This window comes from Somniosus microcephalus, chromosome 7 (assembly GCF_052327205.1).
Source record: "Somniosus microcephalus isolate GS21.2 chromosome 7, FLI_Smic_1.0, whole genome shotgun sequence".
In the NCBI taxonomy this organism is placed as follows: Eukaryota; Metazoa; Chordata; class Chondrichthyes; order Squaliformes; family Somniosidae; genus Somniosus; species Somniosus microcephalus.
The window spans coordinates 174,716,268-175,004,625 of NC_140993.1; the positions used below are offsets into that span (position 1 = coordinate 174,716,268).

Sequence of the window (288,358 nt, forward strand, 5' to 3'; positions counted from 1 at the left end):
AGAGAAGTTCAGCTATGTAGGGACACTGGATGAAAGAAATTACTGCAAGAGTGTGCTTAATGTCATTTCCATTCAGTGGCTGCAAGTTTAGATGAGTGTGCGGTGTGATTGTTGGCCATCAATGTATTGGTTCCATAATAAGTTTAAATGATGTACAGTTGTAGCTGGGAAATGGATAGGACGTTGAGGAAATGGCGTGAAGAGAAATTCTGTTGCACTGCTCCCTCTGCTGTTTTTGTACTGGTAATGATTCGATTTCAGCTTGTCCTTTTGTTTTAGATCCAATTGCTTTTGTTGCTCAAAAAATTGGTCTGCGGATTAATAATTCCTTTTTAGTATTTCCTCACTTTCATTGTGATACCAATCATGTACCTATGACATAAGAAGGGATTGCAACCTCAAAAATAAAGGAATCCAACAACAACTATATGCAATTATAGCACCCCTCATGCAGAAGTCCCACATGAACCATTTAACAAGGAGGAGACGAGGACACCAAGCAGAGATGGGAAAGAAGGGCAGGGGCTGTCAAAAGCATAGCTGTAGAGATAGGCTTTTGAAGGAAGGGAGAAGGGTAAAAGGGCAAAATGTTTTTTGTAAAGTTTCAAATGAGCAGCAGTGAAGAAAATGAAAGATTGACCTCTGCTGGTGGAGCAGGGGTGAGCATTACTGCAGATGCAGAGGAGCAGATTTGGCAGACTCGGCAAATGACTAGGGATTTTGCGCGAGTCCTAAGCAGCAAAATGAGGCTGTAAAATGGGAACACGATTTCTAGCAGGGGAGTTAAAGTGGACAGGACCTGGAAATGTCTGGTCTCCACCCACAAGAGGGAGAAGCCAGAGATGGAGAAGCACTAGGCATGCTGCAGTGTCAGCTGTGGCTCAGTGGGTACCACACTCGCCTCTGTGTCAGTAGGTTATGGGTTCAAGTCCCACTCCAGGGTCTTGAGCACATAAATCTAGGCTGACATTCCAGGAACTTTAGCAGATAAATCTAGGCTGACACTGGAGTGCTGCACTGTCGGAGGTGCTGTCTTTTAGATGAGACGTTAAACCGAGGCGCCGTCTGCTCTCTCAGGTGGACGTAAAAGAGCTCATGGCACTATTTTTCGAAGAAGAGCAGGGGAGCTATTCCCGGTGTCCTGGCCAATATTTATCCCTCAATCAACATAACAAAAACAGATTATCTGGTCATTATCACATTGCTGTTTGTGGGAGCTTGCTGTGTGCAAATTGGCTGCCGTGTATACTCCAAAAGTACTTCATTGGCAGTAAAGTGCTTTAAGACGTCTGGTGGTTGTGAAAGGTGCTCTATAAATGCAAGTCTTTTCTTTTCCCAGCTCAGGATTCTTACCGCACTGCTCCAATCTTCACACTACATCCTATTAATTTTCAGAAGAATGAATCCACAAGTAGCCATATAGCTGCATCGCAATGACAGCTGCTTTCTTGAACAGTGTAACCAGCTAAATTGTTCAGAAGAAGGGCTCTTAACAATTTCTTCTTTTGTGTCTCTGCAGTTATGGCAGAAGTTTTCTTGGGATCATCATAAGTCTAGACACCCAGAATCTCACCACGCACTTTGTCACACTGTCAGTCTTGGCTGAGTGGCAGCACTCTCACCTCTGAATCAGGTCATGGGTCCAAGCCCCACTCCAGAGACTTGAGCACATAATCTAGGCTAACACTTCAGTGCAGGACTGAGAGAATGCTGCAGTCAGATGTGCTGACTTTTGAACGTATCAAGTACAGTAACATAGTGGTTCTGTTACTGGAATAGTAATCCAGAGGCTTGGACTAATAATCCAGAGAACACAAGTTCAAATCACACCATGGCAGTTTGAGAATTTGAATTCAGTTAAAAAATCTAGAAATAAAGAGTTGGCATCAGCAAAAAAAAGTGACCATGAAGCTAGCGGATTGTTGTAAAAACCCAAATGGTTCACTAATGTCCTTTAGGAAAAGAAACCCGCCGTCTTTATCTGAATTGACCTATATGGGACTCCACTCTCATATCAACATATTTAGCTGCCCTTTGAAGTAGCTTAGCAAGACACTCAGTTGTATCAAACCGCTACAAAGAATACCACCTTCTCAGGCCAACCAGGGATGGGCAATTAATGCTGGCCTTGCCTGTGCTGCCCACATCCTAAGAATGAATAAACTGCTGTGATGGCTTCTGCCACAGATCAACAGGCATGGAGGCAGGAAGCAGCGGCCAGTCAGAGTCAGCTTATGTTTCTATCTCTCCCAACAGCAACACATCCGTAGCCTGTGCCTACCCAGGAACCTAATAGCAGGCAGGACCAGGCTGAGGTCAGAAATGTGCTGCAAAATGAGTAGGGTGGTTCTGGTGTAGATTCTTTCAGATTGCATGGTATTGCAAAGATGGTGGGAGGTGAGTAACTGGTTAGGTTTGGTGGAGCTCAGGAGAATGTTTCCTCAGTTTGTTGATGCAGCTGCTGCTGGCCTTTGCCTATTATCTCCTGCTCATCTTTTGGATGACTCCTGCTGTTGCTTCTTAAGGTGGATGCCCCTTTAAGGGAAATATTGTGAAGCATGCAGAAAGTGACAATAACCCTTGCAGGATTGTACTGGACTGTCTGTCTAGGTAGACAAAATGCTATTTTAGTATGCCTATAGCTTTTTTCGATGTACACTTGGGTGATGGCATGGGCTTGTTTATACTTTTGTACCTCTATTGTTGCTAGGTGACAGAGAGGGCCAAGGCAACAGTGGATAATTGTAAAGTAATGGAGTAAAATCCCTTTCGATTCAGGTGAAGTGCACTCCTTTCTACATGTGCATTTAAGACCATGTGTGCCAACTAGCATTGCCTGCATTTTGATATAACAAGTTATGTAAAAGCAATCTATTGCTCTGAACTACTGCTCATGGGGATCCATGGGAAAGTTGATGTACTAGCTGGCTCTGGCAAAGAGCAACTTGCTTAATGCAGCAGTGCATTGCTGACAGAGTGCTAATTTCACCGAATTAGAAGTGGACATCCATTTTCATAGACTCTGGAACAGTACCCATGGATTCGAGGGTAGCTAATGTTACCCCACTATTCAAAAAAGGTGGTAGAGAGAAAACGGGGAATTATAGACCGGTAAGCCTGACATCGGTAGTGGGGAAAATGCTAGAGTCCATTATAAAAGATGTAATAGCAGAGCACTTGGAAAACAGTGACAGGATCGGACAAAGTCAACATGGATTTACAAAAGGTAAATCGTGCTTGACTAATCTACTGGAATTTTTTGAGGATGTAACTGGTAAAATAGATAAGGGAGAACCAGTGGATGTGGTGTATTTGGACTTTCAGAAGGCTTTCGATAAGGTCCCGCATAAGAGATTGGCGTGTAAAGTTAAGGCACATGGGATTGGGGGTAAGGTATTGACTTGGATAGAGAACTGGTTGGCAGACAGAAAGCAAAGAGTTGGAATAAACGGGTCTTTTTCCAAGTGGCAGGCAGTGACTAGTGGGGTACCGCAGGGATCGGTCCTAGGACCCCAGCTATTCACAATATATTTATTAATGATCTAGACGAGGGAACGAGATGTAATATCTCCAAGTTTGCAGACGACACAAAGCTGGGTGGGCGTGTGTGCTGTGAGGAGGATGCCGAGAAACTCCAGGATGATTTGGACAGGTTGGGTGATTGGGCAGAAGCATGGCAGATGCAGGATAATGTGGATAAATGCGAGGTTATCCACTTTGGGGGCAAAAACAGGAAGGCAGATTATTAATTGAATGGCAATAGATTGGGAGAAGGGGAAGTGCTACGAGACCTGGGTGTCCTTGTGCACCAGTCGCTGAAGGTAAGCATGCAGGTGCAGCAGGCGGTTAAGAAGGCAAATGGTATGTTGGCCTTCGTAACGAGAGGGTTTGAGTACAGGAACAAGGATGTCTTGCTGCAGTTGTACAGGGCCTTGGTGAGACCACATCATCTCCTATTTCTTATGTTCTTATGTATTGTGTGCAGTTTTGGTCGCCTTATCTGAGGAAGGATGTTCTTCCCATGGAGGGAGTGCAGCGAAGATTCACCAAGCTGATACCTGGGATGGCAGGAATGACGTATGAGGAGAGATTGGGTTGATTGGGCTTATATTCGCTGGAGTTTAGAAGAATGAGAGGGGATCTCATTGAAACTTATAAAATTCTAACAGGACTAGACAGACTAGATGCAGGAAGGATGTTCCCGATGGCCGGGGAGTCCAGAACCAGGGGTCACAGTCTAAGGATAAGGGGTAAGCCATTTAGGACAGAGATGAGGAGGAATTTCTTCACCCAGAGAGTGGTGAACCTGTGGAATTCTCTACCACAGAAGGCATTGGAGGCCAATTCATTAAATATATTCAAGAAGGAGTTAGATATATTTCTTAAGGCTAAAGGGATCAAGGGATATGGAGAGAAGGCAGGGACAGGGTACTGAATTTGGATGATCAGCCATGATCTCATTGAATGGCGGAGCAGGCTCGAGGGGCCGAATGGCCTACTCCTGCTCCTATCTTCTATGTTCAAGGTTTAAAGTATAATGAAATAGTACACAAGTGGCGTCTTTACTGTTTTGGATATATTGTGAAGTATACCAAAGTTTAAATGACTAATTACGGATCATTTACCTGCTCTATGTCACATCTGGGCTCAATTGCTAAAATGTCCTCCCTCCTGTTCATCATAAACTCTCTGGTCTGAATGCCAACCTCAGCTTCAGAACTTTGCATTTACTTGCCCATTCTCCACTCCACCTTCCACTCCATTGCCATCCATTAGGAATATTTTTTGTGCATCTTTTCCATGCCTTCTCAGCTATTTTCAACTTATGCTCCCCCCCCCGCCTTAAATTTACACTACCACAAGATGATTTTTGTATATCATCTTCCAATTATCTTATTTTAGGTTTTAAAAAACTATTTTCAGACCGTTAAACCCTGTCGTCTCTTTCTGACAGAAGTGTGCATTCCTGATTCTTGATTTTTACCCGATGTTCTATCTAGCTCAGTTATGCTCAACCTAGAGGGTCTTTTTTCTCTAGATTCCAATTCTAATAAAGAATTTATGCATAAAATGTTAACATGCCGTCTCCTTTCAGATGCTGAAAGACTGAATTTCAGATTTCTAGAGATTGTAATTTTTGAGAAATAGAAGGCAGATTGTAGTTTTTTGAGAAATAGAAGTCAGTGTAAGCATCATATACACTCATAGAATAATCAGATGTAAAGTTCACCCTGACTCAGGCTGCGAACGGCATCCCCTACAGAACCAGTTCAATTATTTTTATTTTCCCCCCTCAGCAGTTCTCTTTTTGTAGTCTCTTTGTGACTGCTAATTTATAGGCCCAAACTCTTAAGGAGCTGGATTGAGACTTCCTTTTCACATGGGGAGCAACTGGCAGAGAGAAAATTTCAACCCATTGTCTGGGCTGGATTCCAACCCAGATTCTGAAGGTGAAGAGGCAGTGTTCCAGACCATCACACCACCAGTGTTTAGTTGGATGGTCAAACTCAGCTATTTGTATGTTAGTTAGTCTTCTCCAACACAAATCAGACAACAGCCTAATGTTACACAATGGTGGAGCTGGTTTCAACAGTGAGTGACTAATTTTTGTGTCTAACTGAGTAGAAGAGTCGAGATAAAGTTTTTTGTTTGGATTAAAAGGATAGAGGAATAGAGTACAAAAGCAAGGAAGTTATGCTAAATCTTTATAAAACACTGGTTAGCCTGGAGTATTGTTTCAATTCTGGGCACTACACTTTAAGAAGGATGTCAAGGCTTTGGAGAGAGTGCAGAAGAGATTTAGTAGAATGGTACTAGGGACGGGGGACTTCAGTTACGTAGAGAGACTGGAGGAGAAGGAGGAGAACTTGTATTCATAAAGCACCTCTAAGATAATAAAACGTCCCAAGGCGCTTCACAGGAGCGTTAACAAAATTGACACCGACGCACATAAGGAGATATTAGGGCAGATGACCAAAAGCTTGTTCAAAGAAGTAGATTTTAAGGAGCGTCTTAAACATAGAAACATAGAAGATAGGAGCAGGAGTAGGCCATTCGGCCCTTCGAGCCTGCTCCGCCATTCAATGAGATCATGGCTGATCATCCAAATTCAGTACCCTGTCCCTGCCTTCTCTCCATATCCCTTGATCCCTTTAGCCTCAACAAATATATCCAACTCTTTCTTGAATATATTTAATGAACTGGCCTCCACCGCCCTCTGTGGCAGAGAATTCCACAGGTTCACCACTCTCTGGGTGAAGACATTCCTCCTCATTTCAGTCCTAAATGGCTTACCCCTTATCCTTAGACTATGACCTCTGGTTCTGGACTCCCTGGCCATCAAAAACATCCTTCCTGCATCTAGTCTGTCCAGACCTGACAGAATTTTATCGGTTTCGATGAGATCCCCTCTCAATCTTCTAAATTCCAGTGAGTATAAGCCCAATCGACACAATCTCTCCTCATAGGTCATTCCTGCCATCCCAGGTATCAGCCTGGTGAATCTTCGCTGCACTCCCTCCATGGCAAGAACGTCCTTCCTCAGGTAAGGTGACCAAAACTGCACACAATACTCAAGGTGCGGTCTCACCAAGGCCCTGTACAACTGTAGCAAGACCTCCTTGTTCCTGTACTCGAACCCTCTTGCTACAAAGGCCAACATACCATTTGCCTTCTTAACCGCCTGCTGCACCTGCATGCTTACCTACAGCGACTGGTGCACAATAACACCCAGGTCTCGTTGCACTTCCCCTTCTCCCAATCTATTGCCATTCAAATAATAATCTGCCTTCCTGTTTTTGCCACCAAAGTGGATAACCTCACATTTATCCACATTATAGTGCATTTGCCATGTTTCTGCCCAATCACCCAACCTGTCCAAATCGTACTGGAGTTTCACGACATCCTCCTCACAGCTTACCCTCCCACCCAGCTTTGTGTCATCTGCAAATTTGGAGATATTACATCCAATTCCCTCGTCCAGATCATTAATATATATTGTGAACAGCTGGGGTCCTAGGACCGATCCTTGCGGTACCCCACTAGTCACTGCCTGCCACTCGGAAAACGACCCGTTTATTCCAACTCTTTGCTTTCTGTCCGCCAACCAGTTCTCTATCCAAGTCAATACCTTGCCCCCAATCCCATGTGCCTTAATTTTGCACGCTAATCTCTTATGTGGGACCTTATTGAAAGCCTTCTGAAAGTCCAAATACACCACATCCACTGGTTCTCCCTTATCTATTTTACCAGTTACATCCTCAAAAAATTCCAGTAGATTAGTCAAGCATGATTTACCTTTTGTAAATCCATGTTGACTTTGTCCGATCCTGTCACTGCTTTCCAAGTGCTCTGCTATTACATCTTTTATAATAGACTCTAGCATTTTCCCCACTACCGATGTCAGGCTTACTGGTCTATAATTCTCCGCTTTTTCTCTACCACCTTTTTTGAATAGTGGGGTAACATTAGCTACCCTCCATGGGTACCGTTCCAGAGGCTATCGAGTTCTGGAAGATGACCAGCAATGCATCTACCTTCTCTAGGGCCACTTCCTTAAGTACCCTAGGATGTAGATTATCAGGCCCTGGGGATTTATCGGCCTTCAGTCCCATCAATTTTCCTAACACCATTTCCCTACAAATACTGATTTCTTTCAGTTCCTCCCTTTCATCAAGGAGGAAAGAGAAGTAGGGAGGCAGAGAGGTTTAGGGAGGGAATTCCAGAACTTAGGGCCTTGGCAGCTGAAGGCACGGCCGCCAATGGTGCAGCAATAAAATTGGGTCTGCTCAAGAGGCCAGAATTAGAGGAGCCGAGATATCTCGGGGGTGGTTATGGGCTGGAGGAGATTACACAGAGAGTGGCGAGGCCATGGAGGGATTTGAAAACAAGGATGAGAATTTTAAAAATCAAGACGTTGCTTAACCGGGAGTCAATGTAGGTCAGCGAGCACAGGGGTGATGGGTGAATGGAAGTTGATGCAAGTTAGGACATGGGCAGCAGAGTTTTGGATGACTTCACGTTTATGGAGGGTAGAACTTGGGAGGCTGGCCAGGAGTGCATTAGAATAGTCATGTCTAGAGATAACAAAGGCATGGATGAGCGTTTCAGCAGATGACCTGAGGCAGGGGCGGAGTCGGGCGATGTTACGGAGGTGGAAATAGTTGGTCTCCATGATGGCATGGATTATGTGGTCAGAAGCTCATCTTGGGGTCAAATATGACAACATGGTTGAGAACAGTCTGGTTCAGCCCCAGACAGTTGTCAGAGGGATGCAGTCGGTGGTTAGGGAACGGAATGTGTGGTGGGGACCAAAGACCATGGCTTCAGTCTTCCCAATATTTAGTTGGAGAAAAGTTCTGCTCATCTAGTACTGGATGTCTGACAAGCAATCGGACAATTTAGAGACAGTGGAGGGGGTCGAGAGTGGTGGTGGTGAGGTAGAGCTGGGTGTCTTAAGCGTACACATGGAAACTGACACTGTGTTTTCAGATGCTGTCGCCAAGGGACAGCGTGTAGATGAGAAATAGGATGGGGCCAAGGATAGATCTTTGGGGACACCATAGATAACGGTGTGGAAACAGGAAGAGCAGCCATTGCAGGGGATTCTCTGGCTATGACTGGATAGATAAGAATGGAACCAGGCAAGTGCATTCCTACCCAGCTGGACGATGGTGGAGAAGTGTTGGAGGAGGATGGTGTGGTCAACCATGTCAAAGGCTGCAGAGAGGTCAAGAAGGACAAGGAGAGATAGTTTACCTTTGTCACAGTAAAATTTGTGACTGAGAAGCTGGGGTTGTTCTCCTTAGAGCAGAAACAGTTAAGAGGAGAATTGATAAAGGTGCTCAAAATCATGAAGGGTTTTGATAGAATAAATAACGAGAAACTGCTTCCAGTGATAGAAGGGTCAGTAACCAAGGACACAGATTTAAGGTGATTGGCAAAAGAACCAGAGGCGACATGAGGAAACTTTTTTTTTTTTTTTTTTTACACAGCGAGTTGTTGTGATCTGAAATGCACTGCCCGAATGGGTGGTGGAAGCAGATTCAATAGTAACATTCAAAAGAGAATTGGATAAATACTTGAAGGAAAAATTACAGGACTATGGGGAAAGAGCACGCAAGTGGAATTAATTGGATCGCTCTACCAAAGATCTTGCACAGGCACTATGGGCCAAATGGCCGCCTCCTCTGCTGTATCATTCTATAATTCTATTGTGGCAGAACCACTGAATGACTCTGGCTAACTGTATATAATTCTCTTTAACGATGTTCTAACACCAGCCTAAACCTGTACCATTGTGTTAGGCATTACTGTGTTTTGTATATAGTTTGCATGTATGGGGCGTGGCCCCTTTAAGAGCGCGGGTAAACGCGATGACGTCACGTCGCAAACCACGGGGCTGCCCAGGCTGTCCTCGTGGCATCTCCGTTGAGTAAAGACCTGTTTAATTGTTCTCCTGTGTCGATCTCCGTTATTCGTAGGAATTTGTTAATTCCTACATTGGTGACCCCGTTTTCACAAAAGAAGAGCACAGCATGGAAGCGAACGCCGTTTCGCTAAAGCTACCGCAGTTCTGGGAGCAAGCGCCCTCGTGGTTTATTCAGGTCGAGGCCCAGTTCACCCTGAGGAACATCGATGCGGATCAGACCAAGTACCTTTATGTGGTCTCCGCACTCGACAGCTCTACCGCCTCTCGGATCGTCAGCCTCCTCGAAAACCCCCCAACGGAGCGCAAGTATGAAACCCTCAAAGCGCGGTTACTGCAGGTTTTCGGGCTCACAAAATCGGAGCACGCCCGTCGATTACTCACTATGCCCGGGCTCGGGGACTCCAAGCCTGCAGAGTTGATGAGCCAAATGCTCAAACTCCTGGGCTCAGAACGGGAATGTTTCCTATTCCGCAAGATTTTCCTCAGCCAACTGCCTGAACAGGTACAAGCTGCCCTGGCCAGATCTGACATTGAAGACTGCACAACACTCGCTGCGGAGGCGGACAAAATTTTTGCTGTAACTCGGCAATACTGCGCCGCCACGAGGCGCCCATCCCCCGCAGACGCCGCCTGAGGAAATCTACATGATATAAGGGGTTAATTTCAAGTGCTTGCTGGGTAAAAGTTTTCAGACTTGACACTGGGCAAGTGTCGATGTGTAACTAGAGCTATTGCACGTACTCGGATTACAGCCAAGAACAGATGTCTGCCCACCTAATGAGAATGTAGAAGTGAAATAATGAGTTCCTTTGATGTACCCAATGACCTGACAACTTGCGACCGTAAGCAAACCTAGCCTCCCAATACATGATTAAGATTAAAGAGGACCTCCGGTTACACGATTCATGCCCTGTTATAGATTAACGGTTGACTTATGTGTCCAGGATCCTTCTGTCAATATGTCATTAATACCTGATGATTAATCTAAAATGTATTCTGATAGAGGAACAAAGGAATGTCAATTAAACTTGTTTGTTACACTGTATAAATATGGAACGCTTACGCTGTATCATTGGAATAGTAGCCTCACCCCTTGAGTAGAGGTGCTGATTCCCCTTGCAAGAAGTGAAATAAAAGGCCTGTCCGTCTGACGAATCCAAGCGTGTATTGAGTCATTACCCAGAGCTAAGAAGAAAGGCACTTCTACACACCCCAGCTTGTCAGCCTGCTGGGCTGTGTTTCTACCACGCGCAGTTCGGCGCGAAGGCGAAGCGTTGCCGCCCGCCCTGCAGTTTTCCCCAACAAACCAAACAGCAGCTGACACTGCAACCACCGAGGAACGGGTCTAACGGGCACCCCACGGCCGCGATGGCGATCGGCAACGCGGGAAAATTGCTGTTCATCACTGATACTCTCTCCGGTCGTCGTTTTCTGTGCGACACCGGAGCGCAGTGCAGCATTTTACCCGCGTCCGCCCTCGATGTGCAGATGGGGAATCACAGCCCCGCCCTTGAAGCGGCCAATGGCGGAACAATTCGGACCTTCGGCAGACGGCGAGTGGAGTTGTGCCTCGGGGGGCAACGTTTTCACTGGGAGTTTGTTACGGCCAAAGTTTCCCAGCCCCTCCTCGGCGCGGATTTCCTGTGCGCCAACAGCCTCCTGGTCGACGTTAGGAACCGGCGGCTGATCAACGCAGCAACTTTTAATTCTCTTCCGTGTTACCGCAGTAACACTACGTCGCGCACCGTCTCCTGTGCGTTCCCGACTCCTGATGAGTTCGCTCGCCTGCTCGGCAAATTCCCCGACCCGACAAGACCCACGTTCTCCTCCACAGCCACGAAACATGGTGTAGAACACCACATCACCACCAACGGCCCCCCGGTCTACGCGCGGGCCCGGCGCCTGAAACCTAGCAAGCTGGCGGTCGCAAAGGCGGAGTTCGCAACCATGGAACGGTTAGGGATTATTCGCCGGTCAAATAGTCCCTGGTCTTCACCCCTCCATATCGTCCCGAAGCCTGGCGGCGGATGGCGGCCATGCGGTGACTATCGACGCCTAAATGACGCCACCACTCCTGATCGGTACCCGATCCCCCACATTCAGGATTTCTCTGCCCATTTGGCAGGGAACACCGTGTTCTCAAAAGTCGACCTCGTCCAGGGCTACCAGCAGGTCCCAGTTCATCCACAAGACGTCCAGAAGACCGCAGTCATCACCCCATTCGTCCTCTTCGAGTTTTGACGAATGCCGTTTGGGTTAAAGAACGCCGCCCAGGCTTTCCAACGCCTGATGGACTCCGTGCTGCGGGACCTCAAGTTCCTCTTCGTCTACCTAGACGATATTCTAATTGCCAGTCCTACTAAGGAAGAACATACCTGTCACCTACGCACCCTTTTTCGACGCCTCAGCCAACACGGCCTGATTATCAACCCGGCCAAGTGTCAGTTTGGCCTGCACCAAATTAACTTCCTGGGGCATCGCATCACCTCAGAGGGAGCAGTTCCTTTACCTTTGAAAGTAGAGGCGGTGACATCCTTTCCACGCCCGCAGAACGTAAAGGCCCTACAGGAATTCCTAGGCATGGTAAACTTTTACCACCGTTTCGTGCCTAAGGCGGCACTACTCATGCAGCCCCTGTACGAGGCCCTCAAGGGCAAGACTGGCAAGAACCCGGTAGACTGGACGGATGACATGGCCCGAGCATTCGCTGACACCAAAAGCGCCTTAGCCAACGCGACTATGCTGGCGCACCCGCTGCCAGGAGCCACCATCGCCCTCACCACCAACGTGTCGGACCACGCAGTCGGTGCCGTGCAACAGCGGTGGGTGAATGGGACGTGGCAGCCATTGGCATTCTTCAGCCGTCAACTACGGCAGAACGAGAGAGCATACAGCACGTTCGACCGGGAGTTGCTCGCCCTTTTTCTGGCCATCCGCCATTTTCGGTTCCTCCTGGAAGGACGTCCTTTCACCGCCTTTGTGGACCATAAGCCGCTAACCTTTGCAATGGCCAAGACCGCCGAACCGTGGTCAGCCCGACAGCATCGTCAACTGACCTACATATCCGAATTCACCACAGATATAAAGCACGTGGCCGGTAAGGACAACCTGGTGGCAGACTGCCTCTCCCACGCGATCGTCAGTACGGTTCATTTGGGCATTGACTACGCCCTCATGGCAGCGGACCAAGCCTCAGACCCGGAAGTCCAAGCTTACAGAACGGCCATCACTGGCCTCCAGTTGGCCGACGTCAAGTTCCATTTGGCAGGTACCACGCTGTTGTGTGACGTCTCCGTACAGGATCCTCGCCCTGTCGTGCCGGTCGTCTGGCGCCGCAAAGTGTTCGACACCATACATGGGTTGTCACACCCAGGAATGAAGGCCTCTCAGAGACTGATGTCAGCGAAATTTGTATGGCATGGCATGCATAAGGATGTCCGCGACTGGACCAACACCTGCGTGGTCTGCCAAAAGGCCAAGGTACAGCGCCACATCAAAGCTCCGTTGGCCACCTTCACAGTCCCGGAGCGACGTTTTGACCATGTCAATGTGGACCTGGTAGGACCACTCCCACCCTCCCATGGTTTTTCACACATCCTGACCATGGTTGACCGCACCACCAGATGGCCGGAGGCGGTCCCCCTGTCATCCACTACTTCGGCGGACGTGGCCAGAGCATTCATTTCCTCCTGGACCGCCTGTTTCGGAGTGTCCGCAGATATTTCGTCAGACAGGGGACCGCAGTTTTCCTCCGAACTCTGGAACGCAGTGGCCCAAGGACTCGGTGTCAAATTGCACCGCACCACAGCCTACCACCCACAGGCGAATGGCCTCTGCGAACGCTTCCACCGGTCAATGAAAGCCGCCCTGAGGGCCAGCCTCCAGGACGCTGGATGGGCAGACAAGCTACCGTGGGTCCTGTTGGGCCTTCGCACGGCCCCCATAGAAGACCTTCACTCTTCATCAGCGGAGCTTGTGTATGGTCAGCCGCTGCGAGTCCCAGGGGACTTCCTACCAACGTCGACGGAGCCATGGTCCGCGTCTGCCCAGCTTGCTAGTCACCAAGAGGCGGCCAGATGTTTCGCACCGGTGCCCACTTCGCACCACGGGCTGCAGAGGTCACACGTTCCCACGGAGCTTCACAAGGCTGAATACGTTTTTATTCGCCATGACGCACATAGGGATCCGCTCAAGGCCCCATATATCGGTCCTTCCGCGTGTTGGAAGCAGGGGACAAAACCTTCACGGCAGATGTCGGTGGTAAACCGGACCACATTTCAGTCGACCGCTTAAAGCCAGCACATTTAGACCTCGACCGCCCCGTCGAGACAGCACAACCGCAGAGATGGGGTCAGCCACCCATCGTCGTTACGGCAGACCAAGTGCGACCGCCCGCCAGCCGACCAGCAGCCTCCGCCTCGAGAGTACAGGAGTCGTTCTGACAGGCTCGTCAGACTCCCTCACCGTTTGACTTTGTCCGTTAAAGTGAATTCTGGGGGGGCGCATGTGGCAGAACCACTGAATGACTCTGGCTATCTATATATAATTCTCTTTAACAATGTTCTAACACCAGCCTAAACCTGTACCATTGTGTTAGGCATTACTGTGTTTTGTATATAGAGTTTGCATGTACGGGGCGTGGCCCCTTTAAGAGCGCGGGAAAACGCGGGTAAACGCGATGACGTCACGTCGCAAACCACGGGGCTGCCCAGACTGTCCTCGTGGCATCTCCGTTGAGTAAAGACCTGTTTAATTCTTCTCCTGTGTCGATCTCCGTTATTCGTAGGAATTCGTTAATTCCGACACTGTATCATTTCACTTCCCTTCTTTAACACGTTCCTAAGAAAACTCAAAGCAAAAACAAAACTATAGAAAATAATCAAACTGCATTGGTTCTTGAAAATGTAAAAATAAATGATTGACACAAGCGCCACAATTAGCTAGAAACATAGAAGATAGGAGCAGGAGTAGGCCATTCGGCCCCGCGAGCCTGCTCTGCCATTCAATGCGATCATGGCTGATCATCCAAATTCAGTACCCGGTCCCTGCTTTCTCCCCATACCCCTTGATCCCTTTAGCCTTAAGAAATATATCCAACTCCTTCTTGAATATATTTAATGAACTGGCCTCCACCGCCTTCTGTGGTAGAGAATTCCACAGGTTCATCACTCTCTGGGTGAAGAAATTCCTCCTCACTTCTGTCCTAAATGGCCTACCCTTTATCCTTAGACTGTGTCCCCTGGTTCTGGACTCCCCGACCATCGGGAACATCCTTCCTGCATCTAGTCTGTCCAGTCCTGTCAGAATTTTATAAGTTTCAATGAGATCACCTCTCATTTTTCTAAACTCCAGCGAGTACATAAGAACATAAGAAGTAGGAGCAGGAGTAGGCCATACGGCCCCTCGGGCCTGCTCCGCCATTCAATAGGATCCACTTCCCTGCCCTCTCCCCATAACCCCTTATTAGCTAGGAAACTGTCTATCACCATTTTAAATTTATTTAATGTCGCAGCTTCCACAGCTCTCTGAGGTAGCAAATTCCATAGATTTACTACCCTCTGAGTGAAGAAGTTTCTCCTCATCTCAGTTTTGAAAGGGCAGCCCCTTATTCTAAGATTATGCCCCCTAGTTCTAGTCTCACCCATCAGTGAAAACATCCTCACCGCATCCACCCGATCAAGCACCCTCACAATCTTATATGTTTCGATAAGATCGCCTCTCATTCTTCTGAATTCCAATGAGTAGAGGCCCAACCTACTCAACCTTTCCTCATAAGTCAACCCCCTCATCTCCGGAATCAACCGAGTGAACCTTCTCTGAACTGCCTCGAGAGCAAGTATATCTTTTCTTAAATATGGAAACCAAAACTGTACGCAGTATTCCAGGTGCGGCCTCACCAGTACCCGATATAACTGCAGCAAAACTTCCCTGCTTTTATACTCCATCCCCCTTGCAATAAAAGCCAAGATTCCATTGGCCTTCCTGATCACCTGCTGTACCTGCATACTAACCTTCTGTGTTTCATGCATCAGGACCCCCAGATCACTTTGTACTGTAGCACTTTGCAGTTTCTCTCCATTTAGATAATAACTTGCTCTTTGATTTTTTCTGCCAAAGTGCATAACCTCACACTTTCCAACATTATATTCCATCTGCCAAATTTTTGCCCACTCACTTAGCCTGTTTATATCCTTTTGCAGGTTTTTTTATGTCCTCCTCACTCACTGCTTTCCCTCCCATCTTTGTATCGTCGGCAAACTTGGATACGTTGCACTCGGTCCCTTCCTCCAAATCGTTAATATAGATTGTAAAGAGTTGGGGTCCCAGCACTGACCCCTGCGGAACACCACTAGTTACTGATTGCCAACCCGAGAATGAACCATTTATCCCAACTCTGTTTTCTGTTAGATAGCCAATCTTCCACCCATTCCAGTATATTGCCCCCAATCCCGTGACTTTTTATCTTGTGCAGTAATCTTTTGTGTGGCACCTTGTCAAATGCCTTTTGGAAGTCCAAATACACCACATCCACTGGTTCCCCTTTATCCACCCTGTTACGTCCTCAAAGAATTCGAGCAAATTTGTCAAACATGACTTCCCCTTCGTAAAACCATGCTGACTCTGTCCGATTAAATTATGCTTATCCAAATGTCCTGTTACTGCTTCCTTAATAATGGACTCCAACATTTTACCAACCACAGATGTTAGGCTAACTGGTCTATAGTTTCCAGCCTTTTGTCTGCCTCCCTTTTTAAATAAGGACATTACACTAGCAGTTTTCCAATCTGCTGGGACCTTTCCTGAATCCAGGGAGTTTTGGAAAATTACCACCAATGCATCCACAATTCCTACCGCTACTTCTCTCAAGACCCTAGGATGTAAGCCATTAGGTCCAGGGGATTTATCCGCCTTTAGTCCCATTATTTTACCGAGTACCACCTCCTTCGTGATTTTAATCGTGTTTAGCTCCACCCCCCCAAAGCCCCCTGTTTGTCCAGTGTTGGGATATTTTTAGTGTCCTCTACTGTAAAGACTGATACAAAATATTTATTCAGCATTTCTGCCATCTCCATGTTCCCCACCACTAATTTCCCGGTCTCGTCCTCCAAGGGACCAACATTCACTTTAGCCACCCTTTTTCTTTTTATATAACTGTAGAAACTCTTGCTATCTGTTTTTATATTTTTTGTTAGTTTACTTTCATAATCTATCTTCACTTTCTTAATTAATCTTTTAGTTATTCTTTGCTGGCTTTTAAATGCTTCCCAATCTTCTATCCTCCCACTAGATTTGGCTACTTTATATGCCCTTGTTTTCAGTCGGATACTATCCTTTATTACTTTACTTAGCCACGGATGGCTGTCTTTTCTTTTATGCCCCTTTTTCCTCACTGGAATATATTTTTCTTGAAAGTTGTGAAATATCTCCTTGAATGTACACCACTGCTCATGTACCGTCTTACACTTTAATCTATTTTCCCAGTCCACTTTAGTCAACTCTGCTCTCATACCTTCATAGACTCCTTTATTTAAGCTTAGTACGCTGGTTTGAGATCCAACTCTCTCACCCTCCAACTGAATTCGGAATTCAACCATGTTATGGTCACTCATTCCAAGGGGATCCTTTACTAGGACATTTTTTATTAATCCTGTCTCATTACAATGGACCAGATCTAAGATTGCCTGCCCCCTAGTTGGTTCAGTTACATACTGCTCAAGGAACCCGTCCCTAATGCACTCTGTGAACTCTTCCTCAAGGCTGCCCTGCCCAATTTGATTTGTCCAGTCAATATGAAAATTAAAATCGCCCATGATTATAGCTGTTCCCTTATTACAAGCCCCAACTATTTCCTAATTTATACTCCGACCAACAGAGTTGCAACTGTTAGGAAGCCTATAGACTACGCCCACTAGTGACTTTTTCCCCTTATTATTCCTTATATCCACCCAAACTGTTTCACTATCCTGATCCTTTGACCCAAAATCATTTCTCACTATTGCAGTGATTCCATCCTTTATTAACATAGCCACCCCACCTCCCTTTCCTTCCTGTCTGTCCTTCCTAATTGTCAAATACCCCTGGATGTTTAGTTCCCAGTCATGGTCACCTCGCAGCCATGTTTCTGTAATGGCCACCAGATCATACTCATGTGTAGTTATTTGTACCGTCAACTCGTCTATTTTGTTACGAATGCTGCGTGCATTCAGATAAAGAACTTTTAAATATGTTTTGTGATCATTTATTCCTGCTTTTACCCCCTTTTACTACTCTACCTTTATCTTTATACATTCTGTCCCTTCCTGACACTCTCTGGTTTTTAATTCCCCCACTGCTACCTTGCTCTATTGCCTTCTCCGCTGACATTTTTATTTTTCGCTCTCTTGAAACCTCCCCCCCCCCACTAATTAGTTTAAAGCCCTCTCTACAGCCCTAGTTATTCGATTCGCCAGGATTCTAGTCCCAGCACTGGCCAAGTGAAGTCCGTCCCAACGGAACAGCTCTCTCCTGTCCCAGTACTGGTGCCAGTGTCCCAAGAAGCAAAACCCATTTCTCCCACAGCAGTCTTTGAGCCACGCATTTAACTCTCTGATTTTATTTACCCTAGCCAAATTTGTTCGTGGCTCAGGTAGTACTCCAGAGATTATTACCCTTGTGGTTCTGCTTTTTAATTTGGCCCCTAGCTGCTCATACTCCCTTAGCAGAACCTCTTTCCTTGTCCTATCTATGTCGTTGGTACCAACATGGACCACGACAACTGGATCCTCCCCTTCCCACTCCAAGTTTCTCTCCAGCCCAGAAGAGATGTCCTTAACCCTGGCACCGGGCAGGCAACACAGCCTTCGGGACTCTCGCTCTCGGCTGCAAAGAACCCTATCTATCCCCCTAATGATACTGTCCCCTACCACTACAACATTTCTTTTTACTCCCCCCCACCTCAATGGCTCCTCGTTCCACGGTGCTGTGGCCAGGTTGCTCATCCTCCCTGCAGTCCCTGTTCCTGTCCTCACAGGGAGTAAGAGCCTCGAACCTGTTGGACAAGAGCAAGGGCTGCGACTCCTCCAACACTACCTCCTGGATCCCCGTACCTGCCTCACTAATAGTCAGACCCTCCTATCCCTGACCACGGAATACATCTGAATTAGTTAATCTAATTGGTGTGACTACTTCCTGGAACACACAGTCCAGGTAACTCTCCCCCTCCCCGATGTGTTACAGTGTTTGAAGCTCAGACTCCAGCTCATCAACACGGAGCCGGAGTTCCTCGAGCAACCAACACTTACTGCAAATGTGATCACTGTGAACATCAATGGTGTCCACCAGCGCCCACATATTGCAGCAGTAACACATCACCTGCTCTGCCATTGTATGTAATTAATTAAATTTATTATTTTTAAATACCCTCTGCCCCGATTCTAGATGATGAATATCACACCTCTATTTAATTGAACTTACCAACTTAAAAAGGTTTATAAAAGGGAAGGAAAAGTACTCACCAACCAGCCAATCACCTACCAGCTTGGCTGTGATGTCACTTTTGAATTCTGACCTCCCTTTGGAATATTGCCTGTGGAGCCTGTTTAGACTGCCTCGCCTCACTGCTCCGACTCAACACCCGCTGCTGCTCCCGGCTGCCTCGACTAGGCCTCGCCTCGCTGCTCCGACTCGACACCTGCTGCTGCTCCCGACTGCCTCGACTAGGCCTTGCCTCGCTGCTCCAACTCGACACCCGCTGCTGCTCCCGGCTGCCTCGACAAGAGTACAAGTCCAATCGACCCAATCTCTTCTCATACGTCATTCCTGCCATCCCAGGTAACAGCCTGGTGAATCTTCGCTGAACTCCTTCCATGGCAAGAACGTCCTTCCTCAGATAAGGCGACCAAAACTGCACACAATACTCAAGACGTGGTCTCACCAAGTCCCTGTACTACTGCAGCAAGACATCCTTGTTCCTGTACTCAAACCCTCTCGCTACGACGGCCAACATACCATTTGCCTTCTTAACCGCCTGCTGCACCTGCATGCTTACCTTCAGTGACTGGTGCACAAGGGCACCCAGGTCTCGTTGCACTTCCCCTTCTCCCAATCTCTTGCCATTTAGATAATAATCTGCCTTCCTGTTTTTGCCCCCAAAGTGGATAACCTCACATTTATCCACGTTATATTGCATCTGCTATGTTTCTGCCCAATCACCCAACATGTCCAAATCATCCTGGAGTTTCTTGACATCCTCCTCACAGCACACATGCCCACCCAGCTTTGTGTCGTCTGCAAATTTGGAGATATTACATCTAGTTTCCTTGTCCAGATCATTTATATATATTGTGAATAGCTGGGGTCCAAGGACCGATCCCTGCGGTACCCCACTAGTCACTGCCTGCCACTCGGAAAAAGACCCGTTTATTCCAACTCTTTGCTTTCTGTCTGCCAACCAGTTCTCTATCCAAGTCAATACCTTGCCCCCAATCCCATGTGCCTTAACTTTACACGCTGATCTCTTATGCGGGACCTTATCAAAGGCCTTCTGAAAGTCCAGATACACCACATCCACTGGTTCTCCCTTATCTATTTTCCCAGTTACATCCTCAAAAAATTCCAGTAGATTAGTCAAGCACGATTTACCTTTTATGAATCCATGTTGACTTTGTCCGATCCTGTCACTGTTTTCCAAGTGCTCTGCTATTACATCTTTTATAATGGACTCTAGCATTTTCCCCACTACCGATGTCAGGCTTACCAGTCTGTAATTCCCCGTTTTCTCTCTACCACCTTTTTTGAATAGTGGGGTAACATTAGCTACCCTCCAATCCATGGGTACTGTTCCAGATTCCATCGAATGTTGGAAGATGATGAGCAATGCATCTACTATTTCTAGGGCCACTTCCTTAAGTACCCTAGGATGTAGATTATCAGGCCCTGGGGATTTATCGGCCTTCAGTCCCATCAGTTTCCCTAACACCATTTCCCTACAAAGACTGATTTCTTTCAGTTCCACCCTTTCATCAGACCCTATGTTCCCCGATATCTCTGGGAGGTTATTTGTGTCCTCCTTTGTGAAGACAGAACCAAAATATGTATTTAGTTGGTTTGCCATTTCTTTGTTCCCCATTATAAATTCCCCTGATTCTGACTGCCAGGGACCTACGTTTGATTTCACCAATCTTTTTCTCTTCACATATCTATAAAAGCTTTTACAGTCAGTTTTTATGTTTCCTGCAAGCTTACTCTCATATTCTATTTTCCCTTTCTTAATTAACTCTTTGTCCTCCTTTGTTGAATCCTAAACTGCTCCCAATCCTCAGGATTATTGCTTTTTCTGGCCAATTTAAATGTCCTCTCCTTGGATCTTATGCTATCCCTAATTTCCCGTTAGCCACGGTTGAGTCACCTTTTTTGTTTTATTTTTATGCCAAACTGGGATGAACAAATTCTGTAGTTCATCCATGCGGTCTTTGAATGTTTGCCATTGCCTATCCACTGTCAACCCTTTGAGTGACATTCCCCAATCAATCCTACCCAACTCGCACCTCAGACCATCGTAGTTTCCTTTATTTAAATTGAGGACCCTTGTCTCTGAGTCAACTACTTCATTCTCCATCTTAATGAAGAATTCGATCATATTATGATCGCTCCGACCCAAGGGGCCTCGTACAACAAGATTGCTAATTAATCCTTTCTCGTTACATAATACCCAGTCTAAGATGGCCTGATCTCTGGTTGGTTCCTCGACATATTGGTCCAGGAAACCATCCCGTAACCACTCCAGGAATTCCTCCTCCACAGTATTGTTACTAATTTGGTTAGCCCAATCTATATGTAGATTAAAGTCACCCATGATGACTGCTGTGCCCTTATTGGACGCTTCTTTAATTTCCCCTTTTAATGCCATCCCCAACCTCCGCCTTGCTGTTTGCTAGCACTGACCAACCATGTAAACTTTACGCATCAAAGCCCTAACACTGAAAAGATCTTGCATTTATATAGCGCCTTTCACAACCTCAGGATGTCCCAAAAGCACTTTACAGCCAATGAAGTACTTTTGAAGTGTAGGCACTTTGCAAAGATCACAAGATAATTGTGATCAACCCAATTTAGTTCATCCAATCAGAAATGCCCCAATCCCTTTTACAGCATCCAATTGTTTCTTAAATAATTCCAAGGGTTTTGCCATCACTACTCTATCTGCAAGTTCATTCCATCTGTGATCACTGTGTGTGAAGAACTTTGAGATCAGTTTACCAGTGTTAACCAGCGTCCCTTTGTCATACTATTGCAATTTAATGTAAAGCAATATTCTGGATTTACCTTTTCCATTCCCTTAAGAATCTTGCATACCTCTAAGATCACCTCAGAGACTTCCTTTCCATACTGAAGCTCATGTCTCTCTAAATTTTCCTCATAGCTCAGACCCCTGCCATGAGGGAATCAATCTCACAGTTCATTTTTACACTACCTCCTCCAGCACTTGCTTCGCAGTGACCAAAACCAGACAAAGTACTCAAGGTGCAATCTGACCAGAGTACTAAATAGTTTGATCACAATTCCCTCTGAAACAGGTTTCTTTCACCTGTAATCCCAGAGCTTCCATACATTCCAGAGCCATCTACAATGGTTCATTACTTGGCTTATTTCCCTACTGTAACTATGACTGAGAATTCCCAACTTTTATATATCATTACATGACATTCTTTCACTATATGGCATTCCTACATAGCTCACTGAGGTAAACAAGTCCTGTAGCAGAGTTTCACTTGAAATATTTCTTGGATGCTTTAAACTGTTTTCATTCTAAATTAAATTAATACAGCTCAGAGATTCCTATCATTTTAATATTTTACATGCTTATCAGAGTGCATTTTTTTAAACCTGAACGGATCTTCCATGGTGTTGCTCACTGCAAGTCAGAGGATAAATACTCTGCAAGGACAGGAATGTTATACCAATAATAAACAATTTATTATTCTAATTTTTAAAAATTCATTGATGCAATGTGGGCATCGTTGGCAAGGCCAGCATTTATTGCCCATCCCTAATTGTCCTCGAGAAGGTGGTGGTGAGCCACCTTCTTGAACCGCTGCAGTCCATGTGGTGAAGGTACTCCCACAGTCCTGTGAGGTAGGGAGTTCCAGGATTTTGACCCAGTGACGATGAAGGATCGGCGATATACTTCTAAGTCAGGCTGGTGTGTGATTTGGAGGAGAACTTGGATGTGGTGGTGTTCTCATGCGCCTGCTGCCCTTGTCCTTCTTGGTGGAAACGGTTGCGGGTTTGGGAGGTGCTGCCGAAGAAGCCTTGGTGAGTTGCTGCAGTGCATCTTGTAGATGGTACACACTGCAGCCATGGTGCGCCGGTGGTGGAGGGAGTGAATGTTTAAGGTGGTTGATGAGGTGCCAATCAAGCAGGCTGCTTTATCCTGGATGGTGTCGAGCTTCTTGAGTGTTGTTGGAGTTGCACTCATCCAAGCAGTATTCCATCACACTATTTACTTGTGCCTTGTAGATGGTGGAAAAGCTTTGGGGAGTCAGGTGAGACACTTGCTGCAGAATACCTAGCCTCTGGCCTGCTCTTGTTGCCACAGTATTTATGTGGCTGGTCTAGTTAAGTTTCTGGTCCTTCAACCACCACAACCATCTTCCTTTGTGCTAGGTATGACTTCAGTCAGTGGAGCATTTACCTGCCGATTCCCATTGACTTCAGTTTTACGAAGGCTCCTTCATGCCACACTCGGTCAAATGCTGCCTTGATGTCAAGGGCAGCCACTCTCACCTCACCTCTGAAATTCAGCTCATTTGTCCATGTTTGGCCCAAGGCTGTAATGAGGTCGGGAGCCGAGTGGTCTTGGCAGAACCCAAACTGGGCATCAGTGAACAGGTTATTGGTATGTGCCACTTGATAGCACTATTGATGACACCTTCCATCACTTTGCCAATGATTGAGAGTAGACTGATGGGGCGGGTTGGATTTGTCCTGCTTTTTGTGGACAGGGCATACCTGGGCAGTTTTCCACATTGTCGGATAGATGCCAGTATTGTAGCTGTACTGGAACAGCTTGGCTAGAGGCGCGGTTAGTTCTGGAGCACAAGTCTTCAGCACGATAGCCGGGATGTTGTCGGGTCCCATAGCCTTTGCTGTATCCAGTGCGCTCAGCTGTTTCTTGCTATCACGTGACGTGAATCGAATTGGCTGAAGACTGGCTTCTGTGATGGTGGGGACCTCAGGAGTAGGCCGATATGGATCATCCACTCAGCACTTCTGGCTGAAGATGGTTGCAAATGCTTCTGCCTTGTCTTTTGCATTCACGTGCTAAGCTCCGCCAGCATTGAGGATGGGGATATTCATGGAGCCTTCTCCTCCAGTTAGTTGTTTAATGCTCCACCACCATTCATGACTGGATGTGGTAGGACTAGAGCTTTGATCTGATCTGTTGATTGTGTGATTGCTTAGCCCTGTCTATAGCATGCTGCTTCTGCTTTTTAGCATACATGTAGCCCTGTGTCGCAGCTTCCCCAGATTGGCACCTCGTTTTTAGGTACGCCTGGTACTGCTCCTGGCATGCTCTTCTACACTTCTTATTGAGCCAGGGTTGGTCCTCTGGCTTGATGGTAATGGTAGACTGAGGGATATGCCAGGCCATGAGTTACAGATTGTGGTGGAATACAAATCTGCTGCTGCTGATGGCCTACAGCACCACATGGATGCCTAGTTTTGAACTGCTAGATCTGTTCTGAATCTATCCCATTTAGTATGGTGGTAGTGCCACACAACACGATGGAGGGTGTCCTGGGTGTGAAGACAGGACTGCGTCTCCACAATGACTGTGTGGTGGTCACTGCTACCAATGGACAGATGCATCTGCGACAGGTAGATTGGTGAGGACAAGTAGATTTTTCCCCTTGTGTTGGTTCTCACCACCTGTCGCAAGCCCAGACTCGCAGTTATGTCGTTCAGGACTCGGCCGTGGTGTTACTGAACCACTCTTGGTGATGGACATTGAAGTCCCCCACCCAGAGTACATTCTGTGCCCTTGCTACTCTTAGTGCTTCTTCCAAGTGGTGTTCAACATGGAGGAGTACTGATTCATCAGCTGAGGGAGGGCGGTAGATGGTAATCAGCAGGATGTTTCCTTGCCCATGCTTGACCTGAAGTCATGAGACTTCATGGGGTCTAGAGTCAATGTGGAGGACTCCCAGGGCCACTCCTTCCCGACTATATACCATTGAGCCACCAGCCCTGGGCAGGATAGTGATGGGAGTTTGGGACATTGGCTGAAAGGTATGATTCTGTGAGTATGACTATGTTGCTTGACTAGTCTGTAGGACAGCTCTCCGAATGTTGGCACAAGTCCCCAGATGTTGCTAAGGAGGACTTTGCAGGGTCAACTGGGTGTGCCGTTACCGTGTCCGTGGCTGGTGCCAAGGTCGATGCCAGGTGGTCCGGCAGATTTTCTTCCCTACAAAAGGACATTAGTGAACCAGATGGGTTTTTACGACAATCCGATTGTTTCATGGTTACCATTACTGATACTAGCGCTTTTTTTTTTTTTTTTAATTCCAGATTTTAATTAACTGAATTTAAATTCCCCAGCTGTAGTGGTGGGATTTGAACTCACGGTCTCTGGATCATTTGTCCAGGCCTCTAGATTACTAGCCCAGTGACCTTAGCACTAGGCTACGGGGGAATTAGTATCACCTAAGGACACAATGTCTACACTGGCTATCATTCAGAGCTTAATTGTTTGGTCAGGGACCTTTGCAGATTGGAATGTGGTCATTTTCAGGCAAGGTTAGAAGTAGCACAGATCTGAAGCATCCAGTAATAAGACTGTTTTACATCGGCAATAAAGTATGAAATATTATTTTATTACATCAATGGGCCAAAATACATCAATGGGCCAAATCTTAATTCTGGGGAGACAAACAATTTCACAGTAAACATTTTACTATCAGCAATCTTTATTAAGTGTTGCTTTTTCTTACAGAACGTACCAAGATAGTGCTGTGAACAAAAACAAAATTACCATTTTACAATGTTAACATTGAACTCGTGAACCTCAAATATGCATTAATGCGACATTTTTTAATCAATGCCATCCATTCATTTGGTCTTCAACACTCAGACCCAAAATTCTGAACCTTAACTGCTAACTGCCAACATGCATTAAAATGAGAAGCAAGTGTACATTTATAATCACCTCCCGTAAATATAAACAGATCCAAGTCACGAAACTATAAGCCCTTACACAAGAAAATACTTTGCCATGTATTAATGCGAAAACTAGATGAATAGGATTTTATTTTAAAATAGCAAAAAAATCCATACAATTCCATGTTGGAAGAGAATGCTAAGTAGTGGAAACTTCTGTTCAGATTATGGCATTTTCCTACAAATGTGTCTTGTACCATATAGTTGGAACAGATAACACCTCCCAGAAGCAAGAAATATCTTCCACCATGTCTTTAATAGACAGTTAATATTAATAACCTTGCACAAAACATAAGCCATCACTTTTAAGCTGAGCCATAGCTTGGGTCTGCTTGTCACCAAATTCATGCCATGCAGTTTTTCGATAGTTCAAAATAATCCATTCTGGAAAAACAGGTGTGAAAATGTAATTCATTTCAACTGAGTATTCCATACATCAAGATAGTTTCTCTGTGGTATAATGTGTGGCGTGGCTTTTGAACAGTCAGTCATTCAAGTCTGAGGAGCATTTTCACCAAAAAGTATTCCACTTAAAACAAAGCAATTTTTGCTGTTGAGGGCCGAAGTAGTTTAATTAATACAAATGACAATTTTTAAATGTAGTAATCTAGGTCCAGGTCAGATCCTGTGAGCTGTTAAATACAAGATGCAATGTAGTGAGACATAGGCACAACTGATGGAAGAAAGCCATTATTTGCAACTACTAGTACTATGTGCTTGATTTGTAACGTGTCAAAGGCGAACCAGACTTAAAACAGCATTTTAATGAGCTTGTTGAACATCGGAAACCTCTTCTGTAATGGCCTCTGTGGCACTTGCGTTTGCTGCAGAATTTAGAACGTTCCCAAAATCACCACCTCCTTCCTTGTTGCCTGCGACCTTGGACTTAAAAAAAAGTCAAATGAATACAGACAACTATAAAATGTGGTTAAAGTTCAATGCAAAATGAGACTGCTAAAAAGCACTTGTACTGAAAAAGAGTCTTGCAAATTCATTACAGTAATGTTTTGACAAGCCATTAAAAATCAGCATGGAAATGGAATTATGTTTCACAAACTTATTAAAACATCAAACTAATACCAATGAATTGACTGTATAAAAAGCTTGACTGTACTGTACCCACGTTGAAATTAACAATCTTGCAAAATACAAAATGGAACAAAGGGTACAGATTTTTTTTAGATCAGTTAACTAGAAGCTCACATCTATTCTCCCTTCTACCAAAGCCCAACTAATAGTTCAAGCTACTACATAGCAGGATATCCACAATCTCTGGCTTAATTGATGGAAATGTAACCTGCAACCTCCAACTTTGTGGAACTGTATGTTTGCAATCAAGCAACCGTGCCACACCATTTCTTTTTTGAGATGACTGGCTCAAGTGCAACACAAGAGCTCAAGCTCGTGCACATTTTTAAGACGATAAGTAACAGAGGGATCCATGATCCTTCATATCATTAAACATCACAACAAGTACTTCTGCTTTTTCACCTTCAGGCAGCACCAGATTGAATCTCCGCTGCTAACCCCAACTAAAATGGATGAAGTTGTTCCAGGTCATGGGAGCCCCTCCCTGTAACCAATATTGTTAGGGAAAGGGATCTGAAGCAGAAGGTCTCCACGTATCAGCAAATTTGATGATTAAAAAAAAAACACACATATATGCATCCATCCTCCGGGTTTACAAAGGCGGAGGCATGAGAGGCACTTCAAAGTTCTGGCACTCTACATTTTATGTCCCTGGGGCCATAGGTTTAAGCTTTGTATTAAAAAAGAGTTTTCTACACCAACTCAAGCACAACTTATTAAAAAGTCAACAAATGCACTGTATTGCAACTTTCTTGCATCATTTACCTTTAAGTTTTCAACTCTATCTTCAAATGACTTGAAAGTTGGTGAATTTCTGAAAGAATAGAAAGAAAATGTTAACACTTACACATCCAATAACATTAAAAAATGACAATTTCTCACCGTCATTCCAGGTTCAACCATAATATTTTAAAAAGTCAATTTAGTTTTATTTCCTAAACTATTGCAGAATGATAGAGACATTCGCCTTACCCCATTTAAAAAAAAACTAGCATTAGGTAACTGTACAGGTTATACAACACTTGTGACAACAAAGTCAACAGAAAGCACAGTACTAACAGCTGACACAGACCAATATAAAATCAACTTTGGTGGCATTACAGAACAGAAAGCAGTGATGTGTATGTCCATGAATCATTTAAAAACATGCATTTAGACCATTATTTCAGAACAAAGATACAGAGAATCAATGTAGTTCAATGCACAAAATGTTCAAACAACTTGAGTGCATCTACCCTAAAAATTATTTTAACCTTTATCATACTACTGTAGCACTGGAGGAAAGTGAAGTTTCGGAAAAAACTTGTTTAAGGCATGTTCTTCCCTTCTTTTCTTGGGACTGCCACATTACATACTATTCCCTGCTGGAAAAATGGGCGTGTTGCTTTTCGCCTTTACCAATATAGCAATGAAATCAGTGAGTAGACATGCAAGAACAGCTAGTGAAACTTGGATTTGATATTTTTTCCTCCATCCTTAGGGGAAGTGCTTCTACTTGCACTTTAGCTGAGTGTGAACCCACACCTTACTACTCAGTTGTACAGGATAGCTAGGGTTTTGTGCAAATAGAGCAATGAGGTAATCCACACAGCTCCATCATCAAAAATAAACTTTCCCCTCTCTCCCACCCATCAAAACCATGCCAAAAAGTGACCAGCAACTGAATTTAAAAGTTGTAGTTTCTACCAGCCCTGCAATGTAGGCTAGACATTTCAGATCAAGGAAAGCCACAACAGCATGATGGCCAAGTCAACATTAAAATTTGCAAACAAAACTTTCAAATATCACTAGGTATCTGCTAGCTACAATGTGGCTAAACACAAATTTTATACACAATGAATTAGCAATAACATTTTACTTCAATGTATTGTTGTATAATACAGTACCTCATCGCAGGCATGCTAATTGAGTGTCGTAGGGAGTGAATGCTAATCGGCCAGCATTAAGGAAACAGCAGAAAGTTAGTTTAGAAACATGTACAACTCCATTTACTATATTAAAAACAAATATCACTAGGAAGGCATTATGTTCTTGATGCAACTGTTCAGCAGACTACCCTTCTACATACAACATTACAACCAGCCATGCATTTCTATTTCCAAGTATCGTTTAGTTTCACAAATTGTACACTGATTGATTTCGTACTTCAATATTTAAAAGTTCACCTTTCTTACCTAAAAGAATGTGAAAAAGCATGTAATCTGCAGGATGCCATCATGAGACGGTGAGCATTAACAAGAAAAGTGAACACAAGACAGATCACTACCACTGTAAATTTTATCGATTTTAAACATTTCAAACTTTATTATCCTTAGTAATAGTAAGGGATAATTCTAAAGTAGCCAGATTTTTCAGAAGTGGTTTACAGGATATATCTATAAGCTATGGTCAGTTCCTGAATAGACAATGGCCTAATCACAAGGGTGTAGATATATATTCTTGCAGAAGCTTTTTAAAAATGTTTAAAAATAAGGATGTACAAGACTAAGTGCATCTGAAATATATTCTAACTCTGCAGTGCTCATTGACCTATCTTGTAAGTTATTAATACTCTCAGCCTAAATACTTCTCGGTTCAAGATAAAGTTATATGCAACAACTCTGGCCCATTTGCTCCAGGGCTCAAGAAAACCAACAAAAAATGTAATTGCTCAAATTTGTGTTTTTAAAAAAAAAAAGTCAATTATTGTTTCAGTTCCAAAAGCAGAGAACAATGTAGTAATGACAGAATAATTTTCCATAATTCTACTTCATAGTTTGAACATTGGGTCAGATGTTAGTAACATGCACTAGAAAACACTGAAAAAAACAACCTTGGTTTTGATCAAGAATCAAATAGCATTAAAATATAACCCAGCAGAGCAAAATACACTACAAAATGAATGCAAGCAAAAATTCAGTACCAACTCTGGTCCAAATTTAAAATTCTAGTACTGTATACGGCTCCCATTCAGAAGTACAATCAAATGCATAAAATGTCTTACAAAGTAGTCAAGCTTCGAGTAATCAAGATTCAACTGTAGAGAGGTTACAAGTGTTAGTGTTAAGGTGACCCATCACATAGGTTAAAAGGGCAAGTATATGCTGCCAAATTTATATATAATCCGAAAAGGAGAATTCCTGACATTTAGCAGGGTTTCTCAAGTCACATGATTACTGTATTTTATGCTTCAGAATTGGTGGTTAGAGGCAATTTGTAACAGTTACTTGTTGAACTTCCCCCAAATATAACATGGAAGTTCTGCTCCAGCACCATTATGAATGGTGTTTGTCGTCCACTGTGTCAGACTGGGGCATGTCACAAATGTTTGTTCCCAGAGTGCTTCCAACCAGCAGTCCAGACTTCTTTCCCCGCCCCCTACCCCACTCCTCAATTTTTCTTTCCTCGTGGTTCTGACTTGAGATGGGGTATAGCGCTGATGCCAGCAGCCCTCCAGTACCTCATGCAAGTGGCTATTCTTGGCACACAAGCCTCGACAATAACTGCCAGGCCATTTAACCAAAGGAGAAGGGCATCACAACAGAGCCAGATCCTGCCCTCACATGATGAACTTGTGTACTTTCTGGTGTTGGTCACTAGAAAGAGATCAAAATGATTTCCCTCTCTATAGCCTAGTGACATTGAAGCCAATTGCTACACCCCTACTGACAACCATATCACCTAAAACACCATAAAGCAGAACTTGGTACTTCTGAATGATTAGTACCTAAATAGGTGGTGCATTAACCAGCAATTCTAAATCATAAAACACTAGCAAAGAGAGTGAGAGAGAGAGAGAGAGAGAGAGAGAGAGAGAGAGAGAGATCAAATGTACAAGTATGTCCTTTCATAAAAAGGATTATGGCAAACTTCAGTAGAATATAATTCCTGCTTTGAATAAAGTCAACAGACAGGCAAATATCCTCATTAGGCTATGATTTGTCTGCAGCAGTGCAATTGCAACACTTCAGAGGGCCTGAAAATCAATCCATTCACAGACCGATCCAAGGTGGTATGCAGGCAATGAAATAATGCTGTGGCAATTCTAGCAATGCCTGGGCCCAAACATTCCTGTGGTCGGAGAGAGCATAAGTCACATTTACACCCATGAGAAAGGGGGAAGGAAGGAAATGGGCTGCATCCCGGCTCATCCATCTCGTTTGGTCCAGACCTTTAAATTCCAGTCGGGTGGGGGAAGGGTAGGTAAGATTTATCTGCCCTCTCCATACAAAGGGGGTGTTTTTGGGTGACTGTGGAATTCCCAAGCTTACCTGGGAAGTTTCTCCCTTTATACCCTTGACAGACCTCAGCAAAACTCATACCAGTTAAAACATGGCATGAATCCCTTTTGAGGCCTTTTACAGGCCCCAAACCTTCTCTACAGCAATGTAAAATAGATTGCAGAGGTGCTTCATTATCATCTCTAGTTGTAGTGGGAGCTGAAGAGATTTAACAAAAAAAAAATTATTCATCCTACTTAGGCTTCTTTACAAGAGAGCATTGGCTCAATTTAGCATGGCCACCACTGATGCGCTCTTGTATGTGCAGGTAGGCCACACTATGCAAAGGACCCGGATCCGTGGAACATGAACGCAAACACACATTCCACGTTATGAAAACCGGAAGAAAGCTGTGCGCAATCAATATGTTTAATGCATTTCACTTGGGCAAACAGGTTAGTAAAAGAACCCAAATTAAATGTTTTTGAAAGAAAGCTGAAGGTTGCTCTCCTGGTGAGATATCTTGCTACAACAGAGATGCAGCAAAATAGGTGTATAGAGGTATAATGTCAATCCAGAAATAGAGTTCTTCCTTACTTCAGAAAGGACACGTCACAAGCACCAGTGAATGAGCTATCACTTCAGAGAATCACCATACCAGATTTCAGAAATTCTCTTTTGAAGGTTATATTTTTGATTATATTTGTCAGCAATTAAGCACTGCAACAAACTCACTTCACACTTCATGTTCAGCAGCTGTTCAGTCTTGAATCAATACTAAACTACAGCAGTTCTAAACTACATTTGTTCAGAACAGGACAAACATGATGTCTTAGGCAAGCCTTAAGGCCAAAAAGTCTTAATATCTGCAAAACCTTACAATCATTTTTCCAAAACTAGAAAGGGAAAAACAAGTGTACATGCAGGAACACAATTTAATCAGCTGCTTACAGACATTACTAAGTTATTTTCAAATGGCAAGTCTGTGTGTCCAGAGCTGTAAGCTACTACATTGTTGGATATCCTTATTGGGAGAAGGGGGGGGGGGGGGGGTGGTGGCGGCGGAGAAAGGAGCAAATACTATGCGTTTTGTGGCAAATAAAGCAGTAAGAAAAACAACTGCATTACCTGCCTTCAAATGGAAGCACCCTCTACATACTGGAGAAGGAAGCCCAAGTTGACAAGATGAAAAGTGGGGTTCCTCCAAGACAGTGGGACATCATCCAAGTGAATTTTCCCCTCTGGTACTATATAGAGATGCTCTTTTGGGAAAAGGCATCAGTTAGTTTCCAGACGTGGCAGAACACAAGAGTTAATTATTTTATAACATATGATCCTCCAACAGGTTGAGTGGGATCTTGGTATGTAGAGGATACTTCCATTCAAGAAATGAAGACAAAGAATGTTTAGATTGCCTACCTTTGCTCTTCATTCCAGCATCTTCCACAGGTCACACTGTCAGTAGTATTTAAGAGGAGGGGTTGGTTGTGGGAGGAAAGGCAATCTTCTCAATCTAGACGAAACACCTTCCTCCAGAACAGACCTGCCAAAGTGCAAGTCATCCTTAACCAACAAACCCAAGGAATAATGCTAAGAAAAACTATGGGTCGTTCCAAGTCACAGCCTTGTATATGCAGTTTATAGTAACCTAAAAGGTTAGCCTATGATGCAGATCTAGTAGAATGACTTAAAATTCTACCTGAAGACTTCTACATGCTATATACTACAATGCAGAATACATTACAGCAGTTGTTTTTTCAGTCATTGTTTCAACCAGAAATATTTGTTACATGTGATACAAATAGTTGGCTAATTGTCTCTAACATCAATATAAGCCAAAGTCGTATTTGTAGCTATAAAATTGAATCTATGCTCGAACACATGTTCCTGAGGTGGAGGACAAGGTAAAGGGAAAATAGTTTTGCTGCAAATTTAACTAAAATCACTTCAGGTATAAATTTCTGAGGTAGCCAGAGGATATCTACCATGCCAGACAAGATACAATTATTTAAGTACCAGTGCCTGGAGTTCACTTTTCCAGTTGAGCCAAGCACAATGAGAAAAGGTGTTCTCCACAGTAGAAATTTTAATTTTTGAAATGCAAAACTTGAAAAGAAAATACAGTGCACAAGGTTACAAAGTACTATGTTAAATTCCCAAGGAAAAGTTGAAGGAACAAAGTAGGTCCAGATTTCCAAACTTCTTTCACAAAACAGAATACAGAATTATGTTCCTGAAAGTGAATAAGCTTGAGAAAAGCTGGGAAAGCTTGCATTAGCTGCATCATGAAACCCCACTAGAACTTGGTTGTAGACCTAGGCTTAAAATATGTTAAGCACACTTCAAAATATCCAAGATTTCACATGACAATAAATACATGTTTCCTGAAACTAGATTGTGGCTAGCCAATCTCCCATGGTAGACTGCATGAATAATTATCAATCTTCTTTTCATAGATGTTTGTGCAGTTTGTACAATACCCAATATTTCTTCCAAGTTTTTTGGGATCACAAAATAATGGAAACATAACCTTTCATTTCCTGACTGTAATGGCATTCGTTAAAAGGCAATTCCTGTATATGTAAGGAATTCCAAGTCAAAATAAAAGGGACAGACCTTGTTTCTGTATTGAATTCCACCAGTAAGGTGTGAAAAATAAACAGCTCCTCTCTCCACCCTCATTAGTCCCATGACGGAAGTGTCATTGCTGCTGAGGGACAGGGACTGGGTTTGGGCCAGATGTGTTAGACTTGTGTGCATATCTGCTGATTAAGACAGGCCAGAATGTTTCTTCTGCAGAGTCCTTAAAGCAGCCTTAATACAAGCCTTTCTTTGATCGGCAGGCAAGAAAATATTCACCCGGAAATTTATTGCTGAGCCGTAGAGCATGTTCCTAAATTAGAAATAATAGAAGCACACAGCTACCAACATGGTAAAGTGAAGCATGTAAATATGGTCTACTCTGGTTATCACAGCCCAACTCCTACCAAGATGAAGTAGAACAAACTAGAGGAGCTTCAAGGCTCAAAAGAGGTGTTGAATTCCAGTCACCTAGTAAGCTAATTCAGTACTGTGCACCTTTTAACAAACAAGCAGTTTCAAGAAAAACACACATTTGGTTAATGAATAGCAAATATAAGTAATGTGGAGATGCCCTTTTGTTGATCTTCCTGTAAACCTCAACATGGGCCCTGTTTGGCAACAAGGACTTTTGGGGGTGTAATCACCAAACTTCACTAATGCCAATCTGTGGGGAGTACAGCGAGTTCCAAACAGGTGGTACACGGGGAGCTGATTAGAATGTACAAGTGGCATCAAAAGTGTGCGGTCTCTAAGGTTTAACACTTCTTCAGATCAGAAAGTAGAGATTAATCTCTTGAATGGGGCATGAGTGTAAGTTTTAAGGGACCAAGGTGACACTTTCACAATGTATTATGGCTCCTTTGACTTATTCCTGTGGCAAATGCTACTATGATGGACAGGCCACCATCTCTAGAGCTGGTCATTTTTTATATACAGAAAAGAAAGAATTGAGAGTACAGGTTTGTAGACACTTATAGGGTGAAGTCACACCATGTGATGTTAGCATGCAAACAGGTAATTGCATTTGTATGCTAAAACCATCTAGCATGATTTCATCCCATTGGGTTGTTCACCAGCAACTTTGAAAGTCAAAGAATATAATCTAACAGGTCTAGAAGAGGATTTTACCAATAACTTAGGAAAATTCTATGAAAATCACCACCTTTGGAATGAAGAGAGTAACCAACTTTGGGAAAATTCCAGGGGGAAAAAATAGCCTTATACAGTAGAGGAGAAGGATCATTACCACGCTCAGTGATTTTCCCTGTTGTCAACCTGGGTTCAACTCTAATGGTATTGGAATGAGCAAGAACATTGAGATTCTCTTCAAAAATGATTTTAATTCTGAATGGAAAGCGATAGTGATAGATCAGAGCAGCTCAGATTTAAAATATTGCACCATTTTAAATAGGAAAAAAAAAGTATATGCACAAACGTCTGACTTGTAATCTGTTCCAACTCAGTATATTTCTAAGTTTTCTAATTTTGCATTTGTAAGTTTTCCATTTAGAATTTATTTCCAAATTTCTGGAGCTACTCTCTAGTAATCATATGCTGTTGGCAACACTGGACATGTAGAAATTTCTGTTTGGTTGAATACAGTATTCCTGCATACATTTTGAAAATGACCATTTTTTAAATCAATTTTGAAGTTTATAAATGGATATTAATTTCAAGATAAAAGTCCCAAGAAGTAGAAGGGAAGCAGAATTCATTTTGATTATATATTCAAACCTACTATATAAAATACTGAAACAAAATAATCTTAACAGTAAACATTTAATTTATTGTCAAGCGCAGAAAATGTGAATTTAAAAATAAAAGGTTCAACACGTAAATAGTAAAATACACTTGGGGGGGGGGGGGGGGGCAGGGGTTGGGGGGTTTGGAGAAGAGTAACCACGATACACTATTAACTTCAGGCTACAAAATTCTCCATGTGCAATGCAGGTTTTGAACAAACTACACAAATCTAGGAAGTTCAGATATTTCACTAGTAATCCAGACAATAAAAGTGCTTTGTAATCACACTCTTCGAGTTAAGGTACTATATAATAACTATAGGCAAAAGTACAGTAAGTATTGCATTAATAAAAAGATTCAAATTCTAGGATTGAATAACCATGAGAATGGTTACCATATTCTCATCCTTGTATTTCAATAGCAATTACTAAATGGACCCAATGTTGGTGTCATTGCACTAGCATAACTGGATGGTAAAATGTAATTTTAAGCAACATTTATAGTATAGTAGAAAATAATTTTCCCACCATCATACAGACAAGAATCTAGTTATATAAATCCAATTCAGATTCCACTGCCTGAAGATGTTAAAACTACCAAACAGTTGTTGCGTCAAAGGGGAATTTTACTCCTCATTTTTCTTGAGAGCTGGGGGAGGAGAAGGAAAGAGGGAAGGAGAACAAAACAAAATTTGAACTTCTATTCCTTCAGATTTCAGTTAAATTTCTGATTTGATTTACAATAGCCTTTTTAGATATTTACACCACATACAACTTAACTGCTGCAAAATTTTCCATATTAAAGAAAACATCGGTTTATCTGTCCCTGATAAACCAAAATATCAAGATGCACAGGACATGGTCTAAAATACTTTAACTTCAACATTAATAAGTTCATTGCTGTCACAGAAAACTGTAATGGTCTTCAAGTAGACCATCTTCATGGTCTCTAAAATTCATCAACTAAAGTTAATACATGCACCCCTCAAAACAGACGACAAATACACAAAGTTCTGGACTGTTAAAGCATTACAAGCTTGGGTTGATTTCAACATTCAAATCATTAACAGCCAACTGACAATTAATTTTACTTAAAAAAATTATACTCCAAAAAGGGTAGAAACATAAATTTCTATGTATATCTAATCAAGTTCACTTGAGAAATTAGAGGTCTAACAAGAATTGGAGAGATCCTGGAAAATTACAAAATTATTCAGTTCTGTTCGGGCAATCTCAACAAAGTAGAAATCACTCGAGGTGATGCAGTAATAGGTATTTAAACTATATTATTTTTGATACAGTTATGTGACCACTGCCGTAAACACGAAGGGCTATTATGGCAAAACAAGTTTTACTTGTTGGTTCATACTTCCAACTAGGTTAGGTCACACTTCCAGTTAAAATATTTAAAAATTGCAGCTACATCAACCCAATAAGTTTTATTGAATTTCATGTACCTTACAGTTGGGCATGCAGAATGCAACACTTCTCTTCCATGAAAAAGCACACAAAGTGATAACAGAAAATGTCTTCCGAAACAAGTATTGCATTCACAGATGGGTGATGGAGCACCAGGAAAATCATGTGGTGGTCCAAGGCCTACAATGCGCCTGAAGAACCAGCAGCATGTACAAATGAGATTGGCAGCCAGATGATGCAACCCTGAAACTCTTGCTGCACAAGAGACATGCCTTGACACAAAGGCATGGAAAACACAGGCAGAATGGAAAAAGGAGTAGCTCTGATAATAAAGGATGACATGAGGGCAGTAGCGAGAAAGGATCTTGGCTCGGAAGATCAGGAAGTAGAATCAGTATGGGTGGAGATAAGGAATAACAAAGGGCAGAAAATACTGATAGGAGTAGTATATAGGCCCCCTAACAGTAACTGTACCGTTGGACAGAATATTAATCAAGAAATAGTAGAAGCATGCAACAAAAGTAATGCAATAATCTTGGGGGACTTTAATCTTCATATAGATTGGACAAATCTATATGAAGTCTGGAGGACGAGTTCATGGAATGCATTCGGGACAGTTTCGTAGAACAATACGTCATGGAACCAACCAGGGAACAGGCTATTTTAGATCTTGTACTGTGTAATGAGACAGGGTTAATTAGCAATCTCTAGTAAAGGATCCTCTGGGGCAGAGTGATCATAATATGATATAATTTCACATTAATTTTGAGATTGACTTGCCTAAGTCCGAAACTAGAGCCTTAAACTTAAATAAAGGCAATTACACAGGTATGAGGGGCGAGTTGACTAAGGTAGATTGGAAAAATAGCTTAAAAGGGCATGGCGGTAGATAAGCACTTAAAGAAATATTTCATAATTCTCAACAAAAATACATTCCATTGAGAAACAAAAACGCCACAGGAAAAGTGATCCAACTGTGGTTAACTAAATAAGTTAAGGATAGTATTAGATTGAAAGAAGTTGATAACGGTGTAAAGAATAATAGTAAGCCTGAGGATTGGAAGAGTTTCAGAAACCAGTAAAGGTTAACCAAAAAATTGATAAAGGGAAAAAATAGAATGAGAGAAAACTAGCAAGAAATATAAAAGCAGATTGCAAGAGCTTGTACATGTATACAAAAAGGAAGAGAGTAGCAAAAGTAAACATTGGTCCCTTAGAGGCTGAGACAAGAGAAATTATTTTGGGGAATAAAGAAATGGCAGAAACATTAAACAAATATTTTGTGTCTGTCTTCACAGTAGAAGACACAAAAAGCATACCAAAAATGGTGGGGAACCAAGGGTCTAATGAGGGTGAGGAACTTAACGTAATTAATATAAGTAGAGAAAAAGTACTAGAGAAACTAAATAGACTAAAAGCCAACAAATCCCCTGGACTTGACGGCCTACATCCTAGGGTTCTAAAAGAGGTGGCTGAAGAGATAGTGGATGCATTGGTTTTGATCTTCCAAAATTCTCGATTCTAGAATTGTCCCACCGGATTGGAAGGTCGCAAATGTAACACCGCTATTCAAGAAAGGAGGGAGAGAAAAAACAGGGAACTGCAGGCCAGTTAGCCTGATATCAGTCGTCGGGAAAATGCTGGAATCCATTGTTAAGGAAGTGGTATCAAGTCACTTAGACAATCATAACATGATTAGGCAAAGTCAACATGGTTTTATGAAGGGGAAATCGTGTTTGACAAATTTATTAGAGTTTTTTGAGGATGTAACTAGCAGGGTAGGTAAAGGGGAACCAGCAGATGTCGTATATTTGGATTTCCAAAAGGCATTCGATAAGGTGCCACATAAAAGGTTATTACACAAGATTAGGGCGCACGGAGTTGGGGGTAATATAGTAGCATGAATAGAGGATTGGTTAACGGACAGAAAACAGAGAGTAGGGATAAACGGATTTTTTTCAGGTTGGCAGGCTGTATCTAGTGGGGTGCCGCAAGGATCAGTGTTGGAGCCTCAGTTATTTACAATCTATATTAATGACCAAGATGAAGGGACCAAGTGTAATGTATCCAAGTTTGCTGATGATACAAAGCTAGGTGGGACAGTAAGCTGCGAGGAGAACAGAGTCTGCAAAGGGGTATAGATAGACTAAGTGAGTGGGCAGTAAGGTGGCAGATGGAGTATACTGTAAGGAAATGTGAGGTTAACATCGAAACATAGAAGATAGGAGCAGGAGTAGGCCATTCGGCCCTTTGAGCCCGCTCCGCCATTCAATGAGATCATGGCTGATCATCCAAATTCAGTACCCTGTCCCTGCCTTCTCCTCATATCCCTTGATCCCTTTAGCATTAAGAAATATATCCAACTCTTTCTTGAATATATTTAATGAACTGGCCTCCACCGCCCTCTGTGGCAGAGAATTCCACAGGTTCACCACTCTCTGGGTGAAGAAATTCCTCCTCATTTCAGTCCTAAATGGCTTACCCCTTATCCTTAGACTGTGACCCCTGGTTCTGGACTCCCCAGCCATCAGAAACATCCTTCCTGTATCTAGTCTGTCCAGGCCTGACAGAATTTTATAGGTTTCGATGGGATCCCCTCTCAATCTTCTAAACTCCAGTGAGTATAAGCCCAATCGACACAATCTCTCCTCATACGTCATTCCTGCCATCCCAGGTATCAGCCTGGTGAATCTTCGCTGCACTCCTTCCATGGCAAGAACGTCCTTCCTCAGGTAAGGCGACCAAAACTGCACACAATATTCAAGGTGTGGTCTCACCAAGGCCCTGTACAACTGTAGCAAGGCATCCTTGTTCCTGTACTAGAACCCTCTTGCTACGAAGGCCAACATACCATTTGCCTTCTTAACCGCCTGCTGCACCTGCATGCTTACCTTCAGCGACTGGTGCACAAGAACACCCAGGTCTCTTTGCACTTCCCCTTCTCCCAATCTATTGCCATTCAAATAATAATCTGCCTTCCTGTTTTTGCCACCAAAGTGGATAACCTCACATTTATCCACATTATAGTGCATTTGCCATGTTTCTGCCCAATCACCCAACCTGTCCAAATCGTACTGGAGTTTCACGACATCCTCCTCACAGCTTACCCTCCCACCCAGCTGTGTCGTCTGCAAATTTGGAGATATTACATGCAATTCCCTCGTCCAGATCATTAATATATATTGTGAACAGCTGCGGTCCTAGGACCGATCCTTGCGGTACCCCACTAGTCACTGCCTGCCACTCGGAAAACGACCCGTTTATTCCAACTCTTTGCTTTCTGTCCACCAACCAGTTCTCTATCCAAGTCAATACCTTGCCCCCAATCCCATATGCCTTAATTTTGCACGCTAATCTCTTATGTAGGACCTTATTGAAAGCCTTCTGAAAGTCCAAATACACCACATCCACTGGTTCTCCCTTATCTATTTTACCAGTTACATCCTCAAAAAATTCCAGTAGATTAGTCAAGCATGATTTACCTTTTGTAAATCCATGTTGACTTTGTCCAATCCTGTCACTGCTTTCCAAGTGCTCTGCTATTACATCTTTTATAATAGACTCTAGCATTTTCCCCACTACCGATGTCAGGCTTACCGGTTATTCACTTTGGAGGAAGAATAGACAACAGAATTTTTTTACATGGTGAGAAACTTTCAAATGTTGGTGTTCAGAGATTTGGGTGTCCTCGTGCAAGAAACACAGAAAGCTAGCATGCAGGTACAGCAAGCAATAAGGAAGGCAAATGGCATGTTGGCCTTTATTGCAAGGGTGTTGGAGTATAAGAGTAAGGAAGTCTTGCTACAATTGTACAGGGCCTTGGTGAGACCACACCTGGAGTACTGTGCACAGTTTTGATCTCCTTATCTAAGGAAGGATATACTTGCCTTGGAGGCGGTGCAACGAAGGTTCACTAGGTTGATTCCTGGCATGATAGGGCTGGCCTGAGGAGAGATTGTGTAGAATGGGCCTATACTCTGGAGTTTAGAAGAATGAGAGTTGATCTCATTGAAACATACAAGATTCTGAAGGGAATTGACAGGGTAGATGCTGAGAGGTTGTTTCCCCTGGCTAGAGTGTCTAGAACTAGGGGGGCAGTCTCAGGATAAGGGGTAGGCCATTTAAGACTGAGATGAGAAGGAATTTCTTCACTGAGGGTTGTGAATCTTTGGAATTCTCTACCCCAGAGGGCTGTGCATGCTGAGTCTTTGAGTACATTCAAGGCTAAGACAGATAGATTTTTGGACTCTAGGGGAAATCAAGGGATATGGAGGTCGGGCAGGCAAGTGGAGTTGAGGTCGATGATCGGCCATGATCTTGTTGAATGGCAGAGCAGGCTCGAGGGGCCGTATGGCCTACTCCTGCTCTTACTTCTTATGTTCTTATGTTCAAAATCCAATCCTCAGATGCAGGAAATCCAAGCACAGCTATGCAGTAAAACTCTTCACAAAAACAAAAACACAAAAAACTCTTACCTTTCTTCTCCTCTTTCTAAACTGCTTGCCTGCATCCTCTTCTACACACAGGTCTGGTCCACTAAGACTGCTCCTCACTGCCTCACAGTTTGCAAGTTGGAAACTTTCAAGCTCTAAACTTCCCTGCTCTTAAAGCTGCTCCCAGATTGGTTCAAAAATGTTGCTTCCTTGGTGCATTTGGACCGATAAAAGGAGCAGCATTTTTGAATGATTCATTCAGGAATCGCCTTTTCCAATCTTCAAGGCCCAGGGAGTTTGAACCACTATGGGAAGGGTTTGTTGCATGCAAACAGAAGGAGTGAACTACAGGCAAGCAGAAGGAGCGAGCAAGCAGGATTAGGCGCGCAGGCTGTATTGGACACTGCTGCAGTATCGGATTACAGGGGACGAAACATTGGAACAAACTGGCTAAACATGTGAACTGCTACATGATCACAGGGCAAAAAGAATGGAATCAAAATGAAAGAGGGTAGGAGAAAAAAAAATACCACAGAAAAGAAATGCTAATGCCAACTTGAGAATGGACATAGAATTGGAAAGGAACTGTAAGGAAGAGAAGCCCCCTTTTGACACAATTTTCAAGCTGGACATTAAAACCTGCTGAGCTGTGGCAAAGCAGCAAAACCAGATGGTTCAATCAAGAAGGAAGTGTAGCTAAAGGAGACGTCTGTGTAAACAATGAGGGATTAGGCCTTGACGCGATAACAGAACTCAATGGGCCTCTTCAATAAACAATCCTCATCAGAAAGTTTGCCAGCTAGACGGCTGAGATTTGCGTGAGCTGTCCAATCAACTGTTACTGTGGTCTTTACATGATGGAAATTTACTGAAAAGGAGGTTTGAGATCATGCGGGCTTTAACTTTAAAACAAAAACTGCGATATATTATTGGTTATCATGATCTAAGGCTATCATCGATAGGTCAATGAGGCCTTGATGTAACATCCTGTCCACCATTGAAAGGAAAAGATATAAAAGCTGTTATGGTAACTTCATTACTGCAGTCGGAAGGAAGTGGCCTGGCCAGTCATCTCACCTACGAGGATTAGACTGCAGTCATGGGATCGGAAGGAGAGCTGCGGTCAACAAGAAGGGAACCCGGACGATCGTCGGCAGGAGAGCTGCAATCGAGGGGTCGGAAGGAGAGCTGCAGTCAACAAGTAGGGAACCCAACCGATAGTCGGAAGGAGAGAGCTGCAATCAACAGGAGTTGGCCACTTCGGGGTGATTGTATGACCAGTTACAGGAAACTCTTTCGTATCTGGCACTGACGGGACCGGGATGGTGCCGGTTGATTAAAAATTCCGGATAAGGGAGGAGGTATATCTACCGAGGCTATTTTTAACAAACAAAAATTAAAAAAATCAAGAAATGTGCAGTATAATTGGGTACTCACCTACAGAGACTTCTGACAGCACCAAGCCACCGAGTAGTGGCAGTTTGGAGAACTACCCCCACTGACTAACTCGGCCACCGCGGGACACTCGGACTCGGCAACATTTCCGATTATTGAGGTGTTGTTTTCAGAGTATGAATTTTGCCGGTTATTAGAGAATTCTGGATATTTAGGTGCCGTTCAAACGAGTTTCCTGTACTTGGGCATTGTATTGCGAGAGCATCTTTATTGCTAAGAGTAGACTAAGAAGGGCATTGTATTGCCAGGCAGATGAAGAAGGGCATTGTATCGCCATGTAAATCTATAAGCATTTTTTTTCCCTTTTCTCTCTTCCTTTAATAAACAACCTTATTTAACTTAAGAGCTTTTGGGTGATTCACTAATTATTTCCCTTGTAATTCGCAGGTCAAAACTACAAGCCTGAGAATAGGAGAGCAAGGCTTACAGAACATACAAGCAAGCTCATTCAGTGGGAGCGGTTAGAAAAGGAAGATGTTTGAATGTACAAGGTAATCGAAAGATAACCTAGGGAGTGTTTCACCAGCAGGTAAATACTTAGATCATACTCTAATCAGGAACTGGTGACTTACACAGTACAGAAAACAAAGTAAATTGCAGATTGAGGGAGAGAGCAAAAAAACTAAATAGAAATGGGGAGGGGAGAAAAAAAACAAAGTGCTATGAATGAACATCTACTTGCATCTATGAAGCCAAAAATAACCAATACAGAGAGAGTATAGGCCTAGAAATTCAGTTAGGGGCGCCCAGCTCGCCTGGGCGCCGGAATTACCGCTGCGTGCGGAGCCACTTGCGCCAGCGGGAAATTCAGTTTCAGCGCCCCAAGTGGAAGCCGGCCGCTAAACAAGGGTTTCGGCGCCCCGCTTGGGACGCTGAAACTGAATATCGGCGTGTAAAGTGCCGCAGCGCCACCCGCTGCGGCACTGCAGGCCTTCCTCTCATTCTTAAGGGGGAGGTGCCTGCAACAGCGCGATCCCCGCTCGCGAGTGCTGGCAAATGAGCCCGGCACCAAGGAGAAGTGCCGGGCTCTCTGGAAACAGCCGGCAATGCCGCGGGGGGGGGGGGGGGGGGGGGGCGTGTAGGAGGCCGGGGAAGGAGGTGCGGGCAGGCAGCCGCCGAAAAAGCGGCCGGCCGCACCTCCACCTTAACTCGCCCCAGTACCGGCACAGGTAGGCCCCGTGTACCGGTCGCTGTTTGCGGCCGGCGCGGGGGAGGCGGCAGCAACCAAATATGGCCAGCGGGGCGCTGCGCACACCGATGACATCATCGGTGGCAGCGCAGCGCTAATGGCTAACGCCGCCATTAGCGCCCCGCTAAATATCGCGGTAGGTTTGCACAGTGGCGCAAAAGCCCTCTTTGGGCGCAAACTGGTGGCGCAGGCCACTAAATTTCTAGGCCATAGTCTTCAAAAATTATGGGAGCAAAATGTATTTTGCTCACAACAAGAACAGGGTGGGGGAGAGGAGGAACAGACACAGAAATTGAAAGTTATATTTGGGTAAGGTAAGCAACAATTTACTAAAGACCTTTTGTAGTAGCAAGTCACAGCAACATTAATTTACAATGGTGTCACCTGTATCAGTACATTCTAAGGTACTGCAGCACTTGTAAATGTTCCAGGCTATCAACATCAAATAATCCAATTTGACTTAAGCAGCTAGTATACTTACAAAGGAATACTTGAGTTTAGACGCAGAACTGTGAACTTGTCACTTACGAACAATTTCAAATCATAGTCAAACAGGAAAAAAAGCTTGAAATATATTAATGGTAATGTAGATGCAAGATTTTATCTTTTGGAACAGTTAAGTGAAAGTGCAGCAAAAATTCATTATTTCTACTCGAGAAAATTGCTCGAGACTTACCTAACATCTTCAAATTTTTTGGTAATGGCAGAGCCAAAATTAGTAAATGCAGAGGAAGCCTTCTGACCAGCCTGAGAGAGGGTTTCGGATGTCTTCTTGAATCTGTAGAATTTAAAATTAAAAAGATTAATATCTTGCCTAAAGCCATCACATTTAAACATGGCACAAAAAAGGTGATCTGAAAGTTTTCACATTTTCCTACTGGTTCCATGCTCGTTTCTCTGTACAAGTACATCTCAATTATTTCCAAATCCTAGGTCTGCTTCCCTTCTTAGATCTTTCACATTTTCTATGCATAATGTGCTGAATTTACATCATATCCTGCAACTCACCCAAGAGCAAAGCCATGGGAAATATATTATAATACTAGCCAATCTCCCATAGGATGCACACGGAGACAAGACTCAGTGTAGTCTTCAGGTGAAGTGGGTTAGAAGGCAAAAGATAACTGTACTAGCGTTCACAAATGAACAAGTCGCCATTTTTTGTCATATATTCAAGGAACATAGGAACAGGAGTAGGCCATTTAGCCCCTCAAGCATGTTCCGCCATTCAATGAGATTATGGCGGATCTGTGACCTAACTCCATACCCCCGCCTTTGCCCCATATCCCTCAATACCTTTGGTTAACAGAAATCGATCATTCATTTAAAATTAGCCACTGATCAATCATCAATTGCCGTTTGCGGAAGAGAGTTCCAAACTTCTACCACCCTTGGTGTGTAGAAGTGTTTCCTAATTTCACTCCTGAAAGGTCTGGCTCTAATTTTAGACTATGCCCCCTAGTCCTAGACTCCAAAACCAGTGGAAATAGTTTCTCTCTCTCTACCCTATCTGTTCCCCTTAGTACCTTGAATACTTCAATCAAAATCACCCCTTAACCTTCTAAATTCCAGGGAATACAAACATAACTTGTGTAATCTCTCCTTGTAATTTAACCACTGGAGCCCAGGTATCATTTTGGTAAACCTACGCTGTATGCCATCCAAAGCCAATATATCTGGAGTGGGAGGATCCAGTTGTCGTGGTCCATGTTGGTACCAACGACATAGATAGGACAAGGAAGGAGGTTCTGCTGAGGGAGTTTGAGCAGCTAGGGGCCAAATTAAAAAACAGAACCACAAGGATAATAATCTCTGGATTATTACCTGAGCCACAAGCGAATTTGGCTCGGACAAATAAAATTAGAGAGATAAATGCGTGGCTCAAAGACTGGTGTGGGAGAAATGGGTTTCGCTTCCTGGGACACTGGCACCAGTACTGGGGCAGGAGGGAGCTGTTCCGTTGGGACAGGCTTCACTTGGCCAGTGCTGGGACTAGAGTCCTGGCGGATCATATAACTAGGGCTGTAGAGAGGGCTTTAAACTAACTAGTGGGGGGGAGGTTCCTAGAGAGCAAATAATACAAATGACAACAGAGAAGGTCATAGACTTAGGTAGCAGTGGGGAAATTAAAAACCAGAGCATGTCAGGAAAGGGCAGAAGGTATGGAGTAAAAGGTAAAGTAATAAAAAGGGCAAAAGCAGGAACTAAGTGTCACAAAACATCTTTGAAAGTTCTCTATCTGAATGCACGTAGCATTCATAACAAAATAGATGAGTTAATGGCACAAATAACGACATATGTGTATGATCTTGTGGCCATTACAGAAACATGGCTGCAGGGTGACAATGCCTGGGAATTAAACATACCAGGTTATTTAACGATCAGGAAGGACAGGCAGGAAGGAAGGGGAGGCTATGTTAATAAAGGAAGGAATCACTGCAATACAGAGAAATGATATTGGGTCAAAAGATCAGGACAATGAAACAGTTTGGGTGGAGGTAAGGAATAATAAGGGGGAAAAAAACACTAGTGGGCGTAGTCTATAGGCCTCCGAACTGTGGCAACTCTGTTGGACGGAGTATCAATCAGGAAATAGTTGAGGCTTGTAATAAGGGAACATCTATAATTATGGGGGATTTTAACTATCATATTAATTGGACAAATCAAATTGGGCAGGGCTGCCTTGAGGATGAGTTCATTGAGTGTATTAGGGATGGGTTTCTTGAGCAGTATGTAACTGAACCGACCAGGGGGCAAGCAACCTTAGATCTGGTCCTGTGTAACGAGACAGGATTAATTAAAAATGTCCTAGTAAAGGATCCCCTTGGAATGAGTGACCATAACATGGTTGAATTCCATATTCAATTAGAGGGCGAGAAGGTTGGATCTCAAACAAGCGTGCTAAGCTTGAATAAAGGAGACTATGAAGGTATGAGAGCGGAATTGAGTAGAGTGGGTTGGGAAAATAGATTAAAGGGTAAGACGATACATGATCAGTGGTGTACATTTAAAGAGAGTTATTTTACAACTTCCAAAAAATATATATTCCACTGAGAAGGGGTGTAAAAGAAAAGACAGCCATCCGTGGCTAAGTAAAGAAATTAAGGATAGTATTCGACTAAAAACAAGGGCATATAAGGTAGCCAAATCTAGTGGGAGGATAGAGGATTGGGAAAACTTTAAAAGACAGCAAAAAATAACAAAAAGATTGATTAAGAAAGGGAAGATAGATTATGAAAGTAAATTAGCAAAAAATATAAAAACAGATAGTAAGAGTTTTTATAGTTATAGAAAAAGAAAAAGGGTGGCTAAAGTAAATGTTGGTCCCTTAGAGGATGAGACCGGGAAATTAATGGTGGGAAATATGGAGATGGCAAAAAACACTGAATGAATATTTTATATCAGTCTTTACATTAGAAGACACTAAGAATATCCCAACATTGAACAAACAGGGGGCTAAAGGGGGGGGGAAGGAGCTAAACACGATCAAAATCACTAAGGAAGTGGTACTCGGTAAAATAATGGGACTCAAGGCGGATAAATCACCTGGACCTGATGGCTTACATCCTAGGGTCTTGAGGGAAGTGGCGGTAGGGATTATGGATGCATTGGTAATAATTTTCCAAAACTCCCTGGACTCGGCAATGGTCCCGGCAGACTGGAAAACTGCTAATGTAACACCCTTATTTAAAAAAGGGCAGTAGACAGAAGGCTGGAAACTATAGACCGGTTAGCCTAACATCTGTGGTAGGTAAAATTTTGGAGTCCATTATTAAGGAGACAGTAACAGGACATTTGGATAATCATAATTTAATAGGACAAAGTCAGCATGGTTTTATGAAGGGGAAGTCATGTTTGACAAATTTGCTGGAGTTCTTTGAGGAAGTAACATATAGGGTGGATAAAGGGGAACCAGTGGACGTAGTGTATTTAGACTTCCAAAAGGCATTTGACAAGGTGCCACACAAAAGATTATTGCTTAAGATAAAAAATCACGGGATTGGGGGTAATATTCTGGCATGGATAGAGGATTGGCTATCTAACAGAAGGCAGAGAGTTGGGATAAATGGTTCATTCTCAGACTGGCAATCAGTAACTAGTGGTGTTCCGCAGGGGTCGGTGCTGGGTCCCCAACTCTTTACAATCTATATTAACGATTTGGAGGAGGGGACCGAGTATAACATATCAAAGTTTGCAGATGATACTAAGATGGGGGGGAAAGTAGTGAGTGAGGAGGACATAAAAAACCTTCAAGGGGACATAGACAGGCTAAGTGGGCAGAGATTTGGCAGATGGAATACAATACTGGAAAGTGTGAGGTTATGCACTTTGGCAGGAAAAATCGTAGAGCAAGTTATTATCTTAATGGCAAGAAACTGGAAAGTACTTAAGTACAAAGGGATCTGGGGGTCCTGGTGCACGAAACTCAAAAGGTTAGTATGCAGGTGCAGCAAGTGATTAAGAAGGCCAATGGAATGTTGGCTTTCATTGCTAGGGGGATAGAATATAAAAATAGGGAGGTATTGCTCCAGTTGTACAAGGTATTGGTGAGACCGCACCTGGAATACTGCGTACAGTTTTGGTGTCCATACTTAAGAAAGGACATACTTGCTCTCGAGTCAGTACAAAGAGGGTTCACTCGGTTAATCCCGGGGATGAGGGGATGGACATATGAGGAGAGGTTGAGTAGATTGGGACTCTACTCATTGGAGTTCAGAAGAATGAGAGGCGATCTTATTGAAACATATAAGATTGTGAAGGGGTTGGATCGGGTGGATGCGGGGAGGATGTTCCCGATGATGGGTGAAACTAGAACTAGGGGGCATAGTCTTAGAATAAGGGGCTGCTCTTTCAAAACTGAGATGAGGAACTACTTCACTCAGAGGGTGGTAGGTCCATGGAATATGCTGCCCCAAAAAGCTGTAGAAGCTACATCATTACATAAATTTAAAACAGAAATAGACAGTTTCCTAGAAGTAAAGGGAATTAAGGGTTACGGGGAGTGGGCAGGAATTTGGACATGAGTCTAGGTTTGGATCAGTCATGGCCCTGTGGGTAGCGGAGCGGGCCCAGGGGCCGTGTAGCCTGATCCTGCTCCTATTTCGTGTGTCTAATTCTGTTAGATTCAGGAGATGGTTCTGTGATAGTGGATTGGCGGTTAGGATCAGATCAGCCATGATCTTATTGAATGGCGGAGCAGGCTCGAGGGGCCGATTGGCCTACTCCTGCTCCTATTTCTTATGTTCTTATGTTCTTATGTTCTTATCCTTCCTACGGTGAACTGCTCGCAGTACTCCAGGTGTGTTTTAACCAGGACTTTGTATAGCTACAGCACAACTTCTACCCGCCTTGTATTATAGTCCTCTAGACATGAAGGCCAGCATTGCATTAGCTTTTTTGATTATTTTCTGTATCTGTTCATGACATTTTAATGATCTATGTACATGGAACCCCAATGATTTTAGCTTTACAGCATTTAGAAAGTACCCTGTTTTATCCTTTTTAGGTCCAAAGTGGATGACCTCACATTTTCCTACATGGAAACGCATTTGCTACAGTTCTCCCATTCACTTAATCTATCAATATTTCTTTGTAATTTTATGCATTCATCTACACTGCCTACAATGCTGCCTATCTTTGTGTCATCAGCAAATTTGGATATGTGGCTTTCTATCCCATCATCTAAGTCATTAATAAATACAGTCAACAGTTGATGCCCCAACACAGATCCTTGTGGGACACCACTAGTCACATCCTGCCAATTAGAGTACCTGCCCATTATCCCTACTCTGTCGCCTGCCGCTCAGCCAATTTCCTAACCAGGTCAATAATTTGCCTTCAATTCCATGGGCTTCAACCTTAGTTAACAGTCTCTTATGAGGGACTTTATCCAATGCCTTCTGGAAGTCCATATAAATAACATCCATAGACATTTTCCTGTCCACTACTTTAGTCACCTCTTCAAAAAATTCAATCAGGTTCGTCAGGCATGGCCTACCTTTCACAAATCCATGCTGGCTCACTCTGATCAACTGAAAATTTTCAAGGTGTTCAGTCACCCTATCCTTATAGACTTAGTAATTTCCCAACAACAGATGTTAGGCTAACTGGTCTATAATTCCCTGGTTTCCCCCTCACCATTCTTAAATAGCGGAAAGACATGCACAATTTTCCAATGTAAAGGAACGGTTCCTGAATCGAGGGAAATTTAGAAGATTATAGTTGAGGCATCGGCAATGTGCTCACCTACTTCCTTTAAAACCCTGGGATGGAAACCATCTGGTCCTGCGGATTTGTCACTCTTTAGCGCCATTATTTTCTTCATTACTGTTATTTTGCTTACATTAATTCTGTTGCATCCCTGTCCCCAATTCATTAGTTTCCTTGGGATTTCCGGCATGCTATCCTCTCCCTCTACTGTAAATACGGACGCAAAGTAATTATTCAACATGTCTGCCACTTCCTTATCATTGACAATATCACCGTAATCAGTTTTCAAGGGGCCAACATTGCTCCTGACCACCCTCTTTTTCCTAAACTATAAAAATTGTGTTGATTTTGATATCCCTTGCAAATTTCTTTTCATATTCCCTTTTTGTAGCTCTATCTGTTTTGTTACCCTTCGCTGTTCTTTGTACCATTTGCCAGGATCTGTGTTTTTTGCATTTTTGTATGCCTTTTCTTTTAATTTTATAGTCTCTTACCTCTTCAGTCGTCCATGGCTTTCTTTTGGCAAGCAGAGCTCTTGCCCCTTACGGGTATAAACTGGTTCTGTATCACCTTACATTCTTTTTTTTCCCAATGTATTTATTTATTTTTTTTAAAAACATCGCCCACTGATGTTGTGTCATGTTACCCATTAACAGATTTGCCCAGTTTGCTGTGGACAGTCTGTCTCATTGCATTTAAATCAGTCGTACCAAAATCTAGAATCTTAGTAACTGCTTCGCGTTTCTCCTTTTCAAACACTGCGTTGAACTCGATCATGTTATGATCGCTATTAGATAAATGTTCACACACCATTAGGCTAGTAACTAAATCTGGCTCATTACTCTTTACTAAATCTAATATGGCGTGCCCATTGTTGGTTCTAGGACATATTGTTGTAGAAAGCTATCCCGGACACACAAGAAATTCACTGCCTTTCTGACATGTGCCAGTCTGCTTATCCCAATCTATATAAAAGTTAAAATACCCCATTAAAACCACTCTACCTTTACTACATGCCCGTCTAATCTCTGCATTTATACAATCTACCACTTCACAGCTACTACCAGGGGGCCTATATACAATTCCCACTACAGTCTTAAATCCTTTTCTATTTCTTAATTCTATCCATAAAGTCTCCACTGCCTGCTTACCTCTCATTATATCCTCTCTTCTCATTGAAGTAATTTCATCCTTAATTACTAAGGCTACTGCTCCCCCACTACCATTTTCCCTATCTTTCCTGTAGACCTTGTAACCTGGTATATTTAGTTCCCAGTCCTGACCATTTTGCAGGCAGTAGTAATGGCTACTATGTCATACCCTCCAAGTTGAATTTGCGCCTGCAGTTCATTCAATTTATTCCATATCCTTATACTTTGTGCATTTGTATAAAGAACGCTTATTTGGCCCACACACCCTACCCTAACCCGTCCTTCACCTCTAATGTTTTACTCACAGGTTTCTTATCTCTCTCTCCTGGTTTAATCACTTCACATCTTTTAGTTTTCCCTTTACCTTAAGTGCAGAGAGCACTCTACTCTCTTCCCTTTTGTTTGTTTTTGAACTATTATTTACACTACATTTTCCACCTAAGCCCTTCACTCTCCCCACTACCATTTACTAGTTTAAAGTCCTTATTTAATACTTTGATCTGTCCTTATTTAATACTTCGATTTATAATTATAGCTAAGTAGCAAAATACAGCAATTTTGAAACCAAATACAGCTGGTTGGAGCATAGAAGTTTCCCTGCACTGCAGGTTGAGGAGCTGGAAAAGCAGTGAGGCACTACATCGGCATCACTGGGAAGAAGGTGTAGTTACATTACGACAAGATTGCATAGGAAGTTCGTTATAAATCCAGACAGTCTGGAAAAGTTGACAGGAAGTTCAAGATGCTGCTTTATACATTTAGAATGAGAGGTGATCTCATTGAAACATACAAGATTCTGAGGCAGATTCAAAGGATAGATGTTGAGAGGTTATTTCTCCTGGCTGGAGAGTCTAAAACTAGGGCATAGTTTCAGGATAAGGGGTCGGCAATTTAAGACTGAGATGAGGAATTTCTTTACGCAGAGGGTTGTGAATCTTTGCAATTCTCTACCCCAAAGGGCTTTGGATGCTGAATCGTTGAGTATATTCAAGGCTAAGTTCGATAGATTTTTGGACTCCAGGGGTATCAAAGGATATGGGGATCGTGTGGGAAAGTCGAGTTGAGATCGAAGATCAGCCATGGTCTTATTGAATGGCGCAGCAGGCTCAATGGGCCGTATAGCCTACTGCTGCTCCTAATTCTTATGTTCTTAGCACACCCGCCATGCCGGAGTATTACTTAACCTATAAAACTGTAAAAGCATGTATATTTACCATTATACTTGCCTTTCATTCCTCCCAAATGCTAAGTGGTACAGCTGCATTTCCAAGCACCATCTCCCAAAATTTTAATTGATGTGGGCAAGGAGAAACTTTTAATACTTTAATTCATAAATGAAGCAGTGGGGTTGGAATCTGGTTGATACATATTTTGCAAGTGCCCTGACCTGCTGTGTTCTCATGTGACAGGCAGGCCAGAGTTCAGTCAGGAGCAATGAACATAGGAAATGGGAGGGAGACGTAACAGAGCTTACCTAGTGGTGTAAGGCTCGCCATTACAGCATGACAGCCAAATGCTAAAATAGGGCTTTTTCATTATAAATGTTAAAGGTATTTTAAAAAGACACAAAAGTAAACAACCAGCCAGTCAACTCAAAATAAGCTTACTGCAATGCCGCCACCATCTTCAGTTATTGGACAGTCCTGGATAATGACACTCTCTCATCTTGGCCTCTCAACCCTCATTCTCAAGCTATGAGCTCAGACTATATTTCAATAGAGGAAACAGAGTGGGGAACAAAATAGCCCTTCCTTGACACCATGGTTCAGCCTTGCTTACCAGTTTGGAATTACTTGATTTTTTTGAAATAATCGGTTCTCGGGATGTAAAGACATTGCCCATCTGTCGTTGTCCCGAGGAGGTGGTGGTGGGCTGCCTTTTTAACATAGCAATTGTTTCCATAACCAAGTTGCTGGTTAGGTTATTTCACAAGGCATTAGATTCCCAAACATTAAGGGCATTAGTGAACCTTTTTGGTTTTTAAATGATCTGACAAGTTTTATGGTCAGATTTATTGAATTCAATTTCACAACTTGCCATGGTAGAATCTGAATTCATGACCAGAGTTCCTAGTCCAGTACCATAACTATAATACTGAACTAACTTTTAGTCTGTCATTTCAGAGTTTCTCAATTTCCCCTCCTCCTGCCATTATCCTCAAGCAACTTAAAAAAATAACTGGTACTTTGGATAATGTCATACTATTTCAAGCATGGCACCCAAGACCATCTGAAATAAAAACAGAAAATGCTGGAGAAACTCAGCAGGTCAGGCAGCATCTGTGGAGAGAGAAACAGAGTTAACGTTTCAGGTTGATGACCTTTCGTCAGAACTGGAAAAAAGCAGGAAATGGAACAGATTTTTAAGCAAGTGAAGAGGCTGGGAAAGGGGGGGGGGGGGCGGATGAAAGAACAAAAGGGAAGGTCTGCGGCAGGATGGAAGACGGGAGAGATTAAGAAACATTAAGAGATATTCAAGGCAGAAGGAGATGGTAATGGGACAGGTTAAGAAACAAAGGATGGCTCTAGATGGAGTGTGAACTGCGCTGGCAGAATGAAAGACAGCTGCCATGTGGGGGAGAAAAAAAGACAAAAAAAGTGTGGATAATTATATATATAAAATAGGGGCCGAGGCTATGATCTGAAATTGTTGAACTCGATGTTGAGTCCGGAAGGCTGTAAGTGCCTAATCGAAAGATGAGGTGCTGTTCCTCGAGATTACGTGGAACAATGCAAGAGGCCGAGGATGGTGAGGTCCGAGTGGGAGTGGAGCGGAGAATTAAAGTGACAGGCGACCGGAAGCTCGGGGTCCCCCTTGCGGACTGAACGGAGGTGTTCCGCACAGCGGTCACCCAATCTGCGTTTGGTCTCCCCAATGTAGAGGAGACCACATCGTGAGCAACGAATACAGTATACTAAATTGCGAGAAGTACAAGTAAATCGCTGTTTCACCTGGAAGGGGTGTTTGGGGCCTTGGACAGTGGGAAAGGGGGAGGTATAAGGGCATGTGTTGCATCTCCTGCGCTTGCACGGGAAGGTGCCGGGCAAAGGGGAAGCAGTGTTGGGGGTGATAGCGGAGTGGACAAGGGTGTCGCGGAGGGAGCGGTCCCTACGGAATGCTGAAAGGGGAGGGGAGGGGAAGATGAGTTTGGTGGTCGGATCACGTTGGAGGTGGCGGAAATGGCGGAGGATGATCCGTTGAATGTGGAGGCTGGTGGGGTGAAAGGTGAGGACAAGGGGAACCCTATCATGGTTCCGGGAGGGAGGTGCAGGGGTGAGGGTAGAAGTGCGGGAGATAGAACGGACACGGTCAAGGGCCGTGTCAACCACTGTAGAGGGGAATCCTCGGTTGAGGAAAAAGGAAGACATGTCAGAAGCACTGGTATGGAAGGTGGCATCGTCAGAGCAGGTGCGGCGGAGACAGAGAAACTGGGAGAATGGAATAGAGTCCTTACAGGAGGCGGGGTGGGAGGAAGTGTAGTCCAGGTAGCTGTGGGAGTCAGTGGGCTTGTAGTGAATGTTTGTCAACCAAAGACCAGCTGTTCTGTTCCCACATACAATGCAGCACAGCCTCTCCTGTATTAGATTGGTATTGCATAGAATAGGGTAGAATAACATGTTTCTTCTATGCTCTGGCTCTTAATCACGACTGAGTGGAACAGGAAAAAAAACTGCTTTATGATTGCAATGAAATAGGAGCTCGTAAAACTCATTGGTTGCAGACTTCTCCCTAGTATGGTGAGCAAATGCAGAAAAGGACTTGGTGGCACCCACATTTTTGGGCACTCTTCAAAAAAAAAAAAGTCTGACTTAACCTGTGGAAGACTATGCACGTAACAAACTTTGACAAATTCTGCTTAAGTTCATGTAGTGGAGTTAATCATAATTTTTAAATAATGGAGTCCCAGTGAAATCCAATTGCAAAATGTACCGGCAAACTTTCGAGTAATTTCATGTAAATAATCATTTTAGTGTGTGGTGACATAATGCCAACTTCTGAGGAGGGGGAAGAGGGGAGAAACCTCAAGTATAATGCAAAACATGGGCCAGTATGAGCTTAAAAGCCAATATTTATCCCAGGTAGTTTTCTCTTAGATTCAAATGTTATGAATTAATTTTTTTCCAGAGTTTGAACAAAAGGATACCAGTCCATTTTATAACTACAGGTCTACCTTACACTAAATACAATAAATATAATTTCTATACATTTATTCAATTCATGGTTCTATTGCTCATTGCTGTACTATGCACTTACGCTATGGAAGATTGTACATCTAACCAGCTTTTTGACAAATTCTGTTTAAGTTCATGTAGTGGAGTCAATCCTAGCTTCTTCTTTAACTCAGCAACATGTCTTTCTTTAGCTGCAAGCACTTGAGAAAGTGTTTGGATTTCCTCCTCCACCTAAGATAAAACAGAGGTGAGAGCTCAACACAGCACAGTAACGCAAATAAAGATAAAAGTTAATAAATAGATTTTGCTGCTACTTCCTCCTCTTACTTTTTTTTTTTTTTAAAGTTATCTTTTAGAGCTCCCCCCATATAGAATATAAAAAGGAAGGGAAGAGAATTCCACTTCCAATTACTATCCAGTGACTCAAGTACCACCCAACTACAGGAAACTTTGATATCTGGCACTGACGGGACCGAGCTGTTGCCGGTGTAACAAAACTGCCGGAGAAACGAGCGGTAATGTTAAAACATACGGAGCTTCTGAGCTCCGTATCTAGCAACAATAGCCTCAAAACAGTCGGCGCAGCTTGCAAGCGTCTCTGTAGCTAAGCAACAGCTTCAGCTAGACGCTTGCAGAGCCTCGACTGGAGGAAAAAAAGCAACAAAAACTAAAAAAACTTATCTGAACCGACTCCTGAATTTTGCCGGTGGATAGAGCGTTCCGGACATTTAACCTCCGGTTAAACGAAAGTTTCCTATAAGTAGAATTTAAAATGTGGGGTCAGGAGTACCGCTGTTCCTCCTGGTACCACATTCAGGTAAGTAAATGTAAAGAAAACACCTTAAAGCTTGTAGGTTGCATCTGATCCCAATGTTTGGTTTCCGCGATGGCGCAGGCCATCTCCAGGCAAAAAAAATCTTGCAGTGGGGACCTCAAACATCTTAGTGCGTGGGTAAAGGACACCTATTTTTCTTTTCCCAATATGGTGGGTGGAGCATTTCCGACCGATAACGTGCGTGCGCTTCCTGCCGGCCACATTGGGGGCTTAGTAGATCAGTTAGTGAAGAATGGGTGCTGTGTGGCCTGATTTATAGGCCTTTGTTCTTACCTTAACTGTTTACACATGTTTCAATGTGTGGCGCTATTGGTATTTAAGAGATGTATAATATCTCTGCTGCTGGACAGTGTGCCCTCCAACTGGTGAGCAATGCCATGGGAGATCCATTAGTTTTAAAAGAAATCCTTAGAACATACAATTGGACCTTTTATCATGCAAAAGTTGAGTCCAAGTATTGGTCGTGGTTAGGGCATTCGCCCAATGCAGTCTATTCCTAATTCAAAGTTAATTAAATCAAATTATCTAGTAATTCAGATTTTTTAAGCACTAGATTTCTACTTTGTTACATTAGTTATATTGCTTAAATCAAATCAGAGCTTTATTTTGCACTAAAAATGACATGTTCAAAGATAAAAGTCAAAAGCATTTTCTTTAAGCAAACAGAAGATCCAAAACCTGAATCTTTATATGCATCATATAGATGTTGAGAGGTTGTTTCCCCTAGCTAGAGTGTCTAGAACTAGGGGGCACAGTCTCGGGATAAGGGGTCGGCCATTTAAGATTGAGATGAGGAGAAATGTCTTCACTCAGAGGGATGTGAATCTTTGGAATTCTCTACCCCAAAGGGCTGTGGATGCCAAGTCATGGAGTATATTCAAGGCCGAGAGATTTTTGGACTCTAGGGTAATTAAGGGATATGGGGATCCCGGGGTGGTTGGGGGGGGGGGGGGAAAAAAGAGAGAGAACCGCAGGAGATAGAGTGGAGTTGGGGTCGAAGATCAGCCGGAGCAGGCTCGAAGGGCCATATGGCCTACTCCTGCTCTTAATTTTTATGTTATGTTATGTTCTTATCATGCCAAAGATATAAATGTCTAGGATTAGCAATCAAACATTCATGCTGTCAAAGCAAAGTCTACTAAGTTATTTACAGGGGCAATGCTGGCAAAGCCACCTATTTTATTTGTAAATTGTCCAGGCTTGGCTCCAGCCACTGAGCACTTTCTCCTGGATTTCCCACTGGCCTCAATTCTGTTAAGTCTCCTTGACACCATACTCCGTCAAATACTGTCTTGACGTTGAAGGCAACTATTCAACTCTGGCATTTAGCTCGGGTCTGTGTCTGGATCAAGAATGTGACAAGGTTTGGAGTCAATAGTTCTGGTAAAATCCAATGAGCGTTAATTAGCAGGTGAGGAGGTGGTGTCATTTGGTGACATTACGGATGACTCCTTCCATAACTTTACTGCTAACTGGGCAGATGAAGGAGGTTAGATTTATCTGTGCTTGCTGACCTACATTGGCTCACGGTTAAGCCATGTCGGTTAAGCAACGCCTTAATTTTTAAATTCTCATCCTGGTTTCCAAATCCCTCCATGGCCTCGCCCCTCCCTATCTCTAACCTCCTCCAGCACTACAACCCTTGAATTCTGGCCTCTTGCACATCCCCTATTTTAATCACTCCACCATTGGCGGATATGCCTTCAACTTCATGCCTTCCAAGGCCCTAAGTTCTGGAATTCCCTCCCTAAACCTCTGCACCTCTCTTTCCTCCTTTAAGACATTCCTTAAAACCTACCTCTTAGGCCCTGTTCGAATATCTCCTGATGTGGCTTGGTATAAAGTTTTGTTTGATAATGCTCCTGTGAAGCACCTTGGGACTTAAGACGTTAAAAGGTGCTATATAAATGCAAGTTGCTGTTTGTGGAAAATTGCCCTGGTATATCCTGTCTACATTGTCGGATAGATGCCAGCGTTATAGCTGCACTAGAACAGCTTGGCTGGCAGTGGGATTTGTCAGGATCTATAGCTTTCGGTGTGTCCAATGTGCTCAGCCGCTTGTTGTTCCATCCAACAACCAAAGTGGCTAAACACTGGCATCCATGATGGTGGGGACCTCAGGAGGGAGCAGAGTGGGATTCAGTTAGCACTGCTGACTGAAAACATTTGCAAACAGTCCAGCCTCATCTCCTATACTCATGTGCTGGGCTCTTCCACAGTTGAGAACTGTTAGTTGCTTGACTGTCCACCTCCATTGTCGATTGGGATGTGGTAGGGTGGCAGAGCTTTGCTTCGATTTGTTGGTTGCTGGATCACTTAGCTCGGTCTATAGATTTTTGTTTTCTTTATTTAGCATGGAGTTGTAGCTTCACTAGGTTGGTTCGTCATTCAAGGCAAGACTTCTGCTGTTCCTGGCACACCCCTCCACACTGAACCAGAGTTGTTCTCCTGGTCTTGATGGTGATAGATGAGTGCAGGATATGCCAAGTTATAAAGCTGGATTACTGTGGTATACAATTGCGCTGCTCCCTTCATCACCTGACAGGCCTAATTTGGCAGCTGTATCCTTTGGGACTCAGCCAGCAATGGTACTACTGAGCCATATTTAAGTTCGCCACCCAGAGTTTGTTCTGTGTCCTTGGTTCCCTGAAGTGGTGTTCAACATAAAAGAGTACTGATTAGCACTAGGTGATCATCAGCAGGAAGTTTCCTTGGCTTTGTTTGACTTCATGGGGTCCAAGGGTACATGTTGAAGAATCACAGGGCCAATCCCAACTAACCATACATCACTGTACCCCCTCTGGTAGGTCTATCCTGCCAGTGGGACAGGACATACCCAGAAATAGTTATGGAGGGTCTACAATGTTGGCTGATAGATAGGATTAAGAGAATGACTGTCAGGGGGGTGCTTGACTCATACATGGGACAGCCACCCAACTTGGTCACTAGATCCAGATGTTAATAAGGATTTTGCATGGTTGGGAATGTCAGAGCTTTGTCCTGATCCAATGGCCGGAACTTTCCCGCTGCCGTGCGTGCGGGTTTGGAGGCGGGTCAGTAGTAAAAGTCACAGAAAATGGGAGCTCGTCGGGAACGCGCCACCATCCTGCTTTTAACTCTGGCGCGTTTGCCAGCATGCCACCGACCCGAATGACAGAGGCGGGCAATCTAATTAATCTCATTAAAACCTTGTTGAGACCCTGAACAGGGATTTTAAGCAGACTTTGAATTTCACTGGATGACCACAGGAATCACGCAGCTCGGGAACCACGTCTGTCAACCTGAGGCAGAAGCTCAGTGGCCACTGAGGTGAGGTCATTAATGTACAGCATGGGAATCCCAATAAATACTCCCACGAGACCTCATTACTTGCCGAAGAGAAAGGCTCTTGCGGACTCCATTTGGAGCAGAGATATAGGTGTCTAGAGTTTGCAAGTCTTTTCTGCAACCTCGGAAGTCACACTCAACACACTGCTACTTACTATCACAATATTGACAGATTGCTCCTCTGATCTCTACTTGACCTGCCATTTATATCATCATGGGTGCAGTCTATACTGTCTCACCATAGTCTGTCGAATCAGACTAGGATGAGCCCCAACACCAGCAACCACCTTCTCCTCAACGACCTGATGCTCCGTAAGACAGAGGGTATCAGTGTAGGGCTGCACCGCGCCGGAGGCGATACCCCCAACACAGGGTATACAGGCAGAGGATGAGCTTCCTCAACATGGCTGAGCAGCAGTGCCAAAGGAAGTTCAGGCTATCGCACCAGGTCATCACAGACATTTGCAGCTTGTTGGAGCAAGACCTGCAGCCCAGAAGAGCTGGTGGACACGCCTTGCCAGTGGCTGTCAAAGTCACTAGCGCCTGCAACTTCTTAGCTTCAGGTTCGTTCCAGGGATCTGCAGCAAACATTTGCAGCATCTCCCAGTCGGCCGCCCACAGATGCATCACACAGGTCACCGATGCCCTGTTTGTCAATCAATTATGTGAACTTTGCCACTTATAAAGCCAGTGTTACTGAGTGGGCGCTCAGCTTTGCCGCTCTGGCTGGCTTCCCACGGATGCAGGGCATCATCGACTGCACACTTGTGGCCATCAAGGCACCCCCACATCACCCAGGAATGTTTGTGAACCGCAAGGGCTTCCACTCCCTCAATATACAGCTGGTCTGCAACCATAGGAAGATCATGCATGTGTGCGCCAAATTCCCTGGCAGCTGTCATGACTCGTTCGTCCTGCGCCAGTTCACCCTCCCTCAGCTCTTCACACCGCCTAACACACTTATTGGATGGCTGCTTGGAGAAAAGTGTTATCCACTGAAGACGTGGCTCATGACACCCTTGAGGAGGCCAAGCAATGAGGCTCAAGAGCGTTACAATGAAAGCTATATTTCTACCAGATGGGTCATAGAGCAAACAATAGGCATGCTGAAGATGCGCTTCAGATGCCTCGAGAAGCCCTTCAGTAGGTACCAGCCAGGGTCTCCAGAATTGTCGCCATCTGCTACGTGCTGCACAACATAGCGCAGCAACGAGGATTACAGCTGCATGAGGAGCAAGGCACAGAGCGCAAACCCTCTTCAGAGGAGGAAGAGCATCAGCTGGAAGACCAGGAGGAGCCCGAGGTCCAGATGCCAGCAGCACCGGAGCACACTGCTGCTTGGGAGGTTAGGGATAACCTCATCATGGCCAGATTTAATTAATTTCCAGCAATACACCCATAAGGCTGCCAAATGCTGTGTCAGGTTTCCACCAACACTAGAAAGCATCCCTACAAATCACCAAGCCATTCCTCTCAGTGACCCCCATTGCTGGAAGTAACGTTATGTCTCACCATTCACTCCAACTTACCAAGCCACTTCCAAAGTAGCAGACAAAAATGGGCATCAGCGGAAAGTGGTGAAAATAAATAGTTTGAGGTGTCATAACATAATAATACTTCTTCAAACACCCATGTGCTTACCCTTGTGCATCTACTTCTGTCACATTTGTTGTTTACGCTTACTTCTACGAGGCGCAACTCCCCATGGCTTCAGCAGAGGCAGCCTGCTCACTTCCCTGCTGCGACTGCGTAGACATGCTTGGCGGATGTCCTCTGGGTTTTGGAGCTTGTGATGGCCCCACCAAAGTCTGCTGCGCGTGCGACTGTGCAGCTGCAGTCTCGGTCATTGCGATCTGAGGAGGCATCTGGGGCTCTGACTTGGCGGGGGGGGCGGGGGCGGAAAACCAAGTGTGCGCGCTTTGCTAGGAGCCCCCACTTCCATGTCCCCTCTCACCATCATCCCTCTCATGGGCCACCCGCACTTCCCTGCTAGCAAGGAGCTGGAGAGCACCTTGTTGCACAGCAGTGAGGCCATAAGGACCCAAGTTTACGTTTACATCCCTCCTAGAGAGGAGGTCTATGAGCCTCTGCCATCTGCTTTCCATAGATAGCACGGGCTCAGGTGAGTGGCACATTAGCTGCTCCATGCAGGTGGCCATCCTTTCTATGGAAGAGCATACCGTCCCCATCACCTGCAAGATGGTGGTGCGCATGTTGGAGATGAACTCCTCCATTCTCTGCACATTTGCAGACATCACAGCTGAAAAACCTGACAGAGCCTCCTGCACTTCTTCCTGCACCTCCAGGATCACCCTCTTTCTCAATGGTACCCGAGGCTCAGCGTCTGTATGCAGCTGAGCAGAGCTGGGAGCGTCCTGCGCCCTCTGGCAAGGAATCTCCACTGCTGTCCCCGTCTCAGGAAGGGGAGGGTGTGACTGTTAGGGAGCCGGGTAGCGGGGATTTAGAAGAGGTTGAGAAGGAGGTCCCACAGACACTGGTCCTGTCCAACAGGTACGATGTACTCGCTGCCTGTGAGGACAAGGAGAAAGACTGCAGGGAGGACAGCCACAATGCAGACCAAGGCACCATGGCTCAGAAGGCTGTCCAAGTTTGGGGGGGGGGGGGGGGGGTGGTTTAAGAGAGAGAAAGAACAGAATAGAAATGTGGTAGTGATAGGGGACTCTATAATTAGGGGGATAGATAGCATCCTCTGCAGCCATGAATGAGAACCCCGAAGGGTGTGCTGCCAGGGTAAGGGATATCTCACGCCAGCTGGAGAGCAACTTGGAAAGGGAGGGGGTAAATCCAGTTGTCGTGGTCGATGTTGGAACAAACGACATAGGTAGGAACAGGAAGGATGTCCTGCTGAGAGTTTCAGAAGATAGGCGCTAAATTAAAAAGCAGGACCTTGAGGGTAATAATCTCTGGGTTATTGCCTGAGCCATGTGCAAATTGGCATAGAAGCAGACAGATAAGGATCAGACTCACCGGCGGCAGCAGCGAGAGCGGCCTTGGGTGGAGACTGAGCGCGAAGACCGAGGAGTTAAGGAGCGGGGAGAGAGAGAGCGGCCCAGACACACCGGCGGCAGCAGCGAGAAGTAAAAAGTAATCGAAGTGTGACGTCATCAGAAAGCAGGTAAGTGATTGGTTGGTGAGTATTTTTCTCTTTCTCGCTTTTTTCCAAACTTAATTTTTGTGGTTTATAGTTTCTAGGGTCTCTGTTGTGTAGCGGGGAGTGCTAGTAAACAAGGGCCCTCGAGTATATCATTTAATTGTGGTGTAATTAGTGGTATTGATTTGATTTAATTTAAATTTGAATTAAAGGGTAAGTCATGGCAGCACAGCTTGGCCCCGTGGCATGCTCCTCCTGCACTATGTGGGAAATCAGGGACACTTCCTGTGTCCCCGACGACCATGTGTGCGGGAAGTGTATCCAGCTGCAGCTACTGACAGACCGCATTGCGGTGCTGGAGCTGTGAATGGATACATACTGGAGCATTCACGATGCTGAGGACATAGTGGCTAGCACGTTTAGGGAGTTGGTCACACCGCAGGTAAAGGCTGCACAGGCAGGAAGGAAATGGGTGACCACCAGGCAGAGAAGCAAGCGCAGGCAGGTAGTACAGGGGTCCCCTGTGGTCATCCCCCTTTCAAACAGATATACCACTTTGGATATTGTTGAGGGAGATGGCTTATCAGGGGAAGGCAGCAGCAGCCAACTTCCTGGCACCATGGGTGGTCCTGCTGCACAGGACGGGAGAGCTATAGTGATAGAGGATTCTATTGTAAGGGGGATAGGCGCTTCTGCGGCCGCAAACGAGACTCCAGGATGGTATGTTGCCTCCCTGGTGCAAGGGTCAAGGATGTCTCGGGGTGGCTGCAGGGCATTCTGGAGGGGGAGGGTGAACAGCCAGTTGTCGTGATGCATATAGGTACCAACGATATAGTTAAAAAACAGGATAGGGTCTAAAAGCTGAATATAGGGACTTAGGAGGTAAATTAAAAAATAGGACCTCAAAAAGGTAGTAATTTCAGGATTGCTACCAGTGCCAAGCGCTAGTCAGAGTAGAAATAGAAGGATATTTTAGATAATACGTGGCTAGAGGAATGGTGCAAGGGGGAGGGATTCAAATTCCTGGGACATTGGAACCGGTTCTGGGGAGGTGGGACCAGTACAAACTGGACGGTTTGCACCTGGGTGGGACCAGAACCTATGTCCTAGAGGGAGTGTTTGCTAGTGCTGTTGGGGAGGGTTTAAACTAAAATGGCAGGGGGTTGGGAACCTGTGCAGGGAGACAGAGGAAAGGGAAGCAAGGAGGATGCCGAGAAACTCCAGTATGATTTGGATAGGTTGGGTGATTGGGCAGATGCATGGCAAATTTAGTACAATATAATGTGGATAAATGCGAGGTTATCCACTTCAGTGGCAAAAACAGGAAGACAGATTATCTGAACGGCAATAGATTGGGAGAAGGGGAAGTGCAACGAGACCTGGGTGTCCTTGTGCACCAGTCGCTGAAGGTAAGCATGCAGGTGCAGCATGCGATTAAGGCGGCAAATGTTATGTTAGCCTTCATAGCGAGAGGATATATGAGTACAGGAGCAAGGATGTCTTGCTGCAGTTGTACAGGGCCTTGGTGAGACCACACCTTGGAGTATTGGGTGCAGTTTTGGTCGCCTTATCTGAGGAAGGATGTTCTTGCCATGGAGGGAGTGCAGCGAAGATTCACCAGACTGATCCCTGGGATGGCAGGAATGACGTATGAAGAGAGATTGTGTCGATTGGGCTTGTATTTGCTAGAGTTTAGATGAGAGGGGATCTCATTGAAACTTATAAAATTCTAACAGGACTAGACAGACTAGATGCAGGAAGGATGTTCCTGATGGCGGGGGAGTCCAGAACCAGGGGTCACAGTCCAAGGATAAGGGGTAAGCCATTTAGGACAGAGATGAGGAGGAATTTCTTCACCCAGTGACTGATGAATCTGTGGAATTCTCTACCACAGGAGGCAGTAGAGGCCAAGTCATTAAATATATTCAAGAAGGAGTTGGATATATTTCTTAAGGCTAAAGGGATCGAGGGATATGGGGAGAAAGCAGGGACAGGGTACTGAATTTGGATGATCAGCCATGATCTCATTAAATGGCAGAACAGGCTCGAGGGGCCGAATGGCCTACTCCTGCTCCTATCTTCTACGTTTCTATGTTTCTAGTAGAATTAACATGTGGCTAAAGGGCTGGTGTGGGAAAGAAGGGTTCTTTTTCATAGGACACTGGCACCAGTTCTGGGACAGGAAGGAGTTGTATCGATGGGACGGGCTCCACTTGAACCGGGATGGGACCCGTGTCCTAGCGGAAAGGGTAAATAGGGAGGTGGCAAAGGCTTTAAACTAGTAAGGGGGAGGGATCCACAAGAAACATAAGCAGCCTAAATATAAACAAAACAGGAAATGCGAGGGTATACATAACAGGAAAGGATGAACAAGCTGGGTCTCTTTTCTCTTGAAAAAAGGCTGAGGGGTGACCTAATAGGGGTCTTTAAAATTATGAAAGGTTTTGATAGAGTGGATACAGAGAGAATGTTTCCACTTGTGGGGAAGAGCATAACTAGAGGCCATCAATATAAGATAGTCACCAAGAAAGCCAATAGGGAATTCAGAAGAAACTTCTCTACCCAAAGAGTAGTGAGAATATGGAACTCACTACGACAGAGTGGTTGAAGCTAATAGCATAGGTGCATTTAAGGGGAGGCTGGACAAATATGAGGTAGAAGGGAATACAGGGTTACGCTGATAGATTTAGTTGAGGAAAGACAGGAGGAGGCTCGAGTAGAGCATATACACTGGCATGGACTGGTTGGGCCGAATGGCCTGTTTCTTTGCTGTATATCCTATGTATGTAATCTGCTCTTGCTCACTTGTGACTTACCAGGTGACAACAACACTACTTTATCTCTCATAGGACCCACCAAGGTGTACATATCTGCGCTGGTGCTAGGTGCGCTTCGGTCTGGTGACTGCACCCTCAGAGGCTGGAAGCTCCTCGGAAGAGTCGTCTTCCTCCTCCGGCTGGACAGTTGGGGCGGGGGGGGGGGGGGGGCGGGTCTTGATGGACCTGTGGGAGAGTAGGACAGATGATTTAGAGAGAGGTCATATTAAGAATGGATAACTATACCATTATGCACATGATGAACATTCACTGGCTGCTGACATATGAGTGACTGCTGTATGCCATGCGGCTGTCTGAGATGTAATTCTGTTATCAAGTTGCTGAGAGATCCCCCTCTCTCCGTCTCCCACTGCCAGCAGCTCCGCAACTCGAGACCTCCAGGGCGACCTCCTCTGCTATAGTTGAAGTGGTGAAGGATGGAGGGCCACATCCAGTTCTCTCCCTCTCCCAATTGTTGTGCGCTCTTTTCTCCTGCAAAGAGGGAAAGAAGAGAAGTTTGAGCGAGAGTGATGGCATGAGTGCAAGGAATGTGTGGGTTACAGCTACAGAGGGTGACTAAGCGGGAGTGTGGTGCCAATGCCAAACTGCCAATACCAAATAGCCTCCTTGTGTGATGTTACTTGGTATAATTGCATTACGCTGAGGGAGAGTGCGGAGGGTGGTTGGTCAGAGGAGGATGTGAGTACGTACATAGAGGGATGGGTGGACGTGCAAGGTATGTTGGTGTGAGTAATGATGTGCAGGAGCAGACTTGGGAAGGCAGAGTGATGGGATGTGGTGACAGGCATAGCAGGATGAAGGTGAGCTTGCCTTTGCACTCACCTTTCCTGATCTTGAGATCACTGAAGCGCTTCCGGCACTGCACCTACGTCCGCCTCACCATATCCCTGCTGTTCACCTCCTCAGCTATTTGGAGCCAGGCACTTTTTGTCTCTTGGGGACGAGGATCTCCCTGCGTTCACTGACTCCCTCCACAAGAATATATAGGGAGTCATCGGAAAACCTGGGTGTAGCCCTCCATCTTTGTGAAGTCATGTTTTGAAGTGTGAGCAATAAGATCCTGCAATATCCTCCCAGCATACTCCTAGATGAACCTTTAAATGCGATGTGGCCAAGGCTGCTTTAAATATCCCAGCTGGAAATTAGTCAGTCATCGATGACATCATCAGACCCACACTATTTAATAGTGCCAGGAAACGTGCAAGTCTGCCTTAATAGGCTCCATTAATTGAAAGTCGCTCCGAGGAGCAGGATCATCAGAACAACGTGGTTTCGACCTGCCACATGGCCCGCACGCAACCAACCCAACTCAGTGAGGAAAATTCTGGCCATTGCTTATGGGTCCATCTGATATTTCTCTTATGGACGATTTCTGTAGTAGCTTGCTAGGCCACTGCAAAAGGACATTATGGACTAGAAATTGTTTGACGGCGTGCCAGTTTTACAGGCGTCCAATATGGCGGCTGGCATGTGTATTGTCCAGCGGAAGTGCACCGCACACCAGGGGGGTAATTTTAACCTAAAAAACCACAGGTGGGTTGGAGGTGTGGGTAGTTAGTGTTAAAAATCTGAATCCCGACCTGAACCCGCCCACTTCCGGTTTTAACAGACGGGACTTGTTGAGGCTTGTGATAAGGGAACATCTATAATTATGGGGGATTTTAACTATCATATTAATTGGACAAATCAAATTGGGCAGGGCTGCCTTGAGGATGAGTTCATTGAGTGTATTAGGGATTGGTTTCTTGAGCAGTATGTAACTGAACCGACCAGGGGGCAAGCAACCTTAGATCTGGTCCTGTGTAACGAGACAGGATTAATTAAAAATGTCCCAGTAAAGGATCCCCTTGGAATGAGTGACCATAACATGGTTGAATTCCATATTCAATTAGAGGGTGAGAAGGTTGGATCTCAAACAAGCGTGCCAAGCTTGAATAAAGGAGACTATGAAGGTATGAGAGCAGAATTGAGTAGAGTGGATTGGGAAAATAGGTTAAAGGGCAAGACGATACATGATCAGTGGTGTACATTTAAGGAGTTAATTTACAACTTCCAAAAAAAATATATTCCACTGAGAAGAAAAGGGTGTAAAAGAAAAGACAACCACCCGTGGCCAAGTAAAGAAATTAAGGATAGTATTCGACTAAAAACAAGGGCATATAAGGTAGCCAAATCTAGTGGGAGGATAGAGGATTGGGAAAACTTTAAAAGACAGCAAAAAAATAACAAAAAGATTGATTAAGGGAAGATAGATTATGAAAGTCAATTAGCAAAAAATATAAAAACAGATAGTAAGAGTTTTTATAGTTATATAAAAAGAAAAAGGGTGGCTGAAGTAAATGTTGGTCCCTTAGAGGATGAGACCGGGAAATTAATGGTGGGAAATATGGAGATGGCAAAAACACTGAATGAATATTTTGTATCAGTCTTTACAGTAGAAGACACTAAGAATATCCCAACATTGGACAAACAGGGCGCTATAGGGGGGAGAGGAGCTAAACACGATCAAAATCAGAATGTGGTACTCGGTAAAATAATGGGACTCAAGGCGGATAAATCACCTGGACCTGATGGCTTACATCCTAGGGTCTTGAGGGAAGTGGCGGTAGGGATTGTGGATGCATTGGTAATAATTTTCCAAAACTCCCTGGACTCGGCAATGGTCCCGGCAGACTGGAAAACTGCTAATGTAACACCCTTATTTAAAAAGGGCAGTAGACAGAAGGCTGGAAACTATAGACCGGTTAGCCGAACATCTGTGGTAGGTAAAATTTTTTAGAGTCCATTATTAAGGAGACAGTAACAGGACATTTGGATAATCATAATTTAATAGGACAAAGTCAGCATGGTTTTATGAAGGGGAAGTCATGTTTGACAAATTTGCTGGAGTTTGAGGAAGTAACATATAGGGTGGATAAAGGGGAACCAGTGGACGTAGTGTATTTAGACTTCCAAAAGGCATTTGACAAGGTGCCACACAAAAGATTATTGCTTAAGATAAAAAATCACAGGATTGGGGGTAATATTCTGGCATGGATAGAGGATTGTCTATCTAACAGAAGGCAGAGAGTTGGGATAAATGGTTCATTCTCAGACTGGCAATCAGTAACTAGTGGTGTTCCGCAGAGGTCAGTGCTGGGTCCCCAACTCTTTACAATCTATATTAACGATTTGGAGGAGGGGACCGAGTGTAACATATCAAAGTTTGCAGATGATACTAAGATGGGGGGGAAAGTAGTGAGTGAGGAGGACATAAAAAACCTGCAAGGGGACATAGACAGGCTAAGTAAGTGGGCAGAGATTTGGCAGATGGAATAAAATACTGGAAAGTGTGAGGTTATGCACTTTGGCAGGAAAAATCGTAGAGCAAGTTATTATCTTAATGGCAAGAAACTGGAAAGTACTGAAGTACAAAGGGATCTGGGGGTCCTGGTGCACGAAACTCAAAAGGTTAGTATGCAGGTGCAGCAAGTGATTAAGAAGGCCAATGGAATGTTGGCTTTCATTGCTAGGGGGATAGAATATAAAAAGGGAGGTATTGCTTCAGTTGTACAAGGTATTGGTGAGACCGCACCTGGAATACTGCGTACAGTTTTGGTGTCCATACTTAAGAAAAGACATACTTGCTCTCGAGTCAGTACAAAGAAGGTTCACTCGGTTAATCCCGGGGATGGACATATGAGGAGAGGTTGAGTAGATTGGGACTCTACTCATTGGAGTTCAGAAGAATGAGAGGCGATCTTATTGAAACATATAAGATTGTGAAGGGGTTGGATCGGGTGGATGCGGGGAAGATGTTCCCGATGATGGGTGAAACTAGAACTAGGGGGCATAGTCTTAGAATAAGGGCTGCTCTTTCAAAACTGAGATGAGGAGGAACTACTTCACTCAGAGGGTGGTAGGTCCATGGAATATGCTGCCCCAAAAAGCTATAGAAGCTACATCATTACATAAATTTAAAACAGAAATAGACAAGTTTCCTAGAAGTAAAGGGAATTAAGGGTTACGGGGAGCGGGCAGGAATTTGGACACGAGTCCAGGTTCGGATCGGACATGGCCCTGTGGGTAGCGGAGCGGGCCCGTGTAGCCTGATCCTGCTCCTATTTTGTGTGTCTAATTCTGTTAGATTCAGGAGATGGTTCTGTGATAGTAGATTGGCGGTTAGGATCAGATCAGCCATGATCTTATTGAATGGCGGAGCAGGCTCGAGGGGCCGATTGGCCTACTCCTGCTCCTATTTCTTATGTTATGTTCTTATATGGGACGGGGCGGACAGCCAATCCACTGCCAGGAGGCGGGTAGTCTATTTAAACACAATAATGAGGCTGGAAGCCTCTGCTTTAACCTCCATTTTGAATTTAATTTTAACTGGTTGGGTTTTGCAGGCCTCGTGAAACTCGCCAGCTAATGCAAGGAAAGGACTGCCTTTACCTTACCTCCTGGGTCCAGGGTCCCTGCCTAACACTCCCCCTGCGATCGGCAACCCCCCTCCATGAGGCTCCCCCACACCCGGCCCGCGAGACCGGCACGCCCCATGCTCGCAATGTTCTGCAGGTCCCCCCATCCCCCACCCTTCCAGCTGGCCCACGACAACCCTCCCCCAACCACTCCCGCTTCTTCAGCCAGCCATCGTGATGTTCTGAAAACCCCACCCCCCCGCAATGTTTTGGAGACACCCCCACTCCTCCAGCCAACCCATGATCACAATGTTCTATAGGGACCCCCCACCCATCCCGGTCTACAATCACTAATACACCCGACCCCCTGCACCTCCGGCCACCCCTTCGGCCCTCACACAATCCCTCCCTCCCCTGCTGCCTAGTGCCACAGGCCTACCCGACCGGAGCTAGTCAGCGCCTCAATCTGCCTGGCTGCAGGTGGGAAGCAGAGGTTTCCCATGCAAATCAGGCCCTGCCAGAAACCAGTTTTCCTGGGTTTCCCAACCGGTTCGGAGGTCCCCCACCCCTCCTTTCCCCTGCCCCTTCCACATTAAAATTCAACCCCATGTATTGGAGAGAAAAGAGGCACCCAGAACCCACGCTTGAAGCAGGCATTATTTACATATGCAATGGGCCTCAACACCTGTTTCAGGTCCCCTTCCTGAAACTGATTTGCCCTGAACACCTCTGGTGCTGGATAGATCTACTAACGGCCTAATCATTGGTCCTGAAATGCCACCAAAAGTGCATTTTTAAAAATAAACTTCTGAATATGGAGCTGAAGACCATTGCCGGCCGCAGCGCGGATCTCTCCCAATCGCCAACCCCCTCCCAGGACCTACCCAAGGGCCGCTACTGGCAACAGTGGGCCGAAATTCAAATCTGATTCACCAGTTAGCTGCCGAGCACCAAGATCAGGTCTGCCTCGAGCCCACCTGTTCCAGTGCCGGGATCATTCCCTGCTCCCAGAAACAATTTCTAGGCCTAAGAGTTGGCCACATATTGTGGGTACTAGCACAGTACAATCGAATCACCGTATAAAGTATTGAAATACCCTTCTTAAAACCCATTTCTTGCAAGGTTTGATAAGCAGTTTGACTTGGATGAAACATTCTTTGTAGACCTTAGTGTAATATTGCACATGGATAAGAAATTTCCAGTACACCCATGGACATCAGATCTCCAGTCACAACTAAAAACATGAAAATTCTCCTCAATCAGCCCAAAGGCCAATGAAGTCAGTTTATCAACCAACATCAAAACCCCAAAGCAGATTATCTGATCTTTCTTTTATCCGATGTTGTTGCGAACTTGTTGTACACAAAATTGGCTGCTGAATTTACTGACACAACAGTGAATTCACTTCAGAACTGAACTATTAGTTATAAAGCACTTTAGGACATCCCAAGAACATGAAAGGCACAATATGAATACAATTTAATTCCTTATTTGATCATCCCAAACTTACAATGCTGATGGGTTGACAGATGTTTCCATATTTTTTTGGCCTTCTAATATTTTTGCAATGTATAATTTAATTAGCCTGTAACAAAGCCTCTGGCCACGATTTTGCCGGCACCCAGAGGGCGGGTTTGGAGGCAGGTCAGTTGGTTTAAAAAAATATATAAAATAGCAAAAATTGACGGCAGGTTCCGACCCTACCGTCAACCCGCCTCCGTGCAACTTTCCCAAAGGCAGCCTCCCGATCGGTCCCGCCACCAAATGGAAGGATAGGCCCTTAAGGCAGTTAACTGCTTCGATAATGCTATTTTGACAGCGGTTTTAGATTTTACCACTTTCTCTGCATGTTCCACGCTGTTCCCAAACCATGCCAGCTGATTTGTGGCGGGTTCACAAGTGGCTGCCTTCTTCACAGCTGCAGCTCCAGCATAAAAACGGAGCTCTCAACAAGGCTCAGTTGCAGATGGCAGAACTTTGTTTTTTGAGGTCTTGGAAAACTTTTTGCAGGTCTACTGATCTTGGAAGTGGTGAAGCGGAGATCCATCTCCAGTGTGACCTCCTGGGGAAACCTTCTCCCCACATTGACTGAGTGCTTCCTCAACTGAGATATCTACCAGCAGCATGGGAACCATTTATTTCTTTTCATCCTGGTCCTCCGATTCGGAGGAACAGCAGCCACTGCAGCAGCAGAACCAGGCACAACAGCAGCACCAACGGCAGGAGCACCTACCTCCTCCTCACCCACCTGATGCGGCACAGGGCAGAAGGCGTCAGCGCAGGGCTGCACGTCGCCGCAGGAGATATCCCCAACACAGGGTTTAGAGGCCAAGGATGACCTTCCTCAACATGACTGAGCAGCAGTGCCAAAGGAGGCGGAGACTTTCACGAGAGGTAGTCGCTGACATCTGCACAATGCTGCATCAACACCTGGAGCCCAGAGGAGCGGGTGGACACCCCTTACCGGTGGCTGTCAAAAGTCACCACCGCACTCAAATTTTTTGCTTCAGGTTCCATCCAGGGATCATCAGCAGACATCAGCGGCACCTCCCAGTCGACCGCACACACTTGCATCACGCAGGTAACTGATGCCCTCTTTGCAAAGGCACACAATTACATCCACTTCTCCACAGATGAAGCAAGTGTAACCGCACGTGCGGTTGGCTTTGCAAATATGGCAGGCTTGCCAAGGGTGCAGGGCGTCACAGACTGCACATGTGGCCCTTGGGGCACCCCATCACAACCCAGCTGTTTGTCAACTCCAAGGGCTTCCACTCCCTTAACGTGTAGCTGGTGTGTAACCACAGGAAGGACATTTTGCATGTTTGCGCGAAGTACCCTGGCATTTGTCATGACTCGTTCATCCTGCGACAGTCTAGTGTACCTCCACTCTTCAATCCACCAACACAACTTTCCGGATGGCTACTTGGAGACAAGGGCTGTCCCCTGAAGTTGTGGTTGATGACGCTGTTGAGGAGGCCATCGAACGAAGCCGAGGAGCGCTACAATGCCAGCCACATTTCGAACAGATACATCATCGAGCAAACCATCGGCTTGCTGAAGATGCGATTCAGATGCCTTGACAGATCAGATGGGGCCCTACAGTACTCAGCAGCCAGGGTCTCCAGAATCATTGTGGTCTGCTGTGCACTGCACAACATTGCACAGCATCGTGGCTTGCACCTGCCTGAGGAACAAGTGGCCCAGCGCATAGCCTCCTCAGCTGAAGGAGGAAGACGACCTTGCGGAGGTGGATGAGCAAGCTGCAGCAGCACGCGAGCACATTGCTGCCCGGGATGCAAGGAATGCACTAATTTTTGCCAGATTCGCTTAGGTAGACGAATCAAACATGTGGCTGGCACTTTATCACACCATAGACAATGGATAAGAACCTGTGGGTTCCTATCACTCTGATCACCATCATTACAAATGCAAGTCATCCTAAGCCCTCAATGTGCAACTTCCATTTCCCAGATCACATAGGCCAGAACGTCAACTGTTTGCCATCGCTTCTGTTTATTCAATGCACGAAAGGATGACAATGGCAAAAATTAAACAACACAACACCCAAGTGACTACCCTTGTGGCTAATTGTACTTCATCTTCCTCTTACGCGTGCTTCTACGTGGTGCTTCCCCTGTGGCTTCAGCAGATGTGGAGGCACCTTGCTCACTTTCATGCTGCTCCTGCTTCGACACCTTTAACAGGCATCCTCTGGGTTTGCGAGCCTGAGGGGGCTCGGCAACAGTCTGCTCCTCCTGCGTCTGTGCAGGGGCCGAGACACCCATCTCAGTTGGGTGAGAACTCTGGTGGGGCTCTGACCGAGGGCTACTCAGTGGCACGGGAGTGTGAGTGCTTGAACAGGAGCCCCCGCCTCCTTGTTGCCTGCCACCAACATCCCTCTCATGGGTCAGCCCCACTTCAGTGGTAGCAAGTGGCTTGGCAGCATCTTGCTGCACATCAGGGGGGCCATGAGGACCCGTATCTGCACTGGCACTCTTACTCAAAAGGACTTCCATGAAACTCTGGTTTCTCTGCTCAATAGCTGCCCATCGCTCCTCCAGAGATGTCAGTCTATTCTGAACATTCGCCATGTTTTCCAGACTCTGGTGAGTTATTTCCTCCATGGCCATAGCCATCCCCTTCTCTACCATAGCCAACTTTTCCAGAGAGGTAGCCATCATTTCCAGAGGTTGCCATCCTTTCCGTGGTGGTGTGTTCATGCGCCATTGCCTTCACAAAGGCACTGCTCATGTTAGCGATGGACTCCTCCATCCTCACCACACTCGTAGTAACCCTGGAGACAAAACCTGCCAGAGACTCCTGCACTTGTTCCTGGAGTTCCAACACCGCTCTCTTTCTGGAGGGACCCGGAGGCACAGGGTCCACAAGCAGCTGAGCAGAGCTGGGAGCGCCCTGCGACGAAGACTCTCCACTGCTGTCCCTGTCTCCACCATCTGCTGATGCTCACTTGTGAGCGGTGATACACCAGGTGACAACACTACTCTGTCGCGAAGGACCCACCGAGGTGTGTGTATCTGCGCTGGTGCTGGGTGCGCTTAATTCTGCTGACGCTGCGCCCTCAGAGGTTGCAGGTTTCTCCGAGGTGTCTTCCGGCTCAGACTTTTCCTCCTGGACTGTGGGGAGGGGGGCTGTCGATGGTCCTGTGGGGGAGTAAAGGCATGAGTTTGACATGCGATATTAACATAGCGTGCACATGGAATTGTGCAGATGATCATAAGTCAATCTGTATGAGCATCAGATGCCATATCAATCAATCATGCAATGTAAATGAGATGCAAATCTATTCTGTCACCAGCTTGCTCTGCTGCGCCCATCTGACCGTCCCCCACTTCCAGATCCTCATTGCCTCCAATGATCTCCAGGGCCGCCTCCTCAGCGTTGGCGAGATGGGCAATGGAAGGTGACTGTCCTCCTGTCTTAGCCCTCTCCCTCTTATTGTGGGCTCTCTTTTCCTGCAATGAGGGACACAAGTGGAGTTTGAGTGAGAATGATGGAGTGAGTGGAGAGAATCCATAGCATAGATGCTTAGGAGACAAAGATGGAGTGAGGTGCCAATACCAAGGGCCCTCCCTATGCATTGTTAGTTGTTGTCATAGCATCACAGTGATGGCGAATAGGAGGGCAGCATAGTCGAATAGTGAAGCGATTGTGTACATAGAGGGGGCTGGTGAAAGGTGCAAGGGTAAAGTGGGATGTGCAGGAGTAGGTTGACAATGCAGAGTGCTGGTGACGAGAGGAGCTGGGGAGAAGATTGAGGCCAAGTGTGATGTTATACTTACTTCTCCTAAGCGGACCAGGTCGTTGAACCTTTTTCAGCACTGCATCCAGGTTTGAGGGCACATGGATGTGGAGCTCATCTCCTGATCAATTTGCAGCCAGACTGCTTTTGTTTGCTGTGGTGGCTTCTTCCGTCCAGAGGATGGGAAGAGTACCTCCCTGCGCCCTCCGACTCCCTCCACAAGAGCATGGAGCGAGTGTTCGTCAAATCTGGGAGGCCTTGGCCCTCGAGATAGTCATGGCAGCAGTTGTTGCGAGGAAAACCAGCAGCAAATAATGAGAAAATGAACCACGGCTGCATGGGCTCCTTAAATGCAGCTGGCTCACAGACATCAGCAGAGGAGAGTTCTAGACCCAAACCACTGATTGGCCAGGGGAACGCACACGCAGGGATTCAATTGCCCAATTAGGGCAAAATTGCAAATTTTTACCGACTAAAAGCGGCGGTGGGATCGGAACCAGTCGGCCACCTGACCCGCGCCCAACCTGCCACCAACGACAAAATCGCGACCTCTGTCTCTTAACAGATTTTCAAACCAACCAGATCTGGATCCCACAAACAATTGGGTGGTGATTTTCCCAGCCCCGAGGCGGGACACTTGGCAAAATCTGAGGGCGGGTTCGGAACCCGCCTCCAAGCAATTTTGCCGGAGGCAGGTTTGATGGGTGTGATTCGGTCCCGCCATCATCAGTCGGGAGAGGTAGTTAAGACCCTTAAATAGTAGTTACGGGCCGATTGTGACAGGCCTTTGTTATTTTACCATATTTTGAGAGTGTTGCACGACCCTGCTAAACCACGCCAGCTAATCCTCGCGGGTTGACAACTGGGTGGCCTCCTCACAGCTGCAGCTCCACCATTAAAACTGAGCTTTCATCAGAGATCAGTTGCAGGTGGCAGAACTTTGGTCCAACAGGTCTTTCAGCACTTTTAGCAGGCCTACCGAAGTCGGAGGTGCTGCAACTTCTATCACTCAACTGTGGGACCTCCTTGGAAAACCCTCTCCCAGCTTGGACTGAGCGCTTCCCCAATGGAGGTATCTGCCAGCAGCATGGGAACCATTTATTTCCTTTCATCACGGACCTCAGATTCGGATGAGGAGCAGCCACGGCAGCAGCAGAACCAGGTAGAACAGCAGCAGGAGCCCCAACCTCCTGCTCACCCACCTGATGCTGCACAGGGCAGAAGGCACCAGCGTATGGAAGCACATCGCCGCAGGAAATACCCCCCTCTCCGGGTTTACAGAGGACGAGCTACCTTAACATGACTGAGCTGCAGTGCCAAAGCAGGCTGAGACTTTCGCGAGAGGATGTCAGAGACATCTGCGCACTGCTGCACCAACACCTGGAGCCCAGAGGAGCATGTGGACACCCCTTACTGTCACCACTGCACAACCTTTTTGCCTCAGGCTCCTTCCAGGGATCATCAGCAGACATCAGCGGCATCTTCCAGTTGGCCGCCCACAGTTGCATCACGTAGGTTACCGATGCCCTTTTCGCAAAGGCCCACAATTACATCCACTTTTCAAGGCATCAAGCAAGTGTAGCCGCGCGTTCAGTTGGCTTTGCAAATATGGCAGGCTTGCCAATGGTGCAGGGCGTCATAGACTGCACACGTGGCCCTTAGGGCACCCCATCACAACCCAGCTATCTTAGTCAACCGCAAGGGCTTCCACTCCCTCAACGTACAGCTGGGTGTAACCACAAGGAGATTTTGAATGTTTGCACTAAGTTCTGTGGTAGTTGCCATGACTCGTTCATCCTGCGGAACTCGTGTTCCTCCGCTCTTCAATCCGCCAAACCAACTTAACGGATGGCTCCTTGGTGACAAGGGTTACCCCCTGAAGAAGTGGCTAATGACGCCGATCAGGAGGCCAGCTAACGAGGCTGAAGAGCGCTACAACGCCAGCCACATTTCGACCACATCCATCATTGAGCAAACCATTGGCTTGCTGAAGACGCGATTCCGAAGCCTTGACAAATCAAGTGGAGCCCTGCAGTATTCAGCAGCCAGGGTCTCCGGAATGGTCGTGGTCTGCTGTTCACTGCACAACATGGTACATTGTCGTGACTTGCAGCTTCCTGATGAGCAAGTGGCTCAGTTGATAGGATAAGGAGGGGGGCAGGAGGAGGAGGAGGAGCACCGAGCGGCGGCGTATCGAGCAGCAGCAGCGGCAACACGCGAGCACATGGCTGCCCGTGATGCAAGGAATGCACTCATCCTGGCCAGATTTGCATAGGTTGCCCATTTAGGCACATGTCCTTGGCTCCATCTTAACACATGATAGACAATGGACATGACTCTCTGGCCTCCTTTCACTCTGACCACCAACCTGACCACGCAAGTGTCGCGTAGCCCGCAATATGGAGCTGCCTAAGGTGAAGTAACAGATGCCATCACGCCAACAGTTTGCCATCACCTCATTTTAATGCATTCAAACAGGGATGACATTTCATCACTAAACAGAAACGATCACCCAAGTGCCTACCCCTGTGACTATTGGCGCTTTATTTTTCTCTTACGCGTGCTCCTACGTGGTGCTCCCCCTGTGGCTTCAGCAGAAGTGGCCCCTTGCTCACTTTGATGCTGCTCCTGCTTCGACACCTTTGGTGGGCATCCTCTGGGTTTCCGAGCCTGTGAGGCCTCGCCAAACGTCTGCTCATCCTGCAGCAGTGCAGGGGCGGAGACACCCATCTCGGTTGGGTGCGGATTCTGTTGGGGCTCTGACCAAGGGCTACGCAGTGGCATGGACGTGTAAGCGCTTGGAGAGGAGCCCTCACTTCCTGGTTCTCTGCCACCAACTTGGGTCAGGTCCACCTCAGCACTTGCAAGTGGCTTGAGAACACCTTGCTGCACATCAGGGGGGCCATGGGGACCTGTATCTGCACTGGCAGTCCTACTCAAAAGAACATAAGAAATAGGAGCAGGAATAGGCCACTTGGCCCCTCGAGCCTGCTCCGCCATTCAATAAGATCATGGCTGATCTTGGGCTCAAAGCTGCATCCCTGCCCGCTCCCCATAACGCTTCACTCCCTTATCTTGCAAAACTCTGTCCATCTCCACCTTAAATGTATTTAATGACCCAGCCCCAGCTCTTTGGGGCAGAGAATTCCACAGATTTACGACCCTCAAAGAGAGAGAGAAAAAGGACTTCCATGAAGCTCGGGTTTCTCTGCTCAACAGCTACCCATCGCTCCTCCAGAGATGTCAGTCTATTCTGAACAATCACCATGTTTTCCTGACTCTGGCAACTTATTTCCTCCATGACTGTAGCCATCCTTTCCGTGGTGCTGCGTTTTTGCGCCATTGCCTCCGCAACGGCACTGCTCATGTTAGAGTTGGACTCCTCCATCCTCTCCACACTCGCAGTGACCCTGGAGACGAGACCCGTCAGACTCCTGCACCTGCTCCTGGAGTTCCAGCACCGCTCTCCTTCTGGATGGATCCCGAGGCACAGAGTCCACATGCAGCAGATCAATGCGAGGAGAGTCCTGCGACCTCCGACGAGGACTCTCCACTGCTGTCCCTGTCTCCACCACCTGCTGATGCTCACCTGTGAGATGTGATACACACGGTGACAACACTACTTTGTCCCGAAGGTCCCACCGAGGTGTGCGTATCTGCGCTGGTGCTGGGTGCGCTTACATCTACTGACGCTGTGTCCTCAGAGGTTGCAGGTTCCCCTGAGGAGTCTTGCTGCTCAGTCTCTTCCTCGTCGACAGTGGGGTGGGGCTCCGTGGATGGTCCTGTGGGGGAGTAAAGGCATGAGTTAGACATTTGACGGAAGTGTGGCATGCACATGCAATAGTGCAGATGCTCAAGTGGCATTCTAATAATGTACACCAGCAGCCATTTCAGTCACTCAAGCAGTGTAAATGAGAGAGACGCAAAACCATTCTGTCACCAGCTTGGTCTGCATTGCCCGTCTGTCCATCCCCCACCTCTGCGCCGGCGATGTCCATGGCCGCCTCTTCAGCCTGGGTGAGAAGGGCTAGGGAAGGTGGCCCTCCTCCTGCCTTCGCCCTTTCCCTTCTATTGTGGGCTCTCTTCTCCTGCAGTGAGGGAGACAAGTGGAGTTGGAGTGAGAATGATGGAGCGAGTGTAGAGAGTCCAGAGCATAGATGCTTAGAAGGAGACAGAGATGGAGTGAGGTTCCATGTCCAAGGGCCCTCCCTGTGCGTTGGTAGTTGTTGTCATTGCATAACATTGAAAGGGAGTGTGAGGGCAGCATAGTCGAATAGTGAAGTGATTGCGTTCATAGAGTGAGAGGGATGGCGAAAGGTGCAAGGGTTGTAAGGGTAAAGTGGGATGTGGAGGAGGAGGTTGACAACGCAGAGTGCTGGTGATGAGAAGAGGAGTGGAAGGAGGGTCAAGCTGAAGGTATACTCACTTAGCCTGATCTTACAAGGTCATTGAACCTTCTACTGTATCCATGTTCTGCTGCACACTGATCTGGAGGTGATCGCCCTTGCCAGCTGTACCCAGACAGCCTTGGTTTCTTTCCCAGATGAGGGGAAGAGCACCTCTCTGCTAGCTCTCGCCCCCTCAACCAACATGCCCAGCGCCTCATCCGAGAACCTCGGGGAGGCCCTTGCCTTGGAGTTGGCCATTGTTGAAGCTGAAAAAATGTTGGAGGTGGCGCAGCATCGACCAAAAACCAGTGAAATGAGCCACGGCAGCAAGCAGCCTTTAAATGAAGCTAGATAAGTGACGTCAGCAGAGGAGAGTTTCATTCCCAAAAGACTAATTGGCCCAGGGGAACCCACACCTCTAAAATCAACTGGCCAATTAGGGGGAAAAAAAACACAAATTTTTCCCACCTCAGTGGAGGCGGGTTTGGAACCCACCTAAACCGAAACCCGCCTCCATTGGGAAAATCGTAGTGTCTCAAAATGGAGGCATAAAGTGGACAAGAAAAAAAAGTGCTTCCATTTTAATTCTAGATATTTCAGAACCGTCAGATAACATACAAAAACGTTTGTATTTTGTTACATGCCTTTATTTTTGTGTTGTATCAAATGCAAGGCTATCAATGCCACTCTTAAGCAGGACTCCGAGTGCTGCACAATTCTACAGCCAAGAATCAGCAGCAGGCAGTGCACAAGATATATAGTTGGCCGTTACAGTAAACAGTTTAGAGCAAATGCACAAAGCTTCTGTATTAATCAAGAAGTTACGATAAAAAGACAAACCATCTCTTGTGCCTCTGCTGCTGGTTCTTCTCCTCCAGATATTGCTATCACCACGATGAGAATGGTTTTGCCGCTATTGTTTCCATAACCGGTGGAATCCAAGCCCAAATTCCCTTGCTGGTTGTGGGCCAGCTGATGGTCCACTTCTGGTCTCTTCCTTGTTCAATCGCTGGCTGCTCTAGCTCTCGTTCTCTACTGCTCAGTATCAATCTCCTTTGCTCCTTAGGTACAGTAGGTTTATTGTTCAAGTAGCTTGCTCAAAACTTCAGCTTTTTAATAAAAAAACTAAAAATGACACCACATTACCAAGTGGTGCACATAAATGATCTATATATGTTTATTAGAAGTACAGATCACTTGGTAATATGCTCTAGAATCTATACTTGCAACTTTAAAAAAAAAAATCAGCCACTGAATTCTAGGGACACCTTATTCTCAAGGCAGGTGATTACTTCCCCTCTAATTCTTACATTCTCTGTGGCAGTGGCAACTTATCCACTCAGCACCTCCTCATAGCAGCAAGACAGATCAAAAATGTGAAGTTGGGGTGGGGATGGACGTGGAAAAAACCCTGCATTTCACCACTACTATAGTCCTGCATGTTAATTTTCCAAATCAATGCCCCACTTCTCCATCTTATCTAAAGTACAGGAAACTTTGTGCTATCCGGAGGTCAGGAATCCGGCATTCTCGAGCTACCGGCAAAACCGCACCTCAGTAACCGGCAATGTTGCCGGTTACGAGTCAGAGTCTCCAACGGTTGCCGAGTTCGTCAGTGGGGGTAGTTCTCCAAACTGCCACTACTCGGCCTCTTGGCGCTATCGGAAGTCGGAACACCTCAGAAACCCTGCATGTGGAGTCTCACTCTCCCATGCTGCCGGATAGCCTCTTCTGATCAGTCATTTTTCAGGGTTCCAGTACTGTGTTTCTCCAACGTTGTTACAACTCATTGGGTTGAATTATGGAAATCCCAAAAGATCATCCAACCAAAAAGGAAGAGAGTGGTGTTAACTTTAAAGCAGAAAATCGATATATGTAAACGACTAGAATTGGGAGCGAAGTGTGCGCACATTATGAATGAATTCAAAATCGGTTCGTCAACAATGTACGACATCAAAGCGCAGAAGGATAAGCTGCTCAAGTTTTATACAAGCTCGGAGACACCTAACAGTGTAGAGAAACGGCACACGCTTCATAAGCCTAAGCTTGAAGAGCTGGATACCGTGCTTTGAGTGGTTTTGTCTGAAGCGTTCAGAGGGTGTTCCGATTTCCGGACCCATGCTAATCGAGAAAGGGAAGGATTTCTATGCAAAGATGGAGCTCACTGAGAAGTGTGCTTTCTCTGATGGATGGCTATCATGCTTCAAGGCACGGCACGGGATACGACGACTCGATGTTTCCGGGGAGAAGAAATCAGCTGATCACGACGCTGCCGAAGAATACTGCGAATATTTCAATCAGATTGTGAAGCAACATAATTTGTCGCCAGCACAGATATACAATGCCGATGAAACTGGCTTATTTTGGAGGTGTTTGCCAGAATCAACACTTGCTGGGGCTAGTGAGGCTAATGCTGCAGGTTACAAGAAAAATAAGGATCGTGTAACTGTGCTAACATGTGCGAACGCTGCTGGATCACACCGGGTTAAACTTCTCGTCATTGGGAAGTATAAAAATCCCCGTGCATTTAAGAATGTGAAGCACTTACCTGCCGAGTACAAAGCTCAAACAAATGCTTGGATGGATAAGGAAACCTTTTCAAATTGGTTCCATCATACTTTTGTTCCATCTGTGAGGGGACATTTCCGTAGAATAGGGAAACCTGAAGATAGCAAATGCATTTTATTGCTTGATAATTGTAGAGCCCATCCGCATAAATCAAAGTTGGTTTCGGGAAATATTTTCACCATTTATTTGCCACCAAATGTAACTTCTCTCATACAACCCATGGACCAGGGCGTTATCCAAAATCTCAAGTGTCATTACAAGAAAGACTTCCGACGTAAACTGATAAGCCAAGATGACAATACAGGTATACAAGCATTTCAGAAGGCATACAATCTTAAAGATGCCATCTTTAATGTTGCATGTTCCTGGAAATTGGTGAAAGGTCACACTTTGAGACAAGCCTGGTGCAAATTATTGCCTTCTGTAATGTTTGCTGAAGGTTCTTCTTCAGAGGAGGAATTTCATGGGTTCAATCTTCGTCCACAGAAGACTGCAGTAATGGAAATGGCTGACGACATGGTGAATGATGTAGGCCCAGCAAACCTTCTACGTCACCTCAGTGAATGTGATATTCAGCAGTGGGTTGATGCAGATAGAGAAGTTGCTGTTGGCCATTTGCTAAGTGATGATGAAGTAATGGATAATGTTTTGAATCCAAAGAAAAAAAAAGGAAAGTGTGATGGAAACTGACGAGGATGAGATTTATGAAGTGAGAAAGGTTTCTTGGGCTAAAGCTGCAGAATATTTTGAAGGATTACTTATATTTGCTGAAAGCCATTCTTGCTATTCTGCCCAAGAAGTTATGCAGCTCCATGTTCTGCATTCCAACTTTCTACAAAAAAGGCAAGCGTCCACGAAGCAAGCAGACATCCAGGACATGTTTAAGAAACCTTCCAAAAGAGTTGGAGCAGTGGAAGTGCCTGAAGAATCTGTTGAAGTGCATGATCCTGATGACCCAGCTGGCATGGATATTCCTGATGAAATAGTTGTCTTGGAATAAGTGTACAGTCAACCACCGTACAGTCCTTTATACTGTACTGTACAGTCGTTTAAGTTTTGGTGCACTGCACAGTCGTTTATAAGATTTGTTTTACTGTTAAGTTAATAAAGAGTTATGGATTACCATCAACTGGCAGTACTGTACTTAATCAAGTATCTTTCACCATCCATTTAACACAACATTCTGTAGGTGAGTACAGTACCCAATTACTGTATATTGCACATTTCTTGATTTTTAAATTTTTCTTTGTTAAATATAACCTGGGTAGGTAACCCGCTCAGGCATCCGGAGCTTTTTAAAAAATCGGCAGTAGCTTAGTCCCGTCGGTGCCGGATAGCACAAAGTTTCCTGTAATAGAGTACCATATAAGACAGCTTTATAGATGAAGCTCGCAAAAAGATCACTGTTTTCTTGGACTACATTGTAGATCTAAAATCACTGATAATACACTTGGCAACAAGAAAAGTGCATTTTCAGAATTTGCAGAGATGGAGGTCACTTGACAAAATGCAAACATTATAGATCTTCCAAGCACTTGGAACAAAATAAACATCCAGTACATGTCAGTCAGCTCCCAATCTGGTCATTCCTTACCTTAGCAAGTTCGTTTGTCAGCTCTTCTCGCTCTTCATCCGTCATTCCACCTCCTAGAACAGCAGTTGCAGCTGCATCTTCTCCTACTTCCGGTGCTGGATCACTTTGCAGCAGACCTGCAACAAACAACAGAAACGCGCACGATCAGCTATTGCTCTCCACTACTTCAGTATCTGTTTTCTTAGGTACTCTAGGTTTAATGTTCAAGTAGCTTGCTCAAAACCCTTTTTTTTTTTTTTTAAATTAAAAGTAAAAAACTTAAACTATTATTACCAAGTGGCATACCTACACGCAAATGAATTTTCATTACTGATGCACATCATTTTGCATTAATATTGAGATTAGTTAAATTTTAACCCAAAAGGGTGCAGTTTACTTAAAGAAATATTCCTGCAATCATTTATTTTAATCTAATTTAGTAATTCTAGCCTCTAAAAGATGCTGCACTATGTTAATCGTGAGTTGCTAAAGCTTAAATATCTATGCACAAAATTTTTACATTTTGTGTAGAGTTAGTATTCTTATGAAAATTAATGTTAACTCAGTGGCAAGAAAATAAACCTCTAAGTCAACCCAACGTCAGTGGTGGGGAAACATTTAAAGACAATAATGCAGGACTGAGAGGTTTATCCCATGCCTCTTTTTTGAACAGAGGTGTAATATTTGCAACCCTCCAGTCCGCTGGCAACACTCCTATATCCAGGGAGGATTTGAAGGCTAGGGCCTCTGCTATTTCCACACTTACTTCCCTCAGCAACCTAGGGTGCATCCCATCCGGGCTGGGTGACTTTTCTACTTTGAGCGCTGCCAACCTTTTCAGTATCTCTTCATCTATTTTTATCCTATCCAATTTCTCTACTACCTCCTGCTTTACTGTGACATTGGCAGCATCACCTTTAGTGAAGACAGATGCAAAGTATTAATTTAGTACCTCAGCCATGCCCTCTGCCTCCACAAGATGATCTATTTTTTGGTCCGTAATCAACCCCACCCTTCTTTTGACTATTTATAGGTTTATAAAAGACTTTTGCATTCCCTTTTGTTACCATTAATCTTTTCCATAGAGTCTCTTTGCCCCTCTTATTTCCTTGTTCAGTTCTTCTCTGCACGCTGTATTCTGCTTGATTACTATATTATGTATATGACATTTATCATAAGCCTCCTTTTTCAGTTTCATTTTAATCTCTACATCTTTAATCATCTATGGAGCTCCAGCTTTAGATGCCCTTCCTTTGCCCCACATTGGGTTGTCTCTATGCTGTACCCGAACTATCTCCTCTTTGAAGACTTCCCATTGCTCATTTACTGCTTTACCTGCCAATCTTTGTTTCCAATCCACCTGGGCCAGATCCCTTTTCAGCTCACTGAAATTAGCCCTCTTCCAGTTGAATATCTTCACCTTTGCTTGTTCTTTGTCCCTTTCCATAACTACTCTAAACTTGAGACACATATAAACAATTAGATTGGACTGCAAAGGTGGGCTGCTGTCAAGGTTAAAGATTCTTTGACTTTTTTTCTCCCCCCATGGAAAAGATTTGGACATGAGCTACGTTAAGACACCTTTCCCAGCAAAAGCTTGCCTAAAACGGTTTAGCTTCCCAAGACGACCCCATGGTTAATTATGGATTGGTAGGGGGATGAATGGTAATTACAATGAGAGATGGAAAATTCTCAGGGACCGAAACAATTAGCCATGTCTGGTTGTTCAGAAAACACTGCACACCTTAGTGTTGGAAACATTTTGATCTCTGTGGGCACGGAGAGGGGCTTTTAAAATAGTTAGACATAGACAACAACAAAAAAAAGGCCAGTAACAAGGGGAAAATCTCTGCCCCAGTCAGGGAGAGTTTGTGCTTAAACATTAATTAAAATGGCTCACTGAAGCAGGCTCACATACACATGTTCTTGGTTTATTTTTGTAATAGGACACAAACAAAAGTTATACCAAGTGTCTTAACATATTCAGTGTTCTATAAGTTTTGCTTACTGTGGAATAAAGCAGCTTACGAATCAAATGATAGCTCGTCTAGCGTTAACTTGGTCCACCTTCAGAGAGATTGGAGAACAGGTACACAAGAGAACGGAGAGTCGGTCCAGAACACGAGTTTCACCACTATACCTTCATGTCCTATGTAGATATGACAGTGGGAGTAAACTTAAAAGGTGACCTAATTGGGAGTGACTAGTTTGTACAGGGTGCTAAACAATAATGCTAGGTAAATCCATTTGATGAAGCTACTTCCTAAACTATTTGTTGGGTTGCTGATCTGGTTCATGTTGTTGGGGTAGTGAAAGATGGCTTTGTCGGCTCTAGTTTGGTCACTTCTAGTTTACACTGGAGAAAAGGCTGATCAAGGGTGAATCCAGGGAGATAGCAGAGGTGTAGAAAAATATTTAGAGTTGGAAATTATTATTTTTTTAAGCACAAAACAAGGGTAGGAGAGTATAGTTTTTTTTAAGTTTGGGACTATCAAAAGATGGCCTATAAAATGGCATTGTCTGGTCTGATACATTCTAATGTTGGAAGTTATCATCCAGAATTATCCATTACATTTAGTGTTAATCTTAAAGCTAGCTGTCTTAACAGACCACAAACTTTTCTGATAAAAAAGATAGTACCCAAGAAACAGAAATAAGTAACATTGCTTTCAGAATTGTAGCTTTTAGCTTCAGAAGACTGAAACTTTACTCAAAATGAAACTTGGAAAAATGTTACACTATAGATCTGCTAAAAGACTCCAAGACAAGAGCATCATTAAAAAGTAAATATGCCAAGTAAAAGTAACTAAAAAGGCAAAAAGCTACTGTGTCGGTGAAGGGCACATGATCAATAATGCTCTGCACAGTAAAATTCTTGATGCAATGTCCCCATGCACTTGTTGCCATTGGAGTATGTACAATGAGAAATATATTTTAAAAGTTTTAGGTGAAATTTTGAATACTTTTACAAAGTTTCAGAAACAGAGATTAACTTTTATTCCTCTCCCCCAAAATGTATTTTAAAAAGGCATGAATGCCACCATTACTCCCAACTTTCCACCAATACCAGCTATTAAGCATGCAGCAACCTAGGGATACCTCGATCTCATTTTTTCATCCTTCTTTCCCCATCCTCTGCACAATGGTAAAGACCCAGTCCCTGCTCAGTGCATCCTCAGAAACACAATCACTTTAATGAGATTGATCCATGTTACATGTTTACCAGATCAGCTTCAACTCCATATTCTTTGTACGCACTGTGCTTGCACACGTGCATCTGCACTTGTGTGCAGAAGAGCAAGAAAGGAACGAGAAGCAAGCATATATATTGCACTTTTCTGCACCCTCCGTAGAAGGAACATTGCGTAAGTATAGTCATATGCTGGAGAAGAGATCTGTATAAGGAAAGAAGAGAACTGCGATCACTTGTTAGTGGAGTATTGCTACAACTGAAGAGGCACTTTGGGGAAAAAAAAGATTTGGTTAGAATCCCCAGAGAAAACCTCAGCTAAAAGAAACAAACATACACACATATCAAAAAGTGTTATGTTCATAAATAAAGATGTTTTTATTATGAACAGCTAGCTTGTGCTAGTCATTTATTCAGCCATGTGGACTTGTATACAGTATCCATCTTGACTAGTGCCTCGTGGGTAGCCCACTACTAAACATACAGCTCCACCTAGTGTATCATTCTAGAATGACATGTTACTGATCATTACACAAAGGATTAATTCAATTCTGAGGAACAGCAGCAAGAATTGGCAAACGAAGTGCAGAGATTACACTAAAAGATCTTTAAGTACATGAACTTCACCAAACTAAAACCCAAGAGATAGCAGTGCAAAACCATCCTCGCAAAATCGTACATTGAAAGTCAGCTGCACACAATTCAGTCATATGAAAATATAAAAATCTAGGACACACATTTCTTGTCCATAAACCTTATTTCCTGTTGTCATGATTTTGGCCACGCTTTTCAGTCAACATTTACCGCTGCAGATTGCTAATCAACTACGGAATCTCCCAGAATGGAAGTGAATCTCCCAGGCACTACTGCCCAGGATAAAAGTAAAAGTTCAAACCTGTGGTTTGTGCCTGAATACTTCCTTCTGCGCTCTCTGACCCGCACTCTCCGACCTACTACTTAAAATATTGAAGCTCTAAAAGACACGAACATTAGAATCAGGAGAGATACTAAGTCTCAGACAAAGATCAATCTGCTCTTCCACAGTGATGACATCTCAACCATAAAGACCCAAATCATTTCATTTGAATTCTCATTCAACGAAAATAGTTTTGTAAATTTCCCCATATGCTATGCACCTTTCTTTGACCAAAATGCTGAACAAGGTATTGTTCCCAGGATTCTGATAGTGCCTTTTTAAAGTTGCTTTCAAGAGCAGCTGGGTGAAGTGCCATTTTTGTTTTTTTCTTGCCTCTCTTCCCAGGTGAATTGCCTGGCTTTCAGCCTTTACCAACTTTAACAGCAAGGCATAAACTGTAAACCCACCATTTAGGGGGATCATCCCCAGGAACTACCGTCATTGCACTCTTATGTTTCACCAACAGCATGGGTGACTATGCAAGCACATTATTAACTTTCGAGTAACTGTTTAACATTTCAGAGGTGGCCACTCCCACGTAAATATGTTGATGAGTGTGTTTCACACTAACTATTGGATTCATTCAATACCAATTGTAGTAAAGAATCTGAAGACTCACATCAGGCACACACATGGATCCTGGCTACAAAAAGAAGAAATGATGATTGAGGTCCAAGTTCTATTGGAAGGGAATAAACAAACCAACTCATTTTCTCTTAGACCAGCATGTAGAAATGGAAATGCCCACTTTGCATAAATGGAGTATCTGCCCAAGGTCACAAATAACAGCAGTGACAGTGACTGTCTGGTGGAATACATCTCTTGACTGGAATTACTTTTGGACTACTTCCTGTTTTAATATCAGTCAACTTGGAGATTTTGCCATCAATACCAGTGTCCCGGCCATTGGTCTGTACTAAACATAGAAGGATCTGGAAACTCATCTCTGGGATACCCTGCTTATATCCTTAGTTTCCTGTTTTTAAACCAAATATCCATCTAGCACCACATTTTAACCCCTCATTTGTGATACCTTATATCAGCCAATAACCATCAATGTGGAACCTTGTCAAAAGCTTTCTGAAATCCAACTATATCAACTGTATTTCCATAATTATTACAATTGTAGAAGCAGGGCCTCAGGCTATCAGGTAGTGCTCTGGCAAAGCAGTAGTTGTAGACTTCATTGTTGGGGGGTGGCAAGGATGAGGCTGAAGACAGAACACGAGGATAAAATTAACATACTTTACATAAGGCAGTTTATAGAAGTTTAGAAATTGAAAAGGTATGTGTAGATGCAGTATTTATAAATGATATTTATATAGCAATGAATTTAAGTACTATAGCAAAGTAAGAGCCCCTTTTTACAGTATATGGATTATTTAAAAGAGCAGCAAAACAAAATCAACTATAGATATGTGAAGAGAAAAAGATTGGTGAAGTCAAGCGTAGGTCCCTTGCAGTCAGAATCAGGGGAATTTATAATGGGGAACAAAGAAATGGCTGACCAATTAAATACATACTTTGGTTCTGTCTTCACAAAGGAGGAACCAAAAAACCTCCCAGAGATGTCGGGGAACATAGGGTCTAATAAGAGGGAGGAACTGAATAAAATCAATATTTGTAGGGAAATGGTGTTGGGGAAATTCACGGGATTGAAGGCCGATAAATCCCCAGGGCCCGATAATCTACATCCTAGGGTACTTAAGGAAGTGGTCCTAGAAATAGTAGATGCATTGCTGGCCATCTTCCAAAATTCTAGAGAGTCTGGAACAGTTCCCATGGATTGGAGGATAGCTAATGTAACCCCACTATTTAAAAAAGGAGAGAGAAAACGGGGAATTATAGACCGGTAAGCCTGACATCGGTAGTGGGGAAAATGCTAGAGTCCATTATAAAAGATGTAATAGCAGAGCACTTGGAAAACAGTGACAGGATCGGACAAAGTCAACATGGATTTACAAAAGGTAAATCATGCTCGACTAATCTACTGGAATTTTTTAAGGATGTAACTGGTAGAATAGATAAGGGAGAACCAGTGGATGTGGTGTATTTGGACTTTCAGAAGGCTTTCGATAAGGTCCCGCATAAGAGATTAGCGTGCAAAGTTAAAGCACACGGGATTGGGGGTAAGGTACTGTCTTGGATAGAGAACTGGTTGGCAGACAGGAAGCAAAGAGTTGGAATAAACGGGTCTTTTTCTGAGTGGCAGGCAGTGACTAGTGGGGTACCGCAGGGATCGGTGCTAGGACCCCAGCTATTCACAATATATATATATATATATATATATATATATATATATATATATATATGGGTGGGCATGTGAGGAGGATGCAGAGAAACTCCAGTATGATTTGGACAGGTTGGATGATTATACTGCATTTGCCATGCGTCTGCCCAATGTGGATAAATGCGAGGTTATCCACTTCGGTGACAAAAACAGGAAGACAGATTATTATCTGAACGGCAATAGATTGGGAAAAGGGGAAGTGCAACGAGACCTGGTATCCTTGTGCACCAGTCGCTGATGGTAAGCATGCAGGTGCAGCAGGCGGTTAAGGTGGCAAATGGTATGTTGGCCTTCATAGCGAGAGCATTCGAGTACAGGAACAAGGATGTCTTGCTGCAGTTGTACAGGGCCTTGGTGAGACCACACCTTGAGTATTGTGTGCACCTTATCTGAGGAAGGATGTTCTTACTATGGAGAGTGCGCAGCAAAGATTCACCAGACTGATACCTGGGATGGCAGGAATGACGTATGGAGAGAGATTGGGTCGATTGGGCTTGTATTCGCTAGAGTTTAGAAGAATGAGAGGGGATCTCATTGAAACTTATGAAATTGTAACAGGACGAGACAGACTAGATGCAGGAAGGATGCTCCCAATGGCAGGGGAGTCCAGAACCAGGGGTCACAGTCTAAGGATAAGGGGTAAGCCATTTAGGACTGAGATGAGGAGGAATTTCTTTACCCAGAGAGTGGTGAACCTGTGGAATTCTCTACCACAGAGGGCAGCTGAGGCCAATTCATTAAATATATTCAAGAAGGTTTTAGATATATTTCTTAAGGCTAAAGGGATCAAGGGATATGGGGAGAAAGCAGGGACAGGGTGCTGAATTTGGATGATCAGCCATGATCTCATTAAATGGCGGAGCAGGCTCGAGGGGCCGAATGGCCTACTCCTGTCTTCTAACTAACAAATTCCTTTGAAGAGCGTGTTGGAGGAGCACAAGTACAGTCTATATTTGGGCAATGCCAACATAATTTTAATCCACGATGAACATTAGAAATATTCTCTTCACACCTGGTGCGAAGCACCTTTAACTTAATTTGTCTGCGTGGAAGAAAGCAGTCGGGCATAAGATTATGGGAGATGTTGTCAACGGTTAATAATTTTACAAATCAAGACATTAGTAACTCAAAAATTGAGAAAAAAAGTGAAGCCACAAACAAAATTCAATCCTTGCCACATCTACTGCCCACATTCTATCCTGCTCACCCATCATGGAAAAGGTACAAAGAATTGGACCCTGGGGTACATCAGAAATGGCCACAATGCCACAAAGTAAGAATTGTTGAAAGAGATGTAGTGGGTAGTGGCTTTGTAGAAAGAAATATGATTGAGATCACTGGAAAATCTCAAATCAATAAAAAGGTCTTGCATTATAACTTTAATTTCTTCATAACAGCTTTATTCATTAAAAAAAGTCAGCTGTCCTATGAAGACAAACAGGAAATAAATCTGAAATGTGAACAATAAACTTCTTTATAACAAAACAGTTCAATTTCATGTTAATATTTTTAATTATTAAAATCAAGATCCCCTCCAAAGAAAACAAAGGATGGAGTTATGTGTTTTTTTTAAAAAGCAGAATTTACAACAAACACGCTGTTTGTCGAGGGATTACAGCGAGCAGAGTTGAAAAGGAATGTCTGAAATGACAAAACATTCCAAAGCAATTTTTGCAAAACATATGCACAGAAGCAAAATGGAGCACTACAAGGAGTAGTATATAAACATGTTAAACTGTATTGCAAACTAGATATGCAACATCGAAAGAAACTTTCATGATATTGCATCACACAAGGACAAAAAAAAAGTCAAGAACTTCATTTTACAAGTTAACTTTTGCAATGCACAACTAAAATTAATACAACTGTATGAGAATTGCAATTGGTGGTGCATGATTTTAAATACATGGAGTCAAGTTAATGTTTAAAGTTGTTCAAGCAAACACCAACTTCGATGTAACATATGTATCTACAAGCAATAACCCAATTCCCCCACCCCTCAAAAAAGGAACAAATTTGAACTATGATAACATAAGATTTAAACTTCGGAGGTATATGCAATACAGTGAAGTTTGGCAGAGCCATAATATAAGCATGCATGACAGATTTCCTCCAAGAATTGCAATCCAAGTGCAGGAACAAATAGTACGTTGTGCTTATATTAAAAAAAAGATAGAAAATTAAATTTATGGATACAAGTGGCTTTTCATGAATAATGAGAGAAAAGCCATCACATGAATTTATTTGGATCACATGAAACAGTTCATTTAGTCCCAGGCTTTAGTAATCCTCGATACAAATTAAACCTCCAATTATTTTCCTGCAAAGTATCAGGTCCCGAGTGCAAATAGTGTTCATCACAAGTAGTTTTTAAGAGCAGTCATTCAATGCGTATTTAACAAATGGGCCAAAATGACAAATCACTACCCAACAGAAACATACTGTATATAGACAATAGGAACAGAAGTAGGCCATTAGGGCTACTAACCCTGCTCTGCCATTCTTATCATGGCATCTCTCATCTGGTTAATCCCAATTTCCTGTTTTTTTTTTCCCTTCCATATTTAGCATTATTACCTCCCAAGCAAGTATCTGACTGCTAAAATCTCAACTTTGTATAGTTGACCTTCTGGAGCAGTGCGTTACACATTTTCACCCACTTTGTCAAGAAAGTTTTACTGGATTCACTTTTAACCAGCTAAAACTAAATTTACAATCCTATCTCGACTCTTTTTTTCTCCTTGTCCAGTCTCTTCCCACCTACATCCGCAACTCTTCCAACGCCCTCCGCCACTTTAACAGTTTCCAGTTTCCTGGCCCCAACCGTCTCCTTCTCACTATGGACGTCCAATCCTTCTACAGCTCCATCCCCCAATAGGATGGCCTGAGGGCGCTCCGCTTCTTCCTTGAACAGCGGCCCAACCAGTCCCCATCCACCACCACCCTCCTCCGCCTGGCTGAACTTCTTGTCACATTGAACAACTTTTGACTCCACTCACTTCCTCCAAATTAAAGGTATTGCTATGGGAACCCGCATGGGTCCTAGCTATGCCTGCCTTTTCGTGGGATATGTGGAACATTTTTTGTTACAGTTCTACTCAGGTCCCCTCAGTCACCTCTTTTTCCGGTACATTGATGACTATCTGTGCAGTTCCCTGCTCTCACCCTGAACTAGAAAGTTTAATTCACTTTGCTTCCAATTTCCACCCTTCCCTCACCTTCACATGGTCCATCTCTGCCTCTTCCCTTCCTCGACTTCTCTGTCTCCATCTCTGGGGATAGGCTATTGACAAACATTCACTACAAGCCCACCGACTCCCACAGCTACCTGGACTACACTTCCTCCCACCCTGCCTCCTGTAAGGACTCTATTCCATTCTCCAGTTCCTCTGTCTCCACCGCGTCTGCTCTGACGATGCCACCTTCCATACCAGTGCTTCTGACAGGTCTTCCTTTTCCCCTCAAACTGAGGATTCCCCTCTATTGTGGTTGACACGGCCCTTGTCAGTTCTATTTCCCACACCTCTGCTCTCACCCCTTCCCCTCCCTCCCAGAACCACGATAGGGTTCCCTTTGTCCTCACCTTTCACCCAGTCAGCCTCCACATTCAATGGATCATCCTCCGCTATTTCCGCCACCTCCAGCGTGATTCCACCACCAAACACATCACCTCGTCTCCCCTTTCAGGAATTAGGGGGAAACTGGGTTGGGAAGCACTTGTCACAATGTAGAAGACCTTAATTTTAGATACAAAATCCAAGGTTCCTTGCATTAGGAATTAGGGGAAGGGATGGCAATGGAGTCAATAGCCTCAAAAAATTAAGTGAATTCTGCTTTCCAAGATTAATCATCGAACAGGAGTAAGCCATTTAGCATCTTGAGCCTGTTCCGCCACCATTCAATGAGATCATGGCTGATCTGTGACACAACTGTGACCCAACTCTGCCCCATATCCCTTAATGCCTTTGGTTAACAGAAATCTATCAATCTCAGATTTAAAATTAACAACTGACCCAGTGTCAACTGCCGTTTGCAGGAGTGTGCCAAACTTCTACCACCCTTTGCGTGTAGAAGTGTTTCCTAGCTTTACTCCTGAAAGGCCTGGCTCTAACTTTTAAGCTATATCCCCTAGATTCCCCAACCAACGGAAATAGGGTAGATCAGTTCCCCTAAATATCCTGAAAACTTCAATCAAATCACCCCTTAATTTTCTAAATTCCAGAGAATACAACCCTAGTTTGTGTAATCTCACCTTGTAATTTAATCCTTGGGAGTCCGGCTATCATTCTAGTAAATCAACACTGCACTCTATCAAAGGCCAATATATCCTTCCTAAAGGTGTGCTGCCCAGAACTGAACACCGTACTCCAGGTCTTTGTATAGCTGCAGCAGTACTTCTAACCCCTTGTATTCTAGTCCTCTAGATATAAAGCCAGCATTCCATTAGTCTTTTTCATTTCTTTTTATAATAGCAAAATACTGCAGATGCTGGAAATCTGAAATAACAGAAAATGCTGGAAATACTCACCTGCTTAATATCTATTACATCTCCAGCTTTTTCCAGTTCTGATGAAGGGTCCCAGACTGGAAACGTTAACTCTTTCTCTCTCCACAGATGCTGCCTGGCCTGCTGTTCATTTCTTTTTATACCTGTCCATGACATTTTAATGGTCTATGTACCTGGACCCCCAAGTCTCTTTGGACCTCCACTGCTTCTAGCTTTTCACCGTTTAGAAAATACTCTGATCTATTCTTTCAGTCCAAAGTGGACAACATCACACTTGGATTATATTGCAATCCATTTGCCACAGTTTTGCTGACTTTGAGATATTATCACTTTGTAATGTTATGCTTCCATCAACACGGCTTACAATGCCGCCTATCTTTGTGTCTTCGGCAAACTTGGATATGTGGCTTTCTATCCAGTCATCAAAGTCATTAATAAATACAGTGAATCATGCAATAATGTGATTTTGTAGGGAGAGGGAGCAACAACACAATGAGGTATCTCGCTGGTGGACAAACAAGCTAGATAAACACCAAGTGTATTCAAACTTGCAACCTACTGATTTAAACTATGGAGAGGAAATGGGCCATGCAGGATCAGAGGCAGACAATGGCAATGAAAGTGGAGGGAAAAAAATGATGGCGTTAATGTCAGTGACAGACCAACGGTGGGGAAGTCCTAGAGACAATGCTTGGGGTAGTTTTCCCTCCAGGGCAGAAAAAGTGATTAAGGGAGTGGAGATAAGGAAGTGGTCAGAGTGCCTAGATCAATAACTGAAAACATAGGGACTTCAGGACCAAGTGAGATAGCCTATGAATGGGAAAGTTATGTGGGAGGTAGTAAGAAGCATGAGCAGGGAACATAAATAGTGGACACAGGAGAGAGTAAATATCACAGAGAAGCAAGAGCCCTCAGACCAAAGGCAGAGGTCAGAGAGGAAAGGGGAGAATTCAATAAGGAAGGTGCTTGAAGCCAATAGATGAGTTTCAGAAAAGAGATAGACGACGTGGTGGAAGGCGCATGCAAGGAAAAGATGAAGTCAGGGAATAGAGGAAAGATAGTAGTGGGATCCTACTGAGTGCTTTGCCATCACTGCAGCAGTTTGGTCAAGGGGCATGATGCAACTAAGTCATGTGGGGTGGCTTCGATTAAAGGGAGGAGGTTTGGTTGAGGGCAGGATTTTCAAATTCCTTCAGGGTAAGATCTTGGGAGGGGGGAGCCTCATTTGAGAGCACATATTTGCATTTTGATGCTGAAAATGGACAGACTGGGCAGGAAAGAATTGTTCTCCATCTACCCTTAATTACTGTAAACAGCTCAAATAATCTTCAGGAAATAGGTTATCCAGTCTCAATCCCAGTTATCATTCCAGGTTAATCATTGCCAGATCTTTCTTCAAGACCACTATATGCTTCTAACAGATAGAGTACCCATAACTTCAGACAACTGGGCCTATTTCCAATCATTGCTTTTTTTGTCTTTTAATACTCCTATGAAGCGCCTTGGGATGTTTTACTACATTAAAGACGCTATGAGAGAGAGAGAGAGAGAGAGAGAGAGAGAGAGAGAGAGAGAGAGAGAGAGAGAGAGAGAGAGAGAGAGAGAGAGCCAAAACCTGCCAAATTCTGCAGATCATTTACACAACTTGGCCAAGCTCCCCACATGTTTTTCACGTGCACAAATTCATTGGGGTGGGGGGCAGCTAAGTTAAGTGCAGAAGCTTTTCAATATTTTTGCTGGAAAGTGACTATTAGCTCCTTCACCAAAAGAACCTGGAGACCTTGCAGGAGATAGTGTCTCAGGAATAATGATGCCATCTTTGAGGCAGAGAGAACCCCACCTAACAAGAGCTACTGATAGCTGGTACAGCAGGCATGGCAAAGAGTGATTGTAGTTTCCTACATCCATAGGTTGAGAGAGCAAATGTGCAAGTTCTCAGGACAGAGAAAGAATACCAAAAGTAGGCTTGAAGAAGTTAACAGAAAGGAAAAGAATGACTGTACTATGCATGCACCCACAGCATGGTGCCACATCAACAAGGTAGTTTGCAAAGCACTTGCCCGAACCCTTACTTCTCAAATCTCCTCACTACTACCTCAGAAAACTCATAGCTCTAAATTTGTGCCAAAGACCATGTCCATGAATCTTGTCAATTCATGTGGAAATGACTTATGAAATAATACTGGGCGGCCTGCTGGTGGCTCTGTCCAGGGAGAGTATAAATACTCGGGCATGGGCCCGGCTTGCTCAGGACATTCTTTTAGAGGAACTCGTGAAGAACACAACTAGATCTCCATGTTGAAAAACAGTTGATTAAAGCCTTGTTTAATACTCAGACCAAGTGCCTAGTAGTTTTCTTACGTCAATTCAATCAACTGCAACCTGCTCCATGCTCTGAGTGATTTGGGAACAGACAGCTACGATTCAAACTGTAGAAGGGAACTCGGACGTAGTAATCAATCCATCATGGAGAAACTACTCAGACCCGCCCATCTCGACCTGGACACGAATTCACTTACAGCTGCAAAGGTATAGAAACACTGGTATCGTACCTTCAGCAACTTCCGAGGAGTGTGGCGAGAATGTTCCTAATAAGTTACAAATGCTTGCCAATTATGTATCCCCTCATGTGTTTGACTATATCGAAGACTGTGTAGACTATGACTCCACTATCCAAACACTACAGCAACTATATGTTAAGGCCCAAAACAAAATTTTTGCTCGGCACCTACTGGCCACAACTCGACAACAACCCGGGGCATCACTTGACAAATTCCTTCAAGAGCTTCGCAGGCTCAGCAAAGATTGTAACCTTAAAGCTGTCTCAGCTGAGCAGTACCGGGAGGAATTAATTCGTGACTCTTTTATTAACGGAATTGCTTCTCCCCTCATACGCCAGCGTCTGTTGGAGAATAAAACCCTCTGGTTATAAGCTGCCTATAACCAGGCATATTCTCTGTAATTAGCTTGAAAAAATTAATCTGCCTATTTTTTACCATATGCACGGACTGCTGCTACCACTTTTAGTGACTCCCCCGGTAAGCCTCAGGCGGACGCCCTCACTGATGACGACCCTACCCTAGCGGCATCTTGGCAATCTAAAAAGTGCTTTTTCTGTGGAGGTGCATTCCATTATGGGAAATTTTGTCCTGCTCGTAATGCAACCTGCAATCTTTGCAGTAAGAAAGGTCACTTTTCTAAAGTATGCCGGTCAAGAGCCTCTACTAGTGTTGCAGCTGCTGTCTATAAAACTGCTCCTCCCCCAAGAGCCACTAAAGGAGTATGAGCAGCTAGGGGTCAAATTAAAAAACAGAACCTCAAGGGTAATAATCTCTGGATTATTACCTGAGCCACGAGCGAATTTGGCTAGGACAAATAAAATCAGAGAGTTAAATGCGTGGCTCAAAGACTGGTGTGGGAGAAATGGGTTTTGCTTCCTGGGACACTGGCACCAGTACTGGGGCAGGAGGGAGCTGTTCCGTTGGGACGGGCTTCACTTGGCCAGTGCTGGGACTAGGGTCCTGGCGGATCATATAACTAGGGCTGTAGAGAGGGCTTTAAACTAACTAGTGGGGGGGAGGTTCCTAGAGAACAAATAATAAAAATGACAACAGAGAAGGTCATAGACTTAGGTAGCAGTGGGGAAATGAAAAACCAGAGCGTGTCAGGAAGGGGCAGAAGGTATGGAGTAAAAGGTAAAGTAATAAAAAAGGGCAAAAGCAGGAACTAAGTGTCAAAAAACACATTTGAAAGTTCTCTATCTGAATGCACGTAGCATTCGTAACAAAATAGATGAGTTAATGGCACAAATAGCTACATATGGGTATGATCTTGTGGCCATTACAGAAACATGGCTGCAGGGTGACAATGCCTGGGAATTAAACATACCAGGTTACTTAACGATCAGGAAGGACAGGCAGGAAGGAAGGGGAGGTGGGGTGGCTATGTTAATAAAGGAAGGAATCACTAATACAGAGAAATGATATTGGGTCAAAAGATCAGGATAATGAAACAGTTTGGGTGGAAATAAGGAATAATAAGGGGAAAAAAACACTAGTGGGCATAGTCTATAGGCCTCCGAACAGTTGCAACTCGGTTGGACGGAGTATCAATCAGGAAATAGTTGAGGCTTGTAATAAGGGAACATCTATAATTATGGGGGATTTTAACTATCATATTAACTGGACAAATCAAATTGGGCAGGGCTGCCTTGAGGATGAGTTCATTGAGTGTATTAGGGATGGGTTTCTTGAGCAGTATGTAACTGAACCGACCAGGGGGCAAGCAACCTTAGATCTGGTCCTGTGTAACGAGACAGGATTAATTAAAAATGTCCTAGTAAAGGATCCCCTTGGAATGAGTGACCATAACATGGTTGAATTCCATGTTCAATTAGAGGGTGAGGAGGTTGTATCTCAAACAAGCGTGCTAAGCTTGAATAAAGGAGACTATGAAGGTATGAGAGCAGAATTGAGCAAAGTGGATTGGGAAAATAGATTAAAGGGTAAGACGATACATGATCAGTGGTGTACATTTAAGGAGTTATTTTACAACTTCCAAAAAAAAGTATATTCCACTGAGAAGAAAAGGGTGTAAAAGAAAAGACAGCCATCCGTGGCTAATTAAAGAAATTAAGGATAGTATTCGACTAAAAACAAGGACATATAAGGTAGCCAAATCTAGTGGGAGGATAGAGGATTGGGAAAACTTTAAAAGACAGCAAAAAAAACAAAAAGATTGATTAGGAAAGGGAAGATAGATTATGAAAGTAAATTAGCAAAAAATATAAAAACAGATAGTAAGAGTTTTTATAGTTATATAAAAAGAAAAAGGGTGGCTAAAGTAAATGTTGGTCCCTTAGAGGATGAGACCGGGAAATTAATGGTGGGAAATATGGAGATGGCAAAAACGCAATGAATATTTTGTATCAGTCTTTACAGTAGAGGACACCAAGAATATCCTAACACTGGACAAGCAGGGGGCTATAGGGGGGGGGGGGAGAGGAAATAAACACGATCAAAATCACTAAGGAAGTGGTACTCGGTAAAATAATGGGACTCAAGGCGGATAAATTGCCTGGACCTGATGGCTTACATCCAAGGGTCTTGAGGGAAGTGGCGGTAGGGATTGTGGATGCATTGGTAATAATCTTCCAAAACTCCCTGGACTCAGCAAAGGTCCCAGCAGACTGGAAAACTGCTAATGTAACACCCTTATTTAAAAAGGGCAGTAGACAGAAAGCTGGAAACTATAGACCGGTTAGCCTAACATCTGTGGTAGGTAAAATTTTGGAGTCCATTATTAAGGAGACAGTAACAGGACATTTGGATAATCATAGTTTAATAAGACAAAGTCAGCATGGTTTTATGAAGGGGAAGTCATGTTTGACAAATTTGCTGGAGTTCTTTGAGGAAGTAACATACAGGGTGGATAAAGGTGAACCAGTGGACGTAGTGTATTTAGACTTCCAAAAAGGCATTTGACAAGGTGCCACACAAAAGATTATTGCTTAAGATAAAAAATCACGGGATTGGGGGTAATATTCTGGCATGGATAGAGGATTGGCTATCTAACAGAAGGCAGAGAGTTGGGATAAATGGTTCATTCTCAGACTGGCAATCAGTAACCAGTGGTGTTCCGCAGGGGTCAGTGCTGGGTCCCCAACTCTTTACAATCTATATTAACGATTTGGGAGGAGGGGACCGAGTATAACATATCAAAGTTTGCAGATGATACTAAGATGGGAGGGAAAGTAGTGAGAGAGGAGGACATAAAAAACCTGCAAGGGGACATAGACAGGCTAAGTAAGTGGGCAGAGACTTGGCAGATGGAATACAATACTGGAAAATGAGAGGTTATGCACTTTGGCAGGAAAAATCGTAGAGCAAGTTATTATCTTAATGGCAAGAAACTGGAAAGTACTGAAGTACAAAGGGATCTGGGGGTCCTGGTGCACAAAACTCAAAAGGTTAGTATGCAGGTGCAGCAAGTGATTAAGAAGGCCAATGGAATGTTGGCTTTCATTGCTAGGGGGATAGAATATAAAAATAGGGAGGTATTGCTTCAGTTGTACAAGGTATTGGTGAGACCGCACCTGGAATACTGCATACAGTTTTGGTGTCCATACTTAAGAAAAGACATACTTGCTCTCGAGTCAGTACAAAGAAGGTTCACTCGGTTAATCCCGGGGATGAGGGGATGGACATATGAGGAGAGGTTGAGTAGATTGGGACTCTACTCATTGGAGTTCAGAAGAATGAGAGGCGATCTTATTGAAACATATAAGATTGTGAAGGGGTTGGATCGGGTGGATGCGGGGAGGATGTTCCAGATGATGGGTGAAACTAGAACTAGGGGGCATAGTCTTAGAATAAGGGGCTGCTCTTTCAAAACTGAGATGAGGAGGAACTACTTCACTCAGAGGGTGGTAGGTCCATGGAATATGCTGCCCCAAAAAGCTGTCGAAGCTACATCATTACATAAATTTAAAACAGAAATAGAGAGTTTCCTAGAAGAAAAGGGATTTAAGGGTTACGGGGAGCGGGCAGGAATTTGGACATGAGTTTAGGTGCGGATCGGTCATGGCCCTGTGGGTAGCGGAGCGGGCCCAGGGGCCGTGTAGCCTGATCCTGCTCCTGTTTCGTGTGTCTAATTCTGTTAGATTCAGGAGATAGTCCTGTCATAGTGGATTGGCGGTTAGGATCAGATCAGTCATGATCTTATTGAATGGCGGAGCAGGCTCGAGGGGCCAATTGGCCTACTCCTGCTCCTATTTCTTATGTTCTTACTAGTGTTACAGCCGTTTTTCCCCCAAAGCCTGTCCCATGCAGCCACGAAGGTTTCGGTAACTGGACACATTGAGTGTATTAATCGTCTCATGTAGCTCTGACAGCTTCATCAGTGAGCGGACTGTCAGGAAGTTAAAACTGCATATTTACCCCTCGGACAGGGAAATTGCAATGGCTCTAACAACACTGACCACCAACTCTTCCGGCTTTTGTCTTATCGACCTAATTCTCAATGGCCGCACTTATTTTTCCACCTGGCTTGGGGTGCTCAAAAATCTATGCAGTGATGTGCTCCCGGGACAGGATTTCCAGAAACAACACAAAAGACTCACTTTCGAGTTGAGGGTCAAAGCCGGAGCTTACTATTTCCAAAGTACCGTTTTGTGCGCTTTTGGCGGCTTCGCTCGACAAGCCCTCCTTGTTTGCCAATCTTTCCCCCGCAATGTAAGCCCACAGTCACTAAATCACGACATTTCAGCCAAGATAATCTATCCTTTATCGAGGCAGAAATCTCTCGCCTTCTAGCTGGCGGCATCATTGAGCCATGTTCATCTTCCTGGCGGGCTTAAGTTGTCTTTGTTAAAAATCCTCTGAAGCAACACAAGAAATGTCTTTGCATCGATTACTCGCAAACTATTAACCAGTATACCGACCTGGATGCCTACCCACTACCACGCATCGATGACATGGTCAATAACCTTGACAACTACAAGGTATTTTCAACTTTTGACTTAGAGCGCATACCATCAAGTACCGTTAAAGGACTCTGACAAAAAGTATACGGCCTTTGAGGCCAATGGTTGGCTTTACCAGTTTTGTCACCTTCCATTTGGGGTCACCAATGGGGTGGCCGTCTTTCAACGGGCAATGGACAGCCTAGTCAAACAGGAGAACTTAACAGACACTTTTCCATATCTGGATAACATCACCATTGCTGGTCATGACCAGAAGGACCATGATGCCAACCTCCAGAAATTTCTTGACATTCTCAGTCGTTGCAACTTAACCTTAAATGAGTCCAAATCTGTGTAATCAGTACCAGCAATCAACATCCTTGGCTACTGGGTGGGCAATGGTGTCATCAAACCGGATCCAGGGCGACTCCATCCGCTTCAGGAGCTCCCTCCTCCGACGAATTTCGGCTCTCTTCGTCGGGCCCTTGGTATGTTTCCCTATTATGTGAAGTGGATACCCCACTTTTCCGACAAGATCCAGCCTGCTTCATGCGAAGTAATTTCCGTTGGAGGCGATGGCTATGTCAGCTTTCGACCTCCTCAAGCAACAACTGGAAAAAGCCACGCTTCATTCCATCGATGAAAATCTCCCTTTCGTGGTCGAGTGTAATGCATCGGAGGTGGCGATCTCGGCTACCTTGAATCAAGGTGGTCGACCTGTTGCATTTCTGTCCAGAACTTCGCAGGGTAGCGAGCTCCATTATCCTCCTGTCGAGGGTCTACGGCTATCATCGTAGCAGTACGTAAATGGAGTCATTTTCTCGCTCGTCGCCATTTCACGCTCATAACTGATCAGCGCTCAGTGGCCTTTATGCTGGATAACCGGAAATGCACTAAGATCAAGAACAACAAAATACAGGTCTGGAGGATGGAATTGGCCGCCTTTGGCTACACCATACATTATCGACCCGGCAAAGAGAATGTGGCCCCAGATACCCTCACGCGTGCATTCTGCTCTTCCGTGTCAACTTCGACTCTTGCGGATCTTCATACTGACTTGTGCCATCCTGGCGTTACCCGTATGTTGCACTTTGTGCGATCTAAAAATCTCCCATTTTCTACGGAAGACGTGAAAAGAACATGCTCCACTTGTAGAATTTGCACAGAATTAAAACCGCAATTCTTCCGTCCGTCGGATGGCTCGCTCATCGACGCTACACAGCCTATGCAGCGACTCAGCATTGACTTTAAAGGGCCATTGCCTTCCTCAACGCGAAACACCTACTTGCTTACTATGGTGGACGAATATTCATGCTTTCCCTTCGCTTTCCCCTGTCCCAAAATGCTTACTTCCATAGTGATCAAATGCCTCAATCAGGTCTTCCCTTTGCGGTACGGCCAATTTCATCACTCTGATCGGAGTCCCTCCTTCATGTTAAGCAAACTCAAAAGTTATCTTTCCAAACGGGGAATCGCCACAAGTAAAACGACACCATATCATCCTATTGGAAACGGACAGGTTGAGAGATACAACGCCATCGTTTGGAACGCTATTCGTCTTGCACGGAGGTCACACAACCTATCAGACCAGCAGTGGGGGGACTATGCTCCATGAAGCATTGCATTCCATCAGGTCTCTTCTTTCTACATCCACCAACCCTACTCTTCACGAACGATTCTTCGGGTTCCAGCGTCGCTCCACTCATGGGACGTCCCTACCATCATGGTTGGCAGCTCCTGGCCCCGTACTGCTCTGAAGATTCGTCCGATCCTCTAAGAGTGGTCCCCTCATCGACGAAGTGGAACTGACCGATGTCAATCCCATGTACGCGCACGTGCGGTACCCTGATGGCCGGGAATCCACAGTGTCACTTCGGGATCTGGCTCCCTGCCCAACCGGTCCCACGGACCCAATCAATAGTGGGATCCGTATTAATGACGCCGATACCCTGCGCTCCTGTGGATGACACCCTACCCGGGACGTCAAGGGATCTGCTAGCTATTCCGCCGGATTAACCCAGGGAACAGAGCGCTCCCCGCGGGATGGCCACCCGAAGCCAGGACGCCGATCAGTCAGACTACTGAGCAGGGTGAAGCCAGCTCTGCGCCTGTGGGGGCCCACACCCAGAGCCATGATCTCCCCAGTCCCCCTCAGGTCGATCAAGGCGACACGGACTCTGCCAGCCCGCCGGTACGAACCATGCGACCAAGGGACCAAAACACGGTCCGAGGAGACGTGCCTTCCGGCCTCCAATGGAGATCCAAACGACTGCGGCGATTGTTAGTTCGATTAATTCGGTAGAAGGAAGCCGCCGGACTTCTAATCTTTCAGGCGGGAAGAATGACATGAATCTTGTCATTCATGTAGAAATGAATTATGAAATAATACTGGGTGGCCTGCTGGTGGCGCTGTCCGGGGAGTATAAATACTCTGGCATGGGCCCAGCTTGCTCAGGACATTCTTTAACAGGAACTAGTGAAGGGCACAATTAGATCTCCATGTTGAAAAAGTGTTGATTAAAGCCTTGTTTAATACTCAGACCAAGTGCCGAGTAGTTTTCTTACGTCACCATGGTTTTCATTCACTCACTCACAGAACTGTTGCGTATTTTTTAATGCACTCGCTATAGCTTCTCAAAACTCTTTCATGTTTTCCATTCCTTTCGCAACAGACGGGTTGCAGGCTAGGCAAAAGTCTACATCTAGTCTTCAATGGTAATGCAGAAATTCTATTTGCTGTGTTTTTGTAAAAGGTTGCCACAATGTTCACAAGACAACATGCATTGGGGTGGATCACCTAACCTGCAAATCACGTCAGCTTACACTAGGAGAAGGTCCTTCAAAAAACTGGCAGAGGCCATTGAAGGAGTTAGCAAGGGAGTATAGTGGCTTTATGCAAAACCTGACAAAGACAGACCTCATTTCAACATTCTCCACTCAAATCACTCGTGGAATTTGATCAAACATGACTAAAAGAAAATCCTAGAAAACTATCCAGAGTTTCATTCAACTCAAACAAATAGGTTTGATAATGCATTGTGCACAACACTGTGTAACACCACTATTTATAGAATGTGTTCTCTTCTTCTCCACAATATTAAAAATTAAATTTATATATAACCAAGATGCCAGCCCTGATCTCCAGGGGACACCAATCATGCACACCAATCAGGGAATGTTCTTTTCATCCAAATTTCTGCTATCCTCTAATCATCTATTCATGCCAAGAGGCTGTCTCAGGCCTCAATCTGTGTTTTCAAACCCTTGTATAGATCAGATGCCTTCTAAAAATCAACATATAACATTCTTTAACCTCCTCTACCATCACCTTACTGACCAAAGTGTTCAAATTAGTTAAACCTTTCACAAAACTATGCTAATTCTTCCAGTCATCTTCCATCTTTTCCAGTGCTTAATCTGCCCCAATTATGGATTATAGCAATTGTCTCACTAATGGCATTAAATTCACTGGTCTATAGTTTATTCAAAAAAGGAACAAAACCATAAAGATCTAACATTTGTTAACTTTTCTTGTACTATTCCCACACAAGACTGGCTTTGTAATATAACTAAAAACACCCCCAATTTCTCCATCTATTTAATACCCACTGACGGAAACTATATCCTCCTGATATCTGTCTTGCTTCAATCCTATTATTTTATCATTGACAATTTTTCTGTTTAAATTAACTTCTATGTTACTTTGCTTCACTAATCTCTCCTATACATCTTATATTGTAGCTGGTTTCTCCACTATCAAGATCATTTATCATTCCACCTCGACTAGTCATACGAGTTTTTAAAACTATTTTTCTTTTCCACTCTTCCCTGATGTACAATTTACTGTTAACTGAAAATTGGTTTCTTAAAAAACTTAATTTCCACATTCCTGAGCTAACATTATGCTTCATTCGTTAATTCAAACTATTGAACAAAATTTTACTGCAAAAAACTTTGTATGCACTTAGAAAAACGTTATTTCTCTCTCCGTGCCTTTTTATTGCTTTCTACAATCTTCTTTATTCTTATTCTTGCCACTTTTCTTCACCCTCACACAAGTCCTCTGTGATTAAAACTGGTTCTAACACTACTCAGATCATGTGCGGATCATCCCAGAAGTACCACTTGCCTTTCACAGGTTTTCCTATTCCACGTGTTACTTTTGTGAAGAAATTTCACTATTGGCCTGTAGTTGTACCAGCTACTAATTTCCACACAACTTATTCTAGCCAATTACTAGAAAGTCAGCCTGGATAAAAGCCCCCATCACATATATATATTTTCTTTTTTTATCCACAATTTTTGTTTGTCCCCCTTTTTTCTTCTTCCTGCTGCAGCTACTGGCAGACCGCATTGCAGTGTTGGAGCTGCAATTCGATACATACTGGACCATTCGCGAGGCTGAGGACGTCGTGGATGTCATGTTTGATCAGTTGGTCGCAGGCAAAGGTTGGACAGGCAGAAAGGGAAACCAACAGAGAGTACTAGGCACAGGCAGGTAGTGCAGGGGTCCCCTGTGGACATGCCCCTCTCAAACAGATACACCACTTGGAGTACTGTTGGGGGGGCTGGCTTATCAGAGGAAGGCAGCAGCAGCCAACTTCCTGGCACCAGGGGTGGCTCTGCTGCACAGGACGGGAGGAAAAGAGGGGTAGAGCTATAGTAATAGGGGATTCTATTGTAAGGGGAGTAGATAGGCGTTTCTGCGGCCGCAAACGAGACTCCAGGATGGTGTGTTGCCTCCCTGGTGCAAGGGTCAAGGATGTCTCAGAGCGGCTGCAGAACATCTTAGAAGGGGAGGGTGAACAGCCAGTTGTCGTGGTGCATGTAGGTACCAACGATATAGGTAAAAAAACGGGATGAGGTCCTAAAAGCTGAATATAGGGAGTTAGGAGGTAAATTAAAAAATAGGACCTCAAAAGGTAGTAATCTCAGGATTGCTACCAGTGGCACGTGCTAGTCAGAGTAGAAATAGAAGGATATTTCAGATGAATACGTGGCTAGAGGAATGGTGCCAGGGGGAGGGATTCAAATTCCTGGGACATTGGAACCAGTTCTGGGGGAGGTGGGACCAGTATAAACTGGATGGTTTGCACCTGGGCAGGGCCAGGACCGATGTCCTAGGGGGAGTGTTCGCTAGTGCTCTGGGGGGAGGGTTTAAACTAAAATGGCAGGGGGTTGGGAACCTGAGCAGGGGGACAGAGGAAAGGGAAACAAGGATAAAAGCAAAAGATAGGAAGGAGAAAAACAAAAATGGCAGTCAGAGAAATCAACAGTTTAAATCAAACATGGCCACAGTAAATAATAATTCTAATAGGTCTAAGAGCGTTAAAAAAACAAGCCTGAAGGCTGTGTGTCTTATGCGAGGAGCATTCGTAATAAGGTGGATGAATTAGCTGCGCAAAGAGGTAAACGAATATGATTTGATTGGGATTACGGAAACATGGCTCCAGGGTGGCCGAGGCTGGGAACTCAATATCCAGGGTTATTCAATATTCAGCAAAGATACGCACAAAGGAAAGGGAGGTGGGGTAGCATTGCTGGTTAAAGAGGGGATTAACACAATTGTAAGGAAGGATATTAGCTCTGATGATGTGGAATCTGTATGGGTAGAACTGAGAAATACCAAGGGGCAGAAAACGTTAGTGGGAGTGGTATATAGACCTCCAAACAGTAATGCGGAGGTTGGGGATGGCATTAAAAGGGAAATTAGAGAAGCGTGCAATAAGGGCACAGCAGTCATCATGGGTGACTTTAATCTACGTATAGATTGGGCTAACCAAATTAGTAACAATACTGTGGAGGAGGAATTCCTGGAGTGTTTACGGGATGGTTTCCTGGACCAATATGTCGAGGAACCAACCAGAGATCAGGCCATCTTAGACTGGGTATTATGTAACGAGAAAGGATTAATTAGCAATCTTGTTGTACGAGGCCCCTTGGGTCGGAGCGATCATAATATGATCGAATTCTTCATTAAGATGGAGAATGAAGTAGTTGACTCAGAGACAAGGGTCCTCAATTTAAATAAAGGAAACTACGATGGTCTGAGGCGCGAGTTGGGTAGGATTGATTGGGGAATGTCACTCAAAGGGTTGATGGTGGATAGGCAATGGCAAACATTCAAAGACCGCATAGATGAACTACAGAATTTGTTCATCCCAGTTTGGCATAAAAACAAAAAAGGTGACTCAACCGTGGCTAACGAGGGAAATTAGGGATAGCATAAGATCCAAGGAGAGGACATATAAATTGGCCAGAAAAAGCAGTAATCCAGAGGATTGGGAGCAGTTTAGGATTCAACAAAGGAGGACAAAGGGATTAATTAAGAAAGGGAAAATAGAATATGAGAGAAAGCTTGCAGGGAACATAAAAACCTGACTGTAAAAGCTTTTATAGATATGTGAAGAGAAAAAGATTGGTGAAGTCAAGTGTAGGTCCCTTGCAGTCAGAATCAGGGGAATTTATAATGGGGAACAAAGAAATGGCGGACCAATTAAATACATATTTTGGTTCTGTCTTCACAAAGGAGGACACAAATAACCTCCCAGAGATGTTGAGGAACATAGGGTCTGATGAAAGGGAGGAACTGAAAGAAATCAGTACTCGTAGGGAAATGGTGTTAGGGAAATTGATGGGATTGAAGACTGATAAATCCCCAGGGCCTGATAATCTACATCCTAGGGTACTTAAGGAAGTGGCCCTACAAACAGTAGATGCATTTCTGGTCATCTTCCAACATTCGATGGAATCTGGAACAGTACCCATGGATTGGAGGGTAGCTAACGTTACCCCACTATTCAAAAAAGGTGGTAGACAGAAAACGGGGAATTATAGACTGGTAAGCCTGACATCGGTAGTGGGGAAAATGCTAGAGTCCATTATAAAAGATGTAATAGCAGATCACTTGGAAAACAGTGACAGGATCGGACAAAGTCAACATGGATTTACAAAAGGTAAATCGCGCTCGACTAATCTGGAATTTTTTGAGGATGTAACTAGTAAAATAGATAAGGGAAAACCAGTGGATGTGGTGTATTTGGATTTGTAGAAGGCTTTCGATAAGGTCCCACATAAGAGATTAGCGTGTAAAGTTAAGGCACATGGGATTGGAGGCAAGGTATTGACTTGGATAGAGAACTGGTTGGCAGATAGAACTGGTTGGCAGATAGAAAGCAAAGAGTTGGAATAAACAGGTCTTATTCCGAGTGGCAGGCAGTGACTGGTGGGGTACCGCAGTGATCGGTCCTTGGACCCCAGCTATTCACTATATTAATGATCTAGACAAGGGAACTAGATGTAATATCTCCAAATTTGAAGACAACACAAAGCTGGGTGGGCATGTGTGCTGTGAGGAGGATGCTGAGAAACTACAGGATGATTTGGACAGGTTGGGTGATTGGGCAGAAACATGGCAGATGCAATATAACGTGGATAAATGGGAGGTTATCCACTTTGGTGGCAAAAACAGGAAGGCAGATTATTATCTGAATAGCAATTGATTGGGAGAAGGGGAAGTGCAACGAGACCTGGGTGTCCTTGTGCACCAGTCGTTGAAGGTAAGCATGCAGGTGCAGCAGGCAGTTAAGGCGGCAAATGGTATGTTGGCCTTTGTAGCGAGAGGGTTTGAGTACAGGAACAAGGATGTCTTGCTGCAGTAGTACAGGGCCTTGGTGAGACCACACCTTGAGTATTGTGTGCAGTTTTGGTCGCCTTATCTGAGGAAGGATATTCTTGCCATGGAAGGAGTTCAGCGACGATTCACCAGGCTGATACCTGGGATGGCAAGAATGACATATGAGGAGAGATTGGGACGATTGGGCTTGTACTCGCTGGAGTTTAGAAGAATGAGGGGGGATCTCATTGAAACTTATAAAATTCTGGCAGGACTGGACAGGCTCGATGCAGGGAGGATGTTCCCGATCGTCAGGGAGTCCAAAACCAGGGGTCACAGTTTAAGGATAAGGGGTAGGCCTTTTAGGACAGAAATGAGGAGGAATTTCTTCACCCAGAGAGTGGTGAACCTGTGGAATTCTCTACCACAGAAGGCAGTAGAGGCCAATACATTAAATATATTCAAGGAGTTGGATATATTTCTTAAGGCTAAAGGGATCAAGGGGTATGGGGAGAAAGCAGGGACCGGGTACTGAATTTGGATGATCAGCCATGATCGCATTAAATGGCGGAGCAGGCTCAAGGGGCCGAATGGTCTACTCCTATCTTCTATGTTTCCCTCCCACATGGCAGCTGTCCTTCATTCTGCCAGCGCAATTCACACCCCATCAAGAGCCAACCTTTGTTCCTTAATCTATCCCATTACCACCGCCTCTCACCTTGAATATCTCAATGTCTCTCAATCTCTCCTGCTTTCTATCCTATCACTGGCCTTCCCTTTTGTTCTTTCATCCCCGCCCCCTTTTCCCAGCCCCTAAAACGGCTTTCCATTTCCTGCTTTTTTCCCAGTTCTGACAAAAGGTCATCGACCTGAAACGTTGACCCTTTCTTTCTCCACGGAAGCTGCCCTGGCCTGCTGAGTTTTTCCAGTGTTTTCGGTTGTTATTTTGGATAAAATCCAATACCTTCATTCATGACCTACTTTTCTTCACTTCAAGCAGGATACTAAATTCCCCCAGATAGTGAATTCAATCTTTTGATGGACACTGATCCCAAGATGCTTTTCTAATACCAGATTGCCATCTATTTCTGGTGTATTACGCTCAACAGTTACACCATAATCTGCTTCCCTGTTGGGTTTAATGCTTCATATTCCCAATGCACCATGAATCTAAAACCCTTCCATCTGCTCCATCTCTTAAATTACACACTGGAATATCTAATCTGCCTTTCTATGGAACCAGAAGTAATGCCAACATGACTACTCTTAAGGGCTTTCACTACCAGGATATCCTGACCTTAAATGAATCTTAAATAAAAACAGAAAATGCTGGAAATACTCAGGTCAGGCAGCATCTGTAGAGAGAGAAACAGAGTTAACATTTCAGGTCAATGACCCTTCGTCAGAACTGGAAAAAGTTGAAGATGCCACAGGTTTTTAAGCAAGTGTAGGGGCAGGGAGAGGGGAGGAAAGAACAAAAGGGAAGGTCTGTGATAGGATGGAAGGCAGGAGAGATTAAGAGACAAAAGGGATGATGGTGCAAGGCAAAAGGAGATGGCAATCGGACAAGTTAAGAAACAAAAGATGACTCTAGATGAAGTGTGAATGGCAATGGCAGAATCATCAACAGCTGCCATGAATCTTTGTTGGCAGCTTTCTTCGAGGTCAGCGGCGAACGCCTTTGCTTCGCCAATGACTGCAAATTCCAGGCCAATCCCTTGAGAGCCATCAAACCAGCCCACAAGCAAGATCCGATGGCTTCTCATTAAGTCATTAGAAATGTACTTTATAAAATGCAAACACATCCCCTTCAATTGAATCCACTCACTTATGTTTTCACAACAGCACATACAGTTGTGAAAATATCAAATGTTAAAAAACTTGCAAATCTGCTTGTACATTATTAGGGTTACAGCACACAACGGGTCTTAAAGTACTTTCTGGTGACACTACTCTGTTCATTGCTAAAATAGTCAAGCTTTTTAAACTAATTATGCAATAGGAGCCTCCTCCCACCCCTCTTCATCTAACCCGATCAACATATCCTTCTATTCCTTTCTCCCTCATGTACTTATGTAGCTTCCCCTTAAATGCATCTATGCTATTCACCTCAACTACTCCTTGTGGTAGCGAGTTCCACATTTTAACCACTCTCTGGGTAAGAAGTTTCTCCTAAGTGACTATCTTATATTTATGGCCCCTAGTTTTGATCTCCCCCACAAGAGGAAACATCTTCCTCTATGTCTGCCCTTTCATAATCTTAAAGGCCTCTACCAGGCTGTTCAATCTTTCCTAACGCATATAATCTGTCAGTTCTGATATTATCCTTGTAAATCTTGTTTGCACCTTCTCCAGTGCCTCTATATCCTTTTTTATAATATGGAGACCAGAATAGTTCACAGTACTCCAAAGTGTGGTCTAACCAAGATTCTATACAAGTTTAACATAACTTCTCTGCTTTTCAATTCAGTCCCTTTAGAAATGAAACCCAGTGCTTGGTTTACTTTTTTTTTTAAATTGCCTTATTTACCTGTGTCGCTACTTTTAGTGATTTAAATATCTGTACCCCAATCCCTTTGCTCCTCTAGCCCATTTAGATTCTCAGGCCTGGATTTTAGCCCACAGATGAGTTTTGTGCTGGGGGGCGAGGAGAGGGCGCGCTGTTTAGAGGTTGAGAATCCCAGAAGAACAGGTTTCCTGAACGTCCTGCAGTTTTTAACTACAGGGCTCCTTTAAATTTCTTTCCTGTTGGTTTCATGCCCACAGGCAGTCTGATTGAAAGGCTGGAGGCCTGTCGGGCAGGAAACCTGCAGAACAAGGCCGCAGCCGAAGAGATCAGGTACGTCTAGTGGGAGGTGTTAAAGAGATCGTTGGGGTGGGGTTTAAACTGCATAGCGTGCTGGGCCGGGAGGAGACACTCTTACCTCATGGGGTCAGCCCTCCTCACCCCTGCCTGGTTTCCCAAGGCCTGGGAAACCCAGCCAGCATGGGTTAAATATAGAATAACTGTTAAAATGAAGGCAGGCTGCCTCATATTTAAATGATCAACCCTCCTCCCACGAGCGAATTGGTTACCCGTCCCTCATCCGCCCTCCGTTAAAACTGCAAGTGGGCATGTTGGGTTCGTGTTAGTCTTTTTGCATTTTAACCTCCAACACAACAGCAGCCCAACAGTTTTTGGGAGTTAAGATTCAGCCCTTATTTTCCAAGGAGTATGTGGCCTCCTTATATTTACTTCCAAAATGCACCACCTCACACTTAACTATATTTAAATTAATTTGCCAATTACACACCCATTGTGCAAAATTATTAAAGTCATCTTGTATTTTGTCACAATCTTCCTTAGTATTAACTATATTTTGTTAACATAAAAGACTGGCTTGTGTTCAAGGATTTTATGCAATATTAGACAGTGCAAAGAAGGGTTGGGGGGTGGGGGGGGAAAGAGGTGAGAAAGAGCACAAGATAGATAACTTCTCACATGACTTGAATTTATCTAAGAGGAACAGTCCCAGAAATGTATTCTGCTCCCATGGAAGATAGACCCATCTCCAAGAATAAGTGAATAAGGCAGAAAGTTCAAACTTGCTTCTGTGACAGGTGTCCCATTATATCTCTAGGCCATTGTCTGATTAGGATATGCTAATATTGGAGATTAGTCAGAACAATGGAAGTAGCAACTAGCAGACAGGTTGACTACATCCTATGTGAGGTGCAAGTATCAGGTACTGGCCCAAACAATGGAAGCACCCAAGTGGTATAACATTAACTATCTAGGATTGTGTAGGTCGTCCTGTTCCTTTTGTAATATTAAGGTCGCATGTCAGGTTTAACTGATTAAACCATCAAGATGGCTATTATGTCAAGTCTGGAGGTTTGGCAAGAAGGAACCTCGCTTCAATATACATTCTGGGCATCTTGTGATATGACTCACAAAAAAGGGGATACAAAGCACAGGTAACAACTTCAAGTTAGAGCTCACGGGACGGTCGGAAGTCCAACACCTACGGAGGTGATCAGCTTGGGTCTGCAGGAAACCAGGTTGTATGAGTCTATTGTATAACCGTAATAGTTATTATACTATTGGTGTCGGAGTAATAAACTCGCGCTTGGACAATACGCTCGAGCTTGAATCACGAGGAATCATTTAATTGAGTTTAAGAGATTTCCTTACATAGAATCAAAAGGTGCACCATGGAATGATGGTATGCAGTTCAACTTCTACCCTGCTGTATTGTTAATCTCAACAACATTTCTATACACAGGCACTGACTGCGTGAAAGAGGAGAAGAATTAAATTCACTTCAGACGGATTAGTCACCAGGCTACTTTCACATGCTTCCTACTGGCCATGTCAAAGAGTAACCTGGATAAAGGTCATCCATCACCTCTGCTACAGGAAAGGTACATTGATGGGCAAGATCAGAAAATGGTGGTGAGGGAGGAAGTAGAAAATTATTCCAGACAAATATGAAAAATGAGTGGCTTATTTGTACACATTTACCAATTCAATTCTCAAGTCAACTACTAGAAGCTGTGCAGGGGAATAGTTCTCAATTTCCCATGCTGTGGAAAGGAACCAGGAATTCATCTTCCTCCTCCTCGCCAAAAAAAAATGGAAGCCAGGGTTGTGGATTGAAGCCACAAATCCATCCCTCACTACTGGAGAATGCAATTTGCTAAAGCCATTCAAATGGCAGAAGCCTAGGAGCAGGTTGCCCATCTGTCATGTTGACAAAGGACAGTGTTTGATGGGCAAGAACACTTTTATAAGTTATAGGAGAAAGGATTTTGATGAGAATGCTTAGCTTTTAGGGCAGGGTGAGAGGGGGCGGGGAGAGATGGCCCAAGTTCTCTGACCAAAATGGATACAATGGATTGGAGACACCAGCAGCGATGGAGCATAAAACTGCAGGGGAAACAGAGTCGACCGGATTGGAGACACCAGCGGCGGCCGAACTGTCGACGATTACTAAAAAAAACGAAGAGTGACACGATTAGTGTGAGGTGATGCATTTTGGCAGAAGGAACAGGGAGAGGCAATATACACTTAATGGCACAGTTTTAAAGAGTGTGCAGGGACAGAGGGACCTGGGAGTTAATGTGCATAGGTCCCTGAAGGTGGCGGGACATATTGAGAAGAGTGGTTAGCAAAGCATATGGGATCTTGGGCTTCATAAATAGAGGTATTGGGTACAAAAGTAGAGAAGTTATGCTGAACCTTAAGTGCTGGTTAGGCCACAACCCATTTTTGGGGGCTATCCAATGTAACCCCCAATGTTTCCACTTGTGGGAGAATCCAAAACTAGGGGCCATAAATACAAAATAGTTAATAATAAAGCCAATAGGGAAATAAGGAGAAATTTCTTTACTCAGGGTGGTTAGAATGTGGAACTTGCTACCACAGAAAGCCGTTGAGGCAGATAGCTTGGATGCTATCAAAAGGAAACAAGACAAGCACATGAGAGAAAAGGGAATAGAAGGATATGCTGAGAGGCTGAGATGAGGTAGATGGAATGGGAGGAAACTCGTGTGGAGTGTAAACACCAGCACAGACTAGTTGGGCCGAATGGCCTGTTTCTGTGCTGTATATTCTATGTAACTGGAGTATTGTGTCCAGTTCTGGTCACCACACTTTAGGAAGGATGTGAAGGCCCTTGAGAGGGTGCAGAGGAGATTTACCAGAATGGTTCCGGGGATGGGGGATCTTGGCTACAAGGACATGTTGGAGAAGCTGAATTTGTTTTCATTAGAGCAAAGGCGGTTGAAGGGTGATTTGATAGAAGTGTACAAGATTATGACTGGTTTAGATAGGCTAGACGGGGAAAGACTGTTCCCACTAGTTGATGGTACAAGGACTAGGGGACACAGATTTAAGGCTTTGGGCAAAAGATACAGGGGAACGTGAGGGAAAACTTTTTTATGCAGCGAGTGGAGAGGACCTGGAATTCGCTGCCAACGAAGTGGTGGACGCGGACACACTCAATGTTTTCAAGGGGTGACTGGATAGGCACTGGAGGGAAATAAACTTGCAGGGCTACGGGGATAGAGCGGGGGAATGGGGCTGACTGGATTGCTCTAGAGAGAGCCGGGATGGACTCGATGGGCCGAATGGCCTCCTTCTGTGCCGTTATGACTATGACATCACAGGACAGCAGGTAGGTGATTGGTTAGTGAGTATTAAGGTTTTTTTTCCTCTCTAACCTTGGACAGTGGTTTAAACTAGGAGCGGGAAACTATGAAGTACTGTATTAAATTTATAGCTTAACTAGTTAAACTATTTATTCAACAATTAATATAACTATAAATAAAGACTTTAACTAATTAAATAAGGCTAGTCTAGGATTTGGCAGGGCAGGTTGTGTGTCTGGACTGCAGTTTGTGAATGGAGAGACTGTCCCAAACAAGTGTCATTGAGCTGGAGACACTCCAACACATAAGCAAGGGGGAGGAATTTCTGGACAGTTTTATCCAGAATACAGTCACACCCCAGAGGAAAGCACAGGTTCAGGAATGGGAGGGTGTGACCGTTAGGGAGACAGGTAGCAGGGATTTAGGAGAGATTGAGAAGGAGGTCCCGCAGACATTGGACCTGTCCAACAGGTACGTAGTGCTCGCTACCTGCGAGGACAAAGAGAAAGACTGCAGGGAGGACAGGCACAATGCAGACCAAGGCACCGTGGCTCAGAAGGCTGTCCAAGGGAGGGGTGGGGAAGGAGAGCGCGCAGAATAGAAATGTGGTAGTGATAGGGGACTCTAATTAGGGGGATAGATATCGTCCTCTGCAGCCAGGAAGGAGAATTCCGAAGGGTGCGTTACCTACCCAGTGCCAGGGTAAGGGATATCTCACGGCAACTGGGAGAGGAACTTGGAAAGGGAGGGGGTAAATCCAGTTGTCATGGTCCATGTTGGAACAAATGACATAGGTAGGAACAGGGAGGAAGTCCTGCTGAAAGAGTATCAGGAGTTGGGCTCTAAATTAAAAAGCAGGACCTCGAGGGCAATAATCGGCACAGAAGCAGACAGGTCAGGGGAATTAACATGTGGCTAAAGGGCTGGTATGGGAAAGGGGTTCCTTTTCATGGGACACTGGCACCAGTTCTGGGACAGGAAGGAACTGTACCGATGGGACGGGCTCCACATGAACCAGGATGGCACCAGTGTCCTAGCGAAAAGGGTAAATAGGTAGGTGGCAAAGGCTTTAAACTAGTAAGGGGGGGGGGGGGAAGGGATCCACAAGAAACATAAGCAGCCTAAATATAAAAACAGGAAAAGTGAGCATTGGAAAGAATAAAAAGTGAGGGAGGACACTGACGGCAAGGGAGCAAATAGAGTTATAGAACAGGAGTCTAAAAATATGGTTAAACATAAACTGAGAGGAAATCCTATTAAAAATGAGTTAAACTGTCTGATCAGCAATGCGCAGTGTCCGTAATAAAACAGGGAAGCTGGAGGCAATCATGCATTGGGAGGAACTAGACATAGTAGGGATTATTGAGACATGGCTATAGAAAAATCAGGACTGGGAATTAAACATGGCAGGGTATAACATGTTTAGAAAAGATAGGGAGGAAAAAAGGGGAGGTGGAGTAGCTGTACTTACTAGGGATAACATAATGGCAGTAGAAAAAAGTGACGTAGATATCAGCAAGACAAAAATAGAATCCATATGGATAGAGATAAAAGATAATAAAGGATCAATCACACTAATAGGCATAGTCTACAGACCACCTAATAGTGGAAGGAAGGTGGAAGAAGAAATATTCAGACAAATTAGAGAAATGAGTAAAAAAAAATAGAATAATCATCATGGGGGATTTCAACTAACCAGATATTAAATTGGATAGAAGAGGTAAGTAAAGGGGATAAGGGAATGGCATTCCTACAATGTCGACAGGACTCCTTTCTAACCTAATATGTAAAAGGGCCACGGGAGGATTCGATATTGGATCTAGTTATGGGGAATTAACCAGAGCAGATAAGAGAAGTAAAAGTAGGGGAACATATAGGCAACAGTGACCATAATATAATACATTTTAAGATAATTGAGAAGGACATAGGTACGACAAAAACCAGGTTAATAGATTGGAGAAAAGCGGATTTTTGAGAGGCTGAGAATAGAGCTTGGGAAGATAAAATGGGCAACAATATTGGCAAACAACGATGTAGAACGACAATGCGAAACATTTAAAATGGTGTTCAATAGAGTGCATGAAAAATATATTCCACTAAAAGGAAAGAACAAACTAAACACTAATGAGACTCCATGGATGAATAGAGAGACATAAGGGAACAATTCAGGGCAAGGAAAGAGGCATACATTAAGTACACAGACAGCAGGGGAGTGCATGATGAGAGAGAATACAAAGGGATTAGGAGAGAAGTCAAAAAAAATTAGGAAGGCAAAGAGGAACTATGAAATTAAATTATCAAGTAACAAAACAAGATATTATAATATTTTACAGGCACATCAATAAAAAAGGTTGGCATGGGAATAGGGCCATTAAGGGATAGACAGAACAATACCACAGGAACGATAGGGAGATGGCAGAAATATCAAATTATTATTGCGCTTTGGTATTTACCAGGGAGATAGAACAGGTGGACATGACATTGGATGATGAGATTAGTAATGAGAGGTGCATTTAAAATTTTTTAAAGAGGGATTTATTAAATTGTAGGAACGTGGGTTCCTAACTAAAAGACCGAGTTCTACTCAGGCGATCAAACAAAATGAACTTTAATGAAACAAACTGGCTTTAACAAGAAACTGCAGGATAACATCGAATGTAGGTCTGCTCTCTCTGGAGGCTCCACGAGGACTGCCCCTGCAATCCTGTGACTGACGTCATCACGTTTTCCCGCCAGTGGGGGAATCACGTGGTGAACGGCGTGACGTCATCACGTTTTAACCGCACCGTTAAAGCAACCACACTCTGTACATTTAAACAGCATAAATAAAAAAGGTACAGACTCAGACTGTAGCTAACATATTGTTAAAGGAATTATGTACAAACGATCAGAGTCCTTTGGTGGCTCCGGCACATGCCCCGCCCCCACCCCCCCCCCCGCCAACGAATTGTCTTTAACAGCAAAAGTGAGACGCCGAGGAGGCCTGACAAGTCTGTCCGAGCGACTTCGGTAACCTTGCAGAGGAAGCTGATGGACGGTGGTCGAGCTGGCGGGCGGTTGTGGTTGAGCTGGCGCGGCGAGCATGGTCGAGTTGGCGGGCGGCTGTGGTTGATCGGCCACGTTTCGGCGGTTGAGCGACGACAACTGGGCGGTCCAGGTCCAGGTGAGCCGGCTTCAATCGGTCCACCAAAATGTGATCCGGTTTTCCTTCGATGTTGACCAAAAAGGATTTGTCTCCTGATTCGATGACGCGGAAAGGACCAGTGTGAGGGGGCTTGAGCGGATCCCGGTGAGCGTCGTGACAGACAAATACATACTCAGCATTCTTCAGCTCCGCTGGCACGTGGGAGTTCTGTAAGCCGTGATTTGATGTAGGCACCGGAGCAATGCATCTGGCCACTTCCTGGTGGCTGACGAGTTGCTGGGAGGCGGACCATGGCTCTGGGGGGGGGGGGGGGGGGGGGAAGGGAGGAAATCCCCTGGTACTCAGAGGCTGGCCATAAACGAGTTGGACTGAGGACGATTGCAGGTCTTCTTTGGACGCCGTACGAAGACCCAAAAGGACCCCTGGAAGTCTGTCCACCCATCCTGCACCTTGAAGGCTGGCCCGAAGGGCGGCTTTAAGCGACCTGTGGAATCGCTCGCAAAGGCCGTTCGCCTGTGGACGATAGGCGGTGGTGCGATGAAGTTTGGTGCCGAGCCCCTGAGCTACAGCGTTCCCGAGCTCCGAGGAAAATTGTGGCCCACGGTCGGAAGAGATGTCCGCCGGTACCCCGAAACGGGCAACCCAACAGGAGATGAAAGCTCCAACGACGTCTGCCGAAGTGGTGCGGTCCACCATGGTGAGGAGATGCGTCTAACCATGAGAAGACGGAAGCGGCCCCACAAGGTCCACATGCACGTGAGCTTTAACATGACGCTGGACCTTGGCCTTCTGGCAGACTACGCAGGTGTTGGTCCAGTCACAGACATTGAGGTGCATACCCTTCCAGACGAACTTCGCCGACATAAGCCGCTGTGAAGCCTTCATACCAGGGTGCGACAACCCGTGTATGGCATCAAACACCTTCCGGTGCCATGCGACTGGCACCATAGGTGGGGGAACGCCCATGGAGACGTCGCAAAGGAGCGTGGCGCCTGCGGCCTGGAAACTGACATCGGTCGCTTGGAAACTAGAGGTTCTGTATGATTGGACCTCTGGGTCCGAGGCCTGATCTGCAGCCATGAGGGCGTAGTCGATCCCCAGGTGAACCGCATGGACCGTCGCATGGGAGAGGCAATCCGCCACCAGGTTGTCCTTACCAGACACATGTTGAATGTCCGTGGTAAATTCGGAAATAAACGTCAAGTGACGTTGTTGACGAGCGGACCACGGTTCAGGGGTCTTGGCCATGGCGAACATTAGAAGCTTGTGGTCGACAAAAACCATGAAGGGACGTCCTTCCAATAAGAACCAGAAATGGCGAATGGCTAGGAAAAGGGCCAGTAACTCCCGATCGAAGGTGCTGTATTTTTTTTCATTTTTCCGTAGTTGACGGCTGAAAAACGCCAGCGGTTGCCACGTGCCGTTCACCCACTGCTCTTGCACTGCGCCGATGGCATAGTCTGATGTGTCTGTGGTAAGGGCGATGGTGGCACCTGGAAGTGGGTGCGCCAGTATGGTTGCGTTGGCCAAAGCGCTCTTGGTGTTGACTAACGCCTGGTCCATCTCGGCCGTCCAGCTGATTGGATCCTTACCGGACTTGCCCTTGAGGGCCCCGTACAAGGGTTGCATTAGCCGAGCTGCCTTAGGGACGAATCGGTGATAGAAGTTGACCATCCCCAGGAACTCTTGCAGGGTCTTGATGGTTGGCGGGCGCGGGAAAGAGGTAACAGCTTCCACCTTCATCAGTAAGGGGACGGCGCCGTCTGATGTTATGCGGTGTCCCAAGAAATCGATCTGCTGCAGGCCGAACTGGCACTTGGCCGAGTTGATGATTAAACCATGCTGGCTGAGGCGTGTAAAGAGGGTACGCAAAGGGGAGATGTGCTCTTCCTTGCTAGCACTGGCGATGAGAATGTCGTCAAGGTAGACGAAGATGAAGCTTAGGTCTCGGAGCACGGAGTCCATTAAGCGCTGGAAAGCCTGTGCCGCGTTTTTCAAGCCAAACGGCATCCGCAGGATCTCGAAGAGGCCGAAAGGGGTGAGCTTACCCCTTATCCTTAGACTATGACCCCTGGTTCTGGACTCCCCAGCCATCAGAAACATCCTTCCTGCATCTAGTCTGTCCAGGCCTGACAGAATTTTATAGGTTTCGATGAGATCCCCTCTCAATCTTCTAAACTCCAGTGAGTATAAGCCCAATCGACACAATCTCTCCTCATACATCATTCCTGCCATCCCAGGTATCCTGGTGAATCTTCGCTGCACTCCTTCCATGGCAAGAACGTCCTTCCTCAGGTAAGGCGACCCAAACTGCACACAATATTCAAGGTGTGGTCTCACCAAGGCCCTGTACATCTGCAGCAAGACATCTTTGTTCTTGTACTCGAACCCTCTTGCTACGAAGGCCAACATACCATTTGCCTTCTTAACCGCCTGCTGCACCTGCATGCTTACCTTCAGCGACTGGTGCACAAGAACACCCAGGTCTCTTTGCACTTCCCCTTCTCCCAAACTATTACCATTCAAATAATAATCTGCCTTCCTGGTTTTGCCACCAAAGTGGATAACCTCACATTTATCCACATTATAGTGCATTTGCCATGTTTCTGCCCAATCACCCAACCTGTCCAAATCGTGCTGGAGTTTCACGACATCCTCCTCACAGTATACCCTCCCCCCCAGCTTTGTGTCGTCTGCAAATTTGGAGATATTACATCCAATTCCCTCGTCCAGATCATTAATATATATTGTGAACAGCTGGGGTCCTAGGACCGATCCTTGCGGTACCCCACTAGTCACTGCCTGCCACTCGGAAAACGACCCGTTTATTCCAACTCTTTGCTTTCTGTCCGCCAACCAGTTGTCTATCCAAGTCAATACCTTGCCCCCAATCCCATATGCCTTAATTTTGCACGCTAATCTCTTATGCGGGGCCTTCTGAAAGTCCAAATACACCGCATCCACTGGTTCTCCCTTATCTATTTCACCAGTTACATCCTCAAAAAATTCCAGTAGATTAGTCAAGCATGATTTACCTTTTGTAAATCCATGTTGACTTTGTCCGATCCGGTCACTGCTTTCCAAGTGCTCTGCTATTACATCTTTTATAATGGACTCTAGCATTTTCCCCACTACCGATGTCAAGCTTACCGGTCTATAATTCCCCGCCTTTTCTCTACCACCTTTTTTGAATAGTGGGGTAACATTAGCTACCCGCCAATCCATGGGTACCGTTCCAGAGTCTATCGAGTTCTGGAAGATGACCAGCAATGCATCTACTATTTCTCGGGCCACTTCCTTAAGTACCCTGGGATGTAGATTATCAGGCCCTGGGGATTTAATCGGCCTTCAGTCCCAATTTTCCTAACACCATTTCCCTACAAATACTGATTTCTTTCAGTTCCACCCTTTCATCAGACCCTATGTTCCCCGGCATCTCTGGGAGGTTATTTGTGTCCTCCTTTGTGAAGACAGAACCAAAATATGTATTTAGTTGGTCTGCCATTTCTTTGTTCCCCATTATAAATTCCCCCGATTCTGACTGTAAGGGACCTACGCTTGACTTCACCAATCTTTTTCTCTTCACATATCTATAAAAGCTTTGAGTCAGTTTTTATGTTCCTTAATTAAAGGAATTATGTACAAACGATCTGAGTCCTTTGGTGGCTCTGCCACAAAATAAACTAATCAAACTCAGGATTAAAAACCCCCATGTCCGGATGGATTGAATCCACAAATTTTAAAAGAATCTAGGGAAGAAATAGCACATGCATTACTACACTTATTTAATAATTTGTCAGAAAAAGGTGTAGTGCTAGAGGACTGGCAAACAGCTAACATAATACAGGAAACTCTTTGGTATCCGGGACCAGCGTGATGCCGGTTTATCAAAAATTCCGGATGACGGAGAGGGTTATCTACTGAGGCTATTTTTAACAAAGGAAAATTTTTAAAAATCAAGAAATGTGCAGTATACAGTAATTGGGTACTCACCTCCAGAATGTTGTGTTAAATAGATGGTGAAAGATGCTTGATTAAGTACAGTACTGCCAGTTGAGGGCAATCCATAACTCTAATTACTTAACAGTAAAACAAAACTTATAAACGACTGTACAGTACGGTATAAAGTACGGTGGTTGTACACTTATTCCAAGCCAACTGGTTCATCAGGAATATCCATGCCAGCTGGGTCATCAGGATCATGCACTTCAACAGATTCTTCAGGCACTTCCATTGCTTCAACTCTTTTGGAAGCTTTCTTAAACATGTCCCGGATGTCTGCTTGCTTAGTGGACTCTTGCCTTCTTTGTAGAAAGGTGGAATGCAGAATATGGAGCTGCATAACTTCTTGGGCAGAATAGCAAGAATGGCTTTCAGCAAATTTATGTAATGAAACAAAATCTTCTGCAGCTTTAGCCCAAGAAATCTTGTTCTCTTCAGAAATCTCATCCTCTTCACTTTCCATCTCACTTTCCTTTTCTTTCTTTGGATTCAAAACAGTCTCAATTATTTCATCTTCACTTAGCATATGCACAACAGCAACTTCTCGATCTGCATCAACCCACTGCTCAATATCACTTCCACTGAAGTGACGTAGAGGGTTTGCTGGGTGTACATTTTTCACCATGCCAGCCATTTCCATTACTGTAGTCCTCTTGGGACAAACACTGAACCCATGAAATTCCTCCTCTGAAGAAGAACCTTCAGCAAACATTACAGAAGGCCACAATTTGCGCCAGGCTTGTCTCAAAGTGTGACCTTTCACCAAGTTCCAGGAACATGCAACATTAAAGATGGCATTGTGGCAAAACCACTAAGAGACTCAGTGACTTACATAATTGTCTGTAACCAATGTTATTACCTCTAGCATTAATTGTCTGTAACCAATGTTATTACCTTTCAAAATAACAACAGAAAATGCTGGAAAAACTCAGCAGGTCAGGCAACATCCGTGGAGAGAAATTTGAGCCCTGCCTTCGATCTAGTTCCTTTTCTCTCCAGTTTTGAAGAAGGGTCAAACCCGAAACGTCAACTCAAATTTCTCTCCACGGATGTTGCCTGACCTGCTGAGTTTTTCCAGCATTTTCTGTTATTTCGGATTTCCAACATCTGCAGTATTTTGCTATCTTATTACCTTTCAAGTTGGCTTTGGTTAAACAGAGCTAGATCGACAACATCGCGATCTGACGCGATGACGTCATCACGTGGGTCACGGGACGTCCCCTTCGGCAGGAAACGTGATGACGTCATGATGTCAGAGGGAGAGGGCGGGGCAGCCAGTCCTCGTGTGGATTGAAAGAGAAAAGACCTGTTTTGAGCTTCTCCTGTAGTTTCTTGTTTTGTAAAGTTCTTAGACAATAAATTCAGTTTGTTAACTTCCAGTAAGTTATAGATTCTTCGTTAGGAGTGCAGAGACTCCTACAGCATCTTTAAGACTGTATTCCTTCTGAAATGCTTGTATACCTGTATTGTCATCTTGGCTTATCAGTTTACGTAGGAAGTCTTTCTTGTAATGACACTTGAGATTTTGGATAACGCCCTGGTCCATGGGTTGTATGAGAGAAGTTACATTTGGTGGCAAATAAATGGTGAAAATATTTCCCGAAATCAGCTCGGATTCATGCGGATGGGCTCTACAATTATCAAGCAATAAAATGCATTTACTATCTTCAGGTTTCCCTATTCTACGGAAATGTTCCCTCACAGATGGAACAAAAATATGATGGAACCAATTCGAAAAGATTTCCTTATCCATCCAAGCATTTCTTTGAGCTTTGTACTCAGCAGGTAAGTGCCTCACATTTTTAAATGCACGGGGATTTTTATACTTCCCAATGATGAGAAGTTTAACCTGGTGTGATCCAGCAGCGTTCACACGTTAGCACAGTTACACGATCTTTATTTTTCTTGTAACCTGAAGCATTAGCCTCACTAGCCCCAGCAAGCGTTGATTCTGGCAAAAACCTCCAAAATAAGCCAGTTTCATCAGCATTGTATAGCTGTGCTGGCGACAAATCATGTTGCTGCACAATCCGATTGAAATAATCGCAGTATTCTTCTGCGGCGTGATCAGCTGATTTCTTCTCCCCGGAAATATCGAGTCGTCGTATCACGTGCCGTACCTTGAAGCACGTTAGCCATCCCTCAGAGAAAGCACACTGGTCAGTGAGCTCCATCTTTGCGTAGAAATCCTTCGCTTTTTCAATTAGCATGGGTCCGGAAATCAGAACACCCTCTGAACGCCCAAGAGAAAAACCACTCAAAGCACTGTATCCAGCTCTTCAAGCTTAGGCTTGCGAAGCGGACGCCATTTCTCTACACTCTTAGATGTCTCCGAGCTTGAATAAAACTTGAGCAGTTTATCCTTCTGCAATTTGATGTCGTAGATTGTTGACGAACCGATTTTGAATTCATCCATAATGTTGATATGCTTCTCTCCCCTTTCTAGTCATTGGCATATATCGATTTTCTGTTTAAGTTACCACTCTCTTCCTTTTGCTTGGACCAACTTTTGGGATTTCCTTAATGCAATCCAATGACTACCAGCAGCGTGGGAGACAGAGTACCCCTGTAAAATGGCGGATCAGAAGAGACTACCGGCAGCGCGGGAGAGTCAGGCTCCTGATACAGGGTTTTTGAGGTGCTCAGACTTCAGATAGCGTCAAGAGGCCAAGTAGTGGCAGTTTGGAGAACTACCCCCACTGACTAACTCGGCCACCGCTGGAGACCCGGACTCGGTAACATTGCCGGTTATTGAGGTGTTGTTTTTGGAGCAAGAATTTTGCTGGTTAATAGAGAATTCCGGATATTTAGGTGCCGTTTAAACGAGTTTCCTGTACCTGTACTTAAGAAGGGGGAATATAACATGTCCAGAGAATTATAGACCAGTCAGCTTAACATTGGTGGTAGGAAAAATAATGGAATCCCTACTAAAGGAGAGAATAGAAGAGCATCTAGAAACGAAAAGTATAATAATGAATAGTCAGCATGGATTTCAAAAAGGAAAATCTTGCTTGACCAACCTTATTCAATTTTTTGAAGAGGTAACAGAGACTAGACAGTGGTAATGTAGCAAATGTAATTTATCTAGATTTTCAAAAGGCCTTCGATAAGGTATCCCATAATAGACTAATGAATAAGGTCAGAGAATGTGGAGTCAAGGGACAAGTAACAGAATGGATTGCTAGCTGGCTTCAAGACAGAAAGCAGAGAGTTGAAGTAAAGGGTAGCTATTCACAGGGGCAGAAGGTGGGTAGTGGTGTTCCACAAGGACCAGTGCTGGGACCATTACCGTTCACAATTCACATTAACGATTTAGACTTTGTTTTTGATTCCACAGTTTCTAAACTTGCAGATACCACAACATTTGGCCCGGGGGTCGGGGGGGGGGGGGGGGGGTGGTGGGGGTGGAAATAGTCAATACTGAGGAGGACTGCAACAAATTACAGGAGGACATTAATACATTTGCAGAATGGGCAAATAATTGGCAAAGTTCAACACCTCCGTTCAGTCCGTAAGGGTGACCCCCGAGCTTCCGGTCGCCTGTCATTTCAATTCACCGCTCCATTCCCACTCAGACCTCACTGTCCGCAGCCTCTTGAATTGTTCCACGGAAGCTCAGCATAAGCTTAAGGAACGGCACCTCATCTTCCGATTAGGCACTTTACAGCCTTCCGGACTCAATATCGAGTTCAACAATTTCAGATCATAACCTCGGCCCCCATTATATTTTTATCCACACTTTTGGTTTGTGCCTTTTCCTTTTTTCTCTCCCCATGGCAGCTGTCTCATTCTGCCAGCGCATTTCACACTTCATCTAGAGCCATCTTTTGTCTCTTTACTTGTCCTATTACCATCTTGTCTCATCTTGAATATCTCTTAATGTCTCTTCACTTCCCTTTTGTACTTTCATCCCCTCCCCCATTTCCCAGCCCCCAAACTGGCCTTTTAAATCAGTTTCATTTCCTGCCTTTTTTTCCCTCAGTTCTGACGAAGGGTTTCGACCTGAAACTTTGACTATTTCTCTCTCCACGGATGTTGCCTGGCCTGCTGAGTTTTTCCAGCATTTTCTGTTGTTATTTCAACACAGACAAATGTGAGGTATTACATTTTGGTAAGAAGAATAGGGAGATCACTTATCACTTGGAGGATACGAGTCTAGGTGGGGTAGAGGAACAAAGGCATCTCGGAGTACAAATACACGTCACTAAAAGCTGCACCACAGGTTAGCAAGGCCATTAGAAATAAACACTAGCGTTTGGTTTGTATTTTTAGAGGGATAGAATTGAAAAATAGGGAAGTTATGCTAAACCTATATCGAACCTTGGTTAGACCACACTTGTGCGTGCAGTTCTGGTCACCATATTATAAAAAAGGATATAGAGGCACTGGAGAGGAAGCAGAGAAGATTTACAAGGATATACCAGAAATGCGAGGCTATACATATCAGGAAAGGATGAACAGGCTGGGTCTGTTTTCTCTTGAAAAAAGGCTGAGGGGTGACCTAAGAGGTTTATAAAATTATGAAAGGTTTTGATAGTGGAGAGAGAGAATGTTTCCACTTGTGGGGAAGAGCATAACTAGAGTCCATCAATATAAGATAGTCACCAAGAAATCTAATCGGGCATTCAGAAGAAACTTCTTTACTCAAAGAGTGGTGAGAATGTGGAACTCGCTACCACAGGGAGTGGTTGAAGCTAATAGTATAGGTGCATTTAAGGAGAGGCTGGACAAGCATATGAGGGAGAAGGGAATCGAGGGTTACGCTGATAGATTTATGAGGAAAGACGGGAGGAGGCTCGTGTGGAGCAGAAATGCCGGCGTGGACTGTGCCGTATATCCTATGTAATTATATGTTGAAATATACACAGCCAACTGAAGAGCACAATGCAACCAATACAAAAATATCAACTATGCAATTAAAAAAAATGGGAGGTATTCTGACTGAGGGATCAACTAAACAGGAACTGACAGAGACATCCATTAAAAATTAAGGACAGGCACACCATCACGAGGTCATCTAACAAGGTTCATATGTATGCACACCAGTCTCATGAAGCATTATAGACCATGTCATATGCAAACAGAATTAAAAATCCTAATCTTGTAAAGCTGTAAAATATACTAGTCAAAAAAGAACAAGTTCAAAGAAGTGCAGCCTCATCCTGTGATCCAGGAAATCTAATGTTAACATTTTACTAATTCAAATTTCCATGTGAATTATATTTCACATGACCTGAAGCAGTTGAGTCATTACAGCAGTCATGCCCAAGAGTAGAGGGTCTAGAATTGAGCTACTAGAAATGGAAAAAAATCAAGTCATACCATTATGAAAATGGCCTTGTATTACTGATGCTTTCTGGAGAATACAATCTGTATCCCAGGAGGATTTTGGGTCAAACCACATTTTAAAACTAATAGTTGGTCTTGAAATCTAACCAAGTGGATCTCCAATTATACAGCTCAAGGCAAGTCATGAGAAACAGCCAGGTGACAACAATGTGCTCAGATTGAGCCGCTCTCGGGACTTTCTTAACCAACATTTTTAACATTTGTGCTGTACAAACGAGGTAAAAGATGGTGTCAAGCTTAAAGAAAAGCCTTACACAAATGCAAGAAGTGGAAAACCAGAGCACTGAGAGGTATGAAATGGAACATAAAGGGATACAAAGTGATGCGCTATCAATTACTCAAAAGACTGAGGTTAAGCGAGTAACTAACAGGCTTTTATTAACAAGAGAATGAAGGTGTGCCTCGAGTGGTCGACCAGTCCAGAATACAGAGGGACTGTGGAGCAGTCACCTTTATACCTGGACTTGTGGGAGGAGTCAGCCAAGGCATGTACACAGTGGAATACAAACAGTGGTTTACCACATTCACCCCTTGTTTAAAAATGAGTCCGGCGGGGTGAAGTGTATTAAAAGTTTGTGTATTGGAGTCTCTCCGGAGGTCTTGTCTGCCGCTGTGATCGACGTGGCGACGGCAGGGGTAGTGAAGCTTCCAGCATCGAGTCCCGCGTAGGCTGGGGCACTGGTGTGTAGTCCTCGTGGGTGTCGAGCGGGTCGCGGGGCCCAGGCGTGCCGTCTGCTGGGGTTGGATATTGGATCGTGGGGGGGGGGGGGGGGGGGGTGGTGGTAGTGGGTTACTGGGGCCCCCGAGGGTGCGAGGTCTCGTATGGAGACTGTGTCCTCCCGCCCGTCCGGGTACGCAATGTAAGCATACTGGGGGTTGGCATGGAGGAGGTCGACCCTCTCGACCAGGGGGTCCGTTTTATGGGTCCTCACGTGTCTTCTCAGTAGGACCGGCCCTGGGGACGTCAGCCATGGCGGTAGCGATGTCCCCGATGTGGACTTCCTTGGGAAGACAAACATTTTCTCATGAGGGGTGGAGTTAGTGGCAGCGCAGAGCGGTGACCGAATAGAGTGAAGCGCATCGGGGAGCACATCCTGCCAGCGGGAGGTCGGAAGGCCCCTAGACTTTAAGGCTAGCAGGGCGGCCTTCCAAACTGTCGCATTCTCTCTTTCCACCTGTCCGTTCCCCCGGGGGTTATAACTGGTGGTCCTGCTTGTGGCAATACCCCTAGTGAGCAGGTACTGGCGGAGTTCGTCGCTCATAAACAATGCGCCCCGGTCGCTATGGATATAGCTGGGGAAACCGAACAGGGTGAAGAGGTCGTTCAGACATTTAATGACCGTGGCACTGGTCATGTCCGGGCAGGGGATGGCGAATGGGAAACGGGAGTACTCATCAATAATGTTGAGGAAGTACACATTGCGGTCGGAGGAGGGGAGAGGCCCTTTAAAGTCAACGCTCAGGCGCTCGAAGGGGCGAGTGGCTTTTATCAGGTGAGCCCTGCCTGGTCTATAAAAGTGCGGTTTGCACTCAGCGCAGACTTGGCAGTTCCTGGTCATGGTCCTGACCTCCTCAATGGAGTAAGGCAGGTTGCGGGCCTTGATGAAGTGGAAGAACCTGGTGACCCCCGGGTGGCAGAGGTCATTGTGGAGGGCCCGCAGTCTATCGATCTGCGCGCTGGCGCAGGTGCCACGCGATAGAGCATCCGGGGGTCCATTGAGCTTCCCGGGCCGGTACAAGATCTCGTAATTGTAGGTGGAAAGTTCGATTCTCCACCTCAAGATCTTGTCGTTTTTGATTTTGCCCCTCTGCTTGTTGTTAAATATAAAAGCAACTGAACGCTGGTCAGTGAGCAAGGTAAATCGTTTTCCGGCCAGGTAGTGCCTCCAATGACGCACAGCCTCCACAATAGCCTGGGCCTCCTTCTCAACAGCGGAGTGTCTGGTCTCCGGGTCCTGGAGGGTTCGTGAAAAGGCCACGGGTCTCCCCGCCTGATTGAGGGTAGCGGCCAGGGCAAAGTCGGACGCGTCGCTTTCCACCTGGAAGGGGATGGATTCGTCCACTGCGTGCATGGTGGCTTTGGCAATGTCTTCCTCGATACGGTGGAAGGCTAAGCGGGCCTCTGCCGTCACGGGAAAAGAGGTGGACTTGATCAGCGGACGGGCCTTGTCCGCATAGTAGGGGACCCACTGGGCGTAATAGGAGAAAAACCCTAGGCACCTCTTCAGGGCCTTGAGGCAGTGGGAGTTCCATAAGGGGACGCATCCGGTCGGGGTCGGGACCGATGCCTCCGTGTTCTACAACACAGCCAAGGATGGCGAGGTGGGTTGTGCGGAATATGCACTTCTCCTTGTTATACGCCAGGTTCAGGAGTTGGGCGGTGCAGAGGAATTTTTCGAGGTTTGCGTCATGGTCCTGCAAGTCATGGCCGCAGATGGTCACATTGTCCAGATATGGGAAAGTGGCCTGCAACGCATTTTGATCGACCATCCGGTCCATCTCCCTTTGGAAGACGGAGACCCCGTTGGTGACGCCAAAGGGAACCCTAAGGAAGTGATAGAGGCTGCAGTTTGCCTCAAAGGCAGTATACTGGCGGTCCTCAGGGCGGATAGGGAGCTGGTGGTATGCTGATTTCAGGTCAATGGTCGAGAAGACGCGGTACTGCGCGATCTGGTTGACCATATCAGCTATGCGGGGGAGTGGGTAAGCGTCCAGCAGGGTGTAGCGATTTATTGTCTGGCTGTAGTCGATGACCAGGCGCTGCTTCTCGCCGGTCTTAACGACCACAACCTGGGCTCGCCAGGGGCTGGTGCTGCCCTCAATAATCCCCTCCTTCAGGAGCCGCTCCACTTCGGTTTTAGTGAAAACCCTGTCCCCGGCACTGTATCGCCTGCTCTTTGTGGCGATGGGCTTACAGTCGGGGGTGAGGTTAGCAAACAGTGGTGGGGGGGTGACTCTGAGTGTGGAGAGGTTGCACCTGGTGCGCGGCGGGCAATTTGGAAGCTGCTGGCTGCGGACTGTGAGTGGGGGGAGGGGTCCACCGTGCGCCATCGTAACACTTAAGGTGGCACTGGAAATCTAACCCCAGTAGAACGGCAGCGCAGAGGTCGGGCAGGACCAGAAGTTTAAAATTATCGTACACAGTCCCGTCTACGAGTGTCACCACGCAGTAGCCGCCAATGTCTGCCGACTAGGACTCGGAGGCCATAGAAATCCGCTGGTGCGCAGGCAGGACTGGGAGAGCGCAACGCCGTACCGTGTCGGGGTGGATTAAGCTCTCCGTGCTCCCAGAGTCAAAAAGGCAGATTGTTTCGTGACCATTTACCTTAATGTCCATTGTGGAACTGGCCAGCTGGTGCGGTCTCGCTTGGTCCAGTGTAACGGAGGCCAGCGTAGGGGTCGGTGTGTCGCTGCGGGTATCAGATGAGGCGGTGTTGGGGGCCTGTTGTGTCCCGGCTGTCGTCCAAGATGGCGGCGTCCATGATCCATGTGGCTGGAGGCGTCCAAAATGGCTGCTGTTCCGGTGGTTCGCACATGGCTGGGGAGGCCCAAGATGGCGGCCCGCATGCGGCGCTGCTGGGGTTCGGGGTGGCTTTGGCTCTGCAGACGCTGGCGTAGTGTCCCTTCTTCCCGCAGCCCGAGCAGATCGCATTTTTTGCCGGGCAGCGCGCTCTGGGGTGTTTGGCCTGGCCACAGAAGTAGCATTTCTGGCCTTGGGGCACTGCTGTCTGGCCTTGGGACACTACTGCGGTAGTTGGGCCGTTGCTGGGATGTGGCTGGGGTGGCACGGCGCTATGAGACGGTCCTACCGTGTCCCAGGCTGTCGTTCCCCGCGGCGTCGAGGAGTAGGCATCCATGCCCCAGTAGGCTGCGTCTAATGATAGTGTGAGTTCAGAGGCCTTGTTGAGATCGAGGTCACACTGCTCCAACAGTCGCTGTCGGGTGTAATTGGACCTGTGGCCCGCTACAAAAGCGTCCCGGATAAGTTCCTCTGTGTACACGGCGGCCTTTACATCCTTACAACCACAGGCCCGGCCAAGCACAGACAGTGCCTGAAGGTATTCCTCGGTCGATTCCCCAGGTTGTTGTTTACGACGCCCCAGGAGGTGCCTAGCATACACCTCGTTCACTGGGCGCGTGTACTGGTCCTTGAGGAGCTTGATAGCATCCGCATACGGGGTCGCGTCCTGGATGACCGAGTACACTCGGTGGTTCACTTTGGAGGTCAGGACATCCAGTTTGTCCTCGTCCGATTTGATTGCAGCGGAGGCGATCAGGAATTTTTCGAAACACCTAAGCCAGTGAGTAAACTTGGTGGATGAGTCCGCCTCCCGATGATCTAAGTCCAGGCATGCTGGTGTGAGGATCTTCTCCATTATAAAATCTTGTTAATAAAATTGATGCGCTATCAATTACTCAAAAGACTGAGATTAAGCGAGTAACGAACAGGCTTTTATTGACAAGAGAATGAAGGTGTGCCTCGAGTGGTCGACCGGTCCAGAATACAAAGGGGCTGTGGAGCAGTCACCTTTATACCTGGATTCGTGGGAGGAGTCAGCCGAGGCATGTACACAGTGGAATACAAACAGTGGTTTACCACAGTTGGTCAGACCCAATCTAGAGTGCTGCACCTCACAAATATATATTGGCCTCAGAGGGGGCTACAGTGCACAGTCACCAGAATGGTACCAGGGTTTAAAGGGTTCAATTAGGAAAAAACATAGTAGGAGCAGGAGTAGGCCATTCGGCCCTTCGAGCCTGCTCCGCCATTCAATGCGATCATGGCTGATCATCCAAATTCAGTACCCTGTCCCTGCCTTCTCTCCATATCCCTTGAGCCTTAAGAAATATATCCAACTCTTTTTTGAATATATTTAATGAACTGGCCTCCACCGCCCTCTGTGGCAGAGAATTCCACAGGTTCACCACTCTCTGGGTGAAGAAATTCCTCCTCATTTCAGTCCTAAATGGCTTACCCCTTATCCTTAGACTGTGACCCCTGGTCCTGGACCCCCGGCTAGGGTTGCAAAATTCTGGGAATTTTTTTAAAGAGGAAACTTTCCGGAATTTTGGGAATTTTGAGTTTTTTTGCACACTGATTGTCTCTGACCCTTATATTATCTTTGTCGTCAAAATAGACATACTGTTCCATACAAATAAAAACAGGCTTTCAAAACTTTATTTAGATTATAATTTTGAACTTTATTGAACCCCCACAAAAAAGACCCATCTAAAATAAAATAAGAGCGTCAGCTTATTTAGCCTGTAATTTGTCCTTATTTTGTCCCTTTGAGTCTTCTACTCCTCATTGCTCCTCCTGATTCTCTGACGTGTCCATTTCCTCCTCTGTGTCAGTGTCTAGCTGTGTGGTGGACACTTCTGTATCTGGCTCAATAAGTTGTAGGTTCGCCCGGATAGCCACCAGTTTCTCCATTCTCTTGTTAGTCAGCCTGTTGCGCACCTTTGTATGCGTATTCCCAAAAAGTGACCGGTTTCGTTCAGAGGCCGCTGATGAAGGTGGGATTTGGAGTATCACCGATGCAATAGGTGACAGGGCCTCCGATGCACAAAGTCCCTTCCACCAGGTATGTGCACTGATATGCTTGCATGATTCCCATATCCCATTCCAAAGACCTTGCTTGGTAGAGAACTTTGCCAGACTTCCCAGAACTTTGCCCACATCCAGATTGAGATGGTGTGAGAGGGTAGAAATCACACTGTAAGCGCTGTTGATCTGTTCTCCAGAAAGTATTGGTCTCCCAACATGCTTTGGGTCCAGCATGTATGCTGCAGCATGAATCGGCTTGACACAAAATTCTTGACGCGTCTGTATGAATTGAACAATTGCCTTCTCCTCTGCTTTGAGCAGCAGGGATGTGGGTAGGGCAATGCTGATTTGTTCTTTTAAATCAGTAAAAAGCCTGAGAACATCTGACAAGACAGCGTCATCTCCTTCAATCTGAGCAATTGCAGATGCTACTGGTGAGAGTAGTTTAAGGCTGCTAACCACTCTCTCCCAAAACACATCATCCAGCAGTATTTTCTTGATGGTGGTTTCCATATCCCCAGACTGGGATATTGCCATTTCTTGCAGCGACTCCTTACCCTCCAGAAGGCTGTTGTACATTATGACAACACCACCCCATCTAGTGTTGTTGGGCAGCTTCAGTGTGGTGTTCTTGTTCTTTGTCATTTGCTTGGGGTTGTAGGTTGCTGCAACTACCTGTTTTCCTCTGACATACTTAACAACTTGCTTGGCTCTCTTGTACAGTGCTTCCATGGTTCTCAAACCCATGATGTCCTTGAGGAGCAGGTTAAGCCCATGAGCTGCGCACCCAATAGACGTAATATGAGGGTAGGCCTCCTCCACTTGAGCCCAAGCAGCCTTCATATTCACAGCATGGTTATCCATTGTATCAAAGAACCTTCCAAGTGGGCCAGGAGTTGCTGATAAGGAGCCTGATGCTGAATGAGAACCATCATCTTCTTGAATGGAAGCAGAGGAACTCTGGGCTGACTGCTGTGAGCTTTGAGTGAAGTTGTTGCCTTTGGATAAATGCTGCTGCATCTTTGTGGCATTCTTTACATATGGCTTTCTACAGTGTTTGCACATGTACACAGTCTTTCCATCTTTAATGCCTGGGGTAAAATGCTTCCACACATCCGACGGTAAACGTGGCATTGTTCTATGCAGAGAAATAAAGGGCATTCATCTCTGTGTCGAACTGCGGTCGATCAGCACGATTGCAACAGGGCGAGTACATTTTTGCTGATGCTCCATGTGATGGAAGCATGACCTGTACACACACGACGCTACATCACCAATAGTGTATTATTTTGTATATTTTAAATTGAAGGACAACAGAGCTCAACAAGTAACTGGTTTATTTGGTATAAAGTCTGTTTTACTTACTGCATCATCACAACATCAGCAGAAAACAAAATGACTTCCCTCAGGACCCCTAACCTGGATATTGAAAATACAATAGCAGTCTTACAGATGCCTGCAGGCCAATCACAATTTGATATGCAAATATTACAAATAGAGGGAGCTAATTGCTCATCCACCCAATCAGGACACATTTGTTCACAGTCACACACAAAACTTGTAATTATTAAAACAAGCCAAGATAAACATATATTGATTAAGAAATTCCTTAATAATTAAGATTCCATCTCTTAGTAATTTTAAGAGAGGACCTGTGGGAAAAAAAATACAAAAAAAACAATATTATGCTAGCATGTGCTTTTTTGGGCAAAATTCCCAAGCTAAACTTCCCGTGGAAAATTTCCGGAAATTTCCCAGAAACTTTCCACCCCTTTGCAACTCTACTCCCGGCCATCATAAACATCCTTCCTGCATCCAGTCTGTCCAGGCCCGACAGAATTTTATAGGTTTCGATTAGATCCCCTCTCAATCTTCTAAACTGCAGTGAGTATAAGCCCAATCGACACAATCTCTCCTCATACGTCATTCCTGCCATCCCAGGTATCAGCCTGGTGAATCTTCGCTGCACTCCTTCCATGGCAAGAACATCCTTCCTCAGGTAAGGCGACCAAAACTGCACACAATATTCAAGGTGCGGCCTCACCAAGGCCCTGTACAACTGTAGCAAGACATCCTTGTTCCTGTACTAGAACCCTCTTGCTACAAAGGCCAACATACCATTTGCCTTCTTAACCGCCTGCTGCACCTGCATGCTTACCTACAGCGACTGGTGCACAAGAACACCCAGGTCTCTTTGCACTTCCCCTTCTCCCAATCTATTGCCATTCAAATAATAATCTGCCTTCCTGTTTTTGCCACCAAAGTGGATAACCTCACATTTATCCACATTATAATGCATTTGCCATGTTTCTGCCCAATCACCCAACCTGTCCAAATCGTACTCGAGTTCCACGACATCCTCCTCACAGCTTACCCTCCCACCCAGCTTTGTGTCGTCTGCAAATTTGGAGATATTACATCCAATTCCCTCGTCCAGATCATCCTTAATATATATTGTGAACAGCTGGGGTCCTAGGACCGATCCTTGCGGTACCCCACTAGTCACTGCCTGCCAATCAGAAAACGACCCGTTTATTCCACTCTTTGCTTTCTGTCCGCCAACCAGTTCTCTATCCAAGTCAATACCTTGCCCCCAATCCCATATGCCTTAATTTTGCACGTTAATCTCTTATGCGTGACTTTATCGAAAGCCTTCTGAAAGTCCAAATACACATCCACTGGTTCTCCTTTATCTATTTTACCAGTTACATCCTCAAAAAATTCCAGTAGATTAGTCAAGCATGATTTACCTTTTGCTTTATTTTCGAAATTCAAGGTGTGATCTAATTGAGGTGTTTAAAGTGACTAAGGGATTTGATAGAGTAGATATATGGAAACTATTTCTTCTGGTGGATGAATCCAAAACAAGAGGCATAATCTTAAATTAGAGCTAGTGTGGCGGAACCACTAGAGGATTACGGACAATTGTATATAATTCCTTTTACAGCAATGTAGTACAGCTGGGGGCTGCACCTTTAATGTATCTGTTAACTGTACTCGGGCTTCTTTCCTGTACTCCGCGTGATGACGTCATGCTGTCCGTCACGTGATCTCTCAACGGCGGGAAGAACGTCACCGCTCGGAACCTTCTAGCACTTTCCAGAGAGGCTTTCAAGCAGACCAGATCTATTTGCATTGTACCCTACAGTTTCCTGTACAGCTTCGTTTGTTCATTAAATTTTATTGTTTTTGATTTTCTGAGTCGATCTCAATTCTTCAGCTAGGAACCCCAGTTCCTACACTAGACCATTTAGGGGCGAGATCAGAAAACACTTTCACACAAGGATAGTGGAAATGTGGAGTTCTCGCCCTCAAAAGGTTGAGATTGCTGGGTCAATTGACACTTTCAAGACTGAGATTGATAGATCTTTGTTAGGTAAGAGAATCAAGGGCAGAGTAGGCTGACCCTATTCTTATGTTCCTCCTTCCATCCCTTACCAGGATAGTGTCTGGGTACTTGGCTTTTTCCTGAATAGCAGCCCAACCAGTCCCTATCCTCCGCCACTCGTTTGCCTGGCTAAATTGGTTTCCATCTTGAACATGTCTTACCTGGAGGAAATGAGTGGAATTAAAAGGACCCACTTTGGGAACTCACACGGGTCCAAACTATATAATAGAACCATAGATGGAGGCCATTTGGCCCATCGTGCCTGCTCTTTGAAAGCTCTATCCAATTAGTACCATTCCCCTTTCAAGTATTTATCCAATTCTCTTTTGAAAGTCATTATTGAATCTGCTTCCACCACCCTTGCAGGCAGTGCATTCCAGATCATAACATGCTGCGTAAAAAAATGTTTTCCTCATGGCGCCTGGTACCTCTGCCAATTACCTTAAATCTGTGTCCTCTGGTTACTGACCCTTCTGCCACTGGAAACAATTTCTACCTATTTACGCAATCAAAACCCTTCATGATTTTGAACACCTATCAAATCTTCCCTGCTCCAAGGAGAGCAACCCCAGTTTCTCTAGTCTCTCCGCATAACTGAAGTCTTACATCCTTGGTACCGTTCCAGTAAATCTCCTCTGCACCCTGTCTAAGGTCTTGACATCCTTCCTAAAGTGTGTTGCCCAGAATTGGCCACAATACTCCAGCTGGGGCCTAACCAGTATTTTGTAGAGGTTCACCATAACTTCCTTGCTTTTGAACTTTGTCTCTATTTATAAAGCCAAGGATCTTGTATGCCTTTTTAAACAGCCTTAAACTAGTCTTGCCACCTTCAAAGACTTGTGTACATACACCCCCAGGTCTCTCTGTTCCTGCATCCCCTTTAAAGTTGTCCCATTTTATATTGCCGTTCCTCATTCTTTCTACCAAAAGGAACCACTTCACACTTCTTTGGATTAAATTTCATTGGCCACGTGTCTGCCTGTTTCACCAGTCAATGTCCTCCTGAAGTCTCTTACTATCCTCCTCATTGGTTACTGCATTTCTGAGTTTCGTGTCATCTGCAAACTTTGTAATTATGCCCTGTATACCCACGTCATTAATATATACATCAAAAAGAGCAGTGGTCCCAACACTGACCCCTGGGGACACCTCTGCACACTTCCTTTCTGTCCCTCAGCCAATTACGTATCCACGCAGCCACTGCCCCTTTAATCCCATGAGCTTCAATTTTACTAACAAGTCTATTGTGTGGGACTTCATCAAACAACTTTTGAAAGTCCATATACACAACATCAACTACACTACCCTCATCAACCCTCTCCATTACTTCAAAAGAACTCACTCAAGTTAGTTAAACACAATTTGCCTTTAAGAAAGTGTGCTGGTTTTCATTTATTAACCATATATATTTCCAACTGCCAATTCATTCTGTCCCGGATTATTGTCTCAAAGTTTCCCTACCACCGACATTAGGCTGACTGGCCTTCAGTTGCAGAGTTCATCCCTCTCCCCTTTTTTGAACATTTGCAAACCTCATGGCACCACTCCCATAACCCAAGGAGGATTGGAAGATTGTGGCCAAAACCCCTGCAATTTCCACCCTTACTTCCCTCAGCAACGGAGTATACATCCAATCGGACCGGGTAACTTTTCCAAGTGCCTCCTCTTTATTCTATCTATTTCTCTACTACCCCCTCCTTTCTTGTGACATTGACAGCATCCTCTGGTTTTGTGAAGACAGATGCAAAGTACTCATTTAGTACCTCAACCATACCCTCTGCCTCCACAAGAAGATCTCCTTTTTGGCCCAACCCTTCTTTTATTTATATGTTTATAAAAGACTTTTGGATTCTCTTTGTTACCCACCAATCTATTCTCATGCACTCTTAGCCCCTCTTATTTCCTTTTTCAATTCTCCACTGCACTCTCTGTATTCAGCTTGGATCTCTACTGAATTTTGAATCATAGGTCATAAGCCTCCTTTTTCTGTTTCATTTTAATCTCTATCTTTAGTCATCTAGGGAGATCCAGCTTCCTTGCCCCCTGGTGGGAATGTGTCTAGTCTGAACCCAAACTATCTCCTCTTTGAAGGCCTCCCATTGCTCATTTCCTGTTTTACCTGCCAATCTTTGATTCCAATCCACCTGGGCCACATTCCTTTTCAACTCAGGTAATTTAACTCTCCTCCAGTTGAGTATTTTCACATTTGATTTTCCTTGTCCTTTTCTACAACTACTTTAAACCTACTGAATGTTAAATACTCTGTTCCAATCCTACTCCAGGCCCCTCCTGGACTTCTTTTATATTGGATTACTGTTTGGTACTACTGCCTGCTCTCAACTATTTAAGAATTTAATTAACAATGCCTCAGATTTCTACCCACCCCTCACCTTTACCCGGTCCATCCAGATTCCTGGACTTCTGTATGTTCAGGAATAGGCTTTCCACAGACTAGCCCACCAAATCCCACACATAAAGAACGAACTTCTATTTATATAGCATCTTTCATGATCTTGGGGATGTCCCAAAGCTCTTTACAGTCAGTCAATGAAGTACTTCTGAAGTGTGGCCACTGTTGTAATGCAATTGGCAGTAGCCAATTTGCACACAGCAAGGTCCCACAACCAATGCGATAATGAACAGATAAGATTAGTACCTCAGTAGTTTAAAACTTCCCTCAGTGTTCAGGTGCAGGCCTTCGCTTTTTGCCTCTTCCATTAGCTAGAAAAGGTCTTCATTAAGTTATTTATTTCCAACAATTTCAACTTTATGCCTGGTGTGCTTATGCCCACAGAACAAAATTGCCTTTAATTTTAATGCTAACTAGCCAATCACCTGCAATTTTGCCCAAACGCATGTATGTATATCTCTCCCAAATTGGGTTCTGTAGCAGCCTCCTAATTGCTCGAAAATGGCGACCGAGATACAGGCACACATTTCCAACAGGAAGTACGCTGGACGCCATCTTGGTAAAGGGATTTGCACGCACATACCGAACAACTACTGGCAGCATGCAGAGCAGTTTATGATGTCAGTGTGCAACACCGATTTGATGCCAGCACTGCCATTTCGAACTCCGCAGTCCCACCTATGCCCAACTCAACATGATGTTAAATGGCATGAAGGACCCTCCACCAGTGCTACTTAAAGGAATCATGAACTACTGCAGCCTCAAAGCAGGGCAAGTACCGCATTGCCTGTGGCTGTCAAGGTGACCGTGGCTCTTAACTTATGCACCTGGCTCCTTCCAAGCTGCTGCTGGAGATATTAGCAACATTTTGCACACTGCTACATAAGGGAGATCAGTGAGGCTCTATACACAGACACAGTTTCATCTCATTCCCTCTTGCCAGAGACATGCAGGCAGAGCGAGCATGAGGGTTTGCACGGATTGCAGGCTTCCCAGTGGGTACCATTTACTTCACGTACATTGCCTTGAGTGTGGCTCCTGTGAACTCGCCCATTTTCTTGAATCAAAAGGGATTCCACTCCCTCAATGTGAAGCTGGTATGCGACCACATGCAACGCATCATGCCGGTGAATGCCCATTATTCTGGCAGTAGTCACGATTCTCTGGGGGGAATTTTCCCAACCCTGGGGAGCCGGGACTGCCGGGAAAATGGCAGAAACTGGGAGCGGGTACCGACCCCGCTCCCATCCCGCCTCTGCCATCTTCCCGGGAGGCGGGTCCGAGTTGCGCAGGAACCAGTCTCGGAGGTGGGAAGGGGATTAGAGCCAATTAAATTGAGGCTTTTCCCCATTTTACGCCTGTAATTGCGGGCTTCCTAATGGCTGTGAACGTTGCCCGAGTCAGCGAGGCGAGCAGTGGGTCTGCGGGGGTGAGAGGGGTCGAAAGTGATGGGTGCAAGTGTGGACAGGTAAGTACGAGAGGCGAATGTAAAGTGTTGGAAAAAAGTTTCCTTAACATTGCTTCTTTCTGCAGGCTTCAACCTTTGAGGATCCGGAGGTGCCTCATCTCAACGGCAGAGATGACTGAATGGCTGCTGCATTCTCAGATGCAGCAGCCAGCTGCTTTCTACTGAGAGGGGTCTTGGTGAGCCTTCTGTGCAAGGGCTCACCTTAGGACAGAGATTATCAGTGTTTGACAGCTTCTCAAAGCTGTCAAACACTGACAATTCACTTGTCAAAAAATGTGACCGATGAAGCGTCATACGGTGACATCATCTGTCACCGGCTTTCCCTTAATTGGCCGGTAAGCCCACAGGGCGGGCTTAACAAGGCCAATCAAGGGGAAAATAGCGTGGGTTGGTCAGACGTCGCTGGGGGCGGGACTGAAACCAGAAGTCCCGCCTCCAGCACGTCTCCATTGAGAAAATCCAGCCCATTCATTCTGCAACAGTTCTCTGTGCGACTGTATTTGAACCACCATGGCAAGTCAAAGGCTGGCTACTGGGCGACAAGGGTTATCCAGGAATCCACACACACATGCACAGCAGCAATACATTAAGAGCCATGCTGCCACAAGGAATATTATAGAGCACACCATTAGTGTCCTCAAGCAACGCTTATACTTTCAAGACCGTTTGGACGAGCCCTGCAGTACTCAGCGGAGCAGGCATCAAAATTTGTGGTAGTATGCTGCACAACCTGGTCATTGAGGAAACAGCCCTTGCCCGTCAGGCAAGACGCTGAGGAGCAGGAGCACCAGGAAGAGGAGGTGTAAAAAGGAAATGGAGGAATAAGAGGAGACAGAGAGGCTGCAACACAGACAGTCCCTTTCTGCCCAGGCTCTACAGGATTAAATAAATAACGAGCGATACCAGTAACGTCAACCACATGTCTCCATTCACCATCAGTCCCCTTACTTTTCCTCTATTGTCCTCTTTCCAACAAAAATCAAAACCACCAGAAAATGCACATTCCAATCAAAATTTATATAAATATAAGTCTCTGTGTCTGCTTTTTTATGCCCGCTATACACGGAGCCGAGGTGAGTGGCGGCCATTAAAGACCAGCCGGGCCTGTGGTGGCCATTAAAGACCAGCCGGGCCTGAAGCGCTGGCGGCCACCCTTCTTCACCCGCAAAATCTCCCTCTGGCTTTCACCTTTTAGCGGGGGAGAAGCTGCTTTAAATTAGATCACTCAGTCGCGTCTCTCTTCATCTCGCCATGCGGCCCGAGAGACAGCGAGCAGGGGCTCTCTCTCTCTCTCGCTCTCTCTCTCTCTGACAAACTCATTTATATGCACTCAAAAAATCCTCTGCACCACCGGGCACTCCAGCTAGTACAAAAATAAACTAATCACCCTTGTGCATTCCCTTAGTGCCTGTCTTCCGTGTGCCTTTGCCTGTCCTTGTGCTCCTACGAGGTGCTTCCCCAGTAGCTGCAGCATAGCTGGTGGAAGACTGCTGACCTTCAATTGAGGAGACTGCAGATGGCCTTGGAGGATGACCTAGAGCAGCTCTTGGCCAAAAAGGCCCGCCTTCAGACTGCACCATCCTAGGCTGGCTGGCAAGGGCATTGGCAGAGTAGCAGGAATATCATCATCCTGAGAGAGGACAGCAGATTCAAGCTCCATGGAGCCACTGCCACTCTCCCAGGGTGGAGCCTCAGGAATCCTACTGAGCTGTTAGAGGACAGATTGACTGACTGGAAGCCTCTTTGACTAGTGGTATCCAGAGCCATGATGGCAACAGTTGGAGCTTCCCCTGCAGCACTCAGACTTTTGATGTAAGCCATTTGTGCTGCAATGGAAGCGGTGACATCGGCCATCAGGCGCTGCATCATGGTGGGTTAAACAGGCATGCTGATGGAAGTGACCATCTGTTCCACGTTGGAAAGGATGGGCTCCAAGCTCCATGCAAAGCCCTGTGCCAAGTCAGTCCTGGACTCCTCCATGCGCCTTGACTAAGCACAGGCTTTCCAGTGTACCAAGTATTTGGTTCTGTACACCCATCAGATATCTCAGAGAAGATAAGAGCAGGAGTAGGCCATTCGGCCCCTCGAGCCTGTTCCGCCATTTAATGAGATCATGGCTGATCATCCAAATTAGCCTTAAGAAACATATTTAACTCCTTCTTGAATATATTTAATGAATTGGCCTCAACTGCCTTCTGTGGTAGAGAATTCCAGAGGTTCATCATTCTCTGGGTGAAGAAATTCCTCCTCATCCCTGTCCTAAATGGCTTACCTCTTATCCTTAGACTGTGACCCCTGGTTCTGGACTCCGCCATCGGGAACATCCTTCCTGCATCTAGTCTGTCTCGTCCTGTTAGAATTTTATAAGTTTCAATGAGATCCCCTCTCATGCGTCTAAACTCCAGCGAATATAAGCCTAATCGACCCAATCTCTCTTCATACGTCATTCCTGCCATCCCAGGTATCACTCTGGTGTATCTTCGCTGCACTCCCTCCATGGCAAGAATATCCTTCCTCAGATAAGGCGACCAAAACTGCACACACTACTCAAGGTGTGGTCTCACCAAGGCCCTGTACAACTGCAGCAAGACATCCTTGTTCCTGTACTCGAATCCTCTCGCTATGAAGGCCAACATACCATTTGCCTTCTTAACCGCCTGCTGCACCTGCATGCTTACCTTCAGCGACTGGTGCACAAGGACACCCAGGTCTCGTTGCACTTCCCCTTTTTCCAATCTATTGCCGTTCAGATAATAATCTGTCTTCCTGTTTTTGCCACCAAAGTGGATAACCTCGCATTTATCCACATTATATTGCATTTGCCATGCATCTGCCCAATCTCTTCTGCTGTAGCCTGGCCCATCACAATCCTCATCAGAGTCCTCTGCAGCAGAACTAGTGTGCAAACTCGCCTTGGCTCCTGCACACTTGTTCCCAGTGTCGCACCGCATGCAGATCTCTCCTCTATCCTAGCCTCTAAAATAGGTGCAGTGTCAGCATCTGAGCTGCAGACTGCAATTGCGAGATCGAGTGACGGTGTCTGTTCATCATCATTGTCTTCTTCCTCCACTAACTGGGAAGATTCCAGTTCATTAGGTATCTTAAATTTAAAAAAAGGGACAAGGGTTGGACTGTGGTGAGGAGAAAGCAAGTGCGTCCGTGCTTACATCATCTGCAGTTTGAGTGTCAGAAGAGATTGAGGGATGAGGGAGAAGTGATGAGGAGGAGGAGGAGAATTAGGTATGCAGATATCCTCATCACCAATCGCTTCAGCCCCACCAGTGGCCACATCCTCAGCAATGCCCCTTCCCATGATGACCAGCAGTCTCGTCCATGGGTGTTAAAACAGGCAGACACGCTTGTCCCAAGTTAATTCTTTCTGCCTCCTGTTATGTGCCACCTTCTCCTGCAAGAAAGAGGGATGTCAGTAAGTGTCCTGCAATATATGTTTGGGTGATGTGGCTGTCATGGTTGACTAGCTGCCAGTGTGCATGCGAGGCTTGCAACATTGCCAAGTGTGTGAGGGAGAGGTAAAATATATAAATGGTAGAGTGGTGTCCTGATTGACAGAGACTGTTGGTAAATGGGTGATGGCGAAACAGTGATTTGAGCAGTGGGTGAGGCTAGTGGTGCAGTTAGTAGGATATAGCATTTGAAGATAGACTCACTGACCTTAACATATCCGGTGAGATCATTAAACTTCTTCCTGCAAAACTGCTAGCATTGATCTCTGCTACCATTTCTACCCACTGCCTGCTGGGCATATGTCTGGAGGGCCTCCTACCCCACTGCGGATACAGGACATCTCCTCCTTTCACCTGTTCAACCAAGGCCTTCAGTGCATCAGAAAGCCTTCATGAGAGAGGATGTGCACCTTCAGCCATTCATCAATTTTACAGCACAATTCAGTTCACAAAGGACTTCGTCCTCTTTGGCAGTCCCTTGGAACAGAGGATGACTTGCTTCCACACTAAAAATGAGTTCTCAGGTGACTGATGAGTCCAATGCAGGACCTACAGTCTCTGTCACAGGTGGAGCAGACGGTGCTTGGCTTCCGCTTGCTCCTGGCGAAGAGACTCTAGGTGTTCGGCGCCTTCCCGGATGCTTCTCCTCCACTTTGTGCAGACTTGGGCCAGGTATTCCCAAGTGTCGGTGGGGATGTTGCACTTTTTCCAAGGAGGCTTTGACGGTTCCTTGAAGCGTTTCCTCTGCCCACCTGGGGCTCTCTTGCCATGTCGGAGCTCCAAGTAGAGCGCTTGGTTTTGGGAGTCTGGTATCAGGCATGCAGACAAGGAAGATCGAAAAGAGTGTTGTGCAATAACACAGCCTTGCTTGACCCCGGTCCATACGTGAATTGGGTCTGTGGTGAAACAGTCGGTCAGGATCACTGCTTAAATGTTGTCGTGAATCAGGCGGAGGATGGTGAAAAACTTGAGGGCAGCCAAATTTGAGGAGGACACCCCATAATCCCGCACGGTTGAAAGCCTTTGAGGTCAAAGGCGGCCATGTACAGCGGTTGGTGTGGTTCCCTGCATTTCTCTTGTAATTGATGCATAGTGAGGATCATGTCCATTGTGCCCCTTGGTGGACGGAATCCACATTGCGACTCTGGGAGGAGCTCTTCAGCCACTCATTTCTCTTATCTGGAAGGTGGAGATATGCCAGGGGATCTCACACGCCGTAATTGTGACCATCTTCAAGAAAGGTGACAACTTCGATTACGGTAATTACAGAGGAGTTTCCCTGCTGTTTGCCACAGGGAAAGTCAGTCATTGCAAGAATCCTCCTCAATCGCCTTCTCAGTGGCTGACGAGCTCCTCCCAGTCACATAAAAGGACTTGCACCATGTCTGGTAGCCACAAGCTGCCTTTAATATCAGGACCCCTGCTGATGCGTGCAGCCAATACAGAAATCATGCAAAACAACAGGCATCATGCATTTACCATTCTGCTTGCAATGCAATGAATGGGTGCGGGTTAATTGCACACTGCGATCTCCATGCCAGTTTTCAGGTTATGCTATTTAACCCCCTCACTCTTTCACTCCCATACTTACTCTTACTGTTGCCTAACTTGTCCCCATCTCTGCAAGTGTCTTCTTTTAGCCAATTCTTTCCTTTAGATCTCCCTCTCCATGACTCCAACACATTTCTCTTCCTCAGTGTACATTTCCCCACCCCACGTACTGTCATGCACAATCCAGTCAGTTCAGCACCAAATTATTCTGTGTTTGCAAGTCGGATAATGAATCATTACATAACTACCATATATCACAATTAGTAAATTCTAACAAGTATATAAATCAAAATATAAGGATATGGTAAACATAGATTTGGTGAATGTATACTGAAAAAGCCAGGCCAGAGAGCATAAATGCAAGAGGTTTAAAAAAGTTTCAAAGAATAAAGTACTGTACTTGGAATAATCTATCAAGCCGGGTAGCAGAAACTGTTCACCCCAGTACATGCAGTATCATGCCTATTGTTCAAAGTTTCATTCACTACAAGGCATTACAGAACATGGCTAGTTTCCAATTTCAGTTTAGAACAAGGATGTGCTGGCACGTGTCTGTATAGCTCCCAACAAAATCGACTGCACCTTCATTTTCAGGTTTCTTCATTGCATTTTTTTCAAATGACCTACACCACTTGCAGTAAATAACAGTCCACACAAATCCTACAAATAGATTCCTGGTTTCCAATCCAAAAACCATTAACTAGAAAGGACAAATGGGTTTTCTGATAGCAACTGAAGTTGAAGGCATCACCAGGAGTATATTTTTTTTACACCACATATACAAGTGACCTGATGACATCTTTTGCATAACTAGCCATGTTCTGTAATGGCTTTAAAAAAAGATTCAACAGAACTTGTCCCAGAGAGATGTTACATACTTGCTTTGTATAAAAAAAGTTACTCGTTCTTGGGATGTGGGCGTCACTGGCAAAGCCAGCATTTATTACCCATCCCTAATTGCCTTTGAAAAAGCAATGTTGAGCTGCCTTCTTGAACCACTGCAGTCCGCGTGGTGAAGGTACTCCCATAGTGCAGTTAGGGAGGCGGTTCCAGGATTTTGACCCAGTGGCGATTAAAGAATGGCAATATATTTCCTAGTCAGGATGCTGTGTAACTTGGGAACTTGAGTGATGGTGTTCCCATGCGCCTGCTGCCCTGGTCCTTCTAGGTGGTACAGGTAATGGGTTTGGGAGGTGCTGTCGAAGAAGCCTTGACGAGTTGCTGCAGTGCATCTTGTAGATGGTACACACTGCAGCCACGGTACGCCAGTGGAGGAGGGAGGGAAAGTTTAAAGGTGGTGGATGAGGTGTCAATCAAGTGGGTTGCTTTGTATTGGATGCTATCGTGCTTCTTGAGTGTTGTTGGCCCTGCATTCATCCAGGCAAGTGGAGAGTATTCCATCACACTCCTGACTTGTGCCTTGTAGATAGTAAAGACTTTGGGGAAGTCAGGAGGGAAAACACTCGCCGCAGAAGTCAGGAGGGGAGACACTCGCCGCAGAATACCCAGCCTCTGACCGGTTCTTGTTGCCACAGCAATTATGTGCTGGTCCAGTTAAGTTTCTGATCAATGGTGACCCCCATGGATGTTGATGGTGGGGGATTCGGCGATGATTATGCCGTTGAATGTCAAGGGGCTGTGGTTAGACTCGCGCTTGTTGGAGATAGTCATTGCCTAGCACTTGTGTAGTGCAAATGTTACTTGCCGCTTATCAGCCCAAACCTGAATGTCGTCGAGGTCTTGTTGCATGCAGGCATGGACTGCTTCATTAACTGAGGAGTTGTGAACGGAACTGCATCATTAGTGAGCAGCCCCACTTCTGACCTTATGATGGAGGGGAGGTCATTGATGATGCAACTGAAGATGGTTGGGCCTACGACACTGCACTAAGAAACTCCTGCAGCGATGTCCTAGGGCTGTGATGACTGGCCTCCAACAACCACCTTCCTTTATTCTCGGTACGACTGCAGCCAGTGGAGAGTTTCTCCCCCGCGATTCTCACTGACTTCAATTTTACTAGGGCTCCTTGATGCCACACTCAGTCAAATGCTGCCTTGATGTCAAGGGCAGTCACTCTCACCTCACCTCTGGAATTCAGCTCTTTTGTCCATGTTTGGACCAAGGCTGTAATGAGGTCTTGACCAGAGTGGTTCTGGTGGAACACAAACTGAGCATCGCTGAGCAGGTGCTGCTTGATAGCACTATCGACAACACCTTCCATCACTTTGCTGATGGTTGAGAGTAGACTGATTAGGCGGTAATTGGGCGGATTGAATTTGTCCTGCTTTTTGTGAAAAGGACATACCTGGGCAATTTTCCACATCGTCAGGTAGATGCCAGTGTTGTACCTGTACTGGAACAGCTTGGCTAGAGGCACGGCTAGTTCTGGAGCACAAGTCTTCAGCACGACAGCCAGGATGTCGTCAGGGCCCATAGCCTTTGCTGTGTCCAGTTTGCTCAGCCATTTCTTGAAATCCCATGGATTGAATCGAATTGGCTACTGGCTTCTCTGATGGTGGGGAACTCAGCGGAGGCCAAGATGGATCATCCACTCGGCACTTCTGGCTGAAGATGGTTGCAAATGCCTTGTCTTTTTGCACTTGCGTATTGGGCTCCACCATCATTGAGGATGGGGACATTCATGGAACTGCCTCCAAGTTAGTTGTTTAATTGTCCACCACCATTCACGACTGGATGTGGCAGGACTGCAGAGCTTTGATCTGATCCATTGATTGTGGGATCACTTAGCTCTGTCTATAGCATGCTGCTTCCACTTTTTAGCATCCACGTAGTCCTGTGTTGCAGCTTCCCCAGGTTGGCACCTCATTGTTAGATGCGCTTAGTGCTGCTCCTAGCATGACCTTCTACACTCCTCATTGAACCAGGGTTCATCCCCTGGCTTGATGGTAATGGTAGAGTGAGGAATATGCCAGGCCAGGAGGTGATAGATTGTGGTGGAATACAATTTTGCTGGTCTACAGCAGCTCATGGCTGCTCAGTTTTGAGCTGCTAGGTCTGTTCTGAATTTATTCCATTTAGCACGGTGGTAGTGCCTCAACACGATGGAGGGTGTCCTCAGTGTGAAGACGGGACTTTGTCTACACAATGACTGTGCGGTGGTCACTGCTACCAATACCGTCATGGAAGATGCTTCTGCGGCAGGTAGATTGGTGAAGACAAGGTCAAGTCGTTTTTTTCCTCATGTTGGTTCTTTCACCACCTGCCACAGGCCTAGTCTGGCAGCTATATCCTTCAGGACTCAGCCAGCAGTGCTGCTGACTACTCTGGAACAGCAGATTGTTTTTTTTAATTTTTTTTACTAGGAGGTAAAATGGTTTCCAATTTTGAAGCAGTTCCTATACGATAGGAAAGTAAAAGTCATGTACAACTTTGGCCCATCTAACATTTAACAAAACCAAATACCCAATACAAAAAAAAAAATCAATGAGTCGCAAAGAATGAGTGAATATATCAAAGTCTCAAAATATAAAATCAGTCAAGTTCAGAATTAGATGTTTCAGCATCCTTACTTTTAACATTAAACAATTACAAGCATTAAGTCTTGAAAAGTGCAACTCTTCACAGTAATTTGTAGCAGTCCTTCCCTCCCAAGTAATTGAGTACTTTTGTTTCACTTAGTAGAAGTCAAAAGCTAATGTAGTGGAAATAAAGCAGCTGTTTTTGCTGCTTTTTAACCAGAGAAAACAGCACATGCTGCAGTCAGTCAGGAATCAATTCTGTAAAGGGACCTGAAGTAGGTGACCCAACACCTAGCTTCAGACAGGCACCCTGGCCGACTACAAGGCACCCTACCCAATAATGGCACACTGTGTGCAACTAGCACGGAATGAGTGCATGCATACCGCAAGCAATATTCAACCCCTCAGTGCCCATTTTTCCAACCAGAAAAACAGTCATTGTCTGGTCAACAGTGACCAGTTTTGTATGCTAACCAATTCTTTATAAACCATAACTAGAAAAATTACACTTGAAGTAGTCACTCATGTGAAAAAGTGATATGAACCAAATATACAACAGTCCATATAAAAAGTCAAACAAACCAAAGAGAATTTCTGCTAGCACTCTAGATATTAGTTAAGCCTTGAACGATACAATTTAGTCAAAAACTGTTTGATCTGACAACTTCAAATTTTATTTTTTTTAATTCACCGCTCTTCCTTGTTGGTTCAATGTGTAAATGTACAGTACTCTGTGGTAAGAAACAAAATCAGAGTCCAAAACAACTCCAGATTTGATCAGCAGGCTGTTAGGTGCAAGTCTTTGCATTGAAGGAAACAAATCATTTGGTTTTATAGTTGGCAGCCTATCTCTGGACTTTGCCAGGGGAAAGATTCTAACTGTAAAAACCTAGTTCAGTCATTTAACAAACAGCTAACATCACAACACTATATCGTTAGTGCATTTTCAGAAAGGCTGATAAGTAGACACAGGCAACTAGAAACCCATTTATGTTACTTAAACACCATGTAAAAAATGGAATTATCAGTAGTGAAATTCAGGAATAACTATAATATATACACCAGGATTCAGAGGGGAAAATTACAGCTGACCAACCTACCTGGATATTTTGTTGAACTCATACTGTAGTGTAGTTCCCAAGCTGTCTCTTCAGGATCAACTGCCTCCCCTAGTTTGCCATCATTTGCAAACTTCATAAATTTTGACTGATTTTCTGAATCCAACTCTCTACTCTAATGAGAAACAGCAAGGTTCCAACACCGATCCCTGGGTCAGTTCACTCAGCACCTCCTGCCCTCCCTCCGGCATAGCCGCTGTAACCATTAACTGTCAGTCAATTTCTTACACACTCCCAAGTTTTATTCCAAAACCCCAATGCTTAAACTAGTAGCCTTTCCTGAAGAACTTTGTCAAATGCTTTACGCAGTCTACATACATCGTGTCAGAAGATTTCCAGTCCACTTAGGTTATCAGTTCCTCAAAAATATAGTTAAGGGATCAAAGCATTTTAGTTAATTCTACACAGCCTTGATGCATTTTAGTGGAGTCAATACTCAGCAGCAATCAAAGCAAATAGAATGTTAAACTATACAAGCAAAACAGTGCACGAGTCAGGGGAAAGTCATCCTCAAACTATATTAGTACTGTATCAGACCACAACTTGAGTGCTACTTTTGTTCACCAGAATATGAGACACACAGTCAGACCCTGAAGGCAATTCAGAAAATAAACATTGAACCCAGCATCAAAGGACTGAATTATGAAGAGTAACTGAAGAAAATTGAGCTTTTCTGGAGGTGACTGAGATATATAGTAAACAGTATAGAAAAAAAGGTAGATTAGGAAATTTACTTGAAACTAAGCTAAGTAAGCCAAGGCAACACTGGTTCAAACTAGTTAACAGCAAATTTAGTACTGGTAAAGAAGTTCTTCTTGAGTGATAAACATGTGGAATGTGCTTCTGGTTCGGACAATCAAAGTGAAATACCTGGAATCATTCGAGAAGTAACTGGATGCCATTCTTTCTGGAAAGAGCCAAAAATCCTTCCTCACCCCTATTTAACTAGTGAACTCTGAGCCAACACCAAGACACAAACAACAGCAAGCTAAAACAAAAATGTTACTTTTGAATGCAAAGGACATGTCTGAAAAATAATTCTCTACACAATCCCAGCTAAGAACAGCCTACACCAAATCCTCAACATGCATTTGAAAGGCAGCTCCTTTTGATGTCAGTGTAAATTCAATAACCAACAGAATCATACAGCTTCCAATTTCAATTCCTGAAATAGGTCAGGTGAAATAATCTCAGGACAACTGGCTTTGGGAGGAGGAGGTTTTAAAAAAATGCATCATCAAATAAGATTCCCACTCTTTATCACCATGCACCAACTGGTGCAAAGCATACATATACCAATAGTAATAATAATCAGGTGAAGACAGAATCAGGCCCACTATAACAGCCACCAGATGAGAAGCAAATCAGATCTACCTGTAATGCCCATCTGATGGAGAATCCCACAGATATAAATATAGCCAACTGGGTGAAACACACCCCAACACAAAGGATAGAAAGAAAAAAAAGTGGGGGGGGGGGTGTTATATTTAAAAAGCTACTTGCAATTAACTAATGGAATCTCACATGAAATCCCAGTAAGAATCAGTTTCTTCCATTTTAAAATAGCTCCTCTACTACCAACCAAGTGCCTCAAAATCAGTTAAATGCCAAATTACTCAGAAATTGAAGCAGTTACTTGACAAACCCATTACATTACAGGCATACAACTGCTTAAAGCAAGCACTTGGAATTGCAGCGTACAGCACATAACTGATTTAGTTACTGACATTTAAGTGGTATTATGCCATGTGTGCTGTACTTTCTACAAACAGCCTTCAATTGCACAGAAATAACTCCCATTTGTAGATTATGTGCAATTTGTCAAATACGGAGAGTCTGTTTAATGTAAATGTCAGTTTAAGTACATTCTCTTCTAGAACTAAATATGCCATAGTGGTTACAAATAACCTACCACCGTACACGGAACTAAAGGCGTGAAACCACAAGATTGGAATATTAACTCTTGTAAATATATTACTGCATTTCCAGCAATTAGCAAATTCAATAATTGCAATTGGCCCAACTTAAAAAAAACACAAATAAATAAACCAGCTGTTGGCACAAACGACGACCTCGCCTCAAATGTGTGACTGTACAGTTTCGGTCGATGGGCAGACATGCCAGTTTCCCCAAACTATTTGTTTTTTTAAAAAGCACCCAATGCAAGGAGTTTGTAAAGGAAATTCGAGAGGCGGATTAAGATGGCCTTTAAATAAACGAGAGATGTGGGCTGTAACATCACCACAGACTGCACACCAGCAGCGCGCTCCCCTGGAAACAGCGTTCGTGGACCAATTCAAATAAAGCGGCGGCGCCTCAAGGCTCCAGTTTTAATTCGGCGGAGTTCGATTTACCTTCGTTGGAAGTGTCCATCCCTCGTTCTTTCTTCACAAATACTGATAAGGGGCGGGGTGAGATGGGGGAGGAGGAAAAAAGCCGTTCTGACTGGGTGCTGGATCTACCTGCGCCGCGCTTGTTATTGCCGCTCCTCTCCACCTCCCCTAACAGCGCTGCCACAAACAGACAATCAACCTCCCCGATTAACCGCTTTTTGCAATGCCTGGCGTGCAGCGTCGGCTAACGTCATCGCGCACGTAAAACGGACTCGCCAGCGGTGGCACGTGATGACTTTATTTTCGGCGACTTCGGGAGAAGGTTGGCGTACGCGCGCTCTTTGTTGCTGAGTTCCTTTCGGCACCAGTGGTGCTGCATCATGTTACTGTTTGGAGCGGGTCTTCTTTCCTATGGTAGTAGCAAATCAAATGTCAGTATCTAAGTCAGGCCAAAGCTTCCGGTGTAACAGCCTGCGAGTTTCCTCTGAGGAATGGGTTCTGCCGTTGTGTGTTGGCAAGGAAGCTGAGCACGTAAATGAAAGAACATTGCTTAAAATCCTGTCTAAACGTATTGGAAGCTGTGTTTTATTTTTTAATACTGAGATAGGCCTCGTCTAGAAACTAAAGCGAGTGACTGTTGCTCCCAATAATATATCGTTAATATGTTTATTCAATAAAAATGTATTTTTTCAAGATCGCAAGATCAACGAGGACAGTCACCCAGCTCATTTTAGTTAATTTGCCCAGAAAGAACCTACAGTCTGCTCATAATGGTATTCAGTTATTTATTAAATGATTTCAGGCTTTTTGCCACCACTATTTTATCTGGATGTTCATTTCACGTGTTGCTATGAAGTCTGTGAAGAATAACTTCTGACATCAGTCTCAAATTTACAGAAGCAAAATACTGCAGATGCTAGAAATATGAAATAAAAACAGAAAATGCTGGAAATACTCAGCAGGTCAGGCAGCATCTGTGGAGAGAGAAACAGAGTTAACGTTTCAGGTTGATAACCTTTCATTAGAACTGGAAAAAGTTAGAGATGTAACAGATTTTAAGCAAGTGCAGAGGCTAGGAAAGAGGGGAGGGGAGAAAGGAACAAAAAGGAAGATTTGTGATAGGGTGGAAGGCGGGAGAGATTAAATGACAAAAGGGATGATGCTGCAAGGCAGAAGGAGATGGTAATGGGACAGGTAAAGAAACAAAAGATGGGTCTAGAGGAGGTGCAAATGGGAATAGCAGAATCAACAACTGCCATCCGAAAAAATGGCATAGGTTATGATCTGTAATTGTTGAACTCAATGTTGAATCCGGAAGTCTGTAAAGTGCCTAAATCGAAAGATGAGATGCTGTTCCTCGAGCTTACGTTGAGCTTCACTGGAACAGTGTAGGAGGCTGAAGTCAGAGTGGGAGTGGAGCAGAGAATTAAAGTGACAGGTGACCAGAAGTTCAGGATCATGCTTGTGGACTGAATGGAGGTGTTCCACAAAGCAGTCACCCAATCTGCATTTGCTCGCCCCAATGTAGAGAAGACCGCATCGTGAGCAGCAAATATAGTACACTAGGTTGAGAGAAATACAAGTAAATCGCTGTTTCACCTGGAAGGAGTGTTTGGAGTCTTAGACGATGGGAAGAGAAAGGGGAGAACGGAAGTGCAGGAAATGTAACAGACATGGTCGAGGGCCATGTCTACCACGGTGGAGGGGAATCCTCAGTTGAGGAAAAAGGAAGACATATTGGAAGCACTGGTATGGAAGGTGGCACCATCAGAAAAGATGTGACGGAGAAACTGGGAGAATGGAATAGGGTCCTTAAAAGAAGAGGGTGGGAGGAAGCGTAGTCGAGGTAGCTGTGGGAGTCAGTTGGCTTATAGAGGATATTGGTCAATAGCCTGTCCCCAGAAATGGAGATAGAAGTCGAGGAACGGAAGGCAAGTCAGAGATGGACCATGTGAAGGCAAGGGAATCGTGGAAATTGGAAGTAAAATTGCTGAAATTTTCCAGTTTGGGGCGAGAGCAGGAAATGGCACCAATACAGTTATCAATGTGCTGGAAAAAGAGGTGAGCAAGGGGACCTGAGTAGGACTGGAACAAAGAATGTTCAACATATCCCATGAAAAAGCAGGCATAGCTAGGACCCATGTCCCATAGCAACACATTTTATTTGGAAGAAGTACGTGGAGTCAAAGGAGAAGTTGTTCAATGTGAGAATAAGTTCAACCAGGCAGAGGAGGGTGGTGGTGGGGACTGGTTGGGCCTCCGTTCACGGAAGAAGCAGAGCGCCCTCAGGCCGTCATGGTGGGGGATGGAGGTGTAGAGGGATTGGACATCCATGGTGAAAAGGGGACGATTAGGGCCAGGAATCTGGAAACTGTTAAAGTAGTGGAGGGCGTTGGAAGAGTCACGGATGTAGGTGGGAAGAGACTGGACAAGGGGAGAAAAAAAGAGTCAAGATAGGAAGAAATCAGTTCGGTGGGGCAAGAGCAGGCTAACAGGATGGGTCTACCAGGGCAGTCCTGTTTGTGGAACTTAGGAAGGAGGTAGAAGGGGGATTGGGGGACTATGAGATTGGAGACCGTGAAGGGAATATCTCCAGAGGAGATGAGGTCAGTGACAGTCTTGGAAACGATGGCTTGATGTTCGGTAGTGGGGTCATGGTCCACCGGGAGGTAGGAGGAGGTATCAGAGAGTTGGCGTTCAGCCACCGCGAGGTGGAGGTCGGTTCGCTAAACAACAACAGCCCCACCCTTGTCAGCAGTCTCAAATTATACCTTTCACCAGTTTTAATTTGTGCCCTCTTTCTAAGACCGTTTATTTTGAAGCAGTGCTCTAGATTTACCTTTAAAAAATTTACTAATATTTCTTGATACAGGCATCTTCTCAATGTCCTGCTTTCAAGGTTGCATAACTAAAATTACAGCAGAGGGAGAAAGAAAATCAGCTAGAGCTGGAAAAACAGCTTTCATAAACTTGGACACAAGATGGGTATTTGGATTTTTTTAAAGAATCTTAGTTTACACATTTAATGGAAGAACATTTCTTAAATTATGCCTTTTTGGAGAAAAGGGTTAAATATAAAGCAATACTCTTTACCAACACAGAGGACTTGGAACATTAGCTGACATGCTAGCCGCCTGTGTTTTCTGCTGACAGACAGCATTTTCGGGGTCTGCTCAGAGTGTCAGCATTTGTTGATAAAAATCAGAACGCTCTGTGCCGCTTCTAAGCCTGGCTGCAAAGTGATTCTAACTGCTGCATACTGTAATGGGAATTCTTTCCACAACGCGAGTTCTCGACCACTTGGCAACTGGAATCATTTTTCAGCAGAGCTCAGGTAGGAGCAACACTGAGGGAAAAGGGAAGGGATGGAGGAATGGTTATCAAGAAAGGGAAGTGGACAGCAATGAAAGAGAGGCGGAAGGGAGAAATAGATGACAATGAAAACAGGGAAGGAGAAATGATGGAATAGCAAGGATTAAGCTGTAAAGAAAACTCACTTTTAGAGGTGTAATACTGACCTTTGCATAAAATATTATGATGAGATTTTTGGATGGGCATTTTCATTTTCACCAAACTTATTATTTCTGACACAAAGACAATTGCTGATATGATATCCTGATTTATTTTTAAATCTCTTTTTACAAGTCTAATACAATTGTTAACCATGGCTCAGTTGGTAGCACTCTTGCCTCCAAGTCAGACGATTGAGGGTTAAAGTCCTATTCCACAGACTTGAGCACAAAAATCTAGGCTGAAGCTCCAGTGCAGTACTGAGGAATGAGATGTTAAAGCAAGGCCCCATTCTCTCTCTCAGGTGGATGTAAAAGATCCCATGGCACTAATTCGAAGAAGAGCAGGGGAGTTATCCCCAATGTCCTGGTCAATATTTATCCCTCAAGCAACATCACTAAAGAAACAGATTATCTAGTCATTATCACTTTGCTGTTTGTGGGAGCTTGCTGTGCGCAAATTGGCTGCCACAATTACAATAGTGACTACATTTCAAAAGTACTTGATTGGCTGTAATGCATTTTGGGATGTCCTGAGGCCATGAAAGAGGCTATATAAATGCAAGTCTTTCTTTTGTATATAGTTAATTTTACAAGGATAACAAAAGCTTCTTTAATGGAAGAAGGATGCGCAAGACCAGGATCAGGACACAAAACAGTAAATTCCTGATGATTATGAAATTGGTAATTGGGTGATGGAAGTCACAATGAGTCTTGTGAACTCAGATCTAAGGTTGATTTCTCTGATCCTTAGCAGGGTTTTTGTTAGAAAAATTTCGTTTAACGCTATTTTATTTGTACCTTGAAACCAAATTTGATCATAATCCAATTTGCTATATTATAAACAGCCTCTTAGTAGACTCAGATTCAACATGACCAATAATTATGGAGCAACAAATCAAATAGAATTCTGAAACATGTAGCAAAAGCAACAGAGTGCAAGTTAGAGGAAGACATGCTTCAAATATACAGGGCTCTGTCAACTCTTTTTGAGTGTTTGAGTGCCTTTCCTTTATCTTCCTGTTGTAGTCTCTGACTACTTTCTTTTTTATCTCACCGACCTTATGTATATTTGCACCTGTTGTATAAAAGTTTTTGAACTCAGAATTTCTTTAATCTAATTTTTCTCTATTTCTTGATGTCTCTCGCTCTCTTTCTCAGTCTCTTAAGCTCGCCTCTCAATCTCCCTAGTTATTAAAATTGTTAGTATAGAACCATACAAACGACGATGAACAGAAACAGACCCTCTGGTCCATCCAGCTGTCCCATACAAATGCAAATCCTTGTGCTTCACAATATATACACACCCCATACCACCTGAAAGCCATGTAATCTCTTGTAACAGGTGAAAAACCAGATACAAAACCAGGCTAATTAGGGGAAAAAATCTGGAGAATTCCTCTCTGCCTCATTAGGCAATCGAAACTTGTCCAGGAGACCACTCTGGCAATGATTAATGTCATACAGTACCTACCATTTGTACAAGGTGATCTCCGCCTAGTCAGAAACAGGTCCAGTCTCGTTTGAAGAAATTCAGTGAATCTGCATTCACCGCAGAAGCTGATAGCCTGTTCCAGAGGTCCATAGGAAATGAGGACAAAATTTAACAAGCTCCAGCAAGATTTAAGCTTGGAAGGATTGTTTTTCCAATGAGCATGTGGAATAGATTCCCAGTTAAAGTACATACTTTAACAACTTTAAGAAAGAGCTGGATAAACATCTGAATAAAATTGGAATCGAGCATTATGAGGATCAACTTAGATACAGATGATTAAGGATATATGGAACATGGTGGATCCAGAACTTTAATCATAAATATGTTATGCTAACAAAGGCAACAAATGAAGGATGTATAATGTAGGATGTAAGACATGTTTATTGGTTTATCTTTGGGAAACAGAAGAAAAAAACTTTGCCAAACCTTTCCTCAGGAGATAAATAGCTTCTGCAAAGTCTTTAATATGGTTGAATATATATGGTTTGTGGAAAAAAACAGCCCTGATGAACTGAATGGCTTTTTCACATTCCATGCTTCTTATGTGTTTATCTCTTGTTATCAAGGAGTGTCTTTCTTGATTCCTGTTTTTCCTGAGACTTCACCAAAGTTCTCAACATCAGGGATACGTTAGAATCAGTAAGATGGGCATTGATCGCAAGTCCCTTTAAATGTGATGGTGTGTTTATTTTTAAGTGACATCTACACATCAAAGTAGATCAGATTTTTAAATCAAAATTGAGTGTTTGTCACTCAAAATGGGTGACACTTGAAAAGCCTGACTTTATTAATATTTCCACCAGCTGACAGCTGCACTGCTAGACTTCTTGAACATTTGGACTTGCCCATATCACATCAGAAAATCTGTTCACTTCAGCATGCCAGTTCAATCTGTCTCATAGTTCCTGCCAGCAGTTCAAAACAACCTTAATTTCAGCCTTTTCAGTCAACCTGGAACCCTGATGCAATAGTTGTCAAGTAAGTGTAGCATTCCTGATATTTCCAATGCACTTGCCAGTGGGCCAAAAATACATTATTGTGAAAAATCACTCTCTTGTCTACTGTGGAAAGATCATGTTCATTTTGCATTATACAAAATGCATTAGCACTGCTTTAGTTTTGTAGTGAGTCCAGGCGCTGGCAACAGAATTTTATTAATTCTCATATGGAAAATTGCCATAATAACTCGGCAGCACAATAATCTACAAATGTAGCATGTAGGAATAAAAATCTTACTGTTGTATTTGCTTTGATGTCCCAAGTGTCCAAAAACACCAGTGACTCAGTAGATAAATGTTATATATGGTGTGGCCCTGAGCCATAAAACTCGAGGAAAGACTCATATTCGATCTCTTGTCTCTGCTTGGTTAGCCGACTATCACTGGGATGGGGGTTTGGAGAATGCACTATAATTGGTCCCAATGTACCTGGGAATAGAAGGGGAAAAGATGGCCAGAGCTCCTAATTGCTATCCAGTGACCCATTTTGGAAATGTCCTTCTGTGGACAATAGATGAGGTCAAAATTGGCTTGACAATCAACTGGTCTACTCATACTCACTGTTCACACTCATAGATGAAGGATCTTTATTGGACCAAATACCAGTAGTACCACCACTGACCAGGCTGGCTGAGTCCTGAAGGACATAGCTGTCAGACTACCTTAGAATATGGAACAGCAGGCATACCTTAGAACAGGGAACAAATCTAGTGAATAAACAGAACTAAGCAGTCCTACAACCAACAGATCAGAGAAAACCTCTGTAACACTACCACATCTAGTCGAGAATGGTGAGAGAGAATCATGCAACTAACAAGAAGATTTCCATGAGCAACCATAGTGTAGCTCACCATGCGACAAGAGACAACGTTGGGAGTGTTTTCAGCCAAAAGTGCTGAAGGAGGAATTAAAGGAAATTAGTATTAGTAAAAAAATAGTGCTGGAGAAATTAATGGGATTGAAAGCTGTAATTCCCCAGGGCCTGATAATCTGCATCCCAGAGTACTGAAAGAGGTAGCCATGGAAATAGTGGATGCATTGGTTGTCATCTTCCAAAATTCTATAGATTATGGAACAGTTCTGGCAGATTGGAGGGTGGCAAATGTAACCCCACTATTTAAAATAGGAGGGAGAGAGAAAACCGGGAACTATAGACTGGTTAGCCTAACATCAATAGTAGGGAAAATGCTAGAATCTATTATAAAGGATGTGATAATAGGACACTTAGAAAATATCAACGGGATTAGACAAAGTCAACATGGATTTATGAAAGGGAAATCGTCTTTGACAAACCTATTGGAGTTTTTTGAGGATGTAACTGGTAGAATAGATAAGGGAGAACCAGTGGATGTGGTGTATTTGGATTTTCAGAAGGCCTTTGATAAATTCCCACATAAGAGGTTAGTGTGCAAAATTAAAGCACATGGGATTGGGGGTAATATACTGGCATGGATTGAAAATTGGTTAACAGACAGGAAACAGAGAGTAGGAATAAATGGGTCTTTTTCGGGGTGGCAGGCGGTGACTAGTGGGGTACCGCAGGGATCAGTGCTTGGGCCCCAGCTATTCACAATATATATCAATGATTTGGATGAGGGAACCAAATGTAATATTTCCAAGTTTGCTGACGACACAAAACTAGGTGGGATTGTGAGTTGTGAGGAGAATGCAAAGAGGCTTCAAGGTGATTTAGACAAGTTGAGTGAGTGGGCAAATACATGGCAGATGCAGTATAACGTGGATAAATGTGAAGTTATCCACTTCAGTAGGAAAAACAGAAAGGTTGAGTATTATGTAAATGGTGATAGATTGGGAAATGCTGATTTACAAAGGGACCTGGGTGTCCTTGTACACCAGTCACTGAAAGCAAACATGCAGGTGCAGCAAGCAGATAGGATGGCAAATGGTATGTTGGCCTTCATTGCAAGAGGATTTGAGTACAGGAGCAAGGATGTCTTACTACAGTTGTACAGGGCCTTGGTGAGACCACACCTGGAGTACTGTGTGCAGTTTTGGTCTCCTTACCTAAGAAAGGATATACTTGGCATACAGGGAGTGCAGCGAAGGTTCACCAGACTGATTCCTGGGATGGCAAGACTGTCGTATGAGGAGAGATTGGGTCGACTAGAAACATAGAAGATAGGAGCAGGAGTAGGCCATTCGGCCCCTCGAGCCTGTTCCGCTACTTAATGAGATCATGGCTGATCATCCAAATTCAGTACCCTGTCCCTGCTTTCTCCCCATATCCCTTGATCCATTTAGCCTTAAGAAATATATCTAACTCCTTCTTGAATATATTTAATGAATTGGCCTCAACTGCCTTCTGTGGTAGAGAATTTCACAGATTCATCATTCACTGGGAGAAGAAATTCCTCCTCATCTCTGTCCTAAATGGCCTACCCCTTATCCTTAGACTGTGACCCCTGGTGCTGGACTCCCCCACCATTGGGAACATCCTTCCTGCACCTAGTCTGTCTACTCCTATTAGAATTTTATAAGTTTCAATGAGATCCCCTCTCATTCTTCTAAACTCTAGCGAATATAAGCCTAATCGACCCAATCTCTCCTCATACGCCATTCCTGCCATCCCAGGTATCAGTCTGGTGAATCTTCGCTGCACTCTCTCCATGGCAAGAACATTCTTCCTCAGATAAGGCAACCAAAACTGCACACAATACTCATCAAGGCCCTGTACAACTGCAGCAAGACATCCTTGCTCCTGTACTCGAATCCTCTCGCTATGAAGGCCAACATACCATTTGCCTTCTTAACCACCTGCTGCTCCTGCATGCTTACCTTCAGCGACTGGTGCACAAGGACACCCAGGTCTCGTTGCACTTCCCCTTCTCCCAATCTATTGCCGTTCAGATAATAATCCGTCTTCCTGTTTTTGCCACCGAAGTGGATAACCTCACATTTATCCACATTATACTGCATCTGCCATGCATCTGCCCAATCACCCAAACTGTCCAAAGCATACTGGAGTTTCTCTGCATCCTCCTCACAGCACACATGCCCACCAAGCTTTGTGTCGTCTGCAAACTTGGAGATATTACATCTAGTTCCCTCGTCTAGATCATTAATATATATTGTGAATAGCTGGGGTCCTAGCACCGATCCCTGTGGTTCCCCACTAGTCACTGTCTGCCACTCGGAAAAAGACCCGTTTATTCCAATTCTTTGCTTCCTGTCAGCCAACCAGTTCTCTATCCAAGAAAGTACCTTACCCCAAATCCCACATGCTTTAACTTTGCATGGTAATCTCTTATGCGGGACCTTATCGAAAGCCTTCTGAAAGTCCAAATACACCACATCCACTGGTTCTCCCTTATCTATTCTACCAGTTACATCCTCAAAAAATTCCAGTAGATTAGTCAAGCATGATTTACCTTTTGTAAATCTATGTTGACTTTGTCCAATCCTGTCACTGTTTTCCAAGTGCTCTGCTATTACATCTTTTATAATGGACTCTAGCATTTTCCCCACTAACGATGTCAGGCTTACCAGTCTATAATTCCCCGTTTTCTCTCTACCACCTTTTTTAAATAGTGGGTTTACATTAGCTATCCTTCAATCCATGGAAACTGTTCCAGAGTCTATAGAATTTTGGAAGATGTCCAGCAATGCATCTACTATTTCTAGGGCCACTTCCTTAAGTACCCTAGGATGTAGATTATCAGGCCCTGGGGATTTATCGGCCTTCAATCCCGTCAATTTCCCTAACACCATTTCCCGACAAATACTGATTTCATTCAATTCCTCCCTCTCATTAGACCCTATGTTCCCCGACATCTCTGGGAGATTATTTGTGTCCTCCTTTGTGAAGACAGAACCAAAGTATATATTTAATTGGTCAGCCATTTCTTTGTTCCCCATTATAAATTCCCCTGATTGACTGCAAGGGACCTACGCTTGACTTCACCAATCTTTTTCTCTTCACATATGTATAGAAGCTTTTACAGTCAGTTTTTATGTTCCCTGCAAGCTTACTCTCATACTCTATTTCCCCCCTCTTAATTAGTCCCTTTGTCCTCCTTTGCTGAATCCTAAACTGCTCCCAATCCTCAGGTTTGCTGCTATTTCTGGCCAAATTATATGTCCTCTCCTTGGATCTTATGCTATCCCTAATGTCCCTTGTTAGCCACTGTTGAGTCACCTTTTTTGTTTTATTTTTATGCCAAACAGGGATGAACAAATTCTGTAGTTCATCCATGTGATCTTTAAATGTTTGCCATTGCCTATCCACCGTCAACCCTTTAAGTAACGTTCCCCAATCCATCCTAGCCAACTCATGCTTCATACCATCGTAGTTTCCTTTATTTAAATTCAGGACCCTAGTCTCTGAGTCAACTACTTCACTCTCCATCTTAATGAAGAATTCCATCATATTATGATCGCTCCTCCCCAAGGGGCCTCGCACAACAAGATTGCTAATTAATCCTTTCTCATTACATAATACCCAGTCTAAGATGGCCTGATCTCTAGTTGGTTCCTTGACATATTGGTCCAGGAAACCATCCCGACTAGGCCTGTATTCACTAGAGTTTAGGAGAATGAGAGGGGATCTCATTGAAATGTATAAAATTCTGACAGGGCTCGACAGACTGGATGCAGGGTGGATGTTTCCCTTGGCTGGGGGGTCTAGAACGAGGGGTCAGTCTCAGGATACGAGGTAGGACATTTAGGACTGAGATGAGGAGAAATTTCTTCACTCAGAGGGTGGTGAACCTGTGGAATTTTACATAGAAACATAGAAGATAGGAGCAGGGGTAGGCCATTCAGCCCCTTGAGCCTGCTCCACCATTCAATGCGATCATGACTGATCATCCAAATTCAGTACCCGGTCCCTGCTTTCTCCCCATTCCCCTTGATCCCTTTAGCCTTAAGAAATATATCCAACTCCTTCTTGAATATATTTAATGAATTGGCCTCTACTGCCTTCTGTTGTAGAGAATTCCACAAGCTCAGCACTCTCTGGGTGAAGAAATTCCTCCTCATTTCTGTCCTAAAAGGCCTACCTCTTATCCTTAGACTGTGACCCCTGGTTCTGGATTCCCTGACCATCGGGAACATCCTCCGTGCATCTAGTCTGTCCAGTCCTGCCAGAATTTTATAAGTTTCAATGAGATCCCCTCTCATTCTTCTAAACTCCAGCGAGTACAAGCCCAATCGACCCAATCCCTCCTCATACGTCATTCCTGCCATCCCAGGTATCAGCCTGGTGAATCTTCGCTGAACTCCTGCCATGGCAAGAATATCCTTCCTCAGATAAGGCAACCAAAACTGCACACAATACTCAAGATGTGGTCTCACCAAGGCCCTGTACAACTGTAGCAAGACATCCTTGTTCCTGTACTCAAACCCTCTCGCTATGAAGGCCAACATACCATTTGCCTTCTTAACCGCCTGCTGCACCTGCATGCTTACCTTCAGCGACTGGTGCACAAGGACACCCAGGTCTCGTTGCACTTCCCCTTCTCCCAATCTATTGCCATTCAGATAATAATCTGCCTGCCTGTTTTTGACACCAAAGTGGATAACCTCACATTTATCCACGTTATATTGCATCTTCCATGCTTCTGCCCAATCACCCAACCTATCCAAATCATCCTGTAGTTTCTTGGCATCCTCCTCACAGCACACACGCCCACCCAGCTTTGTGTCATCTGCAAATTTGGAGATATTGCATCTAGTTCCCTTGTCTAGATCATTAATATATATTGTGAATAGCTGGGGTCCAAGGACCAATCCCTGCGGTACCCCACTAGTCACTGCCTGTCACTCGGAAAAAGACCCGTTTATTCCAACTCTTTGCTTTCTATCTGCCAACCAGTTCTCTATCCAAGTCAATACCTTGCCCCCAATCCCATGTGCCTTAACTTTACACGCTAATCTCTTATGTGGGACCTTATCGAAAGCCTTCTGAAAGTCCAAATACACCACATCCACTGGTTCTCCCTTATCTATTTTACCAGTTACATCCTCAAAATATTCCAGCAGATTAGTCAAGCACGATTTACCTTTTGTAAATCCATGTTGACTTTGTCCGATCCGGTCACTGTTTTCCAAGTGATCTGCTATTACATCTTTTATAATGGATTCTAGCATTTTCCCCACTACCGATGTCAGGCTTACCAGTCTGTAAATCCCCGTTTTCTCTCTACCACCTTTTTTGAATAGTGGGGTAACATTAGCTAGCCTCCAATCCATGGGTACTGTTCCAGATTCCATCGAATGTTGGAAGATGATCAGCAATGCATCTATTATTTCTAGGGCCACTTCCTTAAGTACCCTAGGATGTAGATTATCAGGCCCTGGGGATTTATCGGCCTTCAATCCCATCAATTTCCCTAACACCATTTCCCTACAAATACTGATTTCTTTCAGTTCCTCCCTTTCAACAGACCCTATGTTCCCCGACATCTCTGGGAGATTATTTGTGTCCTCCTTTGTGAAGACAGAACCAAAGTATATATTTAATTGGTCAGCCATTTCTTTGTTCCCCATTATAAATTCCCCTGATTGACTGCAAGGGACCTACGCTTGACTTCACCAATCTTTTTCTCTTCACATATGTATAGAAGCTTTTACAGTCAGTTTTTATGTTCCCTGCAAGCTTACTCTCATACTCTATTTCCCCCCTCTTAATTAGTCCCTTTGTCCTCCTTTGCTGAATCCTAAACTGCTCCCAATCCTCAGGTTTGCTGCTATTTCTGGCCAAATTATATGTCCTCTCCTTGGATCTTATGCTATCCCTAATGTCCCTTGTTAGCCACTGTTGAGTCACCTTTTTTGTTTTATTTTTATGCCAAACAGGGATGAACAAATTCTGTAGTTCATCCATGTGATCTTTAAATGTTTGCCATTGCCTATCCACCGTCAACCCTTTAAGTAACGTTCCCCAATCCATCCTAGCCAACTCATGCTTCATACCATCGTAGTTTCCTTTATTTAAATTCAGGACCCTAGTCTCTGAGTCAACTACTTCACTCTCCATCTTAATGAAGAATTCCATCATATTATGATCGCTCCTCCCCAAGGGGCCTCGCACAACAAGATTGCTAATTAATCCTTTCTCATTACATAATACCCAGTCTAAGATGGCCTGATCTCTAGTTGGTTCCTTGACATATTGGTCCAGGAAACCATCCCGACTAGGCCTGTATTCACTAGAGTTTAGGAGAATGAGAGGGGATCTCATTGAAATGTATAAAATTCTGACAGGGCTCGACAGACTGGATGCAGGGTGGATGTTTCCCTTGGCTGGGGGGTCTAGAACGAGGGGTCAGTCTCAGGATACGAGGTAGGACATTTAGGACTGAGATGAGGAGAAATTTCTTCACTCAGAGGGTGGTGAACCTGTGGAATTTTACATAGAAACATAGAAGATAGGAGCAGGGGTAGGCCATTCAGCCCCTTGAGCCTGCTCCACCATTCAATGCGATCATGACTGATCATCCAAATTCAGTACCCGGTCCCTGCTTTCTCCCCATTCCCCTTGATCCCTTTAGCCTTAAGAAATATATCCAACTCCTTCTTGAATATATTTAATGAATTGGCCTCTACTGCCTTCTGTTGTAGAGAATTCCACAAGCTCAGCACTCTCTGGGTGAAGAAATTCCTCCTCATTTCTGTCCTAAAAGGCCTACCTCTTATCCTTAGACTGTGACCCCTGGTTCTGGATTCCCTGACCATCGGGAACATCCTCCGTGCATCTAGTCTGTCCAGTCCTGCCAGAATTTTATAAGTTTCAATGAGATCCCCTCTCATTCTTCTAAACTCCAGCGAGTACAAGCCCAATCGACCCAATCCCTCCTCATACGTCATTCCTGCCATCCCAGGTATCAGCCTGGTGAATCTTCGCTGAACTCCTGCCATGGCAAGAATATCCTTCCTCAGATAAGGCAACCAAAACTGCACACAATACTCAAGATGTGGTCTCACCAAGGCCCTGTACAACTGTAGCAAGACATCCTTGTTCCTGTACTCAAACCCTCTCGCTATGAAGGCCAACATACCATTTGCCTTCTTAACCGCCTGCTGCACCTGCATGCTTACCTTCAGCGACTGGTGCACAAGGACACCCAGGTCTCGTTGCACTTCCCCTTCTCCCAATCTATTGCCATTCAGATAATAATCTGCCTGCCTGTTTTTGACACCAAAGTGGATAACCTCACATTTATCCACGTTATATTGCATCTTCCATGCTTCTGCCCAATCACCCAACCTATCCAAATCATCCTGTAGTTTCTTGGCATCCTCCTCACAGCACACACGCCCACCCAGCTTTGTGTCATCTGCAAATTTGGAGATATTGCATCTAGTTCCCTTGTCTAGATCATTAATATATATTGTGAATAGCTGGGGTCCAAGGACCAATCCCTGCGGTACCCCACTAGTCACTGCCTGTCACTCGGAAAAAGACCCGTTTATTCCAACTCTTTGCTTTCTATCTGCCAACCAGTTCTCTATCCAAGTCAATACCTTGCCCCCAATCCCATGTGCCTTAACTTTACACGCTAATCTCTTATGTGGGACCTTATCGAAAGCCTTCTGAAAGTCCAAATACACCACATCCACTGGTTCTCCCTTATCTATTTTACCAGTTACATCCTCAAAATATTCCAGCAGATTAGTCAAGCACGATTTACCTTTTGTAAATCCATGTTGACTTTGTCCGATCCGGTCACTGTTTTCCAAGTGATCTGCTATTACATCTTTTATAATGGATTCTAGCATTTTCCCCACTACCGATGTCAGGCTTACCAGTCTGTAAATCCCCGTTTTCTCTCTACCACCTTTTTTGAATAGTGGGGTAACATTAGCTAGCCTCCAATCCATGGGTACTGTTCCAGATTCCATCGAATGTTGGAAGATGATCAGCAATGCATCTATTATTTCTAGGGCCACTTCCTTAAGTACCCTAGGATGTAGATTATCAGGCCCTGGGGATTTATCGGCCTTCAATCCCATCAATTTCCCTAACACCATTTCCCTACAAATACTGATTTCTTTCAGTTCCTCCCTTTCAACAGACCCTATGTTCCCCGACATTTCTGGGAGGTTATTTGTGTCCTCCTTTGTGAAGACAGAACCAAAATATATATTTCATTGGTCTGCCATTTCTTTGATCCCCATTATAAATTCCCCTGATTCTGACTGCAAGGGACCCACGCTTGACTTCACCAATCTTTTTCTCTTCACATATCTATAAAAGCTTTTACAGTCAGTTTTTATGTTCGCTGCAAGCTTACTCTCATATTCTATTTTCCATCTCTTAATTAATCCCTTTGTCCTCCTTTGCTGAATCCTAAACTGCTCCCAATCCTCAGGTTTGCTGCTATTTCTGGCCAATTTATATGTCCTCTCCTTGGATCTTATGCTATCCCTAATTTCCTTCGTTAGCCATGGTTGCGTCACCTTTTTTGTTTTATTTTTATGCCAAACAGGGATGAACAAATTCTGTGGTTCATCCATGCGGTCTTTGAATGTTTGCCATTGCCTATCCACCATTAACCCTTTGAGTGACTGATATGCCTATCAATTAGTCCAATAAAAGGCGACGAGTTAAGAACGTAACTGAAGGTTTTTATTGGCTAAATAACAGAGCCCACCCCCGTGGGTGATCCGATCCAACAGGGAGGAATACTAGCCAGTCAGCTACCTTTATACCTGGGCAGGTAATGGGCGGAGTCGGAGGTGGTCAGCCCAGGTATAACAGTGCGACAAGAGGCGACCTCGTGTAGTGATGTGACAGTGAGAACAGTGAGAACAATATACAGTGATAACTATAACAGTGGTTTACCACATTCACCCCTTGTTTAGATTAGAGTCCGGCGGGGTGAAGTGTATTACCAGCTCTGGTATGTCAGTCTGTCCGGAGGCTTCGTTAGCCTCTCCGATCGTCGCAGCGGCGGTGTTACATTATCCGGTGTTAAAGCTGGTGTCTGCGTAGTCGGCAAAGGCTCGTGGGGTTCCGGCATGCCGTCTACCTCGGCTGGACTCGGGGGGTTGGGAGGGGGGGGGTGAGGGTGCGAGGTCTCGTAAGGAGACAGTGTCCTCCCGTCCGTCTGGGTAAGCCACATAGGCGTACTGGGGGTTGGCGTGCAGGAGGTTCACCTTCTCGACCAGGGGGTCCGTTTTATGGGCCCTCACGTGCTTTCGCAGCAAGACGGGTCCCGGAGAGGTCAGCCAGGTTGGTAGGGTGGTTCCCGTAGTCGACTTCCTGGGGAAGACAAACATTCGGGCATGGGGGGTGGTGTTAATGGCAGTGCAAAGTAGTGACCGGATGGAGTGCAGCGCAATCGGGAGGACCTCTTGCCAGCGGGAGGTTGGGAGGCCCTTAGACTTTAAGGCTAAGAGGGTGGCCTTCCATACCGTCGCGTTCTCTCTTTCCACCTGGCCGTTCCCTCGGGGGTTGTAGCTGGTGGTCCTGCTTGCTGCAATACCCCTCTCCAATAGGAACTGACGGAGTTCCTCGCTCATGAAGGAGGCGCCCCGGTCACTATGTATATAGTTCGGGAACCCGAACAAGGCGAAGAGTTTGTTCAGGCATTTAATGACCGTGTTACTGGTCATGTCTGGGCAGGGGAAGGCAAAGGGGAAACGGGAGTACTCATCAACGATGTTGAGGAAGTACACATTACGGTCGGATGACGGTAGGGGCCCCTTGAAGTCGATGCTCAGACGCTCGAAGGGGCGGGTGGCCTTGATCAGGCTTGCTCTGTCCGGCTTATAGAAGTGCGGTTTGCACTCAGCACAGATCTGGCAGTTCCTGGTCATGGTCCTGACCTCCTCGATGGAGTATGGCAGGTTGCGGGCCTTAATGAAATGGTAGAGTCTGGTGACTCCGGGGTGGCAGAGGTCATTGTGGAGGGTCTGAAGTCTATCACTTTGCGCGCTGGCGCATGTAATGCGTGAAAGAGCATCAGGGGGGTCGTTCAGTTTACCGGGCCGGTACAAGATCTCATAATCATAGGTGGAAAGCTCGATTCTCCACCTCAAGATTTTGTCGTTCTTGATCTTGCCCCTCAGCTTGTTATTAAACATGAAGGCAACCGAGCGTTGGTCGGTGAGGAGGGTAAATCGTTTGCCTGCCAAGTAGTGCCTCCAGCGCCATACTGCCTCCACAATTGCCTGGGCTTCCTTCTCGACCGACGAGTGTCGGGTCTCGGGGCCCTGTAGGGTCCTTGAGAAGAAGGCTACCGGCCTACCCTCCTGGTTAAGGGTAGCGGCTAGGGCGAAGTCGGATGCATCGCTCTCCACTTGGAAGGGGATTGACTCATCCACTGCGTGCATTGTGGCCTTGGCTATGTCTCCCTTAATGAGGGAGAAGGCCGCGCACGCCTCTTCCGTGAGGGGGAAGGATGTGGTTTTCAGGAGGGGTCTGGCTTTGTCCGCATAATTGGGTACCCATTGGGCATAGTAGGCGAAAAGCCCCAGGGTTCTCCTAAGTGCTTTTGGACAGTGGGGGAGGGGTAGCTCCATGAGGGGGCGCATTCTTTCGGGGTCGGGGCCGATGACTCCGTTCTCTACTACACAGCCAAGGATGGCAAGGCGCGCTGTGTTAAACACGCATTTCTCCTTATTGTAGGTGAGGTTCAGCCGTTGGGCCGTACGGAGGAATTTCTCCAGATTCACGTCATGGTCCTGCCGGTTGCGGCCGCAGATGGTGACGTTATCGAGATAGGGGAAAGTGGCCTGTAGTCCGTTCTGGTCAACCATCCGGTCCATCTCCCGTTGGAAAACCGAGACCCCGTTGGTGACACCAAAGGGGACCCTAAGGAATTGGTAGAGGCGGCCATTCGCCTCGAAGGCGGTGTACTGGCTGTCCTCCGGGCTGATGGGGAGTTGGTGGTAGGCCGACTTGAGGTCGATGGTCGAGAATACGCGGTATTGTGCAATCTCATTGACCATGTCCGATATGCGGGGGAGGGGGTATGCGTCCAGCTGGGTGTATCTGTTTATGGTCTGGCTGTAGTCGATAACCAGGCGATTTTTGTCGCCGGTCTTGACTACCACCACCTGGGCACGCCAGGGGCTGCTGCTCCCCTCAATAATGCCCTCTTTCAGGAGTCGCTGCACCTCAGAGCTAATGAAGGCTCTGTCCCCAGCGCTGTACCGCCTGCTCTTAGTAGCGACAGGTTTGCAGTCGGGGGTGAGGTTAGCGAACAGGGAAGGTGGCGGTACCTTGAGGGTGGATAGGCTGCAGGTGTTACGCGGTGGGCGGTTTAACTTTCGCTGGTTGTCGACTGTGAGTGGGGGGAGGGGTCCACCGTATGCTAGGGTTACACTTTGGAGGTGGGATTGGAAGTCCAGCCCTAGTATGACGGCAGCGCACAGCTGGGGGAGTACGAGGAGTTTAAAATTTTTATACTCTGTCCCTTTAACCGACAATGTCACAACACAGTAGCCGCTGATGTCTGTGGCGTGCGACCTCGATGCCATCGAGATGCGGCTGCGCGTTGGCAGGACGGGGAGGGAGTAGTGGCTCACCGTGTCTGGGTGGATGAAGCTCTCCGTGCTTCCGCTGTCGAACAGGCAGGTCGTGGCGTGGCCGTTGACTTTGATGTCCATCATTGAGCTGGCCAGGTGGTGCGGGCGGGCTTGATCCAGGGTCACGGAAGCTAGGGTGTAGATGAGCGCGTCGTTGTCATGACAAGATGGCGGCGAAGATGGCGGCCCCCGTAGTTCACATGAGGCTCTGTTTAAATCGTTTGCCCCGCACAAAGATGGCCGCCCCTGCTGTTCCCATGAGGCTCTGCAGGCTTCGGCTGCCCCGCACAAAGATGGCCGCCCCTGGTTTTCCCATGAGGCTCTGCAGGCTTCGGCTGCCCCGCACAAAGATGGCCGCCCCTGGTTTTCCCATGAGGCTCTGCAGGCTTCGGCTGCCCCGCACAAAGATGGCCGCCCCCAGGGTTCGCATGAGGCACTGCTGGCTTCTGAGGATTTGCTTCTGCAGGCCTTGGAGAAGTGGCCTTTCTTGAGGCAGGTTTTGCAGGTCGAGTTTTTGGCTGGGCAGCGCGACCTCGGATGCTTCTCCTGGCCGCAAAAGAAGCAGCCAGCGGCCCGATCGGGGTTGCCTGATGTCGGGGCCGGTACCGGGGCTAGCGGGCCCGGTCGGATCCGTGATGCAGACGCTGAGGTAGGTCCCGGGGGCAGCGCTGTGAAGGGTGGTGGGGTGGGGGTCGGGCCCGAGTCCCAGGGTCGCGAATAGTACCTGGCAAACGCTTCCTGGTCTTGCTGGGTGGCCTCTAGGGTGAGGGCGAGGGCTTCGGCCTTGTCCAGGTCTATGTCCTTAGCTTCAAGCAGTCTTTGCCGTGTGTAGTCGGAACGTAGGCCTCTCACCAAGGCGTCGCGGACATTGTCTTCCATGTTCGCAGTAGCCGTCACCGCTTTAAAGTCACAGTTCCTGCCGAGTTGTCTCAGCGCTCGTGAAAATTCAGCTATCGATTCTCCTGGCTGTTGCTGGCGAGATCTTAAGAGATGCCTAGTGTACATGTAGTTTACCGGGCTCCGGTACTGCTGTTTCAGTAGGTTGATGGCGTCGTCGTACGTAGTCATGTCCTGGATGAGTGTATATACTCTCGGGCTCGCTTGGGCTTTCAGGACTCTTAGTTTGGATCTCTGAGGGACGACGGCTTCCTCCAGGTACGATTCGAAGCAGTCCAGCCAGTGTTTGAAGTCGTTGGCTGAGTTTGGTGCCTGTGGGTTTAGATCCAGGTATGGTGGTTTCAAGGCTTGCAGCCAAGCCGGCTGGTGTGGCCCGTTGTCTGGAGGCTGCTGTTGCTGTGCTGCTGGGTGAGCTCCTTGCTGTTGCTGTTCATTATCAGACATCTTTAAAATTTAGCCAATAAAATTGATATGCCTATCAATTAGTCCAATAAAAGGCGACGAGTTAAGAACGTAACTGAAGGTTTTTATTGGCTAAATAACAGAGCCCACCCCCGTGGGTGATCCGATCCAACAGGGAGGAATACTAGCCAGTCAGCTACCTTTATACCTGGGCAGGTAATGGGCGGAGTCGGAGGTGGCCAGCCCAGGTATAACAGTGCGACAAGAGGCGACCTCGTGTAGTGATGTGACAGTGAGAACAGTGAGAACAATATACAGTGATAACTATAACAGTGGTTTACCACAGTGACATTCCCCAATCAATCCTACCTAATTCGCGCCTCAGACCATCGTAATTTCCTTTATTTAAATTCAGGACCCTAGTCTCTGAGTCAACTACTTCATTCTCCATCTTAATGAAGAATTCGATCATATTATGATCGCTCCGACCCAAGGGGTCTCGTACAACAAGATTGCTAATTAATCCTTTCTCATTACATAATACCCAGTCTAAGATGGCTGTGGAGGCCAAGTCACTGAATACATTTAAGAAGGAGATAGATAGATTTCTAGACACAAAGGCATCAAGGGGTATGGGGAGTGAGCGGGAATGTGATATTGAGATAGAGGATCAGCTACGGAGCAGGCTCGAAGGGCCAAATGGCATACTCCTGCTTCTATTTTTCTATGTTTCTATGTGCTTAATGGATGATCCTACTGGGCCTCCTGCCAAGGTCCTCATCCTTATAGATGGCAATGTCCAGCCAATTCATTTCGCTACACATGATATTAAGAAATGGCTGAGTGCACTGAACACATCAAAGGTTATGGGCCCCGACAACATCCCAGGTGTAGTACTGAAGAACTGTGCACCAGAGCTAACTGCTCCCCTAGCCAAGCTGTTCCAGTACAACTAAGACACCAGCCTCTATCCTCCAGATTGCCACCGACCGCTACCCACCCTTCCCAATCCCAATCACCGCTAAGCCCCCTCCCAATCACTGCTACTCTCCCTCACGATCACCCCCTTCCCATTCGCCTCCCTTCCCAATTGCCCTCCCTCCCGATCTGTTGCCATTGCAGCAGCCCGATCTCCGAGTCCTCTTCTCCGGCGATACCCATTTGATGTCCACAGCTCAGCGGTTCAATGATAATGAAGCCCCCGACCCAATAATATGTGCAGACAAGTCTATCCTGTCAGGCACAGGGATCATTCCAATTTTGGGCGCGTTCTATAAACTTTGATAAATCTAACCTGACCAACTACTGCACTATCAGCCTCTTCCTAATCATTAGTAAAGTGATGGAAGGAGTCTGTTATAGTGCCATCAGCCAACACCTACTCAGGAATAACCTGATCACAGTTTGGTTTCCACCAGAACCACTCGGCTCATACCTGATCATAGCCTTTATCCAGACATGGACACAAGAGCTGAATCCCAAGAGGTGAGAGTCATTGCCTTCAATATCAATGCGGCACTCCTCTGAGTACAGCACCAAGGAGCTCAAGCAAAACTGAGTTCAATGGGGGTCAAAGCGAAAACCCTTCAGTGACAGGAGTCATACCTGACGCAAAGGAATATGGTTGTGGTTTTCAGAGGCCAGTCATCACAGCCCCAGGATATCGCTGTGTCAGCCACTTGTCCCCAGATATCATTTGGGTTCAGGTATACTGAATTAGACATGATTACACATATATGTATTCCAAAATCAGTTTAATCTTTATTTATGTCAGACTTCAAGCATAACAGCAAAGCAGCAACATTTCATAGCAATAAGAGGACATCACGCTACATTCCACTATAAGGCAACCATACTAATTCAGGACAAAATGATCATAGGCCAGAATTTTTAAAATTTGTTTAGGGATGTGGGCGTCGCTGGCAAGGCCAGCATTTATTGCCCATCCCTAATTGCCCTTGAAAAGATGGTGGTGAGCCACCTTCTTGAACCGCTGCAGTCCATGTGGTGAAGGTACTCCCACAGTGCTGTTAGGTAGGGAGTTCCAGGATTTTGACCCAGCGACGATGAAGGATCGGCGATATACTTCTAAGTCAGGATGGTGTGTGATGTCAGAATAACGGCAAGGCTAATGGTGCTCACCGTTAGTTATGGGGAAATGGTACAGTAATTTCAGGCCAGGAGCAGATGTGTGGTTAAATGTGAATATCCAAAAGTTGCTGTCTGAGTTACGCCGCTTACAGTTAGCTTCGCAAAAACGGCATCTCGCCCTTAGCCTCTGTTTTTTCAGGAACTTGATGTATTTGCCCATTAATTGCCCATTAAACTCATCACAGAATGTTAAATACCCTTTTACTGACGTGACAAGTGTTAATTACTGCCATTCAATCTCTCTGGCACCGAAAATTAACGATTACAAGTGTGGAGTCTCATTCTTTCAGGTTTTTAATTTTTTGGCGCGATTTTAAAAGGCCCTAGTATTAACTCGGAGGCGCGTTGGGAGCAGTGGTGGGGGGGTCCAATGTCACGTGGGAAACACAGAAGTAAGTTCAGTGCATCTGTCTGTGTCATTTTAATGCAGCTACCTCATTATCATTTTACTTCTGGGTATGGCGTCGATTGTGCGGCAGCGGGCATGGTGTGGACCCGCATGACGCAATCTGAACTACAGTATGTAAAGGGCCAATCCAAAGATGGACCTTGGAGGAGCTGGGAGGTTTGGCACAGAGACAACAATTTCACAATGGACTCAGGATGCTCAAAGGCTGCGCCCGCTTTAATGATACCTCACTTGAGGTACTGCTGGGGTCTGTGAGGAGCTACAGAGAGATACTCTTCCCCAGCAATGGGAGGAAGAAACCTGCTGCTGCCACAAAGAAAGCATGACTGGAGGTGGTCCAGGAGGTCAGCAGCAGCAGCAGCAGCACAGTACCATGCTCCTGGATTCAGTGCAGGAAGTGCTTTAATGACCTAACCTGGTCAGGAAAGGTGAGTACAGTTGCACATTCATCTACATCCTGTTGTACACATCACCCCACCCTCTCACTCTGCCTTGTCAAGTCTACTCCATCACATCACTACTCACACCCACTTACCTTGCAGGTACACCGATAATTCACTTTCTATGCACTTCCTCACATCCCAATCTATCCATCCATCACTGCCACTCACCCTCATCTTTATGCAATTTCATGCCTCTGATAGTCACTGTCACCAAAAGCACTGTATCCCTTGCCATTAAAGTCACTCGTAGGTCTGTTGTTTATCTTGTTGCAGGAGGAGAGCACAGAACACTAGGGCGAGGGTGAGAACCAGTCTCCACAGATCTCATAGCTGACAAATACAGAGGAGGAGGTGCTGGAGATCAGTGGCAATTCGGCGTCACTGGCCATTGGAGATGGGGAGACGGTGGCCTCCCATCTACCTGGTAACACAATTAAATATCAACGACTCACGTGTCATACAGCACTCAGTCATGTTGACTTGATTTCAACAGTGAGTGACATATGATTATCTTCATAATGATAAGTAGCAACATTTTTACCTTGCCAGTACTAATTCATATTTTTTCTCTCCGCTAGGACCTTCATGCGTGCAGCAGCAGTCGCTGGACCTCATGGACGACAAATACTCTGAGGAACTGATCCCTTCTGTGGGTGCACTATCACAGGACCATGCTTATCATGCACCGGTTCAGATACTCGCACTTTGGTGGGACCAGTTAGACAGATGGTTGTGTTTTCACCTGGCCACTCAAACTTCACAAGTGAGCAAAAGTAGATGGTGGTGACAGGGACAGCTGTGGAGAGTCTGCATCGGAGGGTGCAGCCCGCTCCAAGTTCTGCTCAACTGGACACAGATGCTGTACCGCGGGGGCTGTCGATGTAAAGGGTAATCATTGAGGAGCATCAGAAAATGTGCGATGTACTGACAGGCCTTCCAAGCTCACTGACCATGCTTGCAGAGCGAATGGAGGAGTCCAGCTCAAGCATGAATGGGTTGATGTCACAGGGCATTGCGATGATATTTTCTTGCATGGATAGAGAGGCCAGCTCTGTGCACCATGTAGGAGCGGTAGGAAAAGGAAGAGTAAAACTTTGTAGTTGCACAAGGGTATGCACATGGGTTTGTGAGAAAATGTTATGTTGCTAAGTTTCTGTTCTTCAGTAAAATCACATTTTCACTCAGGTCCTAGAAACCCTGTTCCCCTCGCTGCGCCATTATCAGTTCGCACTTTCAGCAACTTTATGAGCAAATATTTTTTTGAGCTGAAGGGTGCATGGCAAATCTAACTAATGGCAGACACCATTAGATGCCCTGCTAGAGCAAATTGTGGCCCATTGTCTCTGCGCAGGGAGCCACACCAACCAAGGTTTCTTCTGTGGAGGATTCACTGTAGCGCAGCTCCTGGGTGCAGACCCTCTCCCTTTATACCATTCTATGTGACAGCCAGCATGACTTACTGGCCACCACTCCCCCTTATTTTTCAGACTTTACATGAACTTTATTACATTAGTCTGAACAGACAACGTTCTTTTGCTGAAGATTCTGGTCTTCTTGCACCTTGCCCCAGTAAATGCTAGCTACCTCACCACCCAGTACATTCCAGCACTGTAAGCAATTCAACCTTGAGAGTCTTCTGTTGATTCCCAGTTCTTAAGAACTTTCTAATCCTCCCAACTTCAGCACAAATTATTGGCAGTACTACACTAGCAAACTTCACCATATCACTTCAGCTGCATGAATCCTGTGGTTTCGCTGATTAATCCTTTCCATTCTAATCCATTACATTCAACCAGAGTTACTATCTAATAATTGCAGGAACTCCTCAGGGAATCGTCCTCAGCCCAATCATATTCAGCTAAAAAAAAGAAAAAAGGAAAGACTTGCATTTATATAGCACCTTTCATGACCTCAAGATATCCCAAAATGCTTTACAGCCAATGAAGTACTTTTAAAGTGTAGTCACTGTTGTCATGTAGGAAACACAACAGCCAATTCGCACACAGAAAGTTCCCATAAACAGCAAAGTGATAATGTGATGTTGATTGAGGGATAAATATTGGCCACGGCACCAGGGTTAACACCCCTGCTCTTCTTTGAAATATTGCCATGGGATCTTTTACGTTCACCTGAGAGAGCAGGCAGGGCTTTGGTTTTACATCTTATCTAAAAGACAGCACCCTCTAACAGTGTATCACTCCCTCAGTACCTCACTGGAGTGTTAGCCTAGATTTTTGTGCTCAAGTCTCTGGAATGGGATTTGAACTCACAACCTTCTGACTCAGAGACGAGAGTGCTACCAACTGAGTCACAGCTAACACCTACTTCAGCTGCTTCATCAATGAACTTCCTTCTGTCATAAGATCAGGAGTGGAGCTTTTTGCTGACAATTCTAAAATGTTCATCTGCATTCACAACTCTTCCCATAATAAAGCAGCCAAGCCCATGCCAGCCCCTAGTTTTGGATTCTCCCACAAGTGGAAACATTGGCCCAGAAATTCGGGTCGGGGGCTTCCCGCGGGTGCAAGCCCCTGACCTACACTTACCTAGCGCGCCGGCAGTTGACCTCTTGGCCTGCGTGGAATTCCTCTCCGAGGCCTGTCCCAGAGGCCGGCGCGCTATGCTGGCGTGTCCCAGGGGCGTAGTTAGTGCGAAGCGTCCCCTGGGATCACGTGAGCAACAGGCAGCCAATCGGAGCAGGGAATGCTCCATTCATAAGTCTTGACAGATAGACCTGTCAAAATGTATAAATGCTGAGGCTGTAAAACTGTACTTTACCTTCAAATAAATTTTAAAAAAACATCACACTTTGTAAATAAACTATAAATGACATTAAATAACTATTTTAAACAAAAATTTAAATTTTTGAAAAAAATAATTTAATAAAAAAACGGGGCTAAAAATAAACTTACCTTGCTTTAAAGTATTTAAAAGTAAAAAACCTGTGGAAAAAATGTTTTAATTTTAAATAATTGACCACTTACCTTTGAAAATGAAGTCCTTACAGCTGCTTTTTACATTTCTAAAATGTACAGACTTACCCGCACGTTAAAACCTGTAAAAAAAGAGGAAGTTCAACGCGCACGCGCAGACTCCCGCGTGCACGCGTTCGACCTCTGAACCCCTTGGTTCAGAGGATCGGAAGTGCCGGTTTCCCGCGCATGCGTAGTGCATTGAAGATTCCGGCACTTCCATCGGGTCCACGCGTGAGTACTCCGTCCGTACTCACGCGTTGGGACCCGAATTTCTGGGCCTTTCCACATCTACCCTGTCAACCCAGTCATAATTTTAAAGACCTCTGTCAGGTCTCCTCTGAGTCTCTTTTCTAAAGAAAAAGGCCCAACCTGTTCAATCTTACCCGATAGCTGTAATCTCTCAGTTCTGGTACCATCCTTGTAAATCTTTTTTGTACTTTCTCCAGTGCTTCTATGTCCTTTTTATAGTATGGAGATCTGAACTGTGCAAAGAACTCTAAGTGCATACTCACCAGGGTCCTATACAAGTTTAACATAACTTCTCTACTTTTGAATTCTATACCCCTAGAAATAAATCCCAGTGCTTTGTTAGCATTTTTAATTGTTTTGCTGACCTGCGATGCTGCTTTTAATGATTTGTTCACCTGTAGCCCTTTGCTCTTCAGTTTCTTATTTTCTAAGATGTTTCTGATTTCCTACCAAAGTGCATCACCTCACATTTATCTATATTAAAGTTCATTTGCCTCTTAACTGCCCAGTCTGCAAGTTTTCTAATGTCATATTGTATTATGTTGCATTCTTCCTCAGTGTTAGCTATACCGCCACCAGCCCCCCCCCCGCTCCCCCCGCCTCTCCCCACCCAGCACTGATCCTTGTGGAACACCATTTTCCACCTTCCTCCAATCTGAATATCTACCCTTTACCCCTACGCTCTGCTTTCTATTTTTTAGCCAATATGCTATCCATTCAGCTATTTGTCCCCTGACTCCACATGCCCTAACCTTTGTCATGAGCCTACCATGTGATACTTTTGGTTTTACATCTCATCTGAAAGACAGCGCCCTCCAACAGTGCAGCACTCCCTCAGTACTACACTGGAGTGTCAGTCTTTTGAAAATCTAAGTATATGACATCTACCGAACTCTATCAGGTTAGTTAGGCATGACTTAGCCTTTTGGAATCCATGCTGACTCTTTTTAAATTATATTTTCTGTCTCTAGATGCTCTTCTACCACTTCTTTTAGTATAGATTCCAGTATCTTTACTTCACGTCTATAGTTCCCAGACTTTGTTCTATCTCCTTTTTTATATATAGAAACAACATTAGCTGTCCGCCAGTCCTCTGGCACAACCCCCTCTTCTACAGAACTTTTGTATATATAAACTAGTGCCTCTGCTATCTCCTCCCTAGTTTCCTTGAGTATGCGTGGGTGCAGACCACCCAGACCCGGGGTTTAATCCTCTTTTAGTTTTGATAGTTTGTCAATTATTTTCTTCCTTTCTATCTCAACTGTATTAATATTCTTTTAAAGATTATCCTCTAGTGAAGTGTCTATTTTGTTATCTTCTTTAGTAAAAACTGAGGTGAATTAGCTATTCAGTACTTCTGCCATTTCTCTGTCATTACCTGTGAGTTATCTTGCTCCTCCTTTAGTGGCCCTATCCCTACATGTTCAAGGAGCATGATGGAATATTCATCACTGGCCTTGATCTCAATGATTTTCTAACTCGGCTCTCTAGGAATGTGTCAATCTTTATAGGGAATCTCATCACAGAAAAGAAAGAAAGGACTTTCATTTGTAAAATTTTATTTATCCGTACAGAATTTGATTTTGCGTGATCTACTTGAAGCTAACCATAAACTTTGGTTCACCATTTACTACAAGCTTACTTCAAATGGGCCATCAGGATGTTGAACTCGCTAATCAACAAAGCTTGAAATTAATAATGTAGCAGAGAATGTTTTAGAATTATTTCAGTGAATTATTTTGGGTCGTTATACTGTTTTCACTTTTGTCTAAATGTGGAGAGATACCTTGTTCTTTTTCATGAGATACAATTCAATCCTGCCAAAAATTGTAAACTTGAATCTGAATTTCTAGGAATTCTTGATAAAGAATAAGCAGTTGACAGTTCTGTGTACCACAACCCATTTTTATTCAACAATATGACCTGAACAAAAAAAATGAATAAAAAATACTTACCAAAAGCTCAAAGGTAGTAAGATCTAAAATGTGTGACTGTTTTAAAGTGAAATTTGCCATAGATTGGCTACATTTAATATGCTGAACATTATATATTGGATAATGAGGAACATGGTTTGGCACATTGCTATTCTATGCTTGTGTCAGCCATGCATTTATCTGGAAATGGCTGCACACTGCTGCAGTTTCCAGATCATGAGCTAAACTGTTAAAATGTTTCCTGATTCTGAATGGCAATGATTTTGTGTCAGATTTCAATATTTAAGTAACAGCATCAAATTCAACCGTACTACAGTTCATTTGGCTTTGAGGTTTAGTTCAAGCCACAAAATAGGATTTTATAAACTTATTTCCAAAGGTACTCCTGCCAATCTGTCCAAACCCATTAATTTCTAAATTACTCATTGAGACATCACTAATACACATCAAGACATCTAAACCTCCACTTCTGACTTTAACTAGTCATTTCCTCAGTCTATAAGCAGAGAAAATATTACACCTTTGTCAACAGTTAATGGCTGATGATGAATTTCCAGTGTCGAAGTTCTTCTGATAGTTACTTACAGTATCATCCAATAGATATTCTAATAATCCTTGAATGATGCTGCAGAATATGATGCTGGTTCAAGGGTGATTCCTGGTTCAGACTTCCCCAGTGATGCTGCTAACCCTCTTCCTCTTCCAAACTCCTACATGATACTCTGGAGCTATTTTCACCTTCACCTGGGTGGTAATCAGGTGGGATGAAAATCGTGCAGATTCTACAACAGGTGGGTGATCAGCTCCAGGCGGTGAAGGTGAAAATTACTCCCAATGGATGGGCTCATTCCATGCTTATCCTTAACCGGGGAATATCATATAATTCTCTGTCACTAACACATGCTGAATATAACTTCTGTGAATAGGAACTAGGCAAATACTATGGCCTAGAAATTTGGTAGCCCCCGAAAACATGCGCAGGGATCACAATGTGCAATCAACCTGCGCCCTTTCAGAGGAATGCAGGCAGCACACGATTGTGGCTTACAGCCCAGCGCTGAATGCGCTGCTGAATGGCTGAATGCTCAGCAGGGAGCCCAAGTTCGTGCGAGGCTAGCACTACTTAAACCTAGCCTGCACTACTTAAAGGCAGTCTGCACCTCTTAAAAGGGAGGTGCATTCTGCCTGAAGCAGCTCATTGAACTGGCTGGTGCGCAGGAACAACAACTAATGATGGCACAACTGGGGAGAGAGCATGCACAAAGGTTCTTGGATGCAGCACTGGAGGCCTTGGTGCAGGAGCTGGATAGGAGGAGAAAGGTCCTGTTTCCACAGGGAATCAGGAGGCCCTCCAGGCAAAATTGCAAACGGCAGTGGGAGCAGATAGCCATAGCTGTCAATGCTAGCAGTGTAGCCCCCAGGACCTGGCTGCAGTGCAGGAAGATGTTTAATGACCTCACATAAGTGGTCAAGGTCAGTGACTTCGTCTTCAAATGCCATATCCCATCATCTGCACCACAAGCTTCACTCACCTACCAACAATCTCTCCCAAACACAACTCATAAGAACATAAGAAATAGGAGCAGGAGTAGGCCATTGGCCCTTCGAGCCTGCTCTGCCATTTAATAAGATCATGGCTGATCTTCTACCTCATCTCCACTTTCCTGAACTATCCCCATATCCCTTGATTCCCTTAATATTCAAAAATCTATTGATCTCTGCCTTGAATATACTCAACGACTGAATCTTCACAGCCCTCTGTGGTAGAGAATTCCAAAGATTCAACACCCTCTGAATGAAGAAATTTCTCCTCATCTCAGTCCTAAATGGCCGACCCCTTATTCTGTGACTGTGACCCCTAGTTCTAGACTCCCCAGCCAGGGGAAACATCCTCTCTGCATCTACCCAGTTAAGCCCTGTAAGAATTTTGTATGTTTCAATGAGATCACCTCTCATTCTTCTAAACTCTAGAGAATATAGGACTAGTCTACTCAATCTGTCCTCATAGGACAATCCCCCCCCATCCCAGGAACCAGTCTGGTGAACCTTCATTGCACCCCCTCTATGGCAAGTATATCCTTCCTTAGGTAAGGAGACCAAAACTGTACACAATACTCCAGGTGTGGTCTCACCAGGGCCCTATATAATTGCAGTAAGACGTCGTTACACTTATACTCAAATCCTCTTGTAATAAAGGCCAACATACTATTTGCTTTCCTAATTGCTTGCTGTACCTGCATGTTAACTTTCAGTGATTCATGTACAAGGACACCCAGGTCCGTCTGAACACCAACATTTCCCAATCTCTCACCATTTAAAAAATAAACTGCTTTTCTATTTTTCCTACCAAAGTGGATAACTTCACATTTCTCCACATTATTTTCCATTTGCCATGTTCTTGCCCACTCACTTAGCCTGTCTATATCCCTTTAAAGCCTCCTTGCATCCTCCTCACAACTTACATTCCCACCCAGCTTTGTATCATCAGCAAACTTGGATATATTACATTTGGTCCCCTCATCCAAATCATTGATGTAGATTGTGAATAGCTGAGGCCCAAGCACTGATCCTTGCGGTACCCCACTAGTTACAGCCTGCCAACCCGAAAATGACCCGTTTATTCCTACTCTCTGTTTTCTGTCCATTAACCAATCCTCAATCCATGCTAGTATATTACCCCCAATCTCTAATTTTGTTTAATAACCTCTTGTGTGGCACCTTATCGAATGCCTTCTGAAAATCCAAATAAACCACATCCACTGGTTCCCCCTCATCTATTCTGTTAGTTGCAACCTCAAAAAACTCCAACAGATTTGTCAAACACGATTTCCCTTTCATAAATCCCTGTTGACTCTGCCCAATCCTATTATTATTTTCTAAGTGCCCTGTTACCACATCCTTAATAATAGATTCTAGCATTTTCCCTACTACTGATGTCAGGCTAACTGGTCTGTAGTTCCCCGTTTTCTCTCTCCCTCCTTTCTTAAATAGTGGAGTTACATTTGCTACCTTCCAATCCACAGGAACCGTTCTAGAATCTTTGGAATTTTGGAAAATGACAACCAATGCATCCACTATCTCTATAGCCAACTCTTTCAAAACCCTAGGATGTAGGCCATCAGGTCCAGGGGATTTATCGACTTTCGGTCCCTTAATTTCTCCAGTACTACTTCTTTCTAATACTCATACCTCATATCCACAGCTTCACCTCACCCTCACACTTACCAATGCTGCAAGCCTTGCACCCATATCTCACAGCTTGCACACACTGTCAGCTATTCAACCATGACAGGCACATCATCCAAAAACATTGCACCAGACTCACTGACAAACTTCCCTTTTTCTTGCAGAACAAGGTGGCTCACAATTGGAGCCAGCAGGAGCTTCCCAAAGGGGCACAGGTGCACCTGCATAATCTTACCCCCTACGAGGAAATGGTGCTGGCCATTCTTGGGACGGCAATCGCTAAACCCGTGGCCAGCGGCGGGGCTGAATATATCCAAGATGATGGTATCCTCATTCCTAATCCTGCTTCTCACATCCCACTTCCCCCTTATCCCACAATCTCACTGATTTACAAGCTGCACATGGTGTAACCATAGACCTCTTTGCTTTTCCCCATCCCCTCATTACAACCCTACCCTTGTGCATTTCTCAGTTCAGAGACCCAAAAAATCCAATCTACCCAGCCAGTGGTGCAAGAAGAAGAGGGAGAGAAGAGTGATTATGAAGAAGAAACACTGTCACTTGACCTGACGCTCGCAGCCATCAGCTCAGATACTGGCATTAGGCGGACTTTAGATTGTAGCTTAGAAGTGGGACCTGCACATGGTGAGTCACCAGGCAGGAGTAGGCTGCAACCAGGGCAGGGGGACAGGGTAGCGCAGGGGCCAGCTCCCCGGAGGGCAAGGTTGCACACGAGTTCTGCTGCACAGGACTCAAATGAGGACTTTGATGGGGCGGCCTACAGAAGAACGCTGATGGGTAAGCACACCAAAATGCTTGGTGCATTGGCAGGCCTGCCAGAAAGGTAAGTGCAATGTCAAGGAGCATGGTGTAGTCTGGCACCAAATTTGCACAGGGTTTGTGCAGAGCTTGGAGCCCATGAATTCTAGCATGGAAGTAATGGCCAACTCCTTTAGCACACTTGTGGACTGAACCATGATGCAGTGTCTGATGGCTAATGTCTTAGCTTCCATTGTAGCACAAGCAGAAGCCACCCAATGTCTGAGGGCTGCAGTCGAAGCTCAAACTTCTGTCATGCAAGATCAGGCTGCTTCCATGCAGGCTCAGCTTGCTGTCATGCAAGCTCAGACTGCAGCCATTGTGGCTGCATTTACCAGTGTGGAAAAGGGCTTGCAAGGTGTCACAGTATTCCAGCAATCTGTTCTCCAACAGATGGCTAGGAATGCTGAGGTGCTGCTCTGGGGCATGTCAGTGGCTCTGTGGAGCACGAACCTGGTGTCCTTTCTCAGTATGACAGCATTCGTCCTGCCACTTTGCCAGTGTCCTTGATGTTGCCTGTCTGCCAGCCAGCCCAGACTGCTGCCACCCATGCCGAGATGGTGCAGTCCACAGCCGGGCCTTCTAAGCCCAGAGCTGCTCGAGATTGTCCTGCAAGGCCATCTGCAGTCTCCCCCACTGAAAGTCAGCAGCCTTCCACCAGCCATGCTGCAGCCAAATGGGGTAGCACTTCGTAGGAGCACTAGGACAGGTAAAGGCACACTGAAGACAGGCACTAAGGGAATGCACAAGGATGATTAGTTGACTTTGTTATGTAATATTGGATGGATTGATGTACAAAGTTGGATTGGACTGTTTCTTTTGTGGTGGCTTTTATTTCAGCATTGTGGCCAAGAGGACACTGTGATGGTCAGTAACAGAGGGCAGGTAAGGTGTGGGACTATTGCTGAATGAGGAATTGGGGTTGCGTTCTCTGGTACAACAGTTGGATGAGTCGATCATGGACAGCCCTGGCAGAAAGGGGCTGTCTGGGTTGCCTCCTCCCTTCCGCTTCCTCCTCTTCTGCTTCCTCCTCTTCGCTTCCTCCTCCTCCTCCTTTTCCTCCTCCTCCTCCTCCTCCTCAGCTGGTTGCCATTTGCCTGGAGGCAAAGGCTGAGCCCTCATGGTGGCGAGGTTGTGGAGCATGCAGCAGACCACAATGAATCTTGAGACGTGCTCTGGTGAGTACTGCAGGATTCCTCCAGAGCAGTCAAGGCAGCAGAAGCATTATTTAAGGACACCAATGGTCTGCTCTATTAGATTCCATGTGACAGCATGGCTCTCATTGTATGCATGTTGTCCACATGTGGGTAGATAGCAGAGTGGAGTCATGAGCCAGGTGGTCAGCAGATAGTCCTTGTCGCCCAGTTGCCTCCCTCTGGTTTGTCGTGGTGGCTCAAAAACTGAGGGAACAGTGGACAGGCGCAGAATGATTGCTGCCAGGATACCGGGCATTCACCATCGTGATGTGCTGAGCATGGTCGCACACCAACTGCACATTCAGTGAGTGGTAACCTTTGCAGTTGTGGTATATCTCAGCATTTAGATGCGGCGCCCGCAAAGCAACATGCGTGCAGTCGATGGCGCCCTGCATCATAGGGAAGCCTGTTATCCACCTGCTTTTCTCTGGTCAGAGAGAAGACAATGAAATAACCTCTCCTTGGCATAAAGAGAGTCTGTCACCTCTCTTATGCAGCAGTCGATGGCGAACTGGGAGATGTTACCACTGTCGCCTACTCCAGCCTGGAAGGATCCCGACCGCGAGGAAATTCAGGGCCACAGTCACCTTCACAGCCACTGGCAGCGCTGTCCTTACCCTGGTATGAGACTGCAGGTCTGGTTGAAGAAGTGGCAGAGTTCTGTGAGCCCCTCTTTTGTAAAGCGCAGATGCCACACACACTGCTCCTGGCTCAGGCTGAGGTAAGAGAATTGCTCTTGGAAGACGCTAGGTGTGTAAGGTCCCCTGCTGAGAGCCCTTCTCCCAATCTTCCTCCTCCCTCTGCAAGCAGCTTGTCCTCTTCTTTGCCGCCTCTACTCCATCTTCCTGTTATGCTGCAGGCCAAGGGGGATGACAACCCATGACTGGGAGCAAGTGGTCTGACCACAACCCTTGAAGTCAGAACCAAGGCCTTCTCCACTTGCAGCACCTCACCAACATTAAATAACTCTAGAAAGCTCCAAACATGAACTTACACAGAGTCAGTAGAAATTAATCAGCAACTAACCTTAGAGTGGTTGCTGATCCCTTTAAATATCGCTGGTAGGGGTTCCTTGCTGCTGCTGTGCGAAGTTAACACATGGTGTTAGTTCCAGCATTGATGATGAAAATGTCAGCGTGGCGTCAAATCGGTGTTGCACGCTGATTGACATCACAATCTTCCTACTTTTGGCACACGCTCTCAGCGCCGACACTAACGCCCTCACCAAGATGGTGTCCAGCGTGGCACGCACCAGAAGTGTGTGCACCGGTGCAGACACCACTTTGTGTCAAAAAACGGCATCCATAGCACTGAAAAAGTGGGCGCTACAGAGCTGAATTTTTCACCCTATATCCTCATTCACAATTACCAATCTGTGGGATATCGTTTACAAGTTTATATTAATCGTTTGGCACTTGTCCTTATTTGGAGAAATGTTGCAATTTATATGAACTCGATGAAAAATATGCTATCCTTCTCAAGCAGCATCACTGTCTACACTGTGTAACAGGTTAACCTGACTTCAATGTGATGAGACAGAGACTGTCCACAGTAAACTGGGTAAATCTGTTAATGGGTAAAATAACAGAAGATCAGTGGGAGGAGGTGTTCAAAAAAGAATGTAACGTGATACAGACCAGTTGGCAAGAGTTCTACTTGCCAAAAAAAAATAGCCCTGGGCGACTAATGAGGTAAGGAACAACATAAACCTACAAGAATGCAAAAAATAGCACAGATCCTGGCAACTGGGAGAGATACAAAGAACAACAAAAATAGACAGTAAGAGCTACAAAAAGGGAGTATGAAAAGAAACTTGCAAGGGATACCAAATCAACACAAAAACCTTTACAATTATATTAAGAAAAAGAGGGTCGTTAAGTGCAATGTGGGCCCCTTAAAATTGATAATGGTGATATTATAAATGAAAATAAGGAAATGGCAGCCATGTTAAATAATTACTTTGCATCAGTATTTACAGTAGAGGAAGAGGATAGAAAACCAAACATCCCAAGGAAACTAATATTGATCAGGGACGGGGATTCACCAAAATTAACATAAGCAAATTAACAGTAATAAAGAAAATAATAGCACGAAAGAGTGACAAATCCCCAGGACCAGATGGTTTTCATCCCAGGGTTTTAAAGGAAGTAGATGAGAACATTGAAGATGCCCTATCTATGAACTTTCAAAGTTCTCTTGATTCAGGAAATGTTCCTTTAGATTAGAAAATTGCACATGTCACTCTGCTATTTAAGATAGCTGAGAGAGAGAAACCAGGGAATTGTAGACCAGTTAGCCTAACATCTGTTGTCGAGAAATTACTACAGTGTATCATTAAGGATGGTGTGATTGAACACATTGAACATTTTCAGCTGATCAGAGAGAGGGTAGATCATGCCTGATGAATTTGATTAAATTTTTTGAAGAGGTGGCTAAAGTAGTGGACAGGGGAATGTCTATGGGATATTATTTATATGGACTTCCAGAAGGCATTTGATAAAGTCATTCATAAGCTAAAGTTGAGGGCAAATTATTGACCTGGTTATGAGGTTGATTGAGCGGCAGGAGACAGAGAGTATGGATAATGCGCAGGTACTCTAATTGGCAGGATGTGATAAGTGGAGTCCCACAGTGTTGGGGCCTTCACTATTCACTGTATTGTGATGAGGCCCAGGAGCGAGGATGAGCCCAGCAGCAAGGTTGAGGCACAGGAGTGGCACAGCGTGGACCAGCAATGGGGTCAGGAGGATCACACTGCAGCCTATGAAACCCAGGCGGAGAGGACCTGCGGGAAGGAGGGAGGAGAACAGTAAGAGTATTTTTTGTGTGTGTGTGCTAGGCCGATGTAGCAGAGCCTGATCTCCAATCATCTTGGATCCTCTTGCCATTGGACCAAGACCTTGCTCTGTCAAGCCCATGTGGTAGCTAGTGTGCAACGGCCACCCCACGTTAAAAACATTCATGCACAGGCACCTTCCACTCTTTAAAATGAAGTTCAGGACCTGGAACATCAGGACCCTCATGGACAACCCCAACAGCGACAGACCAGAATGCCATACTGCTATCGTTGCCCAGGAGCTCAGACGTTTCAACATAGACATCGCCGTCCTAAGCGAGATTTGGTGGGCAGGGGAAGGCCAGCTCAAGGAAAGGCAAACCTGAAGAAGAATGCCGCCTCCATGGGGTAGGCTTCACCACAAAAAATGAGCTAGTTGAACGTCTCAGAGACACCCCTTGTGGAATAAATGAACGCCTCATGACTCTATGGCTCACCCTAGCCTGGAACCAGTGCGCTACGGTCATCAGTGCGTATGCCACAACACTGGAAGCCACAGACGAGACCAAAGAGGAATTCTACTCCAGCCTCGAACAATCACTGTCCTGAGTCCCAACGGGCGACAAGCTGATCCTCCTTGGCGACTGACGTAAGAAAACTCACTACGCACTTGGTTTGAGTATAAAGCAAGGCTTTAAGCAACTTGTTTCAAAACATGGAGGGCTAGTTGTCCTTCACTAGTTCCTGTCTTACAAAATGTCCCTGGGCAAGCTGGGCCCACGCCCGAGTATTTATACTCCTTGGACGGCGCCACCAGCTGGCCGTCCAGTGTTATTTCATGAGTTGTTTCTTCATGATGATGAGATTTATAACATTCTTCCTGCCTAAAAGATTTGGAAGTCTGACGACTTCCTTCTAACGGATTAGGCGGACCACGAATAGCCGCAGTCTTTTAGATCTTTGCTGGAAGGCACGTCTCCCTGGACTGTGTCTTGGTCCCTGGGTCGCTTGATCCATACTGGTAGATCGACAGGGCCCGTGTCGCCTTGATCGACCTGAGGGAGACTGGGGAGATCGTGACTCTGGATGTGGGTCCCCACAGGCGCAGAACTGGCTTCATCTTGTTTGATAGCCAGGGATTGACCGGCGTCCTGGCTTCGGGTGGCCATCCCATGGGGAGTGCTCAGCTCCCTGAGTTGATCCAGTAGAGTAGCCGGCAGATCTCTTGATGTCCCAGGTAGGGCGTCATCTTCAAAGGAGCGCAGAGTGTCGGCATCATTACCATGGGTCCCTCTATCAGTTGGGTCCGTGGGACCGGTTGGAAAGGGAGCCAGATCTCGGAGTGAAATGGTGGACTCCTGGTCATCAGGGTACCACACGTGCGCGTATGTGGGATTCACGTCTGTTAGTTCCACCTCGTCGACGAGGGGATCATTTTTGGAAGATTGGACAAATCCTCAGAGCAGCACAGGGCCGGGAGCTGCCAACCATGACGGTAGGGACGTCCCATGAGTGGAGTGACGCTGGAACCTGAAGAATCGCTCGTGAGGCGTGACATTGGTGGACGTAGAAAGAAGAGGTGTGAGGAATGCAACATGTCAGGGAGCACAGTTTCCCACTGCTGGTCTGGTAGGTTGCATGACCTCAGTGCAAGACGAACAGTGTTCCAAATGATAGCGTTGTATCTCTCAACCTGTCCGTTACCGATGGGATGATACGGTGTCATTTTACTTGTGGTGATTCCCCGTTGGGAAAGGTAACTTTTGAGTTCGCTTGACATGAAGGAGGGACCCCGATCAGAGTGGATGAAATTGGCCACACCGTAAAGGGAAAAGACTTGATCGAGGTATTTGATCACTGTGGAAGTAAGCATATTGGGACAGGGGAAAGCAAAGGGAAAGCGTGAATACTCGTCCACCATAGTAAGGAAGTAGGTGTTTCGCGTTGAAGAAGGCAATGGCCCTTTAAAGTCAATGCTGAGTCGCTGCATAGCGTGTATGAGCGAGCCATCTGATGGACGGAAGAATTGCGGTTTTAATTCCGCACAAATTCTGCAGGAGGAGCATGTTCTTCTCATATCTTCTGTAGAAAATGGGAGATTTTTAGATCGCACAAAGTGAAACATACGGGTAACACCAGGATGGCATAAGTCAGTATGAAGATCCGCAAGAGTCAAAGTTGAAACAGAAGAGCAGAATGCCCGCGTGAGGGTATCTGGGGCCACATTCTCTTTGCCGGGTCGATAATGTATGGTGTATCCAAAGGCGGCCCATTCCATCCTCCAGAGTTGTATTTTGTTATTGTTGACCTTAGTGTGTTTCTGGTTATCCAGCATAAAGGCCACGGAGCGCTGATCGGTTATAAGTGTGAAATGGCGATGAGCGAGAAAATGACTCCATTTACGTACCGCTTCGATGATGGCCGTAACCTCCTTCTCGACAGGAGGATAATGGAGCTCGCTACCCTGCAGAGTTCTGGACAGAAATGCAACGGGTCGACCACCTTGATTCAAGGTAGCCGAGATCGCCACCTCCGATGCATCGCACTTGACCACGAAAGGAAGATTTTCATCAATGGAACGAAGCGTGGCTTTTTCCAGTTGTCGCTTGAGGAGTTTGAAAGCTGAAATAGCCATTGCCTCCAACGGAAATGACTTTGCGTGAAGCAGGGGCTGGATCTTGTCGGAGAACTGGGGTATTCACTTCGCATAATAGGCGAACATGCCGAGTACCCGACGAAGAAAGCCGAGATTCGTAGGGGGAGGGAGCTCCTGAAGCAGACGAAGTCGCTCCGGATCCGGTTTGATGACACCGTTGCCCACCCAGTAGCCAAGGATGTTGACTGATGGTACTGATTTCACAGATTTGGACTCATTTAAGGTTAAGTTGCGACGACGGAGAACGTCAAAAAATTTCTGGAGATTGGCATCATGCTCCTTCTGGTCATGACCAGCAATGGTGATATTATCCAGATATGGAAAAGTGTCTGTTAAGTTCTCCTGTTTGACTAGGCTATCCATTGCCCGTTGAAAGACGGCCACCCTATTGGTGACCACAAATGGAAGGCGACAAATCTGATAAAGCCGACAATTGGCCTCAAAGGCCGTATACTTTGTGTCAGAGTCCATTAACGGTACTTGATGATATGCGCTCTTTAAATCAAAAGTTGAAAAAACCTTGTAGTTGTCAAGGTTATTGACCATGTCATCGGTGCGTGGTAGTGGGTAGGCATCCAGGTCAGTATACCGGTTAATAGTTTGCGAGTAATCGAAGCAAAGACGTTTCTTGTGTTGCTTCAGAGAATTTTTAACAACGACGACTTGAGCCTGCCAGGAAGATGAACATGGCTCAATGATACTGTCAGCTAGAAGGCGAGAGATTTCTGCCTCAATAAAGGATTGATCATCTTGGCTGAAACGTCGTGATTTAGTGACTATAGGCTTACATCGGGGGGAAAGATTGGCAAACAAGGAGGGCTTGTCGAGCGAAGCCGCAGAAAGCGCACAAAATGGTACTTTGGAAATAGTAAGCTCCGGCTTTGACCCTCCAAACTCGAAAGTGAGTCTTTTGTGTTGTTTCTGGAAATCCTGTCCCAGTAGCACATCACTGCATAGGTTTTTGAGCACCCTGAGCCGGGTGGAGAAATAAGTGCGGCCATTGAGAATAAGGTCGACAAGGCAAAAGAGTTGGTGGTCAGTGTCATCAGAGCCATTGCAATTTCCCTGTCTGAGGGGTAAATACGCAGTTTTAACTTACTGACAGCCCGCTCACTAATGAAGCTGTCAGAGCTGCATGAGTCGATTAGTGCGCTCAAAATGTGTCCATTTACCAAAACCTTCATGGCTGCATGGGACAGACTTTAGGGAAAAACAGCTGTGATGGGAGGAGGAGCAGTTTTACCCTTGACAGCTGTAACCTTAGTAGTGGTTCTTGGGGGAGGAGCGGTTTCATAGATAGTAGCTGTAACCTTAGTAATGGCTCTTGGGGGAGGAGCAGTTTTATAGATAGTAGCTGCAAAACTAACAGGGGCTCTCGACCGGTATACCTTACAAAAGTGGCCTTTCTTACTAACAGAGGCTCTTGACTGGCATACCTTAGAAAAGTGACCTTTCTTGCTGCAATGATTGCAGGTTGCGTTACGAGCAGGACAAAGTTTCCTATAATGGAATGCACCTCCACAGAAGAAACACTTCCTTCCAGATTGCCAAGATGCCGCTAGGGCAGGGTCGTCATCAGTGAAGGCTTCTAGGGTAGGGTTGTCATCTGCTAGGTTAGAGTCATCATCAGTGAGGGCTTCCGCCTGAGACTTATTGAAGGAGTCATTAAAATTGACAGCAGCAGCCCGTGCTCGAGGTAAAAGATAGGTATCTGCATTCCTCTTTGCTAAGTCCAGGGAACATGCCTGGTCATAGGCAGCCTGTAACTCGAGGGTTTTATTCTCCAACAGACACTGGCGTATGAAGGGAGATGCAATCCCATTAATAAAGGAATCATGTATTAACTCCTCCTGGTACTGCTGAGCTGTGACAGCTTTAAGATTACAATCCTTGCTGAGCCTGCGAAGTTTCTGAAGGAATTCGTCAAGTGATTTCCCGGGTTGTTGTCGAGTTGTGGCCAGTAATAATAATAATAATAATAATAATCAACTTTATTGTCATTGTTAGTGCACAAGTGCAGTACAACGAAATGTAGGCTTGCAGCTCCCGAGAGTGTACATTTAGATTAAGACATTTAAACATTCAACATACATTTGGCTTGTAATACATTAACATAAACATAACCATAATAAAGTGCATTGGCAGATGTGCAGGCTTTAGAGTTTATTTGTGGAGTTCAGTAGGATGACAGCCCTGGGAAAGAAGCTGTTCCTAAATCTGGTCGTACGGGTGCGAATGCATCTGTAGCGTCTCCCAGATGGCAGGAGGGCGAACAGACTGTGGCTGGGGTGAGTAGGGTCTTTGATGATGGTCCGTGACCTCCGTAAACAGCGTTTCTGGTATATGTGCTCTATGGTCGGTAGCCGGGTGCCGGTAATGCTTTGGGCAGTTTTGACTACCCGTTGCAGGGCAGTAGTGTAATTAATTGAATAGGGGACACTGATTGGCCGCTGAAAGTTTAAAAGGCCAGTGCGAGTGCGACCAGCGTGGAATGCGGCAGCAAAAGAGTGCTCATCTAGAGTTTGGTAAGTGTGAGAGTTCGGGCAAGTGGGGAGTGAGGGGCTGTTTTCGTCTTTCTTTTTAAAACCTTTATAAGTTGGTAAGTTCTTTTAAATAAAGGGGTGATCTTCACCTAAAATAGGGGCAGAGGGTCTTCTTAAATAATATTAATACATTTAATTAATTACATAGAATGGGAGAGCAGGTGATGTGTTACTGTTGTGAAATGTGGGAGCCGGTGGACCCCATTGATGCTCACGGTGATCACATTTGCGATAAGTGTTTGCTGCTAGAGGAACTCCGGCTCCGTGTTGATGAGCTTGAGACCAAGCTTCAGACACCGCAACACATCAGGGAGGGGGAGTGTTACCTGGACTCTGTGTTTCAGGAGGTAGTCACACCAATTAGATTAATTAATTCAGATGTAGTCCGTGGTCAGGGACAGGATGGTGTGACTAGAAGTGAGGCAGGTAAGGGGATCCAGCAGGTAGTGTTGGAGGAGCCGCAGCCCTTGCTCTTGTCCAACAGGTTTGAGGTTCTTACTCCCTGTGAGGATGGGAACAGGGACTGCGGGGAGGATGAGCAACCTGGCCACAGCACCATGGAGCAGGGGGCCATTCAAGTGGGGGGAGTTAAAAGAAATGTTGTAGTGGTAGGGGATAGTATCGTTAGGGGGATAGATAGGGTTCTTTGCAGCCAAGAGCGAGAGTCCCGAAGGCTGTGTTGCCTGCCCGGTGCCAGGGTTAAGGACATCTCCTCTGGGCTGGAGAGAAACTTGGAGTGGGAGGGGGAGGATCCAGTTGTCATGGTCCATGTTGATACCAACAACATAGATAGGACAAGGAAAGAGGTTCTGCTGAGGGAGTTTGAGCAGCTAGGGCCAAATTAAAAAGCAGAACCACAAGGGTAATAATCTCTGGATTACTACCTGAGCCACGTGCAAATTTGGCTAGGGTAAATAAAATTAGAGAGTTAAATGCATGGCTCAAAGACTGGTGTGGGAGAAATGGGTTTTGCTTCCTGGGACACTGGCGCCAGTACTGGGACAGGAGAGAGCTGTTCCGTTGGGACGGACTTCACTTGGCCAGTGCTGGGACTAGAATCCTGGCGAATTGAATAACTAGGGCTGTAGAGAGGGCTTTAAACTAATTAGTGGGGGGGAGGTTTTAAGAGAGCGAAAAATAAAAATGACAGCGGAGAAGGCAATAGAGCAAGGTAGCAGTGGGGGAATTAAAAACCAGAGCATGTCAGGAAGGGACAGAATGTATGATGATAAAGGTAAAGTAGTAAAAAGGGTAAAAGCAGGAATAAATTGTCAGAAAACATATTTGAAAGTTCTTTATCTGAATGCACGCAGGATTCGTAACAAAATAGACGAGTTGACGGTACAGATAACTACACATGGTTATGATCTGGTGGCCATTACGGAAACATGGCTGCAAGAGGATCATGACTGGGAACTAAACATACAAGGGTATTTGACAATTAGGAAGGACAGACAGGAAGGAAAGGGAGGTGGGGTTGCTATGTTAATCAAGGATGGAATCACTGCAATAGTCAGAAATGATATTGGGTCAAAGGATCAGGATAGTGAAACAGTTTGGGTGGAGATAAGGAATAATAAGGGGAAAAAGTCACAAGTGGACATAGTCTATAGGCCTCCTAGCAGTTGCAACTCTGTTAGTCGGAGTATAAATCAGGAAATAGTTGGGGCTTGTAATAAGGGAACAGCTATAATCATGGGAATTTTAACTTTCATATTGACTGGACTAATCAAATTGGGCATGGCAGCCTTGAGGAAGAGTTCATAGAGTGTATTAGGGACGGGTTCCTTGAGCAGTATGTAACTGAACCAACCAGGGGGCAGGCAATCTTAGATCTGGTCCTGTGTAATGAGACAGGATTAATAAAAAATGTCCTAGTAAAGGATCCCCTTGGAATGAGTGACCATAATATGGTTGAATTCCAAATTCAGTTTGAGGGTGAGAGAGTAGGATCTCAAACCAGCATACTGAGCTTAAATAAAGGAGACTATGAAGGTATGAGAGTAGAATTGACTAAAGTGGACTGGGAAAACAGATTAAAGTGTAAGACGGTACAAGAGCAGTGGTCTACATTCAAGGAGATATTTCACATCTTTCAAGAAAAATATATTCCACTGAGGAAAAAGGGGAGTAAAAGAAAAGACAGCCATCCGTGGCTTAGTAAAGTAATAAAGGATAGTATCCGACTGAAAACAAGGGCATATAAAGTAGCCCAATCTAGTGGGAGGATAGAGGATTGGGAAGCATTTAAAAACCAGCAAAGAATAACTAAAAGATTAATTAAGAAAGGGAAGATAGATTATGAAAGTAAACTCGCAAAAAATATAAAAACAGATAGCAAGAGTTTCTACAGCTATATAAAAAGAAAAAGGGTGGCTAAAGTGAACATTGGTCCCTTAGAGGATGAGAACGGGAAACTAGTGGTGGGGAACATGGAGATGGCAAAGACGCTGAACAAATATTTTGTATCAGTTTTATACAGTAGAGGACACTAAAAATATCCCAACACTGGACAAACAGAGGGCAATGGGGGAGGAGGAGCTAAACACGATTAAAATCACTAAGGAGGTGGTACTTGGTAAAATAATGGGACTTAAGCCGGATAAATCCCCCGGACCTGATGGCCTACATCCTAGAGTCTTGAGAGAAGTAACGGTAGGGATTATGGATGCATTGGTGATTATTTTCCAAAACTCCCTGGACTCGGGAAGGGTCCCGGCAGATTGGAAAACTGCTAATGCAAAACCCTTATTTAAAAGGGGAAGTAGACAAAAAGCTGGAAACTATAGACCAGTTAGCCTAACATCTGTGGTTGGCAAAATGTTGGAGTCCATTGTTAAGGAAACAGTAACAGAGCATTTGGATAAACATAATTTAATAGGACAGAGTCAGCATGGTTTTATGAAGGGGAAGTCATATTTGACAAATTTGCTCGAATTCTTTGAGGATGTAACATACAGGGTGGATAAAGGGGAACCAGCGGATGCAGTGTATTTGGACTTCCAAAAGGCATTTGACAAGGTGCCACACAAAAGATTACTGATCAAGATAAAAAATCACGGGATTGGGTGGAAGATTGGCTATCTAACAGAAAACAAAGAGTCGGGATAAATGATTCGTTCTCGGGCTGGCAATCAGTAACTAGTGGTGTTCCGCAGAGGTCAGTGCTGGGACCCCAACTCTTTACAATCTATATTAATGATTTGGAGAAAGGGACCGAGTGCAACATATCCAAGTTTGCCGATGATACAAAGATAGGAGGGAAAGCAGTGAGTGAGGAGGACATAAAAAACCTGGAAAAGGACATAGACAGGCTAAGTGAGTGGGCGGAGACTTAGCAGATGGAATATAATATTGGAAAGTGTGAGGTTATGCACTTTGGCAGAAAAAATCAAAGAGCAAGTTATTATCTAAATGGAGAGAAACTGCAAAGTGCTACAGTACAAAGGGATCTGGGGGTCCTGGTGCATGAAACACAAAAAGTTAGTATGCAGGTGCAGCAGGTGATTAGGAAGGCCAATGGAATCTTGGCTTTTATTGCAAGGGGGATGGAATATAAAAACAGGGAAGTCTTGCTGCAGTTATACAGGGTATTGGTGAGGCCACACCTGGAATACTGCGTGCAGTTTTGGTTTCCATATTTAAGAAAAGATATACTTGCTCCCGAGGCGGTTCAAAGAAGGTTCACTCGGTTGATTCCGGAGATGAGGGGGTTGATGTATGAGGAAAGGTTGAGTAGGTTGGGCCTCTACTCATTGGAGTTCAGAAGAATGAGAGGCGATCTTATTGAAACATATAAGATTGTGAGGGGGATTGTGAGGGTGGATGCGGTGAGGATGTTTCCGCTGATGGGTGGGACTAGAACTAGGGGGCATAGTCTTAGAATAAGGGCCTGCCCTTTCAAAACTGAGATGAGATTAAACTTCTTTACTCAGAGGGTAGTTAATCTGTGGAATTTGCTACCCCAGAGAGCTGTGGAAGCTGCAACATTAAATAGATTTAAAACGGAGATAGACAGTTTCTTAGCAGATAAGGGAATTAGGGGTTACGGGGAGAGGGCATGGAAGTGGACGTGAGTCTAGGTTCGGATCAGCCATGATCCTATTGAATGGTGGAGCAGGCCCGAGGGGCCGTTTGGCCTACTTCTGCTCCTAATTCTTATGTTCTTATGTTCTTGTTAGATGCCGAGCAAAAATTTTGTTTGGGGCCTTAACATATAGTCACTGTAATATTAGGATAGCGGAGTCATAGTCTATACAGTCTTCGATATAGTCAAACCCATGAGGAGATACATAATTAGCAAGTATCTCTAATTTATCAGGAACATTCTCACCACACACCCTGAGGAAGTTGCTGCAGGTACAATACCAGTGTTTCCATACCTTAGCAGTTGTAGGTGAATTCGGGTCCAGGTCTGAGTAGTTTGTCCATGATGGATTGATTACTATGCCGGAGTTCCCTTCTACAGTTGAAGTCGTAGCTGGCTGTTCCTGAAATCACTCAGAGCGTGGAGTCGATATCAAGTTGATTAAATTGACGTAAGAAAACTCACTACGCACTTGGTTTGAGTATAAAGCAAGGCTTTAATCAACTTGTTTCAAAACATGGAGGTCTAGTTGTCCTTCACTAGTTCCTGTTTACAAAATGTCCCTGGGAAAACTGGGCCCACGCCCGAGTATTTATACTCCTTGGACGGCACCACCAGCTGGCCGTCCAGTGTTATTTCATGAGTCGTTTCTTCATGATGAGATTTATAACAGCGACTTTAACGCTAGAGTTGGAAAGGACACAGACCTCTGGGGAGGTGTGATCGGCAGAGAGGGGGTAGGGAAAGCCAACTCTAACGGTACCCTCCTTCCGACGAAATGCTTAGAACATGGCCTTGTCATAACCAACACCTTATTCCATCAGCGAGACAAGTACAAGGCTTCATGGCAACACCCTCGCTCCAAGCACTGGCATCTGCTGGACTACGTCATCGTCCGAGTGAGGGACCGCAAGGACGTCCGTATCACCCGCGCCATGACAGGAGCTGACGACTGCTGGACAGACCACCGCCTAATCCACTCTGTCATCTCCATCAACATAGCCCCAAAACAGCGGAAAATCAACGCTGGAGCACTCAAAGACCCCGCTAAGAAAGCCCTATTCAGCCTGAGCCTCACAACCAACCTGACGATGCCCAGTGATTCAGAGACACAGAGTGTCCACAGCACCTGGTCTGCACTCAAGGCCTCCATAATCAGCACCTGTGAAGAGACGCTCGGTCACTCGACCAGAAAACACCAAGACTGGTTCGACGAGAATGAACAGGAGATCCAGGAGCTAATAAGCTGCAAGCGCAAGGCATTCCTGATCTGGAAACAGCAACAGAACTCGAGAGCAAGAAAGCAGCTCTACAGACGCCTGAAGGCCGAAGTCCAACAAAAAACTCGCGACCTAAAGAACAGATGGTGGGTGGAGAAAGTGCAGGAGACCCAGCAGCTAGCCGACAACCACGATGTGCGTGGATTCTTTAGCGCAGTCAAGACTGCCGATGGCCCAAGCACCCAAGGTCCTATCCCACTGCGGGCCAAAAACGGAGAGGTACTCATCAAGGACAGAGAGGCAGTCAGTGCCCGCTGGAAGGAGCACTTCGAAGATCTCCTTAACCGAGACTCTGTCTTTGACGCGAGTGTCCTCAACTCCATCCCGCAACATGCTACCCGCCACCACCTCAGCACAACCCCAGCTCGGCGTGAGGTTGAAAAGGCCATCCGACAACTGAAGAACAACAAGGCCTCAGGTTAAGATGGAATCCCCGCCGAGGCGCTAAAACATGGTGGAGAAGCACTATTGGCACGAATACATGAACTCATTTCTCTTATTTGGAAGGAGGAGAGCATGCCAGGGGATCTCAGAGATGCCATAATCGTGACCATCTCCAAGAAAGGTAACAAGTCTGTTTCCGGTAATTACAGAAGAGTCTCCCTGCTGTCTGCCACAGGGAAAGTCATCACAAGAATCCTTCTCAATCGCCTTCTCCCAGTGGCTGAAGAGCTCCTCCCAGAGTCGCAATGCAGATTCCGCCCACTAAGAGGCACAATGGACATGGTCTTCACCGCACGTCAACTACAACAGAAATGCAGGGAACAGCACCAACCGCTGTACATGGCCGTCTTTGACCTCACAAAGGCCTTCAACACCATCAACTGTGAAGGATTATGGAGTGTCCTCCTCAAATTTGGCTGCCCTCCAAAGTTTGTCACCATCCTCCGCCTGCTTCACGACGACATGCAAGTCATGATCCTGACCAACTGTTCCACCACAGACCCAATTCACGTATGGACCAGGGTCAAGCAAGGCTGTGTCATCACACCAACGCTCTTCTCGATCTTCCTGGCTGCAATGCTCCATCTCACCCTCAGTAAGCTCCCCGCTGGAGTGGAGCTAATCTACAGAACAAACGGGAAACTGTTCAACCTCTGTCGCCTCCAGTCCAGATCCAAGGTTGTCCCATCCTCTGTCATCGAAGTATGCAGATGACACTTGCGTCTGTGCACACTCTGAGGTCGAACTCCAAACCATCATCAACACCTTCACCAAAGTGTACAAGAGCATGGGCCATACACTAAACATCCGTAAGACAAAGGTCCTCTACCAACCTGCCCCCGCCACACAGTACTGCTCCCCGATTATCAAAATCCATGATGAGGCCTTGGACAATGTGGACCACTTTCCATACCTCGGCAGCCTACTGCCAACAAGGGCAGATGTCGATGACGAAGTCCAACACCGCCTTCAGTGTGCCAGTGCAGCCATCTGAGGAAGAGAGTGTTTGAAGACCAGGACCTCAAACCCAGCACCAAGCTCATGGTCTACAGAGCAGTAGTAATACCCGCCCTCCTATATACTTCAGAGACATGGACCATGTACAGTAGGTACCTCAAGCACTGGAGAGGTACCACCAACGCTGCCTCCGCAAGATCCTGCAAATCCATTGGCAGGATAGGCGAACCAATGTCAGTGTTCTCGCTCAGGCCAACATCCCCAGCATCGAAGCTTTGACCATGCTCGATCAGCTCCGATGGACGGGCCACATTGTCTGCATGCCCAATACGAGACTCCCAAAACAAGCGCTCTACTCGGAGCTCTGACACGGCAAGAAAGCCCCAGGTGGGCAGAGGAAACGTTTCAAGATCACCCTCAAAGCCTCCTTGAAAAAGTGCAACATCCCCACCGACACCTGGGAATCCCTGGCCCAAGACCACACAAAGTGGAGGAGAAGCATCCAGGAAGGCGCCGAACACCTCACGTCTCTTCGCCGGGAGCAAGCGGAAGCCAAGCGCAAACAGCGGAAGGAGCGCACGTCAACCCAAGCACCCCACCCACCCGCCCCTTCAACCATCGTCTGCCCCGCCTGTGACAGAGACTGTAGGTCCCGCATTGAACTCATCAGTCACCTGAGAACTCATTTTTAGTGTGGAAGCAAGTCATCCTCGGTTCCGAGGGATTGTCTAAGAAGAAGAAACAAAAAGAAAATACTGCAGATGCTGGAAATCTGAAATAAAAACAGAAAATGCTGGAGATACTCAGCAGCTCAGGCAGCATCTGTGAAGAGAGAAACAGAGTTAACGTTTCAGGTCGATGATCTTTCGTGAGAACTGGAAAAAAGCAGGAAATAGAACAGATTTTTAAGCAAGTGTGGGAGCTGGGAAAGCGGGGAGGGGATGAAAGAACAAAAGGGAAGGTCTGTGATAGGATAGAAGGTAGGAGAGGTTAAGAAACATTAAGAGACATTAAGAGATATTCAAGGCAAAAGGAGATGGTAATGGGACAGGTTAAGAAACAAAAGATGGCTCTAGATGAAGTGTAAATTGCGCTGGCAGAATGAAAGACAGCTGTCATGTGGGAGAGAAGAGGAAAAAAAGGTGGAAAAAAATATATATGACAGGGACCGAGGTTATGATTTGAAATTGTTGAACTCTATGTTGAGTCCAGAAGGCTGTAAAGTGCCTAATCGAAAGATGAGGTGCTGTTCCTCGAGTTTACATTGAGCTTCAGTGGAACAACGTAAGAGGCCGAGGATGGTGAAGTCTGAGTGGGAGTGGAGCGGAGAATTAAAGTGACAGGCGACAGGAAGCTCGGGATCCCCCTTACGGACTGAATGGAGGTGTTCCGCAAAGCGGTCACCCAATCTGCGTTTGGTCTCCCCATTGTAGAGGAGACCGCATTGTGAGCAGTGAATACAGTATACTAAATTGCAAGAAGGACAAGTAAATCACTGTTTCACCTGGAAGGGGTGTTTGGGGCCCTGGACAGTGGGAATGGGGGAGGTATAAGGGCAGGTGTTGCATCTCCTGCACTTGCGCAGGAAGGTGCCGGGCGAGGGGGAAGGGGTGTTGCGGTAATAGAGGAGTGGACCAGGGTGTCATGGAGGGAGCGGTCCCTTCGGAATGCTGAAAGGGGAGGTGAGGGGAAGATGTGTTTGGTGGTGGGATCACGCTGGAGGTGTCAGAAATGGCGGAGGATGATCTGTTGAATGTGCAGGCTGGTGGGGTGAAAGGTGAGGACAAGGGGAACCCTATTGTGGTTCCGGGAGGGAAGAGCAGGGGTGAGGGCAGAAGTGCGGGAGGTAGAATGGACACGGCCAAGGGCCATGTCAACCACAGTAGAGGGGGATCCTCGGTTAAGGAAAAAGGAAGACATGTCGGAAGCAGTGGTATGGAAGGTGGCATCGTCAGAGCAGATACGGCGGAGACAGAGAAACTGGGAGAATGGAATAGAGTCCTTACAGGCAGCGGGGTGGGAGGAAGTGTAGTCCAGGTAGTTGTGGGAGTCAGTGGGCTTGTATTAAATGTTTGTCAATAACCTAACCCCAGAGATGGAGACGGAGAAGTCGAGGAAGGGAAAGGAAGGGTCGGAGATGGACCATGTGAAGGTGAGGGAAGGGTGGAAATCGGAAGCAGAGTGAATGAAATTGTCTAGTTCAGGGCGAGAGCAGGAAACGGCACCGATACAGTCATCAATGTACCAGAAAAAGAGGTGAGGGAGGGACCTGAGTAGGACTGGAACAAAGAACGTTCCACATATCCCATGAAAAAGCAATGTACCGGAAAAAGAGGTGAGGGAGGGGACCTGAGTAGGACTGGAACAAAGAGTGTTCCACATATCCGATGAAAAGACAATATACCGGAAGAGGTGAATGTTCCACATATCCCACGAAAAGGCAATGTACCGGAAGAGGTGAATGTTCCGGATATGTGGAACACTCTTTGTTCCAGTCCTACTCAGGTCCCCTCCCTCACCTCTTTTTCCGGTACATTGCCTATTCGGGGGATATATGGAACATTCTTTGTTCCAGGTTGTTAAGTCCGTGAATGATTGAGACACGGACTAGGAGAGAAACAAACAGAACTTTACTGGTGAAAGGCATAAACGAATCTAACAAAACAGAGGCTCTCTAGCGCCTTTTATACAGGGGTGGTCACTGCCAGTACTGCAGTCTGAGACCAGTTATTCTCTTAAAGGTACATACACAACAATTCCTCCCCTTTTAGATAAACAGTACATAACATTCATTTAACAACTAATGATAACGAATTACAATCACAATTACTGTTGCTAGATACATTGGTTAAGTTTAAGCAATTATAAGTTCAGTCTTTGAGGAGACTTCCTGATTCTGTCTGGATAACGCCTCTTTGGGGTATCAGGTTCTTCTGGCAATGTTGAGTCGGAATCAATGTCATTGTTTGGTTCATCTGCTTCCAATATTACCGGGTCTGCGGTAGCTGCAATTGGAACGTCGATTTCATTACCAGGTGTATCAGATCGTGGTGTGGAGTTGACGTTTTCCAGTGACTCTAGAATCTGGTCAGCATGTCGTCTTACAATGCTCTCCCCAACGTCCACGGTATACATGAGAGGTCCTTGTCGTGTACAAATCGTTCCTGGCTGCCATTTCTCAGTGCGGTAGTCCCGGGCCAAAACTAGTTGACCTATCTTAAAACTCCTGGTCGGCCTTTCATTCATATTCTGAAACTGCCTGTTCTCCACATCTCTTCGGACGTTTGGCTTAACCAAATCCAAGCGGCATCATAGTCTTCGATTGAAGAACATCATGGCTGGAGTTTGGTTGGTAACCGCATGTGTCGCATTCTGGTAGGCAAACAAGAAGTTGTCCACCTTGTGTTGTAGGGGTATATCTTCATTACACATTGCCTTGATAGCCTTCTTGAATGTTTGGACAAACCTCTCGGCCAATCCATTAGTGGCTGGATGATATGGGGCAGATGTGTAATGCTTAACACCATTGTTCTTTAAGAACCTCCGGAACTCTTCAGACACAAACTGTGGTCCATTGTCAGAGCAAATCTGTTCAGGCAGCCCATTCCGGGCGAATATGGTTCGTAAAACTGTGATAGTTTTTTCCGTGGTGGTTGAGGACATTTTTATTACCTCTGGCCACTTTGAATGTGCATCCACCGCAATTAAAAACATCGAGTCCATGAAGGGACCAGCAAAATCAATGTGCACCCTTTGCCATGGAGATGAGGGCCACTCCCATGGATGCAGAGGAGCTTGTGGTGGGGCGTTTTGGACCTTCTGGCATCCTGCACAGCTCTTGGTCATCTCTTCGATTTCTCTATCGATTCCCGGCCACCACACAAACGCTCTGGCTAAGCTCTTCATTTTTACCCCACCCAGATGACCCTCATGAAGCTCATTGAGCACTCTATCCGTCAACTTAGGTGGAATTACTACTCTGGATCCACACATCAAGGTTCCTCTGCACACTGACAGCTGTTCTCTTCTCGGCGAGAATGCTGGCAGCAGTGGTTCGCCATGTGCTGGCCATCCCTTCACCGTTAAATCATAGACCCGTGATAGTGTCGGGTCATTCCGTGTTTCCTTTTCTATGTTTGCATTCGTCACAGGGAGACATTCGACTATGGTCGAGTGGAATAACTCCATTGGATCCACTGCAAGGTCTTCTTCTTCCACCGTCGGCAACGGTAGACATGACAATCCATCAGCATTTCCATGCTGTTTAGTTCCTTTGTACTCGATGTCATATTGGTGTGCCCCTAGGAAAAGGGACCATCTCTGCAGCCGTTGTGCTGTCATTATCGGTACGCCCTTCTGAGGGTTGAAAATGGAGACAAGAGGTTGATGATCGGTTAGTAGAGTAAATTTTTGACCGTGCAGATAGTGATTGAACTTCTTCACCCCCCACACTAGGCTGAGGGCCTCTCTGTCAATCTGGGCGTAGTTACGCTCGGCAGAAGTTAACGAGCGTGACGCAAAAGCTATCGGCCTCTCCGAACCATCAAGGAATTTATGTGACAGTACCGCCCCAATGCCGTAGGGAGACGCATCACACGCCAGCCTGATTGGCAGTGCTGGGTTGTAGTGAGCCAATACTTCCTTTGAAGTGATTAAGTCCTTACTCTTCTGAAAAGCACGCTTACAATCATCGCTCCATTTCCATGCTACCCCCGTTCGTAGCAGGGCGTTCAGTGAGTGCAGAATTGTCGACAAATTCGGCAAAAACTTATGATAGTAATTCACCAACCCGAGGAATGACCTCAGCTGCGACACATTTTCAGGCGCTGGGGCCTTAACAACCGCTTCAATTTTGTCAGGGGACTTATGTAACCCCTCTTCATCAATCACGTGGCCACAATACGACATCTGTTTCTTAAAAAATTCGCACTTGGGGCGGTTGGCTCGCAGCCCATGTTCCCGTAGTCTAGTGAGCACCTGTTCTAGGTTGTTAAGGTGTTCACTGTCATCTTCACCTGTTACAAGGATGTCGTCCAAGTAACACTGAGTCCCCGGAATCCCTTGCAGGACTTGTTCCATCGCTCTTTGCCATATCGCCGGAGCCGATGCTACTCCGAATACCAATCGATGATACTGGTAAAGACCTTTGTGAGTGTTTATCGTGAGATACTTCCTAGAGGACTCTTCAACCTCCATCTGCAAATATGCTTGTGCTAGGTCAATTTTTGTAAAATGCTTCCCTCCAGACAGCGAGGCGAAGATGTCTTCTATCCTTGGAAGAGGATATTGTACTGTGCGAAGGACAGGGTTCACCATCACCTTGAAATCCCCACAGATGCGAATCTTCCTTGGCTCTCCGGACTTATTGGTTAACGTTTTCTTCATGACAGGAACGATGGGTGTCGCCCACTCGCTCCAGTCGACCTTAGACAACACGCCCGCCTTCTCCAGATTCTCCAGCTCTGCCTCGACGGCTGGGCGAATTGCATATGGTACCGGTCTCGCTTTGAAAAACTTGGGAACTGCATTCTCTTCTATTTTTATCGAGGCAGTTACGCCTTTAAGCGTGCCCAGTTCTTGTTGAAATACCTCTTTGGCGTTAGCTAAGATTGTTGACAATCGTCCAGGAGTGACGTCTTCATCTTTTTTACTGTCCACCGTCTTTGCATGAATGGAATGCCAATCTAAGTTTATCTTCCTGATCCATTCCTGTCCCAATAACGGTGGTCCACCATTTGGCAGTATGTAGAGATACAATTTCCGTATTTTCTTGCCATTGTATTCGACAGGCACCCTTATTTTTCCTCTGGGGTATACTTTTTGCCCCGTATACGTCGTCAAGACGATGGATGTCTCCCTCAAGGGTATGTGTGAAAATAGCCGCTCGTAGTCTCGTCGATTCATGACGGTTAGCGCTGATCCTGTATCCAATTCTATTTTAACTTGGGACCCTGCTATCGTGAGAGTGACCCAAATGGTTCGGTGATCCTCTTTTGCGATGACATTGTGAAGTTTGAGACAGCTTAGTCTTCTGTTTCCGGATTCACTATCGCTCATCTGGTCTTCGGAACTACTGTCCGTCATCTTTTGTACTTTCTTGTACGGTTCCTTAGTAGCCTTTTTGTTGTCACTGGTCTTCTTCCCAGACCTACAAACTCGTGCAATGTGTCCAATCTTTCCGCATTGTCTGCATATTTTGTCTTTGGACCAGCAGTCCTTCTGGTCATGGTTAGTTCTGCCGCAGCGATAACATTTTGCAAATCCCCGTGTCATTTCGTGGGTGCCGTATTCCTGTGGTTTTGTTGAATTTCTGCAGCTCCCCTGGCTGCTGCTTCATACGATATTGCCACGCTGAAAGCCTTATCTAGCGTCAGCTCTTTTTCTGCGAGTAACTTCTTCTGTGTTCCTTCACTCAGGAGTCCACAGACAAATTTGTCCCGTAGATGCCAGTCCTGCTCCGAACTGGCAGTGCTTTGATAGCTTGCGTAGTTCCGTAAGGTACTCAGCATTGCTCTCATCTTTGTGCTGAGTTCTCCTGTAGAATTTAAATCTTTCTGCTATCAACAGCAGTGCAGGGTTTAAGTGCTCCTGTAGAACAGCAACAATTTCGTTAAAACTCTTCGCCTTCGGTTTGGCTGGAGTAATCAGGTCCCACAATAGGCCGTACGTTCTAGCGCCCATTAAGTTTAACAATACCGATGCCTTTTTCCCCTCCGCTATATCGTTTGCCTCGAAATATACCTCTACTCTTTCCACATACGTGGTCCAGTCCTCTAATGTATTATCAAAAGCAGTGATACAGCCAGTCTTCGGCATCTTGCAAATCTAAAATGGTGCCTCCCGCGCTTTGCCTTCTTCTCCGATTTAACAAAATGGCACCTCCCGCGCTTTTCCTTCTTCCCCGCTGTTGTTAGCGCTGCTTTCCACGGTTTCCTGCGCGTTAAATATTCATTCGTTTTCTTTTATTATCTTCCCGTCGTGGAGCGGACCCTCTGGGACACTTCCCTCCCTCTTCTGAGGTCCGAACGCTGCCCAGCTTCGAAACACCGGCCGCGCCCTGTATGCTCCACCCTCTCTCTCTCTCTCCTTGCTTCCCGACTCACTGCCCGGCCCCGTTGCAGCCCAGGAAGGATCAGAGCACTACCTGCCACCAGCCCGATTAGCTGGGAAACCACGGACCGAGGAACCCAGCCTGGCTCTGGCCAGTCTCTCCTGCAAGTTTTGAAATCGATGATTGATGGTCGACGCCCGTTTCTCGAGTTTCAATGGCCTATTTTTTTTTTTTCTGGCCCCGACCTTCAACACGTCGTCGGAGCTGCTGCTGAGTTGCAGGTAAGTTCGTTTCTAACTCATCGCCAGTGTTAAGTCCGTGAATGATTGAGACACGGACTAGGAGAGAAACAAACAGAACTTTACTGGTGAAAGGCATAAACGAATCTAACAAAACAGAGGCTCTCTAGCGCCTTTTATACAGGGGTGGTCACTGCCGGTACTGCAGTCTGAGACCAGTTATTCTCTTAAAAGTACATACACAACACAGGTGACCATGAAACTACAGATTGTTGTAAAAACCCATCTGGTTCACTAATGTTCTTTAGGGAAGGAAATCTGCCATCATTGCCCAGTCTGGCGCATATGCGACTCCAGACCCACAGCAATGTGGTTAACTCTTCACTGCCCTCTGAAATGGCCAAGCAAGCCATTCAGTTCCAAGAAACCGCTAAGAAAAACAATATTAAGAATAAACCCGAACGTACCACCCAGCATTGATCTAGGCATTGGATTCGGACACGACAAAGGCACACCCAGCTCAGTCGACACTGTAAAGTCCTCTTCACTAACATCTGGGCACTTGTGCCAAAATTGGGAGGGCGGACCCACAGACTAGGCAAGCAGCAGCCTGACATAGTCATACTCACAGAATTATACCTTTTAGCCAACGTCGCAGTATACAGTTGGGAGGGAGTGGCCCTGGGAGTCCTCAATATTGAATCTGGACCCCATGAAGTCTCATTGCCTCATGGGCAGGAAACCTCCTGCTGATTACCACCTACCGCCACCCCCCCACCCCTCAGCTGATGAATCAATATGCCACCATGTTGAACACCACTTTGGAGAAGCACTGATGGTAGCAAGGGCACAGAATGTCCATCACGAAGGGTGGCTCAGTAGCACCACTACTGACCGAGCTGGCCGAGTCCTGAAGGACATAGCTACCAGACTGAGTCTGCAGCAGGTGGTGAGAGAAGAAACATGAGGGGAAAACCTACTTGACCTCGTCCTCACCAATATACCTGTCGCAGTTGCATCTGTCCATGACAGTGTAAGATTAGAATCACAGGCTCACATACAGATTACCCAACAGGGCTTTAGAAGTTGTAAGGCTTTTATTAAAGAGCTACAGTTTTAAAGCATAATCAGATATTACATATGGTTTAAGCTGAGTATAATAGGCATACAACCCGTGGCAGTAGGAGCAAATTGGAATGCCACAACCGGACGGACAGGGAGGCAGTACGGTGGTCTCGGATTGGGTGGATTCCTGCAGTCTGCTGCAGTGGCCACTTCCGTTGGGTCATCTCTCAAGCTGTTGGAGGTGTGAGGCCATCAGCCACCTCAGAGGCTAAACTTGACCAAGGTGTTAGGCCGTAGCCACCTTGGGGAAGCCTTCGCCCCTGACTGCCCGATTTCCCCTCTCGGTCGCCTATATTTATAGTTATTTCGGTGGGCTAGTAATCACCTGGTGTCAATCATTTGATCCCCATCCTATTGTCCCATTGTGAAGCGGGAAGGCATCCCCTGCCATCCCTTTCTGCATGTCTGACAAGGCCTCCCTCTTATCTTTCTGAGGAATGCTTTGTCAAGTTTCTTCAAGGGCATTTTATGGCTTCATTTCTCCTTATTATCTAGCAGGTGCTATCCTCCCTGTTTCCTTGCATTTTACGACCTTCTTATTATTTTGGTGTTTGTTAATTGGCCTTGCTTGCATTTCTGCTATCTGTTCCCGGCTGCATGTTGTCAGTCTCTGTTCTAAGAATTAAAACCCATCTTTGAATCTAACAGCTATGTCTTACAACAGTATTGGTAGCAATGACATCACACTGTACTTGTGGAAATTAAGTCCCACCTGAACACTGAGGACACCCTCCATCGTGTTGTGTGGCACTACCACCGTGCTAAATGGGATAGATTCGGAACAGATCTAGCAGCTCAAAACTGGGCATCCATGAGGCGCTGTGGACCATCAGCAGCAGCAGAATTGTTTTCCACCACAATCTGTAACCTCATGGCCCCGCATATCCCTCACTCTACCATTACCATCAAGCCAGGTGGCCAACCCTAGTTCAATGAGGAGTGTCGAATATCATGCCAGGAGCAGCACCAGGTGTACCTAAAAATGAGGGGCCAACCTGGTGAAGCTACAACACAGGACTACATGCATGCTAAACAGTGGAAACAGCGTGCTATAGACAGAGCTAAACGATCCCACAATCAACAGATCAGATCACAGCTCTACAGTCCTGCCACATCCAGTCACAATTAAACAACTAACAGGAGAAGGATGTTCCATGAACATTCCCATCCTCAATGATGGCGGAGCCCAGCTCACGAGTGCAAAAAAGGCTGAAAAATTTGAAACCACCAACAGCCAGAAGTGCCGAGTGAATTATCCATCTCAGCCTCCTCCTGAGGTCCCCACCATTACAGAAGCCTGTCTTCAGCCAATTCAATTCACTCCACATGATATCAAGAAGCGGTTGAGCGCATTGGATTCAGCAAAAGCTATGTGCCCCGACAATATCCCGATTGTAGCGCTGAAGACTTGTGCTCCAGAACTAGCCATGCCTCTAGCCACTCTGTTACAGTACAGCTACAACACTGGCATCTACCCGACAAAGTGGAAAATTGCCCAAGTATATCCTGTCCATAAAAAGCAGGACAAATCCAATCTGGCCAATTACCACCCCATCAGTCTACTCTCAATCATCAGCAAAGTGATGGAAGGTGTAATCGACAGTGCTATCAAGCGGCACATACACACCAAATTCCTGTTTACCGATGCTCAGTTTGGGTTCTGCCAGGATCACTCAGCTCCAGATGTAACATTTGCATATTGAATTATCATTGGCCCGCAGGCATCTGTAAGGAATACCTATTATATTCACGTGATCACATGCTGAGTTGTCATTGGCCTGCAGGCATCTGTAAGGGCTGCTATTGTTTTGGAAGACCCAGGGTCCTAACTCCATCTTGTCCACACTGTGCTGTATGTTTAAGATCACAGACCTGATGCTTCATAAATGAGTTTAAACTGTAATACTCCGTTGTCCTGCGATTTATTAGTTTTGTACAAAGTGTGCAAAACAAGACATGGTGTCAGAACAGAGATTTGAAATGGACATCGTTGGAGCTCCCTTACCCCGAATGAATTGGGAATCTTTGAACTTACATAGAGAATGGAGCAAGTTCAAGCAACACGTGCAGTTGATATTCTCGGGACCGCTGAAAAGCAAAGGGGAGGAAAAAAGATGCAGCTACCTACTCCTGTGGAACGGAGAAAAAGGGAGACATTTTTAACACATGGTCTCTCACCGCGGATTAAGCAAAGGTACTGAAAAGTTATTTTGACCGTTTTGAAGCATATGTGATGCCCAAGACAAATACGATATTCGCTAGGTACAAGTTTCAAGAGAAAGTACAAGGAGCTAGTGAGTCATTTGAACAGTTCGTGACTGAGTTAAAACTGCTGGTAAAAGACTGTGTATATGCAGATAAAGATGAGATGGTCAGAGACCGCATCGTGTTTGGAATACATTCAGCTAAAGTGAGAGAGAAACTTTTGAATGTTGGGTCCGGGCTAACGCTGGACAAAGCTATGGGCATAGCTAGATCGCACGAGATAGCCCAAGCACAGTTGAAAACCATAACCGGCGCCACGAGCAGCTCGAGTGAACAGACAGTGCACGCAGCTAATAGACACACACCAAAGAACACCGCCCAGAGAGCGTGTTTCAGAGTTCTAAAAATGGGCGACACAGACATAAAACGCTTCAAAAACTGTGGATATTGTGGAAACAAGATGCATGGAGAAAAGGTGCAATGCGCCGCCAAAGGAAGGCAATGTGCTACATGTGGTCAACGGAACCACTTTGCTAAAGTTTGCAAGACTGTTTTCGGAAGAACAGTGTGATAAAAATGCTAACTTCCGGGAAGTTATGTCATCACTTCCTGTGAACTATGAACTGTGAACTATGAACTGTGTACATACCTCACTTCCTGTCATATGTCACTTCCTGTTGGACTGGTATAAATACTGGTCTGTTCAGTATTGTAAGAGGCTTCTACCAGAGGCATGGTAAAGACCTCTCTTGTATATAGTGTGTTTATAAGTTACTTAAAGCTTACTTTAAAGTTACTTGATGGTAAGTCTCCTTTTTCTTACATCAATTTAAGTAACTTAGTATTTACACTGACAAATACTAGACCTTCAGACAAACTCGGAAGTTAAGGATCCAGGGAACCACCCATCATGGAGAAAATCCTTAGACCTATTCGTCTGGACTTGGACCCGAATACACCAGCAGCTGGCAGGGTATGGAAGCATTGGTATCGTACTTTTGAGAATTTTCTGGATGAATGTAAAGTGGATGCTCCTGCTAAATTGAAGATACTTGTCAATTATGTGACCCCAAAAGTGTTCGAATATGTTGATGACTGGGATAATTACGAAGAGGTGATTCGGGCACTTAAGAAACTGTATGCGAAGACCCCAAATGAGGTCTATGCTAGACATCTACTGGCCACAGCCCGACAAGGGCCAGGGGAATCAATTGACGAATTCCTGCAAGAACTTCGCAGGCTCAGCGTAGATTGTAACTTTCAGGCAGCCTCAGCTGAGCTGTACCGCCAAGAAATGATTCGTGATGCTTTCATCTGCGGGATTGCCTCTCCATTTATACGCCAGCGTCTACTAGAAAGTAAAACACTTGAGCTACAAAAAGCTTTTGACCTAGCTTGTTCACTGGATTTGGCAAAGAGAAATGCAGACCTCTATCAGCTGCCCAGATCTCGATCTGCTGCTGTAGCTGCAACCAGACAATTCAAGCGGTCTCAGGTGAACCCTATCATGGGGGAATCTAATTCTGATAATTCTGATGAAGAAGAGGAGGACGACCCCACTTTAGCAGCCTCTTGGCAATCTAGGAAGGAATGCTTCTTTTGTGGAGATGCTTTTCACCCTAGGAAAACCTGCCCTGCTCGCAATGCAATCTGCAGTTATTGCGGGAAAAAAGGACACTTTGCTAAAGTTTGCCTATCAAGGGCCTCTACGAGGGCCAATCCAGCTAAGACCTACCGAACTGCCCCAATTAGGGCCTATCAAGATGCTCCAGCTAGGACCTATCAAGCTTCCTCTCGAGCTCTCTCCCGAAGAAGCACACCGAGAGTTTTAGCCACTCTCTGTGCAACGACACCAATTACAGCTGCTTGCCCACAGAACCTGTCTCAGGCAGCCACAAAAATTTCAATTAAAGGGCATACCTTAGATGCCTTAATTGACTCAGGAAGTACTGATAGTTTCATTAAGGAACAGGTTGTTGCGAAATTGAAACTACATGTCTTCCCATCAGACCAGGCAATTGCGATGGCCCAGTCATCACTTAATACCAGAATCTCCGGCTTTTGTGTTGTTGATATGACACTTCATGGTCGTATGTATCCCTCCACCCGACTTTCGGTGCTCAAAGACTTATGTAGTGATCTCCTCTTAGGGCTGGACTTCCAAAAACAGCATAAGAAACTCACCATTGAGTTTGGTGGATCCAAACCCGGACTTACTATTTCTAATATACCATCTAAATTACCTTTTTGTGCATTATCAGCAGCTTCACTTGATGAACCCTCATTATTTGCCAGTATTCCGCCTCAATGCCAACCGATAATAACGAAATCGCGGCGCTTTAATCAGGAAGACCAATCTTTTATTGCGGCTGAAATCTCTCGACTTCTAGCAGAGGATATCATTGAACCATGTTCGTCGCCCTGGCGGGCTCAAGTCGTCATTGTCAAGAACCCTCTAAAACCTCACAAGCAGCGACTATGCATCGATTATTCGCAAACCATCAATCAATATACCGACTTGGACGCCTACCCATTGCCACGCATTGATGATATGGTTAATAAACTGGCCGAATACAAAGTGTTCTCAACTTACGATTTAAAAAGTGCCTATCATCAGTTACCCTTGAAGGTCTCAGATAAGCAGTACACAGCCTTTGAGGCTAATGGACGGCTGTACCAATTTCGTCGCCTCCCATTCGGGGTTACTAATGGAGTGGCTGTCTTTCAACGGGCAATGGATGGCCTGGTTAAGCAGGAAAACCTAAGGGACACTTTTCCCTATCTTGATAACATTACCATTGCAGGTCACGATCAACAGGAACACGACTCCAACCTCCAAAAATTTCGGGATGCCCTCCATCGCCGTAATTTGACCCTGAATGAATCCAAATCTGTTGAGTCGCAACCGACCATCAACATCCTTGGCTACTGCGTAGGCAATGGTATCATTAAGCCAGACCCAGAAAGACTTCGCCCGCTCCAAGAGCTCCCGTCACCTAAGAATCCGGCTTCTTTACGTCGGGCTCTCGGTCTGTTTGCATACTACGCTAAATGGATTCCTCATTTTTCGGACAAAATCCAACCCTTGCTGCATGCTAGATCATTTCCACTGGGAACAGCGGCTGTTGCAGCCTTTAACCTTCTCAAAAAACAGTTGGAGAAAGCGGCTCTTCACTCCATCGATGAGAATCTCCCTTTCGTGGTTGAATGTGATGCCTCGGAGGTGGCGATCTCGGCTACTCTGAATCAGAAAGGTCGTCCTGTAGCGTTTATGTCCAGGACCTTACAAGGTGCCGAGCTACATTATCCTCCGGTTGAGAAAGAAGCCACAGCCATCATAGAGGCAGTACGGAAGTGGAACCATTTTCTAGCTCGCCAGCACTTTACATTGATCACGGACCAACGATCAGTCGCCTTCATGCTCGATAATCGAAAACGAACCAAAATTAAGAATAATAAAATACAACTTTGGAGGATGGAACTGGCCTCTTTTGGTTATACCATTCTCTATCGGCCTGGCAAGGAGAATGTGGCCCCGGACACCCTCACACGGGCATTCTGCTCCACTATGTCATCCTCCACTCTCATGGATGTCCACAATGGTTTGTGTCATCCTGGCGTTACGCGCATGCTACATTTCGTACGATCACGGAATCTCCCATTTTCCACTGGAGATGTAAAGAAAATATGCTCAGAATGCCGGCTTTGTGCGGAATTAAAACCTCAGTTCTTCCGCCCCTCAGCTGGTATACTCATACATGCAACCCAACCGATGCAACGACTTAGCATCGATTTTAAGGGCCCAGTGCCCTCTTCAACTCGGAACACATATTTGCTCACCATGATCGACGAATATTCACGTTTTCCGTTTGCCTTCCCCTGCTCCAATATGCTGGCGTCCACAGTAATCTGCTGCCTTGAGCAGGTATTTTCTCTCTGTGGCATGCCGGCTTATATTCACTCAGATCGGGGTCCATCCTTTATGTCAAGGGAACTCAAGGACTACCTCTCAGAACGGGGAATTGCTACAAGCAAAACAACACCATACCATCCCATCGGAAATGGGCAGGTAGAGAGGTATAACGGTATCATCTGGAATTCCGTACGTCTCGCTTTAAGATCTCGGGGCCTACCAGACCAGCAATGGGAAACAGTGCTTCCGGATGCATTGCACTCTATACGGTCCCTGCTTTCTACAGCCACAAATACTACACCTCATGAGCGGTTCTTTGGATTCCAGCGTCGCTCATCTCATGGGACATCACTCCCGTCATGGCTAACTACTCCTGGACCTGTATTACTCCGAAGATACGTTCGGACGTCTAAAAATGACCCTCTCGTAGACGAGGTTGAACTAACCGATGCCAACCCCACCTATGCAAACATACGATATTCCGACGGCCGAGAATCTACCGTATCATTACGGGATCTGGCTCCCTGCCCACCAGGACCTAGTGGGACATCGGGTGATGGCATTTCACCAGGAAACTCTTGGGACCTATCGGGTACCCCTCTCCAGGATCCTGATTGGACACCAACTAGCTTGGTGCCGGTAGAACCCCGTGCTCAAGGTTGCGACCCTCCCAGTACCGCGCATGAAAGTACTGATCCGCCACAGACCAGCTCTGCACCTCCCTCTGAACAGAGGCAGTCCGACTTTGAACCTATTGGGGCTCGTACTCGAAGCCATGATCCCCCCGACCCTTCACAGGGCAATCCAGGCCACACAGACTCTGACCAATGGCCAACCGCATGTAAGCGGACCAGCGACCCTCTACGACGGGAATCCAAACGGGTGCGACTCTTCCTTGTTCGGCGGCTGCGGACCAAAAGGTAGACCACAGCCTTCTAATCCTGCAGGAGGGAAGAATGTGATAAAAATGCTAACTTCCGGGAAGTTATGTCATCACTTCCTGTGAACTATGAACTGTGAACTATGAACTGTGTACATACCTCACTTCCTGTCATATGTCACTTCCTGTTGGACTGGTATAAATACTGGTCTGTTCAGTATTGTAAGAGGCTTCTACCAGAGGCATGGTAAAGACCTCTCTTGTATATAGTGTGTTTATAAGTTACTTAAAGCTTACTTTAAAGTTACTTGATGGTAAGTCTCCTTTTTCTTACATCAAACAGTACATACAGTGAGTGCCAGCCAAATGCCAGATAGAGAGCCAAATGCAGAGGAACTGTTTATTGATTCTGTGTCACAGAAAAAACAGATTTCAGGGACTGAGCAAGCCTATGCCGATATTGAGATATGAAAACAGGGCACAGAGCTTAGGTTTAAACTAGACACTGGAGCTCAGGTTAATGTAATTCCTCTGAGTGAGTATCACAGCTTGAAGGATGAGTGTGAGTTACAGTCCACCTCATGTAGACTGACCGGCTATGGGGGTGAGCAGCTCATTGTAAAAGGCACATGCGTGATGAAATGCAAGTACAAAGAAAGCGACATGATGTTGGACTTTTACATTGTTGACACTTGAGCACCTCCAGTGCTAGGTCTAAAGGCATGTTTAGACATGGACCTCGTCAAGCTAGTGCTATCATTGACAGCACCAGTTGAGAAGCAGTCATGGAAGGGTTTGCTGACGTTTTCAGAGGAATCGGACTATTCCCAGGTGAATGCACTATTCACCTTGACCCAGCAGCAACCCCTGTGGTTTGCCCACCGAGAAGGATACCCCTTGCTCTACGTAGTCGCCTGAAGGAGAAGCTGCAGAGCATGGAGAATACAGAAACCATCGTCCGGGAAACAGAACCGACAGAGTGGGTCAACGCGTTAGTAGTGGTTGAGAAACCACGTACAGGCAAGCTCATAGTCTGTCTCGACCCCAGAGATTTGAATAACGCTATCAAATGCCCTCACTGCCCTCTACCAACGCTAGATGACATCACACCCAAGCTAGTGGGAGCACATTACTTCAGTGTAATGGACGCACGATCAGGATACTGGACTATCAAGCTCACGGAAGAGTCATCTACGCTAACAATGTTCAACACACCATTTGGACACTACCGATTTCTGCATTTACCATTTGGTCTTATCTCAGCTCAGGATGAATTCCAGCAGAAGATCGACGAAACCTATGAAGGCCTCGACGGAGTAGTCGCAATCGTAGACGACATCCTCATCTATGGCAGGAATAGAGAGGAACATGACAGGAACCTCCGTGCGATGCTACAAAGATCATGGGAGAAAGGTATCCGGCTCAACCCTGAGAAAAGCATAATCGGATACACCGAGATCAGTTATTTCGGGCATCGCCTCTCAACTGATGGCATTAAGCCGGATCCAGAGAAAATCTCCACCATCAAGAAGATGGAGCCGCCGAAGAACCGCGCAGAGCTAGAGACAGTACTAGGCATGGTTAACTACTTAGCCAAGTTTGCCCCGAGCCTCTCCTAAATCAACGCACCCATGCGTCAGTTGCTCAAACAATCCAATGAGTTCCTGTGGGACAAACAACATGACACAGCATTTCAGAAAATAAAAGACCTAATCACCAGAGAACCAGGACCAGTTCTTGCCTACTTCGACCCCATCAAAGAGCTCAGACTACAAGTGGACGCGTCAAAGTACGGACTAGGCGCAGTATTACTGCAAGAAGGAAAGCCCATCGGCTACGCTTCCAGATCTCTCACAGACAATGAAATAAACTATGCTCAAATCGAGAAAGAGCTATATGCAATTCTGTTTGGATGTAAGCGTTTCCACCAGTACGTCTACGGCCGAGAAGTCATTGTGGAATCCGACCACAAGCCCCTCGAGTCAATCATGAGGAAACCACTAGCCGCAGCCCCACCAAGGCTACAGAGAATGATCCTTCAGCTACAGAAGTACGACTTCACAATCGTTCACCGTCCAGGCAAAGACATTCCTGTCGCAGACACGCTCTCCAGAAAGTCTCTTAGCTACCAGGACAGCAGCCTCAGTGAAGGCATGGATGTGCAGGTGCACATGGTGTACAACAGCTTACCTGTGAGTGACTCAAAACTGAAGGAGATCCGAGCAGAAACAGAGAAAGATGCACAACTCACACTGCTGAGCAAAGTCATACATGAAGGATGGCCTGAGGAAAGGAGGAAATGCCCTCAGAGCATATCTGAATTCTGGAACCACAGAGATGAACTGTCACAAATCAACAGAATCGTCATCAAAGGGGAGAAAATCATCATTCCTACCAGTCTCAGAGAAGAGATGTTGACAAAAATTCATGCTGGACATATGGGCATGAAAAAATGCAAACAAAGAGCACGTGACATTATGTTTTGGCCCGGAATGTGCAAACACATTGAGGACATTGTCAGAAAATGTTCCATTTGTCTAGAACGCCACCCATCAAATGTCAAAGAGCCCATGATACCTCACCGTATCCCAGACAGGCCCTGGCAGGTCATCAGCTGCAAGCAAGTGCATGCAAAACGTGTACAGAGACAGCAACACCAAAAGAGATACTATGACAGGTCAGCTAGACTACTGCCGCCGCTGCACAATGGAGAATCCGTCAGAATCCAGGAGCATGACTACTGGAAGCCAGCAGTTGTCATCCAGCCAGCTGACACTGAGCGATCGTATCACGTCCGCACCCCAGAAGGACAGGTGTACCGCCGCAATCGCAGGCACCTCCTGAACACCAAGGAACAACACCGTCATTCCGACAAGAGGTCAAACCTAGAGTTATCCTTGACTTGTGAACTGTCAAAGGGTGTAGGCGGATCGCTGCCCTAAAAAAAAAGTACATCGTTATTGAAACGTTGAGATGTTTTCAGTGCTAGTTAAATGCTGAGTTTACTTATATGTTTATGCTACCGAGAACATTAGGTAGAAAAAAGGTTTAAAAGTAATGCATAACATTTTTCTTTAAAAGAAAGGGGATGTAATATTTGCATATTGAATTATCATTGGCCCGCAGGCATCTGTAAGGAATACCTATTATATTCACGTGATCACATGCTGAGTTGTCATTGGCCTGCAGGCATCTGTAAGGACTGCTATTGTTTTGGAAGACCCAGGGTCCTAACTCCATCTTGTCCACACTGTGCTGTTTGTTTAAGATCACAGATCTGATGCTTCATAAAAGAGTTTAAACTGTAATACACCGTTGTCCTGCAATTTATTAGTTTTGTACAAAGTGTGCAAAACAAGACACCAGACATCATTACAGCGTTGGTTCAAACATGGTAAAAGAGCTGAATTCCAGAGGTGAGGTGAGAGTGACTGTTCTTGACATAAAGGCAGCATTTGACCGAGTCTCAAAGGAGCCCCAGTAAAACTGAAGTCAATGGGAATCAGGAGGAAAGCTCTCCACACCTAGAGTACTGTGCACATGTTTTGGTCTCCTTATCTGAGGAAGGATATACTTGCCTTAGAGGCGGTGCAACAAAGGTTCACTAGATTCATCCCTGGGATAAGAGGGTTGTCCTATGTGGAGAGATTGAGTAGATTGGGTCTATACTCTCTGGAGTTCAGAAGAATGAGAGGTGATTTCATTGAAACATATAAGATTCTGAAGGGAATTGACAGGGTAGATGCTGAGAGGTTGTTTCCCCTGTATAGGGGGCATACTCTCAGAATAAGGGGTCGTACATTTAAGACTGAAAGGAGAAGGAATTTCTTCACTCAGGTTGTTAATCTTTGGAATTCTCTACCCCAAAGGGCTGTGGATGCTGAATCATTGAATATGTTCAAGGCTGAGATAAATAAATGTTTTAATATTAAGGGAATCAAGGGATATGGAAATCAGGTAGGAAAGTAGAGTTGAGGTTGAAGATCAACCTTGATCTTATTGAATGACGGAGCAGGCTCGTGGGGCCCTATGGCCTTCTCCTGCTCCTAATTCTTATGTTCTTAGAAGGACAAGAGCAGCAGGCACATGGAAATACCACCTCCTCCAAGTTCCCCTCCAAGTCACACACCATCCTGACTTGGAAATATATCGCCGTTACCTCATCGTTGCTGGGTCAAAATCCTGGAACTCCCTCCCTAACAGCACTGCGAGAGTACCTTCACCACACGGACAGCAGCAGTTCAAGAATGCGGCTCACCACCACCTTCTCACAGGCAGTTAAGGATGGGCAATAAATGCTGGCCTTGTCAACGACACCCACATCTCGTGAATGAATAAGAAGAAAGTGTGAGGTCATCCACTTTGGACTTGAAAAAAGATAGTTCATTGTACTTTCTAAATGGTGAAAATCCAGAAGCAGTGGAGGTCCAAAGAGACTTCAGGGTCCATGTACACAGATCATTAAAATGTCATGAACACATTAGGAAGGATATATTGGCCTTGTAGGGAGTGCAGTGTAGATTTACTAGAATGATACCTGGACTCCAAGGTTTAAATTACACAAACTAGGGTTGTTTTCCATGGAATTTAGAAGGTTAAGGGGTGATTTGATCAAAGTCTTCAAGATATTAAGGGGAACTGATAGGGTAGATAGAGAGAAACTATTTCCGCTGGATGGGGAATCTAGGACTAGGGTACATAGCCTAAAAATTAGAGCCAGGCCTTTCAGGATTGAGGTTTAGAAACACTTCTATAAGGAAAGTGTGGTAGAAGTTTGGAACTCTCTTCCACAAATGGCAGTTGATGCTAGGTCAATTGTTAATTTTAAATCTGAGATTGATGGATTTATGTTAACTAAAGGAATATGGGCCAAAGACAAGTATTTGGAGTTAGGTCACAGTTCAGCCATGATCTCACTGAATGATGGAACAGGGCCGAGGGGCTAAATGGCCTACTCCTGCTCTTATATTCCTGTGTAATTCCGTCAATGATTTCCAACACCTATGCTCAGGGCCATTAGTTTGTGAGGAATGAGTAAGTCAACTTCCACTGTGTTACAAGAGACTCCTGGAGTTTTACAAGTGTTTTTAGGGGTCATATTCATGATTCCATTCATTTTTCAATGAAAACTGCAAATCAGTGGCCGTGCCTATGACACGATTTCATACCCCTAGAGTTTAACACGAAAGAAATCTCAATTTTGTAATTCTGGGGAGGAGATGGTCTCACATATATGTGCCACAACACTGGTTCATGCAAAGATCAGTTCCCACCTGAACTTCCAGGTATTAATTGTAAGCTGTTGCCCATACAGTGGACCGTCTATGGGAGTTTGCATACAGGGAAGCAAGATTTAGAGTGCTGCAACATCCATTTAAAGGGAAGCAAAGGCAGTGATGTGCCTCAATAAATCCGAGACTCGATGTTAGCGAAACAAAACAAGGCTTTTATTGACTTAGAAGGTAACACACAGAGGAGAATGTATCTTCCATCCAGAGGTCTGCCGTACTGGATGTGCTGCAGGCTGGGCCAGCTTACATAGGAGCCAGGTATGGGCGGAGCCCTAAACACAGTACAATACAATGGAAATGAAACTGAAACCAACCACAGTCACAGGCAGAGAAATACTGATGAGTGATGAATGGAATATTTCATCACAGGCAGTTCAAGTCAAATTGCTGAGGCAGCAACCTGACTGTCTGGAGAAGTTATATCTCAGCAGATGAACCCTCAGATTTACAGATGCTGTAGAGGAGCTCCTTGAGATGGGGTACAAGGAAGGCTGCCCCAGAGGGAAGCATGCATTGGAAGAGGCGATGGTCTGACTCAGTATTGTCTCCAATACCCGCAGAACGTGGCAGAAAATGTGTATAAAGATAGCAGGGGAAAAATTCAGTTGTTTGCGCCTCCCGTTAGCGCCTTAAGAGGGCGCTAATGGGGCAGAAAGCAACTAGCACCCGGGCGCGGCGATGTTTGCGCCGCTCGCGAAATTAACTAGACATTTTGCGGCGGCGCTAAACACTACTGCCACGATCTCCTGCGCCGGAAGATCGTGATGTTAGTCGAGTGCGCAATGCCCCGGTAGCGCCCCGGACCGGATATTGAGCGGCGCCCCCTGCCTTACCGCCTGCCACTAGCAACAACAGGTTGAGGGGAGTGTTTTGCAGTCCGAAAGGGACTGGGGGAGCGCTATTTAAAGGTGACCGCTTCCTGCCTTTTTTTGTTGGTGACATTTTTGCACCACGCAGTCTGAGAGAGAGACTTCTGGAGAGATTCAACGCTGTGTGAAGGAGTTTTGGGTACTAAGCAGCACTTTGCAGGTTCATTTTGATTTGCCCTTCCTTGTATCAATTTAGAAGAGACTGTGGGGGATGCACTCTGAGTTCTTTCCCTGGGTCTCTCCATTGTTCTATCCAGCAGATTTGATGTACAGGTCTCTCCAGGCCGCGATTCAAGGCTGCAATGAGCAGGTTGTGGATGGAGAACAAAATCAACCCTCCCCTTTAAGATAAAAACAGAAAATGCTGGAGAAACTCAGCAGGTCAAGCAGCATCTGTGAAGAGAGAAACAGAGTTAACATTTCAGGCCGATGACCTTTTGTCAGAACTCCCCTTTAAGAACTGGCCGGTGCCAGTGTGTCTGTGTTCCATTGCTGACTGACATCACATGAGCTTCGCCAGTGCTCTAAGGTAGCGCCTCGCTCCTCGGCCTTTGTGCCTTAAGACAGGTGTGAAGCACCTGATTTAACGCTCCAATCGCCTCCAGGGGCAATAAAAGCCAAGTTTGCCGTCGGAGGCGATAATTAGCGCCAGGCGCTAAACTTTGCGCATAGCCGATAATGGCGCCCCAAACGGGGCGATATTGAATTTTTCCCCCAGCAGATCTTAAGATAGCTGCCAACAGCCTAACCAATGATACCATATACCAGGTAGATGGTCCAAGTATTCATTGCACAAAGAGTTGCCTGTCAACCTGTTATACATTTGTTGCTGCCCTATATAAAGTACTCAGACGGCCGTACTTACTTACCATGCATGCCCATATTACAGCAGAGCACACATTCAAGCTGCAACTTAGAACTTGAATTGTTGTCACATTGAAACTTTAACGGGCTTCATACCAAAATTTCTTCCAACACAAACTAGCTGCATGATGCATGTTTAATTTACTCATGAAGGATGAGAACTTGAGAGTTACCTTAAGTGCTCTTGAAACTTCCAATGTATCAACACTACTTCTCTGACGCAGGTAGGAGCAAAAATTGAGCCTGTCAAAGCAAAATGTGGTCAGGAATGTGGGAGAATCTACGAGTCTCATCTGTAGTCGTGCAGGAAGGCTTCCCTCCAGATTGACTACCTCATTAACTCCTTCCACAGATGAGTTACTTAGAAGCAGTTACCAGTTAAGGGGAAACTTAGGGGAAGCACAGACTAAAATACAGTATACGCAGTAGAGAAACACATTTGTTGCAATTGATTTGTCCAGAGAGGTACTTTTTGATGCCGGAGAATAAAGTAGTAGCATAGCAAAGAGGACCATGAATAGTTGTTGAAGTAGTGCAGAGAACAATGTTGAAAATGGTGCTTTAGGCCATTTTGTTGAGTATATGTTGACACAGCGGCTTGTTAAAAGGGCGGCTGAAGCACTCAGCTGAATCTGCTGTATACGCACCTGGAGCAATAATCTTCTTGCTACAAAGATGGTTCTGCATTATTGTCTGTGTCCTGCTCTGACCTTGACAGAGCATGCGCCTCTTCATACTTCTTCACCATGGTTAGGTCTCTTTTATTGCAAAGTGATACAGCATGCAACAGACAACGATTATCCTGGCGGAGCTGAACTGTAAGGCATTGCTTCAAGATGCTAGGGGTATGCCCTATCATGATCCTGGTAAATGAATGGGCCTCGTTGTATTTGCGCTTGTGCTTGTGTCTATGGTTGTCACAAGGTTAACCATGGCTTAAGAGGGTGGCCTTGGTCTCTGCTTTTACCTTCAAATAAACTCGGCGCAGAGAATGGCCATAAAATTACAGCATCATGACTGCTGTCAGGGAAGTGCATGATCTGGTGGTACCAGATTATGCACTATTAAAATATGCCCTGGAATTGTTCTGACGGTCCCAAATGACCATGTGGGTGCCACCAATGACCCCTTTAAACTTAAGGGAATTGAGTAATACAGTGAATATTGTTAGATCTGTGATTCGGAGAGTATGATGTTTTTCAATAACCACACGGATGCTGTAACTTAACAATCAACAGGTATTTACTGGAGTAGGGTAGTCTCAAGACTGGGGGTACAGAGGCATGCTCAAGGCTTATATACAGGTGTGGTCACTGCCGGTACTACAGTATACAGGAGCTGTAAAAGTAGTTCCCTCTTAAAGGTACATACACTACAATTCCTCCCCTTTTAGATTAGCAGTACCCATAATATTCAAATAACAATTAACACTTTAACATGTACATTAAACAACAATAGTCCATTTATAGATTCAGTCTTTGGGGCGGCTTCCTGATCCTTTCTGGATAGCGCCTTTCCTGAGGTTCTTGTTCTTGGTGCGGAGGTGATTCTGGCCCCTTTTCGTCGGTTAGTTCATCGGTTTCCACTGCTACTGGTTCGGAGGTAGATGCTACCGATATGTCGGGTTCATTCCCAGGTACGCGAGACATGGGGTTGACTCGTTCCTGTGACACTAAGATCTGATCGACGTAGCGTCTCACAATGTTCTCCCCGACATCCACTGTGTACATTAATGGCCCCTGCCTTGTGCATATTGTTCCGGGTTGCCATTTCTCTGTTCGGTAGTCACGGGCCAAGACTGGTTGTCCTACGTTGAAGCTCCTTGTCGGCTTCTCATTGATGTGCTGGAATTGTCTATCCTCAACATTTCTTCGCACATTTGGTCTGAGCAAGTCCAGACGAGATCTCAACCTTCGGTTAAAGAACATCATGGCCGGGGTCTGGTTGGTAACTGCATGTGTCGCGTTTCGGTAGGCTAATAAGAAATTGTCCACCTTATGCTGTAGTGGAATTTCATCATCGCACATGGCCCTTACTGCTTTCTTAAAGGTTTGTACGAACCTCTCAGCCAATCCATTTGTGGCTGGATGATACGGGGCGGATGTGTAATGCCTTACCCCATTCCTTCTCATAAATTTCGAAACTCTTCGGACACAAACTGTGGTCCATTATCAGAGCAAATCTGCTCTGGCAAGCCGTTCCTGGCAAATATGGTCCGTAGGACTGCAATCGTTTTCTCTGTAGTGGTTGAGGACATTTTTATCACCTCAGGCCATTTCGAATGAGCATCCACTGCTATTAAGAACATTGAGTCCATGAATGGACCAGCAAAATCAATATGCACCCGTTGCCATGGAGAGGAGGGCCACTCCCATGGGTGTAGAGGGGCATGTGGTGGTGCATTTTGGACCTTCTGGCATCCTGAGCAGCTCTTGGTTAGGTCTTCGATTTGTTGATCGATTCCCGGCCACCACACATAAGTCCTTGCAAGGCTTTTCATTTTCACTCCCCCAGATGACCTTCATGAAGCTCATTTAGCACTCTCTCCCTTAACTTGTGTCCAAAGATGTGCGGGTTAGGTTGATTGGCCATGATAAAAATTGGCACTTAGTGTTAGGGGGGAATAAATACGTGGGGTTATGGGGTTATGGGGATAGGGCTTGGGTGGGATGGCTGTCGGTGTAGGGACCGGGTGTTAGGGTTTGGATGATCAGCCATGATCTCGTTGAATGGCGGAGCAGGCTCGAAGGGCCGAATGGCCTACTCCTGCCCCTATCTTCTTTGTTTCTATGTTTCTATGTAACTTGGGTGGAATCACCACTCTGGATCCACACATCACTGTCCCCTGGCATACTGACAGCTGTTCTCTTCTGGATAAGAATGCTGGCAACAGTGAGTCGCCATGTGTTGGCCATCCCCTCACCGTCAAATCATATACCCGAGACAGCGTTGGATCATTGCGGGTCTCCTTCTCTATATCCGCATTAGTTACTGGCAATCGTTCAATTATTGACGAATAAAATATCTCGATAGGGTCCACTGCTGGTGCTTCCTCCACAGTAGGCAGTGGCAGGTGCGATAGCCCATCAGCGTTTCCATGCTGTTTCATGCCTTTATATTCTATTTCATATTGATTTGCCCCTAGAAACAGGGACCATCTTTGTAACTGTTGTGCAGTCATCACTGGAACGCCCTTCTTAGGATTAAAGATGGAGACTGTGACGGTGCCAGTCAGTTCCTTCTCTAGCCTCTAGATGGCACCTTCACTTGTTTGGCCCTCTTTTTGTAAGACCAAAATAAATTAAACAAATAAACTGTAACTAAACCTCTAATAAATCTTTAAATAAAACTTAACAAATCAAATTAAAATTTGGTCGTTTAAACCAATTATGCACTCCAGTCCCCGCGGCGCCCACCGGTCACGAAAGTGCTCGAGCGCGCCGGCGGACACCGCGTGCTCCATCTCCAGGGCCACCCGGGCGCGAACATGGCCGCGGAAGCGAGGGAGGCAATCTGGCTGGATGACCCCCTCGGCCGCCCGCTGCCTGGACCAATTAATGGCTTTTTTTGCCAGGCCCAGGAGCAGACCCACGAGGAGGTCCTCCAGCCTGCCCGCTCCCCTCCGCACCGGGTGACCGTAGATCAAGAGCGTGGGACTGAAGTGCAACCAAAAATCAAGGAGCAGCCCCTTCAAATAATGGAAGAGGGGCTGCAACCTCACACATTGAACATAAACGTGGAACACGGACTCCTCCAGACCGCAAAACAAACAGGCGGTCTGGGTGTCCGTGAACCTATTTAACAATATATTGCACGGGACTGCTCCGTGCAACACCCTCCAGGCCAAGTCCCCAATAGAACAAGGGAGGACTCCCGCATAGAGAGCCCTCCATTGGGGACCTCCGCCGGAAGGCAAAACGGCATGCCACGGCGTGTCCGGACGGCAGGCGAAGATGACAAAGTGGAAGGTGTGCAGGAGCAGCCCGTACAAGAAACCCCTCCGTGCAGAATGAAAAGGCACGGAGGGCATCTCCTCGAGACGGCTCAAGTTGTGAGGCGCCGATCCCCGAGGGGAGTTTCGGGGCAGGGCGCCAATAAGGAATTCCGTCCAAACGGGGGAAAGCTCGGACGGGATCGCCCCACACGCTTGAGCCGCCTCGATACACCTCGTGGCGCCGGGGTGCAGCGTCGCTTTCACCGCCTCGATGGCATCGACTGCGAGCCGGACGTTGTCCCAAGACATGCGCCGCGCCAACTCCTCCGGCGCCATCCAGCCCGCTCCTCCGCCATCGAGTAGGTCCCCGACTCTAGTCACCCTGCCAGGCACAGCCCTGCGTTCCGCCAGCCACCCGAACTCGCGGACGTGGAGGTGCGGATTCCTGAACAGCGGCTCCCGGAGGACAGCCGCCATTCCTGACGGGGGAGAGCTCCGCCTGGAGGCGACGTAGTTCCAAACCCATAGCAGTTCCTGGTAGAAGACAGGCAGCTCCCGCAGGCTGGCACGCCTGCCGCCCACTTCCAAAAACAGGAGCTGCATGTCGTAATTGAGGCCGTGCAGCTGGCGGAAAAAATACGTCGCCAGCGCACACCATCTCGGAGGATTCTCAACGTACAGGTATCTCTGCAGCATCTGAAGACGGAAAGTCGCAGCCTGGGTGCGGAGGCACACCAACGCCTGACCGCCCTCCCTAAGCGGGAGACTCAGAACCGCGGCAGAGACCCAGTGCTTCCTTTTGTCCCAGAAGAAGTCGACGAGCTTCTTCTGCATCTTGGCGACAAACGCAGGGGGAGGGATCAAAGTGACGAACCGGTACCACAACATGGCGGCCACCAGTTGGTTTATGACCATCGCTCGACCCCTGTAGGACAACACTCGGAGCAATCCTGTCCAGCGTCCTAAGCGAGCGGTGACTTTGGCCTCCAACTCTTGCCAGTTCGCCGGCCAGGCGTCCTCGGCAGGGCTGAGGTAGACTCCCAAGCAGAGGAGTTGCGTGGTGCTCCAGGCGAAGGGCCTGAACTCCTCCGGCAGGGAGTCCACCCGCCACTGACCCACCAGGAGTCCAGAACATTTCTCCCAGTTGATCTTGGCGGAGGATGCGTCCGAGTAAATCTGCTGGCATTCCCGCATCCTCCGCAAGTCAGCGGGATCCGTGACCGTGAGGAGCACGTCATCGGCGTAAGCTGAGAGGACCACCTCCACGCCCGGCCCTTGCAGAGCCAGTCCCATCAACCTCTTCCGCAAGAGGCGCAGGAAAGGCTCTACGCAAACGGCATATAACTGGCCAGACATGGGGCATCCCTGACGCACCCCCCTCCCGAAGCGAAGGGGCGCCGTCAAGGACCCGTTAACTTTAATCAGACACTCCGCGGCAGCGTACAGAAGTCGGATCCGGGCGACAAAATGCGTCCCAAACCCGAATGCGCGCAGAGTCCCGAAAAGATACTCGTGATCCACCCTGTCGAACGCCTTCTCCTGATCCAGGGAAAGGAAGGCGACCGACAGACCAGCCCTCTGGGAATGGTGGACCAGGTCCCGGACCAGATGGATGTTATCATGGATGGTCCGGCCCGGGACCATGTAGGACTGGTCGGGGTGGATCATGTGGGCCAGCACGGCGCCTAGGCGAGCAGACATAGCCCTGGCAAAGATTTTATAGTCCGTGCTGAGGAGGGAGACCGGGCGCCAGTTTTTAAGGAGGCGGAGATCACCCCTCTTAGGCAGCAGGACAATAACCGCCCTGTGCCAAGAGAGGGGCATCTCCCCGGTCGCCAGACTTTCCCCCAGGACCCGCGCGTAGTCGCCCCCCAGGACGTCCCAGAACGCCCTGTGGAACTCCACGGTCAGCCCGTCCAGCCCCGGGGACTTTCCCCTAGAGAGCTGGCGGAGGGCGCCGGTCAGCTCCTCCAAACTCAGAGGAGCGTCCAATTTTTCGGCGTCCTCCAGGACAACCTTCGGCAGGTCCTCCCACAAAACTCCGCGCGCATCCTCGCTGGACGGATCCGGAGAGAACAGAGCCCCGTAATAGGCGCGGGTCTCCGCGCGGATTCCCTCCGGATCCGAGACCAGAGATCCGTCGTCGGCCAGCAGCTCCAAGAGCTGCTTACGGACCCCCCGTCTTTTTTCCAGCGAGTAGAAGGGGGAGCCGCGGTCCAGGTCCCGCAGGAACTGGATCCGCGACCTCACGTACGCGCCTCGGGACCCGACGAGCTGCAGGTCCTTCAGCGCACCCTTCTTCTCTTCGTACACCATCCGCAGGGCCCGGTCCTCGAAGACTTGACCGAGACGGGACTCCAGGTCGAGCACCTCCTTCTCCAACTGCCCGACCCGGGCCTCCCGCCTCTTGGTCGACCCCTTCGCGTACTCCTGACAGAAGAGACGGATGTGAGCCTTGCCCACATCCCACCATAGCCTCAAGGAGGGGAAGCCCCCCCGCTTCCTTCTCCAGCCGGCCCAGAACCGACTAAACGAATCCTGGAACCGTGCGTCCTCCAGCAGCAGGTTGTTAAAGTGCCAATACACGGACCCCCCCCATGCGCGCAGCGGAACGAGCTCCACCCACACCAGGTGGTGGTCCGTGCACGGCACCGGCCGCATGGAAGCCGCCGGAATGCAGGAGACGTAGGCCCGGGAAATGTAGAGGCGGTCGATCCTGGACGCTCCTCCCCCAGACCTCACGTAAGTGAAGGCGCTGGAGTCGGGATGGAGATTTCGCCAGACGTCCACCAAGTCGAGGGACCCGACCAGGTCCCTCAACTTCTTCATCGCCGCCGGGCATGGCAGGGTGCCCGTGCGGTCCCTCGCCTCGAGGGTACAATTAAAATCCCCCCCGAGGATGACGCACTCGCCCGCGTCGATGGAGCCCAGAAGAGTGGACACTTCTTCAAAGAAGCGCGCTTGCTGCGCACCGGCCCCAGGGGCGTACACGTTCACCAGATGGAGCGGCACGCCCCCCAGGCGAACAGTTGCCTGGAGCAAGCGGCCCGGCATGAGCTCCTTGACCCCCAAGATCTCCGGCTGAAAATGCGGGGCCAGCAAGATAGCCACCCCACTGGAAACACTGGAGAGGTGACTCATGCTGACCCCACCTTGCCACTCCAGGAGCCACGTGGCCTCGTCTCCCGGAACGGTGTGGGTTTCTTGCAGGAAGCACACCGCATACTTCCCGTCCCGAAGGACCGAAAAGTTATTAAATCTGCGGCTAGCTTCCCTGCTGCCGTTGATGTTGAGGCTGGCTATGGTTATCTTCATTTCAGAAGCATAATCCACCCTCTACTTAAGACTAACGGGGGAAGGGAGAGGGCGGCCGCTAGTCAACCGCCACTCCCTTAGCAGCCCAGTGAGGAACAACCGGAGCCGACGCCGCACGAGCGGGCTCTCTCCCGCGCCCGCGTCCATGGCTTTGACGGCGGTGCGGGCCGACCCGAGGAGCAGCGCCAGGTCCGGCCATCTGTCGAGGGCCACCCGAATCCTGTGACGACCCTGGCACGTGGCCACAAAGTCCCGGAGTTCCTCGATGGGAATGAGGGGGGTCCCGGCGAGGGACGAGAGGTCATCCATCGCCTCATCGGCGATGGAATCCCAGTCGTCCTCCGCTCCCACCACCGAGTCACCGTCCTCCTCCGGGGGGTCGCCACCGGCGGCCGACCCGTCCGTCACGCAGAGCGCAGCGAACGGCTCGGCTGTAACGGCCGGCCCCGCCTCCGCCCGGATCCCACCCCCAGGATCGGTGGCGGAGGATTCCTCCCTGGGCTCCTGCAGGGGCGCCGGGCCAGAAGACGGCGGCGGTTCGGAGCCCCCCTCCGCCCCAGGCGCCGGAACGACCGGAGAGACCGGAGAGACCGGAGAATATGTAAATCCGATCCCCTCCAAGTCGCCCGGCGCCAGAGACACAGACAGAGGGCCTTCCTCTACCACGCCACTGGCCTCCGACCCAGCAGAAGGGGTATTTCTTGTAAAATCCTCGACGAGGTCGAGCAGCACCTGGGAAAAGTCCGGGCCGCTCTGGGCGAGCTCATCTTCCGCGAGCTCGCCTACCCAGACTCCAAGCCGCCCGACTCGTCGAGGGGTAACGCCACCGATAGGGGATCGATCTCAGCCGCGGGTTGTTCCGCGACCCCCCCCCACGGGCAGGGTCTCGTCCCCATCCCCGGGAGGCACGAGCTGGTCAGACACCTCTGCCTCAGCCTCCCCAGGGACGGGCGACCCCTGCCGATCGCTTACGATGGTGACAGCGGTGGGGTGGGGCGCCGTACCCGCGGCGGGCGACGACTCCCCCTGACCGGAGGGACCTTCCTCCTCATGGTCCTCCTCCTCCTCCTGGGAGTCGCGCCTTCTTTTTAAAGTGGAGGGATAGGGGTGACCTCCATTTCTGCAGGGGCCTCCCCTGCTCCCTCAGGTGGAGCAGGTTCGTCGGGTCCCTCGGGCCCAAGCCCGGCCGCAGGTCTTAACACTCCCGCCTCAGCGGTCTCGGCCACATGCTCGGGCACGAGGTCCCCCCCACTGTCGCCCTCCGCGATCAACGCGGCAATGCTCTCGGGCGTCAGGGGCTCCATGTCATGGGGCACGCCCTCCACGGGGGGACCTGCCCTACGGTGTTTATTTTTCCCCCGCGCCTTCTTCCCGACCGGACACACTTCCTCCCCCCCGCCGGAGGCCTGGATGGCATCGACCTCCGACGACGACCGCACCCCGGTAGTATTTGTTTGGGGGGGGGCACGGCCAGACCCGGGGGAAGGAGCGGCGGCGGCGCCAGCCTCGGCCACGCCAGACGGCCTGGCGGCCTTGGAGGCGGGGCAATTTTTTTGTACATGCCCCACCTCCTTGCAGGCGTGGCACCGCACGCCGTCCGTCGTCCAGAAGACGCGGTGAAGGGTCCCCTCATGGAGGACCGAAAAAGCCCCGTCAGTCTCCCCCTCCCGCACCAGCTGAACAAAGGCCTGGCGCCGGAAGGAGAAGACATGGCGAAGGCTGGCTTCCCGGAATCCGAGCGGGATCGGCGTGATCCCCGACCTCACCTCCCCGAGTTGGAGCAAGTGGGGGAGGAGGAGCTCACTCGAGATGTAGGGCGGGACGTTCGATAACACGACCCTCTGCGCGGTGGCCTCCAGAGGGTCCACCAGCAGGAAGGTCCCGCCCACGGTGAGCCCCTTGGTGATGGCCAGGGCCACCGCCCGCTCCGAGTCCAGGAAGAACACAGCCTTCCCATACATTTTCGAGGCGGCGAGTATGGCTGGAGGGCCGACAACCCCAGCCATGGCCTTCACGCACGCCTCGATGGTCATGTTGGGGTGGGTGTAGCTCTTCACCCCAAGCTTCTTTGATATCAGTCGGAACGGCGACGGGGCAGCAGCAGAAGCGGGAGCAGCCGTGGCTTTGGCCGTCGCTGCCGCATAAGTCATTGCCGGCCCCGTCACCGCCGAAGATGTGCTAGCCATAGTGGGGTGGTTCTTTAAAGAGCTACACACACCCCAAGTCACAGGCCTGAAGGTGTTAATGGCCTTGGTAAAAAAGTCTTCCCTTGAGCAGAGGGAGTGTAAAGTAACTGGCCCGCCTCTCCCCCTGATGGAATTAATTGGGAGAGGGGCCTTCCTTCCCTCTGCTCAATTGGCAATTAGTAAGTAAAAGGGAGGTGCCTTTTAGAGAGGCAAAGAGAGGACAAAGAGAGAGAGAGAGGGGGGGTGGGAAGGAGGGGGGGCCGCAAAGGCAGGGTCCCCACTCAAGGTGGTATTCGGTGGGTGGGTGTCGGCAGGGTGCACTCCCCGATGGAAAAACAAAGTCTTAAGCAGATGGTCTTCGGGCAGGGGGAGAAGATGTCTTCGCCTGGGTAGGCTGGAGAAAGCCCAGGCTCAGCCCCACACCAGGTCTTCTCAATGCAAGGGAAAAAGCTTCACCTGGGCAGGCTCCAGCCAACCCAGGCCAGGCTTTCCGGCCCGTCTTCTTTCCTCCCCCCGCCTAGAATGCAAAGTCTTTAGGGGAATGCACAAAAGACACCCACCTGCAGATGTTTGAAAGATGCAGCTCCTCCCCTCCTTCCAAGTTGGAGCTGAGTGGTATTCCTCTCCCCTCTCTCCCTCTCCTGGACTGGAGGCCAAATTGGGAGGCAGTGATGGAAGGCCTCTCCAGTTATAATGCTGGCCTCCTCTGTCCTCTACTCCTCCCTCTCCAGGCACCTCTGTAGATGATGTTGGTTGTAGGTTGCTGGTAGTGGTGGCCTGGGGTCACTCCTTCCCTTCCACTCCTAGGCCAAGGCAACCACACACTCTCCCCACAGCAGCAGCAGCAGCAGCAGCAGCACAACCTGCTCCACTGAGAGCAAGGTCCAGAATGAGCTTGTGAGGGTGCCAGTCAGTTCCTTCTCTAGCCTCTAGATGGCACCTTCACTTGTTTGGCTCTAGCCCTTTGTTAATTGTTCCTAGCCTCCTGTGTTAATTGTTCCTAGCCTCCTCTTTGTGTCAGACCAAAAATACATTAAACAAATAAACTGTAACTAAAAGTCTAATAAACCTTTAAATAAAACTTAACAAATCAAATTAAAATTTGGTCATTTAAACCGATTATGCACTCCAGTCCCCGCGGCGCCCACCGGTCACGAAAGAGCTCGAGCTCGCCGGCGGACACCGCGTGCTCCATCTCCAGGGCCACCCGGGCGCGAACATGGCCACGGAAGAGAGGGAGGCAATCTGGCTGGACGACCCCCTCGGCCGCCCGCTGCCTGGACCAATTAATGGCTTTCTTTGCCAGGCCCAGGAGCAGACCCACGAGGAGGTCCTCCAGCCTGCCCACTCCCCTCCGCACCGGGTGACCGTAGATCAAGAGCGTGGGACTGAAGTGCAACCAAAACTTGAGGAGCAGCCCCTTCAAATAATGGAAGAGGGGCTGCAACCTCTCACATTCAACATAAACATGGAACACGGACTCCTCCAGACTGCAGAACAAACAGGCGGTCTGGGAGTCCGTGAACCTACTTAAGAGCCTATTGCACGGGACTGCCCTGTGCAACACCCTCCAGGCCAAGTCCCCAATAGAACAAGGGAGGACTCCCGCATAGAGAGCCCCCCATTGGGGACCTCCACCTCCGTCGGAAGGTAAAACAGCACGCCACGGCATGTCCGGACGGCAGGCGAAGATGGCAAAGTGGAAGGTGTGCAGGAGCAGCCCGTACAGGAAACCCCTCCGCGCGGAATGAAAAGGCACGGAGGGCATCTCCTCAAGACGGCTCAAGTTGTGAGGCGCCAATCCCCGAGGGGAGTTTTGGGGCAGGGCGCCGATAAGGAATTCCGTCCGAACGGGGGAAAGCTCGGACGGGATCGCCCCACGTGCTTGAGCCGCCTCGATACACCTCGTGGCGCCGGGGGGCAGCGTCACTTTCACCGCCTCGATGGCATCGACCGCGAGCCGGACGTTGTCCCAAGACATGCGCCACGCCAACTCCTCCGGCGCCATCCAGCCCGCTCCTCCGCCATCGAGTAGGTCCCCGACTCTAGTCACCCTGCCAGGCACAGCCCTCCGTTCCGCCAGCCACCCGAACTCGCGGACGCGGAGGTGCGGATTCCTGAACAGCGGCTCTCGAAGGACAGCCGCCATTCCTGACGGGGGAGAGCTCCGCCTGGAGGCGACGTAGTTCCAAACCCATAGCAGTTCCTGGTAAAAGACAGGCAGCTCCCGCAGGCTGGCAAGCCTGCCGCCCACTTCCAAAAACAGGAGCTGCATGTCGTAATTGAGGCCGTGCAGCTGGCGGAAGAAATACGTCGCCAGCGCACACCATCTCGGAGGATTCTCAACGTACAGGTATCTCTGCAGCGTCTGAAGACGGAAAGTCGCAGCCTGGGTGCGAAGGCACACCAGCGCCTGACCGCCCTCCCTAAGCGGGAGACTCAGAACCGTGGCAGAGACCCAGTGCATCCTGTTGTTCCAGAAGAAGTCGACGAGCTTCTTCTGTATCTTGGCGACAAACGCAGGGGGAGGGATCAGGGTAACCAACCGGTACCACAACATGGCGGCCACCAGTTGGTTTATGACCAACGCCTGACCCCTGTAGGACAACACTCGGAGCAATCCTGTCCAGCGTCCTAAGCGAGCGGTGACTTTGGCCTCCAACTCGTGCCAGTTCGCCGGCCAGGCGTCCTCGGCCGGGCTGAGGTAGACTCCCAAGTAGAGGAGGTGCGTAGTGCTCCAGGCGAAGGGCCTGAACTCCTCCGGCAGGGAGTCCACCCGCCACTGACCCACCAGGAGTCCAGAACATTTCCCCCAGTTGATCCTGGCGGAGGATGCGTCCGAGTAAATCTGCTGGCATTCCCGCATCCTCCGCAAGTCAACGGGATCCGTGACCATGAGGAGCACGTCATCGGCGTAAGCCGAGAGGACAACCTCCACGCCCGGCCCTTGCAGAGCCAGTCCCGCCAACCTCTTCCGCAAGAGGCGCAGGAAAGGCTCTACGCAAATGGCATATAACTGGCCGGACATGGGGCATCCCTGACGCACCCCCCTCCCGAAGCGAAGGGGCGCCATCAAGGACCCGTTAACTTTAATCAGACACTCTGCGGCAGCGTACAGAAGTCGGATCCGGGTGACAAAATGCGTCCCGAACCCGAATGCGCGCAGAGTCCCGAAAAGATACTCGTGATCCACCCTGTCGAACGCCTTCTCCTGATCCAGGGAAAGGAAGGCGACCGACAGACCAGCCCTCTGGGAATGGTGGACCAGGTCCCGGACCAGATGGATGTTGTCATGGATAGACCGGCCCGGGGCCGTATAGGACTGGTCGGGGTGGATCATGTGGGCCAGCACGGCGCCAAGGCGAGCAGACATAGCCCTGGCAAAAATTTTGTAATCCGTGCTGAGGAGGGAGACCGGGCGCCAGTTCTTAAGGAGGCGGAGATCACCCCTCTTAGGCAGCAGGACAATAACCGCCCTGCGCCAAGAGAGGGGCATCTCCCCGGTCGCCAAACTTTCCCCCAGGACCCGCGCGTAGTCGCCCCCCAGGACGTCCCAGAATGCCCTGTGGAACTCCACGGTCAGCCCGTCCAGCCCCGGGGACTTCCCCCTAGAGAGCTGGCGGAGGGCGCCGGTCAGCTCCTCCAGACTCAGAGGAGCGTCCAATTTTTCGGCGCCCTCCAGGCCGACCTTCGGCAGGTCCTCCCACAAAACTCTGCGCGCATCCTCGCTGGACGGATCCGGAGAGAACAGAGCCCCGTAATAGGCACGGGTCTCCGCGCGGATTCCCTCCGGATCCGAGACCAGAGATCCGTCGTCGGCCAGCAGCTCCAAGAGCTGCTTACGGACCCCCCGTCTTTTTTCCAGCGAGTGGAAGAAGGGGGAGCCACGGTCCAGGTCCCGCAGGAACTGGATGCGCGACCTCACGTACGCACCTCGGGACCCGGCGAGCTGCAGGTCCTTCAGCGCGCCCTTCTTCTCTTCGTACACCAACCGCAGGGCCGGGTCCTCGACGACTTGACCGAGACGGGACTCCAGGTCGAGCACCTCCTTCTCCAACTGCCCGACCCGGGCCTCCCGCCTCTTGGTCGACCCCTTCGCGTACTCCTGACAGAAGAGACGGATGTGAGCCTTGCCCACATTCCACCATAGCCTCAAGGAGGGGAAGCCCCCCTGCTTCCTTCTCCAGCCGGCCCAGAACCGACTAAATGAGTCCCGGAACCGTGCGTCCTCCAGCAGCAGGTTATTAAAGTGCCAATACGCGGACCCCCCCCCGCGCGCGCAGCGGAACGAGCTCCGCCCACACCAGGTGGTGGTCCGTGCACGGCACCGGCCGCATGGAAGCCGCCGGAACGCAGGAGACGTATGCCCGGGAAATGTAGAGGCAGTCGATCCTGGACGCTCCTCTCCCAGACCTCACGCAAGTGAAGGCGCTGGAGTCGGGATGAAGATTTCGCCAGACGTCCACCAAGTCGAGGGACCCGACCAGGTCCCTCAACTTCTCCATCGCCGCCGGGCAAGGCAGGGTGCCCGTGCGGTCCCTCGCCTCGAGGGTACAATTAAAATCCCCTCCGAGGACGACGCACTCGCCCGCGTCGACGGAGCTCAGAAGAGTGGACACTTCTTCAAGGAAGCGCGCTTGCTGCGCACCGGCCTGAGGGGCGTACACGTTCACTAGATGGAGCGGCACGCCCCCCAGGTGAACAGTAACCTGGAGCAAGCGGCCCGGCACGAGCTCCTTGACCCCCAAGATCTCCGGCTGAAAATGCGGGGCCAGCAAGATAGCCACCCCACTGGAAACACTGGAGAGGTGACTCATGCTGACCCCTCCTTGCCATTCCAGGAGCCACATGGCCTCGTCTCCCGGAATGGTGTGGGTTTCTTGCAGGAAGCACACCACATACTTCCCGTCCCGAAGGACCGAAAAGTTATTAAATCTGCGGCTAGCTTCCCTGCTGCCGTTGATGTTGCAGCTGGCTATGGTTATCTTCATTTCAGAAGCATAAACCAACCCCTACTTATAACTAACGGGGGAAGGGAGGGCGGCCACTAGTCAACCGCCACTCCCTTAGCAGCCCAGTGAGGAATGACCGGAACAGACGCATCTCGAGCGGGCCCACGCCCGCGTCCGCGCTCATGGTCTTGAAGGCGACGCGGGCCGACCCGACGAGCAGCGCCAGCCCCGACCATCTGCCGAGGGCCAGCTGGGTCCTCTGACAACCCTGGCACATGGCCACAAAGTCCCGGAGATCCTTAATGGGAATGAGGGGGGTCCCGGCGAGGGGCGTGAGGTCCTCCATCTCCTCATCAGTGACGGACTCCCAGTCCTCCTCCGCCCCCACCACCGAGTCCCCGTCCTCCTCCGGGGGGTCGCCACCGGCGGCCAACCCGTCCGCCACGCAGTGCGCAACGAACGGCTCGGCCGCGACAGCCGGCCCCGCCTCCGCCCGGATCCCACCCCCAGGATCGGTAGCGGAGGATTCCTCCCTGGGCTCCTCTAGGGGGGCCGGGCCAGAAGACGGCGGCGATTCGGAGACCCCCTCCGCCCCAGGCACCGGAACGACCGGAGAGATCGGAGAGAACATAAAAACGCACTCCTCCAAGTCGCCCGGCGCCGGAGACACAGACAGAGGGCCTTCCTCTTCCGCGCCACCGGCCTCCGTCCCAGCAGATGGGGTAATCCTGGATAAGCCCTCGACGAGGTCGAGCAGCACTTGGGAAACGACCGGGTCGCTTTGGGCGAGCTCATCTTGCGAGTCCTCGCCCGACCCGGACCCCAGGCCACCCAACCCGTCGAGGGGTAACGGTACTGACAGTGGGTCAATTTCCGCCGCGGGTTGTTCCGCGACCCCACCCACGGGCAGGGTCTCGTCCCCATCCCCGGGAGGCACGAGCTGGGCAGACACCTCTGCCTCAGCCCCCCCAGGGAAAGGCGACCCCTGCCGTTCGCCCACGATGTTGACGGCGGTGGGGTGGGGTGGGGCGCAGTACCCGCGGCGGGCGACGACTCCCCCTGAGCGGAGGGACCTTCCTCCTCCCGGTCCTCCTCCTCATCTAGGGGGTCGCGCCTTCTTTTTAAAGTGGAGGGGCAGAGGGAGACCTCCATTTCTGCAGGGGCCTCCCCTGCTCCCTCCGGTGGAGCGGGTTCTTCGGGTCTCTCGGGCCCAAGCCCGGCCGCAGGTTCTAGTGCTCCCGCCTCGGCGGTCGCGGCCACAGGCTCGGGCACGAGGTCCCCCCCACTGCCGCACTCCGCGATCAATGCGGCAACGCCCTCGGGTGTCAGGGGCTCCATGTTATGGGGCACGCCCTCCACGGGGGGACCTGCCCCACGGTGTTTAGTCTTCCACCGCGCCTTCTTCCCGACCGGACACCCCTCCTCCCCCCCGCCGGAGGCCTGGATGGCATTGACCTCCGACGACGACCGTACCCCGGCAGCATTTGTTTGGGGGGGGGGCACGGCTAGACCCGGGGGGGGGGACGGCGGCGGCGCCAGCCTCGGCCACGCCAGACGACCTGGCGGCCTTGGAGGCGGGGCAGTTTTTTCGTACGTGCCCCACCTCCTTACAGGCGTGGCACCGCACGCCGTCCGTCGTCCAGAAGACGCGGTATGAGGTCCCCTCGTGGAGGACCGAAAAGGCCCCCTCCGTCTCCCCCTCCCGCGCCAGCTGCACAAAAGCCTGGCGCCGGAAGGAGAAGACATGGCGAAGGCTGGCCTCCGAGCGGGATCGGCGAAATCCCCGACCTCACCTCCCCAAGTCGGTGTAAGTGGGGGAGGAGGAGCTCACCGGAGATAAAGGGCGGGACATTAGATAGTACGACCCTCTGCGCGGTGGCCTCAAGAGGGTCCACCGGCAGGAAGGTCCCGCCCACGGTGAGCCCCTCGGCGATGGCCAGGGCCACCGCCCGCTCGGACTCCAGGAAGAATACAGCCTTCACATACATTTTCGAGGCGGCGGCTATGGCCGGAGGGCCGACAACCCCAGCCATAGCCTTTACGCACGCCTCGATGGTCATGTTGGCGTGGGTGTAGCTCTTCACCCCAAGCTTCTTTGTCATCAAGCGGAACGGCGACGGGGCAGCAGCAGAAGTGGGAGTAGCCGCGGCTTTAGTCGCCACTGCCGCATATGTTCTCGCCGGCCCCGCCACCGCCGCAGATGTGGACGCCATAGTGGGGTGGATCTTCAAAGAGCCACACACACCCCAAAAGTCACAGGCCTGAAGGTGTTAATGGCCTTGGTGCAAAAAATGTCTTTCCTTGAGCAGAGGGAGTGTAAATTAACTGGGCCGCCTCTCCCCTTGATGGTATTAATTGGGAGAGGGCCCTTTCTTCCCTCTGCTCAATTGGCGATTAGTTGGTAAAAGGAGGTGCCTTTTAGAGAGGCAGAGAGAGGACAAAGAGAGAGAGAGGGGGGGGTGGGAAGGAGGGGGGGGCCGCAAAGGCAGGGTCCCCACTCAAGATGGTATTCGGGGGGTGGGTGTCGGCAGGGTGCACTCCCCGATGGAAAAATAAAGTCTTAACAGATGGTCTTCGGGCAGGGGGAGAAGATGTCTTCGCCTGGGTAGGCTGGAAAAAGCCCAGGCTCAGCCCCACACCAGGTCTTCTCAATATAAAAGGGAACAAGAAGCTTCACCCGGGCAGGCTCCAGCCAACCCAGGCCAGGCTTTCCGGCCCGTCTTCTTTCCTCCCCCGCCTGGAATGCAAAGTCTTTAGGGGAATGCACAAAGACACCCACCTGCAGATGTTGAAGGTTGCAGCAGCTCCTCCCCTCCTTCCAAGTTGTAGCAGAGTGGAATTCCTCTCCCCTCTCTCCCTCTCCTGGGCTGGAGGCCAAATTGGGAGGCAGTGATGGAAAGGCCTCTCCAGTTGAAATGCTGGCCTCCTCCTCTGTCCTCTACTCCTCCCTCTCCAGGCACCTCTGTAGTTGATGTTGGTTGGAGGTTGCTGGTAGTGGTGGCCTGGGGTCACTCCTTCCTCTCCACTCCCAGGCCAAGGCAACCACCACCTCCTAAGCAGCAGCAGCAGCAGGAACAGCAGCAGCACAACCTGCTCCTCAGAGAGCTAGGTCCAGAATAAGGAACTGTGAGGGTGCCAGTCAGTTCCTTCTCTAGCCTCTAGATGGCACCTTCACTTGTTTGGCTCTAGCCCTTTGTTAATTGTTCCTAGCCTCCTGTGTTAATTGTTCCTAGCCTCCTGTGTTAATTCTTAACGGCCTGTTAGCTGTTGATGGGTTGCACCTGGTTTTCTTGGTATATAAGTTCTGTGGTTGCTTCCTTCCTGGCTCAGTCCTAACCGGGTAACCGGGGACTAGCCTTTGCTCTGTGGCTCCTGGCTTTGACTAGCTGGGTGCCATGGTTCTCTCGAGTTCTGTATTTAAGATGTAACTAACTCTGTGTTCTTGTTGTTCTTAGTCTTGATAAGGTGCTGGCTGGACTAGCGTGTTGCCATGCTGGCGCTTGTCTTGAGCTTTGTATTGAGAAGCCTGTTACCCCTGCGGCAGCCCCTCGTGATAGCTTGTCTCGAGTCTCGTCTCGGCAAGCTGGTTGCGCTTGTGGTAAGCTTATCCCAGCTCAGTATGGACAAGTATGTTGCCTCATGGAAGCTGTCCTGAGTTCCTATTCTTGACTAGCTGTTTTGTAACTTGTCTCGAGTTCTATGTATATTGTTCTTCTCTCGAGTTCTATGTATGATGTGGTGTTCCTGTCTCGAGTTGTTACATATGCTGTTGTGTTCCTTGTATGAATCTAGTTATGTGTGAATCTAGTTAAGTAATGAATAAAGTACTGTTCCTTAAGATTGTATACTTGCCTTTAGCTTGGTTTCTGCACTTGGGTCCAGAACCTACCTTGCCCGGAGAGCACGGCCCCGTATCTACACGGCCCCGTGGCTCCCCAACCCTGACAGAGACAAGTTGTTGGTGGTCAGTCAGCATGGTGAACTTCTGCCCATGCAGATAGTGGTTGAATTTTTTTACTCCCCATACTAGGCTGAGGGCCTCCCTGTCAATCTGGGCGTAGTTGCGCTCGGCTGAGGTTAGTGACCGAGACGCAAAGGCTACTGGCCTCTCCAACCTGTCTGGGAATTTGTGCGACAGCACCGCTCCAATACCATAGGGTGATGCATCACATGCCAAACAAATTGGTAGTGCTGGGTTGAAATGGGCCAACACCTCTTTTGATGTGATCAATTCTTTACACCTCTGGAAAGCTCATCTACGTTCGTCATTCCACTTCCATGGTACCCCTGTTTGCAGTAGGGTGTTCAGTGGGTGTAATACCGTGGACAAATTTGGTAAGAACTTATGGTAGTAGTTTACCAGCCCGAGGAACGACCTCAGTTGTGACACATTTTCCGGTGCTGGAGCCTTGACTACTGCCTCATTCTTTTCAAGGGACTTATGTAACCCCTCTTCATCGATGACGTGGCCACAATACGAGATCTGCTTCTGATAAACTCGCACTTGTGGCGATTAGCTCGTAGCCCATATTCCTTTAATCTGGTGAGCACCTTCTCCAAGTTGGCGAGGTGATCACTGTCATTTTCGCCCGTGACCAGGATGTCGTCCAAATAACACTGGGTCCCTGGAATCCCTTGCAGGACTTGATCCATCGCCCTTTGCCAAATAGCCGGAGCCGATGCTACCCCGAACACCAGCCGGTTGTATTGATAGAGACCTTTATGAGTGCTGATCGTAAGGTATTGTTTCGAGGCTTCTTCTACCTCCATTTGCAAGTACGCCTGGGCTAGATCAATTTTGGTGAAGCGTTTACCTCCAGATAGCGAGGCGAAAATATCCTCAATTCGTGGAAGCGGATATTGTACCGTGTGAAGGACTGGGTTCACTGTCACCTTAAAATCCCCACAGATGCGGACCTTCTTTGGTTCCCCAGGCGTATTACTCAACGACCTCTTCATTACAGGAACGATGGGTGTAGCCTACTCGCTCCAGTCTACTTTGGACAGTACTCCTGAATGTTCCAACCCTTCCAGCTCTGCTTCGACAGCTGGTCTGATCGCATAAGGCACTGGTCTGGCCTTAAGAAATTTTGGGCTTGCATTTTCCTCTATTTTAATCGTTGCTGTTATGCCTTTTAGTGTTCCGAGTCCCTCCTGGAACACTTCTTTTGCGTCAGTTAGCATTTTTGACAGTCGTCCAGGTGTGACGTCGTCATCCTTTTTGGCCTCAACCTTCAGTGCCTGTATGGAATGCCAGTCTTATTGTATCTTCCGGATCCATTCACGTCCTAGCAGTGGTGGTCCTCCATTTGGCAATACATATATGTCCATTTTAGGTATTTCCTGGCCTTTGTATATCACTTTCACCCTTATTTTTCCTTTGGGGTAGACTTTTTGCACCGTGTACGTCTTCAAGACAATCTCTGTAGCTTTCAAGGGTATATGTGAAAATAGCCGCTTGTAGTCCCTTTGGTTTATGACTGTTAGGGCTGATCCTGTGTCCAATTCCATTTTCACTTGGACTCCGTCTATCTTGAGTGTAACCCAGATAGTCTGGTGATCCTCCATTTTGGTTACCTTATGTAGTTTCAGACAACCCAGCTCCTTGCTTCCAGAGTCTGTGTCACTTTTCTGTTCGTCTGAACTACTGTCCATCACCTTGTGTACCTTTTTGTACTTCTCCTGTGGAGATTTCTTGCTGTTGGTTTTCTTCCCAGACCTGCAGACTCTTGCTATGTGTCCTGCTTTTCCACACTGTCTGCACACTTGGTCCTTGAACCAACAATCCTTCTGGTCGTGTGTTGTTCTGCCGCAGCGATAACACTTCCCTGTTCCATAGGACATTTCATTGGTGCCATATTCTTGTGGTCTCCATTGTATCTCTGCAGCACCCCTTGCAGCTGCTTCGTGTGATACTGCCATACTGAAAGCCTTGTCCAGCGTCAGATCCTTTTCTGACAGAAGCTGTTTCTGGCTTCCTTCACTTTGCAGCCCACACACAAACTTGTCCCTTAACGTATCTGCTAGTCCCACTCCAAACTGGCAGTGTTTCGATAGCTTGCGCAGTTCCGTTAAGTACTCAGTATTGCTTTTGTCTTTGTGTTGGTTCCTTTTATGGAACTTAAATCGTTCTGCTATCAGCAGCGGTGTGGGGTTTAAGTGGTCCTGTAGGATTTCTACTATGCTTTCGAAATTCTTGTTCACAGGCTTCTCTGGGGTTATTAGGTTTTGCAGTAACCCATAAGTTTTTGCACCCATGGAATTTAACAAAACCAGTGCTTTCCTAGCATCTGGCACTTCATTCACCCTGCAGTACACCTCAATACGTTCCACATATGTCGCCCAATCTTCGACTTCATTGTCGAACGTAGAGATACTGCCACTCTTCGGCATCCCTGGGTGTGATTTAACTGTCAAAAATGGCGTCTCCCGCGCTTTCCCTTCTTCTCCGCTGGCACAAAATGGCATCTCCTGCGCTTTCCTTTCTTCCCGCGCTCGCTCTTCTCCTCCGCTGCGGCTTCTAAAAATGGCACCTCCCGCGCTCTTCCTTCTTCTCCGCGGCTCAATGGCATCTCCCACACTCTCCCTTCTTCTCCCCGTGGACACTGTTCAGCCCTTGAGCCCTGGCTGTGCTCTGCGCGTTTTTTTTTTTGTGCGCCTTTCCTGTTTCTGCCGCTCGGTCCTGAACCCGGCTGCTGCTTTACCCTCTCTCTCTCCATTTTGTTTTTCCTCGACGCCGCTCGGTTTTCAACCCCCAGCTGCGCCCTGTGCGCTTCACCCTCTATCTTACCCCGTCGACGCTGCTCGGCTTTTTCTCCGCCGTCGGTCAGCTCCAGCCACCGCTGTCCGTGAAGGGTCTGCACTGTACCTGTCATCAGTCTATTGCTGATTGTCGTGGCTGGGGAACCAAGCCCGGCTCTCCACAGCCTCCCCTGCGATGTTCACTCTCTGTCGGACGACTGGACGGTTGCTCGTGGTCGACGCCCGTGCTTCTGGCCTCGACTTTCTTCCACCGTCCTCCCGGAGCGAATCCTCGAAGGGAAATGCAGAGTTGCAGGTAGATTCAAATCGACACTCATCGCCACTGTTAGATCCGTGATTCGGAGAGTATGATGTTTTTCAATAACCACACGGATGCTGTAACTTAACAATCAACAGGTATTTACTGGAGTAGGGTAGTCTCAAGACTGGGGGTACAGAGGCATGCTCAAGGCTTATATACAGGTGTGGTCACTGCCGGTACTACAGTATACAGGAGCTGTAAAAGTAGTTCCCTCTTAAAGGTACATACACTACAAATATTGCTTTCCAGTGGGAATAGCAATGGAAGTGTTTGCCATGCTGGACAATGCAGTGGCTGCTTGCTTGATGCACCTGTGTGCTGAAAATTGGCTCACATTGCAGAAGGAGTCAGAGGTGTAAATGTTGAAAGTAGTGGTGACGGCTACTGATCTCCATCAGAGATCAGATATTTTTCTCCGGTGAACATAGGTGAGGACTGTCTATAGACAGTGCAACCATGGTGGTCACCGCAAATGAGACTGATCCCTTATCTAATGTTCACATGTATAATATTTCAGCAGAGCTTATTGTATAGCAATTACCTTTCCCTCGTCCAATGTTGCTGTGGTCAGTTGCAGTGTCCCTACTGCCACCCTGGGGGAGATCATCTAAATCAGCACAGACCAACAATCAAATTTGAGACTTATCTTGCCTATATGGCTCAGTACCATGCCACATGGTTAGCTACTAAGCTGCTGGGGGCAACTCTGGGAGGCAACTTTTAAAAATGTTGAAATGGGAGAAATACAGGGTAGCCTTGCACATTCCACTAACTTATTTAATTCCATGTAGCAGTCTGAGTTCAGTGCTTGGCATAGTACCGCCATACAGATGATGTTGCTATGGTAACAATAAAGACTGTTCAAGTATATTTTCATAATCACACTGACTTGCTACCCCATGAGATGAGACAGTGCAACCCTTTTAAATAGGTTCTGTTGAAACATAAAATGGGATGAATTATTAGAAATTAATGGAAAATTAGTTGTTGTTTTGAAATTCTATGATAAGCAACTTATAATATCCAGTACAAACAAGGCATACAAATTATGTCACAAACTGCAAGGGCCAAGCTCTTGTGTTTTAGAAATATCCTCTGAATCAATATTGATGTAAATCAAGATTTCTCGCTGCATTTATGACAACAAAATGACCTGCGATCCCATTTCCTGCAGCACCACCTGTCTCAGGTCATGTGCAAACTGCCCACATAAAAAGAGGGTACTGTAAAAAGCTCAAGTGCTTTTTCGGTGCTGTGTGGCCTGAAAATTCAATTGGTCAGGTCATCGTGCAAATTGACATGAATCTTGTCATTCATGTGGAAATGACTGATGAAATAATACTGGGCGGCCTGCTGGTGGCACTGTCCAGGGAGAGTATAAATACTCGGGCATGGGCCCAGCTTGCTCAGGATATTCTTTAACAGGAACTAGTGAAGGACACAATTAGATCTCCATGTTGAAAAACAGTTGATTAAAGCCTTGTTTAATACTCAGACCAAGTGCCTAGTAGTTTTCTTACATCACAAATATAATTTAGTTCTATAAACAACTAGGCACCAAAATTCCTCAGGTCATGATCCAGCGGTTATGCCAGTTTGCACTTGCGAATGCCCTCAGCACTAACTTCACCAGAGTATGTGGGATCAGTGGGATGGCACCTTATTAGCAAGGGACAGGGAGGTGCGAGTGCAACTTTGGTGCATCTTCAGTACTAATGTGCTTGTGATTATGGAAAACCCTGATGGTAACCCACCCTTAGGGGGGTTGCCCAGGACCACCTCTGTCCCCGGCCTTGTTCCCCTTGGTAAGAGGGCCAATTTGTGAAAAAACTTCTTTCAAAATAAATTCTGCTTCCTCGTCAGTTCAGGGTGCTTGCCAAGCCTGGACCTCACTGGAGTGCTCCACATTCATCCTTATTTCGGCCATAACACCTCACTTTACCAGGCGTACTATCTTCCACAGAAACACTGGGATCCATTTTCCTGGAGATTCTGCTGGTCTCTCACTGGAGTTACAGTGGGAGAGCAGTGGAACCCTTGAGGAATTTTGAGGCGCTAATTGATTAAAAACAAACCTGGATTTTCTGTTGTGAGGGTTGTGGCTGCTGTGAGGGGACCATCTTGTGCAGGCCCCTTGTGGAATTCCCCTGTACATGTGTTATCTGGAGAAGGTGCATGAGCTGGAAGCACTGCAGAATGCCCTAGCAGTCAGAGAACACCAGAGTAGGTGAGTTTCCGCTAGGACAGACCCAGCTGTGGAGGTATATTGTCACCAAAAGACTTTATTGAACCTCAGTGAGGAGCAGTGGTTGCAGAGGCTCCATTTCAGTAGGAAAGTGGTCAGTGAGTTATGCCATCTGCTAGGACAATACCTGCAACCTTGTTCAAGAACTATCACTGTGATCTTCGTGCCAGTGAAGATCACAATGGCATTATTTTTTGCCACAGAAGGTTTTCAAGGGGATCACAGAGAACATGGCCTTATATCAGCAAGACTGTTGTTCCTCAGTGCATCCAGCAGTTTACTGCTGCAGTATTTGCCAAGGTAAACCAATATATACCTTCCCATGAATGTCAGGGTGTAGCAAAGCCATGCCATTAGCTTTTCAGCCTTGCAGGCATCCCCTCCAGAAAGGGCCCAGGGTAATCAAGCACCAAAGGGAAGAACTATGCCCAACTTGACAGCAACCATCAGAATAAAGTTATACAGGTAAATGTCAGGTTCACTGGCAGCTCACACATTTTGTTTATGCTCAGGAAATCTACCATGCCAGCATTGATTGAAGAAGACCAAGGATGGAGGGCTGGCTTCTAGGAGTACTTGGTTACCCACCGTTGCCATGGCTGATGACAGCACTGAGGGCTCCTTGCAATGGAACTGAGCAGCACTATAACGATGCTCATGCACCAACCAGAGTAATCATAGAGAACAACATTGATCAGAATATAAGCAGAAGTACAAGTTTTTTGATCGGTCTGGGGTGTCCTACAGAACAATTGAAGGAAGGTTTTCAGGAGAAAAGTTGCATGTTATGTGCAGCAAAATATTGCAATAGATAGGCAATCATTCAGCTAGATAATTAAGAGAAAGTGTTGGAAATACTCAGTAGGTCAGGCAGCATCTGTGGAGAGAAAAACAGAGTTAACGTTTTAGGTCGAAGATCGACCTGAAATGTTAACTCTGTTTCTCTCTCTACATATGCTGCCTCACCTGCTGAATATTTCAAGCACTTTCTGTTTTTATTTCAGATTTTCAGCATTCGCAGTATTTTGCTTTTGTATTTAAGAGAACTGGGCTGCTGAGGAGCAGGAGGATATACTGAAGGAAGAGGAGGAAGACCCTCCAGAAAGGACCCATGGTAATCAACCACCAAATGGAAGAACGTCAATCTAGGGACTTTCTCCGAAACCACTCATCACATAGGATTACACAGGATTACATAGGATATACGGCACAGAAACAGGCCATTCGGCCCAACCAGTCCATGCTGGCGTTTATGCTCCACTCGAGCCTCCTCCTGTCTTTCCTCATCTAAATCTATCAGTGTAACCCTCTATTCCCTTCTCCCTCATATGCTTGTCTAGCCTACCCATAAATGCATCTATACTATTCGCTTCAACCACTCCCTGTGGTAGCGAGTTCCACATTCTCACCACTCTTTGGGTAAAGAAGTTACTTCTGAATTCCCTATTGGATTTCTTGGTGACTATCTTATATTGATCACGTTATGGAACCTTTTGTCTTCCTTTCTTCTTTACTTGCCAATGCAATAAAACATCCCATAGACATCTGGAAAGACTGTCACAGTTCCCTATCATCACCCTTTCTGTAATGTATGTACCTTTAAGGGGGAGAACTACTTTTTACAGCTCCTGTATCCTGTAGTACCGGCAGTGACCACACCTGTATATAAACCCTGAGTAGTGATCTGTACAGTCAGTTGCAGTTTGAACCCTCATTCAGTAAACACCTGTTGATCGTTCCCTGCAGTCTGTTGTCTGATTATTGAAGGACACAACATTAAGATACACGGATATAACATTGGCAACGACGCAGATTCGAACCTACCTGCAACTCTGCATCACCTCCCAGGGATTCGCTCCTGGAGAACAGTGGAAGGAGGTCGAGTCCAGAAGCACGGGCGTCGACCACGGGCAACCGCCCAGTCATCCAGTGGTGATTTGAGCATCGCAGGGGAGGCTGTCGAGAGCCAGGCTTGGCTTTCCAGTCACGGTGGTCCAGCGAAACGGGCTGGCAACAGGTACTGCACAGACACTTCCTGGACAGCGGCGGCAAGAGCCGACCAAGCGGCACAGAAAAAGGCTGAGCAGCGTCGACGGGGGAGAGAGAGAGGGCAGAGCGCACAGGGCGCAGCCAGTGTTCAGGACCGAGTGGCGTCAACGGGGAGAGAGAGAGAGAGCAGAGCGCAGCCGGTGTTCAAGGGCCGAGCAGCATCAACGGGGGAGAGAGGCGCGCAGGAAAACGCGAGGCGCTGCCATTGCCATGAGGACCGCAGAGAGCGGCATTGGCAGCAGCGCAGGAGCAGCGCACGAAACTCACAGGGCGTCGCCATTTGCCACGAGGACCGCCGAGAGCGGCGTTGGCAGCAGCGCGGGAGACGCCATTTTAAGCCGCAGCGGGGAAGAAAGGAAAGCGCGGGAGACGCCATTTTAAGCTGCAGCGGGGAAGAAAGGAAAGCGCGGGAGACGCCATTTTAAGCCAGTCTAACTGTGATAAAAATGATAACTTCCGGGAAGTTATGTCATCACTTCCTGTGAACTATGAACTGTGTACATACCTCACTTCCTGTCATATGTCACTTCCTGTTGGACTGGTATAAATACTGGTCTGTTCAGTATTGTAAGAGGCTTCTACCAGAGGCATGGTAAAGACCTCTCTTGTGTATATAGTGTGTTTATAAGTTACTTAAAGCTTACTTTAAAGTTACTTGATGGTAAGTCTCCTTTTTCTTACATCAATTTAAGTAACTTAATATTTACACTGACAAATACTAGACCTTCAGACAAACTCGGAAGTTAAGGATCCAGGGAACCACCCATCATGGAGAAAATCCTTAGACCTATTCGTCTGGACTTGGACCCGAATACACCAGCAGCTGGCAGGGTATGGAAGCATTGGTATCGTACTTTTGAGAATTTTCTGGATGAATGTAAAGCGGATGCTCCTGCTAAATTGAAGATACTTGTCAATTATGTGACCCCAAAAGTGTTCGAATATGTTGATGAATGGGATAATTACGAAGAGGTGATTCGGGCACTTAAGAAACTGTATGCGAAGACCCCAAATGAGGTCTATGCTAGACATCTACTGGCCACAGCCCGACAAGGGCCAGGGGAATCAATTGACGAATTCCTGCAAGAACTTCGCAGGCTCAGCGTAGATTGTAACTTTCAGGCAGCCTCAGCTGAGCTGTACCGCCAAGAAATGATTCGTGATGCTTTCATCTGCGGGATTGCCTCTCCATTTATACGCCAGCGTCTACTAGAAAGTAAAACACTTGAGCTACAAAAAGCTTTTGACCTAGCTTGTTCACTGGATTTGGCAAAGAGAAATGCAGACCTCTATCAGCTGCCCAGATCTCGATCTGCTGCTGTAGCTGCAACCAGACAATTCAAGCGGTCTCAGGTGAACCCTATCATGGGGGAATCTAATTCTGATAATTCTGATGAAGAAGAGGAGGACGACCCCACTTTAGCAGCCTCTTGGCAATCTAGGAAGGAATGCTTCTTTTGTGGAGATGCTTTTCACCCTAGGAAAACCTGCCCTGCTCGCAATGCAATCTGCAGTTATTGCGGGAAAAAAGGACACTTTGCTAAAGTTTGCCTATCAAGGGCCTCTACGAGGGCCAATCCAGCTAAGGCCTACCGAACTGCCCCAATTAGGGCCTATCAAGATGCTCCAGCTAGGACCTATCAAACTTCCTCTCGAGCTCTCTCCCGAAGAAGCACACCGAGAGTTTTAGCCACTCTCTGTGCAACGACACCAATTACAGCTGCTTGCCCACAGAACCTGTCTCATGCAGCCACAAAAATTTCAATTAAAGGGCATACCTTAGGTGCCTTAATTGACTCAGGAAGTACTGATCGTTTCATTAAGGAACAGATTGTTGCGAAATTGAAACTACATGTCTTCCCATCGGACCAGGCAATTGCGATGGCCCAGTCATCACTTAATACCAGAATCTCCGGCTTTTGTGTTGTTGATATGACACTTCATGGTCGTATGTATCCCTCCACCCGACTTTCGGTGCTCAAGGACTTATGTAGTGATCTCCTCTTAGAGCTGGACTTCCAAAAACAGCATAAGAAACTCACCATTGAGTTTGGTGGATCCAAACCCGGACTTACTATTACTAATATACCGTCTAAATTACCATTTTGTGCATTATCAGCAGCTTCACTTGATGAACCCTCATTATTTGCCAGTATTCCGCCTCAATGCAAACCGATAATAACGAAATCGCGGCGCTTTAATCAGGAAGACCAATCTTTTATTGCGGCTGAAATCTCTCGACTTCTAGCAGAGGATATCATTGAACCATGTTCGTCGCCCTGGCGGGCTCAAGTCGTCATTGTCAAGAACCCTCTAAAACCTCACAAGCAGCGACTATGCATCGATTATTCGCAAACCATCAATCAATATACCGACTTGGACGCCTACCCATTGCCACGCATTGATGATATGGTTAATAAACTGGCCGAATACAAAGTGTTCTCAACTTACGATTTAAAAAGTGCCTATCATCAGTTACCCTTGAAGGTCTCAGATAAGCAGTACACAGCCTTTGAGGCTAATGGACGGCTGTACCAATTTCGTCGCCTCCCATTCGGGGTTACTAATGGAGTGGCTGTCTTTCAACGGGCAATGGATGGCCTGGTTAAGCAGGAAAACCTAAGGGACACTTTTCCCTATCTTGATAACATTACCATTGCAGGTCACGATCAACAGGAACACGACTCCAACCTCCAAAAATTTCGGGATGCCCTCCATCGCCGTAATTTGACCCTGAATGAATCCAAATCTGTTGAGTCGCAACCGACCATCAACATCCTTGGCTACTGCGTAGGCAATGGTATCATTAAGCCAGACCCAGAAAGACTTCGCCCGCTCCAAGAGCTCCCGTCACCTAAGAATCCGGCTTCTTTACGTCGGGCTCTCGGTCTGTTTGCATACTACGCTAAATGGATTCCTCATTTTTCGGACAAAATCCAACCCTTGCTGCATGCTAGATCATTTCCACTGGGAACAGTGGCTGTTGCAGCCTTTAACCTTCTCAAAAAACAGTTGGAGAAAGCGGCTCTTCACTCCATCGATGAGAATCTCCCTTTCGTGGTTGAATGTGATGCCTCGGAGGTGGCGATCTCGGCTACTCTGAATCAGGAAGGTCGTCCTGTAGCATTTATGTCCAGGACCTTACAAGGTGCCGAGCTACATTATCCTCCGGTTGAGAAAGAAGCCACAGCCATCATAGAGGCAGTACGGAAGTGGAACCATTTTCTAGCTCGCCAGCACTTTAACATTGATCACGGACCAACGATCAGTCGCCTTCATGCTCGATAATCGAAAACGAACCAAAATTAAGAATAATAAAATACAACTTTGGAGGATGGAACTGGCCTCTTTTGGTTATACCATTCTCTATCGGCCTGGCAAGGAGAATGTGGCCCCGGACACCCTCACACGGGCATTCTGCTCCACTATGTCATCCTCCACTCTCATGGATGTCCACAATGGTTTGTGCCATCCTGGCGTTACGCGCATGCTACATTTCGTACGATCACGGAATCTCCCTTTTTCCACTGGAGATGTAAAGAAAATATGCTCAGAATGCCGGCTTTGTGCGGAATTAAAACCTCAGTTCTTCCGCCCCTCAGATGGTATACTCATACATGCAACCCAACCGATGCAACGACTTAGCATCAATTTTAAGGGCCCAGTGCCCTCTTCAACTCGGAACACATCTTTGCTCACCATGATCGACGAATATTCACGTTTTCCGTTTGCCTTCCCCTGCTCCAATATGCTGGCGTCCACAGTAATCTGCTGCCTTGAGCAGGTATTTTCTCTCTGTGGCATGCCGGCTTATATTCACTCAGATCGGGGTCCATCCTTTATGTCAAGGGAACTCAAGGACTACCTCTCAGAACGGGGAATTGCTACAAGCAAAACAACACCATACCATCCCATCGGAAATGGGCAGGTAGAGAGGTATAACGGTATCATCTGGAATTCCGTACGTCTCGCTTTAAGATCTCGGGGCCTACCAGACCAGCAATGGGAAACAGTGCTTCCGGATGCATTGCACTCTATACGGTCCCTGCTTTCTACAGCCACAAATACTACACCTCATGAGCGGTTCTTTGGATTCCAGCGTCGCTCATCTCATGGGACATCACTCCCATCATGGCTAACTACTCCTGGACCTGTATTACTCAGAAGATACGTTCGGACGTCTAAAAATGACCCTCTTGTAGACAAGTTCGAACTAACCGATGCCAACCCCACCTATGCAAACATACGATATTCCGACGGCCGAGAATCTACCGTATCATTACGGGATCTGGCTCCCTGCCCACCAGGACCTAGTGGGACATCGGGTGATGGCATTTCACCAGGAAACTCTTGGGACCTATCGGGTACCCCTCTCCAGGATCCTGATCGGACACCAACTAGCTTGGTGCCGGTAGAACCCCGTGCTCAAGGTTGCGACCCTCCCAGTACCGCGCATGAAAGTACTGATCCGCCACAGACCAGCTCTGCACCTCCCTCTGAACAGAGGCAGTCCGACTTTGAACCTATTGGGGCTCGTACTCGAAGCCATGATCTCCCCGACCCTTCACAGGGCAATCCAGGCCACACAGACTCTGACCAATGGCCAACCGCATGTAAGCGGACCAGCGACCCTCTACGACGGGAATCCAAACGGGTGCGACTCTTCCTTGTTCGGCGGCTGTGGACCAAAAGGTAGACCACAGCCTCCTAATCCTGCAGGAGGGAAGAATGTGATAAAAATGATAACTTCCGGGAAGTTATGTCATCACTTCCTGTGAACTATGAACTGTGTACATACCTCACTTCCTGTCATATGTCACTTCCTGTTGGACTGGTATAAATACTGGTCTGTTCAGTATTGTAAGAGGCTTCTACCAGAGGCATGGTAAAGACCTCTCTTCTGTATATAGTGTGTTTATAAGTTACTTAAAGCTTACTTTAAAATTACTTGATGGTAAGTCTCCTTTTTCTTACATCACTAACCACACCCAAAAATGCCGAAGAGTGTCAGTATCACAGCGTTCGACAATGAAGTCGAAGATTGGACGACATATGTCGAACGCATAGAAGTATACTGCAAGGCGAATGAAGTGCCAGATGACAAGAAAGCGCTGGTGTTGTTGAATTCAATGGGTGCAAAAACGTATGGCTTATTACGAAACCTAGTAACCCCAGAGAAGCCAATAGAAAAGGATTTTGAAAACATAGTGTCAATCCTACAGGACCACTTAAACCCCACACCGCTGCTGATAGCAGAAAGATTTAAGTTTCACAAAAGGAACCAGCATAAAGATGAAAGTAATGCTGAGTATTTAACAGAACTGCGCAAGCTATTGAAACACTGCCAGTTTGCAACAGGACTAGCAGATACTTTAAGGGACAAGTTTGTGTGTGGGCTTCAAAGTGAAGGAACCCAGAAATGGCTTCTATCAGAAAAGGATCTTACGTTGGACAAGGCTTTCAGCATTGCAGTATCACACGAAGCAGCAGCATGGGGCGCTGCAGAGATACAACGGAGACCGCAAGAATATGGCACAAATGAAATGTCATACGGAACAGTGAAGTGCTATCGCTGCGGCAGAACAACACACGACCATATGATTGCTGGTTCAAGGACAAAGTGTGCAGACAGTGTGGAAAAGTAGGACACATAGCAAGAGTCTGCAGGTCGGGAAAGAAAACCAGCAGCAAGAAATCTCCACAGGAGAAGTACAAGAAGGTACATAAGGTGACGGAGAGTAGTTCAGACGAACAGAAGAGTGATACAGACTCCGGAAGCAAGGAGCTGGGTTGTCTGAAACTACATAATGTGATCAAAACGGAGGATCACCAAACTATCTGGGTCACGCTCAAGATAGCAGGAGTCCAAGTGAAAATGGAATTGGACACAGGATCAGCCCTAACAGTCATAAACCGAAGGGACTACAAGCGGCTATTCTCACATATACCCTTGAGAGATACAAAGATTGTCTTGAAGACGTACACGGGGCAAAAAGTCTACCCCAAAGGAAAAATAAGGGTGAACGTTATATATAACGGCAAGGAAACACCAAAAATGGACCTATATGTATTGCCAGATGGAGGACCACCACTACTAGGACATGAATGGATCCGGAAGATACAGCTAGATTGGCATTCCATACAAGCACTGACTGTAGATGCCAAAAAGGATGACGACGTCACACCTGGACGACTGTCAAAAATGCTAACTGATGCACAAGAAGTGTTCCAGCAGGGACTCGGAACACTAAAAGGCATAACAGCGATGATCAAAATAGAGGAAAATGCAAGCCCAAAGTTTTTTAAGGCCAGACCGGTACCTTATGCGATCCGCCCAGCCGTCGAAGCAGAGCTGGAAGGTTTGGAACGTTCAGGAGTACTGTCCAAAGTGGACTGGAGCGAGTGGGCTACACCCATCATCCCTGTAATGAAGAGGTCATTGAGTAATACGCCTGGGGAACCAAAGAAGGTTCGCATCTGTGGGGACTTTAAGGTGACAGTGAACCCAGTCCTTCACACTGTACAATATCCGCTTCCGCGGATTGACGATATTTTCGCCTCGCTATCTGGAGGGAAACGCTTCACTGAGATTGATCTGGCCCAGGCGTACCTGCAAATGGAGGTAGAAGAAGCCTCGAAACAGTACCTCATGATCAACACTCATAAAGGTCTCCTCTACCAATACAACCGGCTGGTGTTCGGGGTAGCATCAGCTCCGGCTATTTGGCAAAGGGCAATGGAACAAGTCCTGCAAGGGATTCCAGGGACCCAGTGTTATTTGGACGACATCCTGGTCATGGGCGAAAATGACAGTGATCACCTCGCCAACCTGGAGCAGGTGCTCACTAGATTGAAGGAATATGGGCTCCGAGCTAATCGCCACAAATGCGAGTTTTTCCAGAAGCAGATCTCGTATTGTGGCCACGTTATGGATAAAGAGGGGTTACATAAGTCCCCTGAAAAGATTGAGGCAGTAGTCAAGGCTCCAGCACCGGAAAATGTGTCACAACTGAGGTCGTTCCTCGGGCTGGTGAACTTCTACCATAAGTTCTTGCCAAATTTGTCTACCGTACTACACCCACTGAACACCCTACTGCAAACGGGGGTACCATGGAAGTGGAGTGACGAATGTAAATGAGCTTTCCAGAAGAGCAAAGCATTGATCACATCAAAAGAGGTGTTGGCTCATTTCAACCCAGCACTACCAATTCGGTTGGCGTGTGATGCATCACCTTATGGCATTGGAGCGGTGCTGTCGCACAAATTCCCAGACGGCTCGGAGAGGCCAGTAGCCTTTGCGTCTCGGTCACTAACCTCAGCCGAGCGTAACTACGCCCAGATTGACAGGGAGGCCCTCAGCCTAGTGTGGGGAGTGAAAAAATTCAATCACTATCTGCACGGGCAGAAGTTCACCTTGCTGACTGACCACCAACCACTTGTCTCCATCTTTAATCCTAAGAAGGGTGTTCTGGTGATGACTGCGCAACGGCTACAAAGATGGTCCCTTTTTCTAGGGGCGCACCAATATGAAATCGAGTATAAGGGCACGAAACAGCATGGAAATGCTGATGGGCTATCACGCCTGCCACTGCCTACTGCGGAGGAAACACCAGCAGTGGATGCTGTCGAAATATTTCATTCGACTATAATTGAATGCTTGCCAGTAACTAACGCTGGTATAGAGAAGGAGACCCGAAATGACCCGACACTGTCTCGGGTATGTGATTTGACGGTGAAGGGATGGCCAGCACATGGCGACTCACTGTTGCCAGCATTCTCATCCAGAAGAGAACAGCTGTCAGTATGCCAGGGGACCTTGATGTGTGGATCCCGAGTGGTAATTCCACCCAAGTTAAGGGAGAGAGTGCTCAATGAGCTTCACGAAGGTCATCTGGAAGGGGTGAAAATGAAAAGCCTTGCTAGGGCTTATGTGTGGTGGCCGGGGATCGATCAGCAAATCGAGGACCTGACAAAGAGCTGCTCAGGATGCCAGAAGGTCCAAAATGCACCACCACATGCCCCTCTACACCCATGGGAGTGGCCCTCATCTCCATGGCAACGGGTGCATATTGATTTTGCTGGTCCATTCATGGACTCGATGTTTTTAATAGCTGTGGATGCGCACTCGAAATGGCCTGAGGTGATCAAAATGTCCTCCACCACCACGGAGAAAACTATTGCAGTCCTACGGACCATTTTTGCCAGGAACGGCTTGCCAGAGCAGATTTGCTCTGATAACGGACCACAGTTTGTGTCCGAAGAGTTTCGAAGATTTATGAAAAGGAATGGGGTAAGGCATTACACATCCGCCCCGTATCATCCAGCCACAAATGGATTGGCTGAGAGGTTCGTACAAACCTTTAAAAAAGCAGTAAAGGCCATGTGCGATGATGACATTCCACTGCAGCATAAGGTGGACAATTTCCTGTTAGCCTACAGAAATGCGACACATGCAGTCACCAACCAGGCCCCGGCCATGATGTTCTTTAACCGAAGGTTGAGATCTCATCTGGATTTGCTCAGACCAAATGTACGAAGAGATGTTGAGAGTAAGCAATTCCAGCACATCAATGAGAAGCCGACAAGGAGCTTCAATGTAGGGCAACCAGTCTTGGCCCGCGACTACCGAACAGAAAATTGGCAACCAGGAACGATATGCACACGGCAGGGGCCACTAATGTACACAGTGGATGTTAGGGAGAACATTGTGAGACGCCATGCTGACCAGATCCTAGAGTCACAGGAACGAGTCAACCCCATGTCTCGGCCATACGTACCTGGTGAGGAACCCGACGTACAGGTCGCATCTCCCTCAGAAACAATAGCATTGGCAGCTGATGAATCAACTGACGACAGGGTGTTAGAATCGCCTCCGCACCAAGAGCGAGACACTCGGGAAAGGCGTTATCTAGAAAGAATCAGGAAGCCTCCCCAAAGACTGAATTTATAAATAGACTATTTTCAGTTAATGTTGCATGTTAAAAGTGTTAATTGTAATTAGTTTGATATTTAATTGTTAAATGAGTGTTATGGTACTGTTAATCTAAAAGGGGAGGAATTGTAATGTATGTACCTTTAAGGGGGAGAACTACTTTTTACAGCTCCTGTATCCTGTAGTACCAGCAGTGACCACACCTGTATATAAACCCTGAGCAGTGATCTGTACAGTCAGTTGCAGTTTGAACCCTCATTCAGTAAACACCTGTTGATCGTTCCCTGCAGTCTGTTGTCTGATTATTGAAGGACACAACATTAAGATGCATGGATATAACACTTTCACCACCTACAAAGCCTTCAGTTCTGTCTAACATAAAATGAAACTTATAAGTGCCATATACTAGTGTCACCAAATTTATTGCACAGATCTTTGAAGCCTGTCAATGTATTACTAATTTTTTCCAACACAGTAATTCCCTGCCTTAACAGTGTGCGTCTTCTGTGCACAGCTAACTAATCTGGTCCTTCTTCTAAGTGCTTTCATAGAAAGAACAGGGCCAAAGGATGTCAGATGCACACCGGCTGGGTCGGCATCAAGCTTTACCTCTACCACTGCTACAGGTGCAGCCTGGCCCTGCCTGCTTTCAGACACCTATGCATTCAAGGGGGAAGGATGGGAGCAATGAAAGTGGAACAATCTGGAGAGATTGACTGTTCTGATCTTTCCCTTCTCGCAGCCTCTGTGACACTGCCCACTGATCTGAAGGTAGTCAGCCCCAGTACAGAAGTGGCATTAAGCAAGCTGTCCACTATTTCCATCCTGGTTTGAGTAGACTCGTCAGTAAGCCGCTCCATTGAGGAGGCCATGGTGCAGGTTTATCCTTTCATCCCTATTGACCTCAGCTTTGCTATGTCTTCTTGGTGTCATAAATGATCAAATCCTGCCTTGATATCGAGGGTGATTACTCTCACCTCTCCTCTGGCATGTGGGATGTGGACTCCTCCACACTTGTCATGATGTAATGGAAGCAGCTTGGCACATCACTCAAGGACCACAACAAGCTGTCCTGTTTCAAAGCATTCATCTTTTGAAAGCAGGACCTCAGCGATCTGGGTGCACTACTTATCCAGCTGCTGAAGGAGGCACTTTCTCCTTCTGGTTGATGGGCTGCTTCTTCTACCTCCTCCTGCTACTGCTGTCCTATGCTCAATGAATCCACCTCCACACTCCCCCTATATGGCCCTGAATTTCCACATGTGTTGCACACATTTGAGCCAATATAAGATGAGTTGCGCCCGCCGATGGTCTGCGAAGCTGTTAACATCAGAATTTTGTGGATCAGCTCATTTACATATCCATTGAAGAAATTACTGACGTAAATCTTATGTAAAACAGGAGTAATGTGCTGGGGTGCTTGGAAATTAGAATGCAGTCTTTAAAAATAAATTTATGGCTGAAGATTGCAGCAACAGTCTGGGAAGCAGCAGGTAAGTGGCAAAATGCTTTGCTCAGTAAGTTGGCTGTCAGCTAGCTTGACTGGTTGTCTCATAAGTTATTTTTGTGCCATATATCAAGAATGTCTATCTCAGAAGCAGCTGCCAAAAATGTCACTCGTGACATGTGGAGAGAGTTGACAATGAATGCCAACTCTCTCACCCCAAGGACTGCAGGCCAGTTCTGCAAGAAGTTCAATGACTTGACCAGGGAAGCAAAATAGCACATCAGCCACTTTCCCTTTTCTTCCTTGGACACCAGCACACTCTTCACTCTCTAATAGTAATTAAGCCTTCACAATGTTCTCAGGTTAAAGGGGCATGAACTCAAATCTTACAGTTTGGCTGCAGATCTCCCCTAACAGCAATTACTTTCATGTGCAACCCCTTCCTCTATTTTACAAGGTGATAGCATTACATCTCTTATTTCAGTTGTTCCATGCCAATTGGCACACACTCCTCAGTTTCTAGTCTTTACCTAATTTACTGCATCTTGTTTCAGGACAAACTGGCACACAATATCCATTGGAGGCAAGCTACATGAGGGGGAGAGGTGGGGGATTCCCTACCTGAATGACCTCATCCGCTATGAGGAGCAAACCATAGAGCTCATTGACATGCACTCTGCATGGGAGATAATGAGCTTGTGGATATCCTTGCGACAGCAGGTTAGTGACCAAATACCGTATTACCCCTGTGAAGCACCACACAGACAAAAGCTTCCACCCACTTCTTTGTCTTCTTAATCCCAAGGGGTAATGCTCACCCACTCTTAGCTTGTACCCTCCTTTTATGCTAATTCACCATAGTAACAGTGAAAGAAGATGATGAAGATGATGATGAAAAGGAGGAGAAAGGGAAATGCAAGTACTTCCTCGTGGATTATGAAGATGACAAAGGTGAGGATGATAATGAAGAAGGAAAGGAAATCAGATTCAAGCCCATCATGAGTTTTTGCAATGGCCGTCTGTCCCATATTTCCTTGCCACAACATCCTCGATCTCATTCCCTGCATCACCTGTCTTTTCGCTATCATGCACCAGCTCAGATACTTTCACCCAGGGGAATGAAATAGTGTTAGTGATGATGTGGCATCAATTGATTCACAGAGCACAGGGGAGCCAAAGGAGTAAGAAATGGGCGAGGATGTGCCATCTTCCTACTGGAGGCTGAGAAGACTGCCCATGGCTTTGGAGTTATAGGACTCAGAACTCATGGGTATGGACATGAAAGAAGGATGTTTGAAGAATATCACACCAACGTGGAGACTCTCAAGTCAGTCTCTGAGGACATGTGGCAACAATTTTCATTTGTGGCAACATCAGAGAAGCTTTTCCTTCATTGCAGACATCAGTGAAGCTTATGGCAGCTTTATTGGAATCTGCAGCAGACTCCCGCCAAAAAAACGGCCAGGGACCAGTAAGTGCCTCCACCTCCACCGAATACAGACTGCTGCCCTCATTCCACTTCCATTAGTAGCTTCATAAAATCCCCAATTCCGCTCCTCGACCCTGAAATTCCAAGTCATGTGACTTGCTATTAGAAGTGCAACACAGTGAGACACACTTGCCCTATATCCACAATGTGACTCCACCAGAAATTGCAGGGTCAACTCATTAGAGTATTACTGGACGGGACAAAGGCATGAGTGCCAATTGGTGAGATGCACCTGGGAGGCCAATAGGCACAGGAGGAATGGACTATTAGGTGCAAGTAGCAAGAGACTGGCTAGTACAGTGGCCAGAACCAGATGGAATGAAGTGCACATATAGTAACTGGCAATTCACTAACCCCCAGGGTCCTTCTCCAATGCAGGATGAAGTTTAATAACCTCACAAGTTAAGTAAAGCTAAGTGTTATGGCTGCAAGCTGACGTTAACATATTTTTTGCACATTTCAGACATCAGACATATATTTATCCGAAATGCATTCACAAACCTAAGGCTAAATGAACTGTAGTGGCAGTTGCACATGGAAGACTTCAATTAAATGGATACAGCATGCTGCAATCCATGCATGGCCATTGATGCCTCAGTACTTCTGTAGGAATTGTATGAGAAGTGATGAGAATTAAATAGCCTGTGACTGACAATAACAAGACTTCAAGTTTGCACACAATTCCCAAGAATGACGGAATAGAGGAGGGACAGCAAAAGAAGGAGGTAGAGCATTCTAAGAACTCACTCAGTTAATGCCGTAGGGGATAGAAGCATGCGAGGGCCTGCACCCATTGTTGGTTTGTACTGACCAAGTGCTAATAAGAACATAAGAAATAGGAGCAGGAGTAGGCCATTCAGCCCTTCAAGCCTGCTCCACCATTCAATAAGATCATGGCTGATCTTCTACCTCAACTCCACCTTCCCGCACTATCCCCATATCCCTTGATCCCTTAATATCCAAAAATCTATCGATCTCTGTCTTGAATATACTCGTGGTGTGGAGATGCCGGAGTTGGACTGGGGTGGACAAATGTAAGAAGTCACACAACACCAGGTTATAGTCCAACAGCTTTATTTGAAATCACAAGCTTTCGGAGCGCTGCTCCTTCTTCAGGTGAAGTGGAGAAATGCATAAAGACACAGCTTATATAGTCAGAGAATCATGTCAGATGTTTACAGGTAACCTTTCCAACTGCCATTTATCACACCACGGCAGAGAGATAATCACAGCAGTCAAAGGTGTGAATGGTGTCCAAACAGGTCAGTCAGGGAAACATTACATCAAAGAACAATGAGGTGGGGTCACAAGGGGTCAAATATTGCAGATGCTGGGGTCTGTATGAAAAACAAAAAAACAGACAAAAAACATTTTTTTTGGCTGGAAATCACAGCAGGTCCGGCCGCATCTGTGTAGAGAGAACAAGCCAATGTCGACTCGAGTCTGGATGACCCTGCGTCAGGTGGGGTTACATGTAGTGTGACATGAACCCAATATCTCGGTTGAGGCCGTCCTCATGGGTGCGGAACTTGGCTATCAGTTTCTGCTCGACGATTTTGCGTTGTCGTGTGTCTCGAAGGCCGCCTTGGAGAATGCTTACCCGAAGATCGGAGGCTGAATGTCCTTGACTGCTGAAGTGTTCCCCGACTGGGAGGGAACACTCCTGCCTGGTGATTGTTGCGCGGTGTCCGTTCATCCGTTGTCGCAGTAAGAACGGGATATGACGCTCGACTCGTCGATCAACAGTTCCGACGGGCCATAGCGAAAAATCGCATAGACCTCCTCAGAAGATAAACACGGGACACAACCAACAGAGTACCCTTTGTCGTCCAGTACTTCCCCGGAGCGGAGAAACTACGCCATGTTCTTCGCAGCCTTCAACATGTCATCGATGACGACGAACACCTCGCTAAGGCCATCCCCACGCCTCCACTACTCGCTTTCAAACAGCCGCCTAACCTCAAACAGACCATCGTTCGCAGCAAATTACCCAGCTTTCAGGAGAACAGCGACCATGACACCACACAACCCTGCCACAGCAACCTCTGCAAGACATGCCAGATCATCAACACAGATACCATCATCACACGTGAGGACACCACCCACCAGGTACATGGTACATACTCATGTGACTCGGCCAACGTTGTCTACCTCATACGTTGCAGGAAAGGATGCCCCGGAGCATGGTACATCAGCGAGACCATGCAGACACTGGACGACAAAGGGTACTCTGTTGGTTGTGTCCCGTGTTTGTCTTCTGAGGAGGTCTATGCGATTTTTCGCTGTGGCCCGTCGGAACTGTCGATCGACGAGTCGAGCATCATATCCCGTTCTTACTGCGACAACAGATGAACAGACACCGCGCAACAATCACCAGGCAGGAGTGTTCCCTCCCAGTCGGGGAACACTTCAGCAGTCAAGGACATTCAGCCTCCGATCTTCGGGTAAGCATTCTCCAAGGCGGCCTTCGAGACACACAACGCAAAATCGTCGAGCAGAAACTGATAGCCAAGTTCCGCACCCATGAGGACGGCCTCAACCGAGATATTGGGTTCATGTCACGCTACATGTAACCCCACCTGACGCAGGGTCATCCAGACTCGAGTCGACATTGGCTTGTTCTCTCTACACAGATGCGGCCGGACCTGCTGTGATTTCCAGCCAAAAAAAATGTTTTTTGTCTGTTTTTTTGTTTTTCATACAGACCCCAGCATCTGCAATATTTGACCCCTTGTGACCCCACCTCATTGTTCTTTGATGTAATGTTTCCCTGACTGACCTGTTTGGACACCATTCACACCTTTGACTGCTGTGATTATCTCTCTGCCGAGGTGTGATAAATGGCAGTTGGAAAGGTTACCTGTAAACATCTGACATGATTCTCTGACTATATAAGCTGTGTCTTTATGCATTTCTCCACTTCACCTGAAGAAGGAGCAGCGCTCCGAAAGCTTGTGATTTCAAATAAAGCTGTTGGACTATAACCTGGTGTTGTGTGACTTCTTACATTTGAATATACTCAACGACTGAGCAGCCACAGCTCTCTGGGGTAGACAATTCCAAAGATTCACAACCCTTTGAGTGAAGAAATTTCTGCTTATCTCAGTCCTAAATGGCCGACCCCTTATTCTGAGACTGTGACCCCTAGTTCTAGACTCCCCAGCCAGGGGAAACATCTGCCCAGCATCTACCCTGTCAAGCCCTTAAAGAATTTTATATGTTTCAATGAGATCACCTCTCATTCTTCTAAACTCCAGAGAATATAGGCCCATTCTACTCAATCCCTCCTCATAGGACAATCCTCCCATCCCAGGAACCAGTCTGGTGAACCTTTGTTGCGCTCCCTCTAAGGCAAGTATGTCCTTCGTTAGGTAAGGAGACCAAAACTGTGCAAAATACTCCAGGTGTGGTCTCACCAGGGCCCTATATAATTGCAGTAAGACATCTTTACTCATACTCAAATCCTCTTGTAATAAAGGCCAACATACCATTTGCTTTCCCAATTGCTTGCTGTACCTGCATGTTAACTTTCTGTGATTCGTGTACAAGGACACCCAGGTCCCTCTGAATACAAATATTTCCCAATCTCTCACCATTTAAAAAATATTCTGCTTTTCTATTTTTCCCACCAAAGTGGATAACTTCATATTTCTCCACATTATATTCCATCTGCCATGTTCTTGCCTACTCACTTAACCTGTCTATATCCCTTTGCAGCCTCTTTGCATCCTCCTCACAACTTAATGCCCATCTAGCTTTGTATTGTCAGCAAACTTGGGTACATTACACTCGGTCCCCTCATCTAAGTAATTGATATAGATTGTAAATAGTTGAGGGCCAAGCACTGATCCTTGCAGTACCCTGATAGTTACAGCCTGCCAATGTGAAAATGACCCGTTTATTCCTACTCTCTGTTTTCTGTCCATTAACCAATCCTCAATCCATGCTAGTATATTACCCCCAATCCCATGAGCCCTAATTTTATGTAATAACCTCTTGCATGGCACCTTATCGAGTGCTTTCTGAAAATCCAAATACATTACATCCACTGATTCCCCCTTATCTATTCTGCTAGTTACAACCCTAAAAAACTATAACAGATTTATCAAACACGATTTCCCTTTTAGAAATCCGTGTTGACTCATATTATGATCAAGATTGGAAATGGTTTCTCTATTTGAGCTCATACTCTGAGGAAACCTTACATAAGCCCAACAGGAAGGAAAATGTGGACAGCAGGAAACTTGCTGAATTTCTCTTTCTTCTTATCTCCGCAGACATCAAAAGCAAGAAAGATGTTGTAGAGAGAGAAGGAACCAATGCCTGAAACATTCAACATCTGGTACTTTCAGCAGAAAATGACACACTCAACCGTGAATCCAATCACTTGCACTCTCCAGCCCAATTCCTCATTAGGGTAATACAGATAGTCCTGATGAGGAATTGACATAGGGTGATTCACAGCTCACAAAGGTGCCAGAGGTATTGGAGCAGGAGCATAATGTACCCGAGTGAAGGCTTAGGAGATGTTAGACCATGGCTGTTGATCTGGATGATGATCTCAGGGGTTCTGCCAAGAAAAGACAAAGGGGAAGAAATTTGGTTGGTAGCGCCTCCCGTTAGCGCCTGGGGGGGCGCTAACGGGGCGCTAAGAGGTTAGCGACCAGGCGCGGTGAATGCAGCGGCACCCATGAACTTCTGTGCCGGTTAACTCTTACCGCTGGCACTATTACCTGCTGGGCCTGTAGCGCCTCACAGATCGTGACGTCATGAAGTGTGCAGCGCCCCGTTAACGCCCCGGATGTGAAATTGCTTCCCACTTCCTGCTGTATCGCCGGGCATGAACAACGGCAGGAAGAGGAGGCATTGTCAACTCAGCTGGCCGCTTGGGGAGCACTAATTAAAGGGAATGGTTTTCAGGTAGGCCAACCTTTATTATTTACACCAGTCTGGTGCCTGCTCAAAGTTTTTTATGTTTCATTGCTGCAAGATGTCCGAGCCCTCCACTTTGTGAGAGTGTTTGGGGCTATAATGGCAGTCGCGCAGGTCGCCTTGCAATGCAGAACTGCTGACAAGTAGGTTGTGCACCATCATTGGCCCTTCCCTTTAAGCAAGGAAAGCAGCCTCTGATGCCGTTAGCAATGCGCTCCAAATTGTTCAGTGCTCTGTTGCTACCGCCCTGTTCTCAGATTTTAGCGCCCTAAGAGAATGTTAGCGCTTGATTTAGCGCTCCACTTCCTTCTTGTAGCGCTAAAGCTGAATTTCCCGGCAGGAGAGAATCATTCGCGCCTGGCACTACTTTTTCTACTTTTCAGAAGTTAGCGCCCAAGGAATTTCTAGCCCAAAGGGTTGCAGAGCATCAGAAGACACTGCAAACAGTCTCTGAAGATGTATGGCAGATTCAGAGTCCCATACCATCCTTTGAAGTACTATCAGCGAGGGCTTCTCTGCAGTGCAGAGAATTCAGGAATGAGTGGCGGTTCCAGGAACAAGGGCCGTGAAATTCGGCACCTTAGCATCAGATGATAAGGCCAGTTTTGGAGGAAAAATGGTGGCTGCCTCGCTTCCATCCACTTCTGGCGGGTCCTGCGGTGATGCCGTTTTCGACATCGCCAGTCCATTCAATGCCCTCTGCAAATCATGAACAGCAGGAAGGACCCCCACCATCACTATTTAATGGAATCAGGAACAATTTGCAGCTAACTTGCTTTTTGATTTGTACTGGCTGTATGTAAGTTTATGCTGGGCAGCAGCAGTCTGGCCTGGCTGGCTGACAGGCAGCAGCAAGGGAACTAGCAGAGTGGCAGTGGTGGGAGTAGGAATGCTGTCATCTTGAAAGAAGACAGCAGGTTCTTGCTCCATGGAGCCACTGCCACTCCCCCAGAGCGGTGCCGCAGCATTCATAGCCATCTGTTGGAGCACAGATTGCTCGACTGCTGTGAGACCCTGCAAGCCCCTTTCCACACTCATAAACCCAGCCACAATGGCAGCAATCTGATCTTGTGTGACGGCAAGCTGAGACTGCAGGAGAGCAGTCTGAGCATCCACTGCAGCACTGAGACATTGGGTCACTTCCGCTTGTGCTACAATGGAAGCTGCAAGATCACCCATCACACCCAGCATCATGGTTGGGCTCACAAGTGTCCCAAAGGAGTTGTCCATCACGGGTATGGTAGCATAGTGGTTATGTTACTGGACTAGTAATCCAGAGGCCTGGACTAATGATCTGGATGGGACATGAGTTCAAGCCCCACCACAACAACTGGGGAATTTGAATTCAGTTAATTAAATAAATCTGGAATTTAAAGCTAGTATCAGTAATGGTGACCATGAAACTGCCGGATTGTCGTAAAAATCCATCTGGTTCGCGAATGGCCTTTAGGGAAGGAAATCTGCTGCCCTCACCTGGCCTACATGTGAGTCTTAACTGTCCCCTGAAATGACCTAGCAAGTCACTCAGTTGTATAAGGAGGCTCACCACCACCTTCTCAAGGGCAATTAGGGGTGGGCAATTGGCTTGCCATTGCACCAAGCATTTCTGTGTGCATCACCCATCTTCTGAAGGCTGCCCCATCAAAGTTATCATCTGAGTCCTGTGCAGCAGAACTGGTGTGCAAACTCGCCCTCTGGGAAGCTGGCACCTGAGCTACCCTTTCCCTCTGGCTTGGTTGCAGCCCTCTTCTGCCTGGTGACTCACCACATGCAGATCCTGCCTCTACACTACCCTCCAAAGTCCGTGCCCTGCCATTTTCTGAGCTGGTGCCTGGGAGTGTCAGTTCAAGTGACGGTGCCTCCACAATGTTGGGGACAGGCTGTGCTGGTAGCAGTTCTGGGGTATCTGAAAGGCACAAGGGTGAGGGATGGGGAGAAAAGCAAGATGTGCATGCTTACACCATCAGCAGCTTGTAAATGAGAAGAGATTGTGGGATGTGAGAAGAAGGATTAGGAATGAGTATGCCGTCATCATCAGCAATGCTTTCACCCTCACCGTTCACCACGGCCTCAGTGACAACCCCAATTATCTCCAGCACTGTGTCCTCCAGCTCCGTGAGGTTGTGAAGTCTGCTGTGGTTCCCGATGGTTATGAACCACCTTTGCCTGCAAGAGAAAAGGAAGTGTGTCAGTGAGTGTAGTGCAATGTGTTCGGGTTATGTGCCTGTCATGGTTGAATAGCTGGCAGTGTATCCAAGGTGTGAATTGTGGGTGAGTCTTGCAGCAGTGGTAAGTGTGTGAGAGTTAGGTGAGGTACGAGTCGTGATTGCCAGAGATTGTTGGCAGGTGAGAAATGGGAGTATTGTGCATTGAGTAGTGCGTAAGGCTAGTGATGCACTTGACGATGCATTCACTCGCCTTGACCACTCATGTGAGGTCATTAAACTTCTTGCTGCACTGAATCCAGGTCCTGGGAACAACACCCGCACAAATTTTGCAAGCTGCCTTTGAACGGGCGTGGGTTTTGTGCTCCCCACGCCCATGTTTAAGCTTTATCCAATTTCAACCCCTAGTTCTTCTGTGGTGCTGCCACATGAGCTTGGTTTCCCGAGTTGCCTACTGTTCCTCCTCTTCCTCCTTCAACAAATAAATCTTATAAATCATAAAGATAGGAATCCCCATAGGGAAAAAACATTTTGCAATCTTCCACTTTATTTTTGGAAAATTTTCTAAACAAGAAACAGTCTCAAGAGATGCCTCCAAATGCACCTGGGAACCTGAAAAATAAAGTGGTAAATAATTTTCCACAAAGATCACTCCAAAGAATATTAATAATTCTCTTTGTAGCACAACAAAACACAGTGATTAGCCTTTAAAATACCAGCGTCGGCCTTCCTCGACTGCAGTTCTAAGATATCCCTGTTTTATAGAGGCGTATCTTAAATCAATGGATCATAGGCAGAAATGATGGAATTTAGAATGGATGGGCCATGAAATTCTATAAAGGTTCTATTGCAGGAGACTGACAGAACCCACAATCAATGGTGTAAATGGATGTTTTAAGTTGTTTACTTTGTTTCCCTGAGGTTCCGTCAGTTTCCCACCAGAGTTACAGTGTGATGCGGGTCGATACCCAAGGAATTTCAGGATGTAATTTTGGCCTAAACCCATCATTTGTATGGGTTGCATTCTTGCTAAGGTGGATGCATCTTACACCATCGCTTACTTCCAACAGAATTTAGGGTGTTGCTTAAATGAAGCATTTGGCTGGCAGATCCTCTCTCATTTCCAAATTCTGCTCCCCGACTCCCATAGATTCTCCAGGTTTATGCCCCACCAATCCATCAGAATTCCTGGGCCCTCGTATTTGTGTACTTGCAGACTATTGTTTTACATACCACTTCTAGTTTTCTCTCACTTATGATGTTATCGTTTTATTCTCAATTATTCTTTTTCTTTGATATTTACATCTCTTTTGAGGATTTCCATACTTATATAAATGACTTTAGCTTCAGGTTTGTTCTATTTTAATTTCTGTCACACTCTGTGCTTTCCTGTAGTATTTTTGGTACAGTGCCTGTTGCTTTGGGATGTCCTTCCTTTTACTCTAGTACTATTCAATACTTGTTTCTTTAAGTTTAGTTTGGTTTCCTTAATCTCAATTATCACTAACTTTTGTTCTCTCTCCCTGTCCTTTTCCTTTAAGTGAAGAATTCACTTCAGTCTCTCCTTCTTTCTGTCTTATTTCCTCAGACGATCTGCTCCTTGACCCTGGTGCTACTTTATTAACATTCTTTTCCTTCTTACACAGTTGGGGCTCCATCTCCTTCCTCGCATTCAGCTCACCCATCTTTCTGACTGTATCATTAATTGTTTTCCCCCCCGAAGAGCTGGATTGAAAATTCTTGGGGCTCTGAGCACCAAGAACATTTGGAGCTTGTTCCGGTTCCACACACATAACCACACAGGCACCGTCCCCCATCACAATCCATTAATACACAAATGAGCAGTAAAATGCATGATGAAATAGGTCGGTAGAATGTTTACAAACTGCATTAGTAACAAAGCAAATCATATCACAATATACTACACTTAAATTAAACTGATCTAGCAGTTGCATGCAGTTTTTCTGCATTGTGGTGAGTTTTGCTGGAGGTCCCATAATTAGCTGCGGCCTCTGGGTACAGGCCCCATAGGCCCTTGCGTTAATCCACCCCTGCCCTTCCTCACTGCTGCTATTAGAACACACACACACCCCACTGGGGAAAGGGATCTCTGGCAAAACTTTTTAAAAGCATTCTACAAACGCCTGGAAGCAGCAGAACACTGTCCAATGGCAAGGTAAGTAGTTGACAAGAAGTTTGCTGGCAATTTCCATCAAATCATTTGATGACATCTCTCACTCACAACATTAGTCCAGATTGGCAACATCATGCCCACTTAGGTGGCAGCTGTGCTCATTGGGCACCATACCAGGGCAGTAGACAGAAGAAGTACAACTGGCTTATTTGATGAAGATTTTCAAGCCCTCCTCCAAGAGGTACAAAACAAGAGCCTCCCACTCCTGGGTCTTGCTTTCACCAAGCTAGACACCAATATCACCTGCAGGGAGCTGGCACTGGCACTGATCAACTCCTCACATGCTGGACTGATCAACAATGCAGAAAGAAATGAAAAGACTAACATGTCACCACACTCTTCCTGTCCTCCGTGCCCACGGCACCACCACACAGTTTACCCTCTTAAAGCAATACTCTCATTACTAATCTTCCACATAGCTCTGGATAAGAGCACCTAACATATACCAACTGCCTTGAATAATCCCAGAACACCTTCCTCCTTACACCCCCAAATCTCTCACCTTTCCCATCACAATTGCCACACACTCCTTAACTGACAGCCTTATCTTCACACACACAACCTTCCACCTCCTTTGCTTGCAATACAGGAAATGTTTACTTTGAAATACACTGGACACTTGTCTTGTGATTTGATATTTCTGAACATTGCAGTAAATTAGGAATTAGACTGACATAAGAAAACTACTAGGCACTTAGTCTAAGCATTAAACAAAGCTTTAATCAACTGTTTTACAACATGGAGGTCTAGTTGTGTCCTTCACTAGTTCCTGTTAAGAATGTCCTGTGCAAGCTGGGCCCATGCCCGAGTATTTATACTCTCCCTGGACAGCGCCACCCGCAGGCCGCTCAGTTGATTCATGTCATAGACCATTCAGTAGGTCCAGACTTACACCACACAGGTGAAGATTCCTGATAAGGTCCTGCTGGGCTAAAGAGATCTGCTTTTGTTGGGTGCATACAAGTAGGTAAGACTGAGGTGCCACCACTAAATCGGTAAGTTGATGAAGAAATCCTGCAGAATCTGCCCTCTGCTGTCCCCTGAAGCACTGGGTTTGCCTCACAGACAAGCTGGACCTCCTGGGAATGTAACCCCTTCCTATTCACATACGATAGCGGCTGCTGGTTGGCACTTTCGGTGCAACGTGCCATTCTGGCATCCTGCACCCTGGGGAATCCAGCTGTCCTATAGAAGTCTCTGGCTCTGAGCTTCTGCTGCCTTGGGACAATGCCAAAGTGGAGGAATTTGGCTGGTCTATGAAAGAGGGCATCTGTCACCTGCCGGATACATGTCCTGACAGTTCCCTATCTAATGTTGCACAGATAGAAAGACTTGCATTTATACCGCGCCTTTCTCAACCACCACACGTCTCAAAGCACTTTCCAGCCAATTAAGTACTTTTTGAAGTGTAGTCACTGTTGTAATGTAGGAAACGCCTCAGCCAATTTGCGCACAGCAAGCTCCCACAAGCAGTAATGTGATAATGACCAAATAGTCAGTTTTTATGATGTTGATTGAAGGATAAATATTGGCCAGGACACCGGGGATAACTCCCCTGCTCTTTATCAAAATAGTGCCATGGGATCTTTTACACCCACCTGAGAGAGCAGACGGGGCCTCGGCATAACGTCTCATCCAAAAGATGGCACCTCCGACAGTGCAGCACTCCCTCAGCACTGCACTGGAGTGTCAGCCTAGATTTTTGTGCTCAAGTCTCTGGAGTGGGACTTGAACCCACAATCTTCTGACTCAGAGGCAAGGGTGCTACCAACTGAGCCACTGGCTGCCCTTAAGTGGCCTGGAAGGATACGGTGCTGTAAAAGTAGACGACTGTTGTCACTTTAATTGCAACAGACAGCAGTTGGGGCAGTGGAGCAAATCTACAAATATTCATGATGAAGTTGGTGGGAATTCCCAATGGCATCGTTGTAAAGCAACAGCCGTCAGATGCACAGCTCCGTGGAGATTTCCTTGCCCTCTTCAGCTCACCAACTCCTCACTAATGAAATGATAGGGGAAGCTGTTCGCGCATTTTCTTTCCCGTGTAAACTTAATTGAGTGCAGGAGTGGCATAAACACTGAAAACTTGAACAGTGCAGCTATGCAACTGATCCCTGAGAGGTTTTATTGGGTGTAAGATTTGACCTGTTAAAAAAGATTGAGGAAACTTGCATTTTGCACAGCAACATTATAAATGTACCCAAATGTACTAAAACACAAATGTCCTTGATCATTTCAGCCCAATAACAGCATAACGGTGTAAATTCTGACAATAAAGAGGAAATTCCGGGCCCAGATCTTTTTAATGCACTATGACCCTCAGCCTCCTCTGTTCCAAAGAAAACAACCCCAACCTATCCAAATCTTTCCTCCTGGCTAAAATTCTCCAGTTCTGGCAACATCCTTGTATAACTCCCCTCTACCCTCTCTAGTGCAATCACATCTTTCCTGCAATGTGGTGACCAGAACTGTTCCTCTATACTTCTCAGTATCCTGCCATTTATTATGTATTCCCTTGCCTTGTTAGCCCTCCCCAAATGCATTACCTCACACTTCTCCAGATTGAATTCCATTTGCCATATTTCTGCCCACTTGACCAGTCCATTAATATCTTCCTGCAGTCTACAGCTTTCTTCCTCATTATCAACCACGTGGCCAATTTTTGTATCATCTGCAAACTTCATAATCATGCCCCTACATTGAAGTCTAAATCATTGATATATACCACAAAAAGCAAGTGACCTAGTACTGAGCCCTGCAGAACCCCACTGGAAACAGCCTTCCAGTCACAAAAACACCCATCAACCATAACCCTTTGCTTTCTGCCACTGAGCCAATTTTGGATCCAACTTGTCACTTTCCCTTGGAACCTATGGGCTTTTACTTTTCTGACCAGTCTGCCATGTGCGGCCTTGTCAAAAGCCTTTCTAAAATCCAGGTAGACTACATCAGACGCGCTACCCGAGGGAACGAGATGTAATATCTCCAAATTTGCAGACGACACAAAGCTGTGTGCTGTGAGGAGGATGCCGAGAAACTCCAGTATGATTTGGACAGGTTGGGTGATTGGGCAGAAGCATGGCAGATGCAATATAATGTGGATAAATGCGAGGTTATCCACTTTGGTGTCAAAAACAAGAAGGCAGATTATTATCTGAATGGCAATAGATTGGGAGAAGGGGAAGTGCAACGAGACCTGGGCGTGCTTGTGCACCAGTTGCTGAAGGTAACCATGCAGGTGCAGCAGGCGGTTAAGAAGGCAAATGGTATATTGGCCTTCGTAGCGAGAGGGTTTGAGTACAGGAGCAAGGATGTCTTGCTGCAGTTGTACAGGGCCTTGGTGAGACCACATCTTGAGTATTGTGTGCAGTTTTGGTCGCCTTATCTGAGGAAGGATGTTCTTGCCATGGAAGGAGTGCAGCGAAGATTCACCAGGCTGATACCTGGGATGGCAGGAATGACGTATGAGGAGAGATTGGGTCGATTGGGCTTGTACTCACTGGAGTTTAGAAGAATGAGAGGGGATCTCATTGAAACTTATAAAATTCTAACAGGACTAGACAGACTAGATGCAGGAAGGATGTTCCCGATGGTCGGGGAGTCCAGAACCAGGGGTCACAGTCTAAGGATAAGGGGTAAGCCAGTTAGGACCGAGATGAGGAGGAATTTCTTCACCCAGAGAGTGGTGAACCTGTGGAATTCTCTACCACAGAAGGCAGTAGAGGCCAATTCATTAAATATATTCAAGAAGGAGTTGGATATATTTCTTAAGGCTAAAGGGATCAAGGGATATGGGGAGAAAGCAGAGACAGGGTACTGAATTTGGATGATCAGCCACAATCGCATTGAATGGCGGAGCAGGCTCGAGGGGCCGAATGGCCTACTCCTGCTCCTATCTTCTATGTTTACCCTCATTGACCCTCATTGTTACCTCCTCAAAAAATTCAATCAAGTTAGAATCATGACTTTCCCATAACAAATCCATGCTGACTTTCTAAATGATGATTAATACTGTCCCTCAGAAACTTTTCCAATAATTTGCCCACCATTGAGGTTAGGCTGACTGGCCTGTAATTACTCAATCCAGCCCTTTCTCCCTTTTCACGGTATAACATTAGCAGTCTTCCAGTCCTCCAGCACAACACCTGTACCTGTCATCAGAGATTAGTAACCATCATTGTTAAATATGGTGAGGAATATATAAGCATGTGGTCCCTGATAATCCACAGGCCTTTCCGGCATACTCCTAGAGAAAGTTTTTGGGGAGGGAGCCTATTTCAGGCAGGCCCTCCATCTACCCCAAACAAAACCCTTTACTCCATTACCCACCCTCACCGCACCCTGGCAGGAACCCAGGCTGTTCCCATAGGGGCCAAGGTGCCCGCTAGTCAAATACAAATCAGGCATTCTCCCCTAACCCTGGATACTCCAGCAAAGATTCCCAGTAGGTGGATCCTGGTACTTATGCCGGGATTGGCAGCTGACAGATTTTTAGGGTCATGGGGCATATAGTTTTTGAAATACTATTTGTTGAATAACCTGTTGCTTTTCTGTTTAAATTTGTTTACTTCATAATTTTGCAATAGATCCCAATCAATAGTGGTATTGCACAGTATTTAAATTGACAAGCAACTGATATAATAAAAAGGTTAATATGCTTGTAATCTGATTCATTTCTGTATTATTAAGATTAATTATGGAACAGAAAGCACTGACACAGACACCTCATCAACCAGATGAAACGGACCAATTTCCACAATTATGGATATTTTGATAATTCCTTGGCTGATTGGAAGAGAATGAAGGATGAAGGGTCATTCAGTTATTGCACCTGAACCGTTACAGACACAAATTATAAACCAAGTGCAGGAATTAATAAAGAGAAGAGAATAGTGCAAAAATTAAAAAGTATGACAGTTATATTCGACATTTATAGTAATTTAGAAACACTCATGAGAATCCATGTTGTTGTGATCAGCCTATCAACTACCAATTCCCTCAAACCACTCCAAAAGGCTTTCAAAAGGGAGTTGGATAAGTACCTGAAGGAAAAAAATTGCAGGGCTTTGGGGAAAGGGCAGGGGAGTGGGAATAGCTGAAGTGCTCTTGCAGAGAGCCGGCATGGACTCGACAGGCTGAATGGCCGCCTTCTGTGCTGTAACCATTCTATGATTCTATGGTTCAAAGCAGAAGGTTTTACTGCTCTCTCTCCATCATGGGTCTCAGGATGTGACATTTTCTTCAAATACCTCTGTGAGTGCAACTGTTAACTGCGATCTTCTCCTTGGCAATTTTCTTCATATTATTCTGTCACCCTGCCAGATTGGATTATGATCCCTCAGTCACCTTTCTCCAGGCTATTCCACAAAAATTGGGATTTAGTGGATTTATGCTTTTTCCTAAAACAAAATAACAGTTTGGCTGCTCAGAATGTGAACTTAGTAAAATGTAGCAGGTCTTAGTAAATTGTAACATGCTCAATATCCCCTTTAACTTGTTTTCACTTTAATAATTTGTATGTAATTCATATTAAAGCTTCTGTGACTTTTCCTTGGTGGCGAGAAATTGCAATTGTTTCATTTGTCCACTAGGTGAAGCTTTGCAGAAAGGAGCCTCTGGTCTGAGCTGCAGGAATTTTCTGGTAGGTCTTTGTTAACCAATCAGATTTTACAGAACCATCTGGAATCCTGACAGACTTATGACAGCATTTGTTACTGGGGTGGGTCCAATAATGTAGAAGGCTTGTGCTAGTCAAAGCTGCAGGAAAATGTAAGGAGTGTTTTAGACTATTCTTTTCCCAGTGGTTACGTTTTCAAAATAATCAAAAGGATTTTACAGTATCACCCTGATTTAGAATTCGTAGCACTATTTTTAGCTGGATTTTTATGAGTCAGAGTGCGTTTCAGTTCACTATCTAGGGAGGATCAAATGTCTTTACTTCGATTGGTTAACATAATTTCTGTTTTATAAAATAACTTTGATCTGGTTTAAATTTCATTATGTTTTAGGGTTAGTGGAGCATTAACACGATGGGTAGAGGGTTAGTTTTTCTGTAACTGTGGAGGTCTTAAAAAAACAAAAAAAATGTTTGTATACAAAGAACTACCTAGCACATAGCTAAACACTAATACATATAATCTTATTAATACTTTCCTGCCTTTTAAAATCTTCCACATTTTTATAAAGCAACTTAATGGACATTTACTGCTCAATATCATTTTATTTGGTTAATTTACTATGTGAGAAATTGTACTGCCTGTGTCGTTTGTAGAGTCCTGGAGTTACACACTTTAAACATTCAGGGCAAATGTTTCTTTACCTTCTGAGAACTAATTCTTAACTATTTTAAGACTTTTTTTTGTAACATGTGCAACAGATGAGATGAAAATTATAGGATACTCGTCGATCTCCCCACATTGTACACGGGAATAAAGCAGGGTTAGAGGGTGAGGGTGGGGGTAGGGGGTGTAATTGGACTGGGGGATGAGGAGGAGGCAGAAGGGAGAGGTGAGGAGGGGAGGTAAAGAGGTGTTAAAAACCTCCTGTGCAGTTGGACAAAGGCCAAAATGTTGTTGGGAGGTGGGGTTCCAAGGCTAAACTGTTTCTTGGTGGTGGAGGAGTTGGACAAAGGGTACAGGCCCTAAATGCTGCTTAGTGGGAGGAGGGGGGTTCCCAATAGCAAATTGCTGCTCAGAAAGCTGTACAGCCTGAGGAACAAAAGATGCCAGGAGCCAAGGGAAGAGGAACACTTGCCCTGGGAGTAGCCAAAAGCTGAGAGGAAGGGAAAAACTGCACCAGGAACATTTGGGCTCGGGGACACTGAGTTATCAGTGAACACATCGTAGGCCAGCAGGGGTGAGGGCAGTCCAGATATTGGCAGTGTTGGGACAACGGGAGCCAGCAGGGGCATTGGATTCGAGCAGCATGCATGCCAATGGCAGCGGCCTTGTGGACCCAGCAGCAATACGAAAACAACACACCAAAAGCTGGAAGGCCGCGAGAAACTGGAGCCTATGGATCTGGAGCTTCAGGAAACCTGTAAAGGGGAAAAATACGCAAAAAATTAAATTATATTTAAACATTCTTCTTACCTTCTTTCCTTGCCTATACTAATGTGGCTTATAGAATGGAGGCTGTAAGACTTGAGATGCTCCACAGTGATACTATGAACCTTGGGAAGAAACTAAAGAGTAGGGTCAACTTGATCCAGAAACTCGCCGGAACCACATGGGGAGCAGATGCTCAAATCCTCTGTATGGCAGCGCTCGACCTGGTGTACTCCACCGCTCTCCAGCATAGCTATCAAGTCCGCATGTCAAATCCGTTGATGTCCAGTTGAATTCTACTCTGAGAATTATCACCAGTACGTTTTTATTGACACCAACACCTTGGCTGCTCATGCTTGCAAACACCACACTTACGCCGAGAATATGCAGTCTCCAGAGAATACAACCGCTACACCAGCAAAGACATGCCGATCCAAGCCAACTTGAACAACCTACCACCAACCCGTCTCAAATCTAGAAGGCCATTTTGGACCGTCGCCGAAGCCCTTCAGCAGTCACCCCTCGGCCTTGATGACCGATGGCGAAATGCTTGAAAAAACTGCGACATACGGAATGGATTCCTTATAGAGGACCCCACAGTACAACCAAAAGGATCAAACCTTCCTCGCAAACAGTGGACAACCATCAACCGCCTCAGAACGGGTCATGGTAGATGCTGCCACCTTCTCCATAGATGGAAGATTAAAACATCCTCACCATGCGACTGTGGAGCTCCTGGAGCACTGCCCTCAGAGGAAATTTGCAGGCAGCCTACAAGATGTCCAAAATAACAACAGAAAACGCTGGAAAAACTCAGCAGGTCAGGCAACATCCGCGGAGAGAGAAACAGAGTTAACGTTTCAGGTCGAAACCCTTCTTCAGAACTGAGAAAAAAAAGGCAGGAAATGAAACAGATTAAAAGGCCAGTTTGGAGGCTCAGAAATGGGGGAGGGGATGAAAGAACAAAAGGGAAGGTCTGGGAGGTGAAGAGACATTAAGAGATATTCAAGACGAGACGAGATAGTAATAGGACAGGTAAAGAGACAAAAGATAGCTCTAGATGAAGTGTGAAATGCGCTGGCAGAATGAGAGACAGCTGCCATGTGGGAGAGAAAAAAATGAAAAGGCACAAACCAAAGGTGTGGATAAAAAATATGTAAAAATATAATAGGGGCTGAGGTTATGACCTGAATTTGTTGAACTCGATATTGAGTCCGGAAGGCTGTAAAATGCCTAATCGGAAGATGAGATGCTGTTCCTCGAGATTACGCTGAGCTTCCGTGGAACAATGCAAGAGGCCGCGGACAGTGAGGTCTGACTGGGAATGGAGCTGTGAATTGAAATGACAGGCGACCGGAAGCTCGGGGTCACCCTTACAGACTGAACAGAGGTGTTTCGCAAAGCAGTCACTCAATCTGAGTTTGAGCTCCCCAATGTAGAGGAGACCACATCATGAGCAGCGAATACAGTATACAGGTAGACTATCCTTTATCCGAACTTTCGAAAACCGAAAACCTCTAAAAACCGAAAGTTTTTTTGTTCAGCATAAGTCATGCGCACGACATGACCAGAGTGGCGCATGACTTACGCTGAGCAGGGCAGAGGGTCACAGAGTTCTCTCCTGGGTAGGAGATTGCAGGCCGAGCCGGGCAGTGTGAAGGAGGTACCGGGAGAGTGAACCCAACAATACAGCGGCCCGTCCGATAGCTGCAGCGGCCCGTCCGATATTCTTTTCTCCCCCCGACCCGACCCGAACCGAACCGCGGCCCGTCCGATATTCTTTTCTCCCGACCTGACCTGAACCGCGGCCCGTCCGATATTCTTTTCCCCCCCACCCCCCCACCGGACCCCCCCCGCCCCCCGACCACCCCCCCGGACCCCCCCGACCTGAACCGCGGCCCGTCCGATATTCTTTTCTCCCCCCTGACCCCCGACTTGATTTGCGGGCCAGCTTAGTAGGAGTCAGACGATATCCGGCTTTCCAGAGAAGCAGGAAGGGGAATGAGACACGGAACAGTCGCAAGAGGTAGCCTGAACTTTTACAATTTATATTAAATACAAATTTCCCAGTCTTATAATACCTTCTGAAATCCGAAAAATTCCGAAAACCGAAACTCAGCTGGTCCCAAGGCTTTCGGATAAGGGATGGTGTACCTGTACTAGATCACAAGTACAAGTAAATCGTAGTTTCACCAGGAAGGGGTGTTTGGGGCCCTGGACAGTGGGAAGGGGGGAGGTATAAGGGCAGGTGTTGCATCTCCTGCACTTGCACGGGAAGGTGCCGGGCGAAGGGGAAGGGGTGCAGGGGGGTGATAGAGGAGTGGACTAGGGTGTCTCGGAGGGAGCGGTCCCTACGGAATGCTGAAAAGGGAGGGGAAGGGAAGATGCGTTTGGTGGTGGGAACACGTTGGAGGTGGTGGAAATGGCGGAGGATAATCCGTTGAATGTGGAGGCTGGTGGGGTGAAAGGTGAGGACAAGGGGAACCTTATCGTGGTTCCGGGAGGGAGGGGCAGGGGTGAGGGAGATAGAACGGACACGGTCGAGGGCCATGTCAACCACAGTAGAGGGGACTCCTCGGTTGAGGAAAAAGGAAGACATGTCGGAAGCACTGGTGTGGAAGGTGGCATCGTCGGAGCAGATGCAGCGGAGACGGAGAAACTGGGAGAATGGAATAGAGTCCTTACAGGAGGCGGGGTGGGAGGAAGTGTAGTCCAGGTAGCTGTGGGAGTCAGTGGGCTTGTAGTGAATGTTGGTCAATAACCTATCCCCAGAGATGGAGATGGAGAAGTCGAGGAAGGGAAGGGAAGAGTCGGAGATGGACCATGTGAAGGTGAGGGAAGGGTGGAAATTGGAGGCAAAGTGAACGAAATTGTCTAGTTCAGGGCGAGAGCAGGAACCGGCACCGATACAGTCATCAATATACCGGAAAAAGAGGTGAGGGAGGGGACCCGAGTAGGACTGGAACAAAGAGTGTTCCACATGTCCCACGAAAAGACAGGCATAGCTAGGACCCATGCGGGTACCCATAGCAACACCTTTAATTTGGAGGAAATGAGTGGAGTCAAAGGAGAAGTTGTTCAATGTGAGAATAAGTTCAGCCAGGCGGAGGAGGGTGGCGGTGGATGGGGACTGGTTGGGCCTCTGTTCAAGGAAGAAGCGGAGCGCCTTCAGGCCATCCTGGTGGGGGATGGAGGTGTAGAGGGATTATACATCCATGGTGAAAAGGAGGCGGTTGGGGCCAGGAAACTGGAAACTGTTAAAGATATCCACGCTGTTACACCGGAAGCTTTGGCCTAGATATCCAACTTAGATATTGACGTTTGATTTGCTTACCATACGAAAGAAGAAGTGGACAGAGCCTGAAAGTGCTTGCAGTTATTTTTTACTATTGACTCTCTATACTGTAGTAGCTATTTTAGCAGCTAATGTCACAGTTAACATTGGCAACCCTATCACAGCGTCCCCTAGAGGTGTAGCAGGTACTGCAGATAGATGTTACCACTTTTAAACTGTGTTTTCCTATACTGAAACCTGACATCTGAGTTTTCAACGTGTTTTGAGATGGAATGTTACAACACACTCAGCATTTTTAATATATAATAGATACTGTTCAGTCACCATTGTTGGTGGAGCCAGAGTGAAATGTATGCTCGCGCATGGTTGCAAAATCGAGTAGACATTGATCTTGCTAGATTATTGCCATGTACAAACCTCTGGCCTGGCTTTAAGGCGGCATTAGGAACTCTCACTTAAAACAGGCAAAAGCTTCATTTTAATATTTAAATCTACTGCATGCATTAGTGAAGGGTAATAAGGATAACAGTAAAAGGGCAGTACTGACCCTGAGTTTGTGATGTTTCCAGGTTCAATTTGGCACACTCACTCTATATTGTCAGGCCCCACCATGTCCAGCAAGACCTATTCATATGGACTGAGGGTCTGAAATGAGGGGTACCCTACAGTTCTGGTCTACTCCCCCATGTTATGTGTGACTTTGTCCTGCAGCAGAGAATAGCGCTGTGATGTTGGAAGTTTGAAGAGCACATAAAGAATGACAGCCAGCTGGCTTGGAACAGGAGTAGGCCATTCAGCCCCTTGAGCCTGTTCCGCCATTCATTTAGATCATGGTTGATCTGTATCTTAACTCCATCTACCTACCTGGTGTCCCAGTTTCTGTGTGAGTAAATTAATATGCAGCATGCAGGGTAGTTGTGTGGTAAGCTTGTTTTGTGGGATCACCTTTTCAAATGGTCATGCAACAATAATCCCAGTTTGAAGTGGCAGAAATAAGGTATGCCCTGCTACAGTATGGGAATGTATGTGAAGCCTGGAAAGAGCTGCTTTAGGAACATAGGAATTGCTGGACAAAAAAGACCAATCTCTGTCTAGTTTGCCTTCTACCATCCTGGTAGTAGCATGATACAGTGATAATGGAGTTGTCAGGCATGACACGAGGAAAACCCCAGTGGTGGAGAGCTTTGGAAACCACCTTTTTCCTCTTAGGTATGCTACACTTACCACATGCCATGTCTCTATCTGAAAATGTTATTTTCTGAAAGAAATCTATCTAATTTGTATTTGAATGAATCGTTTGTGGGGGCTTATCATGCTGCCTCAGTCAGGTTGTACTAGGCTGAGAGGAAACTGTTTATAGCCTGCCTCCTTTGCCCATCTACTTGATATACTGCAATGCTGGCTACCCTTACCATGGCAGACTTCCTGAGGTTATTAACTTTTTCCTCATCTGCTCCCACATCCTCGAGCTGTTTGTCACTGCAGTGACACTGGTAACCAACTCCTGCCAAGCAGCCTAGATTTCTATTTGCTGCACCACTTCTGTCAGCATCTCTGTCTGAAAATGGAGATTCTCTGCCCCATTAATTGCCACCACTGAAAGAAAATCCAATGCCAAAGTCTCATAGTCTTAGCTATCATTACAGGTAGACTATTAATACGATGCAGTTTGTTTTAAAAGTGCTACTAGTGCATTATCTGGACAATAGTTTTATGTAACTAGAATGTATTTTGACTCTTAACATTAGGCTACTGGTAGATCCAGGGAAATTCCATATATCATTTAAGGTTACTCATGTCAAGGTACAAAGGAACGCAACATACCTAGCAAGATGCATATTTTTCTGTGGTTTAGGATCAGGAAAGAGTATTTCCTCAGATTGGGAAGTCAGTAAGAAGGGCTTACAATTTAAAATTATCACTAAGAGAGTGAGGAGAGCGGTTAGGAGACACTTCTTTATGCAGAGTTGATCATGGAATGCCTTCCCACAAGAATGGTTGAGGCAGAGACCATTGCAGATTTTCAGGGAAAATTGGGTAAATAATTGAAGCAGATGAAAATAGGTCTATGGGGAGGCAGCAGGACAGTCGGATCAGTTTTGGATTGCTCTAGCAATGAGCAAGCACAGACACAATGGGCCAAATTATCATCATCTGTGCTGTACACCTATGGTTCTAGAACACCCTGCGTACCCATTATTCTTAGATATAGACTGTAGCAGATGATGTATGGGAATAGGTATTCCACTTCCCTCAAATAGCTTAAGCTCCACAAGGGGCTATAGCGAATTACCTCAAAGGAGACTCACCATGTTGGGCTTCTTTACCTCTAATTGAGGAAGTGGATTGTGCAGCTGCATTGATCACAACAGGAACTGCGATCTTAACCCAGCCTGGTAGCTGGTCTAACTATATGCATTACCTCTGTCCTCGGTGACCTACGTTGCCTTCCGGTCCAGTTTCTGCTGTCACGTAGATCAGTGGTCATGCTAAGGCAGTACTCAGTAGCAGGCATGCTAGTGTCAACACGGATTAGCCTGCTGCCTGTCTGAGCTAGTCAACAGTGGACATGGCTGAAGCAGTAGGAGGGCCATCTCCTGACAAGACCACCTCAATCCCATGTGGCTCCCACTGAGACTCAGCATTAAACCAACACACCTACTCCTTTAACTTTGGAGTCACTTAGAAGAAGTCACAGGTTCGGAGTTAAAAAGCACAGACAATATACAAGTACGAAGGAGAAGCACCCAAGCAAAAAATGGTGACATCACCTACACATAGCACAAAGTAGGAAAATAAATTGGTGGCAGTTTATTTGATCTATGCCCAGAGAGCTTCTTTCTGATGGTGCAGAATAAGGTAGCAGCAATGCAAAGGATGGGCATGGATGGTAGGTAGTGGAGAGGGCTGCCTTCGCACAATGGTTTTAGTCCCTTAATTCAGCACATGCCAACAACAAAGTGCCAGCTCTGGCATTTAGCTGAATTTCTCTTCTAAGCCCACCTGACTCAATAGGCTTCCTGGCTGCAGAAGTGTTTCTGGAACAACATCATTTTGGTCAGTGTGTCCTGCTCTGGCTTTGGTTGTGGGTGGCCTAATTCCCCTCCATGGTTAGACATTTTTGGATTGGAAAATCATGCAGCATACACTCTAAGGCACTCCTAATCTGTTGAGACATCTCAAGTGTTGGTTCCAGATGGCAGTGATGTATTCCATAATGATTCTGGTTTCCGTATGTGCCTTGTTGGATCTACTGTGCTTCTGCCTGTGGTTGGTGCAAGGGTGTCATTAGCTGTGGCTGAAAAGGGTAGCCTTGTTCTCTAAGGAGCCATCCTTACAGGCTAGAAATAAAGGTGGCATTGAGACTGCTCCCTAGGAAGCAGGCATTACCCTGCACGCTCAGGCGTTTGTGGTTGCTGACCAGCGGAACATTGATGGATTCTCTTTTGGTCCTTGTAGCTGTGGCATTGTGTCTGCGGGGTCACGGATGACCACATGGGAACAGTCAATGACCTCATGGACTTTGGGGAGTCAGAAAATGTGATTAGATTGGGCACCTGTGTCATGCTATTTATGTTGCTATTTATTGGGAAAGAAGTTGCAAATGCTGGCTGTGCTGGACAGTCTATCTTGTTGTGTCTGTGTGTTGATAGAGACACTGAAGACAGGAGTTGGTTTGATAGGTGTTTACTAAACAAAGTCTGGAGGGGAACGAACGGATACAACACAATACTCAGGCTTATATAGCGCGAGTGGCCATTACCGGCATTACAGTACACATGGGGCTCTTAAAGGCACATACACTACAATTCCTCCCCTTTTAGCTAACCAGTACATAATATTTTAAGTAATTATTAATTACATGTTACAAGAAAAATAATTTATACATTGCTGCAGTTAATTAATTATAAGTCAGTCTCTCTGGAGGCTTCCTGACTCGGTCCGGATAACGCCTCGGTGGTGTAGTAGTTTCTGGTGGTGTAGTAGGTTCTTTTGGCAAGGCTGATTCGGCTTGAATGCCAGTGTCGGGTTCATCGGGTTCCAGTATCACCGGATCGGAGGTAGATATAGGTATCTCTACTTCATCGTTAGGCATATAGAGTTGTGGTGTAGGTTGTCCCTTTTCGGATGACTCTATGATTTGGTCAGCATGGCGCCTTATTATGCTTTCTCCGATGTCCACGGTATACATCAGCGGTCCTAGTCGTGTGCAGATAGTTCCAGGCTGCCATTTCTCGGTACGGTAGTCCCGGGCCAAAACTTGTTGACCTATCTGGAAGGTTCTAGTTGGCCTTTCATTCATGCCTTGAAATTGCCGGTTCTCCACGTCCCTTCTGATGTTGGGCTTGATCAAATCCAGCCGGCATCTTAGGCTTCTATTGAAGAACATCATGGCGGGAGTTTGGTTTGTAACCATGTGTTGCATTCCTGTATGCGAACAAGAAGTTATCCACCTTGTGCTGAAGTTTTATGTCTTAATTACCCATGGCCTTTATGGCCTTCTTGAAGGTCTGGACAAACCTTTCAGCCAATCCATTGGTGGCGGGATGGTATGGGGCGGACGTGTAGTGCTTAACCCCATTGTTATTTAAGAACTTCCTGAATTCTTCGGACACAAATTGCGGTCCATTATCAGAACAGATCTGGTCCGGCAGCCCATTCCTGGCAAATATGGTCCTTAATACTGTGATGGTTTTTTCCGTGGTGGTGGAGGACATCTTGATTACCTCCGGCCACTTGGAGTGTGCATCAACCGCGATTAAGAACATTGAGTCCATAAATGGACCAGCAAAGTCGATGTGTACCCTTTGCCAGGGAGATGAGGGCCACTCCCATGGATGTAGAGGGGCTTGGGGTGGAGCGTTTTGGACCTTCTGGCATCCTAGGCAGCTCTTGGTCATTTCTTCGATGTCTCCATCGATACCTGGCCACCATACAAACGCTCTGGCTAGGTTCTTCATTTTCACTCCACCCAGATGCCCCTCGTGAAGCTCCTTTAGCACTTTATCCTGGAGTTTGGGTGGAATCACCACTCTGGATCCACACATCAAGGTTCCTCGGCACACTGACAGCTGTTCTCTTCTTTGCGAGAATGCTGGCAACAGTGGTTCGCCATGTGCTGGCCATCCCTTCACCGTTAAGTCGTAGACTCGTGAGAGAGTCGGGTCATTTCTCGTTTCCTTTTCAATGGCAGAATTTGTTACTGGTAGACATTCCACTATGGTTGAGTGGAACATCTCCACTGGGTCTACTGTAGGTGCCTCTTCTACCGTTGGCAACGGTAGGCGCGATAAACCGTCAGCATTCCCATGCTGTTTGATCCTTTGTATTCTATGTTATATTGGTGAGCCCCTAGAAAAAGGGACCACCTCTGTAGCCTTTGCGCTGTCATAATGGGAACACCCTTTTTAGGGTTGAATATGGAGATGAGGGGTTGATGGTCAGTCAACAAGGTAAATTTTTGTCCGTGTAGGTAATGGTTGAATTTCTTCACTCCCCATACCAGGCTGAGTGCTTCCCTGTCGATTTGGGCATAGTTACGCTCAGCTGAGTTCAATGAGCGTGACGCAAAAGCTATCGGCCGTTCCGAGCCATCAGGGAATTTATGCGATAATACTGCTCCTATGCCGTAAGGGGATGCATCGCACGCCAGTCTGATTGGCAGTGATGGGTTGTAATGAGCCAAAACTTCTTTGGACATGATTAAGTCTTTGCATTTATGGAAGGCACGTTTACAGTCTTCGCTCCATTTCCAAATTACTCCTGTTTGTAGCAGTTCATTAAGAGGGTGTAGAAGAGTTGATAAGTTCGGTAAAAATTTATGATAGTAATTTATTAATCCCAGGAACGACCTTAATTGTGAAACATTTTCAGGTGCTGGGGCTTTTATGACCGCTTCAATTTTTTCAGGTGACTTATGCAACCCTTCCTTATTAATTATGTGGCCACAATATGATATTTGATTTTGGAAAAATTTGCACTTGGGGCGATTTGCTCGTAGGCCCCGTTCTCTCAGCCGAGTGAGCACCTGCTCCAAATTGGCAAGGTGCTCATTGTCGTTTTCTCCTGTTACAAGGATGTCGTCTAGGTAGCATTGAGTCCCGGAATCCCTTGGAGGACTTGCTCCATAACTCTTTGCCAGATAGCTGGAGCGGATGCTACTCCGAAAACCAGTCGATTGTACTGGTACAGACCTTTGTGTGTATTTATCGTGAGATATTTTTTAGAGGCCTCTTCAACCTCCATCTGTAGATATGCCTGTGCCAAGTCAATTTTGGTGAAATGTTTCCCTCCGGATAGTGAGGCAAAAATATCTTCTATCCTCGGAAGAGGATACTGTACCGTGTGAAGGACCAGGTTTACAGTCACCTTGAAGTCTCCACAGATGCAAATTTTTCTCTGTTCTTCAGATTTATCATTCTTCAATGCTTTCTTCATGACTGGGACGATGGGTGTTGCCCACTCGCTCCAATCTATTTTAGATAATACGCCTGCCTTTTCCAAATTCTCCAGCTCTGCCTCGACTGCTGGACGAATTGCGTATGGCACCGGTCTTGCCTTAAAAAACTTGGGAATTGCTGCATCTTCCACTTTTATTGAGGCGGTGATGCCTTTCAAGGTTCCTCGTTTCTCTTGAAACACTTCCTTGGCATTGGCCAAGATGTCTTTTAATCGTTCAGGTATGACGTCATCATCATTTTTTTCCTTACTGGTCACCGTCAGTGCCTGAATGGAGTGCCAGTCTAAATGTATTTTCCTGATCCATTCACGTCCCAACAGCGGTGGACCACCATCTTGTAGAACGTATAAATACAACTTCTGTATTTCCTTGCCGTTGTATACAACAGGCACCCTTATTTTTCCTTTGGGGTATACTTTCTGCCGGTCAGAGCTGATCCTGTATCTAGCTCCATTTTAACTGGGGACCCTGCTATTGTGAGTGTAACCCAAATGGTCTGGTAATCTTCTTTGGCAATTACATTATGTAATCTGAGAGAGCTTAGTCTCTTGTTCCCGGAGTCGCTATCGCTCTTCTGGTCTTTGGAGCAACTGTCCGTCATCATTTGTACCTTTCTGTGCTTTTCCTTATTGATTTTTTTCCTGTTCGTGGATTTTTTGTTTCCAGATCGGCATACACGTGTAATGTGTCCCATCTTTCCGCATTGCTTGCATGCTTTGTCCTTGAACCAGCAGTCCCTCTGGTCGTGGGTGGATCTGCCGCAGCAATAACATCTCTCGAAACCCCGTGTCATTTCATGGGTGCCGAAGTCCTGTGGCTTTTGCTGTATCTCTGCAGCTCCTCTTGCACTGAAAGCCTTGTCCAGTGTTAAATCTTTCTCAGAAAATAGCCTTTTTTGTGTTCCTACACTTAGGAGACCGCAGACGAATTTGTCTCGTAGAGAATCTGCTAGTCCTGCCTTGAATTGGCAGTGTAGGGTATCAACAATCTCCTTAAAATTCTTGTCCATCGGTTCGGCTGGAGTGATTAAGTTTCGTAACAGCTTGTCTGTCTTTGCGCCCATTAGATTTAGAAGTACTGAAGCTTTTTTTTCATCTTCTATTCCATTTGCGGTGCAATATACCTCCACTCTTTCCACATGTGGTCCAATCCTCTATCTCGTTATCAAAAGCATCAATATTGCCAGAATTAGGCATCTTAGAAAAGATATGGCGCTTCCCGCGCTGCTGCCGATGACCACGCTGTTTCCCGCGGTTTCCGTTCTTTTTTATTTATTTATTTATTTACAGTTGGAGACTCGTTCCCGCCGGACTCTCTCTCTAGGTCTGAACGACGACCTGCTTGCAGCGCCGGCCGTCTCCCGAGTGCTCCCTCCCC

The 288,358-nt window shown here is 46.3% G+C and overlaps 1 protein-coding gene across 7 annotated transcripts; it reads right to left on the reverse strand.

Annotated features, from left to right (window-relative positions):
• Positions 1-25,266: 25,266 nt before the first annotated feature.
• tpd52 (tumor protein D52) lies at positions 25,267-153,237 on the reverse strand. Of its 7 annotated transcripts, none has more exons than XM_085993220.1 (9): positions 152,961-153,237; positions 84,908-85,031; positions 83,594-83,709; positions 55,355-55,503; positions 44,416-44,517; positions 28,894-28,920; positions 28,606-28,647; positions 27,485-27,533; positions 25,267-26,515 (listed from the first exon to the last, which is right to left on the reverse strand). In XM_085993220.1, the coding sequence occupies exons 2-9, from the start codon at positions 85,017-85,019 to the stop codon at positions 26,393-26,395; spliced, it is 720 nt and encodes a 239-aa protein (XP_085849346.1). In that variant the 5' UTR covers positions 85,020-85,031; positions 152,961-153,237; the 3' UTR covers positions 25,267-26,392. The 7 variants fall into 7 exon arrangements, with proteins under 7 accessions (XP_085849346.1, XP_085849353.1, XP_085849351.1 ...); XM_085993227.1 differs by lacking the exon at positions 84,908-85,031 and adding an exon at positions 85,601-85,721 and having other exon boundaries at positions 152,961-153,179; XM_085993225.1 differs by lacking the exon at positions 84,908-85,031 and adding an exon at positions 85,581-85,721 and having other exon boundaries at positions 152,961-153,179.
• Positions 153,238-288,358: the final 135,121 nt, after the last annotated feature.

Bases quoted from the DNA above. Each gene is read 5' to 3' on its own strand.
- tpd52 (XM_085993220.1), bottom strand. From the start codon at position 85,019: ATGGAAAGGGACAAAGAACAAGCAAAGGTGAAGATATTCAACTGGAAG. The intron at 83,710-84,907 runs GTAAAGCAGTAA...TGTTTGTTGCAG, and splicing joins TTGGAAACAAAGATTGGCAG to GTCTGCTGCAAAGTGATCCA. The intron at 55,504-83,593 runs GTAAGGAATGAC...GTTTTATCTTAG, and splicing joins TGACAAACGAACTTGCTAAG to GTGGAGGAGGAAATCCAAAC.